This window comes from Barbus barbus (genome assembly GCF_936440315.1).
Source record: "Barbus barbus genome assembly, chromosome: 42".
Taxonomy (NCBI): domain Eukaryota; kingdom Metazoa; phylum Chordata; class Actinopteri; order Cypriniformes; family Cyprinidae; genus Barbus; species Barbus barbus.
The window spans coordinates 25,475,563-25,706,039 of record NC_136720.1 but is presented as its reverse complement, the minus strand read 5'-3'; the positions used below and the strand labels follow the sequence as shown (position 1 = coordinate 25,706,039).

Genomic DNA, 230,477 nt, shown 5'->3' with positions numbered 1-230,477 from the left:
CATACTCGTGTCATTGATTTTATTTGATAGAAAACTATTGTTTACACACGAGACTGGTCAAGCACACATTCATCATATTTTCTTTGCTTCATGCAAGGTCACACAAGGTCAAATATTTCAGGATGAGTCGCATTGTTTTACACATAATAAAAGCTCAAATTTAGACATTTAATGTATTAATTTAAATATTTTTATTAATTACTTGTATTACATCTGAACAGCATACATCAATATTTTAGTGAATATTGATATTATACCATATTTAATCATTTTTTCACACATAAATTAAAATGAATAAATGTTTATGGACAATGTCGTCCTCTGATGGACACTATTTATAATCCTTGCATGTTATTGTTCATCCGAAGCATGCCGCTTGGATTATATACATTATACTGTAATTTTTTAAAAGTGTAATCACTTAATCGCTTTAAACAGAAACACACAATAATATTTATGAGAACAGTAATCAACGATAGAAACTATTTCGGTGAAAAGGAAACTTTTTTTTAAAGTTTAAATAAAAGAGGAGGAGCCATGCGTCAGCGACGTGCTCTCTTATTGGTCAGATTTATTATAATTTATGTCTAAGGGACCAATCAGCTCTATTGCTGCAATTAACATAACATTTCCTGAGCTTTAAAATAATACTCAAGGAAGGATTTATTCTGGCTCTGACACTTAGTATGATATATCAGAAAAATAGTATAGAAATTAATTAATAAAAATATTAGTTTGTTGTGAAGAAATGGTTTATATTATATTATTATTATTATTATAACGTTTCATATTTCCGCTTTATCATTTGTTTTGTTTATTTTATGTACTGAGCAAGCGGAAGTCCCTCTGGTGGATTATTTTAAATGTTTTATCCACAGGAAGAAGCATCAGCCGCTCTACCGAATTCTTCTTCTGTGAACCTTAAACCCTACGTGATGACGCGGTGAGTCTCCCATCATGCCCCGTTGCAGCGCCACCCAGCGGTGAAGAGGCGGAACTGCAGCTACTGACCCACATGTGGCCGGACGCCTTCAAATTTATCGCAGCTACGAGCCCAAATGCTCATGAAAGTACACGAAAAGTGTGTGTTTTTGCGCTGAGGAGCGTCCTGCGTACTAGTATATGATCTGAAGCCCGTGGAGGGACGCGCGCGGAGGTGAGTGTGTGCTAATGACAGCAGATGCTAACACAGCTAGCCGCGTCACACTGATAAACAAGAGTCTGAACTTATAAACACGGCATGTAAACTGCTCGATATGTGTCTATGTGTGTTACCCACACTCATTATTCATATAGGACTAACTTAAATGAGTATAAAGCGCAGTAAAGGCCTCTATTATCGCTCAAGGCTGCTAATGAGCAACTCAAACTTCAGCTGTTCTGAGGAAATAAACAAAGCAAATAAAGACACAGTGACTGAGTTGCGCTGTCATTATGATGATCTTTATATATCAGAGTTGTGCTTTATTACACATGTTTCTTCTTTAAATGTGCTGGAACAGTAAATCAGGGCTCGGAGCTGCTGTTACCCAGAGCCAGAGATGCAAGAGGGGCCAGGAAAGGGTGAGTGGGGTTTATTCATATCTGGACATGCTGCTTTACATGCACTAAACTGAACTAGGCATGTAGGACTGAGCTGATGATTTTAGCTGGGAGATGCATGTTATATTTTATTGCATCATTCCGTAAAAGGTATTTAATAAAACTTTGATTTTTGTTCTTCAGGCGGGCAGAACTCTGATGAGAGTTTGGAGGATGAGGAGGCTCCGCGGTGCCCGATATGTCTGAACCGACCCAGACGGACGGATAGAGCCATACCCGACTGCTGCAGACACGTCTACTGCTCGGCCTGCATCCTCCGCTGGGCTCAGGTCAGCTGCCACTTCTTTAAAACGCTTATGCATACACGTATATAGAGTTCAACAGCACATTAGAAGCTGGAAGCCGTAACAATTTTTCACAATATGACCGTTTTTACTATATTTTTGAAGAACTACATGCAGACTTGATGAGCAGAAGAGACTTATTTTAAAAAAAAATCAAACCATAACATTTAAGATGACAACAGTAATCAAACAATACAGTATATATATATATATATGTATATAGTAACTATATACATGTATTTTTGAGCTGTGCAAATAATCGAATGCAACGATCTACTCAGTAAAACGGGTTCTGTGATTAGTAGTTAATCACCTTCACGTGCTTTCATATGGAGCAGCATTTAATACACAGAGCTGTAGTTTGCTGACAAGCTAGGATAGGCAATATAATTTATTACATTTCCTGAATCCAAACAAAACAGAGCAAAATGTCCCTAAGTATTCAACCCCAATACAAACGAAGACAAAATTTCCATGCGCATTTTGTCAGTAAAGCCGGTTCTGTGATTAGTAGTAAATCTCCATCACCTGCTTTCCGATGGAGCAGCATTTACTACACAGAGCCGTAGTTCACTGACAGGTTACGCAAAAAAATCACAGACGATATTATAGCGCGATCATGAAAATCGAAGAAATTGTTTGTGATAATGACAGCTGTTTGCGTAGCTTCTCAGTGAACTACGGCTCTGTGTAGTAAATGCTGAAAGCACGTGATAATACCACATTTCATAACATGTTTTTACTCCAAACTCACTTCATAATGTCAGCTGAGTGTTTGAAATAAATCCTTCTGTGAGATGACGTGGCTTCTTACACCGAATAAAGCACGCAACATATTATATATCATAGTATTCTAAGCAGTGATAAAGGCATTGCATTATAAATATACTTTATTATAATAATAAGAACTCGGATAAACCATATATTGTCGTAGTCGTGTGTTTATTAGTCACGTTGAATCAATGAAAGCACTTAAATCTTCTGTTTATTCAGCTGCAGCGATTGGCATTTCCTGGGTTTCTTCTTCGGGGTGTATTTAGAGTTTCTGATAGAGAGCGACCTCTGACCTTCAGATGGAGATTTACTGCTGATCACAGAACCGTGCTTCACTGAAAGATACGCATGACAATCACAACTTCTGCCTAGTTGTGATTTAAATTTATCTACGCAATATCGCCTTCAAACTCAAATTTGCATTCAGTTAGAATAATAAGACATCATTAATATGTAATCAGTATCAACAAAATATGAAACCAAGCCACCAGTAGGTGGCAGCAAGTCACTCAGTGAAGCATAAGTGAAGGAATGAGTCACTGAATCCTTGACTCACTCCATTTGTTCAAAAATGCTGAGTTGGCAAAAGTTCTGCTGTGGCTTTGTTTGAAGCTATTTTCACTTACTGTCAGTCAGTCGATGTTTACAGTGAATGTACTAAAAATCTTTCTCTTGCCCCTTTGAAAAATCCACTTATCTCGGACAAGCATTAATGTCGTGATTTATATGTGTAAACCAGAATATCTGTGAAAGCTTGTGCATGTGGTTTTTGATCACAATCAGTTTCTTAAAAAGCTGCACAAAACCTGCAAAGTTCAAACTCAACTTGTGCAATAGTTGTTTGACCGGTGAATATAGTGTTCCTTTATTATTGATCTGAAAATTGTGTAGCGTTTGGTTGCTTATCTCAGTGGTTCTCAGTCTTTTAAATGCCTAGAACCCCAAAAATAACTATCGTTCTAAAATTAAAATGGCATCAGTTTCTTGTACAAAGACCCTATTTATACAGTGTAAAATTATTCCTGGAAATATGCCAAAGTATTGTTTGAAAAATTATTCAACTTCTGTTAAGTTACATTATAACTGTTATATTGTTTTTCTCTGTATATTTTGATGGGTCCCCTAGCGCTGTGTTCCTGTGCTGTCAGATATAACAGTCTGTATAATCTGCACACTGCTCAGGTTGTAATGTGTAATGTTGTGTGTGATGGGCTACAGATGGTTCAGTCCTGCCCGGTGGACCGCAGACCCTTCAGCGTGATCTACCTGCAGGGCTCCTCGCAGCAGTGCATCAAGGTCAGACGTCCTCCTGATGTCCTGTACGTCTTGGTAAGAGGCACTTATTCCTGATGAAACTGAGCTGAGCTTCTCCTCTGTGTTTCAGCTTCCTGTGAAGGCACCCAGACTGTCAGAACCGCACCTGTGCTGCAGTCAGGATGGCCAACGAATGTGTGGCGTCTCTGTGTAAGTGCAGTGCGATTGTGTTTGCATATGCTGTTTATCTGATTATTTAATAGGTAATTGTGTCATTGACAGGGGAGAGACAGGAAACGCGGAGAGAACGCAAGAGAAAAGAGCCACCGCCAAACAGAAATGCCACAGAAAATGTATGTGCTTCAATACTAATTCTTGTCTTGTTCATGAGGTGTTTGTGGTAGTGAAAGTGTGATATTTCAATATAAAAGAATATTCAAGATTAAAGTTCTGTTAATTACAACAGAAAATACTTTGGATTTGTTAGGTCATAATACATGAATAATTTCATGCTTTTTTTTTTAGCATGAAAGAAAATACATGTTTAGTGAGCTACAATAAAATATTTAAATATTACATTTTTATTTATTTTTTTACAGTTTTTTTTTTCAGCTAGTTGCCAAGGCAGCATTTTAATTTACTTTACCTTGATGTACTAAAATCACTAAAACAAAAATAACAAATAAATATATAAAAAAAAAACCTTAAACTAAAACTTTAACTAAAATTAAAATGAAATTGGAAATAAAAAAACTAATTCAAAATGTTAATAAAAACTGTAATAGTATCTAAATGTGACACTAAAATATAAACAACCTTGAACATTAATGAACAATGTAAATTTCAACATCAGATGTTAAAAAATAAGTGTTTTTAAACCATTAACTATATAACTATTTTTTGAATATTTTTTCTTATTTTAATTCATTCTGGTTTTATATTTCCCCATATATCTTAACTGTAATAACCAAATTTACAGATTTATTTATGAATTGATTGCCTCTGTATAACAGAATAAAAAAGTGACTCGAGAGCTCTCCAAATTGAAATAAAGGTCTTTTATTCCCCCCCCAGTAGGTGATTTGGATGCACCTGTGGATAAAAACAGAAAGGTGAGTCTTTAAGTAATTGTGTTTGAGTTTGGTCGGATTTATCTCACATGAACGACACAGGAAGTGTTAAGCAGTATTTATTTGTGCAGGTGAATGGAGACTCATGCCACTCTCTTCTGCTCACTAAGCATTTTCACTCATCACTGCCCAGCCAGCAGGGAGCGACGGTTGGCACACTGTAAGTACACACTGACCTAATGGGAGAGCACCATGCGACTGTTGTTTCTTTTTCTGAACAGTGTCTTTTGGATGCATGTTTAAGTGGTTTCTGTTTTGCACTGTAGGACAGGATCTGTTGAGGTTTCTGAGGAGGGACCAGACGGCGTCCAGTGGAGGAGAATAGAGAGAAAACGCAGGTGGATTCCTCCCTCTGTACCTGTCCTCTCTACAGGTGTGCCCAGGTGAGAAGCATGTTTTCAGTCAGCTTTTGTTTTGAAAATGTTAATTTGAAATGTAGTATATGTACAGTGTGGCTGCTATTTCCTTTTGTGTGCATGTCCCTTATTTTGGCTTATGAACTTATCAATTTAAAGGGTATCACTCCGCTCGCACCTCCTTCTGTCAGCTGTCTCCGCCTCTCTGAATCTGCTGCTTTCTGAACACACAGGTAAGTCCACTCAAAAACAAATGGTCTTTCATTTATATTAAAGAACATACATAATTCTCAAGTTATTTGAAATTTGCTCTTTCGTTTTATTTACTTTTTTCACCTTTGTTTTCATTAGGTTTTATTTTTAGCTTGCTTTATTCTTAGTTTTCTAGCTTCAGCTTATATAGTTTTTATTTTAGTTTAAGGGCTGCCAAAGTTAATGTGATAAGTATTATTAAAGTTTAATGCTATTAAATTGTATTTTTTGTTAAAGGGATCCCTGGGTATTAAGACTTGAATGGCTTAATGTAACGTAAATGATGTCTCTTACTGAAATATATAGTAGAAAACCCATCAAAGATTTGTTATTTTAAAAAATCGCATCGTTTTATACATATTGTGGACTATGGGGTCCCCATTATTCTGATGATGTAAAATGGTTGCACTCGGTGAGCTATTAGCACTATCTGTTGCTATTTTTACCAAGACACAACTCGGAAAATAAAATACTGATATGATGACCACAGCTACTGAAAGAGCTTACAGGTGGCGATGGATATAAGAATAGGCTTAAACCAAATGCTGTACCATGGATTTTTCCCCACAAGGAGTCTAAACGCCCTGGATATTGAGGGAAATGAGTGCTGAGAAACTCCTCTAGCGGCTGCGAGTCATGATTAACGTCAGTGTGTTTTCATCCTAACAGATAGCATCTAGCGTTTCTTGTCTCTGCCGTTTGTAAGCTCTTTAAGTAGCTGTGGTCTACTAAAAGACTCAAAGGCATCAGGGCTAAAGTGGAGAGAAAAAAGAAGCCGGTCTTTAGGAAGTTTTATTCGTCCACAGGCATCTTCCTATTCTTTTCTCCTCTTCTTATCGCTAGGAAAGCAGTGAAGTCTTACATTGCTTCTCTTGTTGCCCTTCGACTGAAAATTACAACCAAAAGCCACACAATGTGGTATTGTATCAGTATTTGATTTTCTGAGCTGTGTGTTCTGAGTTGTTGTGGTAATAAGCGCCAGTAGCTCATCGAGTGCAACCATTTGGCGTCATCGATGCAGAATGTACTGTGCAAAAACGATGTCGATTTTTTTAAATAACATACATTTTCATGGGTTTTCTACTACATATTTAAATAAGAGACAATTTACGTTATATTAAGCTATACATGTCTTAATATCCGGGGATCCCTTTAAAACATTCAAAATTATAATAATAAAGTTTTTATCTATAAATAAATTAAATTAAACTTGAAATTGAACTAATTTAAAATTGAACTAAAATTTCCTAGTGCTATTTTAAGTTACCCAAAACAAATTTCATTTAGTGATGTCTGGGTTAATTAGCTTTTGTGTTCTTTTTTTTTTTTTAATATATATATTTGGCTAATTAGTTTTCTTTTTTTGTTAGATTGTTTTATGAAGTATGTATTACAAATGAAAACTAAAGTGAAGTTGTGCCCATTTTAGTTTCACTTCTTCCCGGTTATGTTACTTTATTTTAATTTCTTTTAGTTTTTTATTAACATTTATTTTATTTCCTATGTTTATCAGTTCCTCATGGCATAGTTTGTGCCGTCACCTGCCCTAAAGGTGAGGAAAAAAAGGGAACCAGGGGTTCTGGGTCAAAGACCTCAGTGAAACCAGCAGAAAATGCTGCTGCTACCAGGCGCTCCTCTAGACACAGTCGCTCTGAGGCAGAGGATTCCTCAGCCGCACAGTCACAGCCAACAGATTCAGATACCATGTCGTCTACACCACAAACCATAAATAATACTCATGCTAATACAAGCAGAGGGCAGCAGGGGAGCAATCCGAGGTCTGGAGCAAAGACGAGAGGACGTCCAAAGAAGGTGAAGGTGGAGAGACCTGAGGATGAGAAGCAGGAAACTGAGGTTCGAAATCATGATGAAGATGGAGTCACCGAGGAAACAGAATCCGTGGAATCAAAACCAGACCAGAAAGCAAGTTCTGATCAGATCGATGGTGACCAAGAGCCAGTCGATACGGAGGAGAAGATGGAGGTGGAGAATCAGACGAGTCCTGCTGAGGATGAATGTGCTTCCCCTGATGCCAGTAGCCAGGAAGATGAAGAAACGGCAAAAGTAGAAGAATTCGTAACTGAGAGTACGGATGGGGATGAAGACGATCAGATACCACAAGAAGATAGCGAGCAAGAAGTTGAGACAAATGAAGAAGACCAAGTAGAATTTGTGAATGTTCCACCAATACAGGAGCAAGATTGTCCATCTCCTTCCTGTGCAGAACTAGAAGAGTCTCAGTCTGATTCCCAGGATGCTGAATCATCTCTGCAAGCAGAACCAACAGCTGAACCTCCTACAGATGCTTCAGACCAGATTGTAGATCCGAAACCAGAGCCTGACACCACGGAAGACTGTTCGGACGAGCAGGAATCCAGTACTCCTCCACCTCTCAAAGAGGACAAGGCCGCTGAACCGTCAGTTCCAGAAGAGAAAGGCGTGCCAGAATCAAAGGACACTTATACAAGTTGTCCTCAGGATAACACTGACCTCATTCCTATGGAGTGTGATTCTCCTGCATCTGAGATTGAAGCCCACATTGCTGAAGCTGAGATGGATCCCACTGCGAGCCCACCTCAGATGGACGATCCAAAGCCCAAACTTGACTCTTGTAAGGAGGAAAAAGGCTCAGATAAGAGGGAGCGGGAGGGACGATCCCGCAGATCTCGCTTTCACTCGCCTACGACCACCTGGTCTCCCAACAGGGAGTCTAGGAGTGAAGAGTCTCGCAGGTCAAGATCTCGATCACGGGATCGTAGCCACAAGACCCGATCTACGTCTCGAAACCGTGAGCAGCAAGAGGAGGCACGGGATGACCGGCGGAATCGGAGTCGTAGTAGGGAGCGGAGTCGCAGACGACGAAGTCGTTCCAGAAACAGAAACCGACCTGGACGTCGGAGCCCGTCCCAGGAACGCGCTGATCACGGTGGCCACTCTCCTCCCAAGAGAGAGTCTTGGGGCGGGGATGGATGGCAGAGCAGGGGCGATGGTCGAGGTTTCCGCAATTCCAACTGGAGGAACAATGCGGAGAAACCTGGGCATTTCTCATCAAGAGAGCCCGTTTCGTCTGACAACGGCAACTTCAATGAGGCATCGCCCGACCGAGGCAGGAGCGAGAACCCGGATTGGGTGCAAGAGAGGGAGAGGCTTTGGCCAGACAATGATTCCAGAGGACGTGAGCCACGAAGGGATGAAAATGCAGGTGATCTGCCTGCAGAGTCCTGGTCTCGAGGCAGCTGGAACGCTGGCCGCGGCAGAGGAGGCGCACACTGGTCATCTGGCCAGCAGGGTGAGCCAGCTGATAATTGGAGGCAACGTACTTCTTTCTCAGGGACAGCAAACAATGCAGATTCTTATAATCGCTTCAACGACAACAGAGCCGTAGGGAAGAGAAAAGAGTCAGAGGGTGCCGAGACGCCACTAGATCGTTCCGGGTGGTCATCGGCGTCCAGCTGGGCCGTACGCCGAACTCTCCCTGCTGATGTGCAGAACTACTACTCGCGCAGAGACAGGGGAGGTGGGAACAACACCTGGAGCAGACAAGAGGAGGATCAAGGTGCACCAGGAGTCCCGAAACAAGCAGGTGTGTCTTTATCCAAATAAAGGCCATAAATCCAAATAGTTTTTATTTTTTATAAATTCCATTTCAATCCATTTTACTTAATTCCATCAAAAGTACTTTATGGGTTGTTGAATTTTTTCCCCCTCTGTTTTCTCTAGCCAAATAACACTTGATTTAACAACTAATTTGTGTTTCCAGTGCAAAGACGCTCAAGTTTATCTAAAGCGAATTTCTTGCCAACTATGCATTCCCACTTTAGCATGTTCAGGTCACTTTAACTTTATCTCCACTACATTCATGTCTGTTTTCCATATTCCAGATCCCTCCCAGAATGAGCCAAATGCACCGCTGCCAACAGAGGTGGTGCCACCCATGCCCCCTCCCCTGATACCCCACCAGATGGGTGTGATGGGGGTCCTCCATCACCCCATGGGGCCTCTGCTGCCAAGACCTCCAGCCGTGGGTCTGCAGCCTCCTCCCCAGTTTAGCTTGCCCCCTCCAGTGCCAGTGCAGCTGCACCCCACTGGGCCGCTCATCCAGGTCCCATCCATAGCTGTGCAGGCACTGCCTCCACCTCCACCACCTCCTCCACCTGTGCAACAGGGCGGCTTCACAGCAGTACCATCTGAAAGCCACCTGCCTCAGGTTAGCACAATGATTGTTATAAAAAAAAAAAAAAAAAACTTTAATATTCATCCATCCCTAACTTAAAGGGTTAGTTCACCCAAAAATTCTGTCATTAATTAAGACCCCGTAAGACCTTCGTTCATCTTCCGAACACAAATTAAGATATATTTTATTAAATCCGCAAGCTTTCTGTGCCTCCATAGACAGCAAGGGTACTACCATTGTCAAAGCACAGAAACGTAGTTAGTGCATTGTTAAAAGTCTATGTGACATCCGTTGTTCCACCGTAATTATACAAAGCAACGAGAATAATTTTTGTGCGCAAAGACAGCAAAAATAACAACTTTATTCAATTTTTTTTTCTCTCCCCGGGACAGTCCTCCGCCATTATCGAAGCATGCATGTGATGCTGCTCGTGCAGATTCTCGTAGCTTCGTAAAATTACGGTGGAACCATGGATGTCACATAGACTTTTAACAATGCACTTACTACGTTTCTGTGCTTTGACAATGGTAGTACCCTTGCTGTCTATGGAGGGTCAGAAAGCTCTCGGATTTCATCAAAAATATCTTAAGTTGTGTTCCAAAGATAAACGAAGGTCTTATGGGTTTGGAACGATATGAGGGTAAGTAATTGATGACACAATTTAAATTTTTGGGTGAACTAACCCTTTAACTGAATTCAAATATGTGCCATTTTGGTTGTAACATTTGCATACTTTACAGCAGGTGATGCCCAGTTTTCCTGTACAAGGCAAAGGTTCATTCAAACCCATGCCAACCAAAGTAGTTGCTGGGCTGCCGCCTCCTGTTAGGATGCCCAGTGCAGCCCAGCCATCCTTTACCACCACCCAACCCGCCTCTCACAGCAAGGCCCACGCTGACAGCTCGAAGAAAGAGAAGGTAAGTGTTGCACATTTAAGCACACTACTCCACACTAATGTTGATATTGGTTCCTAAAATGCATCTTCCTTTTCAAAAAGAAATTGCAGATCCAAGAGCGGGCCATCAATGAGGTGAAAGCAGCAATTAAGCCATATTATCAGAAGAATGAAATCAGCAAGGAGGAATATAAAGAGATTGTACGGAAAGCTGTGGAAAAAGTAAGTTCACACATATATATATATATGTATGATATATTTACATTAAGTCATTTAGCAGATGCTTTTATCCAAAGCGACTTACAAATGAGGACAACAGAAGCAATCAATTGTAGTATTAAAACAACTAAAAACAGATCCAAAATTAAATAAAAATGACAAATGCATACAAAATGTCAAAACTTAACATTTAAATGAAAACAAAAAAATAAAGCTTAAAACAATTCAAAATATTAAAGAACAAAAGGTATGTGTATAATAATGATTCTAACATAACACTGAGCCAAACACCAAAAAACAACTACATATGTACAACCACACACACATTTATAAATTCAGTATATTTCATTTCCATTTAGTTTAAGTATTAAAATAACTCAAATTAAATAAAACTAAAACTTAATAAAAGACCTATACAGACATAATTGAACTAAAAATAAAATGGATAAATACAAATCACGACAGCAGTTTCAGTAATCTTAGAAATAACACTGAGCCAAACACACACGCTAAAAACAGCTTACACATAGTAAGAAATGGTTATAAAAACTGAAACAGAAGTGAAACTAGTAGAATTTACTACTAATTTAATTTACTAGTAGTAATATTTACATTGTTTACTTAACTCGTCATATGCTTTTATTTTTCAATTGTATTTATACTTTTTTTACATTTATAATATACATTTTTATATACTCCGTATTGACTGATTGTCTCTGCCACTTTCAAATCACAGTTGAACTTATTCATATTCATTTTAGTGTAATTCCTCTTCCTCTGTTTCAGCATAATGTTTTGCTCAAATTTTTAATTTTGTGCAAACAGCTTTACAAATGCACACAGTAATTGTTTTTCTCCTCCTCTCAGGTGTGTCACAGCAAAAGTGGCGAGGTGAACGCTGACAAGGTGGCCAACCTGGTGAAGGCATATGTTGACAAATACAAACGCATCCGCAAAAGCAAATCTGAGAAGAGCTGAGGGTCGCTGACCTGCTGACTGCACAAGTGCAATTCCTCCAACGCGGGCTGCTGCCGGTGTCACTGACTGGAGCCGTTCTTAACACTTGCATACGAGAATGAAGATTTTTCTAGAGATGACATATTTTGTTTAATTTGGATTTGATATAGTGCAAATGCCCTTTATTGGATTGTGTTTCATGGCTGTATGTGTGTGTGTGTGTAGGGGTGGGGTGGGGTCAAAGATCTGTAATGGTGTCGCTCTAATTGCATTTTGCTTCTAAGTTTAAAGTAGTAAAGATAATGAATAATTAAGGCAGATGATTAAAGTGGTACGACTGGACCTGTCCTCTCTCTCTCTCTCAGTAGTCGAACAAAGACTTTTCCCTTTAGAAGCATTGAAACAATCTGGAGTACATGTGCATTAGCTTTATTATTCCCTGCAGATGCCGAATGCGTGTTTGAGTGTGTGCGATTAATCAATCTTACGTGGAAAGAACACGGGTAGTTTGCTGGTGAGCTGAGATGATTTTGTTGCCATATCCAGGTTAAAGTCCTGTACTTCTGTTTATGCAGTTCAATCACTGTCTGTTTACCCTCCCAGAAGCAATGAAATAAACCAGCTCTCTGAATCTCATCTTGTCCTTTTACTGAGTCGAATCAGACCTCTGATACCTCAAACACTCTAATTAACCTTAACAAGGGCTCGTTAACTCAACCTACCTAGCTTTTTGTTTGCCTGAGATGATTGTTCAACTCAAGAGTAGCAACTCCTCTGATGCGTATTGCATCATTTTGATCTCTTGAACTCTACATTGTGGCTAATGGTCAGTCTGGATCTGAATCATGAAGTTTCCCGAAGTGATGCTCGAAAACCCTCAGAGATCTTTCAGTATCGGAGAACTGAATCAGTTAAATCAGGACGCCTGTGAAAGTGATTCAGAAGTATGTGTGAACGAAGCATCCATGCCTCGTGTTCTGATGCATATGGACAATCACAAGTAGGTTTCGTTGCAGTCCACAAGATCCAGGGGGCATGGTTGGATCCACATTTAGGGGGTGGAGATGGGTAGGTTGAGGGGTGGAGATGGGGTGGGTTTAGGGACCAGGGGGTGGTGATGGGAGGGTTTAGGGATCAGGGGGTGGAGATGGGGTGGGTTTAGGGATCAGGGGGTGGAGATGGGTAGGTTGAGGGGTGGAGATGGGGTGGGTTTAGGGACCAGGGGGTGGTGATGGGAGGGTTTAGGGATCAGGGGGTGGAGATGGGGTGGGTTTAGGGATCAGTGGGTGGAGATGGGGTGGGTTTAGGGATCAGGGGGTGGAGATGGGTAGGTTGAGGGGTGGAGATGGGGTGGGTTTAGGGATCAGGGGGTGGAGATGGGTAGGTTGAGGGGTGGAGATGGGGTGGGTTTAGGGACCAGGGGGTGGTGATGGGTGGGTTTAGGGATCAGGGGGTGGAGATGGGTAGGTTGAGGGGTGGAGATGGGGTGGGTTTAGGGATCAGGGGGTGGAGATGGGGTGGGTTTAGGGATCAGTGGGTGGAGATGGGTAGGTTGAGGGGTGGAGATGGGGTGGGTTTAGGGATCAGGGGGTGGAGATGGGTAGGTTGAGGGGTGGGTTTAGGGATCAGGGGGGTGGAGATGGGGTGGGTTTAGGGATCAGGGGGGTGGAGATGGGGTGGGTTTAAGGATCAGGGGGTGGAGATGGGGTGGGTTTAGGGATCAGGGGGTGGAGATGGGTAGGTTGAGGGGTGGAGATGGGGTGGGTTTAGGGATCAGGGGGTGGAGATGGGGTGGGTTTAGGGATCAGTGGGTGGAGATGGGTAGGTTGAGGGGTGGAGATGGGGTGGGTTTAGGGATCAGGGGGTGGAGATGGGGTGGGTTTAGGGATCAGTGGGTGGAGATGGGGTGGGTTTAGGGATCAGTGGGTGGAGATGGGTAGGTTGAGGGGTGGAGATGGGGTGGGTTTAGGGATCAGGGGGTGGAGATGGGTAGGTTGAGGGGTGGAGATGGGGTGGGTTTAGGGATCAGGGGGGTGGAGATGGGGTGGGTTTAGGGATCAGGGGGGTGGAGATGGGGTGGGTTTAAGGATCAGGGGGGTGGAGATGGGGTGGGTTTAGGGATCAGGGGGTGGAGATGGGTAGGTTGAGGGGTGGAGATGGGGTGGGTTTAGGGATCAGGGGGTGGAGATGGGGTGGGTTTAGGGATCAGGGGGTGGAGATGGGGTGGGTTTAAGGATCAGTGGGTGGAGATGGGTAGGTTGAGGGGTGGAGATGGGGTGGGTTTAGGGATCAGTGGGTGGAGATGGGTAGGTTGAGGGGTGGAGATGGGGTGGGTTTAGGGATCAGTGGGTGGAGATGGGTAGGTTGAGGGGTGGAGATGGGGTGGGTTTAGGGATCAGTGGGTGGAGATGGGTAGGTTGAGGGGTGGAGATGGGGTGGGTTTAGGGATCAGTGGGTGGAGATGGGTAGGTTGAGGGGTGGAGATGGGGTGGGTTTAGGGATCAGTGGGTGGAGATGGGTAGGTTGAGGGGTGGAGATGGGGTGGGTTTAGGGTTCAGGGGGTGGGGATCATATTTATTCTTATATCAATAGGTGCGTTCGACTTGAAGCACGGCTACAGACGGTGGTCAACGAGAGTAGCCGCTTGCAGTCAGGGGCGGAGTTGAAAACGGAGTCGTCAAGTCAGACACTTCGGGGCTCTCGTAGTTTGCTGCATCTACCTCAGTCATGGCAGATCACGTGGCGTTTGCTTGCTTTATTGCAGACGAACTGGAAGCTATAGAAATGCCGTTATTGTTGTATGAAATTGAGCACAATGAGCAACGAAAGTGAGTAAAGGTTCAATGTAATAAGTATTGTTTTTATATATCCAAAGGGACATGGGACCATACCCAACACCAGTGTGACTCGTTATTTCTAATACTAACCAATCAATGCAATTATACTTAATTTTCATTAGAAGTGACTCTTTTTTTATTACTATGTTGGTTTATGTTTAATAAACCTTTAAGATGTATGTAATATTTTGAAAGGGTGTCATCACGACAGAAACAAGTTTTAAGTAAATAAACAGAACATATTGAAAATTTGACTTGTGCAGTATGATTCATTACGTGTTTTTGCTACTGCAACTTAATAAAAATAATCTATGAAGATAATAATTGTATGTACTAAATGTGGTTTTCATTACAGATAAAAGAATTAGGATGTTACATATTTGTTTACTTATTTTACTATTTCTCCAGTTAGGTAAGCACATTTTAGTAAGACAAAACACCATGAACATTCAGACGTGAACACCATGAACAGGCCTACGGATAAACCCAATTCATTTGCCTTTCTATTATGATTTATACCAGCTTATGAAAGTGATCTGAATGTTGTATTAAGTTGACATCCAGCCAGAGTTGTTGCCAGTAATCACATGCAAGTGAAGATGGATGAACCCAGCAACTAGACAATTAGTATCAATCAGAATCCATGATGACCACATTATATTAAAGTCTGTAAGATTGACATTTGATTTATTCCATAAAAAAAATTATCTAAATAGGTTATGCAGCTTAATACTGTAAAGGGTCTGTATGAAAAAGGTCCAAAATAAACCTATGCACAAAACCTATATAAACGAATTAACAAAAAAGTGATTGCAGTAAAAATAATTGTAATCTTTTAATAAACATGATTTACGAGATGAATTTGACATGAAAAGTTAATTTATTTTTATTTTTTTGAAAGTCCATATATGAGCATTAGCCATTAGTGGGACTGAAGTTGTCAGAATAAACCCGAAATACACGTCGTTGTTGTCATGTGGTGAATTTGGCCAATCGTGAAACAGCTGTGTCGTCATCAGCGCTCCCGCAGTCGCTCTGGAGAAATTGCGCCGGCTGAGTCAGCCGGCTGCTCTCGAAACGCTGTCGCGGTACTTTGATGCCACACGTGACAGTGACGTGTGGTCGGCGCCGGTTCAAGTCGGACTAAATTTCTAACCGACATGCACTGCTTCAAGTAAGCCGCCGATCGGTCTGCTAAGTGCTGCATGAAGTCGAACGCACCTAATAACTTGAGCCATGCAGGCAAAAAAAGGCAAGTCAACTGAAGGCGACCGAGCGCCCTCCTGTGGTGAACTGTGTGAATTACATTACTGTCACGTCTAGCATTTAATTATTTTGCATTTATTTAGTATAGGATGAATTGTTTTTTATTTTGTTGTTAGGCAGCAAAACGTGACGAACTCCAGAAGAAAAAAAACGTTGCATGAAATTATTTTTAGTTGATTCACATTTAATTATTTTTTGTTTAATCTGTGCACCAATAAAGCATCTGGCAAATTGTCTGTTTCTGCTGAGTTTAGTAGAAATACATTATGTCTGTAATATAAATTTAGTGAATGCGGTGAATTTTGGGAATTAAATTACTGTTATTTCAGCTATAACTATAATGTGCCATTAATATTAATAGTATTATTGCTCTCTACCTCCCATTTGTAAAAAAAAAAAAAAAAAAAAAAAAAAAAGGCAAGTTATGTGAACTTAACCGAATGCCCTCCTGTGATGTGTTAAAACACACATTAATTTAAATTTTGCATTAAATTATTGTGATTTTACTTACAATGTAATAAATTGTTTATTACCTTGTGAAGCAGCAAAGCATGTCAAATTAACTCCCATATATTTAGCAGAAATATACTTTTACATTTGTGACTTACATTAGTGAAAATAGCCCTCCTTTGGTGAATTCTGTGAATTAACTCTTAGAAAATATTAGGCTGACATTGAAAATTATTTCATAAATTATTATCTTGTGCAGCAACAAAACGTCTCATCATTTTTTAAGAAGACATGTATTGTTAGATTCATAATCTGAGGGTAAATATGACAGAAATCATTGTTTAGACTATATAATTTTCATTTTATTTAGATTGTAATAATACTAGTATTATTGTTATACCTCTCATTTGCTAAAAATGAATAATACATAAAATAAAAAAATATATATACACACATGTATATTACAAATATAGTATATTTCTACTAATGGAAATAAGTAATTTGCCAGATTTTTGGTTAATTTAAAATAATTGTGGAGTCTGGACGCCCTCCTGTGGTGAACTGGCTGAATTACACTATGGCAATTTCCTGGCTAGAAATTATTTTCTATTGATCGGAATTTATTTAAAAAATATATATTTTTTTTTATTGAACTATCCAATGACAAAAATAAAATATGAAATAACTAATCAAGTGCAATCCCATCTAAATGCTCATTTTCATATTACTAATCTCATGGTAAATATTAAGTTTATTCTTAGAAATGCATTCCAAATAAGGGAAGATATTTTAAGATTAAGTGAAAATGAATCTTAAGGTTTTTGTGCATCCTCAGTTATTAATATATAAAAATATATTTGTAGTATATTCACATTTAAAACATTTTTACACATTTAATCATATATTTGATGCATGTTGACTTTTGTTATGCTCTTATTTACAGAAATCTATTTATACATTTATAATAAACTATACATATAATTAACAGTTTCAAAGCAGCTTTACAGGAAATTAATGTTTTTATATTACAAATAAGAGGTGTAACGGTAAAGTAATGCTCGTATGGCATTATAAGTATAAATTAAAGCAATGACTACATGATGTGATCATTACAATGCAAGGAAAATTGAGCAGTTTTATATGTTTATTCAGAGTCAGCTTCATATAGTCTATAGATTACAACAACAAACTGGCACTTTTTCACAAAGAACAGGGAGAGACTTGCCAAACCCAGAGAAGAGACTCATTGTGAGGGTGATGTTTCATCAGAGGGTGTCTTCAGGTGCTTCTGGTTCTGAAAGCAAGACACAGAAGGAGAAAAGGTTAAGTGATGCTCTCCAGTACAGTCGCTAGTATAAAATACAGTAATAATGTACAGGTTTACAGTGATTACTTCTATAAAATAGTGCTGGTATATAATGCATTTTTGTAAATTTAGTCCAGCATAATTCTGAAATGAAAAATGCTCACCTATTTTAAACTTTTCATTCTCACTTAGGTCCATCAGCATCCTTTGTAATAAATCCAAGTCTATTAAATAACTCTCCAGCAGCGCGTTTAAAAGCCTTAATTACACAACGATGCATGCAACTGCATTAGAGAATCAGTAGGTATTATCCCTTGGGAGTATCTGCAAATAGGCTGTACATCATTTCTTTAATTTTATTCCTGCTGAGATCGACGCTTATGCCTTGTAGTGAAGCGGAAGTAGAACTGCACTTCAGTTTCTACCATAAAAGTCCTATTATTATAGTGCGCTATTCAAATTTAATCATTGACTATATAAATAAATAAAAGGAGAATTCAAGGAGGTCAGTCATTTGTGAGGCTGAGATTAAATAGTTTTTCAACAAATCTTTGATTTAGAACAAAAAAGCAACAGATCTAGCAGTTTCAGTCACATTAATGAGGTAAGGAGGATAGAATCATTTATATTATTGTTTTAATTATAAACACTTTATAAGAGTCAGAAGTCTCACACATTCACAGGAAATAGCTTAGTTTTGTTACAAAATAAGGATCTCTAGTCTGTACTCCAATAAAATTCTTATAAATATATATGTGTAGCTCTAGTCTGCACACCAATTTCTCTATATGCATAATAAAAGTCACCAAGCCACCCTAATCAAACACACCTGAAACATTTCAATCCAGATGACTGGGGGTCCCCAAGGAAATAAAGGCATGTCAACAGTATGTCAAAAATGTTCAGTCTTTTATTTAAAAACTATAAACAGTCACCAAAGTAAATGAAGCCAATCTATATCAGACTGTTAGATATATGTATCATCGCACACCCTACAGACACTGCAGAAATGGTGAGGGGGTGGGGGGAAGGGGTCGTGACCCCGCTGGGATGCTAACACAACAGGCAGTAATAAATGTTACACAACACACAGCAGAGAGGACAGCCTGGGGTCCGGGAGCCGGAATGTGGCGTGGTCGTAAGAATGGATCAAAGAAAAAAAAAAACGCAAAATAGTACAATAAAATCCCACACTATATTAAGATAGAAAAAAGATCTGGAGGAAAATATCATACCTGCACAGAAAGCAAAGAACACAGGAGAAAACCTGTATAAAACTCCATGTATTTAAACCAATTTACAAATACAAAAAGAATCAAGTACGGGCGGTCGGGCTCGTACTCTTGACGCTTACAGTGAATACAGGTTGAGGGGAATACCTTCAATATGTTTGTCTCTTCTACAAAATGACATATGATATATTATTTCATACTCTTTCAGCCAGCAAAATGAGTTCTACAAGTTATAATAGTACAAAAAAGGGGAGAAAAACAAAAAAAACAATCACAGTTCCACAAAGAAAAACCTGTAGCCCTCCTCCAGCCCTCCCAAAACTTTACAGCATCAGTACCTTCGCAGAATATTTACAGGGTTTAAGTACATTCATCCACTGCTGAGTATAGAATCACATCTCAAATGAGTAACCAGGGGTTGAAATAAAAAACGTGAGTCTGAACCTACTAACGTAATGCTTCTGATAACAGTGGGCAGCAGCGGCATGAAGGAGGGGGATTTAATTTGATATCTATTCACAAATATTTACACAATTTTTTTTTTTCTCATTTACTCGTATTGGTATTTATTTCAATAATAAATAAGTGAAAATATAATCGGCTCAAGTAAGAAAACCAAGCTATCAAGTTATAAAGAAAAAACAAAATCTAGCCACACCTCTGCCGCCCCGCACCGTTGTCCACTTGCCCCGCCCACAGAATCCCCCCCACGCTCCTCTGGGACTATAAAAATGTGCTCGTCGGGCCAGGCGTGAAGAGGCGGTTAGAAGAGTGAAATGGGCGCTGGTTTCTGAGTGGCTGGTGGAAGACCCGTGGCAGTTTGTAAGGGAGGTGGTGGAATGGAGAGAGAGAGAGGGGTGTGGGAGGGGGTTTAGGGAGACGACCCAATGATGCTGGCGACCTGTGTGGCAGCAGAATGGGGAAATGGGCTTCTCGTCTCCTTCCGAAGGTTGTTTTTTGGGTTGAGCTGAGCTCAGGCCTGCAGAGAGCGCGTGAGTTCGTAAAGGCATTTCGCGAGCGTAGTGGAGACCTCCATAGTGCTCAGCGCCAGCACAGAGAGATGATTTTCATGCCGCCTTACCAATCTGAACACAAACACACAACAAAACAGACACTGATTACATTTATGAAGTCTACTAGCTTGATTTAGTCTTTTTCATGCTGGAACAGGTAAATGCCAAAGTCACATTTCACCCCAAAATAAAAAAAATATTTACTTACATTAACAACAACAATAACACTATTAATAATTACTACTACTAATTAATAATAACCTTAATCAAATTAAACATTTCCTACATTATTCTTACGGAAACATCAATTTTATAGATTTTTTTTTTTTAATTTGTAAAAAAAAAATGAAATTGTAGAAATGATACTGATTTTCATTAATGCAGGGCAGAAACTTTTGTACTGTAGTCTGTACTCCAATAAAATTCTTATAAATATTATAATCAAATTATATTTCTATTTTGATATTGGAATAATAAATCTGATTTCTTATACCTTTCTTTATATTTTAAACTGAGATATGACCCAACAATGTTCTTGACAATGTTTGAAAAATATAAAAATGTCAATAATTACATAAAGATATTATTTGCATTGTTAAATTTGACAGGTAAAAATTGCTCACATTAATATCTTACATAAATGGATCCATTTCTTTACAGAAAAAAAGTTCTTTAGTTTTAAATTAATGCAATGTAGAATTTTTGTACTGTACTAAAAAAAACAAAAAAAAAAAAACGATGAAATTATCTAAATATTTAATGATATTTAAATACTTTACAGTAAATATAGGCTATAACATTACTATTAATATTAGAAGAATAAAAACAGTTTAATATTTTTATCACTTGAAATATGACCCCAAAAATGTTCTTGACAGTACTAAAAAGAATAAATATTCCCTTTTGGCATAAATGATTGATTTTATGCCACAAATCTGAAAAAAAAAAAACACACTTTACTTACTTCCGCCCACAATCAGAGTACTTGGCGATGCTCTTTAACGTTAAGGCAGCAGTTAGTCTAATGTGTTTGGTCATTGGTCCCTCTTTATCGTCCTGAAAAGGGGGGGGGGGACAACGTTTCAAGCTTTACACATCTAACACCAGCACATATGTCATTGATTTGGCATGATGTAATAATACTGACTGTGAAGTCCCTGAACACCAGGTTTCGCGAGCCCCTACGTAAAGCCATCAGAGCTGCACTGGGGTGGTTGACGAGCGCTTTCTGTGGTCTGGGAGGTGGAGGACTGCTGACCGCCGCTGGAGGAGACCTGCACATCAACACCGTCACAATCTCCATCAATCATCTACTACCTTAAACCAGCATGAGCTAAAGAAATCATACACACTTGGAAGTGTTGGGGTTGCTGCCTTGCGTTTGCTCCTCCAGTTTGAGTGCGGCTAAGAGCGCTTCCCTCGAGCAGTGCTTATCCTGCAAAACACACACTGATTAGTCAAACACACACATATATACAGCAAGCAGGGATAGATGTCATTATGACTGCATCAATAGAAAGAGAGAAAGATGGGATCTTGCCTGCAGGTGCGTGATGAAGGATAGTCTCTGGCGAGGAAACGGTTCACAGCCCTCCCACTGGCACTGCCCTGGGTACGCGTCTTTACTGCCATGATAGGTAGCTGCATGGTAAAACACCTGTGACGGCGTGTCAAACCACCTGAAACAACACGTTAAAGTTAGCATGAACCATCCTTCTCAAGACAGGCATCTATAAAGCCAAGCACATCACATGCGTTCTCACCGTTTGCATGCCTGCCACAGACATCTGAAGTTCTGTCCAGGTTTCCGTGCTTGATCTGGAGAGAGGGCGGGTGCTGGAGAACTCTGATTGGTTCCCTGTGTAGCCGGATCCACTGGAGGCGGAGTCTGCACTGACACAGGCTGCTGCACACATGAATAATCAGTGAGTTTTGTAGAAGACAAATTTAAGTTTATAAAATGACAAGCATGTTGTGAATTTGCTTTTTTTTTTTTTTACAGTAAATGCAAGAAATAAAAACGCTGAATTTCACAGATGCATCATTTTTTTCTTGCAATTAAATTCAAAATAAAATGTATAAATATCTCTTAATTATTCAAACTGGGTACTTGATTTGGGTCTAGAATTATATTTGTTTTCTTTGATTATTTTACGATTATTTCTCATTTTGATTCTCAATCGCAGGTGTGGCCTTTGCCATTATTAACAGCTCTTAAATGAGTTGTTTTTACATTTGCTGATACTTCTGTATATTTTGTAAGCCTGAGGAAAACTGACTAATCGAAACGTTGCAAATAATTTCACTATTATGCAAGTTTGAGTAGTGTGTTGGATTTATGCATCTTTTTAAAATTTATTAAGAGCAAGAATGTTTTTCAGCCCAAAAACAGAAAAACTAAGATTTACTATAAAATAATTGTTGCATGATATTATTGCATGAAGATGATGTTGCATTGTTTCACATGCAAGTTCTCATTTATGTAACGTGGAAAAAAATCTCACTGGCATTACAGGAATTTTTGAGATTCCTTGGAATATCCTGGCTGAATAATTGATGTCAGTTCCCGGTTCACATCAAATAAATGAACATCTAACAAGCATATCAAAAAAATCAATAAGTAACTAAACTTGTTTCTGATTAAGACACTACAGCTGGAACAGGGCAAACATTTACAGATATCATATTTCACCAGTTAAATAATCACAGTGCACGCAGCAAGACAACTGTTTTGTGCAACAAGTTTTCTGAAACATTAAATATACAAATGATAAATAATTTAAATAAGCACAAATTTGCAAAATGCTCTAGCAATGAAATCTATACACTGGATAAAATACTTATTTCAATCTGTTGACAGAGATAAAGGTCTCCACAGAGAGTATTTTGAATTGCTCTTTCTATCACTCAATTAATCTATATTAATCCAATTTACATTAATCTAATAAACTATCAACAGACAGAAAGAAAACTAAATAAACCAAGCAAATGTTATAATGAACAACCCCCACCTTAAAAACCATTATAATATAATCAGGTCGGTGTAAGTGCTGAATAACACTCACAGCCTTTAAAGATATGTATTGTAACTGTAATCAACAGATGTAAATAGATACAGTGTAATAAAATAAACACTTAAATGTGTATTTTGGATGCTTTTTGGATGTATTTTGGAAGAAGACAAGTTATGGAAGCAAAGTAGCCTATAATCTCATTGACCAGTGCATGAAAAAAACAATGGTTTTGTCTACAGAGTTATTATAAAAAACAAGCATTAGGTTGTAAAGGCACAATTCTGTCAAAAATGCATTACCTGAGCATTGGTTTCAGGAAGCGGCGAGGGCACACTAGGTCTCTGCTGCGCTGCATTCTCTATTGCTACTTTTGCTACTGTGCTTGGGTCTGCGCCCGCCGGCACGGCCACCATGGTGGAGCTGTTACCAGCATTGTTGGGGTCGCTGATGGTTACTATCCGTACGCCCATTTTGGTTGGGATTCCGGAGGTACCTCTGTCCCCGTCCTCCAGCGGTCTCTTCAGCGGCCGGCTCTCCGAGGTGCCGTTAGCGGGAGGCAGCGGCGGCTCGGAAACGGGCGGAGGTGGGGAGTGGTTATGAGGTGGGTGCTGTTGCCTCAGGCCCAATGTCTCTGAGTTGGGGCCGTTGGAGATCTCAGCGCCGTGGCTGGGCCCGTTGGCCAGGCGCTCGGCCTGCTCTGCTTTGGCAGTGTCCTGCTGAGGAGCAGCAAGAGAGTCCGTGAGGCCCAAAGCCCCGTGCGCTTTCTGAGGCGACAACAACTCGCCGTTCCCCATGTGTTTGGAAGCCTTGTGATTTGGAATGTTTTTGCTCGGATGGGTAGCGTCCGATCGGTCAAAGTCGCACACCCCGTTTACCATTAGCTTTTTAGGGTCAGAGGGCGTCTGCTTCCCAGGGCTGCCGCTGTCACCGCCTTGCGCCGCAGGGCCGTTTAGCGCCTCTGCTTGGCTGTTCCCTGAGTGGTATGGAGGTAGACTCGAGTCAAACTTCCTCCCGTTGAGCAGCTTTGCCGCAGGTCCATCCACCTCTGCAGATTCACCATTACTGGCTTTGGCCGAACCGTCGGTGACGGAGTTGTTCTCCATGACCTCGATCTTGCGCTCGTGGATGTGCAGCCCCGTGGCATCCTTGGCCTCCTCCTCCTTTTGGCAGATGATTTTGTCACCTCGGAAAGGTGGAATGGGCGTGGCTCCTGCAATTGGCAGAGGCGGAGTCAACTGCAGGCCGATTGTGGGAGGGGTTTGCGCTCCCTGGCCGGGGAAGCCAGAGTTTGGCACTACTGTGAAGGTAACTTGGTTGCTGGGCGTAGCCTGCAGAAGGGTGCCAGGGGTGGAGATGATCTGCCCTGGGAGGATGGAGATGGGAACGGCACCGGTCCCCTGCAAGGGGCTCTGCATAAGTTGCACGCTCAACTGAGGTTGAGACGGCATCGGACCGCTGTTGGTCACCTGGTATACGACTTGTGGGCTTGGCGCCCTCGTGCTCGCAGGAGCGGGAACTTGCGGAGCAGGGAGTATGAGTTTTCCGCCTGGGGTGGAAGGACCGCGTTTCGGAAGCAGTAACTGTTTGATCAGACTGGATTCTGTGGAGGTAGGTTGGGCTGGGGGTGGAGGAGGTGGCGGAGTCTGCTGAAACTGCCGCTTGACGGACAGCATGTGGCTGACTGTGTTGGGCGGGGCTTGCTGCACAGGGGAAGCATTTGGGGAAGCGGGAGACTGTGTGGGCTGCGGTTGGATGGTTTGGGGACTGGGATTGGTCAGCACGATTTGATGGATGGCTGGGGCGAATGCGGTGTTGGTTTGTTGATTCTGACTGACGATGACTAAGCTTTGCTGTTGCGGTTGTTGAGGTTGAGGCTGTGGCGACTGTGCTTGCGGTGCAGGTTTGGGGGCAATATTTTGAAACGCGACACGGTTGCTAGTCACGCTTGAGACAGTCATGACCTGCCCTCCTGCCATCAGCGAAGTGCAAGGTGCACTGACATACTGAGGCGGCGCGAGCACCACAGCCTCTTGGGAAGGGGCGCCTTGCTGTCCCTGAGGGGCTTGCAGGCGCTGTTGGGCCACCGGAGGACAAACACCTTGCATTCGACCAGTAAAAATGTGTCCCTGGGGTGGCGGCCCCTGCTGGATCAGTGTAATGGGAGCGTGATGGAGCACAGGCTGCTGGGTAGGCAAGCTGCTGTGGTTGGGAACAGCAGGCGCAGCGGTGGCCGTGGGGATGGAGCTCTGGATCATGGCCGTTTTGAGAATGTCATTGGGTCGTATGGGAACTGGGGCGGTGGCTGGAGGGCATGGAGGAGGAAGTGTAGCTTGGCCTGGCGGGTTCATGGGGAGTCGAGGAACAGTCGGGGCTGGCGCAGGAGCACTGGGAGCGTTGGCGTGCGACGTTCCATGCATGGTGAAGGCCACCTGTGGTGCTGCCTGGCCGGCAGTAAGGCTTGGTGCTGGTGCCCGGACAAGCTGCCCTCCCACACCAGGAGGCAGCGCTGCATGGACAAACAAGAAAGAACAAATCAGCTATAAATGCAACTGGCTTATCGCATTAAACACTGCATGGGCTTTTGTTTTATTTTATACACATGGGCAAATTAAATCTGGTGTTCCAAGTTCAGCACTGCACAATGGGGTTAACTAGGGTCTTATGATTTTCATGATGCAGAAATCATGGGAGGAATTGCAGATTCCAGTCATAAAAATGGAATTGGCTGTATAACAGAATTTGGCTAAATCAAAATATGGCAAGATATGGACTAACGTCTTTTTTATTCTTTTCTTTGTTAATGCCATGTCAGCTTCTATGGCTATGTTAAATTGTGTTTCTCCTTTTACAAGTGTCCTATTATTTATATTCTGCTATTGAAGAGCTTTTAATCATAAAACAAAGAATCTGGATATTCTGTTGTTGTTTTGTTAAATTGTTAACATTTTATGAATTCAACTGATCTGACATCATTTTTGATTATTAATTTTTATTAATAAATATTTATTAATTTAGTTCAAATGGAATTCAGAAAAATGAAAACAGAATTTGGGAAAAACTAAAATAGATTTTTTGGGGGGGGATTCTTAGGGCTCTAGGTTAATGTTCTTATTTATATATTTACGAGGGTAATAAACTTAAATTGTTGTCTGAAGTCTTCTGAAACTGTTTTAAGTCCTTAAGACACTGGGGGGAAAAAATTGTGTGAAACTTTCTTTCTGTACAAAGTGAATGAATATTTAATGAGGTTAGGACTGAAGCAGTTTATGATAGGTTGTCTCTTTCTAAACAACTCGCTATAACATTACAACTTCAACATTTTCACACTGTATAGTTTTCGCACCACAATTCATAGTTTGTGAAAATGGCCTTTCATAAACCAGGGTGTTAAAAGCAGCGCTAGATTCCGTTTATAATAAGTACAAAGAATTTAAACCAGTTAAAATGGGTTTTTAACCAGGGTTTAAAAAGCTTAAACCCAAGAACATCTTTCTGAATTGCTAGAATGAGAGTTCTTGGACCAATAATAAAACAGCATCTCTACCTGACTGGGGCTGAGGGGTTTCTGAGGGAGCTTCATGTTTGGGAACTGGTGCAGGACTGGCCTGCTGCTGCTGCTGATAATAAAGCTGGACTGGAAGAGGAATCGGCCTCTTCCGCACACCAACCACATGGATTTGAGCCTGTCCACTCAGCCGTGTGTCCTCCACACGCTTCACCGTGTGATTAGGAAACAGCGTCCTGAGAAACACACAAGCACGGCGTTGATAATGTGTTTGAGTGGTGAGTTTCAGCATTCAACATTTGGGACAGCACAAATACAACTTCACAGCATCTGCCCAACAGTTCCATTGATCTCACCTCAGGCATTTGTAGAAATTATTGGATGTTAACACGCCACCCCGCGCCATTTTGCTGCAGGTCGCCAGATATTCAGAGTACATCTCGGAGCGAGAGACCGAACCATCTTGATGAACCTCAAAATGAGCATTTAGCCTAACAAGAGCAGAAAGCATTCATAAAACACTAGAAAACATAACAGATTTGAGAAATGCAAGAAGGAAAGATGAAAATCTTACCACTGAGTTGTGAATTTCTCTCCATCTACTTCTACAATCCCAGGTGGAGGCGTAGACTGCACAGGAACCCTGTTCACTACAAAGAAACAAACCCAAACACACTGTAAATACAAATTACATAAACTCCTTTTCCATTTCAACACATTGGCTTTTTGGTGGTAAAAGTAAAACCTGCATATGTAAGATTGGTTACATACTATAAGGTCAGGATGAGGGGTTGGTTTATGGTTAGTTGCATGTAATTATGCACAGTATATTGCTATAGTAAGTACATGTAATGTATAACAAGGACACCGTAAAATAAAGCGTTACTGCATTTTGCATCTATCCTATCCTGCATTGTGTGTAAATCATTTACTCTCGTCGGTTATTAAAAGAGAAAGTACATAGCAGATACACAGGCCACTTACCAGCACCAGGAGTGCCTTGTGTAGGTGGGGGAACGTGCTCGACAAGCTGCGGCCGAACCTCTGAGACCTGACTGCTCGAGGCCTGATGCTCGATGAGTTTTACTGCCGTCAGGGCATCCGGTCCGAACGTGTGCAGGTCCACCGACACCAACCGCACTAGAAGATCTGACATGCACACATGTAAACCGTGTCAGTTCACTGTTCCTGATGGTTAGTGGTGCCAAAAAATTCGGCTGAAACATCAAAATAAATTTGTGATTTTGGAGGGAGGAAATCGTTGACCTATACGTGAACATATACCTATGCTTCTCTCCACGGAGGAGATTTTAGAGCACGTGATCTCCCCGAGCTCAGCCAGCTGGTACAGGACCTCGAGCGCGGAGATGACCAGAATGATGTCCGGCAGCGTCAGGAGGGCGATGACTTCTCGGTACGACTCCTGATCCACATACTCGCAGATCAGAACGCCGTTATCCTCCACTTTGCTCAGGTTCCCGAGAATTTCCATGGCTGCAGGATGCAATGGTTATAATTAGCAACAAGGTTTAACGCAGGGCTCTAGACTGCAACCAATTTTTGAGAATGTGTGAGTTAAAATTTCACTCGCATTTGTGCGAGTGCATGGTTTGCGCTGCTCCAAAGCGTCTGCTCCAAACAGCACGCGCTGCACAGCCAACAGCTCATTGTAGCAGTAGAGTCTGGTTTATACTTAGGCTTAGGGTAAGTCGTTACTTCAGTACGAGCACGAAGGTGCACGTGGCAAAAATTGAGGCGATGGCGGACGGAGGATTTGGTTTTCAAGCTAAAGTAAAGTAAAAGACCGCTTCTTAAACCAAAGAAGGTGAACATGTCGGTATTCTTGTGGAAAAAATATGCAAGTCCTGTCACCGTCAGGCAGTTTAGTTTTACTTTTCTTTTTGAAAACCTTGTTATCTTTGCTGTTTACCTCACGTCACACTATGGAGGCTTTCTTTAAAAAAAAAAATTCATTTATTTGATTCTGCAATTTGCGCTACACGTTCTGTAATTTATTAGTCTGTAATTAATTTACTAGGTGTATGCCATGCCTTATCTTATTCGTTTTTGTTAAGTTTTGTTATTTGGGTTTGTTAAGTTTTGGCAAGTTCGTCATTGTAGCCTACTGTTTTATTGACATTGTGCTTTTTAATTAAGAATAACAATGAGCACGTTTACATGCACATCAATAACCTGACAATGCAAGTAAGCTGTGTTTACATGACTTCATTAATAAATCAGGTTATTTGTCAATTATACATTTGTCAGTTGTGATGTTAAATTAAGCTTGCAACATGTCAGCGGGAAACTTACAGCTCATATATTATCCTCTCATGCAGTTATAATGCAGCATTGTGACTGAACCACTTCAACTTCTGCACGAGATGAGAACACATTTTTATAATTTCCCGAGTCATGAAAAAGTCTGCTTTTGTGATATATTTCCTTCTTTCTTTATTGCGAGACGTTAATCTGCACTAACTAGGCATTCCTGTCACACATCACACATGCGCACTTCAATAAGCCAACAGAAAGCGGGTTACTGCGTTTACATGCCGCGTGAAATCGGAGTAAGAGGCAAAAATCTACCTGGTATGACCAGTTTATGCTTAAGCCATTTATGACCTTACTCCAATAAAAGAAAATGGGTTACCGCGTTTACATGACCACGTGCGTTTCTGGCTTATTTAGCATAATCGGCTTAAGAACAAGCATGTAAACGTGCTCACAGAATCTATCTTTTGTTTTAGTCTTAAAACTGAAAGGTGTATAGATATAAGCAAAACAGACAATTATCTTTTCTTGTAAAACGTGACAAGATCGCAAATTCGAAAGCACCCGAAGCCCGGCTTAGAACAGCAAAAGAGGAGCTCCCATTCACAAAATACAAATCACAAATAATACAACTGATGAAAAAGAATGGGTTGAATGTTAACCACTTTCGTTACCATATAACTATGATGTATGACAAAAGTTAAGCAGCATGCACTGATTAATCCCATGTTGTAGCAAAAACAAAATTGCGACCAAATTATGTGCTCGTGCAACTGAGAAAGTTAGTCACAAAAGAGCAACCAGGTTTAATGGTATGAACAGTTCACCCTAAAAGACGCTTACCCCTCATTTTGAGAAAACGATCCCGTGACAACAAACACTTCGTGATGGTGTGAAACATCAGATGCGTTGTTCGGAAATCAACTGGATCCAACTGAAGCTGAAAAAGAACAGAGAAATTTAACAAAAGATACAAATGACCAACAGATCCAGACATGAAGCTTATAGAGTGCTGCATGGATAACATTTATATTTTAGCACTTCTGGTTTTGAAGTCAGTGGGTTATTTGACTGGGTTTTTGGTTAAATGCTTGAATTAAGGTTTGTGGTGAACCAAAGCTCAAGATTTAGAAATTTCATTCTGTGACATAAAATGTATCAGCAATTCCCGGTTTGTGATTTTTTTTTTTAAAGCTTTTACTTTTCTTGAAATAGCTAACAAGCATCTAAATGAGACTGCAGAGGCCGTTTGAGAAATTAAATGTCATCATGCCAAACAGGCAAATTCATCTACTTGCTATTCCACTTTATAATTGCGCTCTGGCAAACTATTCTAAATCATTGAAAATTAAAAGAAAGTTTAATGGTATTGATACTGAAGTCATGTGATGATGGTGCAGCTTGTTTATAGTGTATGTGTGTGGCTTTTTTACTTCTGCCGATTTGGCCTTAAGTTGTGTTTCATTTGTTAAGATTATCATGATGAACAAAACATCATTAAACATGGTTAGTTGGTGTTTTAACGTCATGTCGGCTTCTTTGGCTATTAACATGGCGAGTAACGAGTTGAAATAACGTAAAAGAGCTATGTAACAATCTATGTTTGCTTAAGAGAGACTCTAAAATGGATTCAGATTTGACGGTGTAATACAGTAATACAGTTTCCTAAGAGATCTTAAACCGCAAAATGTCAAAGAATCATGAAAATTTGTTGTTACCAGAGCTTATTTTCTACAATAATCCAAAGGCCAATGGAAAAATCCTGTTGGGTTTTTTGTAAAAGAAACTGATGTAAACTTACATATTGGCTGACAAAAATGTCATAATTGCAGCACTCTATACCGATGTAGATGTTGACTCTAACCTCTCCGGCGACGTTGCCGAGCGTGTCGAGACCCAGCTGCCGCAGATGCACGAAGGTGCAGTGTGCACACAGTAAGAGGAAGCGCAGACATGTGCGATTAGCTGCCAGGAGTTTGATGTTGGCCTCCTCGAAGGACAAGTTCCTCAGAATCATTGCCACCTGCAACACCCGCTGACCCTCGACGTCTCCGATGCCTACGGCACGTGCCGGGTGGAAGAGAGGAGTGCAGACGCCCCTCGTCTCTAATCCAACTGAACAAATTATACAATGCATGCTTAGTGTGAAGTAATGCTCGGTTAAAACACATCGACTAATCGAAACTACACTTCATTGAGCGTCTTCACCACATCAAAGGAGAGTAGCCGGGACGTAAACAACCACATACTTTGAGGTGTGCAGCTCTTGTCTGAGATGAGATCTTTGACTTCATTGTCTTCAATGACATCTTTCCAAAACTAAAATAAAAATAAGAGTTAAGACCACAAGAACAGATACCATGCAAGAAATGCAAGCTGACATCTTTTCTTACCCTCACAAAATCTCGTGACGTTTTCTCCTGCCAGTCTGTCCCAAATAGAGCAGAAAAGCTGCCTAATGCTGAAAGACAAACATATGTAACGTTAGCATACCCATGCAGTCCCGAAGTGCAAATACCCTAGTAACCGCAGTATTAAACGTACAGTCGTCGAAGACTCCCGCGTGTGCCAGCAGCAGCGTGACGAGTTTGGGCTCTTTTTCTAGCTGCATGGCGTGTTTGCTCTCGTTGGACAGGAGCGTGCACACATTAATGGCAAAGTCCACTTCGTTCGGGAGCCCAGACAGGAGAGACAGCACCAGTTTGTTGTAATCAGATGGAGGGACGAAATCCGTCGACAGCCCATAGCTTTGGCGGAGATAGTCTGTCAAACAAAGGATGAGCAAAAGATAAATTGTTTTATATTTCTAGAGATTTCCTGAAGAAACTGTAAGCCGTAATTGGCCATGTGTCTTGGAGGTGGCTTGAGACTCATACAAAACAAGGCCAAGTGTGAATACATCTAGTTGTTCAGACCACATATGTAAACTTCACTTCCCCCAAAAAGATCTACATCAGCATATGGAAGTTAGGGGTTTGGTCCAATGAAATATTGATTGCATTTTATTTTACAATCCTGTTCTGCATGTACATACTTATATATCGTATGTGTATCTTACACATACTTACTTACATACTGAAGTACTGCAACTGGGTAATAAATAGGTACCAACCCTAAACTTACCTCTTAACATATTCTTATCCCAGTGTAGTTACCTTATATTACTCAGTATTTTATTAGATAAGTACATTATAAGTGCACATACTCTAAAATAGTGCAACCTTTATATCAAAAAAGTCTCAATTTAATTCATAAAATGTAAAAGTTAAAAACAAATTCCCTATGAAAAGTTGTATTTTTTCAGAAATTGTCTCGTCGTTTTTTTTCTGAATTCTGCGCTTTATGATTTAATACAAATGTATTATGACAAAAAAACTGGTAAATTCAAAATTAATGCATTAACCTTTCATTATTTACCTTTTTTACCACATCAGCAAAGACTATATTCATGGCAAACTCAAGAACAATAACATTTAAAACAGTCTTAATTACAACTCTTCAGATGAACCGTACACAATTTAACTTATTTAATATTATTCTCACAAAACAAATTCACATGACGTCATTACCGTGGCGCAAAATGCAGCTGGAGGGCAAGAACTAATTTTTTCTCCATAGGAATCAGGAGCAGAAACGCAAGATGCCTGTGTTTTGCGTTGTTTATGAATTCTCAAATGGAGAAAACACAAGGAGATTTTATAGTGTACGAAAATGTGTTGCTCAAGGAAGGAAAAGTCAAGAAATTGACTGAAAAACGCAGGAAAAAGTGGCTTGTAAACCTGCATCTGCGGTCCGGAGGAGCCGATCGGAGAATGCTGGGGTGTGTGCAAATTGTTAATATAAGCTATAATATTAAGATATTAATACAGATATAAATAGATAATCCAAGGCTGCCACCTCCAGCATTCAGCGTGAGACAGTCAGAAGTCACTCAATGCTAAATGCCACACGTAGACACGATGTAAATAAGATATTATTTGCAGTTCAGAGAGCTTCATCGATTATAACGGAACATTGTGAGATTGCAATAAATTGAAGTGAGTGACCGCTTTTTAGTGATTATATAGAAGCGGCATTTACTCGCCGTCTAGGCTGTAAACAATTCAGAATTTCAATAAGTTTTGCTTTACGTGCTGCTAGGACCAACAAACCCTGCATGCAGCAAAGTGTCAGGAGTGACTGAAAAGAGAACGGATGAGCTCTCCGTAGAAGTCCGTACTGTACTGGTTTAGGTGCTATAACAATAGAAAGGTATAAACAGAAAAACACAATGTTACGTGATCCTTATGTTATAAAGAGGACCGATTTTTGGCCGTGGGTCCTGTTAGCAGGACGTAACACAGCTTTTATTTAAATTCTGATTTGATTATAGCCTAGAAAACGAGCAAATAGCGCTTCCATGTAATCACTAATGCTGTTTCGGTTCCTTATCAGTGAAGCTCTCTGAACTGCAAATAATCTTATTTACATCGTGTCTACGTGTGGCGTTTAGTGAATTCGGACTGGGACAGTTCGTATCTATTTATATATATATCTTTATTAATATATTATTATAACTTATATTAACAATTTGCACACACCAGCATTATCCGATTGGCTCCTCCCGACCGCAGAAGCAGGTTTAAAAGCCACTTTTTCCTGCGTTTTTCAGTCAATTTCTTGATTTTTTCCCTTCCTTATGAGCAACACATTTTCGTACACGATAAAATCTCCTTGTGTTTTCTCCATTTGACCAATTTGAGCATTCATAACGCAAAACACAGGCATCATGAGTTTCTGCTACTGATTCCTATGGAGAAAAAATTACTTCCTGCCCTCCAGCTGCATTTCGCGCGTCATCAGAATTACGCGTTTGCAAACAACCTATTCCTTTTTAGCAAATAAAGTGCAGCACATCAGAGGTTGATTGTTAAATTTAAAACATGGACGAAAAATTTGTTATTGTGTGATATCCCGTCAGAAAATAATGCTTTATTAATTATAATTAATACTCTTTTTTTTTATTATCTTATTATTACTTTGAGAAGTACAATCTACTATACAAAAGTAATGCTTGTCAAATGAAAGGTCATTCAAAAGTCATTCAAATTAAATGACTTATTTTGGCAGGTTGTCAGGAAGAGTTTGTGTGTATCTGCTGATAGTTTAATCAAATTGTGAAGGGCTGGTGAAGTGACTCTCAGAGCAGCTCTGGAGATGAAGTTCACGTGTTCATGTCCTCATATAGTCAGACTAAAACCTACCTCAACCCTTATGTAAAGGGAAATATCATCTGTCTCTCTGAAAGGAGTGCAGTGGCAGGAGTACTATTTCCTTCATGGCATTAAGAGTTTTCACAGGTGCAGCTCCAGCGCACACTAACCCTTTGAGCTAGCTGTGTGTGTGTGTGTGTGTGTGTGTCAGAGAAGCAGACTGGGCTCATCTGTACCTGATACAGTGTGTTGCTGGTAGTTGTATGACGTGGGTATTGCACCAATCGGAAGCAAATGTTTAGGATTCCCCGGCTGCTCCTCTTCATCCTCCTCTCCAAAGTGATGCACCTTTTCATACTTCTCTAGATAGCTGCAGAGACCAGAAAAAGACATCAGCACACACAATGACAGACAGATGGATATACGCTCATGATCCCAGGGGAAATTTAAGAGACACGAAGATTTAAACATCCAGGCACATTTATTGAGCACCTGTTTAAAAGATCGAGCGGTTATAATATTATTGTATACATTGATGCCAATAAAACATATTTAGAGTAGAAGCGATGACTGCCAATATGATAACCATACATAGTAAACAATCTAAATGAGACAAAGAACGGCATCTTAGCCAGAAGTGACGGTTTAACTTTAAAAAAGCCTTAATGATGGATTTGCTTCATATAAACACGCAGCAACATAATACACACTTGATTAAAACCCCATTAAAAACACTTAAAACTAGGTAACTGCATACTTTACCATCTCACACAGCTCTGTAACCTCACATACTGAAAGACTGTCAGAAAGCACAAGCTGTTTATTCCAGAGAATCAGGGATCAAGCGTATTGTGAGTCTAATAGTAATATTCACAGTCCTGCTCCGGGTGAGTATGACTCATGAGTGGTTCCCTCAACTGAATGAGCTTTCGCTTACACACACACCTCCCACGTGCTACAATACAAACACTATAAATAGCTATCTGCACACCATAAACACTAGAAAAAAAACACACTGTACTGGACACACACAGCGCGGACAGACATTCGCTCACTGGACTGCGCAATTGTAGGATTTTAATTAGTGATAGTTGATATCACCGAACAAGATAACTGAGAAATGCTCTCCCTTTTCAAATGTCAGTTTCATTTATTAAATATTTGAGAATTTTAAGTTGATATGTAAAAACGTGTTTGCTGCAATTAAAGGGATCATTAAATCTATGTTATTTTCTCACCCTCACATGCTTCCAAACCTGTATGACTTTTTCTTCTCCATGGAACACAAAAAGAAAATATTTTGACAAATGTTGGTTACAAAATGGTTTCAGTTCCCTTTAAGTTTCACTGTATTTTTTTGCACATATAATGGAAGTCAATAGGAAATTAAACTGATTGGTTACCAACATAACATTTAAGTCAAAAACGTTTGGAACGACATTAAGGTTAGTAAATAACGACAATTTCCATTTTTGGGTGAACTATCCCTTTAAATTGTATATCAACGTTATATTCACCACCTGATTACAGGCTGATGTTTCTCGAGACACTAAATGAGGACCTTCTGAAAGCATCAGGTTTATTATGTACAATTTAAGTCAGGGGCACCTAGTTGTGTTTCTGGAGGTCTACCTTTCTTGCAAAGTTTAGCTCCAGCACTAATCAGATACACCTGAACCAGCTAATTAAGATCTTCAGCAGGACTCAAATACAAACAGATGTTGAAGGCAGCTCTCCAACAACCTTTCTTTTCTTTCATAAACATAAAAGGTAAAAAACACAGCAAACCGGGTATGTAAATACAGAAATGAAGCTGACATGAGGAACTATGGCATCCAGTCAGTGCTCACGTGACTGAGGTCCAGACAGAGAATTACTGCCCTCTACTGGAGACACAGAAGAAAAAGGTCAAGTTTAACCTGCAGGAGCTGCTGAATATATATGGACTGTGACTAGGAGAAAATCAAATAGGACCCGAGACAACAGTTATTCAACAAACATCTTCAAAACAGAATATACGCAATGCAGCTTCTCAATATTACAGTAAAAACCTAACTAAAGTGGTGTAGGTTTGGGGATAACCTAGAATAAATTAACAGGATTTACAACATGAATACGTCTCCATAACATGTCCATGAGAGTCTACATATTTACACGCAAAATGAACACTCAATAAGGTGAGAGCAGACCGACCAAAAACAGATCTGAGACCAGCAACAGCTTGGACGGCTTTACTCATAAATGAACAGAAGAATGAAATTATATTCTATGCGTTCAGACAAATTGCATTCAAGGTTAATTTGCATGCAATTTAAAGAGTTAGTGATGTTCAATCTGCAAATAAACATTCACAATGCATTTACAAATCAATTAACTAGATATAACTTTGTTTGGGAGAGACATTTGATGCTTATTAGAACAGCAATAAACAAGTTTTACTAAAACATCTGTTATTTCAAGGTGTTCTTTGGTACAGTATAATTACACAATTAAGTACCGAGTTATATTGATTAACACCACGTGCTTACTACAGGGTTAGGCTTTGGTTTAGGGTTAGTTACTTGTGATTTTGCATACTTTACTGATATTAGATGTAACAAGGACACTAAAACAAAGCATTACCAAACATTTCAAAAAATATATAAGCATGCAAAATGTTACTATATTTATATTACGAGTCAAATGAACACAATCAACTGATTTGCTAAAATGAATCAGAGTTAATACAAATTAGCCTCAGAAAACTAGAACGCATGCTCCGTTACGCTGTGCATAAAAAATACAGCTGCCCTGTCCTTAATAACTGACCATTTGCCAATTAAGACATTGACATGTTTAGCTGCTCTCCCCTCTTTAGTTGGCAGACGGAGTGCCTGACTGCAGATGCCACATTTAAATGACTCATTTCACATGCTCCGATCAGTGCTGAGCGGTTCAGCGGTAAGCTCATCACACCACAAACCCAAAGACCCAAGTTCAAATCCCTCGCCAGCTCTTCCTCAGCTGCGACGGTGTAAACACAACCGAATTCCTCTTTTCGGCGTGACTGATAAGAGTTAGACTACACAATGGTGTCCTAATGGAGACACCTGCAATCCATCAAACAAGTGCAAATGAAATCCTTCATTTTTGTCTGAAGACTCACACTAGTGTTAGCGGAGACGTTTTGGAGCCAGCGAGCGTTTCTCGGTCTACGTGGTGCGAGTGAATCGGACTAAGTGAGATCCGACAGAAATGAGGATCCTGCTAAAGCAAGATCTTCTGAATCCCTTCGGCTGTGGAAAGACCTGCAGGACTTTTCCCTCGTTTGATGTGCACGGGATGCTCCCGAGGTAAACCTTGAACGCCGAAAAACAATCTTTGTAAAGTACATCTGTATTTAAAACATTCCACCATCCTTTCTGATCCACCTGCAACTCAAATCATGTTACTAGTTTTGAGTGTAATATAGTCTGATATATAGTCGAACAAACAGGCATAATATGTAATACTGCAAAAAAAAACATCCAGAGATTCTCTCTCGTTTGGTGTTGCAAAAAAAAATTTCTTTATCACAAGTACTGGTTTCCTCCGAGCGATCATGTCTGTCTAAACTCACTGGCTTCGCTTCCACCAATCGCTTCAAACTCCCTGAGAGACGGATACACCTTAACAGGACACAAACCTCTCCAGGTTTCCAAAAACAACTGGCGTTACATCAGAATTGAGCAGCACTAAGACCTTTGATTATGAAAATAAAACCCAAAGAGAGCATGCCTAATAAAAATATGCATATGCTGAAAATAAAACCAGTTAAAGCTCACGCAATCTCTCCGTGGAGCACTAATTCTGTCCGTACGCCGCTCTCATGAGGAAGACACACAGGAGAACAGCGTTTTGCATCCCTCGTCGTTCTGAGCTCTCGTCGCCGACAAACAACCTCTCTTGCAATGATTGTGAGGATGGTAAAAGACACTTTGCAGAATGGTAATTACGATTAGTCCACTGCATGGCAGGTGTACGTCTCCTTCTCACGGCCCACACAGCCTAAACGCTCCCTGCTGCCAAGTCTGTCTGTCTCACCCCCCCATAACCTACTAAACTAGAGAGAAAAGCACGTGGAAAACCAGCAGCCGCACTCACTGTAGAACAGACAGCAGTGCTACGGCCGTACGCTACTCACTGCTGATACTACAAATATATAAAAACAGGAAGATTTTGCATGTGTTACAGCTGGTGAAAGTTTTTAGTGGTTTACACACGAATCAACCGTATGCATGCTGTAAAACACCATTAACCACATTTACAAACACACTTACATTTCACTGCTGGTAACTCTGTATAATTGTGTATGACGAATAAAAAAAATCTTGAAACATCAACCTAGAAAGCACAAAACACGTTGTATTGCAAAATAAAGTGACAGTTGAAGTCTGAACAAACCAGCACAGATCCAAAACAATCATCCACCATTGTAAAGTGTACTGTCCCTTATTTAAAAATACAGGACGCAGCTCATGCATGTTATACAATTTCTAATAAATACTTAAACCAGATAAAAGACAAAACTCTGCCTACAAAACAAAAGACTCCTATAGACCAATGCAAATGACAGATGCATCCTTAAAAGTGACCCAAATACAAGTCCAAATAACTCAAACTCCCTGATTTAAACTTAAAAATCCTTCCGTATTAAAACACAAGGAATGTTGCATTGAAACATTTATAGAGACCCGTGTGTAGAAATCAATAAGTGGTGACAAACTAAGGCCTCATTTACAGTTTTCATCTCATATTTGAATATACAAGAATCAGCACATGCATGTTGTGAAGCTTAAAAATACTAAATATCAAATCACAAAAAACTGCCTTCACAACAAAAGACTCCTATAGACCAATGCAAATGACAGATGCATCCTTAAAAGCGACCCAAGTCCAAAATAGCCATCTAAACACTGGAAATCCTTTATTTAGATATTAAAATCCATTTACATTAAAATACAATAAATGTTGCATTACAGCATTTTATACAGGGCAAAAAAGCTGAAACTAAACTGTATAAAAACCATCTAAACTACATCCTATTACGGAGTTGTCTCCATTATTGAAATATACAGAACCTGCCATTAAAGCAAAGTACTTCAATGCAATGCATCCTTTTAGATGTCCAGAAGAACCATTTATCACTGTAAAACTCCCTGATTTAAACTGTATTTTCCACATAAAGATGCATTAGCAACACAACATGAGCTGATATTAAAAACACTGTCAAAAGTCAGCTTTATGCAATCAGCAACACAGACATACGATCCTCCAAAACACACGCTTTCGAGTCAGAACCGAGCCGCATGTTTGAGTGCATCAGAGCAGAGAAGCGCCTGTAAACATTGAGCACATGTGCTGGAGCTGATCAGAGAGAGAAACTGAATAAGAAAGACTCACCGAAGGTAGTACTGTTTCAAAACAAAAGCAGCATTCGAGCAACTCCTGGGGAAGTTGAAATCCTCGCTCAGTTCGGCCCACTGGTTCTTGTCGGACACCTGTAGGGTGATGAGACAGGTGAGAGGGGTTCGGTTCAGATGCAGGACCGTGTGTGTGTGAGAGAGTGTCTGTCTGTCTGTGTGTGTGTGTGTGTGCATGCTAACTCCCATTAGCACTCCGGCTAACTTACACTTTTCCATGTGAAATGAATAAATCAACCCAGTAGCAGGGAAACAAGGTGCTCCGAGAAGAACCCCTCCGAACCCCCGCGTCTGGACCGCGGATCTGACGCGGTTTGCGGCTGTATTTACATCGAGGAACACACAGGCCTGAGTGCGGCCTACAGTCGCTCAATCCTCCGCCACACGGGAGAGAGAAAGCCGCTGATGTACACGGCGGGTCCGGACGGGGTTCGGTGCCTCAGCCTCGGTACGGGTAATCGATGTAAAAGCCGCCCGGTAATTTTGAAGTGAGTGTGTGTGAAAGTGTGTGTGGGGCCAGTATACGTACACACACACACACACACACACACACGTACATACATACACTCACTCTCTCACATACATACACTTACACAGGCCGATGCACCGAACCGAGCCGAGGAGTGGAGTTGGAAGAGTGTGTGTGATGAGAAATGTTAAGTTTAGTGTGTGTGAGGAACTTACCTTCGCGAAGCCCCCTAAAGACACCACTCTCATATACAGAGTGCCCAGGTCCAGCTCCTTCCCACCCACCACGGGAACCTTTTTAAACGGAGATCTGTGGAGAAAAACAGCCCAATTGAGCCCCGTCCGGACCCCTCACGCGCCCAGCGCGGGTCACCCAAGTTATAATAAGAGCGAAATTCCCGCTCACCCTCTGCTGTGGTGAAATTGCCGCAGCTCGTCCAGGAAAGCCTGTCCTTTCCTCCGCTGCACGGGGAGGTTTTTCCCCGTCGAGTTCGCCATCGTTTCGCTGAAATTCGGTCAAACCCCCGGCTCAGATTCGGTTCCTAAGAGTCCGGGGATCCCATGCTCCGGTCCGCTCCGCTCCGGCGCGGCTGCGTGTTTGAAAAGTTAAAGAAACGACGGAGGATGAGAGTGGAGAAACCCGCTCCAACGGCAGCCCGAGCAGCCCACAAACCCGAGCGAGCTCAGTCCAACGGCACCGCGGCACCGCTCATGGCTGCACGGGAAAACAACGGTACCGGCTGCGCCTGTGTTGGGGTTTGGAGTGGGTTTTTTGACAGTGCGGGACGGACGCGGCTCCGGTTTAATCGCGCACACTGTGAAGCAGCAGAGGGATCCAGTTCAGACAAAAAGACCCGAGGCCGCGCGGCTCCGCGGCGCCCCCCAGCAGGCAAACGTCGGTACTGCAACCGCCACAGCGCCGCTCATGAACAATAGACGGAGCTCGCCGGAGCGAAGGGGGTGTCGCGAAACTCCTCCAGACCGTTAAAAAACGGAAGCCTGTCATGAGCGTTGGTTGGGGGAAGGGAGCTGACAGCTTACACTAGCTAAAAAGAATAAAATTCAAACAGTGACTGCGCCCCAAACGACAAATTATACACTATGTACTCAACCATGTAGTGTATGAATACATAAGGTTATTTTTGGTGCATCCCAAATTGCTTACTTATGCACTATTCTGAGGTTTTGCAGTATAAATAGTGCAAGTAATGCTTCACTGAAAATTTCAAAAAGAAAAAAGTACACTTTAAATACCCGGATGATGCACTACTTGCACTATCTATCATAGATATACATAGATGCAGCATTAGCGACTCTTTCTATGGGCCATCTGCTATTTTTGGAACAGTCTGCAAACCCTTGAGCGCATGTTGAGCGTGTGCATCTACAACAGCAAGTTATACACATATCTCTGAATATTCGTTGATTATTATAGTGAATTATGTCAAGTTGAAAATCATTCAAAAATCAATGTATCTGGATCGGTCGAACGTGTCACTGCAAATCTATGATTTATACTACAAAACATAATGGAATAGTGCATAAGTACGCTTTAGGTGTTTTCTGTCCCACACAAATAACTATGAGAAAGAAGTTTAAATTAATATATTTTCAATATTTGTTATTAAAACATAGTCACGTGTCATTTGAACTACTGAGTTTTGCCATATTCTATATATTGCATAGTGCCTTATGAAAATGCATGACCAAAAGCCTTGCAGTCTGTGACAAAACCCCACAATCTGCGCTTTGTTGCGGCAGATGGACCGTAATTTACTCCCGGTCCCTTGTAATAAGCGCCGGGCGGATATAAACGACACGGGGTGACTACATTCAACCATTACACGCACCCCTCTCAAGTTATTCTGCCACAAAATGGCGGAGCTCGACGCGAAAGACCCCATTTTGTCAATCAGACGATAAGAACAGTTCAAGGAAGCGGAGTTTTGTATTTTTAACGCTATTTCGAGCGAGTTTGGGATGGTTTTGCTGCGCCTGCTGATATGTTGACTCGTCGCGCGGTGGAGAATAATGTCCGCGCGCTCTGGGTTTGAAGCAGCTCGAGCGCTGCAAGAGTCAAGACACACGAATATATATTTATCTAGCTAGATCAGATTTATATCATATTTTAAATACCACGTAATAAACCTGATGGGAAATCATTTTTATCTATAGCATAGAAGATATTTGACTTTAATATTCTGGTTAATTAGATTTGAAAACCTAGTTTACTTGTTGTATATATTTATACTCTGTTTACGTATTTTAATATCTTACGTTTTGTACTGTAAAGTTGTATATTTATGTCTGCTAAGAAATGCATAGCTGTGTAAACCATGCGTTTATGTGCTGGATTCTCACGGTGATGGAAAACCTGGAGATATCTAATCTCTAGGCCTAGAAATGTGAAGGAAATTGTTAAATATGAGCATCTTATGCTTTTTTTTTCTGGACATAAATCTTCAAGGACTTGACATGTCACGAGGGAACCATGCAAACATTGCATATAGAAATGCACAGACATAAAGACTGAAGGATTGAGTTTACATGCAGCTTTACTTCAGATAAAAACCTGCATCATCAGGAGTTATTAGACATAAGCCACTCTACCAGATTGGCCACCTAATCTGTTTAATATTAGTCTATCATCTGATGAATGCACGAGCAGAATTATACATCCAGTCTTTGCTAAACTCAGACAACCCCAGAGACTAAATATGAAGGTTTTGAAGGGAAAAGACAAGCTGTAAGTATCCAGATATGATCAATAAAAGTGGGTAGAGCGCGCCATCATGTGGTTAAATGGCTACATTTGAACGAAGAGCATAATTGCATTAGTTGGCCAAAGAAACACATGCTTATGTACAAGCATGCTGACTGAAAATAAGTTTCTAATAAATGTGTTCATGCATGTTTGGATGCATTATTTTAGTATCACTGAGATAGCATTATAGTTTTTATTATTATTACTGTTTTTAGTATTTTTTATTCAGTTTTAGTCATTTTAGCACATTATAGCCTGGTTTCACAGACAGGGTTTAGACTAAACCAGGATTAGGGCATAGTTCAATTAGGACATCTGTGAAACCGTGGGTAAATTAAACTGAGATTTCTTGGCAACTGACTGAAAAAAAAAATCATTTTTTTTATTTCAAGCCATTTTTTATGGTTTTAGCTTTTAGTTAACTACAATAACCCTGGCATAAACAACTGATTAGACTGCACTGGTTAAGTTAAATATAAAAGATAACGCTTTAGAATAAACAATACTTCTACAGCATTTATTAATGTTAATTTCAGCATTTACTGATGCATTATTAAATTCACAAGTTGTGTTTGTTAACATTAATGTGAACTAACATGAGTAAACAAAGAACAACTGTATTTTCATTAAAGTTTAATAGTGTAATAAATGCATTGTTAGTTAATACATTAATGTTAATAAATGGAACCTTATTCTAAAGTGTTACCATATAAAATGCTGTTAACTTTTGAGATTGTAGTTTGTGTTTTTCAGCACTATGACACACACCAGCTATTATAATCTCATATCAAGGCATTGTATGGATGATAACAGAAGAGATTGATGTGGTACAACTCATTTCACTGTAATATTATCCTCATATTAACACAATGCCAGTACAAATATTCAGATAAAATAAAAACTTACCTGGTATTCTGAACAAATTAGTCGCTGTTGAAGTAGGAAACAATCAAATTATACACTGTAAAGATCTTTATTCTTTACATTCAAAACAAACATTTTATTAAAGTGCTGGAAGAATATCTCTCACACAATCTGGCGCACACATATATAATTAAAAGAACCATATCCAATTACCCTTACACATAAAATGAATATTTATAATAACCTTTCTGTATAAACCACAACTCTTGAATACACTGGAAAAGATTTAGCATTGTCTTGGACAATAATCAAATAAAAGCTCAGGTGTTTGTAGTATTTCATTTAATAAAAGCTGGCTGTTTGACCAACTTAAAACATACAAAATAACCATCCTGACTAAATACAGTTCTTCAAGGGTGTTTGATAATAAACCACACCTATATTCCAAAAAACACTCATTTAAGGCACATAAACCCTAAATCCTCTAAAATAGTTTTTAAGATGTGCTCTAAAATGATGCCATTCAAGATTGAAACATGAATTTCGCTTTGGTTGCCATAGAGACGTGTTTCTGCATATTATGGGGTGTCAGATTAGAGCTGGAACAACTAGAGTGGATTCATCTACATAGGTCTCATGTAATACAGTAACAGTGCTCTCAATGTAAACAGAAAAGCACGTGTCACATGATCTGAATGCCCCGCAGCACATCATACATAAAGACAGACATACGTCTAAACACACTTACCGCTTTACCGTTTTATTATGAGCTCAGAATACACTGATATACAGTGAATAAATGAGTTATGGTATTACTAAGTAGTGTTACTACATTTATAACCCAATCAGGAGTCAAATCAGATCATGTAACAGACATGGACTGACTTACAAAAAAAAAAGTAACGGATATTAAACAAGATGATATGAGTTTGTGCATAAACACTTAAACTAAACCTATAAATGCTTCCTAACCTCTTAGCTAAAATAATGATAATTACAGTAGCTAAAGAAGAAATTAAAAATGTGTGTATCCGAGGCATATCTTGATGATTTTTAGTATGGCACAAATGAAAGCTTGAGACAAATATTTTGACAGATGCCAAGAAATCAAACAGTTTATGGCACACTTAATTTAATTAAATAATAAAAAAATGTGGCCGTTAAAGACAGATGTGCAGTATGTTTAATAGGCTGCTCTGAATTAAGTCTCATTTTCATTGCTTGGCCACTAGAAATGTTTGAAAATGTTATCAAACTGCACACGTCACAGCCTAAAAAAATTTGGCATCCGAATAAATCCATGTGTGTCGTAACTACATATCCCAGCATTCTTAGTTCTTCACCCTTCTCTTATTGTTCATCTCAAAGTAGGGTTCGTCGCGTTTGCTGGGTTTAGTCCGTGCCGTGTGTTTGTGGGTAGTGCTGTTAGGCGCTGGTTTAGTAGTGCTGCTCACAGCGGGCGTCTGGACAGGAGGGTTACTGCTGACCAGAGGTTTCCTGTGGGTTGTTTTAACGTTGACAGTTCGTGTAGCACCAGCTGTGTTCTGCTCTACAGGAATGGTCTGTTTGGGGTCATTCGGAGCCAAGCGAGGGGAAACGGGACGGCTCTTCCTGGACTCTAAGTGCAGGGCGGAGGCAGGGGAAGGTGGGCATCTCTGGGCGAGCCGCGAGCGGACGGGTGCGGGAGGCGGGCGTGCGTCGCGCTGGGCCGGTTTCTGCACAGATGTCGGTGGGGCTGAAGGTTTAGGCAGCTTGCAGGTGGGTTCGGGACAGACAGGACTGCGAGGTTGAGATGGAGATCCACGTGGGCGCAGTTTGGTCTTGGATGCAGCAAAAGGGGCTTTTTGGGAAACACCAGTCGAAAGTGGGCTTCTTTTCAGGACGGGCGATGAAAGAGGGGTCATTTTTGGTGAAGAAGTGGGCGTATGAAGAATCTTCTTGGGTGCGGCGGCTTTGCGAGGCATCGAGGGCGTGGAAGCGGGCGATTGGGCGACGGCACGGGGCGTAGGTGTGTTGGGTTTGGACACAGATGTTGTGGAGGATGACGATGAAGAGGACGATTCTGGGAGGAGGTTAACGGCTGCAATGGGGTCCATTGTGGGCGGCTGCGTGGCCTGCACGCTGTGGGCGGGGCCTGAGCCGGACGGGCCTTTCTGATAGGCTAGAATCTTCTGCTCTAGAGTGGTGAACTGCAGCACGCGGTCAGGGTCGTATTTCAGCAGAAACCCTTTCAGAGTGTCCCAACCTCCACCCACACGCACCATCACGTGCTTCCCATGGAGCATCTAAGAGAGAGGACTTTAATTAATAAGCAGCATAATTAATTTTTCACACGGAATTAAATACTAGTGATGCACAGAAATCAATTTTTACAGAAATTTAAATTAAAGCATATTTAATAATCAAATGTATTTTATAAATCAACACTCAAATGAAAACTAAGATGTATATAAATATGTAAATTGCAAACAAAACAGTATTTATTAGTTAGTTTTTATTTAGCCCAAAAATTAAAATAAAAAAATATTTAATAATTGATTTAATCAAATTTAATCATCCACATTTAAATAAAACCAAAGATGTATATAAATATGTAAATTGCACAAGAAGTTTATATATTAGATTTTTTTAAATAAACAATTTAATAATAAATTATTTAATTAATTTTAATAATCAACACTCAAATAAAAACTTAAACTGCACATAAGAGTGTCTATTAGTGATGCACTGAAATAAACATTTTACACAAAACCGAAGTTATTTATCAAAAAACTCAAATCGAAAAAATTATTTAATAATCAGCATTTAAATAAAAACTGAGCTGTACTAACATATACACTGCACATTAGACATTTTTATATCAGCTTTTTAATTATATAAATATGTTACAGCTCCAATTTATACATATTAATGAAGTCAACAGGTTAAGTAAAAAATATAATGAATATGTAATATAGTGTATATATTTATCATAATGCTCCTCTCTAGAGTTATTTGTTCTAGCTAACTAGATGATGAGTTTATGGATATTGAATGGCTTTTCTGAGGTAAATGACCTTTCTGTTTATAAGCTGTCTTTCTGTGGTTTAAACACTGACTGAACAATTACATGAGACACAAATCCAGTAAGTTGCACTGTTTAGTTCAATATACATTTTGATGTGCATTCATGTTTATTTCATGCTATAACTAGCAGCAATAAGAGATGATTTATCCCTCCAAACTCACTTCATTTATTGGCATGTAGTTTTGTTTTTTCAGGAAGCACATGTTCACAGTGTCTGTATATGTGCTTGTTCTATCTAATCTGGATGTGTGTGTTTGTGTGTGTGAATGTATAAACCCCGCCTCCACGCCCACGCCACGCCCACATCTCAAATCCAATCAACAACTGATACATAGAACCTACATTACATTTGATCATTTCTGATCTTTTACACTCGTGTCACAATATGCAAGAAAAGATCTGTTGCTACTTCCACTTTATTGTGACTTCAAAACTGTCCCTAAAACCTGCTCCTACCCTGATGAACAGGATCTTGTCTCCGAGCCTGTAGCGTCCCTCAGACAGATACTCGATGGAAAACTTCTGTGTGCAGTTACAGGGAGGGTCGTCCTGGTCCGCACGATCCTACAAATCAGAAGAATCGGGTGAAATGAGAGAAAAAAATTCACGTTTCAGCACTGAACTCAGGACCCGAGGATGTGCCACTGGTTATTTGGCTGAGAGACAATGAATTTGTTAGAGTTCCCCATGTGAAGCATGTCTCTGAACAACAGCTGCTGTTTACACACTCAACAAACTCAACTGGAGATGATAACTGGGTCAGAACGAAGACAGATGCTGAACCTCATCATGGAGGAAAATCTAACAAATACAACATTTTCTTGAAACCAGTAATACTCCTGAACATTTACAATATTTCAGATTAAGCCATCATTGAGAATTAGATTTTATTTTAATTCAAGTTTTAGTGTTTTTGAAATTTTTTGTTTTTTTTGTATGTCATTAAGTTTTAGTTTATTTAGTTTTAGTTATTTTATTACTTCAAATTAAACAAAAATTTGAAATTTTGCCTTAGCAACAGTTGTCATCTGGATAGTGCATGCATACAGATCCAGCTATACATACTGTATCCAAACTCTATAAAGACTAGGATAATGCTTCAACACATAAAAGCCTGACCTTAGTGTGTGTGTGTGTGTGATACTCACAGCGTGATACAGGGCTCCGTGCTGACAGCACACAGTGAATGTTTTCACTGGAGACGCGTGATCCGTCATCATTAGACTTTCCTCCAGTTCAATATCCTGCTCCAGTTTAACCAAAACCGGAGGCTCTATCCCATACCTAAACCAACAAACAACACACTGTCCTAACAGTTCCCAAATCCTAATGTTTTACATGTTAGTTTGGCTTTTTGTCCTTATCACAATTTAACTTAACTATGCTATAATGACCATTAAATGGAATAAATAACTGCTGATTTTCTCACACAATAAAATAATATCAAACTCAAATCAGAATTTCAAATCTATTAAGGTAATAGTCAAGATAATATACATTCAGATGGTCATTATTGCAAAATAAACCCCTTTACATGATATATTATATCCCTTACTTACAGTCACTGTTGTGTTATTCGAGAAATTCAGATTTATTTTAGATTCCCTACAGCACAATAGCTGCTCTAAGCGCTGAAGCCAATTCACTTTAAAGCCCCTAAAGCAGCCCCTGACCTCTGACCCCAAAGCACAACCTGACATCTGTCAGCTGCGGGATCATCAGGGCCGGTTCGCTTACCTGGAGACGATCCGTCCGATCTCCAGCAGGCACAGACACACCTGCCGCGGCTCTTTATGTAGGACTGGGGAACGGAGGGAGAGCCGTTAGCATAATTACTTAGTGATCATTCATGTCAAAGTAATTAAGCCTCTACAGACATAACAGGTACAGGGTCAAATTTTAATGAATAGATATCACTTTACATTTAATTAATCCTAGTACATTAAAATAGTTACATGTAAATATGCAAATGAAGTAATATTTAATTAAAAATTCCCTTAAAATTCTTGATTATTGACATATTAGGAGGAGATTATGTGCTTTTGTTCATTTTATTAGCTTGTTTCTAAGTATTACTATTTTAGTTTAATTTATTAATTTATTCATGTTTTTTTTTCCAGTTTTAGTTTATTTATTTCCAGTTAATCATTTTGGTGCTTTAACTTAAACTTCATTTTAATTTAATGTAAGCTTTTAATCTAAAAATTCTATTTTTGTGTCATCCTTATTTCAATTAACAAAAATATTTGTAATAGTTTTAGTTAATGTTAATAACCCTGCTTCTTACAGCTGGTTGTTCAAAATGCATTTTCATAAGAGCATTTTATTGTACTGTACTACAAGATTTCTGGAATGTTATGTTTAAATATGCAAATTAGGTATTATATAATTACATATGCACTCATTTGCATATATTTCCAGAACAAGAATCTAAATATTGGATAAAGCCAGGTTAAAAATACTTGTTTTATTTTGCTATATAAGAGTGAAAGGTTTTTAGGGCTCCGTAAATCAGAAAATACAGTCACCAGCAAAAAGTTTTTAGAAATTGACTTAAATGTGTACTTCGTTCCCCAAGTCTGAAAGAAAGCACGTTATGGAAGCAGAATAGCCTAAAATCTCAAAAATGACTAGTGCATGACTTGAATGGGTTATATAATGAAAATCTAAAATGTACTACTTTATTCATAGTTTCAGGGCTTAAAACTTCAAAACAATAATTAATTAACCTTTCAACTAAGTAGTAAATGTTGTTACTCATTTTTAATGCAAAAAAAAAATATAAAAAAAAAATCTTAAAAAAAGTCTCCGTTTTAGCCACATGCACCACTGACATTCGTTTAGGTTTGCAAACTTGCTGGCCCATCTCTCACACCGGCACGATTACATCACACTAATGTAATCACAGACCCCATCCCATAATGTACGGTGACACATGGACTAATAACTGGCTCTCTTCAGGACAGCAAGGCTTAGGGCCGTCAGGTTAATGACTTACACCCCAGATCGCTCACACTCATTATCATCATGGATTTACGGAAAGCCAGGGACGTGCGGGGCCGCAGATCAACTGACGTACATGGCCATAAATCCTCTGAAACTATTACGGCCCGCTACACTCAGAGAGAGACACACTAGCACAGCTGGGTCACAGAGGATGGACAGGAGGACGCTGGTCTCGGTTTAAATACATTCATTTAACCAACATGATTAAAGTCCAGTTCTAATGGACTGACAGTGAGAGACTGACAGACGCTGGCAAGACTGGACAGGTGCAGGTGAAGTCTATCCGTTCTGGAGGGCTGGTCTTCATGCCGCTCAAAACCTTCAACCCAGTCTAATTTTTCTTGTAATATTGATATAAAAATAATCATGAATCGTAGAAAGCAGATCTATGAAAACAGTTTTATTTTTTCCCAAATTCTGTGTTTTCTAGTTAAATTTTTTGGATTCTGTTTTAATGGTTTAATTAAATTTTAATCATCAAAAAACATGTCTAATCAAGTGAATTCATACGATTTTAACAATTTAATATACTATTAAAATATTAACAATGCTATGAATTGGGTTTTATTTTTTCTAAAATTCGGTGTTGTGTGTTTTATAGTTTGTAAATGTATTACCAAAAACCATAAAACAAATGAATGCATAAATATTATTTTAATTAACCCTTTAATATGTAAATCAAATAAATAAATAAAAAACAGTGAAAACATAGCTGAATAAACAAACCTATTTACAGGGATTTATTATGGAAATTAAAATATGGATGAAAATTTTGAAACAGTGATATTCACAAATTGTTTTATAATAAACTTATTAAGTTGAGAAGTACATTCTACTGTACAATAATACAGTATGTGTCTGTCACAATTTCTTCAAGTTAAACCAAATTGTTATTTTGGTGGTTTGTAGTGAAGGAGTGTGTTTCTGTGTGTATTTGATTTATCAATCCAAAATACAATTTTTACGACTGGATTCTGTTCCACGCAAAAATCAAATGGCCCTAAGCAGATTATCACTACACTAAGTTTTGTTGCAACAATGTAAGCAACATTGTTTTAAATATTATAAGTAAATAATATGTTCAATACAGAGCTGGAGAAGGATTTTGGATTAATGTGGCAGTACATCCAGCGTGACAGAAATAGAAACTAAGCAATGCACAAAACATCCCATTCTGCTCGTGGCTGAATAGTACAATAACTTAACTGTTAACCACTGCGGTGATACATTGCACCTGGACACCTGATCAAAAGTTCTCTCACCCAAACCCTCAGACTCGAACAGATATGTCTCGTCCACTTCTATGTGACGACACCAGGACAGAAAATTCGCTGTGTTGTCCCGAGCGAAAAACGATCCAGGGGAGGCGTTTTTCTTGAACTGGATTTTCTTTGACAACAGCTGTTAACAAAACAGAGATGGGAATTACACACAAACAGTCCTGCATCGCCGCCCATCACGCCACACGTTCCTTACACACCTGTGTTTCTGAGTCCTGTGGGATTTTACTCTGCAGAATTCCAACCAGACGACACAGTTTGACACCGTTGTCCAGCTCCTCCATGAAGCGTTCGGCTATCACCTGCTCACCTACAAAAACACAGATATCTATGTTTACAATGACCTCAGAACAACTGACTACGTTACTAAATAACCTTTAACTGAATTCAGCATCATTAGGCCATCACGAGCTGGCTTTGATATTCAATATCTTCATGTAGAGGGAAAAACAAGGCTTTCCTACCAGTTATTTTTACCAGGATTGTACTACGTACTAATATAATAAAACAGTGACCAGATTCAGTATACACTGTTAAGCAGATGTGCCCAGAATACAAACACAAGTTATACAATGCACTCACTTGTCAAGTGAAGTCACCTTTATTTATATATATAGCACTTTTAACGATACAGATTGTGTCAAAGCACTTAACAGTATCACATTGGAGGATAGAGTGTCAGTAATGTATAAAAATAAGTTTAAACACTCAATTTTCAGTTAAAGGCATTTCATTATTGAGTTCAGAGATGTCATTGTCTAGATCAGTTTAGTTTAAATAGTATCTGCTAAATCAAATTGACTATAATCACTAGAAATTAAGTGTCCCCAACTGAGGCCAAACCAGAGGCGACAGCGGCAAGGAACCACAACTCCCTCTGAGACAGAATGGAGGAAAAACCTTGGGAGACACCAGGCTCAGTCGGGGGGCCAGTTCTTCTCTGGCCAGGAGATAATTGTTTATTTATTGTTTTAATTAAAATTTTAAATGTATTTATTTCTATTTCATATTGTTGCAATTTCTAACAATAATAGTATTATGTAGTTAGGTATTTTATTATATTTTTAGTTATTTACTTTTTTTTTTAGTTTTATTGCATTTAAGGTCTTCACTGGGGATATGTCCCCGGGGCTCATCCAGGTGTCCCGGCCTCCGCTGACGATCAGGGAGACATCATCTCCCGGCGCCGATCCACCATCTGATCCATTTTGTTTTAAATAATAGTTTGCAATGTGTAGAACGCTTGTGTTGCATGCATGCTTGCTTGTATATAGTACGCATCATGAAAGAAATGTATATTGAATGTTATCTTTTATTATCACTGTATAAGTACACGTTAAAGGTGCAGTAATTAATATTGACAGCTGGCAGACTGACTGACTCTATGCTCACGTGGGTTGCCAGATTGAGGCTACACAACAGAGCTTCCTATTCCTCTGGTCACAGAGCTTTTTAACTGGATACTGAGGGTCTTTAGGTCAGATAGAATCTGCGATCTGGTTTGCATGGCTGCAACACACTGTGTTTTCCACAAACTGGCAACCTGGGGTGTCAAAATCCTTTTGGGTGAACTGGCAGTGGGTGGAGTCACAGACCAAAACAAAAACAGACATTCCGACACAGAACACACATTTCAAAGTAGAATAACTGGCTATAGCATTGTTTTTTGGAGAAACAAGTATGTGAACTTGGCATGTTTCCTTAATATCTGCAAACATTATGGTATTTTTATGCTTTAGTACAGTCAAAATATTACTTAGAGCACCTCTATGTACAAGATGCATCGGGACAACCTTCACATTGAGGCAAAAAGTCACTTTCCAAAACCTTCACTCTCTCGGTTCTCCTCTTTTCTGGCTTGCCTAACCTTGCCTTCATCTAGCTGTCTAATAAACCAGGCATTTTAGATTATGAATATTGTTTGCCCTTTGCCAAATTGTTCCTCTTTTGTAAGTCTCTTTCAATAAAAGCATCTGCAATTTTATGGATGTTTTGCCTTCTAGGTCTCCCCGCTGGTCACGTGACTGAAAACTACAAATAAAATTCACACTTATGATGCTGTAATGACCAACACCCTGTCAGTGGAAAATGAACGAGGTCAGCAGCACAAAACAGTCACATTTTAGTATTTTGTTCAAATTCCACAACATATTCACTGTATTATATGAAAGAGGACTACAAGTGCTTAAATGTAAAAATAAATAAATAAAAAAAATTGGTGAGTGTTTATAGGTGAGCGTTCTTTGGCCCAGGTGAACATGTTCAGCATGTGGACAGACAGGTAAGGGCAACACCCTCCATTATTCTACAAAGACCGAGAGATTGAGTTCTTATTTCGGGGGTCGTATATCACCATTATACGAGAGCAAACGTCGTTTCCCCCCACTTGCTTTGCTTGAAAGCCTCTTTGAGGCTTTGGGTTTCAGTTATTTGACCGACGAAAGGAAAAGACATTTAGACTAATAATAGTAGTAATTTTTCACTTTCATGCACTGAGAGTGAGTCATAGACAGCTTGTTTTGCGTGAACAGGTTTACCCAGCATGCCACTCAGCCAGATTGCCAGATCCTCCTGCATGGGCACCAGTGTGGCTTCGTGCCGCACCGCCAACCACTGGTCATACTGGAAGACATCAGCCAGACCTGGGCCGGGCCGTGGAGAGCACATGCCACGAGGACTCTGTAACGGGATATCAAACTTCTCGCCGAACCAAGCCTGAGAGAAAGAAAGCGGAAAACCAGACAGCTCAACATGTGCACACAGAGAAACACACAAAATTGTCTTGGGGCCACAGTGACCCCTCACACTGATTCCACGCTCTCTCTCCGGAAAGATGGCGACCCTGCTGAAATCAGGACAGTTTGCAAACACTAACATGACTAATCAAACAAATGACAACTTACACAAACAGAGGAGTAATAACATTTTTTTAAACAACACACTCATAAGTGAACTTGTGGTAAAACCTCTCACAGACGTCACACAAACATGCTGAAGTTAAAACTTGGGCTTAAGTATTCAAACAAACTCCTAACCGTGAGTAATACTGAGTAATGAGTAATACTGCTAGTGATAGACACTTTTATTGTTTTAACTGCACTGAATTGACCTGGATAATGCCAATGTTCTAAAAATGTTTTTTTTTTTTACCGTTTTAAAACTTTTTGAGGGGTATGCAAACGTTAAGGGAACATTGCATTTTATAATTTTGCAAGCATTATATGAACGTTACTTTTGAATGTTTTGTGAATGTTCTGAAACAAGTAAAGAAAAAAGTTATACAAATGTCCAACTGAAATGCTTTAGAAATAAAATGTTCCATGAACGTTGTATAAATAATGTTTTTGTGCTAACATTTTGAGAGCATTATTAAAGACCAGATAAGTTTGAATGAACGTATTAATACTGGAAGAATGTTATTCAAAACTTTTTTAGCTGGGGAGATATGTGTTGTTACAATATTTAAAGATGGAGATCCCTTTTCTATCGACAAGTATAGGCCAATCAGTATCTTACCCACCGTTTCTAAGGTTACGGAGAAAATAGTTGCAGAGCAAATTAGTCATCACTTGAGTAATAGTTATTTTTCCTTGCATCAAATGCAGTATGGTTTTAGAGCAAAGTATTCCACAGATGGCAAATTGTTTTTTTATAGAAAATATTAAAACTCTTTTAGACAAAGGTGGTGTAGTTGGAGTCGTGTTCCTTGATCTGAAGACACTGTTAATCATAGAATTCTTATGTCCAAGTTATCTAGTTTCAATTTCGCTTTGCATACACTCAACTGGATAGAATCATATCTGTCAGATCGACTTCAGTGTGTTAGAGTACAAAATCACCAATCAACTGATATAAGTACTTCTACTGGTGTTCCTCAAGGATCTATTTTGGGTCCACTGTTCTTTGCTCTCTATATAAATGATCTTCATTTGGCATGTCCTGCCATTAATATACAAATGTATGTGGATGATACTGTAATCTATTTACATGGTAATAGTTTCACACAAGTTACAAATGATCTTACAAATTCCATGGTTAATGTGTCGGCATGGCTAAAAGAGAATTTCTTGCAACTAAATGTTTCCAAAACAGTATGTATGTTTTTTTTCTAAGTCAAATAGTTTTACTAAAGAGACGGATGTTTATGTGTCAGGGCTGAGGCTGAAGGTAGTGTCCCAATATAAATACCTTGGAATACTGATTGATTTAATCCAAATGATGATCTCATTCTGATGAGTCATTTATTTTTTACTTTATTAGTGTTACTGTGACAAACTTGTACACATTCACTTGTTGAACTGTTCCCAAACTATAATGCCAGACGAAAATATATCGAGTGCAACGTTTTGAAATATGATTGGCAACCTCATTGCATCTAAATGTTGTAGGACTTTCATTTTAGCTCCCATTCTCCGGTGGTATATTAAAGGGCATACTGACGTGCAAAACATGATTTTCACTTCATTTTTTTTAACACTGCATTTGTAACTTAAGTAATGTCATTTTATTGACGTAAGTAACTGTAATCAAATTACATTTTAAAATGTAACTCATTACTTTACTGCGTTACCAGGAAAAGTAATTAGATTACAGTAACGCGTTACTGTGTACACAACCACAAAATACTCTGCATGACCAGATCATTAGAAGAGCCTAATTCACATTGCTGTGCTAGGAATGACTGAAAAACAAAAGCACTATTTTAAAAATCACACACAAGCAGACCACTCGGAGAGAAATCCCATAACCCTTTCTGAACATGAACCCTGCTGTTCCCACACATGCATCAAACTCCCATGAGGAACAGAGCGAGCGAGAGCTTCAGGCTCCTACTAACACATATGGAGCGTTTCTCGCGCACAAAGACTGACTAATTAAACAGGAAAGCATTTCCATGTGGGGGTGTTTTATTCATATTATATAAGACATCCAGGATTACCATTCCATAGCTGATTATGGTCAGCTCTGCTCGCTTAAACTTTATTGAAATGTACTGTCAGTGTTTGCTTGTAGACCGCTCTAATTCTCACTTATGGTTGTTAACTCAATGCAAACAGTCTGGTGTCTTCAATCAATCACACATGCACACACAAATGTTGCAATGGCATTACATAATGTGGTCTGTTCACACATGACCTCAGATATTACAGATGGACACATGCTGTATTACCAATCACTTCTGATTCAGACAGGATGGTATAAAATCAACAACATGTCTGTGATTTGGAAAGTTCAGCAGATTATTCAGATTCAAACTTCAAATTCAAAGCATTTTAGAACACAAATGGCGGGGAAACATTGCCCTGGAGCCGTATGGAGTCAGGGTTTCTCTTTAAGAAAAGAGCAGGTGTATCTGAGTACTTCTTTTCAACAGATAATAGCTTCAAAATATACGTGCATAAAGGAAGTTAGAGAGGAGTTATTTTTACATTTAGATTAGCTTTGTAGTCACCTAACACTCACTTACAGTTTATCTTATAAATACTGTTGATTCAATAACACTGCTAAAAGTAACATTTTAATCCACACAAATCGATTTTTCATTACAATATTTGTTATGTAGCATTAAAAATTTAAAAATTGTATTAATTTGACAAAATAAGTGATAATTGTCATCCATTCCAATCCAAACTGTACAAAATGTTTGTTATGCAGCATTTAAAAGTTACACTTTGTTTTATTTTAACAAATAGAATAGAATTTTGACTTCTGACATAACATGAAATAATTCTCATCTTATCCATCTTTCAAATGTTCCATGGAGTATATAGTCGCACAATAGGACAATGCCATCATTGTTTGACTTATGTCAATCACCCATTTGAACATGAAACTCTTCAACATCATTTTCTTCCAAACAAATGACCTCAGATATTTCCAAACAAAATGGCGCCGCTGATGGCAGCTATTGTGCGTTGCTCCTCGGTGTTTGTATTGTTTTTGTTTGTTTTTCCTGTTTTTTGTTTTTCAAATAAGATCAGCTATACCAGGGATGATCTACTGAACATTCGGCAGAACACACCACAAAATCTTCTACCGGTTTTTGATTTTTCGGACGTTTTGCTGGACATTGTAGTTGGCGGAGCTGTAGCTCTGGTCAAACGCTTCAGGAGGCGCAGACGGGGAAAGAGAGCCGGCGCGCTCGTGAAACTTCGTCAGCGCGGATTTAGAACGGCGTTGCCTAGCATCCATCTGGCGAATCTCCGCTCTCTACCCAACAAAACGGACGAACTCCTTCTGCTCTCCCGGACAAACAAGGACTTTTCTAACTCTGCTGCTCTATGTTTCACGGAAACCTGGTTGAATGGCGACATACCGGACAGCGCGATCCATCTGCCTAATTACCAGCTGATAAGAGCAGATCGGGACACAGAATCAACGGGGAAATCGCGCGGCGGCGGGACATGCTTTTACATCAATGAGAGGTGGTGTACAGATGTAACTGTTTTAAAGAAGATGTGCTGCTCAGATGTAGAAACGCTCTTCATTAACTGCAAGCCGTTCTATTTGCCGCGGGAGTTCTGCTCGTTCATTCTCGTGAGTGTTTACATTCCACCGCAAGCGCACGTGAGCACAGCTCTACAGAAACTCGCTGATCTGATCACAGAGAGTGAACAACAACACCCGGACTCTGTTTTAATCATTCTCGGGGACTTTAATAAAGCAAATCTCTCCCGTGAACTGCCAAAATACAGACAGCATGTTACATGTCCCACCAGAGACAGTAATATATTGGATCACTGTTACACAACAATAAAGGACGCATATCACTCGGTTCCACGAGCAGCTTTAGGACTCTCTGATCACTGTTTGGTTCATCTTATTCCATCCTACAGGCAGAAACTTAAGTCTGCGAAGCCTGTATTAAGATCTGTTAAAAGATGGACTAACGAAACAGAGCGGGATTTACAAGCCTGTTTCGACCTGACTGATTGGTCTGTTTTTGAAGCTGCAGCAAATGACCTGGACGAGCTCACAGAGACTGTAACATCATATATCAGTTTCTGTGAGGACATGTGCATTCCTACCAGGACTCATCTATTCTACAACAATGACAAACCATGGTTCACTGCCAAACTCAGACAGCTCCGTCAGGCCAAAGAAGATGCTCACAGAAAGGGGGATAAAGTCTTGTACAAACAGGCCAAATACACACTGGAAAAGGAGATCAGAGTGGCAAAGAGGAATTATTCTGACAAGCTCAGGAACAAATTCTCTTCCAGCGATCCGGCTTCAGTGTGGCTTGGATTAAAGGACATCACCAGCTACAAAACACCACCCCCCAGCACTCTGGAGAATCAACACCTGGCAGACGACTTAAACGAGTTCTTTTGTCGTTTTGAACGATCACCCCACACCCGCCCAGAACACCCCTCCACACAACCATTCACACCTCCAGCAACCCCTCTCTCCCCCACACCTACAATTCAAATCAGCGAAGACGATGTGTGCCAGGTCTTCAGGAAAAACAAAAGAAGAAAAGCACCTGGTCCAGATGGTGTGTCACCAGCCTGCCTAAAAATCTGTGCTGAGCAGCTGGCCCCCATCTTCACACAGATCTTCAATAGATCACTGGAGCTGTGTGAAGTCCCCTCATGCTTCAAACGCTCCACCATCATCCCCGTCCCAAAGAAACACAAAATTACTGGACTTAATGACTACAGACCTGTGGCACTAACGTCTGTAGCCATGAAATCATTCGAAAGACTGGTTCTGGCTCATCTGAAGGACATCACTGGACCCTTACTGGACCCCCTGCAGTTTGCCTACAGAGCAAACAGGTCTGTGGATGATGCAGTCAACATGGGACTGCACTTCATCCTGCAGCATCTGGACAGACCAGGGACTTATGTGAGGATCCTGTTTGTGGACTTCAGCTCTGCTTTTAACACCATTATCCCGGAAACCCTTCAAAATAAACTAACTCAGCTCTCCGTCCCCACCTCCGTCTGCCAGTGGATCAACAGCTTCCTGACAGACAGACAGCAGTTAGTAAAGCTTGGCAAATTCTCATCCAGCACTCGAACCATCAGCACTGGAGCTCCTCAGGGCTGCGTACTCTCCCCACTGCTCTTCTCCCTCTACACCAACGACTGCACATCTAAAGACCCCTCTGTCAAGCTCCTGAAGTTTGCAGACGACACCACACTGATCGGCCTCATCCAGGACGGTGACGAGTCTGCTTACAGACAGGAGGTTAAGGAGCTGGCTGTCTGGTGCAGTCTTAACAACCTGGAGCTTAACACGCTCAAAACTGTGGAGATGATCGTGGACTTCAGGAGAAACCCCCCTGCTCTCCCCCCACTTACCATCATGAACAGCACCGTGACTGCAGTGGAGTCATTCAGATTCTTGGGCACCACCATCTCTCAGGACCTAAAGTGGGATATTCACATTGACTCCATTGTCAGGAAGGCCCAGCAGAGGCTGTACTTTCTTCGCCAGCTGAGGAAGTTCAACCTGCCACAGGACTTACTGAAACAGTTCTACTCTGCCATCATTGAATCCATCCTCTGCACCTCAATAACTGTCTGGTTCAGCTCAGCTACCAAATCTGACCTCAGAAGACTACGGAGGGTAGTCCGGACTGCTGAGCGAATCATTGGTACAACCCTCCCCACTCTCCAAGAACTGTACTTATCCAGAGTGAGCAAAAGGGCTGGTAAAATCACTCTGGACCCCTCACATCCAGCACACAACCTCTTTGAACTGTTACCATCTGGTCGACGCTACAGAGCTCTGAGCACCAGAACGACCAGACACAGGAACAGTTTCTTCCCTCAGTCAATACATCTCATGAACACTCAATAAATAAACGTAGAACACACAACTAATACATTATCCATTCACCACACTCACTTATTTTATTTTCTCATTTCTAATTTGCACATACTTCACCTGTACATACATAGTCGCCTATATTATATATTATATATTGTGTATTTTTTATTTTTTTTTTGCTGCTTTGTACATTGGCTATTGGCTATTTCCTGTTATTTTGTTTCATTACCTGTGTCCTGTCCTGTTACTGTCTTTCTGTTGCACTGTGGAGCTTCTGTCACTACAACAAATTCCTTGTATGTGTAAACATACTTGGCCAATAAAGCTCATTCTGATTCTGATTCTGATTCTGATTCTAAAACCACATTCAAACTATCACACTGTGACACAGCAGCTGGCAACACAAAAAAAGCTGATCTTGGGGATGCAGGTTCGAATCCACTCTCCCTCTAATTCTAGAAACATGCAAAAGCACATTAATACAATCATAAAGTTGCATACCTGCAAACCAGCCTGAACCGCCGTCATTAATTAAAAGAAAGATTCACATCCACATTCTGAAAGAGAGACAGATAAAACACTGTTAAAAACAGACACACATCAGCTCAGACACGCCGGTAATTTCCTGTAAACACAAACCCACACAGTTCATGTCACAGGATGGATAATATCGCCTGCAGCTCACTGTTAAATGTTTAATAATGAAAAAAAAAAATCACTGTGACCAAATACCAGAGAGCAAGCAACAAGATTAAGACCGTTCAGTCAACATAAGCACAGCTGAGGAAACAAAGCGAATGTCTCCTTTCCTTAAACACACTCACACACACACAATAACAGCCACACACACACACGCTGTGACACACTCATGTGAATCCTAAATCTCCATCATCTCCTCAGCGAGACGCTCACCTGAGAAACACACATGGAGATGAATCCAGTCCAGCTGCCAGCAGACTACCCACCTGAACACCTCACAGTAAATCCCACCACACACTCCTGCAACGACCCGCTGACAGAGGATACGAGTGCGAGAGAGAGAGGGGAACACAGATTGACTAATGAAGCCGCTCAGCAAACCCCCCATCCAATCCCAGCCAAGCATTTACAATGGTCCTATTGTTACAACCCCCTCGTTCGCTCTCACACACACACCGAGTCCAAGGTTCGTCCGTTCGCTTGTGCTTAGTCCTTCACGACAAACTCCTCCATGACAGCACACAAAAGAATCTGGAAATTTTTTGAAGGGCACCAAGAGAACAAACAATCGCTTTCTCTCTTCACTCAGACACAAAAAACCACAGAGAGCGAGAGAATGAGTTAATTACAGGAGGAACAGCATGAGAGCTCAAATCAAGCCCATCTTGTGTGCACTTCAAGCCCACAAAATGTCAAACGGCGGATAACAGCGGAGGACACACAGACCCAGAATTGATGTCTGTGGGTTATGAACTGGGTGGCAGTGTGGCTCCGGGTCTCAAGGGCCACATTCCTCTGTCAGAACATAACGGCCAGTGGAAAGAGTCCATCACTAACGGACACACTGAGAGCCGAGAGACACGTCCAACTGCTCTGTTTATTTACAACAGTGTGCCTCTAAAATGAACCATGTTTCTTTAAAGGAAAATGGGTGTTCGGAGTGAAATTAAAACGCTGTCATCATTTACTGACGCTCACGTTGTTCCAAAACATGCAATTATCTTTTTCAGACAGAGAGATATTTAGCAGATTCCCAAAGTAGATGGTGACAAATAGTTGTCTTCAAAGGGACAAAAAAGCACGAGTAAATAATGACATAAAATCGATGTTCTTTTCAGAAGAATTAAAATATGGACTAGATTTATGATGCATGAGTAAACAATCACTTTTTCAGCCTAAATTACTAAATTCCTTTCATGAAAACGATCACATTTGTCAGATTCTCAAAAATAGAAAATGACAAATAGCGGTCAAACATAAAAAGGACAAAAAAGTATCAAACATAATAACGAATGACGACTAATTAACTACTACATGTACTAGTACATGGTTTGTTTTTATAATTCACTCACAGTGCCGTCCAAAAGTAGGCTATTGTAACAGTAAAGACAAAATTGCTCTCTTGGCTGTGGAGTCAAGACATTTACAAATATGATTAAAAGATGAATATGAGACAGAATGTCACATTTTATTATTGGGTGATTCAACACATAGATGTTTTACCAGCTAAGAAGTTCAGCACTTTTAGAGTTCATCCCTCTATCTGATGTGAGCATAAGTATTGGAGCAGTTGCCTCACAGGTCTTTCTAAGTGATCAGCTGTGTCCTGTTGCATTAATTCTTCAGATATTAAAAGCAGGGAATGTGTCGTATCAGTTATATCCATTACTTCTGTATTCTGAATCTTGCATTCGATGATGACACACAAACCAAGATGAAGACGAGGGAGCTGACTTTGAGAGAAAAGCAAGCAATTTGGATGCTAAAAGAAAAGAGGAAGTCAGTTAGAGCTCTAGCAAAAACAAAGGGCATGGAGAAATCAAGAGTTTGGGAACCACCAGCGACACCAGGAACCAACAACGACCTGATCGGCTGAGAAAACAACAGTAGTTGATGACAGAAAAATCATAAAAGCTGTGAAAATGAACCTTAAAAGACGTGTCTGTAAAATCACCAACAACTTCCAGAAAGCTGGGTGATGCTCTGACAATCTACTGTCCTCAGGAGGCTTTGACACAGAATTACAGATGCTACACAGCAAGATGCAAACCTCTGACCAGCACCAAAAATAGAAAGGCAAGATTAGAGTTTGCAAAAAAGCACAAAGGTGAGCCAGAAGAGTTTTGGAACTGTGTTTATGGACCGATGAGACAAAGATGAACCTTTATCTAAGGGATGGGAAAGCAAAACTGTGGAGTAAAAAAGGGAACTGCAATGATCCCAAGCATACAGCCTCATCTGTAAAGCATGGTGGAGGTGGTGTCATAGCATGGGCATGCATGGCTGTCTCTGGAACAGACCCTCTCAACTTTACTGATGACTTAATGTATGATGACAGTAGCAGAATGAATTTAGAAGGGTACAAAACCATCTTACCTACCAATATTCAAGAAAATGCCACCAGATTCATGGGGAAGTGCTTCATATTGCATCAGGACAATGACCCAAAACACCCTGCCAGTTCAGTCAAGGAGTTTATAAGGGCAAAGAAATGGAAAGTCTTAGATTGCCCAAATCAATCTCCAGATTTAAATCTGATTGAACATGAATTTCATGATTTCATGAATTTCAAAATTAAACAAGTATAAAACAACAAAGAATAATGACTTAAATTAAATATTGTATGACTTCAGAATAATTATATATACTAATACATGAGTCTGGATTAGAATATAACGCATTTTTATGTAACATGACATTCCCTTTGATGGAAATTTGAAACACTTTTTGGATTAAAATTCTATTGCTCATTTTCTATTGCTCATGGGGCAGTCGTGGCCTAATGGACAGAGAGCTGGATAGAGACTTGTAACCTGAAGGTCGTGGGTTTGAGTCTCGGGTCCGGCAGGGATTGTAGGTGGGGGAGTGAATAACCCTCAATACCACGACTGAGGTGAGACCCTTGAGCAAGGCACCCAACCCCCAACTGTTCCCCGGGCGCCGCAGCATTGGCTGCCCACTGCTCCAGGTGTATCTTCACTACTGTGTGTACACTTGGATGGGTTAAATGCAGAGCACAAATTCAGAGTATGGGTCACCTTACTTGGCCACACACCACTTCCCTCCCTTCCCCTTTTTATCTATTGATAAAAGCATGAGTAACATCTCAGGAGACAATTTGCTGGTATAAACGCCGCCCCGATAAAAGACACACCCACAAAAAAACATAAGAAATAAAGACAGTGACTTTTGCTGCAGAAATTAGGCTGGGCGTAACGTCAGACAGAACACAAAGCGCTCTAATGTTGTAATCCTACTATAATGAACGTCTGCGTGAGCTACAGTCGATTTGTCGCTTTAATTAAATGCGACGACACAAAGGGAGCAAGGACTGGGGGTGTCCACATGGCTCCTCGGGTCACCACAATCACGTAAGAGGATCACGCTTTCAGACGCATCCCGGTTGGCCAGCTGCTCCTCCTCCCTCTAGACATGAGCCGACACGTGGCACATGCATGTATGCATGTATGTTTGTTTGCATGTATGTGCACCAGTGGCTTGCACATGGGTCCCAAAAATAGCCGGCCATCAATCAAAGCCCCTCCCCTTCCTGCTCTTTTGTGGCGTTGCTTGTGATCTTAATTGGCCTGTCAGTTGCTTTCATTAGTAGGCAGAGCCATCAACACACACACAAACAGAATGGTCTTGGAGAGGATGGGCGTCCAATAAACCACGGGTCAGAAGCCCATCCCCCGTGAAGCAGAGTAAAGCCCCTCTTATACACCTGCCACCAGCTATCTAAAAAACCATTCACACATCACACTTTTAAAGTTATTTTCTCTGCACCAGCACAGACTTGAAGAAATGTAGCATCAAATAAACGCAATGATTCAGAAATAAAGATCCAGAATTGGACGCCAATCTAAAGTCTAAAACAAGAGCAGTTCACACATTAAAATAAAGGCTCCAAATGTTTTTTTTTTTTTTTTGCAGCAATGCCACAGAAGAACTGTGTTCAGTTTCCCAAATAACCTTTTCAGTGAACAACAGTTCTTAAAAGAACCATTTTTTTCCCTTCGTTTGAAGAACATTTTTAAAATCTGAAGAACCTTTTTCCACCATAAAGAATCATGGAGAGGTTCCATGGATGTTAAAGGTTCTAAATGGAACCATCAATGCCAAAAAAGAACCTTTAGATTTCAGAGCTGGCACTTAAAACCAATGGAGACACTCCATGGCATAATGTAAACAGAAGCTGTTGTCATGGTGATGCAATGACTTGCTATAAGACACTAACAATTAAGCAGTCAACAGAGAGCACAGAGGGTCTGCCGCACCCCCGTCCCACTAATCATCTGCTCTGGGTCATTAATAAACGAACAGTAATCCAAGATTCATAACAATGACCAGCATGTGCACCAGAGATCATGGGAAATTAATCCCAGCATTCATTTATTTCAGGATTTACCCCCTTCTCCCTTCTCAAGAACCCCCCTGATGCCGCGTATCAGGCAGATGGTCGCTAAAGTTGCAGAATATGGGGTGTTTTTGGGGAGGCTTACATGTGCTAGTGTTCACAAATATAACAATCATATTATGAAATTCATAGTAAATATATTTTCTAAATGCATGTTCAAGAGCTTATTGTGAACAATTCATCCATGCATATGTTTTGTAATGTTAAATTAAAATTCATAACTAGACCTTCTGGTGAAAATGACAGAAGATATCATCAGAATATGCAAAGTAAAGATACGTCACCAAGCAACCTCAAGCAACCTGTAGCAATAATAGGTAAACAATAAATGCATTTCCTTAACTCTTAAAACATTTAAAAAAAAAAAGTTTCCTTATTAGTGGTTGATTAATATGGGTTTTCAATAGCCAGTGCCAACACCGATATCTTGAAAGCAGGTTTGCGGATAAAACTGTTAAAATTACATAATTTATAAATGAGAACAGTTTAATCGTGGCAACCGACACCTGTTTTACCCAATATCTATAAAAAAATTAATTGCTATGGTTTTAAAATGTCCAAATATCGGTTGGTTTATCGGTCTTTCACTATAGTTTTTCTCATTGTAAGCTGCTTGGCATCAAAGTGTCTACTCAACAAATAAATGCAAGTTATTCACAACATGCCATAAAAGAATAACTCAGCTTCCTGAAATGTTTTACTGGCACATTTAATCTGTTAACAGCACTTCAGCATGACCAAGAAAATCTTTGGCGATAAACAGAATTCCCTGCCAGAGCTCAAGGACATGCTGAAAGCTTTATGGCTGCAGTTTCCATCAGTTTTCCCCTCCTCTGGTGCTGGATGTATATTTAGCACACACCTCTGAGAGATGAAGCTATAAAGCTCCGATGATCATCATAATGAGCAGTTTTAATGAGATACGTGGCTGAATATGAAACATGTTTGAGCAACATCTCAATGTCCCTGTAAAAACATGTATATATCAATCACCACTGATACATTCAGAGACAGACAGTTCAATATTTTAAGATCATATTAACTCAAACCATGATCAACTATCTCAAATATGAGCATTGTATTTTTAAATGCTTGCTGATTCTCCATGGAAAAGTCATGCAACTTCCTAACAATTCTCATCTTTCAGTGTAAATGCTAAAAACAAACAACAGAAACCGGATTTTATTATTTAAAACAGCTTTGTTGGCATTTTCTTTTCTAATAAAATTCTCTTTTAAAACATGCACAATGATCAAATAAACAAAGTCCTCTCTCTCGCTCTCTCTGTCTGATTTCGAGAGTTTGGGGTTGAAAAAAACAACACAAATAAACTCACCAGCGTTAAATGTGTGTGTTTAGTTGTATGTAAGTAACTAGTTGTTTCTCCTCGCTCCGCGGCTGCAGGGGCGTGCGCGCGTGGGTGCGTTGACGCGCATCAGCTGAAGCTCCACGCGTCTTGGAATGTTCAGTGGAGAGGGATTCGCTGTTCAAAACAGCCAATCAGAACAGAGGAAAAAAACCCTCAATGGAGAGGGGCGGGGACATGAGAGCAAGTGGGCGGTCCCTGTTTCAATGCACTACATTACAGTACAGAACACATTATAAGGCACTTATATACATAATAAGACACATAATATAGAAAATTTCAGTTTAAGTACCAATGATAAAATATATATATATTTTTATAATTGCACAAATCAGTATTTAATTACTTAACCAAAAGTATTAAACGATTATGTAAAATAATTAAATAAATAATATATGAAATATAATTATTTAAGAGTTATATTTTAACTCTTGAAAACTAAAATAACATCGAAATGTCACGATATTCTCTTATTAATGCTATAATAAAATATTTAAGATCTCTCTGTGCTTATGTTAAAATAAAATACATAAATGACGGGAGGGGGTACTTAGTTTATTTGATGATTATTTGCTTGTTTTAAAAGAACATTTTCTTATAAATTGCGTAATCAATTAAATAATTATATAAATAAATAAATATATTATATATTATGATATAAAAATTATATTAAATAATTAAAATCTTGAAAAAAATACAATAAAAATGTCATGTGATTCTCATATTAATGACAAAATATCTCCCTGTGGCTCATTTCAAAAACTCTGTACCAGTTATGATTGTATATTAGATATAGGCTAAAACTGATTCATAATCACAAGGCAGGATCTGGCCTCTCTCCAGCCATAAAAACCCTCAAACTCAGTTAATAAAAGAACATAAGCAGTCATGCTCTTAATGGAATTATGAGGCCAAACATCTAGAGATTAATAAGCTTCACCAAAGGAATTTGCGAAAGGACGGATTTTACAGTAATAAACAAAACATTCATGTTCCACTTTAAACATTCAGAAAGCGCCTCCATGCGGACGCTGTATGGAAGACAGTCGGCGCCTACATCTCCCAGAAGCACTCGCGCGTGACGTCACGGCCGCATCAACAGGAAGTGCTCCAACTGAGCCGTTGCTGTAAGATAAGGTAAGCTTTAATATTCATTTAAATTATTCGCGGTTTTATTCGGAAATATAATAAAACAATAAGTGTTTCTAGCTTCGTATATGTTTACACGATCTAGTATTTGATTAAAACAATTAACGTTAGCGTATTTATTTTCGTAGAAGCTAATGCTAGGCAATTCTACCAAAACATTTGACACTTACCTTTGAGTATTTCTGAAATCAAGTCATATAATGTGTATAAATAAGCCACAACATAACAGTAGTTGCAGCAAATCAGCTTTCCACTGATCTAAGCATTTGTAGAATATAAGAGTGTGTATTTATGAAAGTCACTTAAGTCACAGTCCAAGTGTTTGTTGTGCTCCTCAGGAATGACCTGTACACTGGAGAAGGTGCTGGCCGATGCCAAGTCACTGGTAGAGCGGCTCCGGGATCATGACAGTGCTGCTGAGATCCTGATCGAACAAACCACGCTGCTGAACAAGAGAGTGGAGGCCATGAAACAGGTATCAGTGTTTGTTCTCAGTCTGTCTAATGGGGATGAGAGTTGTTTTACCCATATTTCTTGTTCTTTCAGTACCAGGAAGAGATTGAGGTGCTGAACCAGGTGGCGAGACACCGGCCACGCTCCACGCTGGTCATGGGCATCCAGCAGGAAAACCGGCAAATATGGGAACTGCAGCAAGAAAACAAAGGTGTTAGGAGGGTTTGCAATTAAAAGCTGGCGCTGGATGTCATTTGAGGGCTGTTTTATATCTAAATCCACACATTTCTCTCGACAGAGCTGCGCGCGTCACTGGAGGAGCATCAGTCTGCTCTGGAGCTCATCATGACCAAATACAGAGAGCAGGTGTTTCGCCTTCTGATGGCCAGCAAGAGAGACGATCCTGCTATTGTCACCCAGCTCAGAGAACAGCACACTAATGTCAGTCTCAAAGACGCTTTTTATGACATTCCCTGTCATTCAATAGTCCAAATAGTTATTGTGCGTTTATGCCGCAGGAGATGCAGGTGCACATTGAGAAAATAAACGAAATGGCCACGGTGATGAGGAAAGCCATCGAGGTGGATGAAGGGCGCCTGTGTGAGGATGAGGAGAGAATCAAACGTCTGCAGGTCAGACACACTAAATAAACCACATTGTATTCGTTATTAAAATATATTGCAAACAATGGCACAAAATCAACGTTATATTAGGCTGATATCACTTGAAGTCAAAATTGTAGTCTGTTACTGATTACGTGAAGAAGATTGTAGTTAGTTAGTAACATTATCTATTAGATTACACATGTTAGGTAATGTAATCCGACTACGTTTTCATTACTTTTGACTTAACTTGTTTAACACAGAGATTTAAAAGTCTTGCATCATACTGATACAATAATACATAGATAAATTAAATATATTCCATTCTGTGTTAGCAACAGTGCATTAAACATTGATTTATGTAAGGGTTTCCTAAACTGTGGTTTGCGAAGGATAAAAGCTAATAATTAATTAAATCATATAAATGTACAATTAAAATAATTAAAAAATAAAAAACAATCAGAACACTTATTAAAATAATATATTTTATATTTATATAATTTTATGCAGTACGTATTTTGTAATTTTATACATTATACAATTTTTATATATTAACACAAATATTTTATCTAATTTAATATAAAATATTAAATTTTTATATAATTATAAAATATTTTTATATATTTTTTTTAATTATAATTTTTTTACGGGCATATAATGTGACCATTAACCAACATCCAAGAACCGTGAATATGTTGTGGTGCTGTTATTATTGATTATTATCTATATGCAAAAATAAATACTAAGTATTTTAGGTCCAAGGGATTCGGCTGACGAAAAAGTAAATTACTGCTATTGTGTGAATAATATGTAATCAATAACAAATTACAACTTATTTCTATTTTATTCTAAAATGTATTATAATTTATTTTTATTTTATTTTATTTATCTGATTGAATATTTTAAAACATTATTTTATTTATCTGATTATTTCACTGAGTATTTTAAAATGATATAATAAATTTTTCTTATTTATCTGATTAATATTTTATTATGGAGTATTTTAAAATGTAATATTAAGTTACAAGTAATTTTTGAAATCTATCCAGATTACATATAATCATTTACCGCCTAGCCCTATACTGCAATAAACATGACACTTAAATGTTTATATGTTGTTGTTGTTCTGTGCAGCTGGAGAACAGCGGTCTGCGAGAGCTGTTGGGAATCAGCCGCGAGGCGTTTCTGGTGCTGAAGAGGGACGACACGTCTGACAGCACGTCTCTCTCGCCGCTGCTCACCAGCACAGACGTCAGTCTGAGGAAGAGCTAAAGGCCGTCAGAGACTCTGAGTTTACAAACCATCGTTCAGAGCTGCCCCACAATCCTCCATTACAGGGTCACACGCACTCACTGCGTAACCTGGACGTCCATCAGTCATTCCGCATGAGGGGTTTTGCAGGAAGGGCCTGTGGAATCTGTCAAACACTGAGATCCGATTACTTTTCCATCTCTCCATCATCATGGCTTCAGTCTGGAAAAGTCAAATCAACCGATTCAGCCAAATGAAAACAATCATTGGAACAGTAAAATTGGCATATTGTGAATGATTACTTCACCTGAACATGAGACTTTGTAAAAGGAATGTCACAATGTGACATTTTAATGAAAAAGCTTGTTTTTGTAACTGTTTTATGTGGGTATGAGTGGTAGTAGTATTGAAAGTGATTAAAAGCATTGAATGAACTGGCTATGTCCTTCTCTAGTTTCATGCACAGAGAATGTTTAATAACTACTCAACACTTCAGGTTTTACACCATCTATAATTTAGTATTCAATTATGTGCATGATTGCATGTAAATTTATATTTGATATATAATGTATTGCGAATGCTGTTTCACGTCGGCTTTGAGCTAATTATTAATTCATAAACATTACAATTAAAATAAATATTTTTCTATAATTTTCATGTAAACAAATTTATATAATTTAAATGTTTTACCATATATTTTATTTTTATAAAGTTACATTTTATTTGAATTATGATAAATCTAATGTGATATGATTTGTTTCACAATGCAGTTATTTCCAGATGCATAAAATCAAGTCCTGTCTGTCGTTTCTCATTGTTTCACTCAGAATTACGTCAAAAACATCAGATCTCATTCCAATCTGTCTTGGAATAGAAAACAATATCATTTAGGGGTTATGGCACAAATGACAACTTTATTAAACATTTAAATTTCATACAAAATAGAAATAATGCATACTGCTACCACTTAAAAACTATTTTAAGTAACATTAATGCATGTTGTAAATGCTTTAGAAAAAGTCTGCTTCTGTGAGAGACAAAGATAACATGAAGAAACCCTGAGAGGAAACCAGAAGAGTATTGATGAGTAATGCAATACTACTGATTTTGCAAAGCTGGAGTCTGTCAAAGATCGATCTTGGGTTTAGGTCTACACACATACACTTATAAAGAGCTACACATACAGTTATAAAGCCCAGAAAATGACTGAAAAACATTTCAACTCCACAGGTTCTCAATATTCCTTTTACATGGCATTTAAAATCCTCATTACAAGTGCGTTACACCAGCGGTCAAACTCCCACATGAACACAGTCAAAATAAGCTCATTTCTAACCTGAACTCCAAACCTCGGTGAGGATCCTCTGGGACTCGTATGCACTCGGACACAGAAAACACTCAAACATCAGCCGTAGAGGCTTACAGTGGCTACTAATGAACACCGGTTCATTTGGTCTGCAATCGCAGAGTGTTATACATTCATTTTAATGGTGAACATCTTTAAAAATCGCTCATTCACTCGTGTGCTAACCAGACGTAGTAAAAACGTTAAAAGAATCTCCACTGAATGTTTCCTCCAAGCTGCTAAAATGCATCTTAAAAAAAAAAAAAAAACACACTATAGCAGCTGATGTATATAGTAGAGGTCAGTTGCTTAACATTTATCTGAAAACAGCAATGGGATCAAGCACTTCTGGAAACCTACACAAAAACACACACATAAGTGCACACGGTCAGTCTCACACCGTGTGAGAGCTGCTCTTTTAACCTCCATCGGCTGCTCGTCTGAGTCTTTGGGCTCTAAAAATCGAGCTCAGTCCTCATGTATGTTGCTATATGTCTCCACAGGATTGAGCAGCAGTGTTCTGGAGGAGAAGGACTAACAGTGATCTGACTTAAAGTCAAAAGTCACAGGTTAAAGCAATAGAGGTGTGGTTTCGCCGGCTGGTTCTGTGCGCTGTGTGAGCTGGCGAATACGTCCGAGGATTCGGGCTGATAAAGATGGCTTGTGGTGGCTGGGATCCAGAACGTTGGTCTTCCTGCGCTCTCGCTCTTGCTTCCACATCACGTATGGGCTCGGTGGGAAAAACTGCCGTGATTTCTCCCGATACAGCTGCACGACGATCCCCGAAACCCCCAGAACAACCCACACGGTGATCATGATGAAATCTGGAGAGGCGAAACATCAGACATGACCAATACATGAATGCGTTTGGCCATCAGACCCAGTAATTAAAGCAAAAAATATTTTAGTTTTTAGGCTGAATCATATTCCTTTATCTATCACCTTAATTTAACACTCAAGCGCAACAGCGTTTTAAAGGAAGAAGGACCTCAAAGCTGTTTTCAATGTATAAGTCATTATTGTTTTATTGATATTATAATGATTTTTGTATCTGGGAAAATGGCACATCATATTCTTGTAGACAAAATGAGTTGAGAAACCATTTATGAATTAGTTTGTGTTTTTATGTATTACAAATTCAAGACTTCACACTGGTTATGTCAGCATCAAAAAAACTGATCATGACTTCAGTCACTGCCATTATAGTCAATGAAAAAGTCTACAAAACCTATAAATAAATCTCTTACATAGAAAAAAATAAATCCAGTGTTTTCATCAAATTTAACTTGTGACTAATGTAAATGCTTTAGATTGCACAACGCTGCCAAAAACAATGCAAACATCTTTGGTGGATCAAAATGTAATGCAACACTTTTCATCACATTTCACTTTAAATCACGGCAGTTGTGACTGATTTCATTTAAATGTGCAGTAACCCTTTTTTGGCTCCTTATCTTGGATTTTCGGAGCATTTTTGCTAATTTTAGTGGCATTTTGCCCCAAGCCCCTGTTAATTTCCAACCCTGGTCTGCAGTGATCTCATACATGGCCTACAACTTCAATCCCTGCACACCTACCGATATCCTGCAGCGGTACGGAGATGAACGCTCGGCTGAAGTTGTGGTTGAGGAGGCGTTTGAGGACATCCAGCGTGATGTAGGACAGACTGGTGTAGGTGTAGGCATTGACGGCCAGGACCACTGTATACGCACCAACCACTCCACATGTAATTATATTGCCCTGAAACATGCAGACAAACGTGCATTTTATTTAGCTGTCGAATATGAGCTTATATCAAATGTATTTTTCTGTATCTCACCTCTCTAGGCCACCTGATGAAGAATAAAGGAATAAACCCCATAATGCAAGCGAACACCACCCAGAACACCACATCATTATGGAATATAGGAAGATCACCTGGAGAAAAACAGAGAGATGAAACAACAAATCCATAAAATTAAAATAATTAAATAACTAATAATGAAAATTATCGCCCACATCTTAACAATCAACATCCAGCAAGACTATGAAGTGAGATTATAAAGAGATCAACAGATGCAGAAACATTTTTAACAGCATGAACGATGACACATGAAGGTTTTTCAAACATGATTTCTTACCAAGTGGAGTGAAGAAGATGATGGATGAGATGAGAAATCCAAGAATGAGTCCGACCACCAACACGCAGGCCATGACCGAACCGAACCGCCACCAGCTCATCACCATGGCCACGCCCCCGACCACGCCCATCAGCGCTGTCAGAGCCAATCGAACTGCAGAGACACAGTCAGTCAACAAACTGTTTAAAGACATCAGATAACAAGACATAGATCTCAGCTGACTAATTAGAGTACATTAAGACGTTATTTTGTATTACAAATGTTATATTTAAATATTATCTAATTAAATATGCACTCACTTGCATACTTTTCCAGAACCTAACATTAATTTTGAACCTGGGATTATCCAATGTTTCATTTTGATGACATGACTGATTTTGGATCTCTTTTTATCTCTCCACAAATCAGAAAATATAACATCAGAAATGTGAACATCAGACAGATGAACAAACCCCTTAGTAAAAACATTCAGAATACAGATAACCTATCAGAATGCAGATAGAAAAAAACTAAGAAATAAAACTGTAAAGTTTGATGTAAGTGCTGCTGAAATGGGGGAAAAAACTGCCTATAAAGATATGTATTGCATTTAAAATCCTCAGATGAAAACAGATAAAGTGCTATGAAATAAACATTTAAATGTGTATTTTGATCTTTTCTATGCACTAGTCTAACAAAAGACAGGTTGTGGATGCAAAACAGCCCGAAACTGCATGAAAAAACTATGGTTTTGCCTGTAATGTCCTGACTTTAAAAACAAACTTGAGCTGAGGTTGTTCTGATTAATCAGCTGTAGGAGGAGTCATCAGTTATCTATCTTAGAAAATCTAATTTTTTTTAAAAAATGCTCTTCCTCATTTCAGCCATTCCTGTAATGTAACACGCAAACAGCTGACAGACAGCTCTACGTGATGCATTTGACTGGGACAGGCTGGTTTGACACCTCCAGCTGAAATCCACAGCGCATGACTCTAATCCTCAGAGTTACGGCACAACAATAACCTCAATCCTCTGTGACGAGAGCTGCTTTCTGCACTCGTGACGGCTGTTGAGATTCACTGCTGGCAGAACCAGTTTGTGTAGCCAATTTCAGTCCAATTCAACTGGAAAACTTCTTGGGACATGAACTATTTATGCGTATGTAGACATCAGCGCAGTGTAAACAGTACAAATCATCCAGAATGACGTGAAACTGAGGCCTAAGAGGATGAGCTGATAGAAATACTCTATGAGGTGATCATAAACTTCAGATCGGTTCAGGCAAGCACTATTCATCTAATATGACAGTGATTCAGTGCATGTGTAACTCTGCAATGTGACTGTGATGGACTCACTGTTGTATTCCAGCGGTGTGGTTACGGTGATCACGACAAAGAATACAAACGCCGTAAAGCCGAAGCCCATACAGAACAGCTCTGAGAAAACACAGAAATAGACATTTTAATGGAAACGACAGGAGTACCTGCAATAAATTCTGTCTGAATCAGGATATTTTAGTATCACTATTATTAAAGTTTATTAAAGTTTATTATAGTTTTTACTTCTATTATCCTTTATTTTATGTATTTTTTATTTTTAAATTTTCCATTTTAGTTTTAGAAATTTTGTTGCGTTTTTATAATTTTTATTAGGTTTTTTAAATTTTTTATGTCTACAGTTTTTAATCATTCAAACTAAAGTTAAATTAAAACGAAATGAAGATGAGAAATTCTGTCTTGGTAACAAACTGAAATAAAATACACTTATATAATATATATATATATATATATATATATATATATATATATATATATATATATATATATATATATATATATATATATAATAGCCTAATTTTATTTTTTTATAACATTAATTTAATTTCAACACCGATTTTTAAAAAACTTTTATTTAATATTTTGAAATGTTTTATATTTTTAGTTTTCATTTCAATTTTAGTTTGTTTTAATAATTTTGTTGTGTTTTTGTCATTTTTCGTTTTTCATGTGTCTATATAGTTTTTTTAATTTTAGTATATTGAGTTAAACTATATGAAAATGAGAAATGTTGCTTTGGCAACTAGCTCATTTATTTCAGTTCATGTTTATTTTATAGAAACAAAGTTGCTTATTTTTAGGTAACAAAATCTAAAATGCATTGTTTTAGTTGTAGTTAACATAAGAGTCGGCATACAGATCTTCAATGAGTTTAACACGGCTCCAAATTTAAACATGTCATATAATGAAACATCTCAATTAAATAAACGATTTTGAGCTGCCAAAAAGACCATTTACTGAAACCAAGCGGCACAAATGATTCGTTTAATTATTATTTCACATGTTCACACAAAAGGCTTTAAAAAAAACACAGCTGCAAAAAACAATTTCATTCAAAAGGAGAAAAGCTTGAAATGGTCATAAAGCACTGAATAGAGTTTGTTGTGCAAGAAGCCTTGACTAACATTATGAGTGGACATCAGGAAAGAAATGCATCACATGACCCCTTTAAAAACATGCCATCCATTCAGAACTGATGCAACTATATCATCTGTTCACCTCTGACTCTCTAAAGCTCTTGCAAACACTTTCCCAAACCTAAAACACTTGGGGCATATTTAGTAGACTGACAGTTATTAATAGCAGTAACGTGGTGTTTCTAAGAAAAGCAAGAAAAACATCTCTCACCACATTTGAAGAAGCGGTGTCCCACAAAACACACAACCAGCCCAGCCAAACCAATCACAGTGAAAAACACTTTAGTAGACACTCTCCCTGAGAAAGTGAGAGAGAAAAAATATTAAACTCCACATCAAAACGGTCACAGAAACTGTTCAAAAGCTAAAGACAAAATATCTTTTCAAGCAGCAGGGCTCGCAAAATCTCTAGCCGGATGTCCCGGGGCTATTGTGTTTTCCAGTCGGGCTCCCAAAATGCATCACCGCTCTGCCCGACGGGCTACCTTAAATACAGGGCTCCCCCCGGTCCTTAAAAAGCTTTAAATACGTTAAATGGTATAAGAAAAGTCTTAATTATTGGGGACAGAAAGGCAAGAATCGCGATATGGTTGGATTAAAATTCAATTATGTCATCGAATAAATATGAGCGCTGCACGTTTTAAAGTCAAAACACAGATGTCTTTGTGAATGCATCTTTGAAGGGAACCGTCTGTCTTCAGAAACGTATCGTTGGCATTTTCATTTCATCTTGCCTATAATGCCTGATAAAATAGCGTTTATGAGCTCGGTGCTGCTTTGTGTACAGCCGTTATCGGGGGAAAACGCTTCATTTCAGCCGATCTTTAAGTGCCACCTCGTGGCAGAGAATGAATTTGCATTTCCAAAAAGCCTCTCTTATGTTTAGATCAATGCCCAATTGTGCATATCGACCCATGTTTTAACAGCAAACACAGTTGTAAATGTGAAAGAAGTTAATGTGCCTTCTAAAAATCTAAACAGTAATATTTATGTTTTAAATTAATATGATTCAGAATGTTTGACTTATCCCTTTTCATAAAGGCTGAAATACCATTTTATTAAATATTTGTTTTTGTGTAAACCTGTATCTGAATTTTAAATCATGTCATGTCAAGATATTGTCCAACCCCACTCATAAGTTGTTCATTTTACTTGTGCAGCTCTTAAAAAGTCATAAATTGCCTTAAATTGATTTTTTTTAATTCTGCAGATACCCTGTAAATAGTCAAATAAAACTCTTTCATTGATATTCGTTTATTGAAAATGTTTTTGATGGACATTTATGGTCTTTATTTTATTTGGGCTAGTTAAATTAATTTTCGGGCTACCAAAATCTGAAGAGTACCTGCCTGAAGGGATACCAGGGATTTAGAAATTTTGCAAGCCCTGTGTCGGATGGCCAAAGTGGCAAATGACCTGACAATATGAGAGGAATTTCTGAGTTTAGGAATCAAATAATGCAGCATTCATTTAGACTTTCTTTCATCTTCTCACCTAAATCGCTGCATCCGTCCAGCGTGGAGTTGAAGCTGCAGGCGTATGTGTGGACGGGGATGTAGGACGCTGACGTGTTCAACACTGGATCTCTCACAATCACAGAGAAAATCACGCCCTGGCCGGGAAGAGAGCTGAAGGAGAACTGAGTCCGGTCACGAGAGGTTAAAGACACCACCTGAAAGAGTGAAATTAAATGATAAACTAAGGGTGTTTTCAGACCCGTAAATCATTTCACTTTATCATCGAGTATATACATCGCTTAAATGTATTAGACCACCACCACCCAATGTAACGTTTGTGCCACAGCTGCTCTAAACTAACAGTATTGGTGGTTACCAAAATCATTTTTTTATGTTCCTGTAATGATTAATCAACCAGTATGTGTAAGCTCTTTAGTCGCAGTAGTGTTATGCTCAGATATAATTGATGTTATTATCCATTAATTTACTGCCCAATTACAGCTAATAAAAACAGAAACTGTGGAAAAGTACATAAAAACAATGCCAGCCAGAATACAAGCTGTTATCGAGGCCATACAAAATAAAGTGATTATGTGTGATTAAAGACTAATTTAGTTTCAGTTTGTTATTTGCCTAATAAATGACAATAACATATTTAGTTTTAAACAAGTTTATGGCAGATTCCTAAAATATTTGTGTTTTCTCCTTCACTGTGCTTAAATTTAATAGACTGTATTTATTAAATGTAATTGGACATCTGAATAAAAAAAGAAAAAATGAAGTGCTTTCCTTCTGCCTTTGTTGTAAAACAGTAAAATTGAACATTAATGGATAATACCAATAATTATATTTTAGTATTAGAATATATATATATATGTATGCATTAGGGAGGTAACGGTATGGAAATTTCTCATCACGATTATAGTGACCAAAATGATCACGGTTATCAGTATTATCACGGTATTGTTAAAATGTGCTGGAGATGTTCAAAAAGTACCGACATAAATCACTACACCAAGTTTTATATTTAAAAATTAACAAACAGCAAATAAAATGACTTTTTGTTTGCATAATCACTAAAACAATAACATTACCAATGATGTCCGGTGAAACAGTTTAATAGCATGTTCAAATATCTAATGTAAATGTTCAAAGAAAGCTCTGAAAACGTTTCATATAAAAGGTAAACCTCACATTTCAGCCTTTAAATAAAGAAAAGGGTTAAGTCAAAATGATAATTGATTTTCCATCAACCGGTCAAAATTTACAGCAGGGCATGCAAATTTGGTCTGTTTTTGGCCAGACAGAAACTGCTGCACACAGGCTGAATGTAAATATAAGTCTCTGTAAATCCACTCTCTGACAGCAGGTGGCGCTTATGAAACAGCTGAATAACACTTCTTTTAGGTATTACATTTATATTTATGCATTTAGCAGACGCTTTTATCCAAAGCGACTTACATTGCATTCAAGTTACAGTTTTTACATTTTATCAGCTCTTGCTTTCCCTGGGAATCGAACCCATGACCTTGACGTTGCTAGCGCCATGCTCTACTATTTGAGCTACAGGAAAGAAACTGTAGCTCATGTAGCTCCAAGTATTACATGGAGTGAAGATGAAAACAAAATGCCATCGAATTGTTCCTGAAGACAGTCAGACCCTTCAGAGGTGCATTCATATATTCATTGGTATAATTCCCTCAGCACTCTTTTAATGGGGCTTTTCCACCCTATTTTCACTCAAAACGAAACTACTCTGCTGCTGTGCGCTCATGAGACTGTTACTGAAAACTGTGCTTTATGCTGGACAGTATTTATTTATCGTGAGTTGTTCAGATCGCGGTAATCGAATACGGTTTTAATGATAATTACAAAAAAATTTAATTAAAAATATGAAACGGTAATACTAACTGCGGGGAATTTTATCATGATTTATAGTCAAACCAGTAATTGTTACATCCCTAATATATGCACACACACATTATATATACACACATGTATATACAAAAATAAAAAATATATAATATGTAAATGAATTTATATATATGTGTGTGTGTGTGTGTGTATACATACCTCATACAAACTAAGGGAGATATACATAGAGATAACATACCAGGTTATGAAACAAACGCTGTAAACTCACTGAGAAATTATTTAACAGCTACAAGAGATAGCAGAAAGTGTTAAGGAAGGCCAGAGAGAGATTTCACACCTTTCTGCTGTTATCCTGCACGTTCTGCACATTGGCCACTCTCTCCAAACTGCTGACCAGACTCTGCTCCGACAGGTCGCCCTCCGGCAGGAAGTACTGATACACCTCATACACCAATCGCCAACGAGTGCTGGAGCCCACGTCCACGTCACACGCCGGTGGAATCGCACCTCTGAAAAACATCCTCTGATTTAGACTGATCAACTAATGAACATTTGATCTTCCAAGCCAGGAAGACACAATCTTAAAAGGTCATGAAACACTAAACTGCATTATTTGTGTTGCACATCACAGAAGGCAATATTAGCATCAATTCATAATTCTGAGCTTTTCTGCACTATGTTCATCTTCTAGGTTTATAATCTTCATTAGGATGTGATGTTTTCCCACAATGTAGTTCATCAATGATTCATAATTATCAAAAGGATGGCGCTTCTCTTAATTATTTATGAAAACACACATTTACTGTGACAGATGCCTCAAACTGTGAGATCAAAATAATAGTGTCAAAAGCTATTATAAAAGCATACATTTATACATGTATTCGAACGCAACTGGGTGTGCATTTATTTGTGCATTAAATAATATTGTTCATTTTGTTGCATGTAACGGCAAAATTCAACATGCATTAGGAACAATGCATTTAACTCAATAACCAATGCTGAAATAAGGGGTTTCATGACCCTTTAAAAGTCCATGATTTTATTAAATTCCTCTCACCTTCCATATCCGATGTTAGCAGGTGCAAAGGTAATCATGGTCTCAAACAGGTTGTATTGCAGGTAGATGTTTGGATCAATCTCCAGCGGGAATTCCTGATTACAGGCTCCAGGAACTGGATCTGCACGCACACACACACACACACACACACACACACACACACACACATTACCCATACACACACACACACACACACACACACACATTAACCATACACACTGAATGTACTATATTACAGTCAATAGTCTGTTAATGAGAGTGTATGTGTTGCTCATTCAAGTAATTTGTGTTGCTCATGTCAGCATGCAAGTATAGAGCTAGTTCTCTAACCAGTGCTGGTGTATGGCAGAATCACACCAATTCCTGCTACGCTGCTCCCGTCGGGGGTCTTCAGGAACCAGGAGACGATGGTCTGACTCGGTGTCAAGTTGGATAACAGACCAGCATCTGCTGCCGTGACCGAAAAACCATAAAGTGGGATCTGACCAATACACAAAAAACACAACCTATGTATGGACATCTACACATACACACACACACACTCTAGAGGGATAAAGGTCAGGTGGAGAATATTATGCAACAAATACAAGCAAAGTGCAACCATTCAAGCCCTGCGCTACATTCACTTGGATTTCCTTACACCAGCCTAGACCGCAACAGTCAGGCTCTGTTAGTAAAAATCCCAGTCATTTTCTCCACAGGAGCATTTTAAGACGGCCTACTGTGAGTTCTGAGTTAATTATTTCAACAGAATTCCAGACGAAAACCTACATTATCCATGATTCTGCAGAGAAATCTCCACCAATCAGAGACTAGTATTATTTATATACTACTGCAGTTTTTATTAATAATTTGACTTCGCTTTTATTTTTATACTTTTTGTTCATTTTTATATGTACTTTTTAATTTTTTTTTACTTTAGTTTTATTAAATATTACTACTTAGATTTGATTTATTACTTAGTTTTTATTTTAGGGCTTGTACTTAAACCAAACAACTTAACTGAAATAAGTATTTAATTTCTTTTTACTTTAGTTTTATTTAACAATAACTAAATTTTTGAATATCCATTTGAAAAATACTACCAGAACCAAGGCCACTGAAAGAGTGGGCAGCACAATAGCACTCTATAGATGCAATATTTGTTTCGAACAGCATTTAATATTGACTTCAACTCTGTGTCTGAACTGGGGTTTGTGCTCAGCGCACTACAGTGAATGACTGCTGACATTATGAACAGAATGCATGGAGGAGTGTGTGGAGATCAGAGCTTGTGATTAGACTCTCACATGATGTCTTGCTCGATCAGCCCATGGAACTGGGTCAGCTGGGGGGGGTGTGTGTTTCTTTCTTGTGTATGACAGTGCATTACAGTGCTCTGTGTGTGTGTGTGTGTGAGTGCATGCCTGTGCAAACAGCACTGCTTTGTGTGTGTGATCTCTTACCGGTGTATATGAGAGTGTAACATTGCGGTGATGCGTATGAAACTGCAGTATTAAGAAGGAAATGTCAGCGGGAATCCGGGAAACGACAGCTTGAACCGTCCCGTTCACTGGAACGCTCACGTTCTGGAAGGTTCCCAGAGAAAACATCACACGGTCTGCAAAACACATACAAGAACACGGTTGCATCAATATCTGATTCTTTACTGTGCAATCTCAATGTTTGACCCCAGGTGCTGTTTTCTATATATATTGATTTCTGACAAATATATATATAAACTGAAAGCAGGCAGAGACACCAGTGAACACTTCAAATAAGGAAGTGGTTTTTGACAGTTGTGATTTGGTGAGGAAAGATGTTGGCTCATGTTTGCTCTGACTTCCTGCCCGACCATGAAATCTGACATGATAATCAAGTCATCTGATTTCATAATGACTCACACCTGCTGTACATCAAAACGACACTGAAGAAATCTTCTTGTGTCCAAACCTGCAAGATGATGCCTTTACATGCAATACACAGATGTCAGAAGGAATCTGTGTGTTTCCATTTTAAGGCAACATTTCTAGCACTAAGCTGCCAATCCACTAAATATTTACTCATTCTGCATTTTTTAAAAATGTTTAACAAACAGTTTTAACGTCCCGTTCTCAGTTAATATGTTCGTGTTTTGAGGTCTGCAGAGATCTTGAAGACTGAAATCCCTTCAATCTCTCTCTCTTTCTCCTTCAGGAATGTGCAAATAGTTTCTAAATTGCATCTCGTGGTTCGTTGCTCTGTTTCATTGTCATCAGTGCATCGTAAGCAGGAATGAGGAGAATTAAAAGAGGAAGAAACACTGAATGAAAATACGTCACTGTTACAAAATACCAGAACATTACGAAGAGGCACAAAATTACAACTGAACTTTATTAAAAACAATCAGACTCATTTAAATCAACAGCATCTTCACTGAAAGGCAGGAGATCATCAAATGCTCCAAACATCAGAAAAAGAAGCGTTTTACTACAGATCTACTGTTTCCTTAACCCTATGGTATCATATTTAATAAATGATTTTTAAAGCCTCTAAATTAACAGCATGATCAAAACCTGTTGCACACAATTTACTACAGTCTTCTGATTGATAGTTTAAACTTTTTAGCAAGTAAAAGGTCTTTTATTATAATTGTACAAATGTTTTTGCTGTCAAATCTGATTTTTATTACGTAAATATAAGGATAACTCTGATATTGTTAGTAATATTTCAAGATGAACGCTTACTGGACTGAAGCAGCTTATATTTACTTAATTGTCTAGACATCTTTTTTTTTTTTTTTTGAAAAATCATGTTAAAATGTGAATCTCAAATATGATCATCAGGCTTTTGAGGAACGTTTATTTGTTCATCTGTCAATCAGCACTGTATTGCATTGCATTAAGTGTTATATATATATAATTTATATATGTTATATCTTTAAACTTAGCATTTAAATATTGTCTTACAAAGACATTATTGGAAACATAGTGTGTGACAACTGATATTTATATAATTTTAAGCATCTACTATATTTAGCCATGAAAGCCTAATATACCAAATATGATACAAAATGTAAAACACATGCAAATGTATTTTATATGTGACCCTGGAGCACAAAACCAGTCTTAAGTCGCTGGGGTATATTTGTAGCAATAACCAAAAATATATTGCATGAGTCAAAATTATTGATTTTTCTTTTATGCCAAAAATCATTAGGATATTAAGATCATGTTCCATGAATATATTTAGTAAATTTCCTACTGTTAAATATATCAAAACTTCATTTTTGATTAGTAATATGCATTGCTAAGAACTTAATTTGAACAACTTTAAAGGTGATTTTCTCAATATTTAGATTTTTTTGCACCCTCAGATTCTTGAGTTGTATCTCAGCCAAATATTGTCCGATCATAACAAACCACACATCAATGCTTATTTATTCAGCTTTCATATGAGGTATAAATCTCAATTTTGAAAAACTGACACTTAAGACTGGTTTTGTGGTCACATATTTTGTCTTAAGGTTCTGTTGCATTTTATTTTTTGCATGGTTAAGACCATCACTGGGGTTCAGTGAGCAAATCTGCTCAGCTGATGCTCTCATACATGAGTTTAGTCTATTTCCTAAAGAATACAGGCAGTAAACGAATGTAAGAGACCTTAGAAAACATGCATACACCTCAGACAAACGAGTCAGTTATTGCAATATCATATAGAAGTAATAGGGGGAATTGAGTGCGTTTGCATCAGTGTTGATGAAGATGTTTTGTTTATGTTACTCACTCTCATCCTGAGCGCGCGTGCAACTGACCCACAACAACACGAGCAAAACCAAACATTCTCTCTTCAGTGGCATTTTCCCGGATCAGTCCAGTCTATAAACACGCTCTAGCAGAAGCGACCAAATTTGAGACTCATGCCGAAGCTTGTCGTTTAGCCTCCGGAAGCGTCGCTCGCTGCTTGGGTGCGCTGCAATGCAACAACTTTTGAGTGCAACGCGCGAGTTGCCTGTAGCACGCAGGCGCGACTGTATGGCATCACGTGATGACGCTTTGAACGCGCTCGGCGGAAACGGAAACGGCCGAGAGGAGCCAACATGGCGGACAGGCTAACGCAGCTTCAAGATGCTGTTAACTCCGTAAGACTCATTTAAATGTTAATTTTATGACTTATAAGCTGCAGAAGAGGTCAGACGCGTGCAAATCATATGCATTCAGTCATGTGTTACATGAAGTTACATTGTTTATGTAAGAAGTCACATTAATGTAAGTTACTGTAGCGTAAGAAGGTGTTAGCATAGCATGCATTTGTGATTAAATAAACAATTAAAGTTTGCGCATTAATTTGTACAGAAAGAAGCTAATACTGTATTTAAATAAATATATGTTATATTAAATAAGAAATAATGTATTAAATACGAAGTTGGAAGTAAGTGGAACTGTTGCTTCAGGAAATTTAAATCGCGGTCAGCACTTTTAAAATTATATGTACTTTTTTATTTATTTGTGACATATACCACATTGTGTTATTAATTTGACATATTTTATAAATATATATTTTTAACTTACAACTATTGTTTTATAAGTGTTAAATGATGTACTCTTGTTTTTACATATTTTAACAATAAATATGTAAAATAATGTAGTTGTTATTTAAATTTATTGTTGTGTTATATTATGTACTCTTGTTTTTACATTAAAAAAAAATTAAAAGAAGTTTACGATGCATTATTCATAATATTAGCACTGAATTCTAATATTTTTATCATGTTTAAAGAGCAAAGACAAGTCCAACAAATATATATATTAGGTTTCATGCATGCACTGTGTGTTTGATACATTACACGGTCTGCAAAACACATACAAGAACACGGTTGCATCAATATCTGATTCTTTACTGTGCCAGTATTATAATATAATCTCAATGTTTGACCCCATGAGCTGTTTTCTCATTTTGTTTTCTAACTATAAATACACTGTGTGGCTATGTATATTAATTTTTGGAAGCAGGCAGAGACACCATTTTTTTGTTTTGTTTCTCAGTTTTTTTTTTTTTTTTTGTCTATGGTTTGACATATTGCTATGATGGGTGTGTTTGTGTTTTAGCTGGCTGATCAGTTCTGTAATGCGATTGGAGTCCTGCAGCAATGCGCACCACCTGCCTCCTTCAGCAACATCCAGACCGCCATCAACAAAGACCAGCCCTCCAACCCCACAGAAGGTGCACAGATCTGTACCAAGCATCAGTTTACAGCAGCGCTGTGTTGTTGTTTAACTGACATGTTTTCATGTGTTCTTCTAGAATACGCTCAGCTGTTTGCAGCACTGATAGCAAGAACAGCAAAAGATGTTGATGTGCTGATCGACTCTCTGCCCAGTGAAGAATCTACCGCCGCACTGCAGGTATGTTTATACACTAACAGTGTGACTGGCCGCTTGAAATGTCTATATTTATCCAAGCCAACTGTATTGGTGGCCGTATTTGTTAAGTGGCACTCAAAAGATCTGAAAGAAATCATTTCAAATAATAAGGTTATGCTACAAATTATATTTAACCAAATCCATAAAAAAAATTGTTACTTGTAATAAAATAATCTTTAACTGAAATAAAATATAGAAAACCTAAATATATATATATTTTAAATTTCATCTAACTTTAGTGTGCTAAAATAATTATATCTGAAAAATTAAATAAAAATTAATACTATATAGACATTAAAAAAAACCTAATGAAACTAAAAAACTACAAATTTGTTGTACATTTATATTTATAATATATTTATAAATTCTATAATATATATATATAATATTATAATATATTTATAAATTCTTCTGTGTGTAGTTATTTGAATTTATATAAATATTAAGTTAATATATATGATATTGTTTATATTATGTAGAGAATATAAACGGAATGGTTTATTATTATGTATTTATAATAGTGGTGTCAAAATTAGCGCGTTAACGCATGCTATTAATTATTTTCAGATTAACGCGTTAAAAATATTAACGCAAAATAACGCAGGGGCGGGGCTAGGGTTGGCCACCTCATTCGCAACTGCTGCCTCTGTCTCTTTTTTCTTGCAAAGGATTGCGTTTATTTAGATGCAGAATGTCTTTATGACCACATCAAACGGGAGAAGTTTCAGACACGTGCTCTATACGTCGCCTCCACGCCAGACGCGAGTCAAACAAGCGCGTAAAAGATACTGTGCTCGTAGCGCGCACTCTTCAAATACACGCACATAGGTGCCGGTGCGCGCTGTAGCCTATATCATTTCATATCATACAGCGAAAGAAACTACGTGCATGCAATGTCGTAGTTATGCCGTCAGTTAAGGCATGAAGTTACCAAAAAGGCGATTAAAGCTGCCTTAAACTGTGTGCATGCATGCAATAGCCTATGTTATATATGCGTCACATTTAAGTATGTCTCTGAAATGGTTTTAAAAACAGTCCTGAGGCACTCTAGCACTGTCTCCCTCATCTAAAATACCCAATTCAACTCATCCGCTCATTAGTTGAGACTTTCAGACCTGAAGTGAGTCAGAAAATGTAAAGAGATTTGTGAGAAAATAAGATGCATGTCAGATCCCCATCACCTTCAGCAGCAGCAGCTTTTAAAGCAATAGCAGGCAAATAAATTAATAACCAGCTGCTGTGATGTCTATTAATCCAAGAACAAAAGAAAAAAGAGCAAATCAATAACTTTTATAGTTTTAAGGGGTTCATCTATATTTAATTTAGAATTTAGTGTTTGGTAAGTATTCATTTTCTGTATATTTCTGCTGAAGGGCACAGCTAGCTAAATATGTAATTTATTATAATGGGTTCACGTGAAGATTGTTTTAAGTTCACTTAAATTAGACGTTAAGTCTAATAAATGTTAAAATTGATAGCTCTCAATTATACTGTAATGCTGAATGGCTACAGTCAATGGTTAAATATTCAGGGGGCAAAAATTCTTTTTTTTATAGAGACATCAGTAGTATTGATATCAGTGATGCTGGCCTTCAATCATAAAAAAGATACCATTAAAGAAATATTAAAAATATACTGTCTTTATGTTGTTTGTACATTGTACATTTGAAGATTGTTTATTTAAAAACTTGAATGTTAGGTGGGGTTAAGCGTGATTAATCACGATTAATTTTAGAAAAATGTGTGATTAATTAGTTAATTTTTTTAATCGATTGACAGCACTAATTTATAAATGTTATATATTATGTAGAGATTAAAGTAAATGTATATTAATTTTAGAAATTAAATTATTATTTATAAATAAAATTATTTTGAAACAATGAACTGCTCGTACCATGAAGCAAAATCAAGCAAATCCACTCAATGATTTAATAATATAGGCTAAAACTTATCAGCACTGAATTCAGCGTGTGTGTTTTTTTTATTTTTTATTGTGGTATATGAATGGGATTTTTACCTCCCATATATCCCTATAGTTCACCGTAAATTATATATATTACACTTCTGGCTTTGTGCTTACTGTATGATGCGTTATATGAGTACAGAGCCAATTACAGTTAAAGGGTTAGTTCACCCTAAAAATTAGCCCATGCTTTACTCACCCTCAAGGCATACTAGGTGTATATGACTTTCTTCTTATAGTTATATTAAAAATTATCTTTGCTCTTCCAAGCATTAAAATGGCAGTAGGAGGTGAATAAAGGCCTCCTGTATCAAATCAATGCGTTTTTGTAAGAAAAATATCCATATTTAAAATGTTATAAACACTTTTCTCTCACTTCCGCTAACTGTCGTACGTGCAAGCCGTTCCTGGCGGATGTGAGTATGTTTACAGGAGCAAAGGAAGCAAAGTTTCCTTACTTTAGCAAAAGAAAACCAGTCTCCTCTTTGCTTGTATGGAAATCCTCTGACATTTTGCTTTACAACTCCTTGTTTTGTGCTTTGTGACCGGCGTTTTGTTTTGCTGTCTCTCCGCTGCGCTTCCGTGTTTGTCACTAATCACATCCTACATCATCCGCTGGAACGGCTTCCTCCTACGACAGTTAGCGGAAGTGAGAGAAAAGCGTTTATAATGTTTTAAATATGGATATTTTTCTAACAAAAACGCATCGATTCGCTACAGCAGGCCTTTATTCACCCTCTGGAGCCGTGTGAGGCACGTTTTATTATGGATGGATGCACTTTGACTAATTTTGGACTGCTGAACAAAGACTACTGCTGTTCTAACGCATGGAAGAAATGAACCATTTGAACGATTAGGTTCAATCTCAATGACTCACTTATTAACAGTGACGTGCTGCCACCTACTGGCGGTTTTAATTTCACATTTAAAGTATCTTTTATTATTTAATTTCAAATATCAATATTCAGCGTTTTATGATATCAAAACATTATTTATGCATTTGTAATTGCAGTGTTTATATGCATCTAAATGCCAGATGCATTTCCTCTCCATTGCAAAGATGACTTTTGTTGATCTTATTATTCTAATTCACTGATTAAATGTAAGAATTTGACTCAAAAGATAATGGACACTTTTAGAAAAAATGGTATATAAAGGTAAAAATGCCCATTAAAAGGTAATAATCAATTTCAACTTTTTGGAAAATATTAATTTCTAATCAATGTGAACTGACCACCACACAGAAGAGGAAGTATATCATAAACTTAATTAGTCAGCTGTCCACGGTAGTCCTTAAGATACTAGCACAATAACACACTCAGCTAATTATCGTTATTGGTAAAATCCCATAAAATATCAAGATATTATTTTTTGTCAATATCGCACACCCCTACCTAGGATGCTTTGAGGGTGAGTAAAACATTTTTGGGTGAACTAACCCTTTAAGTAGGGATGTAACGATGCACGCCTAGCCGGTTGAAAATTTATCAAAATATGTGACGATTCAAGTCGGTTGAGAAGTTAAACAAATCACGATACAATTTAGGGTATTGTGGCGGGAGGAGCAAACGACAGACACAGTGGGTGTGGCGTCAAGCCTCGGAGAGGTTTTTATTAAACAAATAAAGGGGAAAAATAAAGTGTCCAAAGGAATGGGGAACCTGGTGTTCTCGCTGTGCCGCGGGGCTAGTGAAGGAGGGTAGTGTTCGTCAGGGAAGGGTCCAGGGAAGGGGCGGAGTCCGGTGGCTGCACGCACTCCCCTCTCGGGGCCGGGAGCGAGTGGCGGCGGCGGCGTCGTCCATCTCCTGAGTTCCCGGCGCTTCTGGGGGATTCGACGGCCCGGCATCCTGGCCCGTCAGCCGTCTCACGAGTGCGGCAGTCCTCCTCGACGCACCCTTCCTGGACCCACGAGGACACCAGCGTGCATGCACGGGGAAGAGACCGGTCTCCGCGTTTAAACAGCGGCAGTGATGAGGCTCTATTCACATCAGGTGCGCCTCATCACACGCCGCCAGCCCTAGGTGTTCAGCGCCCCTCCTCTCTCATACACCCACTCCCGTCGGGAGCCTGGTGAAGGGCGGCGAATACGGGACGGGGTGGTGATGATGGACAGGGGGGAGGCAGCCGACTCGTCACATCATACACAAATTTGCCTGTGAGAGGAAATTGTCTTCAGAATAGTTTAGATGGTGTTTTCTTTTCATCTTGCCTTAATATAAAGCATATAATGAACACTATTTTACGCTGCTGTTCCATAAGCGCCACCTGCTGAATTTGCATCTCATTCAACCCGTCTACTTTTTCCGTTTTTGTTTCATTCAGATGTTTTATGTAGTATAGTTTCACAAAGCTAAAGTCAGACCATTCTGTTTTTGCTTCGAATTTCGAAATTATACAATCTAATTTAAACCAAAAAGCTTGTGCTGCATGTATTGATTTAAATTAGATTTGGAAATTCAATGTTTGGATCATAATTAAAATTCAGTGGTTGCCTCTAATTTTAAATGGAAAGAGCACATGCAAAGCCTTTGTTTATATGAAGAGATTTCTATTTAATTGTATTTATTCATTTGGGATTTGTTTTAAGGTTTTAATTTCAATTTCACAAAGAAATGTGCAGCATTTTGTCTGAGAAATAATCAAATGACACCTTTTCATTTATAATTTGTCTTAAATCTTTTGTTAAAAAAGAAAATAGTTGTATCGTGAAGCCAGTATCGCATTGTGAGATGAGTGAATCATTACATCCCTACAATAAAGCCTAATCTTATACGTTTTCTATTGTTATTGAATTTGTTTCACAGGCTGCTAGTCTGAGGCAGTTGGAAGAGGAGAACCAGGAAGCTGCAGCCCGTCTGGAGGAAGTAGTTTACAGAGGAGACATGCTGCTGGAGAAGATCCAGTCAGCACTAGCAGACATCGCCCAATCACAGCTACGCACACGCAGCGGAGCCCCTAGTCAGTCGACACCGCCAGAGTCATGACAGTGACTGACCCCAACCACACATGGACAATATCGTCTGGACACAGCAGGGATTTTATACTCATCCTTCATGGATCGCAGGAGATCTTGTGTTGAATGCACAGTTTGTTTCTGGACTGAAGAATGATTGTGATTTCATTCTGTTTCCCATCGCATGTCTTGTTTATATGACCTCTGACATCGTTTTCAACCTCATAGCCGTACATGTTCAGCATCCATCAGCCTTTTTTAGACAGTCACCATCCGGGTAAGTTGTTTTTTGTATATTTAATGATGTTTTTTTCATGCCAGGATCATGCGGTGTTCATTTTATTTTGGATAAAATGTTGTCTTTGTGTTAAACAAATAAAAATGTTGTATGAAGTGCTTGTTATTCTTTGTGAATTGGTTTATGAAGGTTGTAATTTGTCTCATGCAATGCTATTGTCAAGAGGCTCTATACTTTTAACAGATTTATATACACAACAGATCCAAAACCTGTTTTTTTTCCTATCACTTCATTTATCCAACTAAAATGTGAAAACATGAAATGCTGCAATTGAACAAATGCTTTGGTTGGTCTGAAGGAATTATATGCTATAAATGTTACCTTAAATATTTAGTAAGAAAGGCCAACAAGTAGTGTACAAATACTTTTAAATGGTTGCTAAATTAGTTTTTTTTTTATATCTTCCTCTCATACATGCAGAAACGGACTTTGATATCACTTCACGGTGACAAAGAACTTACTTTTTTTTTTTTTTATATAGGAATATTTATAATTCACAAGTAAAATTATTATTATATTTGAATAGTTTTCTTATGCACTAAATTATTTCTATGCCGCAGCCACGCAGGCTGATAAAATATAAAATATAGGTCTACTTTCTGTACTGTGGCTCACAACTGCCCAGCATTATTATTATTAGTCCCCCAAGACGGTGTTCACATCAAATTATATTTACAAAAGTGATTTCATATGCATAGAAATTATATTAAATGCTAGTAAAATGTCTACTTCAAACTTTTGTCAAAATGCTAAAATAGCCTGAAAAAAAGTCCTAATCTCAGCTGAACACCTCTGGTGTGACTTTAAATGCAGACCTTGAGCTGAGTCTGTGCCGCAAGCACGTTGAATAACACATGACGTAAGCGTGCTTCTGTCCAATCCGAACGCGTCTTTTCAACAGCGTCATCCAAACAGTATGGCGGCGTCCGTGCAGCGTTTCGGCGCAGCGGGGAGACACTTTATAAAGAATTTATTGAACACAAGAACCATTAACAGGGTGAGAGATTACAAACACATCATTAATATCACTTAGATTTGCCAAAATATTGAAAACCACGTCCTGGCAATCATTTAAAACAGTCGGGTTGAGACTGGCGTGGTTGCTGGGTCTCAGTGATGAAAACGTACATGATAATATAACATGACTTAATTTGATTAGTACTCAGAATCGTATATTTACCTATATATCCTGCTGAGTAAATCATGGTTATGTGATGTGTGTATTTCAGACCGGATCCACTCAGGCTGTCAGTCAGGTGGTATTAAATGTACCTGAGACGAAGGTCACGACCCTTGATAACGGGCTCAGGGTGGCATCTGAAGACTCTGGCCTGTCCACATGCACGGTGAGCTCCCCATCAAAATCAGCTAAATGTGTTTCATCTCAGGTGGCTGATGAATCTGAGTATCCAACATTAAAATTAGGGTGGTGATTTAAAAACAAACCAAACCTTGTGTTGGGGAAATGTCTTCTTGTGACCTATATTTGTGGGAGGTGCCTGAAATAATGATAATACATAATGCATTTATTTTATTGCATATCAAAATAGAGTCACATCTTAATACGCCAAGTGAGTTTTGTCTTTTTGTGCAGAATCAAATGCAATGTAACAACGCATCACAATAAAATATAATCATTTTTACATGCTCTTTGTATCAAAATGTGTTATGCAATGTGATCAACAATAATTTTTACCTCCTTCTTCCCAGTGGTATTTTAGCATTATGTCGTCATATAGTACTTTTGTTAATTTTATTATGCTTAATTTATTTATTTCCACTTTTATTTCCCATTTTGTTGTTTTAACTTTAATTTATCCAAGGAAACATTTCTAATTTTCCTTTAAGTTTATTCAGGCCTTCATTTTTTAAATATTAATATTTGTTTTTTTTTTTATTTATTGGCAGCATTTCTAATTTTACTTTGCTTTTCACTTAATTTTATTTCATCCTTATTTAACAATTTTTTAATATTTAATTTAGTTTAGGCTTATGATAATAAACATGCATTTTCACTTATTTTAAAATGCATTTTCTTTAGAGCAGCTGAATAAAAATGATACACTTAAATTTTTATTATTTTAATTACAGAATACAACTCGCAGTGAAATGAAAACCTCATTAGGTACAAACTGTGCATTAAATATAGCTGATATATTAACTAATAAAAATAATAATAAATGTGATAAAATAATAAGCCATGAAAAATCAATAATAATAAAAAACAAAATAGAATTAAAGTAGAATTGGGAGAAAAAAAAGTTCTGTTAGAGGAAGTAAATGATCACAGAATTTACCCTAAAAATCAAAATATGGAGAATTCTCTATTGAGATGACGAGGAAAAAATGGCCCCATTTTCCTAAATTTCCCCTATTCTGATCACATGATGCAGGTTGGTCTATGGATTGATGCCGGAAGCCGGTATGAAAATGAGCACAACAATGGTACAGCCCACTTCCTGGAGCACATGGCTTTCAAGGTACGAGAAACAATAAGAAATATGTCTTGAATATTAAAACTATGTAGTGTAGAAAGCATCAGATCTGTTGCTGTGTTTCAGGGCACCAGGAAGAGATCGCAGCTGGACCTGGAGCTGGAGATCGAGAACATGGGAGCTCACCTGAACGCGTACACCTCCAGAGAGCAGACGGTGTACTACGCTAAAGCTTTCTCCAAAGATCTGTCCAGAGGTAAACCATCAAACACAAACTCGTCATGACGGGCAGCGAGGCATTATGGGTGTGCTGTAAATGTGTCTCTGTGTGCAGCGGTGGAAATCCTGGCGGACATCATTCAGAACAGCACACTGGGAGAGGCCGAGATCGAGCGCGAGCGTGGCGTCATTCTCAGAGAGATGCAGGAAGTGGAGACCAACCTGCAGGAAGTGGTCTTCGATTACCTGCACGCTACAGCCTATCAGGAAACACCTCTCGGGAGAACCATCCTGGGGCCTTCAGAGAACATCAAGTATGTGTCACTCGTTTACTGTCCTCAGTTAAGACACTAAACATGAACAAGGATAAAATAATAAAAGATAAATGATTAATCACAGTATATTAGGACAGTTTTGTTTTACAAGTTTTCTGAAATGTTGGGTTTAAATATTCAAATGATCTAAATGTGCACTAATTTGCATACATTTTCAATACAGAAAGGCAGGTTAAAAATTCTTGTTTCATTTGTTTCATGTTTTTTTAAACTTAAATATTACTATTAAAGTTAATTTGAGTTTTTATTCATTTCAAATGGGGAATTTCAGTGCTTTAACTTCAGCTTTTGTCTAGCTGTTTTTCATCTAATAACTGTATAATTTCAATTAATAAAAATGTTTTTAATAGTTGGTGTTAGTAAATGTTAGTATTTTAAAAACAGAGATCTGAACATTGGATAAAAACGTTTTTTTGACACATTAAATGGTTTTTGTTTTATTTTAAATCTAATTTATTTACTTATTGATTTTCAGTTTTTGTTTTTATTTCCAGTTAATAATTTTGGTGCTTTATTAAAAAAACAACTAACTGAAATAAATTTAAATTTGTCATCTTATTTCAATTAACAGAGATGCTTTTATAGTTTGAATGATAATAACCCTGCTTTTTAAATCTGAAAATGCATTTATTAGTTCGGCAATACAAGTTTTTTTAAATGTTATGTTTAAATGTACAAAAGAGGCTTATATAATCAAATGTATATTAATTTTCATACATTTCAAGACATATTAGACTTCACTCCATAAATCAAAGTACTGTCAACAGCCTGAAAAAAGCAATACAATTGTGTGTATATATAATATATAAATATATATGTGTGTGTGTATTTTCTTTTTTCAGTTTGAGTTATTTTCATTTAGTAATTTTAGTGTTTCATCAAAAGTAATTCAGTTAGTTGAGAAGGCAATTATTTTATTTCAGCGTTTAAAAATATATATTGTAATTGAAATCTACAGATGCATATAGATCAAATGTAATGAACTCTTATGTATTTTAGGTGACTAGTCTGAATGTTATAGAAGCAAAATTCAGAAAATTGAAACTAATGTAGTGTCTTGCCGTAAACTGTTCCTACATTTTGATGTTCTGCAGAACTATAAATCGAGGCGATCTGGTGGAATACATCACAACACATTACAAAGGGCCACGGATTGTTTTAGCTGCAGCCGGAGGTAAAGCAGCTTCACTGAACGCGTTCGCATCACTTCCTTTGGTTTAGATCTGTTACTGGCTCAGCGTTTGGCCACTAATACTCCAGCGCTGTTTCTCTGTCTTTCAGGAGTGTCACATAATGAGCTTATTGATTCAGCCAAGTTTCATTTTGGAAAGCTGCCGGCCAGATACAACGGAGAGACTTTACTGCCCTGCCATTTCACCGGCAGCGAGGTGAACGGACTTACATCCTTACATTTACACAACACAACTACAATTCATTTTGGGTTAATCGAGCTCAAACTCATGTGACGACCCTTCAGTTATCATAGAAAGTACTTTAGATTCATTCCTCTCTTTGTAAAAATCATGTTGACAGTAATTTCAGTTTCTAAAACTTCTATTGAATTGAGGAACGATTAGTAAAGTGCAATATTGTGCTCATTTACAAGATCTGAATTTTATTTTCAGCAACTGCTAGAATACATTTACATGATTTAAAGTTCAAAATTATTTTTAGTACATTTACTGCAGCACCACTTTTCAAAGCAGTTTGTCTCTTTAAAGTCTGCTCTGATTGGTCAGCTGGCCCAGTCACTCAAAGTCTGGCAAAGCCAGGTTCATAATGTGTTTACATATTAGAGTTAAAGGAGGGGATTATGTGTTTCATTTAAAAAGTTTATTTTTATTTCAGTTTTAGTTTTTATTTCCATTTAGTAGTCCTTCAACATCTTAAACCTAATACAGTTGGTTGCCAAGGCAACATTTCTAATTAAGTTTTTCATCAAATATTTAATTTCAGCCTTAATTCAGTTAACAAATGTTTTTAATAGTGTTTGTTAATGATGATAATCCTGCTTTCTTTACAGCTTGTTGAAAATGCATGTTCATTAGAGCAAGTTTCCTTAAATGTCATGTTTGAATATACAAACGATTATATAATTATTGTATGCACTCATTTACATATACTTAAATTTACATATACTTAAAAATTATTGTATGCACTCATTTACATATACTTCCAAAACAAATCTGAACATTGGATAAAACAAGGGAATTATGTACTTTTGTAAATTTTTATAATTATTTTGTTTTTTTAAATGCTATGTCTGAATATAGAAACCATTATATTTTATTATATGTACTAATTTGCATATATGTCCAGTACACAAATCTGAACACTATATAAAACCAGGCTCAAATTCTTGTTTTATTTTGTTGCAGAGAGGGAATTGAGTGCTTGTGTTTTTATTTTTACAAATATTACTATTTACACTTACTTTCACTAATAAATAGAATTAATGGCAGGACTACAAACGAGGCAGGAGTTTTCTGTAGGAGAAATGAGCTCATTTTAGAGATTACATGCACAGACACACTAAATGAACCGGTAAAACGGCATAATACAGGCACTTTAAAAGACTTAGCTTGAGTTCTGCTCTCGATTCCTCACAGATCCGTGTGCGAGATGATAAGATGCCTCTGGCTCATATAGCCATCGCAGTGGAGGCCGTCGGCTGGTCACATCCAGACACCATCCCGCTCATGGTGGCCAATACGCTCATCGGGAACTGGGATCGGTCGCTCGGCAGCGGGATGGTAGGAGGCGCTTTCACTTAACCATTACACTGAAAAAGAGCCGAAACCCCTCTAACCACACCTGTTTTGCATCAGAACTTGTCCAGTAAGCTGGCACAGATGGCATGTCAAGGGAACCTGTGCCACAGCTTCCAGTCCTTCAACACCTGCTATACCGACACGGGCCTGTGGGGGCTTTACATGGTGTGTGAACCAGGAACCGTAGGAGACATGATACGCTTCACGCAGCTGGAATGGTGAGAGCTCCACCTTCACTGGGCTTTCTATCAAGCTGAAAGATGAGCAACTAACTAACCCCCGGTTTCCTTTAGGATGTCTCTGTGTACAAACGTGACCGAAAGCGAGGTGAACCGAGCCAAAAACCTGCTGAAGACAAACATGCTGCTTCACCTGGACGGTAAGAGCAGCGGCGCGTAATAAACAGGGCTCATGAAGGCAAATTAGGGGCTTTTTAAGATTAATGATTAATGAATGGAAAAGTTTAAGGAGAACAAAAAGAGATCTCCATTACTTTTTATTTAATTTTAGACAAATTAGAATATGGATTTTTTTTACTGTATCTTCTGATCATACTGCAAAAAAAAAAGTGTTGTCTTGGTTTCTAGTGCAAATGTCTTAGCTTTAAGAATTTTAAGTGCAAAAATGATAGGAAATCTTGTTTTGTGGGAAATGTGTCAAAAATATCTGCCAATGGAGTGAGAAAAATAAACTTGATTAAGGGAAAATAAGTTTTCATACCCCATTGACATATTTTTGTTTTAAGCATAAACTCTAAATTTCATTACATTTCTAAAATTTCAACAAAAAAAAAAAAACGTAGTATCTTCATTTTGCATCTCAAGTAAATGTATCATGATGTTTTGCATTGGAAAACAAGACAAAAATACTGAGATTTATTTTTGCAGTGAATGCAAAATTTTATTTGTAACTTCACAAATGTAAGACTTAACTTGAATTTAAGATCTTAATTTGTGGAAGGGCGATTTAAGATTTTTAAAGAAACCCTGAATAAAGCGATCGATCTCTTGTGTAGGATCCACTCCCATCTGTGAGGACATCGGCCGGCAGATGCTGTGCTACAACCGCAGGATTCCTCTGCACGAGCTGGAGGCCAGAATAGATGTGAGTAACACTCAGCCGCATCTATTGCTTTATTCAGACAGTAACTGATTCTCATGGGGACGACTGCAAAAATAAATTTGCGTAAAGTTCGTGCATTCGATTTATTTATGGTGGGCAAGTGAACTCTATGATCCTGCAAACACGTTTATGTGGTCGGTCCAGTGATCTGTAAACAAAATGTCTGTTTTTGCTTGGACACATAATTATTACAGTTTATTATTTAATTTAACAATAGGAAAAAAATGCCCTATTTGATTTGATTTAAGTAAATTGCATTTGCGCTGTCTTCCATTTTCTCTTTTAAAATAATTGGTTATCATAATTAGCAGAAAGAAGTTTTATTTGCATGAGGTGAGAAGTTTCTTATTGCTTGTACAATAATATTTAATTTAACATTTAGCTTATATTTAAAAATAGGAAAATTCACCTGCTGTGGTTTAAATGGTTTTGTCTTGCATTTTAAAAATATGAAAGTTAGCAGAAATAAGGGATAAAGTATGCTATTGCCTGCTATTGATATGCTATGATTTTAATGGTTTTCCATCTTGCATTTTATCTCTCAAAATGATTAATGTAATTTAACAACTTTTTTTTTCTCTCACATTTACATGAAGCAGCTCAACTACTTTCTTAATTGGTGCAAAATTGTGCAAGCCCTAATATTAATGTATATGATAATATTTTAAAATGACTTCACAAGATGATGATTATTATTATTTTTGGGAGGAAAAACACTGACATTCAGGATTCGGACAGCAGTCTCACCCCTGTAAATGTAGAAATGACCTTCTGTCCACATGACATGTTATTAGCGTGTGAACAGGGCTCGTCTCAATGCTGCTGCTCCTCCTCTCAGGCCATAGACGCCACAACCATCAAAGACGTGTGTATGAAATACATCTATAATAAAGCTCCTGCTATAGCAGCCGTTGGTGAGTATTCATATTTTCTCTTTAATATCTGCTATTTTCCCCAGCTCTGCTCCTGGAGTGTCTTCATAACCAAACACCCCTGACTGAGCTCATCAGTCCAGGACCTGAAAGAGAGCAGAGCGACGGGAAACGCTGCTTTCAGTGACTGATAACCCAATACTTATGGTTTGCAGGTCCGATCGAGCAGCTCCCGGACTATAACGGCATCCGCAGCGGCATGCATTGGTTACGGCCGTGAGGAAGAGAAGCATTAACAGTCACAAAAACAAGAGCATTTAATGTGTGCTTTTTCATGTTTATTTTATTATAAAATAAAGAACAACACAATAAAGTTAAAAGACCGTGTGTGTGTGTGTGTGTGTGTGTGTTTTCTTTCCCCGTGGCACGTTTGTCATTTCTTGTTTTTAGCGGTGACCTGCTCCTGGGCGGCTTTCTTAGCCTTTATCATCTCCACCAGCTCCTGCAGAAACACATCAACAGCTGTGTGTAGAGATCAGCCTTTACATTATTATAATATTTAATTATTTATTATTGTTATAACACTAAACATTAATAATGATTCATATTAAAAATGTTCATTAATTACATGGCACCTTCTAAATCTACATTAATCAGCATGCATTATAATAAGAGTGTTACAGACATAAAATGTACATTACTATAATTAATTTTATCAGTTTGCATTATAATAAATGTGTTAATTACAGTATCTTTAAATATGATTATTTATAAAAAAGGCTTAATTACTTTCTAATTTCTAGTCATTATTTGTTCTGTGTAATATCCAAGTAACAGTTATTTTCAATTGTATTATTAATAATAACTGATTGTTGTTTTTAGTATAATTATTACTAATTTAATAATATAAAGGTCTTATTATATACTTGACAACTTATTCTAATTCTACCTTATTAGTATTTGTTATTTCTTTGTTCTGTGTATTAATTCTTGGGCAATGCTGTATGTTGAATTAAGAAAAAAACTAGTTTTTTGTTGTTGTGTGTGTTGCACAAGCCTGTCAGATTTTGATAATGATGCAGAAGATCAAACCTTGTATCTCTTCATGCAGTCTTTCTTGGAGCGTCCGGGCACGGCGGCAGAGATCTTCTCCCAGCGCTCCGCTGTGTTCACCGGGAACGTCTTCAGCGCCTGCTCCAGCAGCTTCTGCTCCTCTGTGGTCCAGGGAGAGGGGTTGGACTCGGTGCTAACAGCTGGGGAAACATTTGTGTTCAGAGCAGGACGGTTTTTGTGACGACGATAAATCGGATTTTAATCATAATGCTACACTCGAATATTTGCCTGCTGGTTATTTATTAAGAAAACATTGGATTTTAATTTGGTATTTGCATTATCTTGCATTGGTAAGAAATCTCCTTTCATGGCTGCGGTTGCCAGATAAAAGTGCTTAACCCCCAAATCTATACATTTTCTGCCCAGTGGTTTTTCCCGACCTGGCAACCATACATATGAGCGCTCTCCATGTCACAGAACAAATGCTGATGAGCTGAAATCACTGGCAAACTTTTTTTTTTTTTTCTCGTGGATATTTTATTAGTTTTTTATTTTTATATAATAAAATTATTATTTTGTTATGTACTGCTCAAATAAGTGTAATACAGCCAGCGTTTTCTTTCTTATGGTCATTTGCGCTGTGTTCTGCGAGCAAATATTCTCTTAGTTTGATCTCATGTTAAAATGCAATAACTAATGAAATGAAAAAGACTAAATCAAGATTAATCTGCTTGCATTATAATAAAAATAATATTATAATTAAGGTATTTTTAATTTAATAATAGTAATATTATTTATAAAAAAGGAAAATATCTTCTTTTATTAATTGTTTGGCACCTTATTGTGATTCTACTTTATTAATCAGCTTCCATTATTATACAAATGTGTTCTAAAAAAGAATTTTTAATATATTACAGCTAATTAATAATATTTGTTCTGTGTAATAATACTTTGGCAATTATAATAAGAGTGTGTGTTATGGATATTATAATAATAATATTAATATATTGGAATTGTACTAATATAAAAATATCAATATTAATAATTATTAATTAATTAAAGAGAAAATATTTTACAAGTATTATTATTTCCTTGCAACCTTATTCTAATTCTACCTGATCAATACTCATGATGAACTGTTTGACGGATATCATGTGACTTACAATCAAATCTCTCTGATGGCACAGCGTTGTCTACGGTCGGAGGAACAGCTGAATGCTCCTTCTTAAACTTCTCAAAGGCCTTTCGGTTAATCTCGTCTTTCTGGTGAGGATCTGCCATCAAGAAACCAAGCAAATGAGCCGTACTACTCCAATCCAGCGTCCAGCATAAGCCCAGAGCGCTGTTACCTACCCAGCTTCTGCAGTGTTTTTGCTTTATTGATGACGTCTTTGGCAGTTCTCTTCACGCCGCTGCTGGAGTGCTGGTTCATGTAGTTGGCGATCACCTCCCACCTGTCCAATCACAGCACACCTCAGTCAGTTTCTTTGTTTGTGCAGGGTTTCTGCAGAGTTTAGTCAGACAAATTTAAGACCTTTTCATGACCATTATAATTTAAAAATTTATGACCTACACGAATTATGAAAAATAACTTCAGACAATAACTTAAGAACACCGGAACAACACTTAATTGTAACATTGTAAAGTAACAATTATTTTATAGTTTACATAGACTGTAGGCCTAGGCTACATTAGAGCATTGGCAGTTGGGAGTTCGCGCGGGTTTCTGTGAAAGTCCTTATGACAAGCCTGTTTGCTGCACTGCCACATGGACCTTGTAGTTCTGGAACGCTCAGACAGAACTACAACAGGCGAAACGAATGAATGCATTTTTGGGGGGGGGAAAGGCGATGGTAGAACCAATGAATGAACAACCATATCAATTTAAGACGTGGCTAAATGTAATTTATGACCTTGTATGGAAAATCCGGACGTTTTTATGACTTTTTATGGCCTAAAATTCTTATTAAATTTAAGACTTTTTATGACTCCGCGGAAACCCTGTTGTGTTTAAAGCCGTTCCAGCTTCTGTGGCTACTTTCATGGCAAGAAATATTATGGTTTATTTTTTTATTATTCATTTTATTTTTGCTAAAAACTTCAAAACTGTATTTGGCTTAACTTGGTTAAAAATCTCTTCAAAAGAGTTAACTGAATAAAAAAAAATTAAATTCTCAATGAGTTAAAAGCAGCACAATCTAATAAGGATAAAGGGACTCGGCAGAGAGAGCATGCTGGAGGATCTTCCCCTAGTATTAAAAACTTGTGTCATCCTGGAATAACGAGTATAAACAATCTGGTCCCATTGGTTAGAAAATTATTTTTCCAACATTGGGACTAATTTCATGGAGCTTATTCAGTGTATATAGCTCCCACTCTGTGTGCCATTGGTTATTAACATAGGAACAAATGATTTTAAATCCATAGGAGGTACAGCACAAATTTAGAGATCCGCCAATGATGCTTCAGCTTCCTCATTTCCTTTGATTCCTCAGGGCACACCTCAGTCAGAAACACTGGATCACCTGTACAGACGGTTTCCATGGAGACTCACCTGGCATTGGTTCCAGCAGGAAACAGGTTGACGGCTTTGATGAGCAGCTGCAGATCTTCCTCGTTCCAGCCTCTGTTATTGAGTCCTCCTCCTCCTCCTGCGCTGGTGTGCTCAGCCCCGCGCGCCGCCTGCTGCGCCTGCATCTCCGCCTCCTTCTCCTTCTGCATCTGAACGTTCACCTCCTGCACCTGCAGCACACAGTCGAGGCTTCAACCACAGAAACAAAACCTCGGAGCAACTTACACGACTATTCAGAAGTTTGGCCTTTTTAAATACATTCAAATTGATCAAAAACAGCAGTAAAGTCATTTATAATGTTGCTAAAGATTTATATTTAAAATAAACGCTGTTCTTTTGACCTTCCTATTCATCTAAAAAATCCCCAAAATATATTATTATTATTAAAAGACTAATTATATTAATATTTATTTTTGTCATTGAAATATTACTGATAATTATTAGTAACATTTGTTTTTTATTTCAAATAAATGTTATATATATTAATAATAATAATACTATAAATTATTTTTAGTAATTATAATTTTTTACTAATAATTATCAGTAGTATTGTTGCTGTTCTTCTGCATAGATTGATAAATTATTAATAATAATAAATATATACAATTTTAGTAATTGTAATTTATTACTAATAATTAGTATTTTTGCACTTCCTATACAAAGAATCCTTTAAAAAAATATATATATTATAATATAAAATACTATTATTATATATTTTTTATTTTATTACTGTTCATAATTATAAAAAAAAACTAAAATAATTGTATTCAAATATTTTTATTAATATTACTTGGCAGCTTATTCTAAACCTACCTTAATAATATTTGTTATCGCTTTACTTATTTTTGTTTGTTATGTGTAATAATGCTTTGGTATTCAGCTTTCATTATAATAAGAGTATGCTACAGATATTATAATATTAATTAATAATATTAAAATTTGTCGATTGTATTATTATTAATAATATACATTATAAGTATTATTATTATTATTATTATTTATAATTCTAATAAATGCTGTTCTTTTAAACTCAAATTCATCAAAAAATCTTAAAATAAAACGTGTAGCAGTTTCCACAAAAAGAGACTTTTTAAAAATCATATGTTTGTGTACATACACAGATTTATATCTTAAAGCAGTGTGGTTGTGTCCAGTTTGTGTTTCTCACCTGTTTCTCTAGAGCCGCTTTACTCTGCTCTTTATTCCCAGAGGTCAAAGCTTCATTCAGCGTCTGCAAACTACAAATAAAACCAATATTTCTCCCACATGCAGCTGTGTTTCAGAGAATCAAGTCACAAGAACAGCAGTAAAACATCATTATATTTCCAAGCTGTACCTGGTGAGCTCCAAGCGGTCGCAGAGTTTCTCCACCTCCTCCATCATCCGGACGCTGTCAGCTTCGTTGTCTGTGAAGTAGCTGTGAGTCTGAGAGAAGCAGAGACAGAGATGAGGACGGGAAGCTCAGAGAGCTGAATGTGTGAGATCATACTGAGGGTTTCCTGCCTTGCAGGTCGTCCTGAGCTTCTGCCGCTCTTTCTTGATGGCTTTCTTCTGGGCTTCTTTCTCTTTCTTGGCCTGCTGTGCCGCCTGTCGCGCCGTCTCCTCCTCCTTCTCCCTCGTCACCCGCGCTGCGTCCTCCTCCGCCTGACGCGCCTGCACACATCAAACAATGAGAGAGAACTGATAGACAATATATACAACCGATTAAAGCCACTAATTTAGTTTACAGGATACTTACATAAAGTACTGAGTAATGTAAGTAACTACCGAGACCCTAATATGGGTTAAGATCATTGTAATGTCTGTGGTAAGTATATATAATATGTACATGTAGAAGTTATACTGCAGAGTTTAGTCAAAAAACACTCCAAAATAATTGGAAAAAAAGAAAATGTGGTTCTATTAACAAAAAAATTAATAAAAAAACAGGCACAGCTATTGATTGATGGTCAAATATCAGTCAATAAACTGGCATAAAAAAAACAACATTAGTTATAAATAATATAAAGCTTTTTTAATTAATTTTTAATTTGGTTTTGGTTTCTTTTGTACATCAACTTAAACTTAATTAAAATGACAAATATTGCCTTGGCATCTAGCAACTTTAATATTTTATTTCAGTTAAGCTTTATTATATATACAATTATTTTTAGTTATTTTTTATATACCTCAAAAAATATTAAAACATACAATATATTGGCGATGTAATACAAAAAATACACGAGTTACAATAAAAAGTTAAACAACTACAAATACATTACATTTGCAATATATATTTATATATTTAAAAAATATATATTTTTATATATTTGGATATATTATATATTTAAAAAATATATATTTTTATATATTTGTATATATTATATATTTATATATTTAAAAAAAAATATATATATATATTCTTTATTTTTGATATATCACTAAATATATTGTATATTTAAATATATATATATATATATACACACACAAATAAAATATGATATCCAGATTTAATGTGTTGATATTTGGTCATTTGAGACGTGTTGAGTGGCACTGACCCGCTCTTTCTCCTCCTGCTCTCGTTTCTTCGCCTCGGCTTTGGCCTTCTTCTCCGACTCTTTCCTGGCTTTCTCCTCCTCTTTGAATTTCTTAATTCGCGGGTCGCAGTTGTAGGCCGTGTCTGCATCACATCACACACATTCACACAGATGCCCACAGTGACATCACGTCTCTCGTGTCTGACCTCATACTTACCAACGAGTGTCCGTATCCTGTTCATCTCTTCCTTCTTCCTCTGAGCTCGAGAGGCTCGGTTCTGTTTCTCAATCCACCTTCTCTCATCTCGACTGATACAAACACAGCAAAATCACACACAAACACCACAAATACAAAAAGGACACAAGTGTTATTTTAGTATAATTGAGAAACTATTATAGTTTTAAATTTGTTTAATTTAGTTTTAATGAAATCAATTTAATTAGTGATTTATTTACAATTGTTAATTTTAATTAATATTTTCTGTTTTAAGATGAATTTTAATTAATTAAATCAAATACCACAAAGTAGAAAAGTGTTATTTGATTTTATTTTGAATTTGTTTAATTTGTATATTTTCTGTTTTCACAATTTGAATTAAATTATTTTGTTGTGTTGTCATTTTTATTAGCTTTTTTTTTTAATGTCTAGATTTTGATTTTTGTTACTTTCAACTGAAAATCAATAAAAATTTGGCACCTAGAACTTTTTTTATTTTTTTCAGTTAAATGTTATTTTATTTTAAGCGACGGGATTTTTATGGTTTAGTTTGTTAACTATAATAACCACATGCAATAATAATTACAACTGTACAAAATACTAAAGCAAAACTAATAACATATGATCAAAGTATTATTTACCATTCAGCTTTTTCCTTTTCCTCTTCATCTAAATATGAAAATTCTCTCCACGAGTCAAAGTTGTACCTTCAGAAACAAAAGGAAAAAATATTATAATTTTTTTGTTCTTCCAGCATTAGTTCGCCTCAAAATCTATGAATAAATGTGATATTTTACTTACCAAAAGGAATAGAAATTATCCACGTCTTCAAAAGACGCGTCCGCAGCTCCCAGACTCGGGATGTGTTTTTTAAAAGACCATCTGATTGAGAAAAATACAGCAGCGTGATCTCCAGCACTCAACCTGAATCATCTGAATCACTCATGTGAGGCACGTACCTGCTGTTCCTCTCAAACACCGGCGCAAACACCTCGAAGAACTTTTCTTTGCCTTCTGCTTTTGAAGGAACCATGTTGTCGAAAGTGGGATCCACGCTGTCAAACGCTCTCCGCTTCACGGGATCTGACAGGATCTCCATTGCTGCGTCATACGAGAGCAGATAAAGGACCTCAAGACTGATCTCAAGACACAAACACCTTTATTTCACTTATAATAAAGCCATAAAGTCCAAACCTTTTGTTATGCATGTGAAATAATCATTATCGCCCTTCACAATCTGCTCTCCTGCAGCTTTCCGCTTGTCCGGGTGATGTTTGAGGACCATGGCTTTATCTGTGAGAACAGCAGCATGTCACTGCAAACTATCTTGAATATTTTATAGTCTCTTCTGCTCACCGAAGATCCATTTATTACACAGTAAAAAATATGAAATAGTTACAATTTAAAATAACAGTTTTCTGTGAATATATTGTAAGCTGTACTTTATTTCTGCTGTATTTTCAGCATCATTACTCCAGTCTTCAGTCTCACACGATGCTTCAGAAATTTTCAAACATTTCTGATTATCAATATTGAATTTTTGTGGAAAAAACTATTTTCAGGATCAAAAGAACAGCATTTCATTGAAACATCAAACATGTCTTTACTGTCACTTTTGATCAGTTTCATGCATCCTTGATGAAAGCATTCATTTATTTAAAATTAATTAATTTTTCTGACTCCAAACGTTTGAATGGTAGTGCATCATTGGGCAGCACACAACATTTTCAGCATTAATAAAATTAGAAATGAGCATTAAATCATGTGACACTGAAGACCGGAGTAAAAATAAATTACATTTCACATTATATTCACAAAGAAAAGAGTTTATTTAACTTAATATTTCACTTTTTACAGTATAAAAGCAGCCTCGGTGAGCAGAGGAGACTTCTTTCACAAACACTTAAAAAAAATTGTAACTACAAACTCTTGAGCGGTATTCTACAAAGATTTTGAAACGCAAAAACACACACAAAGTGAAACTTACGAGCAGCTTTGATCTGTTTCTGGGTTGCTTTGTACCGGATGTGTGCGAGACTTAAAACGGCGTAGTGATCTTGGTTCTGTAACGTTAAGAGAAGCGTGTCAATGCATTCAGTTCAGTCTCACGGCTCTGACACAGAGACACGTCTCTACACACACCTTCCAGTCTTTGGGGTCCAGTGTCTTTAGCATGGGATACTCCTCCAGCTGCAGCTCCTCATCCTCCTCTTCCTCAGACAGCTCCTCCTCTTCCTCCAGCTCTTGAAACGAGGCCGACACATTTCTACTCCTGCGCTTCAGAAACGCCTCGAACCAGCGACCCACAGGCTCAACCTGAACCTGCACGGAGGCTGAGACAAACACACAAGGCAAGAATAACAGTATTTTCTTCTACGCTTAAAACAAACAGAATATTGAAGGTCATTTCAATACATAAATTATATTCATTTTATTTAGTACTTTATTTATCTTTCCCACCCCAACATATAACAGTGTTAAAATTACGGATATATACATATATATAACTACGTCACAACTGTTTTCAACTATTTGAAATGTTTATTATCAAAAATTATTATTATTTATTTTTTCTTATAATTTATCTTTAACTTTCCCACCCCATCATATATAACATTTTATTTTTAAAAATTATTTTTTACTGTATTTTAATATATATATATATATATATATATATATATATATATATGGGTAGTTGACAAATAAAAATATGACTGTGACAGCAAAAATGAAGAAAAAAGAAAGCTTAACATACAAATAACATGAGAAAAAGGTATCTTCATTCTAGCAAGTTTATCTTCAATGTTAGTTATTTATTTACATTTTTCCGTCACACTATAGGACACATTATATATATATATATATATATATATATATATATATATATATATATACAGTTATTAGTACAGTATCTGCTACTGTTCATAAAAAAATAATCAGGGAATTTTTCCACAGCCATCATTCTTATATAAAGAGTCCATCTTATTAAATGCACATTTGCTCTGTTTTTCAACAGCAAGATTACTTTTTACTGTATTTTCATTATTTTGAGAGGGTTTTAGACAAATAAGTAAAGAAGTTTGGAGACAGAAAGGGTGATGATTTGTTTCTAACTGCGTCTTCATTCATCTCAGCTCGCAATGATTAATGTGAGCGACAGAGCATGACAACACGACCTAATCACAACATGTGAGCATGAGAAATCTTTCCAGTATAATGTGTGTTTAGTGCAGATGAGTGAATGTGAGCGGGATGATGCGGATCATTACTGTCACACTCACCGGCGACCGCGTTATAAAGCACCGTAAGCTGCCCGTCTAACGCCTCCTTCAGCATCTTCACTAGTTCACACACACGGATGATCTAAAGAGCTCGCATTAGCGTGAAAGATCGGCTTGATTCGGGGATTTTGAAGCCGCTGTTTCGCTCGGGTCTGCCAGATCCACATGGGCCTGCTACAGGACTCCGTGTTACACTCACAGCCTTCCGGCGCGCTGCGGCGCGCTGACATATGGTTCCGTTACCGCAGAGCTTGCAAATCAATGTAAAAAGCAGAATAACATTCTTCTGTACGACAGTGCCTGACTAATATGGCACTAATTCATTTTTAGATGTATTTTGTATGCAACAATTTGTAAATAGGCTTAAAAACGAGAATTAGGCGTAATTTTCTACAATTCTTACTCATTGCTGTATAAAATAAAAAAGTGAAATCAGTTGGTGACTTCATTGTGTTCAAACTGATCGTTTCTAAATAATATAATGATCTATATCGTGAATAATGTGACATAATATACTGCAATACAGTAAAAATACTGAAATACTACTTTGTAAAATTAAATAAGCATGAATTAAAGAGTGCAACAGACGATGGCGCTATTGAGTATATCTTCTCAAGGGACAATACTACACAAATGAAACTTGGATATATTTTAGAGTAGTCAATGTGCAGCTTGTATAGAAGTACAAATTTACTGTCCTCTAAATATAACTCAACATATAACCATTATTGTCCAAATAACTGGCAACAAAAATGAGTACACCCTAAGTGAACACATCAAAACTGTGTCCAAATTATTTAGCTGGGGCACCATTGTTATCTAGCACTGCATTAATCCTCCTGGGCATGGAGTTCACCAGAGCTGCACAGTCTGTTGCTGGGATCCTCTTCCACTCCTCCATACTGACATCACGGAGCTGCTGGATGTTAGACATACATGTTCCTCCCCAGAACCAGCTGCACTCATGCAGCCCCAGACCATGATACTACCACCACCATGCTTGACTGTAAGCAAGACACAGTTTTCTTGGTACTCCTCACCAGGGCGTCACCACACATGCTGGACACCATCTCAGCCAAACAAGTTTATCTGAGTCTCACCAGACCACAGGACATGGTTCCAGTAATTCATGCTCTTGGACAGGTTGTCTTCAGCACTCCTGCAAGTGTTTGCAGGTTTTTTTGTAAGCCAGCTTCAGAAGAGGCTTCCTTCTGGGACGACGGTCCCTGTAAACCAACTTGTTGCAGTGTGTGGCATATGGTCTGAGCACTGACAAGCAGACCTTCCACTTCTGCAACTTCTAAAGCAATGCTGGCAGCACACATGCATCTGTTTATTTGAAGTCAGCTTCTGCACCTGAAGCACAGCACGAGGACTCAACTTCTTTGATCGACCCTTGCGAGGCCTGTTCCGAGTGGAACCAGTCTTGGTAAACCTCTGTATGACCCTGGCCACTGTACTGTAACTCAGTTTCAGGATGTTACTGATCTTCTTATAGCCTCGGCCATCTTTGTGGAGAGCAACAATTATAATTCTCAAATCCTCAGAGTTCTGTGCCATGAGGTGCTATGTTGAACCAGTGGTCAGTATGAGAGAATTGTACTCAAAGCACCAAATTTGAACTGCTCTAATATAAGATACACAAATTTGTATGGTCCTGTCAAGCAGACATAAACATGAACATGTGGCTTTGCATGGTTAAACGATGTATAGCTGTTATCACTTAGGGTGTACTCAGTTTTGTTGCCAGCTTTTTTGACAATAACGGCTGTATGTCGAGTTATTTTCAGAGGACAGTAAATCTTTACTGCTATGCAAGTTGCACATTGACTACGCTAAAATACATCCAAGTTTCATTTCTATAGTATTGTCCCTTGAAAATATATACTAAATTGATTGCCGAAATGTGAGGGGTGTACTCACTTTTGTGAGATACTGTAAATACAATATAATTTAAACATTACACAATAGTAATAAAACTTTAGGAAAAAATAAAAAAATCCCATATATTTATTATATTCCATATTTTCTTTTACTTTTAGTGACCTGTGCATGTTTCTGAATGATATGCTAATAATAATAATATATAACATAATATCATATATATATGTGTGTGCATATATATATATATATATAAATACAATTATTATTATTATACCCTATAAGGTGTTAAGATGGCAGATGAATGATTAGAAGTTTGCATTATTTGTCTCATGATTCATCAAAAAATGTCATCACAATTCACATTTCTTCCTTGTGATACAATCTTTATTGACAAATAAAAATATCCATTATGAACATCTGTACAGATTACAGTAAACATACAGAAACCATTGGCATCTCAGAACAGGTAAGATAGTTAGTCTGACGCACAAACCTGTAAATCTACCCAAACATTCCTCAGGCCTAATGTAGTTTACAGTTCACGCCTCACAAAGTGTCAGAATTCATTGCAAAAACCCCAAATATCTCATGTGGCGAATAACTTCACCAGAACACTCCTGCTTGTTGTTTTACTGAAGGACATAGTCCAAATGTTTTAGGAAATGTACATTTAGTTAGTTTTGCTGTTGACACTTCACATCTCAGTGTAATCTAAAGGAAAGTGTTATTTGTACATCCGCTCAATCCAAATGAACGACTGGCACTGACTTGTTTGTTTTCACATATCAAAACCCATACGCAGCACACGCAAACCTCAACACGAGCTGGAGTGAGTTCAGTGTGATTACAGCAGATCTGAGATCAGCCCACTCACAGCCACTGGAGAAATGCATTCAGAGCAGCATCCATCAACAAATATTCATCAGTGTTTCAAACAAAAAAACAATGACAGTACAATGTGTTGTTAAAGTTTTAAAAGAGGAAAAAGGCACCCAATCCTCACATCTGACAGATATTCAAGGCTTTGCTGGTGCCAAAAAATCATTTAGGTTAATCTCACGAAACATTTACAGCTCATATTTCATTTTATATATATATATATATATATATATGTATATATATATATATTTTTTTAATTATTATTGTTTTTTTATTTAGCCTATTTCAATGACCATTTAGATTTTTAATATTGTGATCTATAAATATATAAATAGATTTTTTTGCATAAAGAAAATGAAAACTATTTTAATGATTTATTTTATATTTCATCTTCTTTAAATACACACATATATATATATATATATATATATATATATACACACACACACACATAATTAAATTATAATTTTTTGTATCTTAGTTCCCATTTTTAATTGTTATACTTATTAGATTTTAATTACTGCAATACAGTATTTACAGTACAATTTTTTTTTTTTTTTATTAAATAAGCATGAATTAAGGGCAGTAAAACAAATAATACCACAATGTATAAATACAATATAATTTAAATAATACATTATTCTCTGTGCACTATAGTAATAACAATATAGGAAAATGTGTCATAAAAATTGTAATGGTCTTGAAAATAGGCTGCTTTACCTTTAATTACACATATATATATATATATATATATATATATAATTTTTGTACAGAAATATGACCTGTGCATGTTCTTGACCAGTTCCATGAGATTTACCCGTTAGCATTTCTTTCTTTTCTCTGACAAAATTCACAGTTCTGTTCTTTTCAAAATCACCTAAAGAAAGACCTCATAGAAAGAGTTAAGAGCAGAAAAGATTAATACATTTGCATTTTAGTTAAAAACCATCAGACATCATTTGTCATCTTCAGTCTTTTAGTATATTTACAAACGTTTATTTTTTAATCAAAGCATAAAATGATTACGACCCTCCTGCTCACCAACTAATTCCCAGAAATCTCTTCGAACGGAAACTCTGATGCTGTCAGGAATCCAGTTATCCGTTCAGGAGCAGCAGTGAAGGGGGCTTTTAAAGGGCTCGTCTGAGTCTTAAAGGGAAGTCTGGGGTCACGGCAGCGCTAACGGACTGAATTCAGAGAGGTCAAACACTGAATATGCCGCATGGAATGAAACTGACATTCCCCACGTCACAATCCCAGAATGCCGAGCTCTGCGGGTGAGAGTGATGGAGTGCACTTCCATGTAACTGGTTTGTAAAGCTGGTCAATAATTATTTTTCCATTACAACAACTACAATCGATCAGCCGACAGTAACCAACTTAAAAAATAAATGGTTAAGGCATTCTTCACTGGAAATCCCACACGACTTTGGTTTGTCCCTCTAAAGAACGTCCCAAAGGTGCCTAAGAGGTGCTGTGAGGGTCATAAAGGCCCTGGAGATGTGTGTGGGTGGTTCATGTAGACAGAGGAGTGTTGATGTGTGTGTTGTACTGTGTGTGTGTGTGTCCTATCTGCGTGTGGCTGACGCCGGGGTGCTGAAGAGCGGTGTGAGGGTGCTGGGAGATGTCTGGGGCAGGAGCAGGTTGCCGTTGGTGGATGTGCGATTGATCCGCAGGTGTCTCAGGTACTCGGCGTGAACAGGTTTGTGGCTCTGCAGGATCTTGATGGCCTCATCGACGGGAAACCACTCGCGCTTCCGGCCTACAGGACAAATACTGCAGCATGAGCAAAATACACTGTAAAGACTGTAAATATTAGAATATTATGAATAGATATATCGCGGGTTCTTAAATCATTATTAAAACATGGATCATTATCATACAATAGTGTATTATTATTAAATAAAAATTAGACTGAATACAATTAAATAATAAAATGGAATAAAATGAAATAATTTAAATAAAAATAATTCAAGTTAAGGGGGTATGGGGTTAAAACAAATTTGAATTTCATTTATGGGGGATAAGAGGGCACTTAAAAAAATATATATATAAATTGTTTTTTTTTTGGAGATCTTGTTATTTATATTTTTGCAATAAATATATTAATTCAATTAAAAAAAAATGCAAATAGATGCATTTTCACTTGTGGTGTCAGACTTATAGACTCAACAGCAGGAAACCTGTGTGTGTGTGTGCAATATACAAGCAGTCAGGAACAATCAGCCGAACAATCAGGAGACCCTGAGGGTTAAATACCTTCAGATCCATCACAAAAGAAGCAGTACACAAACACACACAAACTCACCAATATTGACCGAGTCCTCCCAGGCATCCAGTGTCTCTGTGACCGTCAGCACATACACATACGTCCGGTGTTTCCGGTCCTGGTTCTGCTGTTGTTGAAAAATAAACTATTTCAGTATGAGGGACTGTAATCGCCTCATGTCATGCAATCACATCCATTCAGGAGTCTCAACCGTCCAATCAGGAGCGGGACATGAGCCTTACCTCAAACACGCCGAGCAAACGTCCTAATTTACCCTTCACTCCAGCCTGAGGGAGAGAGAGAGATAGAGATCAAATCCACAACATTCCTTCATTTAGCCATGAGACTCCCAAAGTCAGGTAAATAAGACCAGGAAAACCCTGACTGCTAGAAGTGATGTTAAAAGACAATGTGGCACCTCCTCAAAGACCTCCCGTATGGCAGCTCCACACGGCTCCTCCTCCGGCTCCATTCCTCCACCAGGAACAATCCACTGATCCGGGTTTCGACTGCTGCTGACCAACAGCACCTGCAGAAACCAGCGGAGAACTGATTCAGTCTCAGAGAACTGTGGGATAAGAACATTTCTGCTTTTAAAGCCTCTAGTCTGCTAAGTTTCCATCATAAGTTCTTTACTGTAAACATTTCCCACTGCCATGCAATGGGCCTTTATCACACTTCTGCATCCGAAAAGCAGAAATTTCCACTGTAGCCTTTACGAATGGCAGTGGTTATAGCACAGGATTGTTGTGATTTATTGGTGTGTCGCAGATACTTCATCAAAACACACCAATCTCTGTTTGCAATCATTTATTGGGATTAAATGTCATGTTATTTTGACACAAATTGCACACAAGCCTACAGTATTTGTACTTGTAATACTTTAGAGTCTGGCCCAATGATGTTTTATATATATATATATAATTAAAACTATAGGTTTTAATTCATATTTGGATTAGTTCTTATTTTAAATATATAAATATATTAAATATGTTAGCATTTTAATTTTTGTTTACGTTTTAGTAATTTTGTTGTGTCATTTCTATTCTTTTTTCCCCAATGTCTATATAGTTTTTTATTTTTTTTATGTATTAATTTAGTTATTTTAATACATTAAGTTAAACTAAATGAAAATGTTTCCTTGGAATAAAGTGAGTTTAAGGTTTTATTTTAGTTAAGTTTATTTTATTTAACCCTAATATAACCCTGGTCTGACCACCTTTTCAGAAATGAGCAAGAATACAATACAAACAAAATATCATATTAAAGAGCATTAGATGGTTTTACATGACATAAAACATTAATTACAAGTAAAGACGGCACAAATTAAACAACAACGTTTGCATTGCTTTCCTGAGCTTGATAGTTTTTGTCAATAATAATAACCCTGGTGTGAGTGACTTCTGACAGATGGATGCTGCAGAAGTGCAATTGTGACGGTACATCTTACTCTCTGATTGGCTAATCCTCCAGCCGCTGATCGGCCCTCAGGTGTGTCCTGCACTAAGAGGATTGTGGGATTGATTGTGGTGGCATTGTGACATCACGTGCGTCTGTCAAGTTCATGACACTTGCTGTCACATGGCATGTTCTGGGCCAGACTAAGGTTATTTTTACGATGTGCCACATAGCTGACCACGATGAACAGGTCACCTGCTTAAAAAGAGCCGGCTTCAGTTTGACAAAGAAAGCTTTCTGTACATATAATTTGAATATTTATGTAGCGTCTTAAGGGTGTGTGCTCAAAACACACTCACAGTTCTTCTATTTACATGCAATTCACCTAAAACAGTTGTTTTCTTGAAACACGTTAGTCCAGTTCTGGTTTCCCACAGATAACCAGGGCCGGTCACACATGACCATCAGCTTAAGATACAAAAGAGCTTATTTTCAACCACTCAATCAACAAAACAACTATGACCTGTGTGTTCTTGCCACTCTGTGATGAAGTACAGTACCATACAGTTCAAGAAAAGTGCATGACAATGAAACCTCTTATACAAACAGGTTTGAGAATCACTCAAACACAACCAGTAATTTACAGTCCCATAATTCCACCCTGCCGAATCTCATGAAAACACATGCATATCATAATTGACCCCAAAACAACAAGAACAAAACAAGGATAATGTAGAGTCAACCAATCATTATTGCAAAATAAACTCTGAAATGGTGATCAGGACTCAAAATTGAGGGGTTTTGTATCTTATTGCATGGCTTTAACAATCAGTCTGGAATAACTTACCAAAAATAAATAAACAAATAATAATAAACAAAGTTATTCTACACTGATACACACACATCTAGTTGTAAGTGCATTATATATTTGCATTATTATTTATGACATTATTTTATGACACTTAAGTACATTTTTAAATTTCAAATGTTTTTAATTATTCTCAATGGATTATAACTTTTTACATTAAGTGAGCAAAAGGCATTAAAACAGAAATTGTGCTGTACATATAATTCATTATTTAAATAATATATTGTTGATTGTTTTTAATATATCATTAATTTATTATATATATTACAGTGGCATGCAAAAGTTTGGGAACCCCTTGCAGAATCTGTGAAAATGTGAATAATTTTAACAAAATAAGAGAGATCATACAAAATGCATGTTATTTTTTATTTAGTACTGTCCTGAGTAAGATATTTTACATAAAAGATGTTTACATATAGTCCACAAGATAAACAAGCAGCTGAAATTATTAAAATAACCACATTCAAAAGTTTGGGAACCCTTGGTTCTTAATACTGTGTGTGGTTACCTGGATGATCTACGACTGTTGTTTTGTTTTGTGATGGTTGTTCATGAGTCCCTTGTTTGTTCTGAACAGTTAAACTGAGCACTGTTCTTCAGAAAAATCCTCCAGGTCCTGCAGATTCCTCAGTTTTCCAGCATCTTTTGCATATTTGAACCCTTTCCAGCAGTAACTGTATGATTATGAGATCCACCTTTTCACGCTGAGGATGATTGAGGGACTCAAACACAACAATTAAAAAAGGTTCAAACATTCACTGATGCTCCTGAAGGAAACACGATGCATTAAGAGCCGGGGGTGAAAACTTTTTGAATTTGAAGATCAAGGTAAATTGTACTTCATTTGTCTTCCAGGAAACATGCAAGTAGCTTCTGTTGCTTCCGAAGGGCAGAACTAAATGGAAAAAATATGATATTTCAACAAAATAAGAAAAATTTGGACATCTTCATCCTGTTCAAAAGTTTTCACCCCCCAGCTCTTAATGCATCGTGTTTCCTTCTGGAGCATCAGTGAATGTTTGAACCTTTTTTAATTGTTGTGTTTGAGTCCCTCAATCATCCTCAGTGTGAAAAGGTGGATCTCAAAATCATACAGTTACTGCTGGAAAGGGTTCAAATATGCAAAAGATGCTGGAAAACTGAGGAATCTGCAGGACCTGGAGGATTTTTCTGAAGAACAGTGCTCAGTTTAACTGTTCAGAACAAACAAGGGACTCATGAACAACCATCACAAAACAAAACAACAGTCGTAGATCATCCATATATATATTAAATAATTATATAACACTCATAAATAATATATAATAGTTTTTTCACATTTTTCACTTCATGGTCTTAAAGTCAGCTTGAAATCAAAATCTACTTTTTATGAGCTATCAATTTGCGATGGACATAAGTCATTTTTTTGTTCAGAAATTCATCACATTGCTGTAGTAAAAATGGATGGTGAATGTCATTTCATGTTGACATGAAGAGGTTATCAGTGACGCATCAAGGATGTTTGTAATCAAAACAAAGTGGGTGCAAAACATGAATCATCTGGTGTTTAATTAATATGATGAAATCACAGCCACTTGAATCCAGCGGTCAGAATTGGAATGATTAAACACTAGAGCAAAGAAATGAAGTATCATATTGATTTAAAGTTAAATGCACAAACATAACAGATCTGACATGATTTTTTTTTTTTCATGTAAACTCACCACTATCTTTCATATCAGGATGAATAAGATTATATTTTAAAATCTCATTTTCTCACCACACGACCAGTGTTTTCCGGTTTCTGTGACTTTCACCCAATGTCACCTCAGCACAGCACCATGAACTTAGTATAAGGACAAACCCCCTGGAGCAACCCTGAGGTTAAGCGTCCTGTTTAAGGACACACCAGTGCATTTCAGTTGAACTAACCAGCCTTAACCACCACACCACAAATAGACCCAGACAAGAAAAATCTATCATCACTTAATAAAAGGTCAGGTGACTACAGTGAACTGCCTGGTTGAAATCATTCTTGAGTGCATATGCATGTGACTATTTTAGCAGTGGCATGTCACAGTTATTCTAAATATGCTGTATGTTTACAATAACTCAGATTCTAGGAAAACAAGCATGTATTTAATAATAAACATGATGCTAAATGGCATAAGGTACTGACATTTGGCCTGATTTCCTAGAACTAGTCTCATGTTTTAAAAGATTTGCATCACTGATTTTTGTTTATTACACTGTACTTGCTCGTCTTGATTATTTAAGCTTCATTATTTGCAATATCCAAAAATTAATCTCAGCTATATTATGGTTGCTGAATAAATGCAGTTATGGTACTTCTGTGCTACAACACACAGCTTTTTTGTTAATCATAGTAAAACATAGCATACATTAACATTTGGATTTATTGCAATTAATATTAGGAATTTGAGAGAAGCCTCTTAAAGAGATAGTTCACCCTCATGTTGTTCCAAACCTGAGTTTATTTCGTCTGTTGAACACAAGGAAGATATTTTGAAGAATGTTCTTAACCAAATAGTTGCTGGTAGCCATTGACTTAAACAGTATCTTTCAATACTATGGAAGTCAATGGCTACCAGCAACAGTTTGGTTACACACATCCTTCAAAATATCTTATGTGTGTTTAAAAGAGGAAAGAAATTCATATAGGTTAGAAACAATTTGAGGGTGAGTAAATAATCACAGAATTATCACTTTTGGGTGAACTATACCTTTAAGAGTTATTTTGTGTATGATGTAGAAAGATAAGCATGCACATGAGTTGATATTTTCTTAATTTATGCTTAAATGAAAGTGCAATAATTCTTATGAAACGCAAAAAGAAATTTCTTAAATGAATACAATCATGATTATTAATTTAACCATTATTGTGCAACATTAATCTGTGGTATATAACGTGTTATTGACTCTTTAGACACCTGTAGCATTTTATAGTCATGCATTTTTGAACAACTGTAAGCTTTTGTAGGAGACAAACCACTAGGATGATGTTTAAATTCTGCTAACACGCTTTCGGTCTCGCCGTCGCTGATCGCCGCTGTGATGAGAGTCTATGAAGCGCGCTGAATGGGAGGGATTTTGACTCATGCGATCGCTGATCCTCTGCCCCTGCTCTCCCTCCTTCACTCCGACACAAAGGGCAGCCATTTCAAATGAGTTCTCCCTCACTTATACAGACATGCACTGACTGTGGATCAGTCTGGAGTTGGAATGCAGTGCTAGGACTGTTTGTGGAGCTGCTATGAGATCAGCAGGCAGTGGATATGAAGCAACCCCAGATTTACACCAGCAATCCCACACGATAGCTCCAACAACTCAGATTCTTCTCTTTGGTTACTTGGATACAAAGAAGTGACAGAATGATGGATTATCAGAAAAGCAGAAACCTCTGAAAACGGCCAATTAAAGGAATAGTTCACCCAAAATGAAAAATGGCAGAAAATGTCCTCACCTTCAGGCCATCCAAGATGTAGTTCAGTTTGTTTCTTCATCAGATTTAGAGAATTTCAGCATTCCATAACTTGTTTAGCAATGGATGCTTTGCAGTGAATGGGTGCCGTCAGAATGAGAGTCCAAACAGCTGATAAAAACATCACAATAATCCACGCCACTCCAGTCCATGTCTTATAAAGTGAAAAGCAGCATGTTTGTAAGACACAAGTCCATCATTAAGACGTTTTTGACTTCGAACCATCACATCGAGTCCGAAATTTATAACTATGCTTTCTCCAGTGAAAATCTCCTATTGTCTCTCACCTCAAAATCCACCCACATATTTGTTCAGAACTGTTTTGGGTTGTAAACGGTGCTTGATCCATGCATATTTCTCTCCTGATTCAGACCAGATGACTTTTTCACTGGAGGAAGCAATATTATGGACTCATATTTTAGCCAGAAGCAACAGTTTGAAGTTAAATTGTCTTGATGGATTTGTTACAAACACGCAGTTTTTGTCTTCTCCAGATGTTAACTGATACTGGAGTGGTGTGGATTATTGTGATGTTTTTATCAGCTGTTTGGACTCTCATTCTGACGGCACCCATTCACTGCAGAGCATCCATTGCTGAACAAGTGATGGAACGCTACGTTTCTCTAAATCTGTTACCTTGAAGAAACAAACTCATCTGTATCTCCAATAGTCAACAAATTTTCAGAAGTTTTCATTTTGGGATGAACCATTCCTTTAAGCACAAAATTCACTTGTGTGCATCAACTCTCATATATCTTCAACTTTATGATGCGATTAATAATTTACAAGATGCACTCAAGGCTTTACTGGTCGGCAACAAGATGATTGCACTCTTTTATTGTCTCTATTCATATTAATTACACATTAAACACAAAAACTCATAAAAAGCAGCTCTCTTTGGGGCTGATATGAGATACTCAGCAACAAACCCGAAAAACAAACAAGAAAATCCAAAATGAGTTGATATCGTGACAATTTTTCAAAAGGTGACACTGGGTATTATATGCCATTCAATCTTATGTCTTTTAATGACAGTCCTTTGTCAGAAGTGGAGGAACCTGGTGCAGCTGTATACATACATAAACAGGGGGAGTTTCAGAGAGCTGCAGTCTGACGTGCTTTTATTGCATAACTGCACTACAGAGGCCCAGTGACCGTCAGTAAAGTGCCTTTAAATCATGGGTGACAGGGGACGAACATGTGTGCAATGACAAGATAGATAGATAATAAAGTTTTGATCCAGTTTTCTTATGGGTTATTATGCAGTTGAAACTCGACTAATGAGGATGAATGGGATTTTGGCCAGCACAGGGTTGTGTGACAGAGATTACAGCCCTGGATGAGAATTAAATGAACAGATGTGCTCTAGATTACACTGGGCAGTGATCTGAGCAGTGCATGCTGCAAAAACTTCACTTTCTAAGAACACAATGATTATCTGATCTCAGATTTCTTTCCAGCACTCCAGATGTAAACAATACTTTGTCTGGTGTGTCTGTAACGTTATAGTGCATTATTTGTCTTGTGTATGTATTGTATGCTGATGCACTGCACATTTCCAAGTCATATCATCAATCTATGTATCTACGTATCCATCCATGATGAAACACAGCACTGATGTACTAGATGACATAACTCTTAAATACGCAATAAATACATATTTACTCTCCAAATATCTGTATGCTCACATATATTCTGGCTAGGCCACAGGTGAAAGCGTCAGTGCGTGCTGATACACTGATTTATCATCATGTCTGGTTTAGATAACGACGTTAATATCTCCGTAACGTTAACGTACCTCATCCTCCCGTTCGTTCTTGAAGCACAGACACGCCGCCCGCCGCTTGAATCCTTCCCGGTCGTAAGTCCGCGTCTGGTTCGGTTTGAACTTCATGCTGAAACCCTGTCAGTCCTTTCGTAGATTTATCCGACCGGTCAGCGATGCTCCGTGAACGGCCCGAGCTCCGTGAGTCACCACCGACGGCGAGCGGCAGACCAGTACCGGGCTGGACCGAGCCTACGGGTTTGCGTTGGTTTTAAATCTAATTTAAATCATTCCTCCGTGTTTAGTCCAGCAAATTCGAGTCTCTAACGACAACTCTGCATTCCGTGGTCCATTCCCAGGTCAAAATATCTCGTTTTCCCCGGTATATATATGCGTGTGTGGTGGGCCGGGTGCGAAACATACGCTAGTACGTTGACGGCTTGGTACTTAATATTCATGACATAAACCGTCAGCATTGGAAGGTTACCAGGCAACGTCAGCATATATTAATCAACAGCGTTGACCATTGGAAGGCAACTCCTCGACGTCATCACAAACTAATTAATATGCATAAGCGACACCTTGGCCGTAGTAGGATTTGATCCGTTACCGCATTACTGTCACATATACTGCAGCTAGAATTACATCATGTCTTATATCTTTTACTTTCACATATATTTATGTATTAACTAATATTAATATAAAAATAGTCGTTTAGACAAGACACGTATTTTGAGCATCAGATAATTCAAATCATAAACACAAATCCGTTGATCACAAACATAAATCAGAATGTTGTTTTTTTTAACATTTATACATTGTTTTTTTTAAATGTTGCTTGTTTCAGAAAGTTCACAAGTAACGTTCCTGGAATGTTTGCATAATGAAAAAATGATTATTTATGTGTTCCAACTAATTATGTAGATGTTATGAATGAAAACTACACTAATGCAGGAAATAATTAATACTAAATAAATACTGTACACCATTCACATCCATACAGCAGTGCATTAATGCATTTAATGTAAATTAAATAAAATAATAATACTATGGTAATATCATTTGTACATTTTAATGTAGTGCTGTTAATGACAACCTGGAACACTGGACTTTGGCATAGACACTGATCTGATTGAATTACGATGATGACATTGTTTAACTTTGACAAGAAAAGAATCTGACAACATTTTTTTGTTATCACTGTGCAAACATGACGAAGAAACAGTTTGGGAGAGCATTGTCAGCAGATTTGAGGCTATTTTCAAGGTAGGTTTACTTGTAAAACCATTAGTTTAATTGCACATTTGACTCAAAATAGCACTATAATATTATCACCATTAAAATGATAGAGAATAATTTTTCTTAGTAACCTAAGACAGGGATCACCACACATGCCTGCAGTCGTCATGTCTTTAATGAGTGAATTACAGACATCTGGTTAGTGAGGAATGCTCTGAAATCTGTTGCATTAGCTTTAGTGCTAACATGTGTCATGCTGACGTAGAATACAACCTCAACTCAACATGGGCCAAACTCGTTAAGCACATTAATCAGACAACAGCACAATGGGAATAATGTTGGCCATCGGCTCAACAGATTTTGAGACAGAACAGAGAAGTGTGACTCTGTTCACGGCCTTAATGAGATTCCATGGATCTGATCGGAGCAACAGCTGCCATGCACACACTCACTGAACATCACTTTTAATTCACATTTATTGAGCTGCACGAGAGTTACCCTCTTGTTTTTGTAGAATCAGAAACTTCATAATGAATATGTTTACTGTTCATAAATACTCATCTGTCAGTGCTAAATAGTAAATAGTAATCAGTTCTATTCGTGACCATATACAAACACTCTGACATTATTACAAGCTATGCTCACAAGGTCTTTAGAAACGCCGTAATGGTAGCCATTCAGACACTGCAGACATAAGAAACGGCTCATTAGATACGAGAAAACAGAAACAAGAGACTGTTTTGATTGCTCTCGATGTCCCAATCCTATAAACGGCCGGCAGACACACACAAACATACAGGATGGAGAAATTTGAAGTCAGAAATATCTTGCAGCTTTGCTACTCAGACAGTTATATAATGTGTGTTTGGTAGAAGAACCGAGTCATGTAGAACAGAAGAGAGATAAGAGACACGACAGAGCAGCTCGATTCATAAATCCATCAATGAAGCTTTGTCAGAGGTCACTGCGGCTCAAATACAGTGATATTCTGAGACAACACTGGAAATCTGGGATTAAAAGTCCCATTTAAGAGACAGAACTCCCTTTATACTGTACTGAAGAACTGACTTTTAATTTAAAGCCTAAAATTATTCATTTTAAATGAAGGAACACAATTTGTATTAAACAAAATATACGAAGCCTGTATTTTTTATAAACTTGAGCAGCTGAGTGGATGCACCTTATGTTCATTTTACGTACCAATTTTGCTCTAAATTGCCAAAAACAAAAAAACTGCAATTGTCCATGTGTTAGACCATCTAAATATATTGCAATTATTTTTCAGATGCTTCTGCCACCTCATCTTTGACAAAGTAATACTGTAACAAGTGTAATTTAAATCAACAAATTCTCTTTTGTATATAAAAATATTAATCAGACTTCTCTCAAAACCAGATCAATTCTTTTCTATTTTTATTTGCAGACGCAAGCCTTCACATTAACAAACTAGCAGCGCTGTACAGCCATGTTTAAGCATAATTCATAGTTGTTGAGATTAAACACCTGCAGTGTTTGTATTCATGCCATTCATACTGTGAATTATAGAGGATTCAAGCTACAATCAGTAGAAGCCTGTTTTCACCACAGGATAAAAAAGGTCATTGTGAATTTTTCATTTCAATTCTGATCTTTTCTTGCAATTTAGAGTTAAGATTTCAGAATTCGGACATTTTTATTGCAATTCTGAGACGTCAGAATTATGAGACAAGAACTTGCAATGGTAAGAAAAAAGGCAGTATTGTGAGAGATAAAAATTGTAATCACTTTTTGCAAGATGCAAACTCAGAATTCCAAAAAAAAGAGCTAAAACAGTAAGATATAAACTCAAAAAAGTGTCAAAATAGCAAGAAGTAAACTGAATTCCAATAAAAGTGTCAAAATTGGGAGATGTAAACTTGAAATTCCATGAAAAATCTAAAACTGAAATATAAACTCAGAATTCCAAGAAAAAAGTTAAAGATTCCAAGGTTTAAACTCAGAATTCCATAAAAAAGCCTAAATTGACCATTCGCAGTTTGTTCATATTCATTTCATGCTTTAAGAACATATGAAAGATGATTGGTTCACCTGGCGCAATACAGTGATCTGTCATTAAAGAGCCACAAAACGTTATTTATTGTTTGATTTTCTTTAAAAATGACAAACTTTGAAAGCTGCGAGTTCATACCAGAAGTAACCTGCTCGGTCTCGTCTGTCGGCGCGTTGTCAGTTTCCTCTTTACTCTGCGATGTATTTTTTACTGCGTGAGAACATGCGTAGTGTGAGAACGGCATTGTTTGTCCGAGATAGCAACAGTAACTAAGGAGGGAGGGGTCTTTGCAAATGGTCAATTGCAAGATATAAACTCAGAATTCCAAAAAAAAGTGTCAAAATTTGCGATGCGCAAATTCAGAATTCAGAGAGAAAAAAAACAAAAATTGTGAGATGTGGAATTTTGAGAAAAGTCTGAATTTAGAACTGCCGAGATAAAATACACCGCTACCTTTTTTTAAATTCCATGGCAGTCACAAGCTATCATAATCAAATTCGAAACTGTAAAAAAACCCTCAGAAATAAAGAGAACAAACCTAATAACATAACATAAAAAATATTTTTACTAAAACTGAACATTTACAGATATAATTTTCCCAGACAAGTCATACAGATTCCATTCCAGCCGAAACACAAACCTTTACACTCACGCAAGTTTAGTTTGGAATACAACAACGTCAGAGCAGGTTCTGTCAGATAGGCAATGATATAGACGGGTTCACCACATGCGTTTAATGAACTGAAGAGTTTCACAGGAAGGAAAAGGTAAAAAAAAAAAACAACAAAAAAAATTCACATAATTTTGTCCCTGACCGAGAAGCAGCATATATGCATCCCACGTTTAACAGGCCCTCCCTCTACACCCCGTAACATAAAAATGAACTAACCATCCACCTGGATGCAGGGCCTGGAGCCTACAATCAGTTTCCAGTGAAATCCACTGCGCTAATGACTGTAATAGAGACTGTACTACACATTCTGACAGGGTCCAGTGTAGTGACCACGCAATGGATGCTGGGAAACCCCAGGCCATCACCACACGTCATTTCCTGGCCGAACCCAGAAGCAGAGAGATCATATAGTGGAGCGAACATTAGCTCTGACCAGGAACACATCGACACTCACCCAAAGGGCTGCAGTAGTTGCTTTTGAATCATATATTTTTTTCGCTTGCTGTTTTAATTTGTCTGAGAAAGTGTCCTTTAAATGCAAAAGAAGACAGGAGGAGATTGTTCCACTTCTCTTATGTGATGCCACTGTTTCCTTCTTCTAAACTTCAATGTTGTTGCCGGCATAAAGCCTGGTCCATGTTCGGGCTGTGAGAGAGAGAAAAACACCCTCCAGGACATTAATTAAGATCATACTGATTTGATTTGGGTGAATCTCATAAAACAGTAATGAGAATCAGAAAAACTGGAATTGCTAAAATAAAAAATAAAAAAAAATAAAAAACACTGAAAGTTAAAAAAAAATCTTAACGGTCCTAAAATAGGTTTCATTATTTTTTTCCTTTTGATTACTGAGTGAATTGAGCTGAACCTGTTTTTTTTTTTGTTTTTTTTATTCATCCACTTTTCTTTTATTGCAATATGGAAGCCGATTTCCACAAAACATACAAATGTAATTGCATCTTTTTCTCTTGCAATTCTGGCTTTGTTTTTACAATTTTGAGAGATATAAACTGAAAAAAAAAAAAAAAAAGATTGAATTGAGAGAAAATATTGCAATTACCTTTTAAATTATTTTTATATATACATATAATATGGTGGAACTAAGTCAGGGATGCAAGTTTAAAAATAAATAAATAAATTCAACTAAAAAAAGTCTATTGTGAGGTGGAAATTTTAAGTGATGATAAATGTGAATGTAAATCCGAAGCAAATACATAACAGTTGGTTTAAATGGAATGTATCTTGTTTTGTGACTATGGTATTTACCCATCATATAAATGAACTAAGATCTTAACTACAGAAATACCACTAACTAGTGCTGGGCAACGATTAATCACATCCAAAATAAAAGTTTGTGTACACATAATTTGTGTGTGTGCAGTGGCGCCGCTGCGGTTTCTGGGCCCCTTGGAGAGCAAATTCACTCGGGCCCTCCTGCGCTCCGGGGCCAGTGCGATCTTTGCATTTTTTTCAGTGGATAGTTATGCCGTTATTTTTTATCATAAAGGTAAGAGTAATACCTCATTCAGAACTGTAAAGGGTCTACTTTTATTTGTGTGCACTCACAATATCGACAAAACGTTGTGCTTTTATAAAATGCCTCACAGACATGATATATCTATAGAAAGCTAAACAAATAAAGATAAAACAAATCGAAAACAAAAACTTTCATTACAGTCATAATCATAACCCCCCCCCCCCCCCCATTGTCGGGCCCATAGAATCGTCCTAATGCATGTATATATTTAAGAAAAATATGTTGTTTATATGTTAAATATATTTATATATAAAATATATTATATGAATACAAACATATGCATGTAAATACATTTTCTACATATATACTGTATGTGTGTGTGTTTATATATACATAATATACACAGTACACACACATATATAATGCACACAAAAACGTTTATTTTGGATGCGATTAATCGTTGCCAAGCACTACTAAAAACGCATAAGGATGCTGAAATCTGAAGCTAGAAATGTTTGGAATAGGAGCAGAAATAAAATAAGTAAGAGATATTCTTCCCCGTTTTGGCAAAAGGAACACAGTGGTGAAACGTCTCAGTTAATTATCTATTACATGAGTAATAACAATAAATAATAATTTCTTCCAAACAAGTACAAGTAATTACACAACATAACAAGTCTAGCTTCTCACCTGTTTCAATGGCTTGAGCCTCGTTGCTCTTCCACTGTTCAGCGACATCATTAGCCAATGGGTCATCAGGGTTCGGAGCGCTTAGTAGAGCCTGGATAGAGAGCAGCACTGTACGGATCTGAAGAGCTGGAGACCATTTATCTACAAGAGAGAAGAGACAGACATGTGACCATGAGCCCTATAAAGCTTACAGCATTGTATCTGATACATGAAGTAGGGCTGTGCAATTAAATCAGCCCTAACATGAAGGTCTCTAAATGATCAACATGATCAACACTTTGCTGTTAAACCTGTCGCACACAATATACTACATGCCTTCTGTTGTTTGACTGCTAGTTTTTTAGCAAGTAAAAGCTCTTTTAGTATAATTGTACAAACGTCTACCTTCAGCTCGTGCTTCACATGCTTTATCGAGCAAACGTCAGAATAACTGTAGTAATATTTCCAGATGAACACTTACTGAACTGAAAGCTCAGCTTTACTTGATTCTCCATCAATCATTTTGTAGAAAAATCTGATCATCAGCATCTTTTGAGGAGCATTTGTTTCCAGAAGCTTTACTTTCTCTGTTCCTCAGTGGAGGAATGATCTTCACAAGCCTCCAAACATCTCACATCTTCTGAGGAACGTTTATTTCTTCATCTCTCAATCAGCATTGCATTGCATTATATGTTTTAATCATGTAAATATCATCTTGCTAAGACATATTACTGGAGATACAGAGCGCTGACTGATCATTTTATGTAAGTATCTGCTATACTGTTATAAAAGATCTTGGTTATTTACATTACAAATATCAGAATTGCATACTTTTTGTCCATATAAATATCAGCATCTGTGCCAAAATGCATTTTTTTGCTCCGTTTGAGTCTCTGAATAAAATTGAGCTGTTTTTCCTCCATATTCTCACTGTATCATATTATTTGCACCATAAAATCCTAATATATCAAATATGATACAAAACATGAAACACATATGCAAATTGAAAAAAACTGCTCTATTTAAAAAAAAAAATCTGACAGTTTTTCATGTCAGGCTTTACAAACACTATAATCACCTTTCAGGATGTCCAGACAGATCCTGCCGAGTTTGTCCACATTAGGATGGTAGATTTTGGTCATGAATCGGACCTTGGGAGCAGCCATGGGATACTCCTCTGGGAGGAACAGCTCCAGTTTGAACGTCCCGCCCTCAAAGGGCGAATCCTGCGGCCCAGCGATCACCACATGGAAATACCGAGCGTTTCCCTCGTCAGGCTCTGCATTGATTCCAGGCACAGGCTCAGCCAATAAGCGCTGTGTCTCCTGTCGAAACACACATGTGTGAAACAACACCAAAGTCATGGGTTCGAATGCATTAACTGATCACATGTAAACCCGGAATGCAATGCAAGTCTCTTCACATAGAAACATCTGCCAAATGCATGAATATAAATGTAATGATACTTATGAACTTTATTTGATTTCAGTTGCATAAAAACAAAACACATTTAGAAAGTACCCGCAGCTACATTGAATACTGTTGATCGTGCATAAAATGCTTTAAAAAAAGTTTACAAAGGCACTTAGTAGCAAGCAAACTAAAGATATTATGTAGACTTTTATGATCACTTCTCACAATTCATGGAGACTCCTGTCATGCTATCTGACACCAATTATTTGATTTACTGTGTTATAATCCAATGCTAAAATGGTACATGACTGCATGTGAACTGTGATTGATCTATTTAACTGTCAATCAGACGGTCTCCTCCTGTCTAAGTGGGCGGTTCTTGGCCAGAATAAGATGCAGTGTGGATCAGACATGCTGACTATCAAAATTCTGCAATGCAAGATTAGAATCGTGTAGACAAAATGCAAACAGTGAATCTCTGTGTACTTAAAATTCATTAACCACATATTTACGACACACACTCTTTCTAAACAGTTGGATTTATTACCTGTTTGCATGCAAACTCTCATTGCACGGAATATTCTGCTAATACATGCACATATTTCCAGTTTTTCCGAGCACAGCGCGTGAGATCCGCATCTGTAAACACACCCAGAGTCTCTCAGCGGACAGACACGCATCGCTGCTCGCTGACCATCCAGAAAGCTCTGATGCCACTGCTCTATGTCGCTCTTTCTATGAAGGTTATTCCTATATGTTTTATGCAGTGTGCATGTTTGAAACAGTGAGCGCGCGGGAGCCTCCCTGCTGCACCGCGAGCTCGGGCCAGCAGCAGCACGTGCCGTTTTCTTTCATTTTTAACTCATTGCTTTCGCAGCGCGCACAAATACCGCAACGGAACGCACAAGACAAACATTATGGGAACCATACCTTAATAATCCTGCGGGGCAATCCAGCCATCTCGTTTTATTAATGCGGTTTGCGCCGTGTCCCGGTCCCTGGCTGCTCCTCGCGTTGAGTTTGACAGCGCATGCGCGGAAGTCTTCCGGTAAAAACGTCATCGTCTGTTCCGAATAGGTTTTCTGGGAAATGTAGTTTTTCCCCTTGAGTGCCTACTATTTTGTGTGCGTATGCATGTCTAATTCTTTAAATGTTTTTCCCCCTTAAAACACTGTATAATCTTATACATGTATTCTTCCATTCCTTTATTATTTGCATTAATATATTTTAAATCAACTATTAATCCTTTTTCTTTACTTTTTATTGTTCATGATTAGTTTAATGCATTTTAAATTAATGATTTTTTTTACTTTTGTATTGTTCATTTGAGTTGTTATGCATCTGTTGATTATTTTAAATCCCTCTTTATGTATAGCACTTTTAATTGTGTATGATAAAGTTTCTTTACCCAAGTAAATTATCTATTAAATTAAATTTTAACCAAATTAATGACTACGCTGAGAAAATAAAAAGATAAATAAAACATATATGAAGACAATTTTGACCAATATTTGAATAAACAACAAATTGCTAGTATTTTACATTTTTTAAATATTAAATTAATAAGTCAGTCATTCAATTGATATGGTTAACATTAATATTAATTATATAGAATTAGTTTTCACTTTTATATTTTCGTCCTTTTTTTTTTTTTTTTTTTTATAGTTTTAATACAATTTTCCTCAATTAATTTAGATCTTCAAGTTAAACTAAATGAAAATGATAAATGTTGCTTTGGCAATTAATTTATATATATATATATATATATTTCAATTAAAGATCCTTCAGGGTGGCCTGGGGAGGGGAGGTATCCAAACCACGTCAACTGATCACTGGAGTTCCTCAGGGATCGGTTCTTGGACCCCTCCTCTTCTCCACGTACACTACATCGCTGGGTCCCATCATACATGCACATGGCTTCTCCTATCACTGCTATGCCGATGACACGCAGCTCTATCTCTCTTTTCAACCAGATGACCCAACGGTAGCTGCACGGATCTCAGGCTGCCTGGCGGACATCTCGGCATGGATGAAAGAACATCACCTACAGCTCAACCTGGCAAAGACGGAACTTCTGGTCTTCCCTGCCACTCCGACTCTACGGCATGACTTCACGATTCAGTTCGGCTCATCAATGATTACCCCATCAACTTCGGTCAGAAATCTTGGTGTAATCTTTGATGACCAGCTGACCTTCAAAGAGCACATTGCAAAGACTGCTCATTCCTGCAGGTTTGCACTACACAACATCAGAAAGATCAGGCCCTTTCTGACAGAGCATGCTGCGCAACTTCTTGTCCAGGCCCTGGTTGTTTCTAGACTGGACTACTGCAATGCTCTTCTGGCTGGTCTGCCATCAAACGCAATCAAACCTCTACAAATGATTCAGAATGCAGCGGCACGACTGATCTTCAACGAGCCCAAAAGAGCGCATGTTACACCACTCTTCATCTCCTTGCACTGGCTACCAGTGGCAGCTCGCATCCAGTTCAAGTCACTGATGCTTGCGTACAGATCTACCACAGGCTCTGCACCCTCCTACTTCCACTCACTATTACGAACCTACATCCCCTCCAGAAGTCTGAGATCTGCTAGTGAGCGACGCCTTGTGGTACCATCACAGAGAGGCTCAAAATCACTCTCCAGAACATTCTCGTTCACCATTCCTGGCTGGTGGAATAATCTTCCCACCCCTATCCGGAACGCCGGATCTCTGGCAACCTTCAAGCAACAACTGAAAACTCATCTCTTTCGGCAGTACTTGACTTCATCCTAAACTAAAAAAAAAAAACTTTCCCTCTATCTTTCTCTCCACCTACTAGTTTGTACTTATTTGAACAATGACTGAGACTTGGTGTTACGAGCACTTCCTCTGTCTGACTGCCTCTTCAAGATGAATCGCTTTTTGTATTCCCCAATTGTAAGTCGCTTTGGATAAAAGCGTCTGCCAAATGACTAAATGTAAATGTAAATGTAAAGTTAAAATTGTATTTCAAATATATATATTTTTTAAAGGTTTAATACGATTGATAACAAATAAATGATAAAACACAATACAATAAAGCAATAGCTGAAGGAAGGTTTATTTAATGTGAAGCAGTACATGCACAAAGACCATCCAGGACTATCTGTCTTTGGGTGGATTTGGGTTTCTGCGTCTGGTGTGATACCTGTAGAGAAAACAGAAACACACACCAGTTCATTCAACTGAACCGAGGCAGAATATGTTGTTTTAGTCCAGTAGAGAATGCAAACTCACTGTCCGACGGGGTACCAGCGGTGTTTGGTGGTGTAAAACATCTTACTGAGCTCCTCTATGGTCGGGGCCTGTTTGTTATTTACAAGCTCTTTACCGAGTCTGGCTTTGAGCACCTGCTCGTGTGTCTCTGCAGCATCACTGATAGCGTCTGCCCTGACGATCGGCTACAAGAAACAAACACTTATGCACAACATCTCCACAACAGCTTCACAAACCATCATACGCACCTGTGTGAGCTCATAGGGCACGTCTTCTGTCGGATGATAACACACTATTGTGTTTCCATCAGATGTCACTGCGATTTCCACATTACTGAAACACAAACCATGCATTTCAGAGAAACAAGCAGCACAATGACACTTCATCTGATATGGGTGAAGTCTGACATACTGCAGATGCATCATAGTAACTGAACAATGAAGTGTGCATTAATGAAGACATTATGGAAACACTGACCTGTTGTTAAAGGGTGAACTTCTGACAGTAGATTTGTTGTGAGATGACAGAAAAGCTCCAGCTGAAATCGAAAAACAGCACATTTAGTCGTTTTGTTGTCATCTCTGAGTTGAAAGTAAAAACATACAAGCCAAAACAGCAGAAAAGCACTCATTCATAGGGTCAGGAATATTGTAGGTTATACAGCACTATTCTCTGGCTGTGTTAGCAACACATTTACAGAAGTTACGCGTACAAATTCATATTATTTATAACTAAAATGTGACTATTTCATTATCAGAGCTCACCTCTGAACTGTGTAGTATTTCTGCTGGTGTTAAGGCGATTAAACAGGTTAGCCAGTCTGCTGCTGTGACCCGACGCCATGCTTGAAGCGAAACGGAAGTAGAGGACAACAACAACAAGACACGTGTTGCAACGTTTTCGGACTATATTATTCAATTAATCCATCATTTTTTAATCTTTCTCGTGTGTTTTGTTTAGATATGTTGTTATAATGCCATCTGTCTAGAAATTCGATTCAAAATATGAATTGATTTTTTAATGAAGTTCAACGAGGAATTGGGTTTTCGAACCTTAGAGCGCCCTCTAGCGGAACTATTACAGACGGTGCGCTACACAAATATTCCTCCGGGTAGGAAACAATCCGCGGTTCAGGCCCATTGCTTTATTTAATCAATACAAAACCCTTTATTTTAAACAAATAAATAATATAAACAATTATTTACAGATAAAATAAATTGGTGTCTTGCTGCCCACTAGGAGGAAGCGTAACACGCGTTACAAACCACCTTTAGAAAAAAAAATATAATAAAATATTTTTTTATAAAATTGAACTCGACAAAATTTAAATAGTTGTCTTTCGTTAAAATGTGGTATTCATTGTTATTATTAATCGATTTATTAAATGTATTAACTTTGTAATGCATCTCTGGCGGCCTAAATATCCAGTTGCGGTTCCAGTTTCCCAACATAACTATATTAAATGGATTATTAGGATAAAATAAATCACAAAGCCAATTAGTTTTCACTAACATTTATGAAAGATAATATTTTAAAAGTGCAAAAAAAAAAAAAAAAAAAATCAACACCAGCAGTACCGCATAGCGCCGAAACCCTGCCATTGTGATAGTTTTATTCCATAAACATTTGTTTTCGTAAAATGGTGACAGAAATAATTTTGTATACAGAGTAAGACAAATGCCTTGGATTCCATAGTTTTATATTGGAAATTATTTATACACAAATATGCAGAGACATTTCAGTCAAGAAAAGCAGCTTCAAAGTTCTGATATCAGCACATATACACCAGAAGATAAATCTGTTCTGTATATAGACAGATGCCGTTCATATTCATTATGAAGCACTGATCCATGATTCGGTGTCTTCTGTGTGTTGATGATTCAGTCTCGCATCATGCAGGTGGTTATGAGAAGTCCATGTCACTGCCGGACGCTCCGGATACTGTATTCACCACCAAACGTTCCCGGCTGCCAAAAGCCTCCGTGACTGGAGATACAACAGATTACAGTTAACACACACACACACACACACACACAGATCCTCACGAGATGCTTGAGATTCACACCTGCAGCGACGTCGCTGATGTCCCAGACGCGCAGCCCGTCCTTCTGTCCTCCAAACGCATAGACGAACGGCAGATCCGGACAACAGGAGCCGCAGAACAAAACGCCCTGACAGAGAGACAGCGGTTACAAAGCCGCTTTCAGGCGGTGAGACGCTCGTGTGTCAGATACGCACCATCTTCATGTCTCTGGAGTGGATCAGGGTGGGCTTGTCTCCCATGATGTCCCAGATCTTCACGTGTTTGTCCGCTGAAGACGTGACCAGACAGCCGCGGATCTGACTGCTCAGATCCATCCCTGAGAAAACATCACCACGGTATTATCATCACAGACAGCGTTATTGATACACTATTGCAGTTTTTATTCACATTTAAGATTAATATTACAGAATAATTAATGTGTTGTTTTAATTTGAATGTCTTGGTCATTTTTTGTGCGTTTTTGTGATTAAAAAAAATAATAAATTAATGTCCGTTATTAATTTATTTTAGTACATCATTGAAATTAAATAAGCTGAAATATTTTTTTCCTTCAAAAAAGTTTGTTATTTTACTATCAGACATATTATATATTTTTTATAATTTGCATTTTTTTTTTTTTTTTACTTCAAGTAATTGATGTCATTTTATTAACTATATTTCCCGTTTTCATTTCAGTTTTATTAATTTTGTTGTTTTTCCCCATTTGTTTTATTATTATATATGTCTATGTGTTTTTTTTTTTATGATTTTATTTCAGTTTTAGTTTAAAAATGAGAAATGTTGCCTTGGAAACCAGCTGAATTAAAAGTTTTTTAAAATGTATTTCATTTCAAGTATGGTATTAGTTTTAGTAAACAAAGATGGCATTATTTTAGTATCACTGATACACTAATCTAGTTTTAATAATATATATATTTTTTATTTTATTATGAATTGTTTCATTACAGTTTTTAAGAATTTTAAAAGTCAAATTTTAGCCCTTTTGTTCAGCATTTATTATTATATTCATTTATTTATTTTTGAAATTTGTCTACATGGTTTTTAATTTTATATAGTTATTTTAGTACTTCAAGTGAAATAATTCAACTAAATAAAAATGAGAAACGTTGCCTAGGCAACTAATTGAAATAAAACAAGCTTAAATATTTTCATTAATATAATGCATATATTAATGTGAGTGCGACTGACCTGAAACTTCTCCATCGTGAGCTCTGAGCGTGAACACGGGTTTATCCGAGCGAGCGTCCAGACAATAAACGAAGCCGTCCTCTGTACTCGCCTGCAACACACATCACTAATTATTCACATCACAGCTCAGACTTCAGAGTAAATCCACCAAACAGCTCGGCCGCTCACCAGGAAGTGGCACGGAGAGAAATGATCCCAAACGACGCGCTCCACCTGCCCACTGAAGCGCCAGATCCGATGGCTGTCATCTGCACTGCGGCAGTCGTACAGGATCGCAGACCTGAGACACACACAACACTCTGATTGGTCAGGCTCAGTCGTGCTGCGCTCTGATTGGTCAAGCCATTTTCTACATCATGACCTACTTGTCATATGATCCGCTGATGAGAGTTTGAGCCTCAAACGGGTGGAAATTCAGCGTCTGAACCTGTGATAGTAAATCAGATCAAAATGTATTATTTATTTATTATTAGGTTTCCAAAAATACATTGTGTTTTCAACATTGATAATAATGAGCAGCAAATCAGTATATTAGAATGATTTCTGAAGGATCACGTGACGACTGGAGTAATGATGAAATTAAATACAATTGTACTATATATTCACATAGAATATCACAATTGTTCTGTATTTTTGATCACCCCTTGGTGAGCAGAAGAGGCTTCTTTCAATCAGTACCTTATCTGTGTGTTTGGCGAGAGTCGCTGCTGGTTTTCCCTTCTCTATATCCCACAGGATCACCGACTCATCCGCAGATGCGCTCGCTAGAACATTCCTGCACCAGAAACACTCATCAGACTCTGACATGAAGAAAAGCATCTGCTCTTCAGAAGCGCTCAGCGGTCTCACCTGACCAGTCTGTTCCAGGACAGATCCAGCACAGCATCCGTGTGTCCGTCGACGGGTTCAGCCGCCTTCAAAACACAAACACATTACACTTCTGAACCAAGAAATCACTCTAACATCATGACCCTTACAAACGGCAACATTCAGAATGCTAAATTCAACATTAATGACAAGACAAAATAGAAAAACTGAGCACCTTCTTTGTCGCCTTCTTTTTCTTCTTCTTCTTGCTGCCGAGTGAGAAGGCCGGCTCCAAACAGTCCACAACATCCAGATCCCAGACGTCAATCACAGGCGTCATGTTCCCTACGGCCGCGTAATTCCCTGCAGCACAACACATCAACAAACCATGCATGAAAGTGAGAAATGCTGGCTTTGCTGCTCAATGAAGTCTTTTATTTTAGTGTTTATTTTATTTAAAGCAACAGTATTTTTCTGTGGATTTAGTTATAATGAATTAGCATTAATAATAATTTGAAATCACAAGAACAAATGAAAAATAATAGAAATAAAAATTGATAAGTCAGAAGCAGGACTTTTATTTTGCCAGCGCTGTCAACACATGAGTGCACAGAGCTGCTATTCTCTGTCCTCATTCATTTACTGCCTCTGTTGAACACTTCTGACTAATACATTATTACACAACTTTTAAACAAAGTAAACAGTATACAAAAAAAATATTATAGCATTTGCTTTTCTATTTTTAGTAATAGGTTGGTAAATGCTATAATACTTTCTCATCACTGTTAGCATTTCAGTCCAGCAGCTTCTTTGCTTTGCTTTCATTTTGAAAAGCATCTGATCCCTTTCTTTCTGTATCCTTTAAACGCTTAAGCAACTTTCCTACTACACAAATATCTGATTTATCAAATGTTCACCTTGTCCTTCCTCTGGACTGGGGTCAAAGTTCAGCCACTCCACACAGAGCGGATACGCAGGCAGCAGGATGTCATGATGCACATACAGAGAGTTTTCCTGGGAGTTAAACACTGACAAAATCAATGAACATCAGACGAGCTCTTCAGTCCAGAGCAGGGTTAGATAGTATCTCAATAACACTGCTTACAGTAAACCTCCAGGTTACAGCAGTCTTTCTCGGCCCGTCCTGCTAGAATCAGGTTATCTGTGGATTTAATCTGAAAATCCTCCCGCTCGTACTGATCCTACAAAAAGACACAGACCCATCAGATCAACTATAAAACGTTTGATTTTTCAAGTTTGAGAGTGTTTAGTGTCTCACTGTGTCTTTGATGGTGATGTACGGATCCTCTTCATTAGTGCCAAACACTGTCAGTCCTGCCAGACTGTCTCCAAGATTTGACGTAGCTGCATAGATGAAGAAAAATCTTCATCATCATCAAATATCAAACAGGTTTCTTACATTTCCTCTGTATGCAACAGAGAGCAATAATCAGGTTCTGGAAGTAAAAATGCCATTTATTTTCTCCCCCGGTGAACTGAACTGACAGTTAAACACAGATCTACTGTGAGCTCAGAGGCTGATAATCAATAGCATATGCTTTTGTTAAAGCCATCAGCCTTTCAGTATTTCTACGTATCTTTTAAAGGTCCCATATTGTCAAAACTGAAATTTTCTGGCTTTTTTCATTCTAACGGAGATCTAGGGGCTATGTATCTACCATATAAGTTTCATAACAGTGCACACAGCCTGCATAAAGTTGCTGTGTTTTTTCACGAGCCTGACTTCCGTAAAAATGTGACGTCCGAACAACTCGGTCACCGCCTTCAGTCACCATCCCGAGCACCACTCGAAGGACTCAAAGGATGGACGATCTGACAGGATTGTTACTATGAGCTGGATCACGTCTAACATGTATAATAAAGACAAACTCACCGTGCCTATCTAGTCATGATGACGATGTAAATGCATTTCAATTTCAGCAGGCAACCATTTTTACTGCTACATTATTATTCCAGCCACAATTAATCACAACAATGTATACAATTACAAATGATTATATATATAATTCGTCAGTTTGTTGTTTTACACACAGATATTATTTCATACACGACAGTCGTGAGATGCAAGAAATCTTCAGACGCGCCCATAACAATAAAAGACAATACTTTATTGAACCTTTTCTGATAAGAAGTGTGCGCTGCAAACGTGAGCATTTATGACGATCGTTTCTGTCCAGTTCGCTTGTTTTATTGCGTTTAACCACAGGGGTTTTTGTCTGGCAGTGGTAGCAGGTATGCGATTACATTTCTGATTTGAGGCTGTATTACGTAGATTCTGGCCCCCAACATCACAACAAGATGATATTAGCTCCTTATGTAGCCGAATCTGCGTTGGTTTGAATGGGCCGCCTCCAGGACAATTCTCCCTTTGTTTTGCTTACAGCTTAGCGCGGTGACGTCGGTCCTACATGACCCTAGTTACCTGTGGTTGACCTAGCAGTACGTCACTCAGAAAACTAAAAGGCCAATCAGAAGATAGGCTCGTGAATATTAATTAGACAGGCCAAATCGAGCTGTTTTTATCAGAGCTCACGAGAAAGGAGCTGTAAAAATATATTGAGATGGTTTTCGCTACTTATACCGTGAATATATATTCTTAAGGACATCAAAACCTAAAATAAAACACCACAAAGGTGTATAACATGCATAACAGTGGAATCCCTGGTGGAAAACTACATTACCCATAATGCTGTAAAGTGGATTCCACCAATCAGAGAGTCTCAGCAAGCCAAAGAAATGTTGAGGTCTGCCCACTCACATGAAGCACAGCAATAAACTAAATATATTGTTTCTATATATACAATTAACCTTAAATGTGTAATTTTAGATTTCTCCATCCTTTTTAATTCACTGTCATTAGAAATGTTTCATGTGATTGTAGTTCTTTCCCTCAATGAAGACAATAAAGTCTTTTTGTCCGATTTTCAAAAACGTTTTTGCTTCAAATCCAACTTTGTACTATTGTGATTCACCTGGTTGTTTTGGCTTATAAAATTCAAACGAATGAAAAAATGCTTATAGAACCAGCGACGCTAAAAAAGTGGGCGGACACTGCTGCATTCTATTGGTCAGGCGAACAGATAGCCCCACCCTAATTTCACCCCATTGGTTGAGATCGATGAGTGACTGTTTTAGTATTTTAACATTCAAAAATGTAAACACGTTTTACATTTTTACATTTACGTTTTTTCAAAGAGAAAGACTTTTTTGTGTGTCAGACATGTGTCACTTTGCTCATATCTGATTGGTCCAGTTTGAGATCTCTAACCCAGAACATGGCCTGTCCCAGAGCAGGTTCAGTGTAAGTTACTCTGGCAATGAACGCAGCTAAAAGCCAAACCACTTTCATGGTACCTAAAACCCAGGATTGGTGCAAACTAAACTAAAACCTACCTGGCTAGCCAGCTAAACCAGCTTCATGGTACAGGCCCCAGATCAATCAATTAGGGATGACATACCGATGTCTTCTTCATCATATCTGTCCAGTCCGTACTCTGCAAGCTCATCATCCTCTTCCCCATCATCTTTCTCCTCTTTTATTTCTTCACTAGCAGACGGAACAGCTGATGCCTCTTCACTGACCACACCTTCATCAACCTCCTCTTCTTCCTCCTCAGCAGCGGGATCCCTGGAGAAATCAGACAGAAGTTTCCTACAGACATTATCACACTAGATGGGCAGGTTTAAGACTAAGGACTGCTGATAACCCGATTTAAAATGACGTGTTTTAACTCGAGTCTGCTATAAAACAGTAGTAAGCAATTCAAATCTCACCCTAACTCCTCTTTAGCCTCCGATATGATGCGTTGTAGCTCTTCTTTGCTCAACTCAACCTGTAACGATGATTTAATTCGAGTTAAAACCCAAACACGTGTGCGACCCCACAGAAGCATGCGGTATAAACACAAACACGTGACAGACTCACTTTATCCGGAGTTTCTTTAGCGACTCCGCGCTTCACCCATCCGACACACGTTATTTGAGAGCTCATGGTTTATTCGGACAGATTTCGGACGATATAACAACACACGAGGATTCCCCGACGCGCCCTGATGACGTCACACCTGCGCCGAGCCACAGAAATAAAACGTGCTGGAGCGAAAAGTCCTTCTGAACAAAATTAATAATAATAGTACTACTACCAGAGATGGGCACAAATACATCAAAATGTATTTAAAAATACTGTGTGGAAAAATATATTTAAATACAAATACAGTATTTTGAAAATACACAAAATACATTTGAAATTGGCCGTCCAATGAAGTAACACTATTTACACCAAGAACGATAATTATAAAGATAACTATATTAGTGTATTCTAAGTATACAATGCAGTCATGTCATCTTTCACTTTAAATGCTCAAGCTCTTTAAATCAGAAATGATTCTGATTGGCTGTCAATGTTTTAATTATTCATCATTTTTTGTGCTGTTATGGTTATAGTTGTGGTGTGCTATCTTCAATTTTGAGTACTTTTAGATGTACAGTGGGTCTGGTTCTCATCTTATTGATGAACAGGTGTAGGGCTAGTTACTCAAAGAATGTAATAAATTACTTAATACTAGTTACTCCTTTCAAAAGTAATATTGTTACTTGTTACTTTCTGGCAACAGTAATTAGTTACACTACTAGTTACATTACTTTTTCTTCACGCCCCACAGAAGTTGTAACTGTGCATCTTCCACATAAAAGTTTCTAGAATTTCTGCCTCATCATTTGACCAAAATCCACATTGGATCGCAGCCAGAAGTTATTACAAACACTCAATATTGATTGATAGTGACATTCAAGCAGAAGTGTTGTATTAATCTCATTAATTGTCATGTGTAGCTTGAAGCTAATTGTAATTTCTCCATTACCCATATACCTTTATATTTCATTATATTTTAACAAATCACATAAGTTTGTAAGAAACTGTTTAATTTTCCAAAAATATGTTTAATTATAGTAATATAATGTGCCACATGCTGATCAGAGGGATGTGGGTGGGATGTAATGCCAGAGTAAAGTAAAGCCACAACTTACACAACAGTGTTCAGATCATATTTGTTCCTGACAAAATCAATATAATGCAATATTTCCATCTGCTGAATGCAAGCTTTTCCATATTCCAAGCATGCCTGCTGCACTGGAGACATCACATGCATGAAAGTGGCATAGTTGAGAGAGCTAGTTGATACAGGAGTTTAATAACAGTCTAATAAAGAGGTTGATTGGCAACAAGTATTTTATGTATTTTGAAAATACAAAAATACTAAGATTAAATGTATTTAAAATACATTTCATTTTTTTCAAAGGTGTTTAAATACAAAATAGTATTTTAAATACTGCCCATCCCTGATGACTACTAATAATAATGATAATGCAAACATATTTTAAATAAATTTATGTAATTTATAATTTCCATTTAGTTTAACCTGATGTACTAAAATGACTAAAACTGAAAGAAAATAAATTATATAGACTATAGATTATAAAATCCTAAAACTTTTAAAACAGAAAATGCAAAACTAATTTAACACACGTTTAATATCTTAATGTATAACAATGTAACAATGTTTAGCGTGTATTTTATGTTTACTGTGGTAAGTTGTAAGTAATACATATAGATAGATATTGAAGCAAATTATTAAAATAATGCATGTTTGCTGAAAATGATGTAAACAGTCAGTATTGTACATCATCAACCATTTATTTTTTATATAAAAATGTGGTCAATATGTGCAAATATACATAAGTATATATATATATATATATATATATATGTAAACATTGTATTTTACAAATTGGTAAAAAAAAAAGTTAATATTCATAAACACAGAGCATGACTAAAATGTTAGCTGGCCTAAAACAATATTAATAAACTTAATTTATGACTCTTATGCTCACATTATCATGTGTGACAGTACCATGGTACAATTATGCTATACAAGGTAATATCATATTACCATAATAAACCTTAATTATAAACACCACATTCATACAGTTATACAAATACCATGGTACATGATTGTCCAAAAAACTTGGTATTACATTTTTTTGTTAGTATAGGTTATTTAAAAAAACATTAAGTGGTCTGTTTATTTTATATAAACTCCTCAAAAACTTGATTTGTCAGCATAATACTTCAAATAAAAATATCTTTCATTGTTTTATACCAGATTATGCGCATTAGTTCAATAAAAAGTGGTTTAAGATCACATATCTGGTTTTGATAATATATAATATGTAACAATATGGATTGTCAGAACCAAGGCTGTTGATTTTTGGTGGCCGTCTGCAACAAACTGAAGCTTATAATGATGTTTCTCACCCATAAAGAGCAATTTCTGAAAATATTAAACTTAGTGGTTAAAGATCCTGCTCCTGTTTTATCTGCAGCAAGTGAATCACTTCATTCAGATACCATGAGCATATTATACAGCACTCAGCATGAGAAGTGTCTGCTAAAATGAAAATGACTATGCAAATATTCTTGGTCGTGTTTGTTTGAGGTTTAATGGGGTGCGCTTCAGGCATTTAGGTGAAGGACGGCAACGGATGTTGTTTCAGGTTTGACATGAGTTGGCATTTTAAGGCTTCACAGTCTCAAATCCAACTCTGGGTCTTCAATCTCGTCCTGCAGATTGTCAGCGACGGGCTTCATGAGCTCCTTGAAGTGTTTGATGTTGGTTTCATGCAGGATGACCTGCGTCAGGTAACGCTCCCGTTTGATCTGCTCCTTCAGAGCTTCCGGCACGTCCGGGATCATGTAGGACAGCATGAACTTGGTGAAATAAACAATGTGCTGCGAGGAGAAGAAAACCGCTTATTTACAACAGAACAAACATGTTTTATTAAGTTATCAATGGTGGTATCACATCTAGTCACTTACCTCAACCACAATCATAAAAGCCAGTTTGGCAGCAATAACGTGCCAATAATATACGCTGTACTCATATTGATTAGGATGACCGGGAGGATGCCTGAAATCACGATACCTGAAACATAAGAGGAGTCAATTAATACACGAGTCATATTTAAAATTAAAAATCTTTAAATCTTTATATAACAAGGCTGTCTTGTTTAAAAAATAATTTTGTTAGCATTAACATTAAGATTTATTGATCTTTGTTAATGTTAATTAATAAAAATGGAACTATTCTTTGTTGTGTGCATGTGTGTATATATATATATATATATATATATATATATATATATATATATATATATATATATATAAATATATACACTCACCGGCCACTTTATTAGGTACAACTGTTCAATTGCTTGGTAACACAAATTGCTAATCAGCCAATCACATGGCAGCAACTCAATGCATTTAGGCATCTAGATGTGGTGAAGACGATTTGCTGAAGTTCAAACCGAGCATCAGAATGAAGAAGAAAGGGGATTTAAGTGACTTTGAACGTGGAATGGTTGTTGGTGCCAGACGGGCTGGTCTGAGTATTTCAAAAATTGCTGATCTACTGGGATTTTCAAGCACAACCATCTCTAGGGTTTACAGAGAATGGTCCGAAAAAGAGAAAATATCCAGTGAGCAGCAGTTGTGTGACGAAAATGCCTTGTTGATGTCAGAGGTCAGAGGAGAATGGGCAGACTGGTTAGAGATGATAGAAAGGCAACAGTAACTCAAATAACCACTCGTTACAACCAAGGTATGCAGAATACTATCTCTGAACGCACAACACATCGAACCCTGAAGCAGATGGGCTACAGCAGCAGAAGACCACACCGGGTGCTGCTCCTGTCAGCTAAGAACAGGAAACAGAGGCTGCAATTCACACAGGATCACCAAAATTGGACAATAGAAGATTGGAAGAATGTTGCCTGGTCTGATGAGTCTCTATTTCTGCTGCGACATTCAGATGGTAGGGTCAGAATTTGGCGTAAAGAACATGAAAGCATGGATCCATCCTGCCTTGTCTCAACGGTTCAGGCTGGTGGTGGTGGTGTAATGGTGTGGGGGATATTTTCTTGCCACACTTTGGGCCCCTTAGTACCAATTGAGCATCGTTTAAACGCCACGGCCTACCTGAGCATTGTTGCTGGCCATGTCCATCCCTTTATGACTACAGTGTACCCATCTTCTGATGGCTACTTCCAGCAGGATAATACACCATGTCACAAAGCTCAAATCATCTCAGACTGGTTTCTTGAACATGACAATGAGTTCACTTTACTCAAATGGCCTCCACAGTCACCAGATCTCAATCCAATAGAGCAGCTTTGGGATGTGGTGGAACGGAAGATTCACATCATGGACGTACAGCCGACAAATCTGCAGCAACTGCGTGATGCTATCATGTCAATATGGACCAAAATCTCAGAGGAATGTTTCCAACACCTTGTTGAATCTGTGCCACGAAGAATTAAGGCAGTTCTGAAGACAAAAGGGGGTCCAACCCGGTACTAGCAAGGTGTACCTAATAAAGTGGCCGGTGAGTGTATATATACACACACACACACACACACACACATATATATATATATATATATATATATATATAAATATTAAAACTAAGATTAATAAATGCTGTAGAAGTATATTTCATTGTTAATGTTAACCAATAGAGGTGCATCTCAAAAAATTTGAATATCGTGAAAAAGTTCATTATTTTTTGTAACATTTCAAAAAGTGAAACTTTCATATATTCTAGATTAATTTCATGTAAACTATTCCCCATTATCATGGTTTCAAAGAACAAGAGATACCCAGAATTTATACTGTAGAGATGAAACTCAAATGTAAATATTCTAATATTTTGAGATACTGGATTTTTGACTTTCATGAGCTGTAAGCTCTAATCATCAAAATTAAAACAAAACAACTTTTGAAATGTTTTAGTTTACATGTAATGAATCTAGAATATATGAAAGTTTCACTTTTTGAAATAAGGTACAAAAAATAATGAACTTTTCACGATATTCAAATATTTTGAGATGCACCTGTAATGTTAACCAAAAACATTAAAGATAATTTAGAGAATCCTAACTAATACTCTTAACTAGAAGTACAAATAAAATATATATTCTTCTATATAAATAATGTTTAAATAATAAACGTTAACTACATTAATTATATTCTTTAAATAAATCACTTCAATAAGATAAACCCTAAATAATAAATCAAATATTACAAGATTAAACATTTCATATTTTGATTTAGTGTAACTTGTTAGACTAAAATAACTAAAACTAGCAATAAAAAGTATTAAAAGCATAAAAAATAAAAAGTATATAAACATTGAAAAACTGAATAAATTAAAAAAGCACAATATACTTACTAAAACATAAATATAAAAAGTAATTCAAAATATTTATTAATATTACACTAAAACAACACTGGGTCTCACTAAAACCTGCACGGATTATTTAGTAGTCATACCAGTAGATGCTTTTCCACAGAACTAAAAAGATCTGAAATCGGGTTGTAAAACTTGTTTTGGTTTTAAATAACCTTTCACTGAACTCCGCCTCAAAAACCACAGATCAATCTTTCTTTAACATCTCTTGCCACCTGCCATATTATTAGACAAGCTTTTGCTCTTTTCTATGCAAATCTATGGAAGTCTTGTGTGTTTGGGTAGTTTTATATCAATGATTCACACCATACAGGTGTTGCAAGCCACTTATAATACTATCTTTTCACTTTTCTAAATACATATGCATGTTGTGTATTAAACCATCATTTCCAAATAAACATGCAGAAAAATGCTTGTAAAAGAGGCAAGCTTATAAAAGGATAAACTGAAAGCATTTTAGTGCAGTTAAAGCTGGTTATGTTTTACGAGCTCACCGGCATGTAGCGATGTTGAGCACGTTCAGTGTGGTGTTATCAGCTGTTTTATTTGAGACACTGAAGTGGTTAATGTTGAAGACAGACAGCGAGCTGTTGATGAAGCCCGTCATGGTGTGGTCAGATCCATCTGAATAAGGGCTGACAGAAAACGCCCAGTAGTAAACCAGCCGAGGGATCATATCAGAGGTGAAGGCAATGATGGCCGCCTGGAGAGGAAACACCCACAGTGAGTGAACGTCACCTAAATTACACAAGATGCAAAAACAACGACTTCCTCTCAACCCACATTTGTGGCCACCGCTAGAATCGCCACCCCCTGCAGGATGGGCTGCCAGGCGCCGATGTCTTGGGCCTTTTCTGGAACTATCCGCCGAAACTGAGTCGTGATCTTCCAGGCATCCACACGGATTTCACACAGGTTGTTAAACAGAGCCAGGAGAGGAGCCAACGGGAAGGACGCCACAAACAGAGTCACAAAACCAAACTGGATCACTGCAAACAAAACAAACATTAAAGGGTAGTTCACCAAAAAATTACGTGTTGTTAATTTACTCCCCCTCAAGTCAAGGAGAAATCATTGTCTTTGGTGATTCATAAAATGCAAAGTCAATGGCTACCAGCACTCTAAGAATGAAAACAAGCACATACAGGTAACACAATTAATCCCTCTGACTCCTGATGATATATTAAGGTCTTATGAAGCGAGACGATCAGTGTGTGCAAGAAACTGAACATTATTTGCAGCATTATTACCTGTAATCCACAGCCTCCTGACTGATGTCCGGTTCACAAACGAATCATTCTTTTGAATTAGTTCTTTAAATCAGACTGAATCGTCTGAAAGCAGCACAGATCTACAAGTTACTCAACCAAAACTCACTTTCAGACGCCGGACAGTCCCTCCGATTTGAATTTAGCCAAAATATCAGCATATCTGACCCTATGAGGAATGAACTGATTCAGTGCTCCAGTTCCTCCTACAGTCACTGAACTGAGGAAACAGTTAGACTTGGACCGAAGATACTGCACTACTGATAAAGTCTTTTTATGCTTTAAACATGCAAAACATCCATGTTTCACATCATTAGTGGGCGCTTTAATAATATAATTAATATATGTTGCATGTGATCAGGTAAACAAACCGAGGAATCAGTTATTTGAACCAGTTCATTGAAACGAACTGTCCAAAAGAACCAGTTCACAGAAAAGAATCAGATTTCCCCATTTGTCTGAGGCTCCGATTACAGGTAATAATGTTGTAAATAATGTTCAGTTTCTTGCACACGCTGATCATTTCTCTTCATAAGACCTCAATATATCATCAGGAGTCATGGGTATTCATTTTGTGTTGCTTGTATTAGCTTTTTTACGCTGGATGGAAACGGCAAGATGCCCATAAATTAAAAAAGTATGCATAAAAAAAAAATAAGCACACATTTGAGTAGGATAAACTTTTTATCTGATAAGAAACACTGCGCATAAACTACGATGGAAACACATTTACCGAATTAATTCCTCCCATGTGCATCGAAAAAGTCACGTGACGTTGCGCTACGAGACGGGATAACTTGACTAACCAGCAGATCGATCTCGTTCACAGCATCTATATGTTGTTATGGTCATTCTGAAAAGCCTGAGCAAAGTCTGTCATCAAAGTATTTCTGTGTAATTGTTTTACACGACTGCGTTCCCAAACAGCAGGCATCCACCTCCGAAAGAATGACCGCATTTATTGTGTTTCGTCTGCTCGAGACGCAAGTCATTTATCATAGGCTATATGAAATGTATTAAATTCAGTGGGTTCTCCTAGTTTTCTTAGTGATATTTAGTGCCAATTTACCAGGAAGTGATGATTTTGTTCTCTTTGACTCAGTTTTGCGCTTAAGTTTAATTTGAATCTTTGGATGGAAACATAGCTATTGACTTGCATTTTATGAATCACCAAGGACCACAATTTCAGCTTCATCTTCTTTACTATTGTACTGAAGAAAAAAAAAAGTCACGTACATCTTGGATGGCCTGAGGGTGAGAAAATTAACAGCAAACTTTCATTTTTCCTTGAACTATCATTTTAAGACAAATGTGTTAATATACTGCAGCATCTCATGGTTCAGGTGTGTGTAAAGTCTCACCCATCTCCAGATATTCATAAAACAAGCCAAGCTTTCCTATCGACTGGAGTTGATAGTCCTGTTCCCACCGAGGAATCACTTTCTCTGAACCCACCTGGGTGCAATGACGAAACATCAGATTCTTCACCCACCTAGAAACACCACTGGTTATTAATCTGCGGTTTTAAGTCTGTTACTCGGTAGCAGTGTTATTTTGGAATCATTGAGATATTATTATAGTTTTTATTAATATTTTGAATTCATTTTGATTTTTGATTTTAAATCAAGTTTTATATAAGTTTTAGTTTTTTTGTTTCAGTTAACATTTATATTATTTCAAGTAAACTATAATAACCTTGATCAGTGCTGATGGGTTTTTAACTAATAAAAACGCAACAAAATTACTAAAACTTTAAAGTTAAAACAGAAAATATAAAAACAAATGCAAAATATTAATAAAATCTATACTTTACTACAACAAAATTGGGTCTCATTAAACTATAAAAAAAACTAATAACACATTTTTGTTCATTAAAATACAGCTGAATTAAAATAAAAATAGAAACTGGAATAAGTTTAAGTGAAATCACTAAATTACTAACTTTAAATAAATAAATAAAAATTAAACCTAAACAGTTATATGCAAAAAAGCTATAAAAAGGCCAAAAGCCCATAACAAAATTATTAAAAAATAAACAAAATGTTAATTAGCACAGAAAAGCATTTTCAGTAGCTTTACTAGGTCATGATAGGAGTCATTTTATCACATTACTGTCTTACACCACAGACATCTATTGTAACTGCATTACTGTAAATATGAATTTGGTTTGTTTTTACACACTGAGCGACAGGTTGAATGATTTTCTGTGATAATATCAGCATGTAATGAATCAGTTTGAGACTCACGGCATTAGGACCTCCTGTATGTTGTTCCAGACGGCCTTTCCTGTCATGATGATGGACAGCTGTGTGGTCAGTTCAGTCAGACAGCCACCAGGATCACACTGAACACAACATTGTACATGTTACATTCAGTTGTATATCAATTCATGCAAATATTTACCTCTTCATGTCACAGGAAAGTCTCACCTCCTCATTGCGGAACGCACCAAACCAGTAGACAGGCTCTCCCGGATAGCCCACCACCTTCCCTTTGAAGAAAGCGATGTAGAAGCAGGACGAGTAATAGTTCACAAACTGAAAGAGGAACATCTTCAGTGTCAGGCTGTTCTCGTACTCCGTTTTGGTCCGCGGCAGCTCTGCAGCACACAGAATGAGCGTTCATGATAAGCGTCATCTTTTTCTGCAAGTCAGGGTTTCTTAAACTTGGGTTGATGAATTAAATCATAAAAATAACAAATTGCAATAAATAAATAAATTTTAAATAATTAAATATTTTATTTGTTTACTTGCATGCCATGAGACCTTTAACTGGCATTAGAGAATTGTGAACATGCAAATCAGGGTTATTATTGTTTTCAAAATTTGAAATAAAGCTGAAATGAAATTAAAAAAAGAAAATGTGAAATGTTGCCTTCGCAACTAAACAAAGATTAAGTTAAAGCAGTAAAATTACTAACTGGAAATAAATTACTAAATAACTAAACAAAAATCAATAAATTAAAACTACAATGGAAATAAAAATTTAACCTAAATAATAATATTTAAATAAAAAATATTAAATTACTAAAAATATTTAAATAAAAGTGAATTCAAAACAGTAATAAAAACTATAGTAGCATATAAATAATACAAATGAAAATAGCAATAAATAAATTATTTAAAAAAAAGAGAACATGCAAATTAGGGTTATTATCGTTAAGGAAAATAAAACTACAAAAAATATTTTGACAATTGTGTTTGCTTGAAATAAAGCTGAAATAAAAAAAAGACAAAAAACTTAAATGAAGATTAGAAATGTTGCCTTGTCAAATAATTGAGATAATTTTCAAATTTTAAATTGCCAACTGGAAATAAATAAAAACTAAAAATGAACTAAAACTGAAATAAAAAAAATCTAAATAAACCTAAATAATAATGAACCTAAATAGTAATACAAATATATTACTATTTAATAAAAAAGGATGATAGAATAATAAAAAAAAAGAAAAAAAAAGTCATTATTAACATTATTATACTAAAAAAATCATTATTTAAAGAATAAGCATACAAATAGTACTAAAAAATAACATCACTCAGCGGGATTCAGCTGACAAAAACTGATGGGAATCATTGGTGTAAATAACCACTAGTGCGAGTGAAAGGGGTCACTTACCGAAGTCTGTGATCCAGATGGCCACTTTCTCGTAGAAGTTATTGAGAATCATGATGATGATGAAGCTGATGATGGAGGCCGTGATGGACGTGGCCATCTGAGGGGTGACATACTCTTTGAACGGCTCCAGCTCCTTAGTATACTTCAGTTTATTTCGCAGCTTCGTAGAGAAAATGATGAACATCGCCAGACGATACACGATCACGCCGACCACCGACGCTATGATCAACAGGATCTACCACAAAAGCATCAGACAGATGATACATTCAATCTCTCAAATCAACATGAAATGATAATCGCAAGCTTTTTATATGTGTGATGAGAACGCAAGTGATCTCAGAGCATGTATTTAGGGCTCTATGGAATTTTAGTTTTTCCCAAGTTTTTGGGATTTTTTCCCCCCTAAATTCCATTTTTTGTGTTTTAATTATTTTGTGCACCATTTCGATTAGATTACAATTCTACTAGCTAGGCTACTAGATTAGATTTCAACAACAATTAATAAGTAAAAAAAAAAAAAAAAAAAAAAAAAAGGGCCCTAAATTCACATTTTTTTATTTTTCTGATGAAGAGCGTCTAAGCTCGAAACGTCACCTGTGGTGAGAACATAAATAAATATTTTTCTATTTCTGGAGCTATGGTGTGCCCACTTTGATTTTCTGAATTAAATTTTAACCTTTTAAGTAAATTTTTATAATCAAAATGCATATCTAATTAATTCTCATAAAAGAACACTCATAACTCATTAAAAAACACCTCTTTATAATTTTTTTTGTGTGTATTTTTTTTCTTCTGGTAATTCAATGAAGACATAAAACATCAAATGTTTTCTATTAATTAAATGAAAATTAAACAAACCCTTACATTTTTTGGGGGAAACAAAGTGCTGAACAACAGAGGTTCTAAATCTTATAGATGAAAAATTATGTTATTATCAAATGGAAATCATACGGCCCTGTATTCTATTATTACTTTGTGTTGATTTTTAGATGCCTTTTTTAATATTTAATTATATGTATGAAAGAGTAAGCGCAATATTACCCAGAATAACACAGTGCTGATGCCACACGACAATCTCATGCACTTCCCGCAGGCTGTGTGCGGCACCTTCTCTTTCTCCTGTACAAAACAAACACAAAAGCTCTTTGTTAATGTCAACAACCTAAAAACAATGTATTCATCTGAATAGAGGCACTGCATGCAGTGAAACTCATACCTGTGTAACAGGGTTCACTCTATCATAGATGCATTTGGCCTCATATTCGGGTCGAGGCTGTTCCTCCTGCTGAAGAAACTCCACCGTGTCCCAATCGTGCTCCAGTTCGGCCTGATAGCGCTTCCACAACTCCAGAAACAGAGTCACTGCCAAAGACAAAACACATTGCATACAAAATGGCAAGATTCACACAATGATACTGCATTACAAAATTACAGTAATAACAGGAAGGTCCCATTAGTAAATTGTAAATGAATGCATTAAAGGGGTCATGAACTGCATCTGTACTGTTCTCTGAGGTCCACTTATAATGTTATCTCGATTTTTACATCAAAAAAACATAATTTAGAAGTAATAAGCTCATTTCTGTCCTGTGTTTAACCCCCCTCATCAGAACGCTTTGTTTGAATAGGCGTGGCGGATTGTAGACTCGGAAGTAAACACCCACTGCTATGATTGGCTAACAGTTGTGTATGTTTAACAGTCTACATCCTTCACAGATGGACGCTGCTGTGATTTAGGATAAAAATGCATAAATACTCAGTACATATCAAATGATCTGTAAGAAGAGACAAAGCAATAGTGATCACGTAATGAAAACAGTTACTCACACTTGTGTTGCGACATTACTGTCGGATCCAATATAATCGGCACAGCATAATCTTTTAGTTAAATTTTTTTTTTAAATCCCACGTTGAATCGTGCCTTATTTGTAAACGAATCCGCGATAAAATAAAATGAACAAAGGACTGAGTTCTTACTGACGCGGTCTGGCGCTTCATTAAAAATAAAGTTCATTCACTCTTTCCTAATATTGGGATCAGAAGGAAGGCAATGCAAACACTGTTTTTCCACAGCTTGGCACTGAACAGCTTCTTCTTGTCTTCACAACATCTTTAACATTTGGTTTCTGCATAGTCCCGCCCGTTTTCCCTCTCGTAAACACTACATACGCGAATCAGTGGGTGGGGATAAACAGGCAGTGATGTAGAGTCGGTGGGCGAGGCTAAAAAGGCAGTGATGTAGAATCGGTGGGCGGGGCTAAACAGGCAGTGATGTAGAATCGGTGGGCGAGGCTAAACAGGCAGTGATGTAGAATCAGTGGCCGGGGCTAAACAGGCAGTGATGTAGAGTCGGTGAATCGGAGGCTAAACAGGCAGTGATGTAGAATCAGTGGGCGGGGCTAAACAGGCAGTGATGTAGAATCAGTGGGCGGGGCTAAACAGGCAGTGTTGTAGAATCAGTGGCTGGGGCTAAACAGGCAGTGTTGTAGAATCAGTGGCTGGGGCTAAACAGGCAGTGATGTAAGGCTAAACAGGCAGTGATGTAGAATCGGTGGGCGGGGCTAAACAGGCAGTGATGTAGAATCAGTGGCCGAGGCTAAACAGGCAATGATGTAGAATCGGTGGGCGGGGCTAAACAGGCAGTGATGTAGAATCAGTGGCCGAGGCTAAACAGGTAGTAATGTAGAATCGGTGGGCGGGGCTAAACAGGAAGTAATGTAGAATCGGTGGGCGGGGCTAAACAGGCAGTGTTGTAGAATCAGTGGGCGGGGCTAAACAGGCAGTGATATAGAATCAGTGGCCGAGGCTAAACAGGCAGTGATGTAGAGTCGGTGAATCGGAGGCTAAAAAGGCAGTAAAGTAGAATCAGTGGGCGGGGCTAAACAGGCAATGATGTAGAATCGGTGGGCGGGGCTAAACAGGCAGTGTTGTAGAATCAGTGGCCGGGGCTAAACAGGCAGTGATGTAAGGCTAAACAGGCAGTGATGTAGAATCGGTGGGCGGGGCTAAACTGGCAGTGATGTCTTCTGAGGAGGCAGTGCTTATCCACACTATTACATTATAGAGTAGAACATTCCAAAAGCTGTTGTTTTGGCAGACAGACTTCAATATAAGCTGTTTTTAGACTAACAACTAAGTTTTGAGTTCTGAAACTTACAGGATGTTTTTATAGTACAATGACCTTTTATATGTCAAAAGATCAGGGGAATTTTGGTTTCTCAGTTCATGACCCCTTTAACAATAAACAATGCATTTGTTACAGTATGTATTCATTTTTTTTAAGCTATTAATAAAGATACAACTGTTCATGGTTATTTCATGTTAGCTCAGGTCCATTAAACAATATTACCAAATACAACTTTTAATTAAAAAAATGCATTAATAAATGCCTTTGCAACTACATTAAATAAGTAATAACAACAACAGCACACAAAAAAGTAATACAAATGAAACTAAACATGAGAATAAAAGCTGATTCAATATAGTAATAGAACTATAATACCATTTATAATAACAACAATGAAACTATGTAATAAATAAAATGAAAAATCTAAATAAAATTAAGATTATGAAATTGATAGGTCAAGTGTTAAGAAACTATAATAAATAATATTTTGAATCAGTTTTTAAATGTTCTATTTTGATTTTAACACACCCTTTTTTTATTTTTTATTGTAGTATCACTGAGATAAATATTATAGCTTTTTAAATAATATTTTGAATTAGTTTTTATTTTTATATATTCCATTTTTAGTTTAGTTTTAGTAGTTTTGTATTTTGTCATTTTTAGAAGTTTTTCAAATACATTAATATATTTTAAATATAATATAATTTTTGTTTCAGTTTTATTTGTTTGTTCATGTTAACTAATGAAGTTAACTAACGTTAACAAACTGAATCTTACTGTATAGTGTTACCAATGAAACATTGCATACAAAAACAGTAAAAGCTTTTTTTGAAACTCCAAGCATACTTATGCAATGCAACTAAACATTCAACAAACATGACTAATCACGCTGCAAGCTGGTTCTTGGCCATAAGCTTCAATGTGGAGCAGGATTTCTGCCAGCAGACAAAGATTTGGAAATATTAGCAGATGGGATCATGTGACCAGTGTGTGACATCACTCACCCCAAACAGACATGAAGATTGCAAACACTAATGTCCCATAATTATCGAATATACACAGTCTCTGTGGAGGAAAACCAAAACAGAAACACATTCTCAGCTTCAGAGCATTTCACAAAACAAACATCAGTTAAATCTTAGATCAGACACCAAATCCCACAATCTTCCAGAAGAGAGGCTGTGGGTTTGTGAGTGTTTGACTCACTTTAGACGACTCACACGTGGTGTTCAGCCTCCAGTATGGACAGATATCACACTGCGGACACATAATAATTTCTCCACCAATCTGAGGGTCACACACCTCTTTGCTGCCAAAAAAGTGTCATAATCTTTCAAAATCAAAAGTACATAAGTGCTGCACAAGTAAGACTGGACCATTTGAGGAAAAAAATATTTTTTTTTGTAATACAAACTGCAATAACAATTCAGGTTTAATGTGTTTGTTTATAGGGTTGCACAATTTGCTATGTATATGTAAAGACCCAATTTATACTGTGAATTAATATTATTTGGAAATGTTTTGGTTTCTATTACTTTTCATAATTATGTTTTTTTTTCTACTGACAATAGTACTGTGTTGTTAGCGGCATTCTGTATTTTAATGTAATGTATTTATTGTAATATTTTCTATAATTATTTATTTAATTTATTTTAAGTTTTGCTATTTAAGTTGATTTGATTTTTACTTTATTTATTGTAATTTATTTAATATTGTCCAAAATTTTGTTTATATATCAATATGGCTATAAAATAATAGAGACAGCAAACATATTTATAATTTTTTATAGTAATAATACTAACAATTACTATTATTTTTACAGAATAAAAATGACTAAAAACAGAATAATTAATTAATATTTCAATTTAATTTTAATCATTTTTAATAATTAATATTAATATTTCACTTTAAATAAAAAAAGTTGTCAGACAGTCTTTATCACGCTGCAGTGATACTGTCCTGTTAGAGGTATTATTTATTTATTTTAATCCAATTTTATGTCATTTATTTTATTTTTTTGTTATAATTGATTTATTTTAATGTTCTGACCAAAATGCAATATGTCTATAAAATAATAATAATGGTACAACTACTACTACTAATAATAATGATTATTATTGCTATTATTTTTACGAAAAAAAAAAAAAAAAAAGTAAAAAAAAAAATACTATAATTATTTTTACTTGGAAAAAAAAAGTCTGCTGTACCTCCATGTGCTGCTCTCTCTGGTCGTGTATCCGTATATGAAACAACCAAGTCCGACTGCAGCAGCTAGAGTCAACATGATTGTGTAGAAACCCAACCAGGCGAAATAAATGCCGATCTTCTCACCAAAATACTTCCTGAAAGCAGAGGAGCATATTAACAAGCTCATCCATCCGGAGGGGATCAGTAGAAAAACCAGAAAAGGCATGACAGAATGACACACAAACACACCTGATCAGGTCCAGCGGCTGCATCTTATAGAAGCTCTTGGGATGAGCCCACTCATTATACAGCAGAAACCGCTCATTAGGGCAATCAGGCTCTTTAGATTTCACATTAAATCTGCTCTGTTACAGAAAAACAGTGACAAAAAGCACATCAATACTCATGCATCACTTCAGCTACTCTACATAATCTGCATTCAGTTTAAAATGGCCAGAAACATGACAATATCAAGAAAGTTAAAATGTAAAAAAAAACTTCCTAAGCTAAATTCCAATAATTTTCCTAAGTGCATTAGAACATGATACTTACATCATGTAATGGATAAGCAGCCTTGTACACGCCTCCATCCAGCAGCTTACTGATGCCAAACTTCTTCATGCTTCCTTTGATGTCATACGGCGCTCGGCTGAGGATGTAGTACGCCTGCAACCCACGGCATATCAGTAAAACACAGGTGAACTGTGAGACACACAGCGACTGAGGTGTTCAACGCACCATTTTGCTCCTCATGGACGGCGTGAAGAACTGCTCTCTGTCCTTCACACAAAAACACTTCAGCTGATCCTTCCTGAAAGGAGCCGTGAAGAAGTCGGGCTCCTTGGCGATGACATCCTCGCTGGGGTAGAAGTGGTGTGTGAAGCAGTTGTATGTTGATGACTCCGTGGCCAGATCGTTGGGCTGGATAGGCAGTTTGATGTGCAGGACTTCAGCGTAAGTGCACAAAACCTCAAAAGGCATGTGCACTTTCACATAGATGAGCTTCTCATCCATTACCTACAAAACACAGGGAGGAAACTCTCCCATCAGTGCTACAGGAAGACATACGTGCATTCAAAACCATAACATTCCTGAAGATCATAACAACAGGTTCAGACAGAACTCGCAGTATCCTTCCTGAGAAGTCCATATATACGGGTAAAACTAATATAAACCAGGCATGAGGAATGCAGAAACAGAAAGAAAAAACCTCTATAGAAAGTCTTATTTAAATGCTGTGCGATTAAATGACTTACGGATTGTGTTGCTTCCAATTCCACACCTAAATTCATCAGGCTTCCTTCGAAAAACTCTCTGCGTCTTTGCTAGAGAATAATTGAGGAAAAAAGAGGGAATGTAGATAAAACTCTCAGATTTTGAGGTATATGAATGACACTGTTGTAAAAATAATGTTGTAAGTAATGTTCAGTTTCTTGCACAGGTTGATTGTTTCACTTCATAAGACTTCAATATATCGTCAGGAGTCACAGGGATTAATTTTGTGTTACTTATATGTGTTTTTTTGACTCTCAAAGTGCCGGTACCCATTGACTTGCATTTTATGAATCACCAAGGACCACAGTTTCAGATAAAAATCTTCTTTACTGTTTTATTGAAGAAAAAATGGCATCTACATCTTGGATGGCCAGAGAGTGAGTATATTACCAGCAAATTTTCATTTTTAGGCGAACTATGAAGGAAACAGTAACGTGGTTTAGTGATTGAGGTTGTGAGTATAATGCATGTGAATATCACACATAAACATTTAAGCATCTCTCACAAATATTTGATCTTTCTAAATTCAAAAGAAGAAGATATGGATAAAATATCACTCAGAAATGTTCTATGACAAGTTTCAAGATTTTTACCTACTTAAGTCGGCTTAAAATCTGTTTTCTAAATGCATAATGCATATTACAGATATTATGATTTTTTTTATTTTCTTTTTCTCAGCAAACAACATTTTATAAAAACAGGCATTTAAAGAGCAAGTATGTAACAGAAAGCCTTATACAAAGGAGGAGTTTGGGATTTATGAATAAAGAATTTGCCATTCTGAATCATAAAGTTGACAAAACTGTGGACTTCAGCATTTATATTCAAATTTAAAAGTTTACGAAATGGTAGCTGTTCAAATAAAGAATTCACCATTCAGAATGACAGTAGCCATTAACTTCCTTAGAAAGGGAAAAAACTATGCAAGTCATTGGCTACCATCAACTGTTTGATTACCAATATTCTTTCAAATATCTTCTTTTATGTATCTTTTGAGCTATCTCTTTAAGGTAATTGCTGAGATTACTAGCAAAGGGCTGGAAGTTTCTGTTAGTCAACAGCAGAAGTAAATGAATGTGTGAAAGTGACTTTGACTTACTCTTCTCCTCATAACTGAGCCCTTTTTCTCAGATACATTTTTAGACTCATCCTCATAGGCCAAAATGAAGTCAATCCTTCTCTTTCCATCATTGAAAAATAGTGAATCAGGGTTACCATTGAATTCAGACTGTGAACAGAAAACTGATGTTACAGAAAGCTCAAAATCATCTCCAACATCTCTATTAAGTGATGCAAAAGAACTAATAAGTCATAAAAGTTCCTTAATAAGCAGCTATGAGCTACTGAATTTAACAAGGCGGATTGAAAAGAAACAAACCCGTTCCACTTTTGGCACTGCTTGACCTTTTGGCATAGATTTGTATGTTGGCAACTCTTCAGAATAAACTGAAAAAAGCATATACAAAATATTACAATAAAGGTAACATTCAAAAGGCAATACATATGAGTCACGGATCCTCTACAGTGAATGGGTGCCGTCAGAATGACAGTCCAAACAGCTGAAAAAAACACATGCTGCTTTTGGCTTCACAAGATGTTAATTAATGGAGTGGAGTGGTGTGGATTATTGTGATGCTTTTATCAGCTGTTCGTCACTCTGACGGCACCCATTCACTGCAGAGGACCCATTGGTGAGCAAGTTATGTAATGCTACATTTCTCCAAATCTGTTCACATGAACAAACAATCTCATCTACATGTTGGATGGCCTGAGGGTGAGGAGCATCAAACATTATTACACTCAAACTAATTCACACACAGAATTCTCTGATATAATGTTTACTCACAAGTGAAAACCCAACCAAAACAAACCAGCCAGAGAGCAAAGCATAATGGGAAAAAATTAACTCAAATCAGATGTTGCTTGGCTGAGCGGAAAAAGTCTATAGCAACGGCCCCAAAACAGCCTGTAGAAGGAAAACTCCTCTGTCCAGGAACATCTGACTGACTTTATGAATAACGCCTCCACAACAGACTCCCATTCCTCAGACTTTTCTGTTTCAGACACACGTGTATTTGTGTATAGTGATACCATATATTAGGCTATATATTAATAACAACTGTTATTACTACAAACATTTTATGAATTCATCAAATTAAATCAATTTTACAGCATGTTTATGCAGTTAGGCAACAGAATCAAAAGTGAAGCAAATTAACGGTGACATCAAAAAACGTTTCTGCAAGGTTCTCTCAAAGTTATGAACAAACGTTTTTCCAATAACATATATACAACATTCGTTAAAGTTATCTTGTGTTTAAAAATGTTCTTAAAATATTAGTGCATAACATCCTGTAGGCCTAAAGCGTTTTAGCTGGACGCCCATGTAACATTTTTTTGTTTGTTTCAGAACGTTCTAAAAACATTCGAAAGTAACAATGTTTGCAAAATGATACAATTTTCTCTCAACGTTCACATAACCAAGAAAAACTTGTTAAAACATTCAGAGAACATTCAAAAATAACGTTTAAAACAATGTCAGCAAAACATTCTTTAAGCATTTTATTTGTTGAGAGTAGACACATACACACACTAAACACATGCAATTAATTATAATATAAAATAATACTAATATCACGTAGGAGAGAGTTAGATGCCCATTGGGAGGATGGTTAATAGTATGTTTTGCATCTTCCATATGCAAATATATTCCAGTCATTTAAGTCTGTATTCACTGTTTGTTGAATCATTTTGGACGCATTATGTGTTATGATCTCTAAAATACGACCTAATAACTTCTGATAAGCTCAGCGAATCGAAAAAGAAAGTAAAACGCCCTCTTTTTTCGGAGTCTACAAGCTATAAAGACAGCAAGAACAAGTAAAGATGCTGAAACTCACCCACATCTGTCATTAAAGTCATCTCCACGTCTCCGTCTTCTGTTTCTGAGTCCAGCTCAAGAATGTCATTGTCTTCTGCTTCACTCATCTCTGCGACTTTAAACCCTTCACAAACTCTTCCGAAATCAATGCAGCATGTAACAGATATAAACCGAAGTCTAAATAACACCTTAGAGAAACCACACAGAGAGAAAGAACGAAGTGCGTGAAGTTTCTCTTCCAGTCTGAACTTGCTGAGAGTAGGTGGGGTCGGAAGAGGGTTTTTGGGGTATAGCCTGTCAGAGAGCCATTTCATAAACCCTTGTGGTTGCACTTGATGTTTTCTAGTTTCCGCTTATGAAATAATATCTGACTTTTGCGTTTAACTTCTGGTTTGCGCATAGTTTTTGTCTATGCAATGATATATATTTTTACACTTGGTATTGGGTACGTCAAGAGTATTTTTTTCTGTCACTAGTTAATTCATCACGCGGTTTAAACTAGCAGCTCTGTGTACTGAGTAAATTATTAACTTGCAAAGACAGAACGCATTTGCGCACTAGGAACTATGTCTGTGTTTCACGCGGAGGGATTTGAGTGACGGACGTTCGCAACTTTCAATATTTTTATCTCTATCAGATGTTTTTAATCCTTAAATGAGTATGTGTAATCTTTAATACATACGATTATTTTATTTATTGAAACTAATGGTGATCTAGTACGCAAAAGCATCAGTATGAGTCCACAAGCACAACATAGCTATGCATATATCATAAGGGATACATTTTATGTTTATATTTGAACCCTTGTGTATTTTAATTTATATTGGGTGTTGTTCAAAGTAGATAATGACCATGCATATTTCAAACGAATAAAATACGAATCATCAAGTGATGCTCCATGTAGGAAGTTTAGTAGAAAATGGTTTAAGGAAGAGCTATGGTTAAATATATTTGATTTATCTCATGTGAATATTTCCATTACAATAATAAATTTTTTATTTACTATAGATAAGCACATAAAACAACACTTTTTATATTATTCAATAAAGTTAATTAAAAAAACAAAAACAACAACAAAAACACTTTGGTGCTCTCAAGGCCTTCAATTAATCATAGAACTTTAATTAACCATAGACTTTGACTGCATGAATGGAGCATTTAAGATTAATTGGTGAAATATTTTTCTAATAAATAATAATAAATGTTGGTGGAACTGAATTTTATTACGTTGTGATTGCTCAATACAAAAACTCCCTCTCAAATAATCTGATTTCCATAGCTCTTTTATCCTGGAAGTTGTTTTTAGATGAGGAAGGGAATTTTATGAATCACAAGACTTTCTGTTAAAAGTATAATTTTCAATGTGATCACAAGCAATATATATGATAAGGTACTGAATTTTATGATTAGCTTTTCATGTTGGTTAGATCTACAATGCCCAATGTAAATAAAGCTCTTCATTTACCATCTTTAAAAAAAACGGTCAAGGCTTTTTTTAGGAATAATTTCCCAAACAAATTAATTTGAACTGAGACAGATTTCTATGACAGAAGTCACTGATCCTCTTCTGAATATTATTAATTCATCATTGTCATTAGGATATGTCCTATACATTTTCAAACTGGCTGTTATTAAGCCTCTCATTAAAAAAACAAAAAACAAAAAAAACAACTTGATCCTATAGAATTAGAATTACTGACTGATGTTTAATCTCCCTTTTCAGTCAAAGATATTAGAAAAAGAAGTATCATCACAACTATGTTCTTTCTTAGAGAAAAATGGTCTCTTTCTGGATTTAGACCGTATAGTATACTGAGACTGCTCTCATTAGAGTTACAAATGACCTGCTCTTATCATCCAATCAATGTTGTGTTTCTCTATTAGTGCTACTGGATTTTAGCGCTGTGTTTGACACTATCAACCACAACATTCTGTTGAATAGATTTAGACTAGAAAATCATGTTGGCATCAGTGGAAGTGTATTGGCATGGTCAGGGGCGGATTTAGGGAATTGGGGGCCCAAGGCGAATATAGAAATGCACACATTCACCTAGATCAACCTTGAGATTTCTTTTTTGTCGTGATGCTTGCTGCTGCACAATGGTGCCCCATAGTTGTGTCCAATGTTTCTACATTTTTCATGTACATTGTTATAATGGGATTCTTTCATTTACATTTATTCATTTACACTTTTATTCTTTCATGTTGTAGACCACGAAATAGCAATTTACCAAAACAAAATAAACTTTAAAATGATAAACCTCACAATTGAACCTTTAAACCATTTTTTAAGTGTTTATGTGGGTGGATTTTCGCATTGGTCTGAACAAAAACTGCAGTGTGGATTATTGAAAATGCAGTAGGAGGTGCTTTTGGAATGTCAGAAATATAGCGGTTTTATAAGAATGAACCCTTCAGAGGTTAATTCTTATAAAAACTTTAATTAGTAAGAATGAGAAAAGTGTGAATATAACCTATATTGACAAGGAAAGTCCACTGATGAGTTACCAGCGTAAGCCTACATTTAATTTGAGTCATTTTAACTTATGGCTGTCAATCTATTAAAATATTTAATCGCGATTAATTGCATGATTGTCATGAGTTAACTCGCGAATAATCACAACTTAATCACACATTTTTATCTGTTCTAATTGTACCTTAAATTAATACTTTTCAAGTTTTTAATACTCTAATCAACATGGGCATGGACAAATATGGATGCTTTATGCAACATATGTTTATTATTAGTGAAACCATAGTCAACAGAGCATGAAGACTAGACATGTTTCAAAGGTCATAGATGTTTTTCAAAGAACTTGTTCATGTCTATTAGACACATGAAAAAAAAGAACATAAATACCAGGTTCCCATTACTTTTCTTTCTTTACACTGAGCAATTTACTTAAACCTGTTTACATTTTCGCATGACAGGGCAGCTCACTTCTTCTGAACATGCAAAATGTACATTTATTATTTATTATTACATTTGTTTGCCTCTCAGTGCCACATACTGTATTTTGATGCTGCTAAATTCTCAATAAAACTGTTTTCATTGTTCAACTGTTTCAGTTATCAGACAACGGAATGAATATGAAATAGTGACTGAAACACGATCCATTAAGACTACATAACCAGTTCTCCCTTCCCATATGTTAATCTGCACAAAAATCCTGATTTATAATCCAGCCGTTGTCTGATAAAATCAAATAGGCTACTCATAAGATAAAGACAATAGCTGTGCTGAGATTTTGGCTATACTTGCATGTAAAATTAGAGAAGCAACATATTTGTATTTTAACTGAAAGCGCAGCTCCTTTCAGCCACTCGCTGAACAGAGCAGACGCAGAAAGAGAGGTGTGCGCGCATTGGGATAGACAGACCTCGCGCTCGTGTGGCAGTCAGCTTCAGATGCTTAATATTTTCATTTGCTACAACCAGGATACACAAGAAGCACATTCAACTCAGATGCCATATGGTTGTAGTGGTAATAAACACCGTAAACAGAACCGTTCAAGTGTCCGTGCTTAATGCGCATCTCGTATATGAAAAGCATTTTAGGGGGCCCTTGGCTTTTGGGGGCCCAAGGCAGTCGCCTACCTTTGCCTAATGGATAAATCCGCCCCTGGGCATGGTTCAGATACTTATCTGACCATCATCAATTCGTAGCATCCATCACAAGTGCAGTATGGAGTACCACAAGGCTCAGTACTAGGGTCGTTGCTTTTCACGCTTTAAATGTTACCCTTGGGAGATATCAAGAGGAAACATGGCGTTAGCTTTCACTGCAATGCTGATGATACTCAGCTATATTTCTTCATGGCCCGACTACTTGCAAAATGGAATGCATATCTGATAGAAAAAATTGGACGACTAAGTAATTAGTAATTTCGAATAAGTAATTTTCTACTGCTAAATTTAAAAAAAAGCAGGTGGAAATTATTGGACCAAAAACCTCTGCATGTAATAACCTAGAACACTGCCTAACACTCGATGTCTCAATGACCGGAATAGTTAGAAACCTTGGTGTACTGTTTGATAGCAATCTTTCCTTTGAAAGCCACACTTTTACCATTTGTACCATCTTAAAAATATATCCAAATTACTACCTATGCTCCTAATGTCAAATGCATAAATGTTAATTCATTAAAGGTGCCATAGAATGCATTGATACAGTATTTTAAATTGTTCTCTGATATCTACACAGAAGGTATGTGGCTTAGGTAAGGGCAAAAAATCTCCAGAAACGATTTTACATGTCCATTTACAACCCTAGGATTTCTCCCTAGAATGAAACGGTCTGTTATTGTCTTATTTGGCAGGGTCATGAATAATAATGAGCTCTGCTCTGATTGGCTGTTTCACAGTGCGGCTCAATGTTGAGCTCTGCTCTGATTGGCTGTTTCACAGTACGGCTCATCAGCAAGAAGGAAGCACAGGGAGGAAAATATATATTTAAATACTTTCTCTCGCAGTTATATCGTCGGGTAATTATACTGTATATAAAACGCGGGCATCAGGGAGCCGTTATTAATATGCGAGGCATTGAAACTGCTTTTGAACGATCCATCGATCGCGTTATAGTTTCACTTTCAAGAGACGCGATCACACAAACTATGTTTACATTATGGAGCAACAGTACTTACCACACATTTCACAAGATCAGATGCTTGCCAGTGGTGCTCAGGATCTGTAAGTCATTCGCCATCATCCTCATCTCTCCTTACTGAGAGTGAAATCTTATGTACTGTAACAGGCTACCGCTAGCAAGGAGCTAACCATGTCCCTTTAGTGGCTCGCGTTATTTGCTTTCTGTGCCTTTCTGAATACAGACACCAACCCATCCCTGCACTTCACACCCCCTGCACGGCCTGGAACATAACATTTATTTTGTTATTTTCGCTGTTGTCCGCGCTTGTTTATTTACAATACCTGCAGAGCTTCTGATGGTTCGGCCGGCTTAGAACAAGGGCGGGTTTATGCAAATGTTGGGGGCGTAGTGATCCCGACTGTTGCGTCACAGTCGGTGTTATGTTCTGATTCGCCTGTTTTTCAGTGGTCTTTTTTAATCACGAGATTTACATATGAAGGAGGAAACTGGTGTTTGAGGCTCACTGTATGTCATTTCCATGTACAGAACTGTTATTATTTAAATATGCCAGGGTAAAGACAGTTTTTCATTCTATGGCACCTTTAATTTCTGGAAATATTGTCGACTTTATTGCACAGATACTGTTTGAAAGCCTTATTACGTATTACGATGACATCACTGAATCAATGATGAACTGACTTTAACTGAAAAAATTGAGTGTTTGCTATTGTCCTCTTGCATTATCAACGCACTATTTTCCTGTTTAATATTGCAAAGCAGCTTTGACACAATCTGTATTGTAAAAAGCATTATATAAATAAAGGTGACTAGACTAAAGCCAAGGAAATACACTTTAAAACTTTTAATGATATTTACCCATCCTCTTCTTAGACATAGATTCAGTATTGATTATAATTGTACAGTACATTTTGTGATTCTGATATTGAAAAAAAAAGAACAGAATTATTTCTACATCAGCAGGAACACTGGATCTCACAACACAATGAATGTTTTCAAGTAAATATAAATAATATACTGATTTGCATAGACAGTCAGGCTACTGTAACTGAGTTCTGACAAATGGGGAAGTGGGGAGTCACTTTTGACCAAGTTTTCACACACAGTTCTTCCTCCATTCAGTGTAGAAGCATCAGTTTTAGCTCCGAGAGGATTTCTGTCATCTTCAACTCTCTTCTCTGGTAAGTCATTTACACAAAACACAGTAAAATTTATACTTACTCCTGTAGTTCTGAGATTTAAAAGCACTAAGGTTTGAAACATGAATGTCCTGTTTAAAAGATGAAAAATAGGAATTAGAGAGAATCCAGGAATTATGAATTATTTATTCCTATTGTGTGAATAATATGTGATCATGTAATCCATAAAAAAGTAACTGTAGTCTGATTACGAGTATTTTAAAATGTAATTTACTCTAATTACAAGTACTTCATTTTTGGAGTCTGATTACTTAATCCAGATTACATGTAATCAGTTACTACCCAGCTCTGTATATATATTAGTGCTGTCAAACAATCGTGATTAATCATTCAGAAAAATTTTATGTTTATATATTAAATATATTTATAATGTAAATTATATGAATATAAATATAGACATGTAAACACATGTAAATATTTTCAAACTATATACTGTATGTGTGTATATTTATATATACATAACTATACACAGAACAAACACATATGCGAACCTGGACAACAAAACCAGTCATAATCAGTTTTAAAAAATTGAGATTTTAAAAATCATCTGAAAGCTGAATAAATAATCTTTCCATTGATGTATGGTTTGTTATGATAGGACAATATTTGTCTGAGATACAACTATTTGAAAATCTGGAATCTGAGGGTGCAAAAAAAATCTAATTTTGAGAAAATCTCCTTTAAAGTTGTTCAAATTAAGTTCTTAGCAATGCATATTACTAATCAAAAATTAAGTTTTGATATATTTACAGTAGGAAATTTATTAAATATCTTCATGGAACATGATCTTTACTTAATATCCTAATGATTTTTGGCATAAAAGAAAAATGGATAATTTTGACCCATACAATGTATTGTTGGCTATTGCTACAAATATACCCCAGCGACTTAAGACTGCTTTTGTGGTCCAGGGTCACAAATATTAAGCAAACAAAAACTTTTATTTTGTATGTGATTAATCGCAATCAATCGTTTATATATATATATATATATGTATAGCTTTCACAATATAGAATGGCCGTGTACATGTCAAGTAAATTAATTAATCTAAGTAAATTAATAAGTAATCTATTTATATGAACATAAGAGCTATAAATTCATACACAAGTCACAAAAAGAAACTCATTTATTGTCACTTTTATATACATGCTTTGTATATTCTTCTATAAGGTGACGTGAATGTAAATGATGGAAACATTGGTGACGTTCCTCCTCACTGGATCTCTGATACAAGGTCTCATTCTTATAGATTATTCCTCTTTTTAACAAGATTAATTTCTATTATGAAAGCACTTCCATGTTACCTTTGCTAGATTGAAGAGCAATAAGTGCTGCAGAAGTTTGTCCTGCATATTAACTTTGTATGATTACTTCCTTCTGTTCGTTTTAGGTGTTTTTTTGTGGCTTCAGTATCACTCTGCCGCAGACAGTAGAAGCTGTAGAAGGATCCTGTGTCTTCATACCCTGCACATTTGATATTGATCAACAATATGAATATTTACTCTCTGATAGTGCAAAGAGAATGTGGTTTAAAGAAGGAAACCCTATAATTAAAGTGTTTGACTCCAGCAGCCCCAACACTGGACAGTTAAAAGGAGAAATATTTGGCACTGCTACACAGAAAAATTGCAGCACACGCTTCAATAATGTCATTCAGAATCATAATGGGTCATATTACTTCAGACTTGAAGATAATAAAGTGAAGTATAGCTTCAAAAAACCTAAACACTCCCAAGTTCAAATTGCCGTCTCAGGTGAGTGTCATACTCTTCATGCTGCTTCTATAGTGTGACTCGACACACATTAAAAAGAAATCTACTACTGAACAATATGAACATTCGTTTTTGGATATAATAATCCATATGATCTTGTAATAACTATTTGTGTTTCAGGATCTCCACCCAAACCCACACTGAGAGTCTATAAGGATCAGCAGGAGGTGATGGAGATGGTGGAGGTGATGGAGGGAAGTTCAGTGATTCTGCGCTGCTCTACTAAGATCTTCTGTCCGTCTCGTCCACCATCTCTCACATGGAGCTCGACTCTCTATGATAACGTCACAGAACGGCAGTATCAGAACCAAACTGAGCTCATCTCTGATCTGAACTTCACTGTTTCTCACCGTCATCACAGAGTCACTTTCACCTGCACTGCAACACACCAGCTACAGCAGAAGAACACAACACTAGAGTCCCGAATGCTACGAGTTCAGTGTAAGACAGGAATTATATCAATGTGTGCTCCATGATCATCTATAATTAGTGCTATAACGCATAACAGAATAACCTGAATGATTTTCATCAGATGCTCCTAAAAACACATCAGTGAGGATAAATCCAGATGGTTTAGTTCTGGAGGGTCGTTCAGTGACTCTGAGCTGCAGCAGTGATGCAAACCCAGCAGTGAACTACACCTGGTACAGAGACACTGAAGACCTCCTGAATCCAGTTCAGACCGGACCAAACCTGATCATCAACAACATCAACCTGACACACAGAGGACGATACTACTGTAGAGCTGAGAACAAACACGGCACTCAGAACACATCAGTGCTGCTGGACGTCCAGTGTGAGTATTAAGAGTCTTGATAATTTATTCACAATCATTAGTATATTAGACTTAAGGTATCTAGACATCTGATTCTTCTATTTATTCTTTAATATTATTGTACTTGTTTAAATCCAGTTTAAATGTAAAAAATGAAGCAATAATGATTGGTTAATTAATAATTATATGGTTTCAAAACACTGTTAAAATACATAATGTAATACAAAATAAACCATTTAGATATTTACATTACATACTTTTACAAATGCCAGTAAAGGGCGCCAAAGGCCTGGTAATTGTTGCTGTTACACTTACACTTTCAGGACGACCAAATCCTTTATATTGACCAAACATTTAGGCTAATTCAAATATCCACTTAATCTTTCATTTTGACACCTTTTTGCGATAGAAATGCTACAGCCTCTATCTTCAAAAACATGTGGACATCACAAACCTTACAAAAATGAACCATGGTTTTATTGTAGTAAAACTGCTTTGTAACGGGGCGGATCCATGTGCAAGCTTTTATTAATAAACAGTCAATAACAGGCAGGATTATCAAACAACAGCGAACAGGTATGGCACGGGCAAGGCACAAGATGGTAAAAACAAGGTAAAAACAAGATGGCGCAAGCTGAGTTCGGATGCCGTCCAGGCCGCTCCGCTCAGATTGTGCTTTTATGTACTTTTTTTACTTACTTTTACTTTCTCTTTTTTCACATTTTACGTCGACACTGTTCACTTATGACAGAGAAACACTTTTGGACATTGGAAACCGCTACACTAACCTGTTCCAGGACACCTTATCCATGAATCCATCGTGGCCACTGGAGATTCTTCGTAACGCGGAGATAAACAATAACCCCCTGAGGCGACGGATCATGAAACGCCGTGGGAAATGCGCTGGGATTTGAGACAGACTCAGGAAAAGGGCTCATAATCCTCCTCTTCCGAGCATTCTGCTCACAAATGTCCAATACTTGGAGAATAAGATGGACGATCTTAGAGCAAGGATTAGTTTCCAACGGGACATAAGGGACTGTAACATCCTTTGTTTGTCTGAAATATGGTTTACGCCCTCAGTCCCGGACACTGCTGTGATGCCGAGTGAGAACTTTTCTGTTTTACGGATGGACAGAACAGCAGAGGCCGGTAAATCCAGGGGTGGAGGAGTGTGTTTCATGATCAACAAGAAATGGTGTGATCCCAGGAATATCTCCATTCTGTCACGTTCCTGCTCGCCTCATCTGGAACATCTTTCCATTATTTGCCACCCATTTTATCTGCCCCGGGGGTTTTCATCGATCATTGTTACTGCTGTGTACATTCCACCACAGGCAGACACCGGCTTGGCTTTGTCTAAGCTTCACGATGTGCTCAGCGGCTACATTAACAAACATCCTGACACTGCCTTTATCATCGCGGGAGACTTCAACAAAGCCAGCCTCAGGCAGGTCATGCCAAACTTTTATCAACATGTATCCTGTCCAACTAGAGGACCAAACACACTGGATCACTGCTACACTCAGTTCAAGAATGCCTACAAAGCCCGCTCACTACCGGCTTTTGGCAAATCGGACCATGCCGCCATTTTCCTCACACCGGAATATAAACAAAGGCTCGTTCAGGAACCCCCGGTGCGCTGGTCCTCCCACTCAGAAGCTATGCTACAGGCGGCTCTTGATGGGGAAGTCGTGGCCTAATGGTTAGAGAGTCGGACTCGTAATCGAAAGGTTGCGAGTTCGAGCCCCCGGCCGGCAGGAATTGTAGGTGGGGGGAGGGAATGTCCAGCGCTCTCTCCACCCTCAATACCACGACTGAGGTGCCCTTGAGCAAGGCACCGAACCCCAAACTGCTCCCCGGGCGCCGCAGCATGGCTGCCCACTGCTCCGGGTGTGTGTTCACGGTGTGTGTGTGTGTGTGTGTGTGTGCATTTGTTCACTACTCACTGCTGTGTGTGTGCACTTGGATGGGTTAAACGCAGAGCACCAATTTCGAGTATGGGTCACCATACTTGACAATACGTCACGACTTTACTTTACTTTACTTTACTTTGATGATGTCGACTGGGACATGTTCTGGGCGAGTTCTTCTGACATCAGCGAGTTCACGGATGTAGCATTAAGCTTTGTAAACACGCTAACTGAGCAAGCTACTGAAACAATAACTCTAAGGACCTTCTCCAACCAGAAACCGTGGGTGGACAGAACAATCCGTGCTGCGGTTAACAAACGCACTGTGAGGCTCTTACAATGAGGCTCTTCTGACCGGGAATATGAGCGAGTACAAAGCATCGTGTTATGCTCTCCGACACGCAGTAAGAGCTACCAAACACCGATATAGAGAGAGAATTGAGTCTCATTTCCAACTCAAGGACTCTCGACGGATGTGGCAGGGTCTGAGGATCATCTGTGCCTTTGGAAACAAATCCTCCGCAAAGGTGAGAGCAGATTTGTTGCTGGCCGACGAGTTAAACACCTTCTACGGCCGCTTCGATTACAACGGCGGCAGCACGACTCTGCCGACCAGCGTGTCAAGAAGCAGCAGGCAGAGCAGCGATAATCCTGTAATCACCATGTCGGAGGATGAGGTTCGGAGGGCACTAAAGAAAGTGAATGTCAGGAAAGCAGCCGGACCTGATGGGATAACCGGCCGTGTTCTGAGGTCCTGCGCTGATCAGCTCGCTGGTTTGTTCACTTCTATCTTTAATGAGTCCCTTGCTACCTCCGTGGTTCCCACCTCATTCAAAAAATCCATCATTATCCCTGTGCCAAAGAAAACCCTCTTGCCTGAATGACTATCGCCCAGTTGCCCTCACATCTATAGTCATGAAGGTTTTTGAGAGACTTGTAAAGAGCCACATCTGCTCCTCCATCCCTGTTACTTTGGACCCTCTTCAGTTTGCCTATCGCCCAAACAGATCTACTGACGATGCCATCTCTCACGTCCTCCACTCTTCCCTCACACACATGGACAGCAACAATGGGTATTATGTAAGGCTGCTATTCATTGACTATAGCTCAGCTTTCAGTACTATAGTCCCCATCGAGCTAGCTTCTAAACTCACAGACCTCGGCCTAAACTCCTCACTCTGAGACTGGATTCAAGACTTCCTCACCGGCAAGACCTCAAGTGGTGAAAGTTGGTCAGTTCACCTCAAACTCCATCACTCTGAACATAGGAGCCCCACAGGGCTGTGTCCTGAGTCCCCTGCTTTACTCTCTCTACACGCATGACTGCGTGTCCTCTCACAGCTCCACATCTATTATCAAATTCGCTGATGATACTGTGGTTCTGTGCCTCATTTCCAACAATGATGAGACCGCATACTTGGATGAGGTAGAAAGACTCACATCATGGTGCCAGGACAACTGTCTCTCTCTGAATGTGAGGAAAACTAAAGAGCTGATCATGGACTTCAGGAAGAGACAGCAGCGGCCCTACACGCCTCTTATGATCAGTGGGACCCCTGTGGAGAAGGTGAGTAGTTTCAAGTACCTCGGTGTAAACATCTCTGAGAACCTGACTTGGACTACACACATCCAAACACAGGTCAAGAAAGCCAGGCAAAGACTGTACCATCTGCGACAGCTGAGGAAATGCAGGGTCTCACCAGCAATCCTGAAAACTTTCTATTCAGGGACCATAGAAAGTGTATTGACTCAGTGCATCTCAGTGTGGTATGGAAACAGCTCCAATCAGGACTGCAAAGCACTACAGAGAGTTATGCGCTTAGCTGAGCGCATCTCAGGGTCTGCTCTCCCCTCTATGCAGGACATCTACCTCAAACGCTGCAAAAGTAGAGCTGTCAAAATCATCAAGGACTCAAATCACCCTGGTAACCGTCTATTCACTTTGCTTCCATCTGGCAAGCGCTTCCGTAGCCTGATGTCAAAAACTGAGAGACTTAGGAGGAGCTTCTTCCCCCTGGCCATCAGGTTCCTAAACTCTAACTCCGTGTCATAACATCACATGACTCACATGACATGTAAATATCACTATATCAATAAGTTATTCATAATTTTTTTCTACCTCGTATTGCTGCTATGTACATACCCTGTACAACTTTTTGCACATTCTTTTGCACATTCCTTCTTATAGTACTATTTAAGTCAACAAACATACTGACCTGCACATTTATATTTATATTTTTGTTTATCTTATCTTTTATTTTATTTTATTTTATTCTTTTTATTTTTTTCTACTTTTCTTTTTCTTAATATTTATGTACATTCGGTGTTTTGTATTCTTTATAATTGCACTGTCCTTGGATCGGACCTGACTTACATTTCACTGCTGGTTATACTCTGTATAATTGTGTATGTGACAAATAAAAAATCTTGAAATCTTGAACAAGAGTATTCCTAGAACAAGCGTGGGTCTTTGATCGGCGAACAATATCCAACAGGGTGAGGCAGAGAGATAATCCAGGTAAACAAGCAGTGGTCCAAGAGAGGCGCAAACAGAGTCCGAACAGCAAGGCAAAGGGTTAATCCAGGAAACACAGGCAAGAATCGAAACACTAGAAAAAACACAAGGCAAGGCAAGACTAAGACAACAAAGAGGGTTCCGTATTGCAGCTAGAACTAGGAGAGTTATAAATGCAGAACAATACTGGAACTTAACAGAAAAACACAGAATGGCTCGGTAAGGCAGCTAACACTAGGGGAGTGATAAACGCAATACAATACTCGGCAGAGAGGGAGAGGAAGTCCATGGTTTATGTAGGGTGTGTGATCAGTGCAATCAGCTGTGTGATCAGTGCAATCAGCTGTGTGTCGTCAGTGAAATGGATGATGGGAATTGTAGTCTGAGTTGGCGTGCAACAGTTAGTGTGGTGCAAGAGTCCATGTGGTGAACGAGTGACCTCTGGTGGTGAGTGAATGGAAGTTCATAGACTAGATTCATGACATGCTTAATTTTCTTTTGTGTGATTTCTTAATGCTTGAGACTAAATCAGAGCTACAATTTTAATTTGTAAATAATAAAATTTAATTACAATTTATTTATTTACTTTTATAAAGTTCTGTTTTGACCCTAGTAGGTTTTTAAAAAACATTTTTTTACATCCATAATATTTGGGGGAGGGGGCACAACAATACAATTCTGCTTAGGGCACACATTTGGCCAGCAGCGGCCCTGATTTCAAACGACATTAAACATGAAACAGTTGCATTGTTATAATCTGATTAAGAAAAGTGTTTTCGGTGACCTCTGTAGTGTCCTGTGTTCAGATGGAAATGAGGAGAGAGAGGGGGAGAGTGAATAAAGGAAGTAGGAGAATCATACAAAACGTGTGAAACTTTTCTCTCTCAGTTGGGTGTGTTGTCTTGAATGAGGATCAGGCTTGTGAGATAGAGTTCAGATGTTGATTCTCGTTCTTTCAAAGAGTTCTTTGTCTTTTCAGACTGTGGTCCTCGTTTCGGTCCAGGCAAATGGTATCAGCCTAACAACAACATTACAATTATTTAAAAAATGTGTAAAATAATAATTCTATAAATTGTGACAGCCTAAATTTTCTCTTGCATCAGATGCTCCTAAAAGCACATCTGCACATGTAAACCCAGCTGGTTTAGTTCTGGAGGGTCGTTCAGTGACTCTGAGCTGCAGCAGTGATGCAAACCCAGCAGTGAACTACACCTGGTACAGAGACACTGAAGACCTCCTGAATCCAGTTCAGACCGGACCAAACCTGATCATCAACAACATCAACCTGACACACAGCGGACGATACTACTGTAGAGCTGAGAACAAACACGGCACTCAGAACACATCAGTGCTGCTGGACGTCCAGTGTGAGTATTAAGAGTCTTAACTAATTGCTAACATATATTTCCCATACTTCCATTACTGTTATTTTATAGGTGATGTCTTTATTTTGAAAGTCTAAAAAATAGTCATAATACCAAATACTGTGAAATCCAGTGCGAGTATTTGTTATTCTTCTGGACATCCAGAACGTCTCAATTCAGACTGTTTGGTCTAGATAAATGAAAGACAGTCTCTGTCCGACTTACACTGACAAAGACATATACTACAAATGATCATATTTCTCACTGTGTTTGTGCTGTTTTAGCACAGTAGACTTAAACTTCTACACACAGCTAGTGTGAACTGAACAGGTAATTGGTAAAATACAGACATGTGGTGTTTTGTTAGTGTTGTGGCCTACTGTAGATATTTGCACACATACTTCAACACGTTGCCTGCATCTGAAACCTGTAAAATAGAGAGGTTTAAACCGGCAGCCTTTCAAATCCTGAACTGTAAACCACACATTCTACATCGCACAACTTTTTTTTCATCAGATGCCCCAAAAAACACATCGTTGTCAGCGTTTCCCTCCAGCTCAGTGATGGAGGGCAAACCAGTGACTCTGAATTGCAGGACCGATGCAAACCCAGCAGAGCTCAACTACACCTGGTACAGAGAGACTGGATCTCAATTTGAGCTCCTCCAGACTGGATATAATCACACCTACATCGTGACAAACCCTACATACGGCGCATGGTATGGCTGTAATGCTCAAAACCAGCATGGCCAACACAATGCAAAATTTCAACTGGACGTTCAGTGTGAGTACTGACACCTCAAATTACTGCTCCGCCATCAATCTGATTCCTGATAACATAAATACTGTGAATATAGTACAATACAACAGTGCTCTAGAGATTTAATTGCATTTAAATGCAAAGTGCATTGTTTATGATGAAAATAAATTTACATGAAAAAGTTACAATTTTACCACAAGAGCATGCAAGAATCACATACTTACTTTAGCAGTCAAAATGACAAAACCATGACAAAATTACTCAAACTTTAACTAAAATATATAAAAATAAAAACAGTTTCAAAATATTAATAAAAACTAGTATCTCAGTGGTACAAAATTAACATTAATTCAATATTACATTTAAAATTAATATGAATATATAACTAATATAAAATTTATATATTGTATTGCAACTTCTTCATTTCAAATGTATAAACACAAATATATTTAAATACATGAAATGTCCTGTTAGATTTATTAGTTTTCATGATATATAACTTGCTGTTAACCAATTAACGTGTTTTTATTGTGGCTATTTTAGCATTTTATCATTAAAATAACAAACATGTTTTACACTGCAGAGACCATCAGGATCATCTTTATCATAACATTCATGTTCTCTCTTTCAGTTGCGCCCACAATCTCCAGCTCTTGTAGCCGAAACAGTGTAACTGCGTGTGTCTGTGAGGCTCATGGGAATCCCTGCCCTACACTAGAGTGGCATCTGTCTGGACATGTGCTCGCTAACTCTACAGAAACGTCCATCAGTGAGGAGATGTTAGGAAGCACAGGAGTGAAGAGCGTCCTGACCACTCGTCAGTCCCTCACAGACACGGACGTCCTGCAGTGTTTCAGCGCAAACACTTACGGCAAAGCAAGTCAACAGTTTCAGCCCCTCCCACCAACACAAGACACAAGTGAGAAACACAAAACAACAGCTTTATCTGATCGACAAGACCACAAATGATGTCTTTACCCTTGTGAAAAAGAAGTGTGCTTCTTTTCTTATTTCAATGTGTTGACTAACGCACATATTTGACTATAAGATGAACTGTAGTGTGTTATTCAATACAGGGCTATTATAGTTAACTAAAACGGAAGCAACATTTTTTATTAAAAATAAACGTTCACTGTAATGAAAAATAAAAACGCTTTTTATTTAAGCTAGTTGCCAAGGCATCATTTTTCATTTTAATTTAGTTTAACTTGATGTTCTAAAATTAATAAAACTTAAATAAAAAATAAAGAACTTTAAAGTTAATATATTTTCATTGTACTAAATTGTAATTTCAAATGTGTAAATACAAATATATTTAAATACATGACATACAAGTTTCAACTCAACTCAAATATTTCTCACAAATCCGGGATCAGATAATCTGAGCTGTTCCTTTTACAGCTCCATACTACAGGAAGGTTGCATTTGGGTCTGTTTTTAGAGAAACATCTGAGATAGTTAAAACCCCTTAACTGTCACTCACAGTTTTGAACATAGAGATTATAGAACACTATTCAAACTTAAATGTTTATAATTCATGAACGAAAACATTTTGTAACATGATTTTTATGTACCATTTCCATGGTAATGCAATGTCTGATTTTAAAATGGGTTTCAAAGGATGAATTTTGAGATTTTAAGTTTTCAACTATATCATTTCTTATGATTTCTAAAGCGTGAGAGGGAAAAAGGCAACTAGGAAAAATGTCAGAACTCCTGTTATGATGTAGATTTTTCAGGTGCACTCTTGTCATAAATTAATCCATTAGTTTCCTACATAATTTTTTAACAAAAAAGGTGGAACAATATCTATTTAGGAGTCTTAGACATTTCCAATGATATATCGTTTGTATAGTTTGATTAGATTAGGATTTAATTGTAAAATAGTGAAGTAAATTTAGGTGTCCCGGTGAGGGGACGGGTGACAGTTAACAGGTTAAATGAGAGTGAGATCTCCTAAACTATGAAAGACTGACCTCTGTGCAATTAAACGCTGCTTTCCAGGTTTCCATCTTCTGTCGGTGCTGCTCGGAGCTGCTGTTGGCGTCTCAGTGATGATGATTGTGTGCATCTTAACGCTCTGCTATGAACGGTGTGTACAAATGCCCTTTTAGGAATAAGAAAACATCAAGAAAATAAGATTTTACACAGAATTATATTCTGGACAATATTCAAAAATAATACAATTCATATTTGCAACTGCAAATTGGATGCATACATATGTGTGATTTGCAGTTGCCTTTCGATTATGTCAATGTTAAACAGATTTTTTCAGCTATTGTGATAAATGTTTTTAGACATATTCAGCTTAAAGCAGGGTTATTATTTTAAAAACGGAAAAAACCTTTAAAAAAAATGAAATAAAAAGAATTTTAAATAAAATAATATCAAATCAAATAAACAAACAAAATAAAAATACAATAATAATAAAAAGTTCTAAAGTAACCAAAATTAAAATCCAAACAAAATTCATTTTACAAAAAAAAAAAAAAGAGATAAAAATGACAAAAGAAAGTGTTTTGGTCATTTTAATGGGTTTGTGGTTTTTAAATGTCTATAAAGTTTTCATAAATTTTTATTTCAATTTGAGTTATTTTAGTACAGCAAGTTAAAATGAAAGTAATTAAACGTAAAAAAATTTAATGGTTTTATGATTGTGATTCTGATATTGTATTAGCATAATTTTTTTATGATCTAAAAACATGTTTTTCAGAAGAAGGAAAGAAAAACCTTCAGAAACCAGACAATGCAACACATCTGGACTCATTCTGACTGAAACAGTGAGTAATTAATTCTCAAAGACATTACAGACAGTCGTTCAGCAGATCTTCACTCATTTAGCTGTTTCTTCTCCATCAGGCCGTTGCTCTGGATAATGACTGCCAGTTTGTTTACGGCAATAACGGCATGCTGTCATCCATCGCACCGAGTGCACCAGAATCTCTTCATTATTCCTCCATCGACTTCACAAACACTGAACCGCCGTCAGGAGAGATCAGGGGCATCACCTCACTGACCAGTGAATACGCTACGGTCCGACATCGTCCTGTAGGAGCCACAGACACAGAGAACAACACCTCAACATCTGAGACAGAGCCCAAAAAACAAGACATGACAGCAGAGATTACGGACACGGCATCAGAAGACGTGATTTATGAAAACACCAGCCATCGCTACAGACAGAAGGAACCGCTGGTCAGTGCAGATGATGCTGAAGAGCAAAACTGAACCAAAACCTTCAAATCTTTGAACTCCACAGGGATTTTTAGAGCGACTTAAGAGATTGTTCATCCAAAAATGATGTTCTTTCAAAGCTATAGGACTGACTTTCTTGTCAAAAAAGTTTTTTTTTTTTTTTTCTCAGTGTTTTAACAGGGTAGTTTGCCCAAAAAGGCTATTTAATTTACTCACCCTCAGGTCATCCAAGATGTAGTTGACTTTTTTTCATGTAGAACAGTAAAGAATTTGAGCTCCTTGATGATTCATAAAATGCATGTCAATGGGTACCGGCACTTTGAGGGTAAAAAAAGCAAATACATTATTTACACCATTATTACCTGTAATTCAGTCCTGCATTAATTAATTTTTATTATGTATTTTATTATACACCATGTCTTTTATTTCTTATTCAAAATCTATTGTTTTTATGACTATTTTCAGGGGCGTAAATGTGTGTTCTCTAATAAATTCTCGCGAGAAATTACAAAGATGATAGGCCATTTTTTCAAGAATGGACGATCAACTGGCCAATTGGTCTGTGCAGTTATTTTATCCGAAAGAAAGAAGAAACCACAACAAAAGGGATTATGGCAGAAACAATGGCTTGGAAGACGTGGACAACAAGGACTGCAGTACCTGATCACAATATAACGTGAAACCTATAAAAATGGTTTAAAAAAAGTACATGGCGCCATAGTTTCATCACTTTAGAGTGTCGCAGTGACGGTGTTTTTGCAGTAAAGGACCTGGCATAGTTTAATGAGAGGGAAGATGACATGAACTGCACCATAAAATTTTATTTCTGTCAATATTTTCTCACTCACATGTTGTCCCAAACCTGTATTAATTTCTGTGCTGAACACAAAAGAAGATATTTTGAAGAATCTGGGTAACCAAACAGTTGCTGGCCCACCTTGACTATAACAGTAGGGAAAAAAATACTATGGAAGTCACTGTGGACCAGCAACTGATTGGTTTTCCACCTTCTTCAAAATAGCATTTATGTTTAGCAGAAGAAAGAAACTCATTCAGGCTTAAAACAACTTTTGAGTAAATGAAGGTATGAATAATAAAACACTAATTTGTGGGTGAATTATTCCATTAATGTTAATAAAACACCGAATACAAAGAGTAAAATCACTCGCTACTCTTGACTGAAAAACTTTAATACAGTTGCTTTAATAGGAATTTAATTTTTATATTTGTTCATACAGTTTCTTGAATGCTCCTGCTAAATACACCTATTGTAGCCTACCTGAAAATAAAACATGGTTTATTTTATTTGTATATTATGTGTATTTGTAATGTATATCTTTGCTCTAATTTTTTTAATAACAAAGATAAAATAAAGACAACGATTTATCTTCACCCACTTTGGCCTAAATATCCACCATACTTTTTAATATTTTGTTACCTTGAAAGGCTTTACCTTTATAATAGGGAAATTAGTTTGGCTGTAATGCTCAAACAGCTTGCAAGATAGAAAAACCAACATGACAAAGAATTGTGATATTTTTGCCATATCGCCCACCAGGGGGACCAAACCCATATACACTCACCTAAAGGATTATTAGGAGCACCATACTAATACTGTGTTTGACCCCCTTTCGCCTTCAGAACTGTCTTAATTCTACGTGGCACTGATTCAACAAGGTGCTGAAAACATTTTTTAGAAATGTTGGCCCATATTGATAGGATAGCATCTTGCAGTTGATGGCGATTTGTGGGATGCACATCCAGGGCATGAAGCTCCCGTTCCACCACATCCCAAAGATGCTCTACTGGGTTGAGATCTGGTGACTGTGGGGGCCATTTTAGTACAGTAAACTCATTATCATGTTCAAGAAACCAATTTGAAATGATTCGAGCTTTGTGACATGGTGCATTATCCTGCTGGAAGTAGCCATCAGAGGATGGGTACATGGTGGTCATAAAGGGATGGACATGGTCAGAAACAATGCTCAGGTAGGCTGTGGCATTTAAACGATGCCCAATTGGCACTAAGGGGCCTAAAGTGTGCCAAGAAAACATCCCCCACACCATTACACCACCACCACCAGCCTGCACAGTGGTAACAAGGCATGATGGATCCATGTTCTCATTCTGTTTACGCCAAATTCTGACTCTACCATCTGAATGTCTCAACAGAAATCGAGACTCATAAGACCAGGCAACATTTTTCCAGTCTTCAACCGTCCAATTTTGGTGAGCTCGTGCAAATTGTAGCCTCTTTTTCCTATTTGTAGTGGAGATGAGTGGTACCCGGTGGGGTCTTGCTGTTGTAGCCCATCCGCCTCAAGGTTGTGCGTGTTGTGGCTTCACAAATGCTGTGCTGCATACCTCGGTTGTAACGAGTGGTTATTTCAGTCAAAGTTGCTCTTCTTTCAGCTTGAATCAGTCGGCCCATTCTCCTCTGACCTCTAGCATCAACAAGGCATTTTCACCCACAGAGAAACAGAGGAGCGACTGCTGGAAGGCGTTTGTGCAAAACTGCGGAAAAACTGCAGAAAAAGTGCGGGTGTTGAACCCTCTCACCGGGAAAAGTGTTGGTGTTAAAACACATCCCCCATGGGTGCGACGCCTCGGTCAAATATTGTCCTATCATAACAAACCATACATAAATGGAAAGATTATTTATGTTTCCTTTCAATTTTGAAAAATTGACACTTATGACTGGTTTTGAGGTCCATGGTCACACACACATATATACAGTATATATATATATATATATATATATATATATATATATATATATATATGTATGAGTTAGAATGTAGGTATATAAGAATAAAGAATGCATATGTGTAGAGGTATAAATATACGGTACATGTATTTGTACCGAATCGTAACGGTACGGGCATCTCGGTGCATGAGGCCTTACGACGAATACAGGCAATTCCCCCTCAATATAGAAGGAGGCTCCCGCAGCAATGCAACGCTGTTTGATAACCACCAGCAGAAGAACAGCGAATGCCATGTAGCCAAAGAGTACAGAATAGCGCCGTAGGTATCCCTTCTAGCCTTAACCATGAGTTGCGGTGACCGTGTGCTGATTCTGAACGCGTCTCTCACATACACTGAGTATACTTTAAATGCATGTGCACTCAACTGTTTGCGAAATGTGGCTTTGTGCTCGTGTATCCTACCTCTCTCATTCGGCACAAAAATTCAAATATTCCATAATATTTCCATATTTGCGATGTAATGTATCTGAATGCGTTCTATTTAAATAAAATATCTATGCGTAAACTATTTTTTATTATGTAAATTATAGGCTTTGTTCTTCAGTCGCGTTCCAACGGAGACACAGAGGCGGGTGCACTGATGTTTGGCTCACTGTATTTTATTTTGATAAAGTACCAACCGCGCTGTCAAGTTGCGGATGTGTGTGTGTGTGTGTGTGTGTGCGCGCTCCGGCGCAATCACTTCAACTGTTTCCTTATACCAGCAGAATCAACTTATCGTATTAATAATGCATCACTGTATAAAGGTCTGCTTTTATTTGTGTACACTCACAATGAAAACAATACAGATTTTATATATATAACATGTAATAATATTTAGTATTTTCACATAGGTGGAAAAAATTGTAATTTGCACTACTGTCTGTTCAAAATAAATGAAAAGAAACTGAGCATAGTAGATTTCTTCTTTTTTTTCTGTTGTACCGAAATCATATCGAACCGTGACCCCCGAACCGAGGTATGTACCGAACCGTGACATCTGTGTGCCTGCCACCCCTAATATATATATATATATAAGCAGAAACATGTATGTGAAACAAGAATGTATGCGAGTAAGAGTAAAAACATATGTATGCAGAAGAAGAATTTAAGTGTGTGAACAGAAATATATTTATGCGAACGGAGAACGTGTGTGAGAGCACCAGAATGAATTATGGCTTATACTTGAATTATTGAATTATGGTTTCTGTTAGTCAACAGCTGAAGTAAATGAATGTGCGTAAGTGACTTTGACTTACTCTTCTCCTCATAAATGAGCCTTTTTGTTCAGATGCACTTTTAGACTCATCCTCATAGGCCAAAACAAAGTCAATCCTTCTCTTTCCATCGCTGAAAAACAGTGAATCAGGGTTACCATTGAATTCAGACTGAATGGCAAAATGATGTTACAGGAACTCTATCATCTCTATTAAGTCATATAAAATGTCATAAAAGTTCCTTAATAAACAGCTTTGAGCTGAATTGATTCAGATAAATGTTCCGCTTATTAACACTGATATTTGAAATCAACTTACTGCAGTAATGTTGTGTTAGTCTTTTTTATTATTGGATTGAAAAGAAACAAACTCTTTCGGCACAGCTTGATGTTTGTATGTTGGCAACTCCTCAGAATAAACTGGGAAAATAAAATACAAAATATTACATTAAAGGAAACATTCAACAGGCAATACATGTGAGGCAAGGATTATTACATGTGAGTCACGGAAGTGCAGTTTCGCTCCACTAAAGCAGCAGAAGGCTTCATTTTCAGATCAACACATTCGGAATAATTGACAACATGACAACACATGCAGACACTTTCAGTACAGATGTTGCAGAAAGTCAGTGAAAGACTGTTACAAAACTGAATTTAATGAATTTGAATGAGACATTTATAACAGCACCATCCCATAAACAAATAAAAATGCAAGCTGACATCTTCTGAGCCACAGGGTTTTTGACCTTTTTATTTTGGAAAGTTTGAAAAGGTCTTAGATGGCTATATTTCTTTATATTCTACAGTAATACAGTTACGCTGTAAGTAGATAGCGAAGTATAAGTTCATCATGTGAGCAGCTTGTTTTGCTGACTCTACAGTATTTTGAACAAATCTCTTCTGCTTTCAGCTTCGGTCAGTATTTTATCTAAGAAAGCAACTGCCAGTTGACTATTTAATCTTCAGTTTCCCATGTTGTGTATTTGAAGTAAATTGTAAGACCATACAGAGCACGCAAAGTACATTATCTTGATATATATATATATATAATGTCTAAAAAAAGTTAAAATGCAAATGTTTCCTTATCACCTGTACATCTGTACATCTTAGTGTCTTAAATATGATTCAACACCGAATATTGAGAGTTGAGAATTATTTCTATATCAGCATAAACACTTGATATAAAGTAATGTGTTGGACATTGAATAAGCTTCATACTGATTTGCATGGATTTCTCAGTCAGGCTACTGTCACTGAGTTCTGACTAAAGGAGAAGTGGTGAATGTCTAATACGAGCTAAACTATCGTTTTCACACACAGTTCTTGCTCTGTTCAGTGCAAGCATCAGCTTGAGCTCTGAGAGGATTTCTGTCGTCTACAACCCTCTTCTCTGGTAAGTCATTTACACACAACACAGTAAAACTCACACTTAGCGCTGTAGTTTTGAGATTATGAAATGCAAAATTTTTAAACGTTCAAGATAAGCATGTCCAGTTTTTAAATATTTAGTACTTTCTGTATTCCTATGTAAAAATAATGAATCTAGAAATTTAGAAATAATGAGTTAATACCAACATAAGAGCTATAAATTCAGCAGTCACAAGAAGGAAATCATATATATATGTGTGTGTGTGTGTGTTTGTGTTTATTTGTTTATTCTGCTATAAGGTGGAGTGAATGTAAATGATGGAAACATTGGTGACGTTCCTCCTCACTGGATCTCTGATACAAGGTCTACAGATTTATGCATTATTCCTAGTTTTAACAAGCTGAATTATTATTATGAAAGCACTTCCGTGTTACCTTTGCTAGATTGAAGAGCAATAAGTGCTGCAGAAGTTTGTCCTGCATATTAACTTTGTATGATTACTTCCTTCTGTTCGTTTTAGGTGTTTTTTGTGGCTTCAGTATCAATCTGCCGCAGACAGTAGAAGCTGTAGAAGGATCCTGTGTCTTCATACCCTGCACATTTGATATCGATCAACAATATGAAAATGACCTTACTGATAGTGCAAAGAGAATATGGTTTAAAGAAGGAAACCCAATTGAAGTGTTTGACTCCAGCAGCCCCAAGACTGATCTGTTAAATGGAGAAATATTTGGCACTGCTAAACAGAAAAACTGCAGCACACGCTTCAATAAAGTCAATCAGAATCATAATGGGTCATATTACTTCAGACTTGAAGCCAATGGTAAATTGCAATATAACTACAAAGAACCTTCATACTCCCAAGTTCAAATTGGTGTCTTAGGTGAGTGTCATACTGTTCATGCTTCTTCTATAGCGTCACACAAATTTACTACTACTTTTACAAATTTTCTACTACTACTGTAGTAGATTTTTTTTTTTTTAAATACACCTTTATTACTGGATATGCTAATCGACATTATTTTGTAATATTCGTCTGCATCTCTATGTGTGTTTCAGGATCTCCACCCAAACCCACACTGAGAGTCTTTAATGATCAGCAGAAGGTGATGAAGATGGGGGAGGTGATGGAGGGAAGTTCAGTGAGTCTGCGCTGCTCTACTAAGATCTTCTGTCCGTCTCGTCCACCATCTCTCACATGGAGCTCGACTCTCTATGATAACGTCACAGAACGGCAGTATCAGATCCAAACTGAGCTCATCTCTGATCTGAACTTCACTGTTTCTCACCGTCATCACAGAGTCACTTTCACCTGCACTGCAACACACCAGCTACAGCAGAAGAACACAACACAGCGCTCCCGTATGCTACTAGTTCAGTGTAAGACAAGAATCAATCTGTGCTGAATGATCAACTATAATATAGTGTTGTAAATGATAACAGGACTGCATGAATGATTTTCTCCTCCATCAGATGCTCCTAAAAACACATCTGCACTTGTAAACCCAGCTGGTTTAGTTCTGGAGGGTCGTTCAGTGACTCTGAGCTGCAGCAGTGATGCAAACCCAGCAGTGAACTACACCTGGTACAGAGACACTGAAGACCTCCTGAATCCAGTTCAGACCGGACCAAACCTGATCATCAACAACATCAACCTGACACACAGAGGACGATACTACTGTAGAGCTGAGAACAAACACGGCACTCAGAACACATCAGTGCTGCTGGACGTCCAGTGTGAGTATTAAGAGTCTTAACTAATTGCTAACATATATTTCCCATACTTCTATTACTGTTATTTTATAGCTGATGTCTTTGCTACAACTTTAAAAATCTGAAAAATGGTCATAATACTAAATACTGTTGTATTCATTGCACTTGTAAATCTGCTGAATGTCCAGTGCAAGTACTTCTGGACCTATATTCTGGACCTCCAGTGTGAAAACTTGATAACCTTCTGGGCATGCAAGTGCAAGTATTTGGTAATCTTCTGGATGTCTAGTGCGAATACTTGGTCAATTGATGGGCGTACAGAGTACTTGGTAATCTGCTGGACATCCAGCTCAGACAGTCCAGCACATCTCAATTACAAATGTTTTTTCTAGGCTAAAGAAAAACAGTCTCCGTCCAACTGAATAACCCAGACAATAACACGTACTACACATTGACATCATATATCATATGTGTTTGTGTTGTTTTAGCACAGTAGACAAACTAAACTACACACAGCTAGTGTGAAGTGAACAGTAAAATACAGACATGTGGTGTTTTGTTAGTGTTGTGGCCTAATGTAGATGTTTTCAGACATGCATTAACACATTGCCTGCATTTGAAACTTGTAAAATAGAGAGGTTTAAACCTGCAGCCTTTCAAATCTTGAACTGTTAAACGACACATTTTACATTGCACATATTTTTTTCTTCAGTGATGAGCTGGAGGGAAACATGAAACATAATAAATATATGTAATATTCAATATATTTAAACAGCAATAATTACGAAGCCTACATGTGAACTCTTTCAGTATTATTTGAAAAGCATGTTTTTTTTCACTAAATGTTTCCCATACTTCCACTGGTATTATTTCATAATGTTAACAACTTTTATGATTATTTTTAAAAATGTGCAAAATTATAATACTATATAGTGCGATAGCCTAAATAATTTTGTTTTCCATCAGATGCTCCTAAAAACACATCTGCACATTTAAACCCAGCTGGTTTAGTTCTGGAGGGCTGTTCAGTGACTCTGAGCTGCAGCAGTGATGCAAACCCAGCAGTGAACTACACCTGGTACAGAGACACTGAAGACCTCCTGAATCCAGTTCAGACCGGACCAAACCTGATCATCAACAACATCAACCTGACACACAGAGGACGATACTACTGTAGAGCTGAGAACAAACACGGCACCCAGAACACATCAGTGCTGCTGGACGTCCAGTGTGAGTATTAAGAGTCTTAACTAATTGCTAACATATATTTCCCATACTTCCATTACTGTTATTTTATAGCTGATGTCTTTGCTACAACTTTAAAAATCTGAAAAATGGTCATAATACTAAATACTGTTGTATTCATTGCACTTGTAAATCTGCCGAATGTCCAGTGCAAGTACTTCTGGATCCATATTCTGGACCTCCAGTGTGAAAACTCGATAACCTTCTGGGCATGCAAGTGCAAGTATTTGGTAATCTTCTGGATGTCTAGTGCGAATACTTGGTCAATTGATGGGCGTACAGAGTACTTGGTAATCGGCTGGACATCCAGTTCAGACAGTCCAGCACATCTGAATTCCAAATGTTTTTTCTAGGCTAAAGAAAAATAGTCTCCGTCCAACTGAATAACCCAGACAATAACACGTACTACAAATTGACATCATATATCATATGTGTTCCCTATCTGTCGGTCACTACGAGTTATGTCGTGACGACATTAGGGGATTTACTTGGAAGCCCCAATCATCTCTGACTAAAGAGAAAACGCCAATGAATATTGGCTAGTGGATTTTGCATACCTGAGCCACTCCGCGTGCATACGGGTATAAAAGGGCGACAGGTGCATCCACTCATCAGATTTTTGCTTCGGAGCCGAGTGGATGAACGTGCTGATCTCCACAAAGCCATTCATCATCTGTCTGGAAGCTGTTCTGGTTGGCGTCACGGTGCGAACAGCGGTGTCCTGTCTGCAGCGATTCCCCTGGGCACTTCAACTAAAAGAGCAGATTTCCTAAAAGAGCTTTTTAAAGACGCTGTTCCGGCCGTGTCCTCTTGGTTGCGGTCGTTTCCTGTCCTCCATCAACAGCCACAATCGTTGTCTTCAGTGTCTGGGGCTCCAGCATGCTGAAGCTGCGTTCGTGGATGGTTTACGAGTTCACTGAGCGTGTAACCATAGCAGCGCTGCGATCACGCCTCTCTCTCTTTACGGGGATGGGAGGGGCTCCCTCTGTCACTACCCGCGCTGGCTTCTCTGCCGAGCAGAGAAGCATCGGCTAGTGCTCTGGGCGATCTGAGGATTACAGTGAGAGCATTCCGCAGGGCCAGTCCCCACGGACCTTTCACTCCTCCTGCAGCAGCTGTTCTGTGCGGCTCCCCGATGAATCTGCTGTGCCGTCTTACGGCGTACACAGCATTTTCATTCGGCGCGCCGATAGAGGATTAGATGTCGATCGCGGCATCGGGGGATGGGCAATCGTCCTCTGAGGATGAAGGTTCGGTGCAGCTGCCCCCTCGCGTGCACACCTCCCAGTCCGAGCCCTCGCGGTGAGGTGATTGGCTCCTCGGCATGGGCTGTGGCTCGCGACCACGCCCCCGGCCTTGGCTCCTTTCTTCCCGGAAGTGCACGAGGAGCTGATGGAGTCGTAGACGGCCCTTTTTATGGCCAGAAGCGGCGCGTCTGCCTCCTCCATCCTCGCTACCTTCGATGGCGGGGCGGCTAAGGGTGGCGCTGACATTCCCCAGGTGGAGAGAGCGGTCGCAGTGCACTGGTGCCCGCGAAACGCCGCCACTTGGAGGAATCGTCCGTGTCTCCCGGCCAAAGCCTGTAAGTTCACGGCCGCGCTTGCCGCCAAGGCTTACAGTGCTGCGGGCCACACTCAGCGACTGGCCTTGCCCTATGCGCAACGGAAGTCACGGCGCAGTCCCTCGGGAAGGCGATATCCAAGAGTCCAAGAGTGCCGCAGGGTTCAGCCTGGTGAGAGGGACGAAATCGACAAAGTGCACTTTCTTGATGCTCTCGTCTCCCAGGCCGGACTGTTCGGCAACACTGTCGGGAGCTGTGCCAGCAGTTCTCGGCAGTACTGCAGCAGACTGAGGCGTCCAGCACATCTTGCCCCGGCGTGATGCATCGCTCCGCCGCAGGGCAGCCCCAGTCTGCTGGCCGCCGTGGGCTCCCTCCTGTGTTCCCCTGAGCTGCTCCGCCTTGTGCTGGTGCGTCGAGCCTCTTGCAGGAACGGGGCACCCCCCGTGTTCCAGCTGGCCCGATATCGTCCAAGGAGGCGATAAAACGGCCCTGACACGGGCAACCCGGAGATGTGGAAAGCTGCTCTATCTCAGGAGATGGCGCCGCTCCTTCCCCCGAAGGAGGGCTGGGGGAGAATCATTTCATTCTGTTCCCACATTTTCAATAAAAGAGCAATTTCCCTTCCCTCCGGGTTCTCAGGTCTGCGGGCTGACAGTGTGCGACGCGCTGCCTCCTCACTCTCGCCCGCGACCCATCTTGCCAGTGGCCAAGAGAGTGCGGTCTGGGGACGCGATGCCTCCCCGCGCACCTCTAGGCAGTCCCCCCGGGGACTTAGGGAGTTTTGTGGGGATGAGTCAGAACGCACCGCCTTCTGTTCCATCCAGCCTTACTCCCCCTCGCTGCACCACTGCGGGCACGTCGATTGTGCCTTTGGTGCCACTTGCACAGTATCTGGGGGCGTGGCTTGCCTCCAGCACGGGCTGGGGCGCTACATGCAATGGGCAGGCAGCTTCGGGGCTCTGGACGGGGCCTCGACTGCTTTGGCACATCAACTGCCTAGAGCTGCTGGCAGTGCATCTGGCCCTAAGGCAGTTCCGGCCACTGCTGTTGGGCCAGCACGTGTTGGTCCTTACGGACAACACTGCGGCTGTTTCGTACATCAACCGTCAGGGAGGTCTACGATCACGCCACATGTCACAGCTCGCCCGCCATCTCCTCCTCTGGAGTCAGTCACAGCTCAAATCGCTGCGTGCCGTTCACATCCCGGGGGAGCTCAATCGTGCAGCCGACGCGCTCTCACGACAGCTCACGTTCCCTGGAGATTGGGGCCACCATCCCGAGACGATCCAGCTGATTTGGAGTCGATTCGGGGAAGCCCAGGTAGACCTGTTTGCTTCCCGCGAGTCCTCCCACTGCCAGCTGTACTTCTCCCTGGCCGAGGCCCCCCTCGGCACGGACGCACTGGCACACAGCTGGCCTCGGGCTCTGCGCAAGTATGCATTTCCCCCAGTGAACCTGCTCGCACAGACACTGTGAAAGGTCAGGGAGGACGAGGAGCAGGTCCTGTTGGTTGCGCCATATTGGCCCACCCGGACCTGGTTTCCTGAACTCATTCTCCCTGTGACAGCCCCTCCCTGGCGTATCCCGCTGAGGAAGGAACTCCTCTCTCAGGGGCTGGGCACCATATGGCACCCGCGTCCAGATCTGTGGAACCTCCATGCGTGGCTCCTGGACGGGACGCGGCAGACTTAAGTGGTCTACCACAGGTGTGGTAGACACCATCACTCAGGCTAGAGCTCCTTCAACAAGGCAAGCCTATGCACTGAAGTGGAGTCTGTTCGCAAACTGGTGTTCTTCTCGCCGGGAAGACCCCCGAAGATGCACGATTGGAGTAGTGCTTTCTTTCCTGCAAGAAAGGTAGGAGCGTAGGCTGTCACCCTCCACCTTGAAAGTGTATGTGGCTGCTATCGCAGCCCATCGCGATGCAGTGGACGGCCGGTCCCTGGGAAAGCATGATCTCATCGTGAGGTTCCTGAGGGGTGCCAGGAGGTTGAATCCCCCTAGGTCACCCCTGAAGCCCTCCTGGGACCTCTCTATCGTCCTGGCTGGCCTCAGAGGGGTCCCTTTGAGCCGCTGGACTCAGTCGAGCTGAAATTCCTGTCGAAGACAGCGCTCCTGACCGCGCTCACTTCCATCAAGAGGGTCAGGGACCTCCAAGCATTTTCGGTAAGCGAAGAGTGCCTTGTGTTCGGGCCAGCCTACTCTCACGTTGTCCTGAGATACGTGCCTAAGGTTCCCACCACACCCTTCCGCGATCAGGTGGTGAACCTGCAAGCACTGCCCTCGGAGGAGGCAGACCCAGCCTTGGCGTTGCTGTGTCCCGTAAGAGCGCTGCGCATATACGTGGACCGCACCCGGAGCTTCAGAAGCTCTGAGCAGCTCTTTGTCTGCCACGGAGGTCAGCAGAAAGGGAAGGCTGTCTCCAAGCAGAGGTTGGCCCACTGGATAGTGGATGCCATCGCCTTGGCGTACCAATCCCAAGGCGAGCCGTGCCCCCTTGGGGTGAGGGCTCACTCCACACGGAGTGTTGCCTCCCCCTATGCGTTGGCGCACGGCGCCTCTTTGGCAGACATCTGTAGAGCTGCGGGCTGGGCGACACCGAACACCTTCGCAAGATTTTACAGTCTCCGCGTTGAGCCAGTCTCTTCCCGTGTGTTGGGTAACAGGTAAGTGGCGGGAAGAGTTGGCCGGTGTCACACTTGCTGCGCCATTCCCCCTTAACCGGGGATATGAGCGCCTGTTTCTCGCCTCCAGTTTAGTTTCCCGGACGGCGAACCCTGGGGGAGTCCTCCACCACCCCCGGCAGTCAGACCAGGCGGAGCAGTCTGACGCCAGGCCCAGTACCGATGTTAGCTTGCCCGGGTCTCCGGTCAGCCCCTGTACTAGGTGCCCGTGTGGCCATTCCCTTCGGGTGATCCCACACGTGTATTCATCCACGGTACGGTTTCCCTCATGGTAAACCTGTGTCTTCCCTTTGACAGAGCTCTGTCAGACCCTGCTGGCAGCCCTCCTCCCTACTCCTAGGTAGGATCTGCCCCAGGGTCCAGGAGTATGTGGCACTGCCCCAGGCCTGGGCCAGTCCATACCAGTGTCTCCACATGTTACCTCCCTTTGGGCAGGATGTGGGCTCCGTAGCGCCCTTCTCCGGAAGGCTCGCTTCCCCGTCGGTACTGCCAAGCTGTAACAACAAATAGGAAAGACTTGAAGCGGTCTTTCATAGAAGGTCGAAATCCCTTCCAATTTTTTGGGGAAAGGAACAGCGGCTTGGCTATCTCCAGCAGCAATGTACTCAGTGGTCCCTGTGGGCGCCAAGGTTAGCGAATTTGCGCTGGGGCGGTGGGAAGGTTGCGACCTTCGCATGGCATTTGTCTGTCACGCGCTAGCTTGCACAAGGTCGTGACGGGGTTCAGGTTGTGGCGCTTTCCATAGACCCCTAATGTCGTCACGACATAACTCGCAGTGACCGACAGATAGGGAAGGTCTCGGTTACGTACGTAACCCTCGTTCCCTGATGAAGGGAACAGAGACGTTATGTCCCCATGCCACAATCTTGAACCATCGCTGGTTGCCAGGGACACGTTCTCGGCTCCTCAGCGAAAAACCCGATGAGTGGATGCACCTGTCGCCCTTTTATACCCGTATGCACGCGGAGTGGCTCAGGTATGCAAAATCCACTAGCCAATATTCATTGGCGTTTTCTCTTTAGTCAGAGATGATTGGGGCTTCCAAGTAAATCCCCTAATGTCGTCACGACATAACGTCTCCATTCCCTCCATCAGGGAACGAGGGTTACGTACGTAACCGAGACGTTTGTGTTGTTTTAGCACAGTAGACAAACTAAACTACACACAGCTAGTGTGAAGTGAACAGTAAAATACAGACATGTGGTGTTTTGTTAGTGTTGTGGCCTAATGTAGATGTTTTCAGACATGCATTAACACATTGCCTGCATTTGAAACTTGTAAAATAGAGAGGTTTAAACCTGCAGCCTTTCAAATCTTGAACTGTTAAACCACACATTTTACATTGCACATATTTTTTTCTTCAGTGATGAGCTGGAGGGAAACATGAAATATAATAATTATATGTAACATTCAATATATTTAAACAGCAAATAATTACAAAGCCTACATGTGAACTCTTTCAGTATTATTTGAAAAGCATGTTTTTTTTCACTAAATGTTTCCCATACTTCCACTGGTATTATTTCATAGTGTTAACAACTTTTATGATTATTTTTTTTAAATGTGCAAAATTATAATACTATATATTGTGATAGCCTAAATCATTTTGTTTTCCATCAGATGCTCCTAAAAACACATCTGCACATTTAAACCCAGCTGGTTTAGTTCTGGAGGGCTGTTCAGTGACTCTGAGCTGCAGCAGTGATGCAAACCCAGCAGTGAACTACACCTGGTACAGAGACACTGAAGACCTCCTGAATCCAGTTCAGACCGGACCAAACCTGATCATCAACAACATCAACCTGACACACAGAGGACAATACTACTGTAGAGCTGAGAACAAACACGGCACTCAGAACACATCAGTGCTGCTGGACGTCCAGTGTGAGTATTAAGAGTCTTAACTAATTGCTAACATATATTTCCCATACTTCTATTAGTGTTATTTTATAGTTGATGTCTTTGCTACAACTTTAAAAATCTGAAAAATGGTCATAATACTAAATACTGTTGTATTCATTGCACTTGTAAATCTGCTGAATGTCCAGTGCAAGTACTTCTGGACCTATATTCTGGACCTCCAGTGTGAAAACTTGATAACCTTCTGGGCATGCAAGTGCAAGTATTTGGTAATCTTCTGGATGTCTAGTGCGAATACTTGGTCAATTGATGGGCGTACAGAGTACTTGGTAATCTGCTGGACATCCAGCTCAGACAGTCCAGCACATCTCAATTACAAATGTTTTTTCTAGGCTAAAGAAAAACAGTCTCCGTCCAACTGAATAACCCAGACAATAACACGTACTACAAATTGACATCATATATCATATGTGTTTGTGTTGTTTTAGCACAGTAGACAAACTAAACTACACACAACCAGTGTTGGGGAAAGTTACTTTTAAAAGTAATGCATTACAATATTGCGTTACTCCCTAAAAAAGTAACTAATTACGTTACTTAGCTACTTTTTATGGAAAGTAATGCGTTACGTTACTTTTGTGTTACTTTTTAAATATGAGCAGGGCTTGATTGTTTTTAATACAAGAAATTACATTAATACAAATGTAAAAGCCCTGTATCTTGTGAAGGAAAAGTAAATTCACGTCTGTAAAGTAAAACTCAGGATAAGGTTTAACACTCTTCAGCAATAAAAAAACAATGAAGCCCAATTGTTAGTTTATCTAAAGTCATTTTTGCTTATTAGTATGGTTGAACTGGATCATCAAAGGTCAGCAGCAAAGATATTGGTTAATAAAATGGGATTAGATACATTTGTGTTGTTTAACATTTAATTATTGCAGTTTGCATCATATTCGTCATATTTCACTGTTTTAATTCATTTTGATGAATACTAAATCTGTTTTTTGCGAGTGGGATGAATTCATACACATTCACATTTAGATCTATAGTAACAGCATGCTCACACAGCGCACTGTCAGTCAATAAATGGGAAAAAGTAACTTGCGTTACTTTTTTGAAAAAGTAACTCAGATATTTTCTTGTAAATTAAAAAGTAATGCGTTACTTTACTAGTTACTTGAAAAAAGTAATATTATTACGTAACTCGCGTTACTTGTAATGCGTTACCCCCAACACTGCACACAACTAGTGTGAAGTGAACAGTAAAATATAGACATGTGGTGTTTTGTTAGTGTTGTGGCCTAATGTAGATGTTTTCAGACATGCATTAACACATTGCCTGCATTTGAAACTTGTAAAATAGAGAGGTTTAAACCTGCAGCCTTTCAAATCTTGAACTGTTAAACGACACATTTTACATTGCACATATTTTTTTCTTCAGTGATGAGCTGGAGGGAAACATGAAACATAATAAATATATGTAATATTCAATATATTTAAACAGCAATAATTACGAAGCCTACATGTGAACTCTTTCAGTATTATTTGAAAAGCATGTTTTTTTTTCACAAAATGTTTCCCATACTTCCACTGGTATTATTTCATAGTGTTAACAACTTTTATGATTATTTTAAAAAATTTGCAAAATTATAATACTATATATTGTGATAGCCTAAATAATTTTGTTTTCCATCAGATGCTCCTAAAAAAACATCTGCACATGTAAACCCAGCTGGTTTAGTTCTGGAGGGTCGTTCAGTGACTCTGAGCTGCAGCAGTGATGCAAACCCAGCAGTGAACTACACCTGGTACAGAGACACTGAAGACCTCCTGAATCCAGTTCAGACCGGACCAAACCTGATCATCAACAACATCAACCTGACACACAGCGGACGATACTACTGTAGAACTGAGAACAAACACGGCACCCAGAACACATCAGTGCTGCTGGACGTCCAGTGTGAGTATTAAGAGTCTTAACTAATTAATAACTAATTAGTTAATAGTCTAGCCAAATGAAAGACAGTCTCTGTCCGACTTACACTGTCAATAACATATACTACAAATGATCATATTTCTCACTGTGTTTGTGCTGTTTTAGCACAGTAGACTTAAACTTCTACACACAGCTAGTGTGAACTGAACAGGTAATTGGTCAAATACGATCATGTGGGGTTTTGTTAGTGTTGTGGCCTACTGTAGATGTTTGCACACATGCTTCAACACGTTGCCTGCATCTGAAACTTGTAAAATAGAAGTTTATTTGTATAGCGCTTTTAACAATGCAAATTGTGTCAAAGCAGCTTTACATCGGCTTGGTATAAAGCTGGGTGGGCTTTATATCAGCTTTACAGTATTTAGACGGGGAAATTATTTGTCAAAATAGTGTCATTCTCCTCTGGCCAGACAAAATCAGCAGTTTAAATCTAGGCTAAAGCAGAATCAGACTGTGCAAAGGACTCATCTGGTTCCTGTGGTCTTGTCCCGATGACCATCTTGGAGACAGGGTCTTCACTGTAGATCAGTCTCTGGGGCTCTTCTAGGTGTCCTGGCTGTAGAGGTCATCTCTAGGTGCTGATCCACCATCTGATCTGGATACAGTCTGGATCTGGGTGGCTACGGTGACCTCGGAATAAGAAAGAAACAGACTCATATTAGTGTAGATGCCATTCTTCTAACAATGTAACAAGTACATCGGGTGTTTTGGGGAGTGTTCCTGGTTCTGGTTGACCTAATTAATGCAGCCTAACAATCCTTTAACAGATTTTAATTATAGAAATGCGATTATGTGTAAATATGATTATGTGAAATGTGTATTATGTGTAAGCCTGGTTAAAGAGATGGTCTTTAATCTAGATTTAAACTGACAGAGTGTGTCTGCTTCCCGAACAGTGTTAGGTAGAGTATTCCAGAGTTTGGGCGCTAAACAGGAAAACGATCTCCGCCCGCAGTTGATTTTGATATTCTAGGTATTATCAAATGGCCAGAGTTTTAAGATCGCAGCGGACGTGGAGGACTGTAATGCGATAAGAGCTCACTCAGATACTGAGGTGCCAAACCATTCAGAGCTTCATAGGTAATTAGCAAGATCTTAAAATGTATACAATGTTTAATAGGGAGCCAGTGCAGTGTTGACAGAACCGGGGTAAATGTGGTCATACTTCCTGGTTCTAGTAAGAACTCTAGCTGCTGCATTTTGAACCAGCTGGAGTTTATTAAACGTGCAGAGCAACCACCCAATAAAGCATTACAATAATCTAGCCTCGAGGTCATGAATGCATGAATTAATGTTTCTGCATTTGACATTGAGAGCATAGGTCGTAATTTAGATATTTTTAAGATGGAAAAATGCAGTTTTACAAATGCTAGAAACATGTTTTTTCGAAGGAAAGATTGCTATCAAAAAGTATGCCTAGTTTCCTAACTGATGACGAAGAATTTACAGAGCAGCCATCAAGTATTAGACAGTGATCTAGGTTATTACATGCAAATGTTTTTTGTCCAATAATTAACACCTCTGTTTCTTCAGAATATAGCGTTAAGAAATTGCTAGTCATCCAGTTTTTGATATCAACTATACATTCCGTTAGTTTTGCAAATTGGTAAGTTTCATCAGGTCGCGAAGAAATATAGAGCTGGTATCATCAGCATAACAGTGAAAGCTAACACCATGTTTCCTAATGATTTCTCCCAAGGGTAACATGTAAAGCGTGAAAAGTAAGGGGCCAAGTACTGAGCCTTGAGGTACTCCATACTGCACTTGTGATTGGTATGATACCTCTTCATTTACTGCCACAAATTGATGGCGGTCAGATAAGTACGATTTGAACCATGCTAGAGCACTTTCTCTAATGCCAACATTATTTTCTAGTCTATTTAAAAGAATGTTGTGGTCGATAGTGTGATTTCGACAATGAGTAGGTCCTGAAACGTGTTGTTTAACACCAATGGAGTTTAGAATGTCTATAAATGCTGATCCCAATGAATCTCTTTCATTATCAACATGGATATTAAAATCACCAGCAATTAGGACTTTATCTGCAGCCAGCACTACCTCAGATATAAAATCAGCAAATTCTTTAATAAAGTCTGTATGGTGCCCTGGTGCCCTGTATACAGAAACCAGTACAAACATCACAGGGGATTTATCATTAACACTTGTTTCTTTGGATAACGTTATATGAAGCACCATTACTTCGAACAAATTAAACTGGAAACCCGACCTCTGAGAAATACTGAAAATATTGCTATAAATTGCAGCAGCACCTCCCCCTTTACCTTTTGGACGCGGTTCATGTTTGTAATTGTAATCTTGGGGGGTAGACTAGACTCGTTTAAAGTAATTTAGTAATCTGGTTTTAGCCAGGTTTCTGTCAAACAAAGCACATCTAGTTTATGGTCAGTGATCATATCGTTTACAAAAAGTGCTTTTGTAGAAAGGGCTTTAATATACAATAAGCCAAGCTTTATCATTTGTTTATCTGCATTATATCTGTTTTTATTTGTTGAACATCAATTAAATTGTTACTCTTACTTTGGTTTGGATGTTTTCTGTATTTTCTAGTTCGGGGAACAGACACAGTCTCTATAGTGTGATATCTAGGTGAGAGAGTCTCTATGTGCTGAGAATTAACTGACTTCTGTGACGTGAGGCGGCTAGCAGACGGTCGGTTTAGCCAGTCTGTCTGCTTCCTGACCTGGGCCCCAGTTAGTCAAGTACGAACTCTAAGACTATGTGCCATATTTATAGAGAGAAGAGCGGCACCACCCGAGGAGGGATGAAGACCATCTCTTTTCAGCAGGTCAGGTCTGCCCCAAAAATTCTTCCAGTTGTCTATGAAACTTATTTTATTCTGCAGGCACCACTTAGACATCCAGCCATTGAGTGACGACAGTCTGCTATGTATCTCATCACCCTGGTAAGCAGGGAGCGGACCAGAGCATATTACAGTGTCTGACATTGTACTTGCAAGTTCACACACCTCTTTAACATTATTTTTAGTGATCTCTGACTGGTGAAGTCGAACATCATTAGCGCCAATGTGAATAACAATCTTACTGAATTTACGTTTAGCATCAGCCAGCACTTTTAAATTTGCCAAGATGTCAGGCGCTCTGGTTCCCAGTAAACATTGGACTATGGTGGATGGTGTCTCTATTTTCACGTTCCGTACAATAGAATTGCCAATAACTAGAGCACTTTCATCAGGTTTCTCAGTGGGTGCGTCACTGAGTGCGGAGAACCTGTTTGATGTTTTGATCGGAACAGAAGAGCGGTGTTTTGACCCGCGACTAGGCCGCCTCACAGTCACCCAGCTGCCCTGCTGCACGGGCTCTACCAGAACCGAACAATGTACAGGACTCCCTGAGCTAGTCACATCCAAAGCAGTGTCTACAGCCCTCACATTCTTACTGTCCTCTACTAAAGTTTGGATGCGTGTCTCTAATTCTGAAATCTTCTCTGTCAGCCTAACTATTTCCCTGCATTTATCACATGTGAATCCCTCGTCGCCGACAGAGAGAGAGAAACTGTACATGTGGCAAACAGTGCAAACAACAATAGCAGGAGAAGAAGCATTTATTCACCGTGATTGAAGAATGATTCGCTTACCACTGTTGTTTGATGAACTCGGGAAAAACGGAGCGAGAAAAAAGAACAATAATAGACGAGAACAGAAACGCGAATGGAACCGTGAGTGACAAGCTAACCGGCTAATGAATGCTAATGCGCTGCACTCGCGGTTTTCAAAGGCGAATGATCAAATTAGTTTGATAGATAATACCAGAAATATGGTGGGTGAAAGTAAGATAGAGATTCAACAGAAAAGCGAAGCTACACGGAGCTACAATCGCAAACCTCTCAGCAGCACGACAGACAGAAGCAATCCATCATTAATCCCAATATAAATGCATAGCCTATAGACATAAAAAAGTTGCAAATTTACAATTAAGCATGAAACAAAAGTATATTCTTCCACACAGTCAAAATATGACTTTCATCACTGAAAACACTACTAAGGAGTTGCAAAAAAAACACAAAAGCATGTTTAAATTACTTCAATTTGACATATATCTTAAGTCCAATTTTGTCATATAAACATACATGTACCCCCGGTTTCACAAACAAGTCTTAGGCCTAATCCCAGATTAATATGTAAATCTGAGCAGTTTCAATTAAAAAAAACTTGCTCTAACTGATCTTAAAATATATCAGTGCCTTTGTTTTGTCTCAAGATACACATAAGTATTGTTTTTTTTTCAAAGGCATGTTTATGAAAAGTACTTAAATGTCCTAATTGAACTAATGCCTAATCCTGGTTTAACCTAAACCCTGTCTGTGAAAACAGGCCATGGTGTAATATCTTATATGGTATGTGCATCAAGAGTATGCTGATGATCGTAAATAGGTTGACGGTATCAGTTGCACATAGACTGCATGCTAGAAAAGCCGTTAAATGAGTGCAGAACTGTGACATTTACAAAAAATGCATATTGAAAGACAGAGGGAGATTTGGTTCCCCTTTTGTAAATGATTTTGTTACCGAGCAACATGTTGAAGTCACACTACAGCATTTTGAAATGCAAGGTTTTAATATAAAACCTTTGTGAAACTGCACTTAAACCAGTGAAATTACAAGAATTCTGTTAGCAGCACTTCTATAATGGAAATGCAGTGATCAAACACTGGGGGTATGAGTCAAAATGATTTTCTGTGGCAACCACACATTAGATGTTGCACATTAAACAATGCTTGGCTCACAAAAAAAAAAAAAAAAAAAAAGTTCCTGTTTTCTACTTTTGCACTATTAGCTCTCAGCTGTTTTTTTTTTGTCATGAATATATTAATTTTTGTCCATAGTGAGATGTTAAGCAGTTTCAGTTTCTGCTAGAAAAAACCTACAAGTCCTTAAACAGTTTTATTCTTCAGAAAGCCTACACAGTTTTGTCTACACTATAAAAAAGGTTGCTGTTGTCAAAACTTCAGCATAAAAAATATAGTAGAAATATTTTAGTTTTTTAGTATTTTAGTTTAGAATTTAAATTGAATTTCAATTAATTAACTGATATAATATTACTATACCAATTTACTGAAGTACTAAAATACATTTTGCACCTTTATAATAAACTGACAACCACCATAAATTATAAACACTGAATTATAAATTAAATTAATGAAAATAAATTTAAATAAGATGACTTGTTCTTTTTCACTTCTAAAAACTGTAAATTTAACCGTATATTTTAGTGTAAAATTGCATTAACTGTCCTTTTAGATTTATTAGTTTTTCACATTATTTAGTAAGGAAACATGCTGTAACCAATTAATAGTCTTTTATCATTATTTGACACTGTAGAGACCATTTGACATTGTAGAGATCATTAAAAATGAAACTACTAAAAATGACAAGAAAAATGACTTACTAAAATTTTAAGTTAAATTAAAAATATAAAAAATAAAAACTGATTCAAAATATTAATAAAAACTGATAGTATCTCAGTGGTACAAACTGAACACTATTCAGTATTACATTTTAAAATTTAAATATTTGAAATGTACTCAATTATAATAATACGTTTTATTTATACAGCGCCTTTCCAGAGCTCAAGGACACTTTACAATAAACATCCAATAGGCGAAGATAACATCAAAAAATAATACAGAGGATAATGTCAGACAAAATACAGGAAATTAAGGGAACACCAGACCTCAGAGGAATAATATGTAGATAGGACAGATGAAACAGAGGTCAACTTAATTCAGACTGGTTATTGACTAGACAAGAGTGATCTGGGGAGAGAATTCCATAATTTCGGAGCAACACCGCTGAATGATCTGCCCCCCATGGAAGAGAGGCGATACCGAGGGACAGTGAGAACGCCAGACTCAGAAGACCGTAGTGAACGAGGTGTAGTATAGGGAAGGAGCAAATCACGAAGATAACAAGGAAAGCTTTAAAAGTAAGCAGGAGAATTTTAAACTTAATACGATTGGCCACAGGTAGCAATGCAAAGCTGCTAGAATTGGGGTGATATAGGCCGAACACTTGGTGCAGGTGAGAATACGAACTGCTGAGTTTTAAATATACTGTAATTTAGCATTGGAGATAACAGGTAAGCCAGTGAAAAGGCGGGCATTACAATAATCGAGACGTGATGAAACAAAAGCATGGATGAGAGTTTCTGCATCTTTGACACTAATGAAAGGACGGAGCCAATTCGACGTAAATTAAAGAATGCTGACTTAATATGGGACTGAAAAGAAAGAGAGGAGGCAAACAGAACACCAAGATTTTTGAAGATACTAGATGGTGTGATGAGTGATATCACAGGTAAAGTCAGGGGGTACTCTAATAATGATTATCTAAGTTTTATCCATATTAAGTTTCAGAAAGTTAAGGGATGAGCCATGCTTTTATTTCCTGCATGCAAATAGAAATTCGGTCAATTTGGGTGGATAGAGAAATTTGAATGTCATTGGCATAAAAATGATAGCTGAAGCCATAATGCTGCAGAATCTGACAAAATGGTAAAAATATAAATGATAAACAGTAAAGGCCCAAGAACGGAACCCTGGGGGATGCCTTGTTTCAGGGGCAGTAGGAGATCTGAAATCCTGAACAGAAATGTAGAACTGTCTATCAAAGAGGTATATGAAGAGAACCAGGAAAAAGCAGTACTAGAAATGCCCACAGCCATAAGGTGAGAAATAAGCAAATCATGAGAAATGGTATTGAAGGCAGAACTGAGGTCAATTAGCAGAAGTAAAGAGAGTGAGACAGTGTCGCAAGAAAGTAATAAATTGTTAATTACATTTACAAGGGCAGGTTCGGTACTATGTAGAGGTCGGAAGCCAGACTGCAATGGGTCGAAGAGATTATTGCAACTTCATTATTACAAATGTGTAAATACAAATATATTTAAATACATGAAATGTCCTGTTAGATTTGTTAGGGAACTTGCTGTTTACATGTTTTTACCAATTATTTTTTTTGTTTTATCATTAAAATGCCAAACGTGTTTTACACCATAGAGACCACTGAGATCTTCTTTATCCTAACAATCATATTATTTCTTTCAGTTGCGCCCAAAATCTCCAGCTCTTGTAGCCGAAACAGTGTAATGGTGTGTGTCTGTGAGGCTCATGGGAATCCCTGCCCTACACTAGAGTGGCGTCTGTCTGGACATGTGCTCTCTAACTCTACAGAAACGTCCATCAGTGAGGAAACGTTAGGAAGCACAGGAGTGAAGAGCGTCCTGACCACTCGTCAGTCCCTCACGGACACGGACGTCCTGCAGTGTTTCAGCAAAAACATTTACGGCAGCGCAAGTCAACAGTTTCAGCCCCTCCCACCAACACAAGAGACAAGTGAGAAACACAAAACAACAGCTTTATCTGATCGACAAAGAACACAAATGATATCATGACCCTAGTGACAATGAAGTGCTCTTCTTTAAGCGTACTCAAAACTTAAAGATTTATTATTTAAAAAACTGTACTTGCTGATAATATATTAATGAAAGTGTACTTAAAGAGAGCACACCTTCATGACTATGTTTCTTAACACACTTAAGTACACTTTTAAGAAGTACACTTTGTAATAAAAAGTTTTACTTAGAAGCATATTTCAAATCATTATGTTTTAGTTATCTTTTATCGTGCTTTTAATGATTATTTCAATGTGTCAACTAACATACTAAAGCACATATTTGACTACAATATGCACTGCATTGCGTTATTCTATATAGGGTTATTAATTTAAAATGAAGCTAAAAAATACTAAACGTTAACTGAAATTAAATATATATATCAAGCGTACCATCAGACTCTCAGCTGATCCACGTCTACCTATAGCAGGGGTGGGGAACGTTGATCCTGGAGGGCCAGTGTCCCTGCAGAGTTTAACTCCAACCCTAATCAAACACACCTGAACAAGCTAATCAAGGTCTTCGGGATACAGGTAGGTTTTTTTTTTTTTCAGGGTTGGAGCTAAACTCTGTAAACTCAAATAGTAGAGCATGGCGCTAGCAACGCCAAGGTCATGGGTTCGATTCCCAGGGAAAACAAGAGCTGATAAAATGTAAAAACTGTAACTTGAATGCAATGTAAGTCACTTTGGATAAAAGCGTCTGATAAATGTAAAAGTATATTTTGGTTTACTGACATGCATTTGGCAGTACACTTTAACCATATTTAAAAGACAATACAGGTTATTATTAAATTAAAAAGTTGTTCTTAAGTGGGTCAAAAAGTGCTCTTAAGTTAATTTAGTATGTAATATTAATTAACTATAAAATATTATTATCTGATTGTAAAAAAACATGCAATTAAGTTTTCAACAGTGTGAGGAGATTCCTCAGCAGGATCAACACACGAAAAGCTCCGGTTCCTGACAACATTCCTGGGTGTGTACTGAGAGACTGTGCAGAGGAACTCACTGATGTTTTCACAGACATTTTCATCATCTCGCTACGTCAGGATGTTATCCCCACATGCTTTAAAGCTACCACCATCATTCCAGTCCCGAAGAAGTCATCTTGTTCTTGCTTCAATGACTACCGTCCATTTGCACTTACTCCCATCCTCATGGAGTGCTTTGAATGGCTAGTCTTGCACCACATCAAGTCTGTCCTCCCCTCTTCCTGGACCCCTTCCAGTTTGTATATCGGCTCAACCGATGAACCCATTGCCACTGCCCTCTACTCTTCCCTCACACATCTGGACAAAAAATAGTCATATATCAGAATCCTGTTCATAGACTTTAGTTCAGAATTCAACACAATCATCCCTCATCAGCTCATTCACAAATTGATCCAGCTGGGGCCCAACACCTCACTGTGCAACTGGCTGTTGAACTTCCTGACTGGGAGACCTCAGGCAGTATGGGTCAGCAGAAGCACATCCAGCACCATCACACTGAACACATGGGCCCCCCAAAGAATTTGTGCCGAGCCCCCTCCTCTTCACTTTGCTGACCCACGACTGCACACTGTCAAACAACTCCAACTTCTTCATTAAATTTGTGGACGACACAACTGTGGTGGGTCTCATTAGCAACAGAGACGAGACAAACTACAGGAGTGAAGTGAGCCGCCTGGCCAGGTCATGCAGAGGCAACAATCACTCTTAATGTGGAGAAGACGAAGGAGATTGTTGTTGACTTCAGGAGAGTACACACTCAGCATGCTCCTCTGACCATCAAAGGTGCGACTGTGGAGAGAGAGAGCAGCACCAAGTTCCTGGGTGTGCACTTCACAGAGGACCTCTCCTGGACTAACAACACCGCAACACTGGCCAAGAAAGCACAGCAGCATCTCTACTTCCTCCACAAACTGAGAAGAGCCAGAGCCCCGGCTCCTATCATGTGCACCTTCTACAGAGGCATCATTGAGAGCATCCTGACTAGCTGCATCACTGTGTGGTATGGTGCCTGCAATGCGTCCTGCCGCAAGACCCTCCAACGCATTGTGAGAGCAGCTGAGGATATTGTTGGTGTCACTCTCTCTTTTAAAATATTTTAAAATACATTTTTATAACATTTTGTTTTTATTGTTGTGATTATTATTATTTTTAATGACTATTTCACTTCCTTTTATGTAAAGCACTTTGAATTACCACTGTTTATGAAATGTGCTATATAAATAAACTTGCTTTGCATTGCCTTCTCAGGAAGCTCAACTCTCTCCCAGCTATACCCCCTCCATGCACTACCGAAATCTGATAATTAGTGTTATCTGTATGGGTCTGAGAGTAACACAATTTAAATTCTCTGTATGTGCCGCGCATGTGGCAGAATTGACAATACAGCAGACTTTGACTTTCCATAATTATTTTTGCTATTTTTTAAAAGTATTCTGAAGTGTACTTCTTTTTCACAAGGGAATTGTTTCCTCTAGTCTAGACAGTAATGAGATCAAATGTAGACCAAATGGAAACTTCTCTTTAGAGAAATGTGCTCATATTTGCCATGAAACTAATTTCTCAATATTTCTCACAAATCCAGGATCAAATGATCTGAGCTGTTCCTCACATTCATTTTACAGCTCAATACTGTAGGAAAGACCCATTTGGGTCTGTTTTTATTTCTCCTGAGAAACATCTGAGATGACTATACAGTGGCATGCGAAAGTTTGAGAACCCCTTGCAGAATCTGTGAAAATGTGGATTTTACCAAAATAAGAGAGATCATACAAAATGCATGTTATTTTTTATTTAGTACTGTCCTGAGTAAGATATTTTCCATAAAAGATGTTTACATATAGTCCACAAGACAAAAAAATAGCTGAAATTATTAAAATAACCACATTCAAAAGTTTGGGAACCCTTGGTTCTTAATACTGTGTGTGGTTACCTGGATGATCTACGACTGTTGTTTTGTTTTGTGATAGTTGTTCACGAGTCCCTTGTTTGTTCTGAACAGTTCAACTGAGAGCTGTTCTTCAGAAAAATCCTCCAGGTCCTGCAGATTCCTCAGTTTTCCAGCATCTTTTGCATATTTTAACCCTTTCCAGCAGTAACTGTATGATTATGAGATCCACCTTTTCACACTGAGGATGATTGAGGGACTCAAACACAACAATTAAAAAAGGTTCAAACATTCACTGATGCTCCAGAAGGAAACACGATGCATTAAGAGCTGGGGATGAAAACTTTTGAACAGGATGATGTCGTCCAAATTTTTCTTATTTTGTTGAAATATCATATTTTTCCATTTAGTTCTGCCCTTCTGACGCGACAGAAGATACTTGCATGTTTCTTGGAATACAAATGAAGTACAATTTACCTTGATCTTCAAATTCAAAAAGTTTTCACCGCCGGCTCTTAATGCATCGTGTTTCCTTCAGGAGCATCAGTGAATGTTTGAACCTTTTTTAATTGTTGTGTTTGAGTCCCTCAATCATCCTCAGTGTGAAAAGATGGATCTCATAATCATACAGTCACTGTTGGAAAGGGTTCAAATATGCAAAAGATGCTGGAAAACTGAGGAATCTGCAGGACCTGGAGGATTTTTCTGAAGAACAGTGCTCAGTTTAACTGTTCAGAACAAACAAGGGACTCATGAACAACCATCACAAAACAAAACAACAGTCGTAGATCATCCAGGTAACCACACACAGTATTAAGAACCAAGGGTTCCCAAACTTTTGAATGTGGTTATTTTAATAATTTCAGCTATTTTTTTGTCTTGTGGACTATATGTAAACATCTTTTATGGAAAATATCTTACTCAGGACAGTACTAAATAAAAAATAACATGCATTTTGTATGATCTCTCTTATTTTGGTCAAATTATCCACATTTTCACAGATTCTGCAAGGGGTTCCCAAACTTTCGATCCCCACTGTAGATGAGAATAACAGTAAGATCTCCTGAACCATGAAACAACAACCTCTGAGCAATAAAACTCTGCTTTCCAGGTTTCCATCCTCTGTCTATTCTTTATGGAGCTGCTGTCGGCGTGTCAGTGATAATGATCATGTGCATCATGATGCTCTGCTATGAACGGTGGGTACAAATGCCCTTTGAGGAATAAGAAAACAAGAAGAAAATATGATACACACACACACACACACACACACACACACATACATACATACATACATATTACACAGATTTTTTCAGCTGGACCACATTGTTCTGATGAGACTTTACCTGGTTTTAACCTCATCACAAGGAGGATTTGTGACTCTGATTGAGATTTTATATGTTTTTTTTAATGATTTTCAGAAGGAGGAAAGAAAAACCTTCAGAAACCAGAGAAGACGACACATCTGGACTCATTCTGACTCAAACAGTGAGTAATTAATTCTCAAAGACATTACAGACAGTCGTTCAGCAGATCTTCCCTCATTTAGCTGTTTCTTCTCCATCAGGCCGTTGCTCTGGATAATGACTGCCAGTTTGTTTACGGCAATAAGGGCATGCTGTCATCCACCGCACCGAGTGCACCAGAATCTCTTCATTATTCCTCCATCGACTTCACAAACACTGAACCGCCGTCAGGAGAGATCAGGGGCATCACCTCACTGACCAGTGAATACGCTACGGTCCGACATCGTCCTGTAGGAGCCACAGACACAGAGAACAACACCTCAACATCTGAGACAGAGCCCAAAAAACAAGACATGACAGCAGAGATCATGGACACGGCATCAGAAGACGTGATTTATGAAAACACGAGCCATCGCTACAGACAGAAGGAACCGCTGGTCAGTGCAGATGATGCTGAAGAGCAAAACTGAACCAAAACCTTCAAATCTTTGAACTCCACAGGGATTTTTAGAGGGATTTAAAGGATCATTCATTCAAAAATGACAATCACAAACCTATAGGACTTTCTTTCTTCTGTGGAACATAAAAGAAGATCTTTTTAATTTTTTTTTAAATCAGTGTTTTAACAGGGTAGTTTGCCCAAAAAGACAATTTGCTATTAATTTATTAACCCTCAGGAAAGCCTGTGTGAGAAACCAGTCCTGCATATTTTATTTTTATTATGTATTTAATTATACACGATTGTATAATACAATTACATTAGGGGAATTGAATCTATGGAATTGAATGGAACCCAATTGAATTAGGATTTACAGGATTTTCTGTGTGTGTGCACTTACGATGGGTTAAATGCAGAGCACTAACTCCGAGTATGGGTTAGCATACTTGGTCACATCACTTCACTTCACTAATACGCTAGTGACTATCATTTATTATTCAAAATGTTTATTCTTATTACTATTTTTACTTTTATTTTTGATTACATTTTGTAAATTTGAAGACACCAGTACACCAGCCTTATTAAAATGTTTCTGAAAAAGGAATAGCCTATAATCTCTAATACTATAACTACTAATAATAATGATTTAAGTCCATATAACTAATAAACTGATACAGAAATGAAGCAGGCATAACAAACTCTCAGTCTAATGTCTGGAAGAAAAACATCTTATTTAAATGTGTGATTAAATTACTTACGGATTGCATCGCTTCCAATTCCACACCCACACATATTATGTCCCCATAAACCACCAATACCAATATGTGTGGGTTCCATTCAATTCATAGACGTAATGGTTTTTATACTGTACAAACTGTATTTTCTATGGCCCTACACCAACCCTACAACCTAAACCTACCCCTTACAGAAAACTTTATGAGCCAGTAACTCCTATTTTATCTGAACTGATTACTCATCAAATATAGAATTGATTGTAAAATTCAGTTATTTGTTTATAAAGCCCTCAATAATTTGACCCCTCAGTACCTGACAGACCTTCTTGGTCCATAGACCCCTTCTAGAACATTGAGATCCAGTGAACTCAGTGAACAGTCACTGGATCCATCGGGCCTAGATCCGGTCCGAAACTCTGGAACAGGCTACCTCTTCATATTAGATCAGCCCCCTCTATTTCTGCTTTTAAGTCTGCTCTAAAGACTTATATTCTCTCTCGCTTTCAATACCCCTTGATCATTGGTTAAATTGTTGTTTTGTTATTGTTGTTTTAAATTTTATTTTATTCTATTCTGTACAGCACTTTGGTCAACTTCGGCTGTTTTAAATGTCTCGGTCCGGCAGGGATTGTAGGTGGGGGGAGTGAATGTCCAGCGCTCTCTCCACCCTCAATACCACGACTGAGGTGCCCTTGAGCAAGACACCGAACCCCCAACTGCTCCCCGGCGCCGCAGCATAAATGACTGCCCACTGCTCCGGGTGTGTGTGTGTGTGTGTGTGTTCACTGCTGTGTGTGTGTGTGTGTGTGTGTGTGTGTTCACTGCTGTGTGTGTGCACGTTAGATGGGTTAAATGCAGAGCATGAATTCCGAGTATGGGTCACCATACTTGGCAGTATGTCACTTCACTTCATTGGATATTGCGATATACAAAAATGCTTTTGTCTGTCTACAGAAAATCCATAACTTTTTGCCTGCATGGTCAGATGTTAGTTCGCATAATCATCAGTAAAGTGTGTTCTGAGATCTGAGGTGGGGAATCCTGGAGTGTGACCTATGAGGGGAACCCCGGTATTACAGCACAGCAGTCACACAAGCCATGATACAAAGTTACAGAAACTAAGCAACCAAAATAAAGGCCCCCGATAATCAAAACGTCTACTTAGCACTTGCTCCATTTCTGCAAATCAGTTTTTGTAAATGAATGACTTGATCCACATATTGCCTTCATCAACAGCCGCTTGCGCCACCTGCTGGTGAGCGGCTGACAGCAGCTGGAGATCATGCATCGGTGCTCTACTGCTACTCCTTCGGGTCCCGGATGTGCACCACTGAATTTGTGGCAACGAATTTGGAAAGTGAAATAAAATTTGCCTGTCGAATATTATACATCGTATTTTTAAACAGATTTAATATTTTGGAAGTGAATTCTGTAAGGTGAATATGAATTATTGAATTTTTAATTATGAAAATGTGTGTGAATTATTTCAAATTGAAATATTCACAGCTTAAATAAACAACTATGTTAAATTTCAGGACCTAAAAATGCAAGCCCTGTAAATACAAGACATTAAAATGCAAGAACTGTTAATTGCAATGCATCTTTTTTTTCCGATTTGTGGAATTCAGCATGCTTTATGTTTCAAAAACTATTGTCATTATTCTGCTTCCATACTGGTATTGATGTTCTCGGCATAATCCAGGCATTCTAACAAGAAGACCATTCACATGACAAGAGGAATAACAGTTTGTAAGCTATTAGCATTTTTTGAAATTTCATTATCAATGGTTAATAGCTCATATTAATTGTTTATTACTTTTGACAAATAGTTGTTGCTGTTACCAAATTGATGTGTCAGGTGACAATCACACACACAAAGTTTGGTGCCAATATGTCAAAGGTTTGCAGAGATACAGCCTCGGATGCAGTTTGGCATCATTCCAGCAATTAAATGCATTAAATGATAGCAATTTTGTATAAAATGGCCTTAATTTAATAACTTTTTGCTGACATGGTCTGAAGATGATTTGAGTAAAATTTTGAGAAAATCGGACAAAAGGTCTAGGAAAAGTAAAAAAAAGTAGATTTTCAACATAAATCAATATGGTGGACAGGAAGTTCGTCTGACTATGGCAAAATTGGTATCTATGTTCTCAGCATGACCCCAAAAAATATATTGAGACCTAGCCTTATTAGGCTAATATACTCAAAAGTTACTAGCATTTTTGGACACTACATTATAACTTTTGACGACAAGGTGGCACTGGGCAGAAACATTTTGAGTACCATTATGTCATGGTGCCAAAGACACTTCTTGAGTTTCGTAATGATACACCAATGACCTGCAATGATTTAGCATTTTACGACAAAATTCAAAATGGCTGACATGGGAAAATTGGGTATGGTTCACCTCGGCATGCTCCATCGAATCTAAAGAGAAATGTTTTATATCTTCTGACCACTGGGTGGCATTAAGCTGAAACTATGCAGGTAGCCTCAGGACATGATTATTAGAACACATACCAAGTTTGGCCTCAATACCCTAAAGCAATGTGGAGATAGCCTCACATCAAATTAAATTAAGCAAATTAGCAAATTAATTCATGCATTATTTGAAAAAAGTTTTGACTAATCTACTTGAATTCCATACGTTTTTGCCAGCATGGCCTGAATATGATTTGACTCGAATTTGGTGAAAATCAGACAAACTGTCTAGGACAAGTTTGAAAAAGTAGGTTTTTCGAACTATTAAACATTGTGAAAAATCTTGATGCAAACAATTTTCAATTGTGGTGTGCATTTGACTCTGCATGAGCTAAGGAATCACACGAAAAAAGAATTTTGCTTCTAAACTTTAAACGTGAAATTTGAACTGTTGGTGGCAGTAGAGGGTACCAGTTAGAGACTCCAAACTTGCTTTGGTTAATGTTGAGACTGTCCTCTATCTGTGTGCCAAATTTTAAAACTTTCCCGCAAGTAGTTCTATGGGCTGCCATAGACTCGAAAGCGGAAGAAGAAGAAGTAGTAGTAGTAGAAGAAATGGAAGAAAAATAATAAGAATGCCACAACGATTACATTAGGTGCCTACGCACCTTTGGTGCTTGGCCCCTAAATATTTTATCTTTTGAAATTCAAATGCAAAAAATATGGGTAAAATATCACTTTTTTTTCTGACAAGTCACTGGTGTTTGGTAATGAGTTTTTGGCTCAAGGTCTACATTTAAAGTCACACCAGAGGTGTTCAGCTGGGATTAGGACATTGCTTTCTATAGACCAGTCAAGTTCTTCCACACTGACTGAATCAATCATTTCTTTTTGAACCTTGCCTTATACACAGAGGCATTGTCTTGTTTGAATATAAAAGGGTCCTGTCCAAACTGTTGCTATAAAATTAGAAGCACACAATGTTACACAACAGCACATATTCCCATAAACAAACAAAAAGTCTTGCAGTTTGTAAAAGAAAAAAAAGAGAAAAAAATCTTTCCTCTATACTTTTCCTTAATTCTTCCCCATACAAATTGTAGTGTATTTAAATGAGAGAGCTACAGCGAACCCCTAAAGGAATGTCAGTTGTGTTTTCATTGTGGTGAGCTGATGTTAAGAAGTGGTTTTCTGTTCAGTCTCTTAATAAATATCCTATTCTTGATATTAAGCAGTTTCCGCAAGTCCTTAAAATTGACTCTTCCTCAGCCGTGTAAGATGAAGCGGCCGCTCAAATACAACACTAATATCTAAAATGTTGTAGGCTACTAGCTCTTCTCGTGTTTATTGCCTCTATGATGAATCTGCCAAATGAATAAATGTAATTGTTTATGGTATTACACTTAGTATACAGGTCTAAGTATATGGTTGTAGAAGTGAGAAGCTTGTATTGTTGACTTCACAGACATTCTCTTCTGCTTTTGGCTTCTGTCAGTATCCTGGGCAAGAAAACATGCTGGCTCACTATTTAGTCCACAATGTCCCACATTCCTTTTTTGAAGTACACTGTAAAACACTGTAGTAAAGTACACTGTAAAACAGAATTCAGAACATGAGAAGTATTTCCCAAGACCAAACAATCGCAATCTTATCTTCTTTCGGCTCCCCCACACCAGCACTGGCCTCGGTCAAGGTTGCTGTTGGGAAAAAACAACCCCGGGAAGAGCACTGCAGTGAGACGCTCTTGCGTTCCTCCCCCCTTCCACAGACACCTGCTGATTGTTAACTCTTTCTGGGTCCTGATCAAGGCTGTCTCCATGGCAACTTGCTGTGTCGCTATCACATTCTGCGGACTGAGACAACTTGATTTGAATGCCAGCGTGGCGGCTCTCCAGGCCTACAAATACATGAACTCTACATACATACACACACACATACGCACATATATACAGATATTAATTAAAAAAGAAACATCTAAGTTATGTTATGTAACCCTCATTTCCTAAAGGAGAGAACGGAGATGTTATGTCGACACTGACATTATGGGTCTCACTTGGGAGCCCCAATCACCTCTGACCATTACAAGAAACTGCTAATGACTATTGGCACATGATATTTGCATGCCAATCCACTCAAGTTGGTGGGGTGCATCCACTCATTCAGGTTTGTGCTGAGGAACCGAGAAAGCATCCTTCCATTCAGCACAGTTCAAGGTTGTGGCATGAAGGACGTAGAGGTGTGCGATATGACGGTTTTTGATCATGGACGATAAAAATGTCTCCACGATCTGCTTTTGAAGAAATATCATAGTATCGTGCTACAGCGCACATTCTCGTACATGGGGAAGTCATTGCCTAAGTCGGACTCGTAATCCAAAGGTTCCAAAATAATAGTTACTTTAATAGGAATCAATCTATATAGTTTTATTTTTATATTAGTTCATTCAATTTCATTGAATGCTCCTGCTAAATACACCTATTGTACCTGAAAATAAAGCACTGTTTGTTTTATTTGTATATTATGTGTATTTGTAATTTGTATCTTTGTTCTTATTTTTTAATAAGAAAGATAAAATAATGACACAGATTTTTATCTTCGCCCATTTTGGCCTAAATATCTGCCATGTCTGTTTTTTTGTTTTTTGTTACCTTGAACGGCTTTGTCTTTCTAGTTTGGCTGTAATGCTCAGACAACTTGTAAAACCAAAATAGTAAAACCAACATGACAAAGAATCGTGATAAAATCGTGAATCGTGATATTTCTAAAAAAAAAAACCGTGAAATTATATTTTTTCCATATCGCCCACTAGAAAGACGTAACGTTTCCTCCTTCAGGAAACGAGGGTTACATAACTTAACTAAGTAGGGGTGTGAACCTACACTGGTCTCACGGTTCGGTTCGATTATGATTATCATGTCATCGATTCGGTTCAGTTCGCTATCACAATGGAGATAGGAATGTGAAAATTCATATGACTGATTGCAGCATAGACTAAAATACAGAAATGACCCCATTACCTCAGTGGGACATAAGTATTGACATAGAGGTCTGTCAAGAGAAAGATACGGGTTTACCAAGGGAAACTATATTGTGGATATTACACACAGGACACATCTATGGGCACCTGGTACGGTGCAAGGGGTGACAAAGTCATACAACACAAGTACTTAACTTTACAAAAGAGTCCTCTGCTGAGTCTGATGTCTGCTAGAGGGGTGTCGTGTGTTAACGCCCAGGAGGAGGCCACACTCAGAGTGAAGTGAACTCTCAACTTCAGTGGGCACAGCTCACCTTGAGAGTAAGGTAAGACAAGCTCATGGCATCCGCGAGCCAGTGGGCCAACCTTTGCTTGGAGACAGATTTTTCCTTCTGTGACCTCCAAAACAAAGAGCTGGTCAGAGCGTCTGAAGCTCTGGGTGAGTTCCACAGCAACTCAAGGGCTGGATCTGCCTACTCCAAGGGCAACGCTTGCAAGCTCACCACCTGATCCTGGAAGGGAGTGGTGCGAACTTGGGGCACATAACCAGGCTGGGGTCTCAGGATATCGTGAGTGTCAGCCGGCCCAAATTCTAGGCATGATTCATCAACCGAAAGTGCCTGCAGGTCCCCAAACCGCTTGATGAAAGTGAGCACGACCAGGAGCACTGTCTTCAAAGACAGGATCTTGAGCTCAACTGAATCAAGCAGCTCAAAGGGGGCTCTCCGAAGTCCTGCAAGGACCACAGACAGATCCCAGGAAGGAATGAGGTGCAACCTAGGAACCTGATGATTAGGTCATGCTACCCCAAGGATCTTCCAATTCAATGCATCGTGATGTGCTGCAATAGTGGCGACACGCAAGTTTAGGGGGACAGCCTCCGCTCCAACTTTCTCTCGCAGGAAGGAACCGGGCAACTCGATGAAAAGATCACCAATTAACGAACAGACTCCACTTCAGAACATAAGCCTGTCTAGTAGAGGGGGCTCTAAGCCTGAGTGATAGTATCTATCGCACCCCGTGACAAGCCAGTGAAATCTGTCTCGTCCAGCCAAACGTGCAGCTTGCCTGTTGCATACGATGTCCCAGCCTGTCCTGGAGGCATCTGTTGTAACAACATGCCTTGACACTTGCTCCAAGGGCACCCTTACCTGTAGAAAAGCAAGGTGTGTCCAAGGGCTGAAAATAAAATGACAAACTGAGGAAACAATCAACCGATGTGTGCCACGGTGCCATGCCAATTTCAGGACTACAGATATTCGAAGTAACCACAGTGAAGCGGCAGGGGTAAGGAAGAGTGCCCAGGAAGCATAGCATCCCGAAGTAGAGGCAGAGAAGCAGCTCTTACCTGGTTCCCCAAATCCCATGGTGAAACAGCAAGGGAAGCATGAGAAAGCAATGTATCCTGCATCTGCATTCCTCTTGGCCTCTCCAAGAGAGAGGAAGCAAATGTTCAGACATGCGTGACCTAGAGACAAAGGAAACTGCTATTTTAGTGAAAATGCTGGAACCGGGGTGGAACTGGCATTCTCGTTGTTGTAAGCCCCTGTCCCTCTCTGGGGCAAGAGGCCTAGATTTTACTGACTTCAGAAAAGAGCAGCCCCTTCAATCCCTAGGTCACCTATCTCAGGGACGTTTTGCTGTCTAGAGGACTTAGTGACAAAGTGATGATGAAATGGAGCCCAAACAGAGACTTTATTCCTGAGAAATGTGTTCATATTAGCCAAGACACCAAAGTCTGTAATCACACATCTAAGACCTCAACATGAACTCAAACATTTCTCATCAAATCATTTTATAGCTCTGTATGTTCTATTAGGACAAATGCTGACTCATTTGGGTCTATTTTTATTCCTCCTGAGAAATATCTAAAATAGTTTAATGGTTTTAATGAAATTTTAATGAGATCTCCTGAACTATGAAAGACCAACCTCTGAGCAATAAAGCACTGCTTTCCAGGTTTTCATTATCCGTCGGTGCTGCTCGGAGCTGCTGTCGGCGTGTCAGTGATGATGATCGTGTGCATTGTGACGCTCTGCTGTGAACGGTGGGTACAAATGCCCTTTGAGGAATAAGAAAACAACAAGAAAACATGATTATATTATATAAATATTCTATATGTACATACAATGTAGTGTATGTATACATGAGTGTATGTATATATATATATATATATATGCACATGTATACACACACACGATACATGTTTTACATGTTACGTATGTTCTTTTCAGCTATTATGGTAAATGTTTTCAAAAGTATACAGCTTCATGCAGGGTTATTATATTAAAAACTAAAACCATAAAAATCTTTGTTACTTGAAATAAAATATTAACTGAAATAAAATAAATAAATAATAATAAATAAACGAAAGTAACAAATTAAAATAAACCAAAATTAATAAAAAAAATTTAAAAATTACAAAATCACAACAAAATGATTCAACTTTAAATGAAACTAAAGCGAAAACAGAAACAATACAATTTAAAGTTTTGTAATTTTGCGTTATTGTTATTTTACTTTTTTTTTTAAATATGTCAATATAGGTTTTTTTTTATTTTTTTTATTTCAGTTTCAGTTTCAGTTTATTTTAGTACATAAAGTTGAAAATGAAAATTAGAAAGCTTTTTTTAATGGTTTTGTTTTTGCTTCATCACAAGGATTTATGATTCTGACTGAGATATTGTATAAGCATTAAGTTTTGAAAGATCTGAAAACATGATTTTCAGAAGAAGGAAAGAAAAACCTTCAGAAACCAGACAAGACGACACATCTGGACTCATTCTGACTCAAACAGTGAGTAATTAATTCTCAAAGACATTACAGACAGTCGTTCAGCAGATCTTCACTCATTTAGCTGTTTCTTCTCCATCAGGCCGTTGCTCTGGATAATGACTGCCAGTTTGTTTACGGCAATAACGGCATGCTGTCATCCACCGCACCGAGTGCACCAGAATCTCTTCATTATTCCTCCATCGACTTCACAAACACTGAACCGCCGTCAGGAGAGATCAGGGGCATCACCTCATGGATAGGATAATTCAAACTTTTTGTTTAAAATTTGCTGTTAATTTGCTCCCCCTCAGGCCATTCAATATGTAGGTTCTTCAGTAGAACAGTAAAGAAGATTTTTATCTGAAACCGTGGTCCTTGGTAATTGATAAAATGCAAGTCAATGGCTACCGTCACTTTGAGAGTCAAAAATACCAGTGGCTCCTGATGATATATTGAGGTCTTTTCAAGTGAGACGATCAGTGTGTGCAAGAAACTGAACATTATTTACAACATTATTACGTACAATCCAGCCTTGCATCATTTATTATCATGTATTTTATTATACACCAATGTCTTCTATTTCCTATTCAAATATATGTATTACTATTTTTACTTTTATTTTTCATTGAATCTTTAATTATCAAGTGTGTTTTAAGACATGTACTTTAGCTTAATTAAAATGTATCTGATAAAGGAATAGCCTACAATTGCTTATAATAATAATAATTTAATAAGTCCGTATAAATTATAAACTGAGACAAAAATTTTAACTGAAACTGATATAAAAGCAGGAATGGGCAAACTCCCAGAAGAAAACTGTCTTATTTAAATGTTTGAATATATGACTTACAGATGGAGTCGCTTCAAAGTCCACATCCAGAGTCATCAGGCTTCCTTAGAAAAACTCACTGCGTATTTGCTAGAGAACAAATGAGGGGGGAAAGAGAAAATGTAGATATATATATATATGATTTTGAGGTGTATGAATGACATTGTGCCGTTTGTATTGTTAAGGAAAGAGGTTATGTTAGGTTTTGAGCATAATGCATATAAATCTCACAAATAAACATTTGACAGTCTCAAAAATAACTAATTTGTGTTTTGAAATTAAAACAGAAACAATATCGGTAAAATATCACTTTTTTCCGGACAATTTTCAAGATTTTTACCCAAAGCTTCAAGTCTGTAATTATTTTATAAATATTATTCTTGTAATTTTGCAAAAACATTATATAAAGACATCATTAAAAGAGCAGATTTGTTACAGAAATCCTTTTACAAAGGATGAGTTTTGGACATTCAGCTTTTATGAATGAAGAATTTGCCACTCAGAATATAAAGTTTACAAAGCTGTGGACATTTGTGAATAAAGAATTTGATAGTCAAAATTCTAATGTTTACAGAATTGTGAAAGTTGGCATTTACAAATATATGGTTTCCAAAATATATGGCCTTATTAAAATCACAATTACTATGTGTAAGTACATAAAATAAGATTTTGGTGTCCTCTGGTGGTGAGTGTTACTTATTGTCCACTAGGCGGCAGAAGCGGCTTCAGTTTCAGACTGACTGAGACTTTAAGATAATTGACATCATGACAACACATGCAGAGTTTCAGCACAGATATTGCAGATGACAACTCACAAACTCTTAATGTTAGAAAAAACAGCACATATTCCCATAAACAAGTCGTAGTTTGTAAAAAAAATAAACACAATGTCCCAGTTCTAACTATATCTAACTATGTTTATTACCTTCATGATGACTCTGCCAAATGAATAAATGTAAATCTTTACAGTATTACACGTAGTATATAACTAAGTTTATGGCTGTAGAAGTGAGCAGCTCGTTTAGTTGACTTCACAGACACAGACCAGAAGAAATAAAATGAATGTTTCCTGTACATAGTGTTCTTGGATTTCATTTTTAAACGGGTCCTATTATGCTTTTTCACTTTTTGAATTTTAGTCAGTGTGTATGTTTGGGCATAAAAGTTACAAATCTCAAAGTCCACTCCAAAGGGAGATATTAGGTTTTAAAAAAAATCCCTTTTCAAGAACTACAATGAGCGGCTCGTTTGGACTACAAAGTTGCTTTCCTGTATTTATAACATCAAAAATTATAAATCAGAAATTTGAATAGTTATATATAGTGAATAGCCGAGGGGCACTGCACGTTTCAAAATCAAAACCCGGTGCGGGTGTTTTTATATCACTGTACTTCTGAAGGAAACCAACTATTTTCAGAAAATTTTGGATGCCATTTTTATTTAATCTTGCATATAATGTCTGATAAAGCAGTGTTTGTGAGCGGAGCTCTGTTTTGTGCTTTGCAGGCAGATAATTAATTTGCATATATATGCAGCCACAAATAGAGTAAGTCTGTGGGACTGTGGTATAAATAAATTCAACTGTATAACAGTTTCAGTGCAATTCATGTTATAATGTTATAATTAAAGAACAATAAACATAATACATATTACCATTGCACTTATCTGTAGTCAATGCAGTTATTTTTAAGCTGTTGTTGACATCCCAACATCTAAAACGTGATTTAGCCAAACAAAAAGTAGTAGTAGTAGCCCTTTATTGTCACTACTGTCACTGAGTTCTGACTAAAGGGGAAGTGGTGAATGTCTAATACGAGCTAAACTGTCTTTTTCACACACAGTTCTTGCTCCGTTCAGAAGCATCAGAGAGGATTTCTGTCGTCTACAACTCTCTTCTCTGGTAAGTCATTTACGCACAACACAGTAAAACTCACACTTAGGGCTGTGTGATTTGGGGAAAATATCTAACTGCGCTTTTTTTTGACAGATATTTCGATTTGATTTGCGATTTTAAATTTGCAAAGTCAAGCTTCAGCTCAATATTGTCAATAATGTGCAGCAAAGTATGAGTATGGTTACCCTGCTGGAAAAACAACAACAACAACAAAAAACAATTCTTATAATTTCCATAAAAACCAATACAAAAGTCCTTTTTGTTTTGGGCATTATTCCAAAAGGAATTACTGTTGTTCTATTGGTCGCCATCTGCTAGATTACATCCCACCAAAAGAATGCATCAAATACCAGCAGACATCATTATAGTTTACATTAAAACCAATGCAATTCCCATCATCTTTTCTATTGTGTTTTGGGAGGGGTTCTACTGTTTTGTGTGTGTTTTCTGCAGGGAAGATTATAATGGTATTATACTACTTTTACAGAATTACTGAATTTCACAGGAAAGATTTGTTTATTTTTTAATAAATAAAGAACTGTATTTTTTTAGTCAATTATTAAAGTATTACATGTTACACGGGCTGATTTATTCATTTTTAAGTATTTGGGATTTTAAGAACAAGTGGGAAATGTGCTGAATGTTTCATTTCATCCAAGTGAAATTAGCAAGCAGTTATTTACATTCGTTTTAAACGCGGAGCCCGTGCTTCAGGCCTCATCCAGCAGATGCGCTCGCGAGAGACTTGCGGAGCAGAACCGGGCGCGAGACCGTGAGTATAAAAGAGCATTACGCGACAGGCTGAGTGTGTGCGGCTCGTCCGTGAGACGCGGGAGACGCGCAGCGTGGGGCATGAGAAGCATTCAGAGACACGGGCTGTGTGAGCGGTCTTCTGAATTAGCGAACATGCATTATAAACTTATTTCAAATTAATCTGTTGGGGAGATAAAACGTTCACGAAGTCTACTAATAAAAGCATCTAAAATGTATCTTTTATTCTCCAGTACTGACAGCAGAACCGATAAGGGAGCTCTTTTTTTTCATTGTCTGTCATTTCGAAGATTAAGTTACATAGGTTTTTCTTTAGTTTTAATTTGCCTAACTTTCGATCTGACCCTTTTTAAATGGTGGGCGTTTAAGTTGGCTAGAGCAGTGCTGATCGGGGAGAACTGAGGTGCTCTCACTCTATTTGTTAGTAAGACCGTCACTCAAGGCTGATAGTCGTGCAAATGTTCTGGATCAGAGTAGGGGAGAGTGGGGACAGTTGCAACACTTTTTGCATTTCCTTTAGTTTTTCAGAGACTGTTTGCATTAGAAAGCCATAATTTTAATACAATAAAGCAACATCAGTCGGCTACTCACCCACATTGCTTTAATACGTGCACATATGATTATATACACACAATTTATACTTGAATAGACAAAGTCCAATGTTGCAACTGACCCCCAACAGGGGACGGCTGCAACATTCATTAGAATGTAATTAAAACCATTCTTAAATATAATTTAGCAGGTTCTTTATTTTATTTGTGCATAGACATGGTCTTTAATAAGTTAAATTGGCTGTATAAAAACAAAGAATAGTAAATGGAAGAAAAAAAATTCAAGTACCATGTAACAACCTTGTCTTGGCTAATTATGACAATACATTTGGACTGCAAAATATTAATTTAATCAGAATAAAGACACTAAAACTTAATAATAGCCTACTCCTGTTAACATATGTGAAAGGTTACTGAACTAAGGCCAGTTGCATGAACTTAGTCACTGTCTTAAGAACTAGTCTGACCAACTAGCAGTTAACCAAGTGTATCAATGTTGTGGTAATTGATTGAAGAAATAAGCCATGTTGCAACTGTCCCCACCCTTGATAGCCGTGATAAAACTTGGTATAATAGCTTGACACAATATCTTTGACACATGCTAGCTATGCCTATTAGAAGCTAAGAAAACACAGATATAAAACATATGTTCTTACAATGCTTCACGCAAACAACTTAGACAGTATGACAAAAAAGAAATATGATTAAAAAAAACACTTTTTTTACCATGAAAATTATTTTTGGTAAAAGGAAAGGTCACATGTGCCTAATTTAATGCAGGAAGGATGGGGGGCTGATTTAGCATGTGCAGTATAATATCATTACTGTAGCTCATTCCTGATTGAAGAAATAAGCCATGTTGCAACCGTCCCCACTCTCCCCTAATATCGCGTCCACATCGCAGGCTTTGCGATTAGTAAATCGCAACGTCTCAAATCGCGATTTCGATTCGATTTCGATTAATTGCACAGCCCTATCTGTAGTTTTGAGATTTTGAAGCACCTATCTATCTATCTATCTATCTATCTATCTATCTATCTATCTATCTATCTATCTATCTATCTATCTATCTATCTATCTATCTGTGAGAGTGTTTTTCTCTCTCTCTCTCTTCTGTAAGGTGGAGTGAATGTAAATGATGGAAACATTGGTGACGTTCCTCCTCACTGGATCTCTGATACAAGGTCTACAAATTTATATATTATTCCTTTTTTTAACAAGCTGAATTATGAAAGTCATGTGACCTTTGTGAGATTAAAGAGCAATAAGTGCTGCAGAAGTTTGTCCTGCATATTAACTTTGTATGATTACTTCCTTCTGTTCGTTTTAGGTGTTTTTTGTGGCTTCAGTATCACTCTGCCGCAGACAGTAGAAGCTGTAAAAGGATCCTGTGTCTTCATACCCTGCACATTTGATATCGATCAACAATATGAAAATGACCTTACTGATAGTGCAAAGAGAATATGGTTTAAAGAAGGAAACCCTGCAATTAAAGTGTTTGACTCCAGCAGCCCCAAGACTGGTCTGTTAAAAGGAGAAATATTTGGCACTGCTAAACAGAAAAACTGCAGCACACACTTCAATAAAGTCAATCAGAATCATACTGGGTCATATTACTTCAGACTTGAAGATGTTGAAGTGAGTTATAACTTCAAAAGAACTCCTCTGTTCCAAATTGCTGTCTTAGGTGAGTGTCATACTCTTCATGCTGCTTCTATAGTGTGACTCGAAAAAGAAATCTACTACTGAACAGTATGTACCTTCATTTTGGATATAATAATTAATACAATCTTGTAATATCTGTATGTGTTTCAGGATCTCCACCCAAACCCACACTGAGAGTCTTTAAGGATCAGCAGGAGGTGATGGAGATGGTGGAGGTGATGGAGGGAAGTTCAGTGATTCTGCGCTGCTTTACTAAGATCTTCTGTCCGTCTCGTCCACCATCTCTCACATGGAGCTCGACTCTCTATGATAACGTCACAGAACGGCAGTATCAGAACCAAACTGAGCTCATCTCTGATCTGAACTTCACTGTTTCTCACCGTCATCACAGAGTCACTTTCACCTGCACTGCAACACACCAGCTACAGCAGAAGAACACAACACTAGAGTCCCGAATGCTACGAGTTCAGTGTAAGACAAAAATTAATATCAATCTGTGCTGAATTATCATCTATAATTAGTGGTGTAAGTCATAACAGAATAACCTGAATGATTTTCTCCTCCATCAGATGCTCCTAAAAACACATCTGCACATGTAAACCCAGCTGGTTTAGTTCTGGAGGGTCGTTCAGTGACTCTGAGCTGCAGCAGTGATGCAAACCCAGCAGTGAACTACACCTGGTACAGAGACACTGAAGACCTCCTGAATCCAGTTCAGACCGGACCAAACCTGATCATCAACAACATCAACCTGACACACAGAGGACGATACTACTGTACAGCTGAGAACAAACACGGCACTCAGAACACATCAGTGCTGCTGGACGTCCAGTGTGAGTATTAAGAGTCTTGATAATTTATTCACAATCATTAGTATATTAGACTTAAGGTTTTAGACTTTATAAATAAATCACGAAATACAATAATTGTATGTCATATTACACACTCACACACATACATATAATTAAAACAGCAATACGTTTGCAGCATATATGTGAACTCCTTCAGTATTATTTGAAAAGCATGCTTTTTTCACTAAATGTTTCCCATACTTCCATAAGTGTTATTTCATAGTCTTAACGACTTTACGGTTATTTTTTTAAAATGTGCAAAATAATAATACTAAATATTGTGATAGCCTAAATTATTTTGTTTTCCATTAGATGCTCCTAAAAACACATCTGCACATGTAAACCCAGATGGTTTAGTTCTGGAGGGTCGTTCAGTGACTCTGAGCTGCAGCAGTGATGCAAACCCAGCAGTGAACTACACCTGGTACAGAGACACTGAAGACCTCCTGAATCCAGTTCAGACCGGACCAAACCTGATCATCAATAATACAGACTCAACACACAGTGGACGATACTACTGTACAGCTGAGAACAAACACGGCATTCAGAACACATCAGTGCTGCTGGACGTCCAGTGTGAGTATTAAAGTGGACATTGGATGCGTCTTAGCAGTGTGGGGACACAACCAGCCTGTAATGATAAAAATAAAAAAAATTTAACACCAAAAAACCTAAACAGTCTTAATTAGCAAGTTGTTTTGGTTTTCTGAGCAGTATGACATCATACTCATCATCATGCTCATGCCCCAACCACCGCAGCTGACAGCTGTCCCGAATTAACATTAACATATCTCCGTCCACTGCCAGTTGTTCGCTCTATGCCATTTTCTCTGTGCTTGAGCAGCTGTAGCGACAACAATGTCTCATTTCGTACTTACTTTGACCATCTTAAACCAAACAAATAGAACTCAAAAGGTCCTACTTTTTTTTTGTGAACAATTTTTTTATATTTTATTTAAAAGGCAAACAGTACAATAAAAGAAACAAAAAAAATAACACATGAATACAAAAACAACAATGGACTGCATGATTGTACGAGGACAAAAGAGCAAACAACTGAAGCAGAAACAACAGCATTATCAGTTAGGATCATTACTTTCTATAAAGAGATGTACAGGCAGTTCTGTCAGCATTATCACCATTTCTGTCTAAAATGGAAATATTTAAATGTCTTCAAACAGTTATCAAAACACCTTTAGTTCATTGTCAGTCGCAGCAAAAGAGACCACCTCGCAATACCCATTATTGCATCCATGAACATCATCCTTCCACAAATGAGCTTTCTGGATCAAAGCAATCTCAACCTTTTTTCGTTGCAGTAGTTGTAAAAAAAAAAAAACTTGTACGTTTATGGGGGCCGTTTAAACCATTGACATTACAACTTATTATATTAATTTCAGTCATTACTATCAAACAAATAAGCGAACTGAACAAATGAGAGAAAGTTATGCCACTGCAAATTAATTAACTCAAGTCTGCCTTTAAAAACCCATTAACATAAAGAAAACCCACCCCATAAAACTTTTGTAGACTGGGGTGAAAACCCCAGGCTGCCGCCCTCCCCTGTCTTAATCAGTGACAGTAACATGACAGCCAGTATAGTTCTTCAGAACACCGCCATTAGCCCTATTATAAGAGAACAGAATAACTTCAAATTCACACGAGTGATAAAGTGGGGTAAAAAAAAATAAAGTATGTATACTTTCCATAACGAGGAAACAAACATAAATAATTGTATCATGTACATTGAAAGCTGTACATTAGTGATACCAAGTTTCCTAGCTTACATGAAGAACTGCCAGTAGCGATTGTCATATGAAGATCTAGATCAGTAAATCAGAATTCGAGTTACTTGGTATTATCAAATCCTTAGCCTATGCCACGTCCATCCCAGGAGAATGAGGAGCGAGAATGGAGCTCAGGAATTGACGCGCTTCGTCCGGTGAGTGCATTAGTTTGGTCTCGCTGTGTTTCATGACGATCTTCAGAGTAGCTGAACACTGAAGAAAGGTCTGCAGACCTGCCTCTTTCAGTTCCTTCCGTATTGCACTGAAGGAGCTCCGCTTCTTTGCCGTCGTGAGAGAGAAGTCGGGGAAGAAGCTCAACATCGCACCGTCACCTGCTTTCACAGGACCGTGGCATCTTGCTTCATTTAGAATCAAACTCCTCTCAGTGTAGCGTAACAGTTTGAAGAGAAACACTCGTGGTTTGGAGAGATCTGTTGAAGCTCTGGAGTAAACTTGGTGCACGAGTTCGATCTCGATATCTTTGCCCGCAAGTGATGGGATCCAAATCGACAGAGACCATTTCAGAAAGCCGATCGGGTAATCTTTCTCGGCCCCTTCAGGTAGTCCCAGCAGGCGGAGATTACTGCGGCCCTGTAAATCCGTCACCTGCTGCTCGAGGGCATCCAGACGGCCACTTTTTTCAGCTCTCTCTGTTCCCCAATTAAAAAGTGAATTTTAGAGCATATATTCTGGATTGTAGTCATGTTAGAGGCTAATTCGGTGCGCATTGGTTCTAATTCAGCCTTCAAAATGTCCTCAAATCGCTTTATAGTGATCGCCATGCTGTCTTCAATGTCGGCTCGGCCCGCCTCAGCTGTTGGTTTTGTTTTCTTCTTAATTGGCGAGGATGATGGTGAGAGATAAGCGAGTTTCTGACTGTGTGACATCTCCAGACAGCGACAAACGAAAAAACTACCCCAAATGTAAAAAAAGAAGACGAACAACAGTAAAAGACGGTAATATATACAGAGCTCAGCTAATGTGCGACTTGGCTCATGAAAGCGTCACGTGATCCCCTCAAAGATCCTACTTTCAACTGATTAACCAAACACACTTGTCTTTCTTTGCCCACATTCTCTTTACATTTACCTCGTTATCTGATCTCTTCTGGAAGCTGGTTCCAACTGCGGGCTGCATAATAGCTAAAAGCAGACTCCCTTATTTTGTGTGAACCCTTGGTGTTTCTAACTAACTCGATCCTAATAATCTGAGTGGTCTGTTAGGTTTATATTCAGTGAGCATATCTGCAATGTATTTAGGTCCTAGGCCATTGAGTGATTTCTAAACGAGTAAAAGAACTTTAAAATCAATCCTAAATATAACTGGAAGCCAGTGTAAGGATCTGAGGACTGGTGTGATATGCTCAGATTATCTGGTTCTAGTCAGAATCCTGGCAGCAGCGTTCTGGATGAGCTGCAGTTGTCTAATGGTCTTCTTTGGAAGGCCGGTGAGGAGACCATTACAGTAATCCACCCTGCTGGTGATAAAGGCATGAACAAGTTTCTCCAAGTCTTGACTGGAAACAAAACATCTAATTCTTGCAATGTTTTTGAGATGATAGTATGCTGATTTAGTTACTGCTTTGACATGACTACTGAAACTAAGGTCTGTCTCCAGAATCACCCCAAGATTTCTGACTTGATTTTTAGTTGTTTGACCCCTAGAGTCAAGATATGCATTCGCCTTGGGAACTTCATCTTTGTTTCCAAATGCAATAACTTCAGTTTTCTCCTTGTTTAACTGAAGAAAGTTTTGGCACATCCAACTGTTATGTTCATCAATGCACTGGCAGAGGGAGTCAATGGAGATAAGGCTAGGTAAATCTGGGTATCATCAGCATAGCTGTGATAGGCAATTTGGTTCTTCCTCATTATCTGACTTAGTGGGAGCATATACAAGCTAAACAAGAGCGGTGCTAGAATTGAGCCTTGTGGGACTCAACATGTCATGGCCGTCCACTTAGACTTATGCTCTGCTATACTCACATAATAACCTCTCCCTTCCAAGTATGACCTGAACCATTTGAGTACCATCCCAGAAAGCCCGACCCAGTTTTCCAGTCTCTCTAGAAGTATGTTATGATCGACAGTGTCAAACGCAGCACTAAGATCTTGTAGTACCAGCACTGATATTTTGCCTGAATCAGAATGAAAGCGAATATCATTTATTATCTTAATGAGTGCTGTCTCTGTGCTGTGATGTGCTCGGAAACCAGTTTGAAAATTGTCCAGATATCCAGAGTTTAAGTAGTTGTTTAGCTGATTATAAACTACCTTTTCAATAATCTTACTTATGAAAGGAAAATTTGATATTGGTCTATTAGCGGAAAGGAATTTCCGCCTGCTTTGTCAATGGACAGATGCCAGTTTTGTGAAGTAAATTAATTTAGTTTAGTTAAACTGTTAAGTAAAACTGTGTATTTATACCGATTCCATACCATGTAGCATGTCATCCTTCATTTTAATGTGTAACATTAGCCTATCTGAGCGACTGTCAGCGCTGCCAGTCAGATTAATGAAGAACACGCAGCTCAAGTTACTGCCAGAGGAATACTCGGACTGATTTAATTTTATTTATAATATTATTTTGTTTGTTTTTGAATCATATTTTTTGTGCTCTTGTTCACAGCATAATGATATTCAAACATTGCACACAATGGAGAATAACTCGATTAAGATGATCAAATTTATTTGTAATTATCATCTATGGGCTGGAAATATTTCTTCAATTTCAATTTGATGCAATTATAGAGGATTGCATCAAAGTCAGTGCGTGAAAAAATGTGAGCATTATGTTTAATACAACAAGTTTGCCCTAAACCTTTAATTTAATCCTCCTATATAGCCTATTTTATATGTCTTTACTATTATTTTTAAAATCTGGGAGAAAAAAAGTCAGTCCTCTTGTGGACGTCCAGTGCAAGCAGAAGTACAATCTGCTGGGTAACCAGTATGAGCGCTTAGTAGTCTTGTGGACATCCAGTATGAAACTTGTAAAATAGAAAGATTTGAACCTACAGCTGTTCAAATCCTGAACTGTAAACCACACATTCTACATCACACTTTTCTTTTCCTCAGATGCCTCAAAAAACACATCGTTGTCAGCGTTTCCCTCCAGCTCAGTGATGGAGGGCAAACCAGTGACTCTGAACTGCAGGACCGATGCAAACCCAGCAGAGCTCAACTACACCTGGTACAGAGAGACTGGATCTCAATTTGAGCTCCTCCAGACTGGATATAATCACACCTACATCGTGACAAACCCTACATACGGCGCATGGTATGGCTGTATTGCTCAAAACCGGCACGGCCAATGCAACGCTACAATTCAACTTGATGTTCAGTGTGAGTACAAAGACAGAACTCAAATGAATTTAATCTGATTAACTTAATCTGATCCCTGATAACATAAATACTGTGAACATAGTACAATAACTGCAGCAAACACATAACAATACTCTAGACTTTTATTGCATTAGAATGGAAAGTGCATTATTTATGGTGAATATAAAAGCAAAATGACATGAAAAATTTAAAAGCATGCAAGAAAAGCATACTTTCACAGTCAAAATGTGTTTTAGCACTGAAAATATCCAATTAAAGAATTTCAAAAACCACAAAAGCATGTTTAAATGATTTAAACTTGACATACAGCTTGAGTCAAAGTCAATTTTTATTGTATAAACTACAGAATGCTATATGGTGTAATATCTTATATAGTGACTGTGTGCATCACAGAGCATGCCGACAATTGTAAACAGGTTGATGATATACAGTCAGCAATGTGACAAACATCTTCATTAACAGAAAATGCATATGGGAAGACAGTTGGATGGAGATTTGGTTCCCCTTTTGTAAATTTACAAATTTAGTTGAAGTCATGCTGTAGCATTTTGAAATGCAAGGTTTCGATATAAAAGATTTGTGAAACTGCTCTTAAACCAGTGAAGTTACATGAAACTGTCAGCAGCCCTTATACAATGGAAATGCAGTGATCAAACACTCGGGTACGAGTCTAAATAATTTTCTGAGGCAACTGACAGCATTATGTGCTGCATATTAAACAATATTTTGGCTAAAAAAAGGTCATGCGACAGTTTGCATCAATCTTTTGAGTCATGAAGACAACTAATGAAATTATGTTCAACCAACAAACTACACTGAGGTAATAATTTGTAGCATAAACAAATCAAGTTGATTGCTCAAAAAAGGGGTTGTTCCAACTAATTTAAATTACGCACAATATTAAGTTAATTCATATTATTATGTAAACAGAGCTCAAAATAATATTTGCACTGTCAAAATTGTCAATGTTTACTCGCACTCATTTCAAACCTGCATGGCTTCCTTACTTTTTTGAGAAAGATATTTTGAGAAATGTCTCAGTATCTTTTCATCCTTACAATGGAAGTCAATGGGGTCCAATGTTTTTTGGATCCCAAAGTTCTTCAAAATATCTTTTTGAAATAAAGCCATGTCAGGTTTGGTGAGTAAATGACAATGTTCATTTTTGGGTGAATTATATAATTTAAAGACATTTTATAATTGAGGACTACTGTTGACATTACACAATAATGTCATTTCCACCAGTGTGGCATATTGTAGACCTAGCAAAACTAACTGTAACTTTAAAATTGTGGCTTGTTCCTCTTTTCTACATCAGCAAACTATTAGCACTTTTTCACCCACAATGAGATGTTAAGCAGTTTCTATAAGTGCTAGAAAAAGTCATAAAGTCATAAAGGGGTCATTAACGTATAAGGATTTTCGACAGGCAAATTTTAAAATACAAAAAATAATAATATCTTTTGTAGTTGTTCAAACATTAAGAAGGTTGTGTACACATAAATTCCTATTAAAATTTTAAATTAAGCGATTTTAGTGTTTTTTCATCTATCAGCCGTAGCCTTAAATGTCATGTGGTGCGACCATGATTTATATTAAAATTAATTCATTTCCTTAACATTCTTAAAAATATTTTTTTAGATGTTCTCAGTAATTGAAATGTTTAGAAAAAGTATTTGCATTTCTTTTGAGTTTTTGTACATAACGATCTCATATTTTTGTTCTATAATTTCAGAGTTGCCTTAGTTAGTTGTCTGTAGTTAGCAGACTCATTTTTTCTGTAAATTGCATATAACTGAAAAAAATATTTTTAAAGGTGACATATCATGAAAATCTGACTTTTCCAGGTTTTAAGTGCTATAATTAGGTCCCCAGTGCATCTACCAACCAAGGAAACATGAAAAAGATTAACCCAGTAACTTTGTTTTTGTAAGCCTTTTTCTGCAAGTGTCTGAAAAAACGAGCCGTCTGATTTCGCTCCCCTAGTGACGTGGCAAAGGGATCTCATTATAATATTACCGCCCCTTAATCTGTAAGTTTCCACCCGTTGTGCCATCATTTTGATTTCGCAAGAGACAGCGGTGTACCAGTTCTAATACCATGGTGAAAGATGCTAACTGTTCTTCTTTTGGCTGCACAGACGAGCACAGAACACGATTTAGTCCCAGCCTCAGAGGAGACAACAGAGCAGTGGATTTATTGATTTATTTACTGTATGCTGCTGCCACACAGATCTAAAATAATCATGTGATTTATTTTGCAGCTGTTTACCTTCACAGACATAACTGACTGTTTTTGTAACTCGTGTGTGTTTTTAACAAACTTGTGTGTAAATGAGAACAGCCGCTTTCTGTCCGTGTGCTTCGGATGTATGCGCTCAGAAAACCGTACATCAGAAGTTTAAACTAATATGGTTTAAAACGCATGATTTCAGTGCGATAAACATGATAATCAGAACCAAAACAGATGTTTTTAGCAGGTACAAGCTGAAATGGTGCAGCTCTATTCTGGAAAGGGGGCAGGAGCAGCAGCTCATTTGGATTTAAAGAAACAGGCACGAAAATCAGAGTTTTTCTACTTCCACTCAAAATAGGCATTTTTAAAATTATATAATAAATTATCTGTGGGGTATTTTGAGCTGAAACTTCACAGACACATTCTGGGGACACCAGAGACTTATATTATATATTGTAAAAAGGGGCATAATGTGTCTCCTTTAAAATACCATTCACTTAAGCGTACTATAGCAGTGATTCATATTTCTGCCACAGAAATTAGATCATTTATTTTTAATTTTAATTGCTGTTATTGGTCGCACCACATGATGAGTGGTCGCTCCAAATGACACAAAGACCTTACATCATTAAAAATCTATTTAAAGAAAAGCTCAGCATATGGCATTAACTGCAGTAATTTTTTTAGACCCAGTTATTTCTAAACTTTGCCCAACCTTGGCTGCTCAATTGACCCTTGGCCGCGAGTTTGATTGACAGGCAAACAAACCAAACAGGAGAGTAGATTAACGTCAGTGGACTTGAACTTGAAAAATAGTGTTTATTGACATCAATTCACAGTTGAAACAAGATACCTTCTGATGTTAATTCATGTTTATTTTGTGCTATAACTAGTAAGAGATGATCGATCACATGCCGCTTGAACTGAGGTGCTACAGCAATCTGTCACAACATATTAAAGAGCCACAAAACAGAATTTGTTGTTTGAATTTCAAAAAAAAAAAAAAAAAAGACAAAATTTGAACTCTGTCTTTGTCTGTCTTCGCTCCGTGATGTATTTTTCACTGCATGAGAACATGTGTGGCATAAAAGTGCCATGGTTTGTCGGATAGTTTGTCTGACGTAGCAACAGTAACTAAGGGCGGGTCTTTGCTAAGGGTCAATTTAGAGATGCTGGCTCAGGTTCTGAAATCATAAGCATCTTTCTTACAGAAGAAAATTACATCTGGAGTTTGTGCTTGACTGCAGGTTCAGAATTTACTGCCTATGGTGAGCGTTTATTTTACTTTGCATGGCAGTGGAATCTGGTAAAATAGATTAAAATAGTTATCAATAAATATATAATAAATTACTAATAAATGCATAATTACCAAACTAAAATTAGATTCTCATTGTACAAAGATTACACATAAACCAAAAAATCTATTCCAAATGATATTAAAATAAAGTATTTTGTGTATATAAATCATTAATTGAATATAAAAGCACAAAAACTGTAAATCTGGGACATATGTCTATAATGGAAAACACTCTGCAGTGGTCGCACCTCATGATATTTTAAAATTCATTCAAAATTTACAAGCACAGAATTAGCCACCTAAACAAAACAATAAAGATAAATGCTTGTAGAAATAACTTCATATTCATTGTTTTTTTTTGAGGTCATACCACATGATTTCCAAATGCGGTAACTACATACCAGCTATTAAAAGTTTTTTTTTTTTTTTTTCAAATCTGAAAGAGAGTTACAAACCTGCTTGATGCTTCTATGGGTCCTTGGCAAATTGTTATATAATACAACGTCCTATCTTGGAATGGATTTCAACATAAAAGTACCAAAATAGTAGTTTCTTGATGGTTGCACCACATGATATTACATAAAATTATCGTTTGTTTAAAGTTTGTTTGAATATTATGATGGGAATATAAATACAAATGCTTTGCAATTTTATACAGGATTACAAAACACTTCGGAAAACATGCCAAATAGTGCAGAAAATGTATCTAAATAAATTAAAATTTAATATGAATAATAAAAAATTACAAATAA

At 38.0% G+C, this 230,477-nt stretch overlaps 16 protein-coding genes across 25 annotated transcripts in view; 7 read left to right on the top strand and 9 right to left on the bottom strand.

The window, feature by feature from the left end:
• The first annotated feature begins 878 nt into the window (after positions 1–878).
• On the top strand, positions 879–12,533 carry LOC306861704 (uncharacterized protein). Of its 3 annotated transcripts, none has more exons than XM_079404115.1 (15): positions 879–1,156; positions 1,503–1,563; positions 1,726–1,871; positions 3,879–3,956; positions 4,045–4,124; positions 4,197–4,267; positions 4,989–5,026; positions 5,116–5,204; positions 5,311–5,427; positions 5,560–5,633; positions 7,166–9,235; positions 9,534–9,859; positions 10,567–10,743; positions 10,824–10,943; positions 11,808–12,533. In XM_079404115.1, exons 2-15 carry the CDS (start codon positions 1,542–1,544, stop codon positions 11,916–11,918), a joined length of 3,519 nt encoding a protein of 1,172 aa, XP_079260241.1. In that variant the 5' UTR covers positions 879–1,156; positions 1,503–1,541; the 3' UTR covers positions 11,919–12,533. The 3 variants fall into 3 exon arrangements, with proteins under 3 accessions (XP_079260241.1, XP_079260242.1, XP_079260240.1); XM_079404116.1 differs by having other exon boundaries at positions 963–1,156; positions 10,570–10,743; XM_079404114.1 differs by having other exon boundaries at positions 963–1,156; positions 5,101–5,204.
• Positions 12,534–18,640: 6,107 nt separating this feature from the next.
• On the bottom strand, positions 18,641–40,757 carry LOC306861184 (AT-rich interactive domain-containing protein 2-like). 2 transcript variants are annotated; one of them, XM_079403319.1, is made up of 21 exons: positions 40,302–40,757; positions 40,112–40,205; positions 39,408–39,505; positions 34,223–34,356; positions 31,339–31,557; positions 31,188–31,255; positions 31,044–31,113; positions 30,659–30,909; positions 29,638–29,734; positions 27,805–28,014; positions 27,505–27,669; positions 27,095–27,170; positions 26,877–27,011; positions 26,560–26,756; positions 23,315–25,521; positions 21,765–21,907; positions 21,542–21,680; positions 21,354–21,436; positions 21,149–21,275; positions 20,966–21,057; positions 18,641–20,073 (listed from the first exon to the last, which is right to left on the bottom strand). In XM_079403319.1, the coding sequence occupies exons 1-21, from the start codon at positions 40,391–40,393 to the stop codon at positions 19,962–19,964; spliced, it is 4,809 nt and encodes a 1,602-aa protein (XP_079259445.1). In that variant the 5' UTR covers positions 40,394–40,757; the 3' UTR covers positions 18,641–19,961. The 2 variants fall into 2 exon arrangements, with proteins under 2 accessions (XP_079259445.1, XP_079259446.1); XM_079403320.1 differs by having other exon boundaries at positions 18,642–20,073; positions 21,765–21,904; positions 40,302–40,720.
• A 2,859-nt stretch (positions 40,758–43,616) lies between these two features.
• On the bottom strand, positions 43,617–66,246 carry LOC306861209 (GAS2-like protein 3). 3 transcript variants are annotated; one of them, XM_079403355.1, is made up of 9 exons: positions 66,110–66,246; positions 60,159–60,214; positions 53,414–53,591; positions 51,077–51,186; positions 50,859–50,997; positions 48,328–48,391; positions 47,739–47,874; positions 47,047–47,154; positions 43,617–45,808 (listed from the first exon to the last, which is right to left on the bottom strand). In XM_079403355.1, exons 2-9 carry the CDS (start codon positions 60,183–60,185, stop codon positions 44,855–44,857), a joined length of 1,716 nt encoding a protein of 571 aa, XP_079259481.1. In that variant the 5' UTR covers positions 60,186–60,214; positions 66,110–66,246; the 3' UTR covers positions 43,617–44,854. The 3 variants fall into 3 exon arrangements, with proteins under 3 accessions (XP_079259481.1, XP_079259480.1, XP_079259482.1); XM_079403354.1 differs by lacking the exon at positions 66,110–66,246 and adding an exon at positions 60,570–60,689 and having other exon boundaries at positions 43,618–45,808; XM_079403356.1 differs by lacking the exon at positions 60,159–60,214 and having other exon boundaries at positions 43,618–45,808; positions 66,110–66,224.
• A 961-nt stretch (positions 66,247–67,207) lies between these two features.
• LOC306861240 (FGFR1 oncogene partner 2 homolog) lies at positions 67,208–70,402 on the top strand. 2 transcript variants are annotated; one of them, XM_079403398.1, is made up of 6 exons: positions 67,208–67,276; positions 67,627–67,763; positions 67,835–67,952; positions 68,040–68,182; positions 68,269–68,373; positions 69,478–70,402. In XM_079403398.1, the coding sequence occupies exons 2-6, from the start codon at positions 67,629–67,631 to the stop codon at positions 69,613–69,615; spliced, it is 639 nt and encodes a 212-aa protein (XP_079259524.1). In that variant the 5' UTR covers positions 67,208–67,276; positions 67,627–67,628; the 3' UTR covers positions 69,616–70,402. The 2 variants fall into 2 exon arrangements, with proteins under 2 accessions (XP_079259524.1, XP_079259523.1); XM_079403397.1 differs by having other exon boundaries at positions 68,260–68,373.
• An 80-nt stretch (positions 70,403–70,482) lies between these two features.
• LOC306861784 (transmembrane 7 superfamily member 3-like) lies at positions 70,483–83,931 on the bottom strand. The gene is made up of 12 exons (XM_079404262.1): positions 83,645–83,931; positions 81,346–81,500; positions 80,231–80,381; positions 79,901–80,021; positions 79,181–79,352; positions 77,006–77,183; positions 75,723–75,809; positions 74,394–74,474; positions 73,060–73,212; positions 72,759–72,856; positions 72,517–72,679; positions 70,483–71,763 (listed from the first exon to the last, which is right to left on the bottom strand). The coding sequence occupies exons 1-12, from the start codon at positions 83,715–83,717 to the stop codon at positions 71,510–71,512; spliced, it is 1,686 nt and encodes a 561-aa protein (XP_079260388.1). The 5' UTR covers positions 83,718–83,931; the 3' UTR covers positions 70,483–71,509.
• LOC306861786 (mediator of RNA polymerase II transcription subunit 21) lies at positions 83,877–90,474 on the top strand. The gene is made up of 4 exons (XM_079404265.1): positions 83,877–83,999; positions 84,967–85,081; positions 85,163–85,263; positions 90,049–90,474. Exons 1-4 carry the CDS (start codon positions 83,958–83,960, stop codon positions 90,226–90,228), a joined length of 438 nt encoding a protein of 145 aa, XP_079260391.1. The 5' UTR covers positions 83,877–83,957; the 3' UTR covers positions 90,229–90,474.
• Positions 90,475–91,385: 911 nt separating this feature from the next.
• LOC306861785 (mitochondrial-processing peptidase subunit beta-like) lies at positions 91,386–98,665 on the top strand. Of its 3 annotated transcripts, none has more exons than XM_079404264.1 (13): positions 91,386–91,492; positions 91,725–91,841; positions 92,889–92,975; positions 93,057–93,186; positions 93,265–93,463; positions 94,579–94,658; positions 94,766–94,872; positions 96,094–96,237; positions 96,313–96,473; positions 96,549–96,634; positions 97,271–97,359; positions 98,216–98,291; positions 98,465–98,665. In XM_079404264.1, exons 1-13 carry the CDS (start codon positions 91,412–91,414, stop codon positions 98,527–98,529), a joined length of 1,422 nt encoding a protein of 473 aa, XP_079260390.1. In that variant the 5' UTR covers positions 91,386–91,411; the 3' UTR covers positions 98,530–98,665. The 3 variants fall into 3 exon arrangements, 2 of the variants coding, with proteins under 2 accessions (XP_079260390.1, XP_079260389.1); XR_013783509.1 differs by having other exon boundaries at positions 91,388–91,492; positions 98,172–98,291; positions 98,465–98,638; XM_079404263.1 differs by having other exon boundaries at positions 91,390–91,492; positions 98,183–98,291.
• LOC306861783 (dnaJ homolog subfamily C member 2) lies at positions 98,552–108,105 on the bottom strand. The gene is made up of 17 exons (XM_079404261.1): positions 107,889–108,105; positions 106,750–106,940; positions 106,595–106,670; positions 105,802–105,900; positions 105,567–105,708; positions 105,409–105,489; positions 105,249–105,314; positions 104,608–104,699; positions 104,412–104,533; positions 103,378–103,527; positions 103,211–103,299; positions 103,043–103,112; positions 101,857–102,044; positions 100,656–100,756; positions 100,466–100,576; positions 99,342–99,502; positions 98,552–98,751 (listed from the first exon to the last, which is right to left on the bottom strand). The coding sequence occupies exons 1-17, from the start codon at positions 107,941–107,943 to the stop codon at positions 98,683–98,685; spliced, it is 1,863 nt and encodes a 620-aa protein (XP_079260387.1). The 5' UTR covers positions 107,944–108,105; the 3' UTR covers positions 98,552–98,682.
• A 3,386-nt stretch (positions 108,106–111,491) lies between these two features.
• On the bottom strand, positions 111,492–120,864 carry LOC306861373 (diphosphoinositol polyphosphate phosphohydrolase 3-beta-like). The gene is made up of 5 exons (XM_079403598.1): positions 120,466–120,864; positions 113,339–113,449; positions 113,163–113,207; positions 112,960–113,047; positions 111,492–112,413 (listed from the first exon to the last, which is right to left on the bottom strand). Exons 1-5 carry the CDS (start codon positions 120,559–120,561, stop codon positions 112,220–112,222), a joined length of 534 nt encoding a protein of 177 aa, XP_079259724.1. The 5' UTR covers positions 120,562–120,864; the 3' UTR covers positions 111,492–112,219.
• A 2,226-nt stretch (positions 120,865–123,090) lies between these two features.
• On the bottom strand, positions 123,091–129,004 carry LOC306861193 (ubiquitin-conjugating enzyme E2 N-like). Its single transcript, XM_079403333.1, has 4 exons — positions 128,863–129,004; positions 127,598–127,844; positions 126,541–126,681; positions 123,091–125,018 (listed from the first exon to the last, which is right to left on the bottom strand). The coding sequence occupies exons 1-4, from the start codon at positions 128,890–128,892 to the stop codon at positions 124,972–124,974; spliced, it is 465 nt and encodes a 154-aa protein (XP_079259459.1). The 5' UTR covers positions 128,893–129,004; the 3' UTR covers positions 123,091–124,971.
• Positions 129,005–130,995: 1,991 nt separating this feature from the next.
• Positions 130,996–132,263, bottom strand: LOC306861315 (large ribosomal subunit protein mL42-like). Its single transcript, XM_079403512.1, has 5 exons — positions 131,935–132,263; positions 131,648–131,708; positions 131,419–131,503; positions 131,192–131,355; positions 130,996–131,102 (listed from the first exon to the last, which is right to left on the bottom strand). Exons 1-5 carry the CDS (start codon positions 132,011–132,013, stop codon positions 131,057–131,059), a joined length of 435 nt encoding a protein of 144 aa, XP_079259638.1. The 5' UTR covers positions 132,014–132,263; the 3' UTR covers positions 130,996–131,056.
• Positions 132,264–132,675: 412 nt separating this feature from the next.
• LOC306861370 (periodic tryptophan protein 1 homolog) lies at positions 132,676–139,301 on the bottom strand. Of its 2 annotated transcripts, none has more exons than XM_079403594.1 (15): positions 139,156–139,301; positions 139,005–139,063; positions 138,689–138,858; positions 136,489–136,574; positions 136,315–136,411; positions 136,127–136,237; positions 135,445–135,572; positions 135,252–135,316; positions 135,081–135,177; positions 134,768–134,829; positions 134,571–134,682; positions 134,403–134,493; positions 133,409–133,530; positions 133,236–133,341; positions 132,676–133,156 (listed from the first exon to the last, which is right to left on the bottom strand). In XM_079403594.1, exons 1-15 carry the CDS (start codon positions 139,219–139,221, stop codon positions 133,074–133,076), a joined length of 1,455 nt encoding a protein of 484 aa, XP_079259720.1. In that variant the 5' UTR covers positions 139,222–139,301; the 3' UTR covers positions 132,676–133,073. The 2 variants fall into 2 exon arrangements, with proteins under 2 accessions (XP_079259720.1, XP_079259719.1); XM_079403593.1 differs by having other exon boundaries at positions 138,689–138,882; positions 139,156–139,294.
• A 2,434-nt stretch (positions 139,302–141,735) lies between these two features.
• LOC306861338 (anoctamin-6-like) lies at positions 141,736–159,236 on the bottom strand. Its single transcript, XM_079403549.1, has 20 exons — positions 158,908–159,236; positions 157,386–157,453; positions 157,107–157,235; positions 155,989–156,057; positions 155,471–155,749; positions 155,285–155,398; positions 154,982–155,097; positions 154,753–154,887; positions 153,752–153,854; positions 153,550–153,610; positions 150,635–150,780; positions 150,460–150,537; positions 149,419–149,653; positions 148,233–148,402; positions 148,050–148,147; positions 147,165–147,295; positions 145,319–145,524; positions 145,030–145,238; positions 142,105–142,210; positions 141,736–142,017 (listed from the first exon to the last, which is right to left on the bottom strand). The coding sequence occupies exons 1-20, from the start codon at positions 159,200–159,202 to the stop codon at positions 141,811–141,813; spliced, it is 2,955 nt and encodes a 984-aa protein (XP_079259675.1). The 5' UTR covers positions 159,203–159,236; the 3' UTR covers positions 141,736–141,810.
• A 5,356-nt stretch (positions 159,237–164,592) lies between these two features.
• LOC306861775 (sialic acid-binding Ig-like lectin 10) lies at positions 164,593–178,377 on the top strand. Its single transcript, XM_079404246.1, has 11 exons — positions 164,593–164,675; positions 165,864–165,927; positions 166,084–166,447; positions 166,586–166,906; positions 166,998–167,261; positions 172,772–173,035; positions 173,549–173,815; positions 174,423–174,710; positions 175,796–175,883; positions 176,505–176,571; positions 176,651–178,377. The coding sequence occupies exons 3-11, from the start codon at positions 166,216–166,218 to the stop codon at positions 177,017–177,019; spliced, it is 2,160 nt and encodes a 719-aa protein (XP_079260372.1). The 5' UTR covers positions 164,593–164,675; positions 165,864–165,927; positions 166,084–166,215; the 3' UTR covers positions 177,020–178,377.
• A 3,154-nt stretch (positions 178,378–181,531) lies between these two features.
• Positions 181,532–205,715, top strand: LOC306861894 (myelin-associated glycoprotein-like; the record flags this gene model as incomplete). Its single annotated transcript, XM_079404377.1, has 11 exons — positions 181,532–181,574; positions 182,839–183,201; positions 183,378–183,698; positions 183,792–184,055; positions 184,998–185,261; positions 191,142–191,405; positions 193,078–193,341; positions 200,461–200,748; positions 204,798–204,885; positions 205,108–205,174; positions 205,254–205,715. The coding sequence occupies 11 exons, from the start codon at positions 181,532–181,534 to the stop codon at positions 205,620–205,622; spliced, it is 2,595 nt and encodes an 864-aa protein (XP_079260503.1). The 3' UTR covers positions 205,623–205,715.
• Positions 205,716–217,162: 11,447 nt separating this feature from the next.
• The window catches only part of LOC306861774 (sialic acid-binding Ig-like lectin 10), a 19,194-nt gene continuing 5,879 nt past the window's right edge, over positions 217,163–230,477 (top strand). The window contains exons 1-7 of the mRNA XM_079404245.1: positions 217,163–217,230; positions 219,667–219,730; positions 219,877–220,233; positions 220,362–220,682; positions 220,781–221,044; positions 221,375–221,638; positions 225,927–226,193. Of these exons, the coding sequence (XP_079260371.1) occupies positions 219,682–219,730; positions 219,877–220,233; positions 220,362–220,682; positions 220,781–221,044; positions 221,375–221,638; positions 225,927–226,193 (1,522 nt within the window). The 5' untranslated portion in view covers positions 217,163–217,230; positions 219,667–219,681. The remainder of the gene's footprint in view (positions 217,231–219,666; positions 219,731–219,876; positions 220,234–220,361; positions 220,683–220,780; positions 221,045–221,374; positions 221,639–225,926; positions 226,194–230,477) is intronic.

What these genes read in the sequence shown, in the direction of transcription:
- LOC306861193 (XM_079403333.1), bottom strand. Translation starts at nt 128,892, where the DNA reads ATGGCTGGATTGCCCCGCAGGATTATTAAG. An exon ending in TGCCCCGCAGGATTATTAAG is followed by an intron (nt 127,845 to 128,862) that starts GTATGGTTCCCA and finishes GTGTTTCGACAG; the next exon opens with GAGACACAGCGCTTATTGGC. An exon ending in GGCTCAAGCCATTGAAACAG is followed by an intron (nt 125,019 to 126,540) that starts GTGAGAAGCTAG and finishes TCTCTCTCACAG; the next exon opens with CCCGAACATGGACCAGGCTT.
- LOC306861370 (XM_079403593.1), bottom strand. Translation starts at nt 139,221, where the DNA reads ATGAGCTCTCAAATAACGTGTGTCGGATGGGTGAAGCGCGGAGTCGCT. An exon ending in AAAAGAAGGCGACAAAGAAG is followed by an intron (nt 135,317 to 135,444) that starts GTGCTCAGTTTT and finishes TGTGTTTTGAAG; the next exon opens with GCGGCTGAACCCGTCGACGG. An exon ending in ATCAGCGGATCATATGACAA is followed by an intron (nt 134,683 to 134,767) that starts GTAGGTCATGAT and finishes TGTGTGTCTCAG; the next exon opens with GTCTGCGATCCTGTACGACT.
- LOC306861240 (XM_079403397.1), top strand. Translation starts at nt 67,629, where the DNA reads ATGACCTGTACACTGGAGAAGGTGCTGGCCGATGCCAAGTCACTGGTA. An exon ending in ACTGCAGCAAGAAAACAAAG is followed by an intron (nt 67,953 to 68,039) that starts GTGTTAGGAGGG and finishes TTCTCTCGACAG; the next exon opens with AGCTGCGCGCGTCACTGGAG. An exon ending in AGAGAATCAAACGTCTGCAG is followed by an intron (nt 68,374 to 69,477) that starts GTCAGACACACT and finishes TGTTCTGTGCAG; the next exon opens with CTGGAGAACAGCGGTCTGCG.
- LOC306861786 (XM_079404265.1), top strand. Translation starts at nt 83,958, where the DNA reads ATGGCGGACAGGCTAACGCAGCTTCAAGATGCTGTTAACTCC. An exon ending in TTCAAGATGCTGTTAACTCC is followed by an intron (nt 84,000 to 84,966) that starts GTAAGACTCATT and finishes TTTGTGTTTTAG; the next exon opens with CTGGCTGATCAGTTCTGTAA. An exon ending in GCCCTCCAACCCCACAGAAG is followed by an intron (nt 85,082 to 85,162) that starts GTGCACAGATCT and finishes GTGTTCTTCTAG; the next exon opens with AATACGCTCAGCTGTTTGCA.
- LOC306861785 (XM_079404263.1), top strand. Translation starts at nt 91,412, where the DNA reads ATGGCGGCGTCCGTGCAGCGTTTCGGCGCAGCGGGGAGACACTTTATA. An exon ending in ACACAAGAACCATTAACAGG is followed by an intron (nt 91,493 to 91,724) that starts GTGAGAGATTAC and finishes TGTGTATTTCAG; the next exon opens with ACCGGATCCACTCAGGCTGT. An exon ending in CATGCTGCTTCACCTGGACG is followed by an intron (nt 96,635 to 97,270) that starts GTAAGAGCAGCG and finishes TCTCTTGTGTAG; the next exon opens with GATCCACTCCCATCTGTGAG.
- LOC306861784 (XM_079404262.1), bottom strand. Translation starts at nt 83,717, where the DNA reads ATGCCACTGAAGAGAGAATGTTTGGTTTTGCTCGTGTTGTTGTGGGTC. An exon ending in TGCAGGATAACAGCAGAAAG is followed by an intron (nt 77,184 to 79,180) that starts GTGTGAAATCTC and finishes TCACTCTTTCAG; the next exon opens with GTGGTGTCTTTAACCTCTCG. An exon ending in CATCTTCTTCACTCCACTTG is followed by an intron (nt 72,857 to 73,059) that starts GTAAGAAATCAT and finishes GTTTTTCTCCAG; the next exon opens with GTGATCTTCCTATATTCCAT.
- LOC306861783 (XM_079404261.1), bottom strand. Translation starts at nt 107,943, where the DNA reads ATGCTGAAGGAGGCGTTAGACGGGCAGCTTACGGTGCTTTATAACGCG. An exon ending in TTTCACATGCATAACAAAAG is followed by an intron (nt 105,709 to 105,801) that starts GTTTGGACTTTA and finishes CGTATGACGCAG; the next exon opens with CAATGGAGATCCTGTCAGAT. An exon ending in CCTGCTGGAACCAATGCCAG is followed by an intron (nt 100,757 to 101,856) that starts GTGAGTCTCCAT and finishes GTGATTGGACAG; the next exon opens with GTGGGAGGTGATCGCCAACT.
- LOC306861315 (XM_079403512.1), bottom strand. Translation starts at nt 132,013, where the DNA reads ATGGCGTCGGGTCACAGCAGCAGACTGGCTAACCTGTTTAATCGCCTT. An exon ending in AAATACTACACAGTTCAGAG is followed by an intron (nt 131,709 to 131,934) that starts GTGAGCTCTGAT and finishes TTTCGATTTCAG; the next exon opens with CTGGAGCTTTTCTGTCATCT. An exon ending in CGCTGGTACCCCGTCGGACA is followed by an intron (nt 131,103 to 131,191) that starts GTGAGTTTGCAT and finishes TTTTCTCTACAG; the next exon opens with GTATCACACCAGACGCAGAA.
- LOC306861373 (XM_079403598.1), bottom strand. Translation starts at nt 120,561, where the DNA reads ATGAAGTTCAAACCGAACCAGACGCGGACTTACGACCGGGAAGGATTC. An exon ending in TACGGGAGGTCTTTGAGGAG is followed by an intron (nt 113,208 to 113,338) that starts GTGCCACATTGT and finishes TCTCTCCCTCAG; the next exon opens with GCTGGAGTGAAGGGTAAATT. An exon ending in GGAGGACTCGGTCAATATTG is followed by an intron (nt 112,414 to 112,959) that starts GTGAGTTTGTGT and finishes TTTGTCCTGTAG; the next exon opens with GCCGGAAGCGCGAGTGGTTT.
- LOC306861184 (XM_079403319.1), bottom strand. Translation starts at nt 40,393, where the DNA reads ATGGCGAACTCGACGGGGAAAAACCTCCCCGTGCAGCGGAGGAAAGGA. An exon ending in TTGAAACAGTACTACCTTCG is followed by an intron (nt 34,357 to 39,407) that starts GTGAGTCTTTCT and finishes TGGTCTCTGCAG; the next exon opens with CTATCTAGAGAAGTATGAAA. An exon ending in TCGGCAACGTCGCCGGAGAG is followed by an intron (nt 29,735 to 30,658) that starts GTTAGAGTCAAC and finishes GTTCTTTTTCAG; the next exon opens with CTTCAGTTGGATCCAGTTGA.
- LOC306861209 (XM_079403355.1), bottom strand. Translation starts at nt 60,185, where the DNA reads ATGACGGCGGTTCAGGCTGGTTTGCAG. An exon ending in CACAGGACTCAGAAACACAG is followed by an intron (nt 50,998 to 51,076) that starts GTGTGTAAGGAA and finishes TTTTGTTAACAG; the next exon opens with CTGTTGTCAAAGAAAATCCA. An exon ending in ACGGAGCCCTGTATCACGCT is followed by an intron (nt 47,155 to 47,738) that starts GTGAGTATCACA and finishes TCTGATTTGTAG; the next exon opens with GATCGTGCGGACCAGGACGA.
- LOC306861775 (XM_079404246.1), top strand. Translation starts at nt 166,216, where the DNA reads ATGTGGTTTAAAGAAGGAAACCCTATAATTAAAGTGTTTGACTCCAGC. An exon ending in AGTGCTGCTGGACGTCCAGT is followed by an intron (nt 173,036 to 173,548) that starts GTGAGTATTAAG and finishes TTTTTTCATCAG; the next exon opens with ATGCCCCAAAAAACACATCG. An exon ending in GACTCATTCTGACTGAAACA is followed by an intron (nt 176,572 to 176,650) that starts GTGAGTAATTAA and finishes CTTCTCCATCAG; the next exon opens with GCCGTTGCTCTGGATAATGA.
- LOC306861338 (XM_079403549.1), bottom strand. Translation starts at nt 159,202, where the DNA reads ATGAAATGGCTCTCTGACAGGCTATACCCCAAAAACCCTCTTCCGACC. An exon ending in CTGCTTATCCATTACATGAT is followed by an intron (nt 155,098 to 155,284) that starts GTAAGTATCATG and finishes TTTCTGTAACAG; the next exon opens with AGCAGATTTAATGTGAAATC. An exon ending in CTTTTATGATTGTGGTTGAG is followed by an intron (nt 142,018 to 142,104) that starts GTAAGTGACTAG and finishes TTCTCCTCGCAG; the next exon opens with CACATTGTTTATTTCACCAA.
- LOC306861704 (XM_079404114.1), top strand. Translation starts at nt 1,542, where the DNA reads ATGCAAGAGGGGCCAGGAAAGG. An exon ending in CTCTCTACAGGTGTGCCCAG is followed by an intron (nt 5,428 to 5,559) that starts GTGAGAAGCATG and finishes ATCAATTTAAAG; the next exon opens with GGTATCACTCCGCTCGCACC. An exon ending in GCTGCTTTCTGAACACACAG is followed by an intron (nt 5,634 to 7,165) that starts GTAAGTCCACTC and finishes TATGTTTATCAG; the next exon opens with TTCCTCATGGCATAGTTTGT.